At 45.0% G+C, this 270,263-nt stretch overlaps 2 protein-coding genes and 3 long non-coding RNA genes across 9 annotated transcripts in view; 3 read left to right on the forward strand and 2 right to left on the reverse strand.

Annotated features, from left to right (window-relative positions):
- Positions 1 to 43,093: 43,093 nt before the first annotated feature.
- LOC135282183 (uncharacterized) lies at positions 43,094 to 163,177 on the forward strand. 4 transcript variants are annotated; one of them, XR_010348476.1, is made up of 5 exons: positions 43,094 to 43,175; positions 117,261 to 117,388; positions 156,594 to 157,313; positions 157,440 to 157,592; positions 160,663 to 163,177. It is a non-coding gene; the product is annotated as an uncharacterized LOC135282183 (long non-coding RNA). The 4 variants fall into 4 exon arrangements; XR_010348475.1 differs by having other exon boundaries at positions 156,594 to 157,592; XR_010348478.1 differs by lacking the exon at positions 156,594 to 157,313.
- Positions 163,178 to 171,769: 8,592 nt separating this feature from the next.
- On the forward strand, positions 171,770 to 188,925 carry LOC135282178 (uncharacterized). 2 transcript variants are annotated; one of them, XR_010348474.1, is made up of 3 exons: positions 171,770 to 171,919; positions 180,772 to 180,858; positions 188,105 to 188,925. It is a non-coding gene; the product is annotated as an uncharacterized LOC135282178 (long non-coding RNA). The 2 variants fall into 2 exon arrangements; XR_010348473.1 differs by lacking the exons at positions 171,770 to 171,919; positions 180,772 to 180,858 and adding exons at positions 186,966 to 187,102; positions 187,188 to 187,332.
- Positions 187,301 to 191,408, reverse strand: LOC135282177 (uncharacterized). Its single transcript, XR_010348471.1, has 4 exons — positions 191,216 to 191,408; positions 189,615 to 189,759; positions 189,023 to 189,112; positions 187,301 to 188,232 (listed from the first exon to the last, which is right to left on the reverse strand). It is a non-coding gene; the product is annotated as an uncharacterized LOC135282177 (long non-coding RNA).
- A 32,346-nt stretch (positions 191,409 to 223,754) lies between these two features.
- On the forward strand, positions 223,755 to 229,509 carry BHLHE23 (basic helix-loop-helix family member e23). The gene has a single exon (XM_064391666.1). The coding sequence runs from the start codon at positions 223,927 to 223,929 to the stop codon at positions 224,602 to 224,604; it is 678 nt and encodes a 225-aa protein (XP_064247736.1). The 5' UTR covers positions 223,755 to 223,926; the 3' UTR covers positions 224,605 to 229,509.
- Positions 229,510 to 262,827: 33,318 nt separating this feature from the next.
- Positions 262,828 to 270,263, reverse strand: part of SLC17A9 (solute carrier family 17 member 9) — a 20,205-nt gene continuing 12,769 nt past the window's right edge. Inside the window, exons 7-13 of the mRNA XM_064391558.1 lie at positions 269,528 to 269,624; positions 267,473 to 267,560; positions 267,097 to 267,131; positions 266,474 to 266,589; positions 265,990 to 266,045; positions 265,490 to 265,519; positions 262,828 to 265,383 (exon numbers count right to left, since the gene is read on the reverse strand). Coding sequence (XP_064247628.1) covers positions 265,220 to 265,383; positions 265,490 to 265,519; positions 265,990 to 266,045; positions 266,474 to 266,589; positions 267,097 to 267,131; positions 267,473 to 267,560; positions 269,528 to 269,624 — 586 coding nt within the window. The 3' untranslated portion in view covers positions 262,828 to 265,219. The remainder of the gene's footprint in view (positions 265,384 to 265,489; positions 265,520 to 265,989; positions 266,046 to 266,473; positions 266,590 to 267,096; positions 267,132 to 267,472; positions 267,561 to 269,527; positions 269,625 to 270,263) is intronic.

Genomic DNA, 270,263 nt, shown 5'->3' on the forward strand with positions numbered 1-270,263 from the left:
TGACACTGGGATTTCTGAGGCAGTGCCTAAAAGGATCGGGCCCTTCACTCCCCAGCAGCTGATCCATTGCAAAAAGGTCCTTGTGCCACCCTGCTGCACCCCCTCACCTGCCCGAGAGTCGCTGTAACTGGGGCAGATGCCTGGGCCAACGCACACCCCAGATGGTGCAGCACATGGATGTTAAACTCGGGAAGTAGTAGAGCCCAGCCTGCCTGAGAAAGCATCTCCCCACTCATCCATCCTTCACTGACTCCCTGCTCAGCAGCAGATGTGATTTCATTATGGCACAAGGAGTTCCCAAGGCTCAGCGAGGCTGGCGGCGGTAGAGACCCTTCGCTGCATTGAATCACAGCCATTTGCAAATGCCAAGTGGATTTTTCTCCCTCTCAAATCAAGGAGGGAGGCTGAAGATAGTGAGAAGAAAGATGAAGATGTGGAAGGTCTGAAGGGTGTTTTCATGCCTGAAGGTCTGTGTTAGGTTTGGCTGGGGTAGCCAGAGCTCTCTGTCCCTGTGTCCCCACCGCCCTTCTGATGAAGGGAGAGGAGTCGAATTTTCAGGCTCTTCAGTTTGCTCCTTTCCCATGACATGACAGTTCTAGCCCAGCAGAAAATTCATTATTTCATTACCTGATTTAATTCCTGGACTTTTCCTTCCCTTTAGACTGTGTTGTTCTCTTGAATGTGTGATAATTCACAATAATTGTGAATTAGCAGAGCTGAATCCTGCGCGGTGCAGAGTTGACCATGGCCATCGCTCAGACCCTCAGAGTGGGAGCCTCGATGCAGTCACCACTGAAAACAATATTAATCACTTCCTTTCACCTTGCTGCCACTTAGCTCAGATCATAGTTAGAGCCAACCCAAGGACAAGATTAAAAACCTCACATCAGTGAATGCAGATACCAATGAAATCTGCAGAGCTTAACCAGCTCCTGCCAGCCAAGGATGGAAGGTGACACCTGGGCCACACCGATATCTCTGGGGTGTTTGATCCAAAGATTGGAAGATTCTAGACAGGCCACAAATGGAAAAGTGATGGTTATCCATACTTTAAATATCTTCTTCTGTCTTGGTGATAGAAACCTTTAAAAGGTTAAAAAATAAGTGATTCGTTGGAGTCAGAGTAAATAGTACCAGGAGAAAGGTGTTCACTCACAAAAATGTGACTATTTTTTCCTTTTAACTTTCTTTCTCCCCTCTGTGTCTGAAGAACAAAGTTTATCCAGATCCCAAAGTCTAAACTGGACATAGCCATATGGAAGTGTACCATGAAATTCTAAAATTTATTTTTAAAAGGGAAAACATTATTTTTTTGGTGCATGATTTCAACAAATCTAATTTCTTCACCTGAATATATACCCCAAATTTCAGTGAGGTGTCTGTACCCAGAAAAGATCAAGCTCTGAATATTTTTCAGAATTCCTCTGTAGGAATTTGCATAATTTGGTCAGATAGTTTTAAACGTCAGTGTTGGGAAAATGAAACAAATTGTTCATGACCTAGAATGTGTATATGGAGAGAATCAGATGATATAGCTACAAGGTCATAAATACTGTGAATATTAAAATTAATGGCAGAGCTCTTGAGTTAATGAAAAGCCAGTTAGGGCAATAAACATCTAAAAGAACAGATATGAACAAACATCCATCTTAGTTCATAGAAGAAGGGCTGTTTACAGCTCTCCCAGATTTTAGGGCCAGTTCCTGTTGGAGTGGGCAGCAATGGAGTGATTCAGAGGGTTGTGGTGCTGGAATTCCTCAATGATGTACAACTGAGTCCAACAATGGGTGTCCCTGGCTGGCTGCTGAGTATCCGTGAAAACCAGGGATGCTGCACTCTCCTGATCCAACACGTGTGTGGCTCTATTCCTACCCCTGACAGCCTGGGCACAGCCTCAGCTAATGGGTTATACACAAGGGACACGTGAATATATGACAAAAGAGAGTCCAGCTCAACCCTGAAGGCAGAGCTTGAAATCTCCTCTGTGTTAATATCCAGCCCTGGCCTCTCTGCACAGCTGAGTCTGTGTATTCAAATAACAGCAGGTCACTCAAGAATATCCCTCATCCCTGATTTATTCCTCTCCAGCCTCTCTCTGCACATGTTTTTTTATCCAGCAGAGAGCTCATGCCCAAGTTAAGCATTCACCTCTGTGGGGTGATGTCCACCTTGGCCACTTTGTGCTGCATCCAGGGGACAATCTGTGTGTCCCCAGAGTGCTGAATGTCACCCCAGGTACAAGTGGGGAAGGGAAAAGGGCTGCAGTTTGCATTTTAAATCCTGAAAACATATTTTAAGGGCTCTGCTTCTGTCTGTTCTCTAGTTTCTGAGAAAAACTCAGCTAAGGGAAGATTTTGGTAGAAACCCAAAACTGACATTCGCCTGCCTTTTCCAGGTAATGCATATGCATGCATGCAAAACTCAGGCATTGGTTGTTTCTGCCTCAGGATTAAAAGCTATGGCATGCACAGAAATAGAAGCCCATCTTTACAAAATTCCTTTTGAAAATTCCATATGCCAGTTGCATACCCTGCAAAGATGTAGAGCTTGAGTAGTGGTACAGGGATGGGGCTGCCAGCCAGGAGCATGAGCAGTGAGCTCAGCTTCCCTGCAGGTCTGTTCTTTGTCTTTGGGTCATTTTTCCTTCCCCAGCCTGTTCTTCCATCTCTGAAAGTGGGGAGGTTAATGTGAAGTCTTTATTTGTGTCTCAGAACACTCCTCAACAGCAACACTTTGTTTGTGACCAGGAGCTTGACCCCACGTCTGCCAAAATAACCTGAATTCCTATGAAGGGACTTTTATGTTTAGCATGTACAAGAAATACAGGGATGGCTCTGGAAGCTGCTGCTTAAAACCCAGGTGGGTTTTAAAGGGCTAAATGGCACATCAGATTACCAGGAGTTATGTCAGAAGATGATGTGTAGGAAAACCAGGAAAAATGTGCGAGTATTTTGGAACTGAAATAAAAGTACCCCAAACCCCTCTGCAATTTCAGCCCAGAGGCAGCCCCTGACTTTGGCTGTTGCTAGGAAAACAGCAAAACCCAAGTCCTGGTTGTTCTCCATCCCACTCTGAACGACTTCTGGGTAGAATAAATCTTCCCTGCTTTTAAAATAAATGAGAGAGCTTCACAATGCCAAGGCCGTTTAAATTTACAGTGAAATAACGCCAGGAAACGATCCGGGCTCCAATCTGTATTGCCAGTGTTTTCCTGCAGCTGAGGAACACACAGTTACACTTTGGCTCGTGGCTTGGGGTGAGCGCCCAGCCCCGTGCCCTGGGAGGATGCTTGGAATGGAAAAGGAGCCCGAAGGAGCCCTCCGGGGCAGGGAATGGCATTTTCCCTGCCCGGCAAGATGCAAAGGGAACATCCCCAGCAAGGTCGCACCCTGCAAGGGGTTTGTGCCTTGCCCTGGGCGCGGGATGGGGCAGCAGGGCTGGGCTGCTGCTCCCGCCTGCCTCCCCCAAGTCTTTGTTTCCCACAAAAGATGAACCGGGAACGCTGCGAGCAGTGCAGGAAGGAGCCAGCAGCTGAAGGGTTCGTGGTTTTTGAAACAAACAAAAAAAAAAAAAAACAACACCAAACCAAACCCACCCCCCCACCTGGACAAAAACAAACCAGAGGAAGGTTGCGGATAAAACCTGAAATTATTTAGGGTTTGAGTATTCAGTCAGGAGACTGGAAATAGTGGAAGGGTTTTCTCTTGCCCTTCCCTGGGCAGTGTTGCAGTATTTTGGGATATGCATTTTTCCTCTTTCCAGACTTCTCCCACAGAAAGGATTTCTTTGGGTTGTTTTGGGAGGTCTGGGAATTGCTATTTTCTTTCCCTTCAAAGCTCCTATTGGAAATGTCAAGACCCTTCCTGTCGATTTTCCTCACCATTCATTAATCCATTTGATTTAGTTTTGTTTGAAGGAAAAGAGGTGTTTCCCCCTTATTTCTAGCAAAATTCTCCAGTCTGCTTCTCTAGCTGCTGCAGCTTTATTTTTGAAAACTCGGCTTTTAATCTGAGAAAGCATTTTGAAGTGGCAAGTTTTTAGTATGGAAATTTGAATTTGCTATAAATGAGCTTTAAATGTCTTTGTGTGAGTCTTATTACAGAAGTTTTCTATTTCCCAGAACTTTCCTGATGTTTAAAGTCAATCAAAGGAGATAGTCCTGTGGAAGGGTGATGGAAAATACCCTCTGTAGAAATAATTTAAATAGGTTTAGTCTTTTCTGAAAGATTTCAGCATTTTGGGATCTGGGTTGGAGCCTCCTTCTCCTGTGATTAACTGGGGCATCCCCACTGTCTTGATGGAAGTATAAACCTGTGCCTTGCTGCTAAAATCTTTTGAAGTCAGTTTGGAGATTGAATGCCCAGACACAAATTGCTGATGTGAAGCTGCAGAATCCTGGAAGAAAATTTAAAAATTATGTTATCAGGCAGCTAAAAGAGCGACTGCCTGCTCAGGATGGTCTTGGAACAGAGATAGGTGATGGGAATGAGAATGTGACCACCCATAAATTCGGCGTGAGGCTATGATATTTTTTGCAATATTTGTGTTTTCATATCTGGAGCTCAAAAACGTGACGTTTTGGTGTCCGTTGTGAGCAGACTTAGAGAATCTCCAGGTTCCTGCAGGATATGGTCTCGTCCTTTGGGTAGATAAAGTGGCAATAGAAGAGTGATAAAGGAAGTGAAAGGCATGAAAGGAAGATGCAGATTAAACAGGTTTTTCACTTAGTTCCCTCTCTCTTTCCTTGCATTAGGATGATTTCTATTTTATTTATGAATGTTGAAGAAAATAGCTTCCTTTTTTTCCTCTAACAAAAAACCCCAAAACCCACCCCCAAACCCCACCAAAAGCCAACTGGAAATTAGAGCTGATTTGAGCTGAGAAATCAACATTCGAAAACTCAGCTGAACTTACCCATTCCCCTTCCTGTTATTATTCTGCATAGGCTGGATCCATTTTTCCCCACTGCAATCAGCTGTGAAGGAGAACTTCCATCGATTTCAGCAGGAACAAGCTAGAACATGTTAGATTTAAATATTTGAATCCTCAGCTGTGCTACCTAAGCATGTCAATCTGTCTTAATACTTTATTTCAGGTTGTTATATCAACAAAATTCAGTGATATGCTGCAACAAAATTGCATTACATGCTCTCTCTGTGTTTTGAGCTATCATACTCCATACACAGTGACATCCCTTCTCTGAGTGTGTGATTGTATGTGAGCCCTGTCTCTAAATACATTTCAGATACGTTACATTTTTAATTCTTCAAGGAAAAAAAAAAAAAACCCAAAGCCCAAAATCCTGGAACAACAACCAACCAAACACACACATTTCTTAGACTGTGAAAACAGATTCTCTCAAAATTGTATCTCAAACAAGGCAGAGAGAAGGAGAAAAAGCTCTGGGGTTGGGCATGAGCTGCCAGACATCACAGAGAGCAGCATTACAGGATCCTCCAGCCAAAAGAGAATCCAAATTAGTGACCTATATTGGGGATAAACTGGTCATGCACCACAAACATGATTCTGTAATTAAAACCTTCCCTGGTGCAGACACAACCGATGCCCAGCGTGCGCGCCGAGGCACACAAAGCAAAACAACCGCACTGGGAGAGTGAACTTTTTAATTCTAGTTGGGATGAAATGTGGAAAAGAGGAGCTGGGATGTGCAGGGCAGCCCTGGGATGCACGGCTCGGGCACACACAGGGCTGCGGGGACGGCAGCAAGGCGAGGAGAAATACAAACCACATCCCAACGTGGAGCCTGATCTCTCCATTACTGAGAGACAGAGAGCCCGTCGCTGTGCACCAGCCTCTCCCGCTGTCAGACGCGCACCCCAGCTCGGAAATCCTCTTTTTCTAGAGCGGGGCTGATGCTGCAGAGCGTGTGCTCGGCTTTGGGAGCAGCCCCCGGCCTCGGCTGGGGTGAATTCCAGCAGCGGAGGGGCTGCGCTGACAGCAGGAGCCTCTGTGAGTCAGGTTCTGCTGCCGCCCCACCTCGCAGCTCCGCATCTGCCGGGAGAGGGGAAAAGTGCGTTTTGAAGAGTTTGGTGCTGCAGGGGCGGCGGGGCTGCGGCGGAGGCAGCGCTGGGTGCGGGGACGGTCCCTGGGAGCGGGCTCCGGGGAGGATTCCTGCTCCAACACGCCGTTTAACCCTTCCAGCCTCCTGACAGTTCAATAAATAGGGAAATGAAGCAGGGCTTAATCTAGTGTCCACCCCCTTCCAAAGGCCCTGCGCTAAAGAACTTAAGGAACTAATTGCTTGTGTGTTGCTATTGCTGCCCAGCCGCTGCTGAAAGCCTCCTGGAGGTTTGCCTTGGGTCTGTGCTCGGCGTGCCAGCCTGATTTTGTTAGAATTTACTATATTTCCATATTAAAACAGCCAGGCCAGGGGTGGGGAGCGAAAAGAAAAAATGGAAGAAGAAAAGGGAAAGAAAAAGAGAGACTCATTAAAACTGCATCATGTCACCCGGCTGAACTTCCCATCCCTCCGCTTCCCCCCTCAATCAGCAGCAAGGATAACAATTAGATGTGATAGCTATTCCTAATAGGCAGCAGTTAGCTCTGGCTGCAGCAGGAGAGCCCTGCATCATCCCCTGCAGGTTGCAGCGGAGGAGGCTCCGATGGCGAATAAACCTCTCCCAGGCGGGGCAGGGACCGCAGGGCTTTCCCCCCTCCGTGGCTCCGGCTCTGGGTTCTCTCCCTGCCGGCACAGCCCGTATCCCCAGGCCGGGCTGCAGCTCCAAAGGCGGCCCCTGCAGCCCAGGGAGCCCCGGCCAGGGCGGCAGCAGCGCTCAGAGGCACTCAGCCAGAAAACTTGGTATTAGGAGTGGGAGAAAAGGTCACCTTGGAGGATCAGAGATAGAGAATTAAAAGAAAGGGGCTGGGAGTGGGAGAGAGGGAGGGGGTATAGGGGGAGGCTGAGGAGGGAAGGAGGGAAGGGGACGTAGGATTTCTAAGGAGGCCTGACCCGGGAGGATAAAATATCCTGTTTTCATTGGTTCAAATGAACCATTAGGGAGAGAGTAATTTGTTGACCTTTTTGCTGCCTTATCATGAGATGAACAGCCTTAACATGGGCTTCACGTTTGCCTTAACCTCACCGTAAATCATAGAAGAATCGATTTTTTCTTTTTCCTTCCTCCCCCCACCCCAAAAATATATATAAATAAAGAACAACAACCAAGAAACCAGCCTATATTTTAAGATGATTTAGCAGAGCAAGGCCAGGTAGATCTGTAGATCTGTGCACTGGTCAGACTCTGTGGATGTTGTCCCCTGCCTTCCCTTTTTTTTTTTTTTTTTTTTTTTTTTGGTTCTCTTTTGGCTGAGCAAGTGAGAACGAGGGCTGTGCAAAGGCTCTGCTTCCTTTGGGAATTCAGGCTGGAGGACAGTGATTTTCCTCTTATTTCCATCATCCTGGCTTGGCAGTAGTTCCAATGAAGTCAGTTTTCAGTCTCCTAAAGCCAGTCTCTTCCCCCAGCTCCTGCAGATAGTCTGGCATGATTTTGGCCTAAGAAAGGCAGGGCCGACATGAGGGTTTGGTTGAAATGACAGTTTCAGAGTTCACTGTGGACCTTCCATGCAAGGTTGCCATCTGTGCAAGGAAATGGAGCTCGCAGAGTTTGGAATATGTCAGCTTGCTGGGGGTGTACCCAGAGGCTGCTCATTGCTGAGCCCAAACCACACTCAGATCTTCTGTGGCACTGGCTTTTCTTGGGTTTCACTCTAAACCTTGATTTGCAAACTTTGGAAGCTTCAGAAGAGTCTGAAGCAACAACTGAGAAGATGTATATACCCATATATATCAGATATATATACCCATATATATTGGGTATATCTGTTGTTGCTATTCAGTCTCTTCAGAAGAGACTGAATAGCAACAACAGATATACCCAATATGTTAAAAAGCATTGGAAGTTGTCTGTGCTGGCATGGGAAGAAACCACCAAAAAAGCTTTTCCTGAGTCCAGGATGGTTTGGATTATCAGTCCTGTGTTTGCTGTGAAGCAGCTGTCAGGGTGAGGTGGGATCCTGCCAGACAATTCCTGCCCTTTGAGGGAGTTCAGCCTCACCTGCAGCTCCTCAGCTGCAGCTCCCACCCAGCTGAGCCAGTCCAACAGTTCCAATCTGTCCATGGCGTTTTGTACAACTTCACTCTCAATATTTTGCTGTCTCTCCTTGGCGCAGCAGGGAAAACGTTCCGCTCTCACACTGGAAAACATTGTCCAATTCTAAAGAGAAAATTACTTGAAATTGCAGGTTAGCCAGGATTTTTTACTTTGCGACATCTGTGTTTCCATTGAGTCTCTTATTATAGGAAATTTAGATATGGAGCAGAAGCATCTGGCCTTCAAAGGACCCTGAAATTGCCATGGGATGTTATGATAATGCTGCTTTTATGTGACTGATCTTTTCCATTTGTCCTTTACTCTCTAGGTAACAGCTTGGAAAATGTCACCTTTTGGTAGGTAAAGAGAATGCTGCTCTGTGTAGGGTTTGTGATACCAACTTTTATTATAATCATTCTACATGAGATGCAGATCTTCCAGCAGCCAGCAAATTCTTGTCAAATGAACCCAAATCAGGAAGGTCAAATGTTCTCATGGAGAATGCAAGATAAGGATGACTTCTGTGCCTGCTCTTGAATATAGCATCTTCTTTGATCAGAAAGATATTTTAAATTACTTCTAGCAGCAGGCTGGGTAACAATATACCCGTGTGTGCCAGGCTAAAAATAGCCCTTGGAACTGCATTTGTACTACACTGTGAAGTATGTGATTGCTGGGAGAGATTTCAGAACTTTCTTTTTTGCTTTCTGTCTTACATTAATTACACTTTCCAAACATATCTTTAACATATTGGATGTCAGGATTTCTTCCTCAATTGCGTGATCACCTTGGGTTTTGGAAGGTGCTGTTGGATTTTTAGTGGTAGCTTAGCTATTATGAAGGTGGATTTTATTACATTAAGAGTTTAAAGAAGTTATTCTTAAAATAAATTATAACCTGAATAACAAACACATAACAACAGGGTTTTGTAAAACCCTATAACAATGGCAAAGGTCCTGTAGCGTAACCAAAAATCAATGAAAAATTAATTATAGAGACTTATTTTAAAGCTTTTCTTACGCAGTGCTTGCGGAGTAAACTTTACAACACGCTGTTATATGAAAGGAAAAAAAATATATTAGTAAATCCAGCTTCTAAACCAAGGAGTAAAGTGAATAAAACATGTATTTAAAGTGAAAAAACCAGAAAAAATGCAGAGGAAATATCTCTTCTAACAAGTTTTATTTTCTGTTTTTATTTATTTATCTATTTATTTATTTAAAGCTAATAGCATCCTTGTATTAAGCTTTGAAGCACAAGAGTGTTTGTGTGTGTGGTGGGGAAGGAGCAGGGGCAGGAGGGCTCCCTGACACCTTTATGATGATGTTTGATCTTCATCCCCACTCACCCCCAGCTCCAAACTCAGCTGACGCCTTCACACTTTGGAAAGGTGCAGACAATTCTCAGGGATAGAAATCTGGGCTTTCCAGGGAAATTCGTGGCAATTCATCCATCCCCAGGCAGTCCCAGCACAGCAGGACTCCTGCTGAGGCACAGGGACACCAAGACACTGCCATGCTAAAAGCCACCAATGTTCCAGCAAGGTGCAGGCTGTAGGATCAAGGCTCTGGCCATTCCCCAGGTGGTGCAGATGAAACTGGAGCTGTGCAAATACATTGTAGGGTGGGGATAAGAATCTGTATCTCCAAAGTCCCAGGGGGTTTTGTACCCCCTCCCATTTGGTTGCTGTCCATGAAGCACAGCCATCCCAAAAGAAAGCAGGCTGGGAGGTTTTGGGGAGATGCAGCTCAAGCTCTGTGGGAGCTGGGGCAGTTGGTGCCTTTGGAATTTCTCCATCCAACATCTCCCCACCCTATTTGTGTCTTGTGCCTGCTGTCTGCTCTTACCCTGAGTGCACAATTTAATTACTGCTGTGGAGACACGTTTTTTGCTTTTTTTCCTCTCCATATTTCTCAAAAAGAAATGTCAGTAATATGCCTGTATAGAGAGGATTGTCTTTCCAGAAGGCTGTGAAATTCACTGTTGAGAATTTGTATTAAGCCCCTTGAAATGTAGGCAGCAAATACAGCCCATAACAGCAAAAAGAGCACAAGGGATGGCGCTTATAGGGCCAGGAGGGATCTGGGAGTGCCCAAGAGAGGGGAGGAGGCCTTGGTGTCCTCACTTGAATCTGAGGAAACAGGTACAAGCTGTGGTGGCACAGGGAGAAATCCTAAATCAGGACGAAGGTGACACTGGGACCTGGAGGAGGAACCTGAGGACATGTGAGGTGCTGCAGGCTCTGCCACAGCCCCCAGAACTGCAGATGATCCACAGCAGCACCCAGATTCACAATCCTTCCTGACAGGACTGCCTGGACCACGGGGTCACCTTCCTTTCTGGGCGTTAACAAATACCTGAAGCACAGCAGGTGCCTGCTCACACCTTTCTTCTTAAAATGTAGCTAAAAGTGAACTCCAGACCTCATGAAATGCAAAGGGGACAGGGAAGAGGCTGGATCCACCCATCCCGTTCCCATTCCCAGTATTGATCTACCTATGGAAAATACTGGGGGTGGCTGGAAGAAGCTAAATTTCGATAACAAGAATGGAAGGAACATGTGTACACAGTTGTTTTCCCTGACTGGGGTCTGTGTAGTTCCTCTGGAAGGTTAATAAATGGTATGCAAATCCTCTTAAATGGCCGTGTTTACACCACAGCTTAGTGGCTCCAGCCATGTCCTCTACTTTCAACTCCCGAAGTTTGAGTGCAAAAAGAATTTGCTTCCCCACGCTCTTTAGGGCTCTCCCTGGTTTTGTCCATGCTTTTGCTCAGCTATCTGCTCCTGGGATCAGAAAGGGCATCACCAGAGCAAAGAAAAGGAAAAAAAAAAAGTTAAATTTGCCTTAGTGAAAAAAATAGGAAAAAAAAAAGATGTTTTGCTGAAAGACAGGAGGCTACTGTAGTGCAAAATGAATGATTAATAAGGATAAGAAAAACCTAGTTCAACAGGGCAAATGCTCAATAACAGCTCATTTAATCATTGGCAGATTAGCTGCAAATGCAAAGTGCCTGTGCAGCACTGTGTTAACTCATGCTGGAAAGTGTTGGCTACTCCTTTAATGACAGCATAACCTTTCATTGTGCATTTATTTTAAAGTCCGCTCCTTAAATGGTGGAGTGTTGGAATTTATTTTTAAATTTTTTTTTTTTGTCTTCTTCTGCCCTCAATGAGTTTTACAACACGGGAACATGTTGTGGGTTGTGTCACCTCTGCAAATATTGCCGGGCTGGAGCTGTGTCTTTGGGAGGGAATCGGATTTCATAAAGTACAGGCTCAGCTTTGGCACCCACTGCCTCCTGCCTTGATTCCATTTTCTGGCAGCACTGATGCTGCCCTTGTGTAATTGTCCTCCTGAGAACCAAGTACACCCCAACAAGTGCATTTATTTGTTACCTTGAGGAGAGTGGTTTAGCTTGGAGAAACACAGTGATCTAAAACCTCCTCTTGAGCAATGCAACCATTGCAAAGAGAGGGTCTGATTGATGGCTGATTTGTAGAAATAGAATTATTGCTCTTGCTGATTGTCCAAAGAACTGTTTGTGGTATACAAACTGAATTTATTTTTTGCATTCATGGTGAACACAGGAGGCTCTTCCCAACGGGCACTGGGTGCTCTGAGGGAAGGTCTAAGCAGCTTTCCAAGGGTGTGGTTTTTTCCCAAACCAGAGGAGAGAGTCAGGGCATCACCCATGGCCTCAGGTATTTGAGGCCAAACAAACCAGAGTCTCCCACTCTCTTTTATCACAGAAAGGGCTGTTTCTACACATGATCTTCTTCAGCCTCAGTTTACCCAGTTTAAGCCTGGACTACCACATCTGGGTTAGTGGAGGACATGAATAAAGGCATTGATGTACAAAAAGAAACCTTGGGCCAAATAAAAGGGAGGAAATGGTGGTTGAATTAGTACTAAATTTGATATAGAGAGTTGTGCAGGGCTGGGCTCTACCATAATTCACATTTGCCTTCCATCAGCAAGTCCTGGTGCACAAAAACCCCAAGGATGCTCTTTGTCAATTATTCTGTGGGACTGGCTGCTTCAGCCTCCCAGCATCACTCCCCATGTGCTGTGATAACAGGATAAGCAAGAGGCAATTTTCCTGATAACACATAAATGTTTGGTTTCTGCTCAAATTCATAGTGTAAAGAAAAACACTGTTTGAGGAAGGCTGGGTGAGCAGCAGTGCAAATGTTGTAAATACCAGTTCATAGCGATGTTAGTAATGAATCTATTCTGCATTAGTATTTTTGTTTATCATCATCCAGAGCTTTCAAACAGCAGGGATTGTTTAGCAATAAAATGCACTTCTTAACCAAATTCCCCTTTCTTTTCCCCCCCTCAAATGTGTCTGACCAGCTCTCTTGGCACTTTCCATCACATTGTAATTCTGCAGGTCGCCTGTCACGTTGCTGAAGAGATAGAAACAAAGTCATGTGTGCAGGAATTTGATCATTTGAGCTGGTTTTAAGCTCATTTCAATTAACTTGGTACACTGCTGGAGATAAGCTGCCCCTGCCTGGAGTCACCTTTACTGATAGTCAGTAAAGGATGTGAGATATATGAAGTTCACCACGGATTCATATTTATCACCAATAACTATACAGTGTTGAGAGGCTGGTAATGCACACTCTGTCATTATCTTTAGCACTTTATATATATATTTGGCTCCTGTGGCAGAAACGTTCTCATGGCTGTTGTAAGTGAAGCATCACCTGTGTAACAGATTTTCTGACGCTTCCACTTTGCTTCTCAAATTCAGAGGAAGAGGTGTGAGTGTGATGGGCTCTGAAGGTGGTGGGAAGGCTGAGGAAGGCACAGGAGAATTGCAGCAGCTCTCAGAAGGTCCTGTGCAGACTGGAAGCATTGGCATTCCCCGTTTGCAGGTGGGCTTGTAGGTGCATGGCAGCACTACTGCCCAGCAGGACAGGGCTTTCCAAAGCTTCAAGAGCACCAGAGCATGGCCTGTGACCTCTGGTACCTGCAGAAACCTTTTCCTGGCAGCCACCTGGGGCTGAAGAGACATCAGCACAGGCACTTCCACAGAACTGAATCCCGTCCTGGACAAGGGTGTCAGGAGCTTCACAGAAATGCTGTTCTTTAAAGTCCCAAATAAAAGGCTGAACCACCTCACAGCCAGCACAGCCAAATTCCTGCTGTTCTAAGCCATTCTGTGAGGGAGCTCTGCTGCTGCACGTGTCAGCAGGCCCCCGAGCACTGGCAATTTTAGAGATGATCTCTATTTTAAAGATCAAAGCTCATGACAGGATGCAATTATGTTTAGCAGAGACAGGTGATCAGGGACTAATACTTTGCATAGGGAAGACGGGCTTGGCATAGGAAATTTGGAACAATGATGAGATTTCTTCCTTGGCTGTTGGTCACAAGTGGAGGAATAACAGCATTAAGATATTAACAGAGTACCCAGAGTGGGAATGTTCCTGTAGGTTGTTCAGCTGTACTGTGCACACTGAGCTCTTGTTAAAATTCCCACCTCATTCAGGACTTTTTAAAAACAAACTGTTTAACTAAACTGCCAGATTTGGATAATAACAGCTTTTTTATTTTTCCCTTTTTTTTTCATTTGAAAGAGAGCGTAAGAAATTAGGTACATATTGTTTGTAGCCCTTGGTCTGGTGTTTGTTTCAGTAGAAGGTGGCACAGACATTTGGAATTACTGGCTGTCAAAGAAGCAGTGATAGCAGGGCTGTTTGGAGCAAGGAGTGTGGCTGTGGAACACAGCCCAGCAGTACAGAAATGGTGGAAAAAAGCCTGTGGATGATGCCACTGAGTTTGGATGTGTATTTTCTGATCCCTCCCATGAAGCACTAAGGCTGTATCCTCGTCTGTGTTTTTTCTGTGTTTCTCTGCCACCAGACCAATGCCATTAACTGTGGGTTCTCTCTGGTGAGGGATGGGACAGCGATCAATAACCAATATGTATTTCATAAACACTCAGCCAAGGTCACTCAAACAAACACAGGAACAGAGCCACAGTACCCTCCTGCTAAGTCCATGTGTCCCTAGGGGATATTCATTGCTGTTGGGGTGCAGGTGTTATTTCTGCTTCTTTGTTTTAATTCAGTTGGTCCCTGAAGGATCTGATGGGCTTTGGAGACCTTCTGGCTGCACCTTTTATCAGCTGACACTATCCATCTGTGGCACAGTGCTGGCCTTTCCTGTGACCTATCTGCTGCGTGACCTTGATTCTGCCCCACCACTAATCTGTAGAGCCAGTTCTGGCTCCTCAACTATTTAACCCTTCAGCATTGCAGATCTGATTGTTCTTGCACCACTGTGGAAGTGGGGAACCAGCTGCACAAAGAGCTCCTGCTGCTGCAGACATGCCCATAACCAAGGGAGGCAGGTGGGAACATTAAACTAATGAGTTTTGCTGGAGCTTTTGGGCCAGTCACTGCAAAGATGTCATTGGAAAGACTTGGTGGGCTGCTGGGTGCCTTACATGGGTGAGGCTACTCCAGCTCAGTGGCCCAGCTGAGTTTATGAAGTCAGTAAGAGGAGCTGTTACTTCTCTCTGACCCTTGAACCAGCAGGCCTGAATGCTTAAGAAAGCAACAGCTCCATCTTCAATTCTTTTTATCTTAAACATTTTTTTAGAGGAATTTTTTGTGGGATGAGTTCTCCAAGGATTAGAATTGCCAAAATATGGATTGAAGATTTGGATTAGTTGGGATATTTGAAAAACTGCCATCCTAAATAAGAGAGAATGCCTCTGCATGTTGGTGATTAGGCCCTGGTGCTGCTCTGCTCACATTAAAAGCCCCGTTTCTGTCCCTGTCAAACACTGTAAGGAAGGAACTTCATCTTGGTAAACCATCCAGTTTAAGTATTTGAACACTAAGTGGAAGTTTCTGGTGATCAAAGTAATTTCCTTGAATAATGTATTCATACATAAACCTGAAAGAAATGTCATAATTGCAATAAGGTGTCTCTGGGGAGTTTGGTTATCATGATATAATCACATCCCTGGAGAGTGAGAGGCACGAGGCATAGCCTTGTGCTTAATAACACCCCAAGGGTGTGATTATCTCATAGCAATCGCACCCTCATTGTGCCATGTGGCCTCCAGAGCTGCAACGGGGAGAGAAAGCCACAAAATTTAAGTGGAGGCAACAAAAAACACGAAGACCTTGGGTATTTGGACACCAATTCCTGCATTTTTTTAGGTGGAAAGAAAAAAGCTAGGAGCAGCATGATAAACAGCAGAGAGTGAAGCTGTTTCCTTGCAGAGCAAGAAAGAATGGGATGCAGTATCTGTCCTCAGCCATCTGCTGTGCCTCGTCCTGCCTTCCCTCTATGTTTTTTATTTTTTCTTTTTTGATTCCACCAAGTTGGATTAAGGTGGAGGGGCTGGTTGTGACGCAGCACAGACCTGACAGTGCCTTGGCACAGTGTCACACTGCCTGTGGGACCTGGGCACGGCTCTGCCTCACAGAGAGCAGGGAAGGACACAGCGTGGAGGATGGGGAGAGGAGTGGCTCTGACAATCCCCCTCTCCACATCCCCCTGGCTGCAGGGCAGTGCAGAAGGCAGCCTGTAAGGCAGGTGGGATGCTGCTGTGGACAGAGGCTGTGCTGTTTGTGTGGGAGCCCCACAAACCTGGGGATTTTGCTCCTCAGTGCAGGTCTGGAGGTTGGATTCAGAGGAGAGGTTTCCTTGCAATGGCTGATGTGGCTCAGGGGTGCATTATCCCCTGCTGGTGTCCATGGGGGAGTGGTGTGAGGAAGGGGCTCACTATCTCTGCTGGTTAGGGGATCATTATGCTCTGCTGGTTCCCATGCAGGGTTCACCCTGCAGAGGCAGAGCAGGTCACAAGAGCTTCAGCTGCTGCTGCCCAGCCTGAGCTGAGCTGTCTCAGCAGCACGCTGTGGATGGGACAACTGGGTGCAATATTAAAAGAAAATCACTGAGGTTTGCTTGTGTATAAGCATAAGGACAAGAGGAAAGAGGAATGAATTCCCAGCCCAGCTGTATTGCTATGGAGGGAGTCTACTTGTGCTGCTTCTGAAGGTGATTTCTGAGATCCAGTCCCACATCTTTTCCTGAAATGGAGCCCTGAAGGTGTGCTATGCTTACCAGGAAAAGGGCCAGTTGGAAATGCAAATCCCCTGAGATTTGTGATAGATTTTTCCCCTAATTCTCTGGCCCAGCTGGTTTAAAATCAACTGTGTGGGCCCAGAGCTGTAGGATTTGATTGAGGACATACACTTTTCATCAGGGAGAGTCAACATCCTGCTTCTTTGCATCTTTTTTTTTTTTTTGAACCTGTGATTGCAAGGAGCCACAGTTTGACTCTTTTTTTGATCGTGTAGGAATAAAGTGGATGCCAGAAAATAGGAGGTTTATGGCTTTCCTCTTGCTCTCTCTGCCCCAGCTCAACGTGCACAACCTTTGTGTGCAAAAAAAGAGGCACCTCCACTATTCACAGAATGCTGCAGGGAATATATCACGTTTATAGCTGTTGGGGGAAAAAAAATGCTGTTGTTTAAATCTATTGTGTGCTCTCTAAGGTTTGGAAAACCGGAGTTGTTTGGAAGAGAAACAATTTTTTTTTTTTTTAAACACTGGAAGATGGATGGTTGTTATGTAGGTATGGAGGGAAAGGAGATATTTTATTGTGAGTTTTGTGTTTTCTACTGGATTGTAGATGTGAGTAGGAAGGAGGAGAGGGTTCACAATTTCAGCAGTGCCACAGTGCAGCATTTCTGGGCCATTTCTGATTGTGGCTCCAAGGGTTTTTTTGAAAATCATTGTTGTTTTCTGTAGCACAGTCCCTCCCTGACAGTGTGTCCTGCCATCGCTTTACTCTGCTTTTGAAAGCTGCAGAAAATGAGGGAGGATTTTTGGCAGCTGGTGAAGTTCACCCTGAATCATCTGGGGTGGCAAGTTTGTGTTTTGGAAGCCCCAGTGAGGACTGTGCTGGTGTCTGGGTGCTGGGGATCAGTCACTGCTCCCTTTGGGCACTCCAGTCAGAAAGGGAAGAGCTGCCTGGTTCCCTGAGCAGGGTAGCTCTGCTCTCCTCTACATCCTGAATTTCCACTTCACTGTCCTTCTCCACAGCTGTCAGCTTGGGGGATTTATCAGACATCTTTTCTTAGTCTGTAAAACTTTTCATAGGGCTGACAAAAGATTGGCAACAGACTCGGTGGGACCTCACTGCACAGACCTCTTGTGATGGGCAGAGAAAATGTTTATATTTTGAATATCTGCTTTTGCATTTTGGGTACTAGGGAACATTTTGTAGAGACTCTCTGTTAATTTGGCTTTGGGAAAAACACTGTATGAAAAAATGTAGTGAAAAATCTTGGTGAGACAGGAGAATTGACTAAAACAAATTAGAGAGGTTGGGTGCTTATTGCCTAGTCAGCTTATTAGATTTCTTCGACAATGTTTTTTTAAAACCTGAAAGCCCCAAGGTGTAACTAGCATGCTTTATGTTTTTATAGAGTCTAGGCAATTTCTACAAATTGAAAAATCATTTTAAGCTTTCAGAACATGTCAGGATGATGAAATGAGTAAATTCTGTCTATTTTTTGATGACATTTCCTCATTCTTGCACATGATAGGCTTGTTTTTGTTTACTATTAGGTGATGTCAATAAGTTCTGAGGTGGTTTTTTTCATTGTTAAAATAACAACATGGATATTTGAGGGGCAAAGCACATGTGGATGTGAATCCTGCAGACACGGGGAAGCCAGGCAATGGCTGGTCAGGCTGACCACTCTTGACAATGTCTCTTTAAGAAAGCTCTGTACTCTCTTGCAATGTTAAAGTTGCTAAGGTAACTGTGCATTTTTTTAGAGCACAGCAATGTAAATAGGTACATGACCTGTATAAATTCTCAGTGCATAAATTACTAGAGCCCTCAAGCTAGAGTAACTTACACACTTCCTTCTTTCCAAATGACTTTTTGGCTTCTCTGCATGTCTAAGGCACAAGGATTTGACGTGCCCAGTTCATGCTGCAGAATGTCCACCAGCAAAGCCAGGGCACAGATTTCCCCTGTGGTTTTGGTGCAAAGAGGAGCCAGGATTGCTCAGCAGGCTGTAATGGTCCCTCAAGGAGAGGAGGAGTAGCTCAGTGGTCTTTGCCCCTCCAGCCTTGCACCCCAGCAAGTCTCCTCAGCTCATTTCTGTGCTGAGGGATGCAGCTCCTTAGGGTGGCATCAGCCTTGTCCTGGGCAGGCAAGGAAGCTTGGGGCTCTCACTGGAAACCTGTGTCCCTGCCTGCAGCTGTGCCTGATCACCCACCTGAGTGCAATTCCAGGAGCTGTTTGAAATAAGGTGTCTGGGTCCAGAAAAGTAGGTCCAAGACACCCTGGTGGGTCCCACAGCCTGTGCAGGGTCTAATCTGCATCTCCCACAGCAGCTTTGTTCAGTGCCAGCTCTGTGTGGTACCTGTTGTGCTCTCCTTGGGCTGCAAGAGGCCAGATTGTCTTAGGAAAACTGAAGCTGAACAGCTCCTGCTTTGGTGCCAAATTCTACAGCCCACATCCCTGTCCTTTGTCCTCTTTTGCTATTGTGTTTTTGCAGCATCCCTGAATGCAGAGTTGCTGGAGGGGATAATGCAGCTCAGTTAATTTTATGCCTGTGCACACTGTTGCTGTGTCTGCACTCAAATTGTGTGCGTGGCTTCGGAGCAGGGCTGGATGTTTGGGTCCTGCTGCCTTATGATAAAAGGTGTCGTGCTCCTGATGGAGGCTTCTGGTGCAGAAATATGTGCACAGACACTGGGTAACACATGTCCAGTGATTCTTCAAGCTGTGTTTGGCCTGCTGCACATATGCTGCAAAAATAGCTTGACCACTATAGCAAACCCAACTGTGCTGAGGTGATCTCTGTGTCCAGGGGCCACTTCTCTGGGATTTCTGGGTGTCCATGTGGCCAAACCCTTCATATTACATCCAGAAATAAAAGCTCTGGGAGGCTGGAGGGATGGAGGTGTCCAGGGGGGGGCTAGCCCTGGCTTGGTGGTACATACTGATATCAGTTAGGAGGGGGTATAATCTTATCTCTGGAAATATCTGCTGGTGAACATCAGACTGCCCACATGTGCCTCAGCAACATCCCGAGCAGCTCTGTGGTGAGGTCATGGAGCACCACGGGGAAGGCAGCACTGGCAGTGCCAGTTTCACAGGCTCCTTGTCAACAATACCATCTGCTGGATGGATCACTGCTTGGAAAGGGATGGCAGGACGTGGCACCTGACCATGGTGTGCAAGGCTTATTGCCATGCTTACCTGTGGATACAAAAGGGTCTCTGTATAAAGAAATGCTCTGGTTAGGTGGCAGTGTACCCCTGTTCCAGTGGTTAGGGGTCTGGCTGAGGCTGCTTGGATCTCCAAAGCTGGATCAGTTTCTGCTGAAACAACCCCAGGGAATTTCAGGCTGGAGAAATATTTTGACTTGCTCTTTTCCTTTGGTTCCTGTATCCTTTCTTCTTTCTCAGCCAGGGAAACATCTCTGGAGACTTCTCATATGGTACAGGAGGATGTGAGCAGCCCAGTGCTGGCAGACCCAATGGTGTCAGAAGGCAGGGGACCTTCTTGGAGGCCAGTTTGGAGGGCTGCCCCTCCCTGAGCACCAGAGCCCAATGTATGGGCAGGTTTGTTCTTGCTGCTGACACCAAAATCCCAAATCAGGTCTCTCATCCTCAGGGTTTCCCTTACATGTTTGTGGTTTTACAGTAATAGAGGTTGCTGGGGAGAAATGACCTGAGCACATCCCAGCAAAGAAACTGAGAACAGAATTTAGGCTGGACATTGAAGTAGAAACCATTTCAGGAAGAGGAAGGTGAAGGATCTGCTGTGGGGAGAAATTTGATAGCACAGCTGGACCGATTTAGTGTTTGCTTATGTTGTACATTGTCTTATTTTTCAGAAAGAAATAAGTTTGATCAGAAAAGTTCCATCTGCTGTAGCAGGGATGGAGCTGGTGAGCTTTGGTACAATTATACTGAGACTCAGTGGAAAATACTGGAGAAGTTCTGCAGAGATTTTTTTTTTTTTTTCAAGCAAACCAACAGGAGGTGGGAACACTCCTTCCCTTGGCTTGCAAGGAGAGTTGCTGTCTTATGACTCCTTGCTTCAATGAGAAGTTATTTCCTTTCTTCAGGGCAGGAGCCTTGCAATCAGAACCCTCCAAGTCAGGCAGGAAAATTCAGCAGTGGATACACTGCTTTCTCCCCAGATCCTCTGCACCGCAGCTCCTGTGGCAGCACCCGTGGGTCACCCATCCCTGGCGGGTGACAGAGCCGTGCCCCGGCTCTGTGCGCGCAGCGGGCGTGCGGCTTTCTGGTGGCTTTTGTAAACGGTGCACTATTTTCGGGAGGAGATGGACTGCGCTGGCACAGGGCCAGAGGCAGCCCTCTCCTTGCCAGGAAGCCAGATGCATGGTCACATTGCCTGGCTCTCCCTGGCAAGGCTGGGAAAGCTTCAGCAGGTGTGATCAAACAGCATGCGGGAGCCGCAGGTCCAGAGCCGCCTGCCTCCGAGGTACCCCCGCACTTTGTCACCGAGCACGGCCAGCGTCCCCTCCACCAAACCACAGCCCCTCGGTGCTGGGAGCTGCTCCTCCCCGGAGCACCCTCAGGATGCTGGCTCAGCTTTATGGATGGCTTTGGAGCAAGGAGCAGCAGCAGGATGGAAAGGCTCTTTCCCCTGCCCTCCTCCCCCGGCGGAGCCTTCCACCTCCTCAGCAATGTTGTGGCGAGAGCAGAGCCTCACAGTCAGCAGACTGCAGTGACAGATGGCAGGTCATAAGCCCTCTCGCTAATCTAACACTGGAAAAGAAAATAGGGCTGGGGGTGATTCAGCTGCTAGGCCTCAAAGCGAGGGGCTGACGGGATAGCACGCTCCTCTGACATGTCCTTGAAGGATGCTGCATCCCAGAGGACTGCGGGAACAAAAGTAAAGTGACGATCAAGCAAAAATCTGTTTGCAGAATAAGGCAAATTTTGCTAAAAATGGATAATGTGCTCAGAGTCATTCTGAGTAATTGGATTTCTATTAGCAAGATGCAAATATTACTAATAGAATTCTCTAGCAAGAATAATTTGTGCTCTGGATCTGAAGATACCCGGGCACCGTTGTCTTTCCATCCTTAATTTTCCACTGACCAGAGCTGTCTGCACCCTAAATGTATTTATCTATCAAGCTGTCTCTTTGTATGTGTGGATCTGAGAGCAAGCTGAATCCACTTAATTCAGCACAGCGTTCTGGAAACATTCATGTGGCAAGAGGAATTTCTTGGCATTTGGAAGCTGCGACTTGCATTTAAAACTAATATATTTTATTTTGAAGGAAGGAATACAGGCTGCATCCCGAGCTGCCTGCTCCTGCTGGCAAACATCTATCCTGCTGGAGTGGCAGAGCTTGTGACACCATGGTGGAGGCCAATGTCAGGGGCTGCCTCCATCCTACCATGAAATGGGTTTGAGGTCGGGAGATGAGCATCACTGATTCGCAGGGAAAACCTCACAGGGGGCACGGGGGGTTCTGATGCCACAGGGCTGGATGGTCCCAGTGAAACCACTGGGGCTCTTTGCTATGGGAGGCCACAAATCAGAGCTTTAAATGTCCAGGAGCAGGGACCATGGGTCAGGTTTGCAGCTGTAAAGCACCATAGCTCTGCTGCAATGGAGAGTTATGGATAATTGTGGTCCTGCCTGCTGCGTCTGCAGTGGAGAACATGCCCTGCTCTGTGTGTAGCTGTGAGGGCAGGCACTGCTACCCCTGCTCAGTCACTGCTGGTGTCACTCTGAAACAAAACAAAACCAAAAAATCAGTGTATTTTTAAAACTGATTCCTGAACGGAGTATATTTTAGGAATTTTGAAAATGAAAATGTCTTTTCAGTGGAACAAGTACCTGTACATGATGTTCTCCATATTTTCTGAGGAGGAAAACCTCCCACTTTTGAAAACAGCTTTTGCAAAAAGTGTTAAGGGGTTTTTCAAGCTACAGTTCAAGGTTTTTTTAGCTCAAATGTTCCACTTGTTGCCCCAAAATATTTTATAAAAAGTTTTCGGGGTTGAAAACATTTTAAAGAGATAGGAAATCACGGTGTTCTAAAAAACCATTTTGCTGGAGGAGAAACACTTGTGGGCTGGTACCACCAGTGTTGACATCAATTCTGATTTTTAACTTAGTAACAAGCTTGAACTGGCAGACTGCAGAGCAATTTCTTCTGGTCCTTCCTGGCTCCTGTTGCCTTTCTTCTTGGAGGAGGAAGGAAAAAATGACTCTAGAGAGAAAATACTTCCATTTTCTACACTTCTGTATCCTGGTGTTGTTATAATAGGGAAAAAGGGATATGGAAAAGAAAATTTTCCCTGTCAGTAAAGAGCTAGAAAATACCTGGACATAATGCTGCAAAACAGGACATGATATCAAAATTATATTGGCTCTTCAAACCTTTAGAAATATTGTCAGTGCTGAAGTGGCTTAAGTTCATGCCAGTTTGAAGGTCTGCCCTGAAGTTTGTCTTCATGCAGAGCTGAAATGGATTAGAAAAAATAAGTGAGTTTTTTAAGAACTACCAGGAGACTGGATGCTTCTACTTTGCTGATGTTGAAACAAATATGAATATTGACATGAAGGTTTGGGGTGACACTAAAGCCATGTAAAGGCTGTGTAAAGGGCAGTCTGGGAGGAAGTCTAGAGAGGTTTCTCTTGGCCTGGAAGTTAAACACTTTGGCAAGTTCATTTAGCCAAAACTGGAGCAGGGAGGTCTTGTGCCAAAGAGCAGCTTCTCGGTCATTTGGGTGCAGGGAAGTGGTGTGGCTGTGCTGGCAAACAGCTGTGCAGGGGAGTGGAGGGCAAGGTCTGAGAGGCTGCTCTGTCTCCTCCAAGCTCCCAGCAAGCTTGCAAGTGAAATAGTTGTGCAAGTCCAGAATTAGGTTGGAAATTTCAGTGATCAATCCCTTCCAAGGATCCCACACTGTACTGTCAATGACCTGCTCATGGATCTGATGGGAAAGGTCCATTTAAAAGTACAGAACCCCCCATGATTCTCATAACTGCTTCTCAGATAAGATTTAGCCTTTATGAAATCCAGTATAGATCAACCTTTGCTCCTGCTACAGAATACAATGCCCTATTAAATGCTCTGGCCTTTGCATCATGGTTTGATCCTGGGAGGAGATAACCTTGGAAAAGGGGTTCTGTTACCTTTTTTTTTGTCTTCACAAATGGCAGCAAAAATGGTAAATGTTGAGATGCTCAATAAAGACTTGTTTTGCAAGAAAATATCATATTTATGAATAAATTACATAAAATAATGTATTATTATCAGTGCCGTAGGGCAGGGTCTCACTGTGACCCGTTGAGCTGTTTGAGCATCATAGGAGAGTGAGCCCAAACTCTGCCCATCTGCTCAAAAATCCAGAGGGTTGGTTTCATTTATGGCTCAGATAATTCTTGGAAAAGCAGAGGCTTCCCACCCATTATCACCATTGAATATCTGACCTGGGAAAGTAAGAGCAAATGCAGTCAATGAATCTGTGCTTAGACACACCCACTCTGCTGCTGGAACACTGAAATAAATGTGATTTTTTTTTTTTCTGGAAAATAAGGCAAATATAGAAGGGAGATGAACAAAAAGAAGGTGTTAAATGCTGTGTCCTGTTTTTAGAGTCCTTCTCATGTAAGTGCAGCCGAGGCACTGGAGGTGAAAGAACTGCTGGTTCCAGTGATGTGACAATAATAATAAGTAGTAGAAGTAGTGGCAAAGCTGAAGGCAGGAGCTGGGGTGGGGGAACTCTGGCTGTGTAAGTCAGCTTGTGCAATTCCCAGAGCCCTCCTTATCTCCCTGTGCCTTTGGTTGGCATATCAGCTAGACAAAGAGCTTAACGCCACTTGGCAGGGCGGCTGGGGAAATTGTTTAAAATTTCCAGCAACTGGAACAATTAAGTAAGCCCTGGAACGAGGGAGAATAGTTGTCCCCTTAGGATTCCTATCACCCAAGGATAACATTTCCAGGCTTTGTCCAGCAAGAGATGTCACTTCATTTACAGAGATCCTCACAATGTTGAGGTATATTGGATATTGGTTATTATATGCAGAAGACTATCAGGAATCATCTCAGCTGGGCTAATTGTTCCTGGGTTGAGGGCTGATGGAATTTTAATTTAAGTGCTTGTGAAGTTTCCCAGAATTATAAAAGATTATGGAAATGCTGTGGTTTTCAGAAGTATATTATTAATATCCTGGATTCAGGGAATTTAAGGTTTCAGCCAAATGCATCCTTGAGAAAGACACTCCTCAACTGGGACTTACTGCTCTTGGCTGCATGGTTTGGGATTGAGACAGGATGGAGAGGCAGCATTTTCTACAAGAACTGACTGTGGCAAGAGCTCGATTCCCTGACAGTCGTGTTGACGTCATGATCTTCAATGTTTGTTTTTATAGCTTGCAAAAAACCCAGAAGTGTTGCCCTATTTTGTGTCACTGATTTTCTAGGGTGCTTCTCTTCTCTTCCACCTCTTTCCTTTACTGAACCTGTGCTGAGGAGGTGTCATTCCCTCACAACCTGCTCCCTTTGGATGGGGGAGGAAAAAGGGAAAGGGGTGGGGAGGAGGAGCAACGACGCCGTGGTACTGTATAAATAGTTGCTTTATTATCCTAAAAAAAAATTGCACTCTAAAGATTTTTAGGATCAAAACATACCAAAGAAAATGTAAAACAAAATTAAAATGAAGTCGGTATTCACATTGTCAGCAGTTATTTTGTCACTGCAAAGCATCTCCTCAAAGGAATATTGTGCAGCACAGCAGCAGCCAAATGAAGCAAGCGGCTCCAGCGTTTACTTAAAAGGGAAGTGCAGGGACATCTTCAAACTGCAGTAATGGATCCCTGGGGTTTCTCTAAAGTCTGATAGTGGCACTGACATTTCCTGTGAAGTTGGAGGCTGGCAGGTTGTTAAAACTTCCCCCCTTTTTTTTTTTTAACTGCATCAAGTGTTGCTGTAGTTTGTTGAACGTATAAAATCACTTCTCCACCTCCTCCTTTTTTTTTAAAAAAAAAAATCCAGATATCAATAAAGAACTTGAGAGAGGAAAACACTATAATTATAGCCAAAAAGCTGGCACAATGCCTGCTGTATAAACCCGTTATTTTGGTAGCATAGAATTCGGTACTGGAATAATTCTCTGGGTGGAAACTTGGCAAACATGATCTCAGCCTGTGAGCTAATCTTTTCTTTTTCCTCCTGTAATAACATTTTTTTCTACACTACAGATTTAGCCATTTTAAAATTGTGCATCCTATTACTGAGATTGTGTATGCACAAATGACCTATGTTATGGGTCTCTGGGGTGACGTGAATGTAGACAAGAGATCTGCATGTTAGATTAAAACCCCTTCGCTGGAAAATTGGTGCCCTGTAGATTCAAATACAATTAGCCCTGATCTGAACTGCTGCCACGAGGGGAGCTGGCTATTGCTGAGGGTGCCATGGGAGGACTGGGGCCCAGGATGAGGTTTGGGATCAAGATTTTGGGTTGCTGTGTGATGGGGAGCATTTCTGGTTCTGCTTCTCGCTGTTTCAGTCTGTCTCACAGCAATTCCTGTCCTAGAGCTCTCTAGTCTTGATAAGTAAAAGACAAAATATTTGATAGATTTGAGGATTCAAGTCCATTGTGAAATGGAGCTGATTCTATCTCTGTAACATTGCAAGAGGTGTCACCAGCTGTGCACAGAAACCAGGTTCTATGTTAGCCCTTCTTTTAAAGAGAGCTGAGACACAAGAACACCTTGGTGGCACTGTGAAAGAGCTCAGATAACACAGAAATCACAAAACTTTTTTTTTTTTTTCATTTTGACCTACATCTTGAGTTTTTAAAGAACAGTGTGTTTGCCTACACTTGCAGGTTCTGGGAGCTGCAGATGCTACCCAAAGAGAGTGAGGTTTGAATTGAAATTCATGCCAGCCTGCCATAAACATGTTTCTAAATGAATGTAATAAGATCAAATCTCTCACTGCTGTTGTCACTCCACCCAGGGTGCCTTCATGCTCTTGTAGCAGAGACTGTCCCATGTGTGCCTGGGTGGGAATCCAGGGGCAAAACTGGCTTCAGAGCTGTGGGATAATTAGTTCCACTTCCCTGCAGCAGAAGGGAGGACTGCAGCCACCTTTGAAATCTTCTTACCAGAAAGTGGGATGTGCAGTTTGCTGATGTGCTGGTTTCCAGAGAAATCAGCCTCTTAAAGAAGGATTTTTCTGGGAGTCTTGGAGCAAAAAAAAAAAAGGACTGCTGGAAGCAGGCTGAGACCAGAGAGGCTCTGTGAAGGCTGGTGCTTCCTTTGGGTGGGCAGCAAACCTGCTTATAACTTTTACTGGTTTTCATCTGGAGGCACAAATTATTTTCGTCCAGCCTAAGCATGGGATCAGCTTTGGGGTTTTTTTGCTCCCAAGGTGGTGCAGAGTGCAATTTGTAGCAGCCTGCAGGAAAGAGGACCCCTTGGTGGGGAGGTGTGAGCAGCATTGGTGCTGCCATTCAACCCCTGTTCTGGATTAAAATGGAGTGTGGTTCAGGCTGAAAAAATAAACATTGAAGGCCCCTATCTGCTCATGGGATGTGCTTAAGAATTAGGGTGATATTTTAGGTGGTATTAATTGCTCTGGCACTTCTTGATATTAAATGATCCTTTGGCACTTTACATCAGCCAGAGTTTGTGACTCTTGAATCTTTGCTGACCTGCTAAAGGCAATGCTGCATGTGCTTGGGCTGAAGTTGGTGGCTAATCCATAGCAGGTTTGAGGCAGGGTCAGAATTTTAAATAATTTACCTGTCTGAGCTGTTCTGTGTCATTGTGGTTGACAAGGGAGAAAAGACTTTGCAAACAAAGGGGCACCACTGAATATTGTGGTGACACAGGAGTTACAAAACACCACTGGGACTACAGAAAAGCTGCTGCTCCTTTGGTGGGGTCTTCAGGCTGGCTCCTGTCTCCAAGATGTGACCATTGCCTGGGTCCTGAGCTCTGTTTGGCCCTAAGGGAGGAGCCGTTTAAAAACGTGAAGCAAGATCATCTTCCATGGTCACACCTGGATGGAGTACAAGTATTCACAAATCACAGTAATCATAAAGTCTGTCACAAAGGCATCCCATTAAAAAAACCCATGAAGGCCCAAGGGGAAGGGAATTCAGAGTGCTGCTTTCTTTTGGCTTTTTCAGAGTTTGGTTTTAGCCTTTGGAGAATTCCTGTTCACACTGAGAAATTTCTTAGGAATGCAGAATAGTGCATCATGAAAACAAAACTAGATTAACTTCCCTTTGCAAGCTCAAGTCTGGCTTCCAGGAGAGGAAGGTGTTTTGGTGGAGTCTTGGTCCCTGGAAAACAGGTTTACATTTTTCAATTCAGCTGTCTCCACAGAGAAGAAGAAAAAAAAGCCCCAACCCTCAAATATTTTATCTTGTTCTGCAGGACCCAAGCAGATCTCTCCCCAGGGACCATAAATTCTTTCCTGACTGTCACCACTGCTCATGGACTCTGGTGCAGCACGTTGGGAGAGTGAGCTTTGTTCCTCCACAGCACAGAGGACATGCCACAAATAATTTAAGGCACCATTTTTCTTGTTATATGACGTTAAATATTCTTTACTTAAAAAAAAAAAATTCACACCACTTGGCATAAAGTAATATATCCAGTAGAAGGGCAGATGCTGTTTAATAAAAGACACGGCACTTCCCTCTGCTCTGCATCCAACCTCCTGAATCACTTCCAGCCCTCTTCCACCTCCCCTGCAAGGTGATGAGATGGGCCAAGAACAAGCTCTGTGCTGGGCTAAAACTCTTTAAGGACATTGTTGCTACCTCCAATTCAACTACAGGAAAAAGGAAATTGTGATTTCAGTGCAGCTGACTGGAATGATGTTTTTTTTTTAAGTCCAGCTTATTTGGGCACCTTCTCCATTTTCAGTATAAATTGTATATTTAAATCCTGGTGATGCTGGGGCTGTGGGAGGCTGGCCTGCAGCTCTTCAAGTCATAAAATCATGGAATCATAAGGTTGGGAAAGACCTTGAAGATCACCAAATCCAACAATCAAAGATCATAGGATGCATCCTCTGTTCCAGTTTGGAGGGTACGATGAAGTCTGGAGAGGGGCTCTCAATGGTAGTGGAGGTCTGGTGGCTGATGGGGAAAGTTCTCTTGCTTTTAAGAAAAAAAGATTGAACCAATAAACCAACGAAAGAGCAAACTTCAAATTCCTCTGCTCATGTATTTATTGGGTCTCTTTGCAATGGAGAAGCAGGTGATAAACTGTCCACAAGTAGTGATTACAGGAGAGAAAAGCAGAAGGTAAAGGGAAAAATCTGATTGCTGACTCACTTTCTCACCTCCAGCTTGGGGGCAATGGTGGGATTTTGTTCCCCTGCTCTATTTCTTCCCTGATACAGAACAGAATTGGAAAAGAATAATATATAAGCAAATGGCAATCCAAACCCATACCTCTTGAAAAGCTGTTCCTCTGAGCTTTCTGTTTCTTTAGTGCACTTTTAGTTTGCCACCTGCTTATCTGATTCCTCCTTTGAGCCTGTGAAAGGTGCCTTCATGTGTTTCTAAAACTTTGTTTCAGTGCTAAGGTAAATATAAATTTTATTCTGTGAGCAGAACTTTTCGGAAACAAGACTTTGAATGGACAAATCTTGTGATTTCAAGGCAAAACAGAAGATATTTTCTTATAATTTTAACTACTGTATTGGCACTCTTGATGTTAGGGCTTTTTTCCCCCCCTTTACAATATATTCTGATTTCCTTGATATTTTCCTTGGTTTTCTGCCTAACACTCCCCCCCTTCCTTTTTTAAAAAATAATTTCCAAGCAATTAAATTCTGGCATCTGCCCTTGTGTATTTGTGGGGAAGGATTGGACAATGACTTTCAGATTCCAAGTTTTGTTTGACAGTCTCTTATTCCTTGTAACAATTTCATTTCTAACAGCCAGAAAGCCAATTTTAGAGCAGCACAGAAAGAATTTCATAGGTAGCATGAACACAGTCAATGCAAAACCACCTCTGCCCCTGCAATGTAAACACTGAAGCATGTCCATAAATTTAACTATGACTGTTCCAAAGACGTGCTGGTGCTGTTGGCAGGGCTGGTGCCTCAGCATTTTTAAATTGCTGCTTTTTTGCCTTATTTTTCCTCACTTTCCCATGAATTTTTATGAATGGCATAGCATGTGTTTGTGTGTTTTTGTGCTTGTGTCCTAGTGGGTTTGATCTGGGTGTATCAGGCATCTGCCTTGCACAGTTCCCATCTCTACCATGTTAATTATGTTGCTCTGCTCTGACATAATAAACACTGAGTGAGTTGTGAATAGATTATTTACGATGCCACCTGAACTCTAAGTAATTATAGCTGTGTAATTTAGCTTCCCCCTATTTCATTTTATATATAATGCAATATTTCAAAATAATCCAGCGCACATCTATCTTTAGCTCTGTGTTTGAATGAATAAATTGTGATTCTCTTTCAAAGGTAATATATCAGCAATGCCCTTAAGGGAGGGTGCTGTAGCTCTGTCAGGAGTGATCCATAAACTAATTCCCACATAAACATAGACAATGGATACAGAGAATGAACACACACCTTCATTCACAGAAAATAATACTGTACTTACCTGTCTGGGACTGTGTAAGTCTAATGTTCTACTGTCAAAGCACTAAAGGAAGGTATGCAATACATCTCAGCCTCATGGGTTTTAATGCAGGACTTTCCCTGCAATTCAAGGTGTTGGGACAAAATTAGTGTTGGGCAACAAATATTCTGCCGTGAATGGAATTAAAGTATTAATGTTTACAGCTGGAGGCATAAAATTACTTGTGTGGGGATGGTGTTTGGGGCTGGCTGTTGGTATTTTTTTATGGGCTGCAAGGATCCCACTCCAGTACCTGCTGCTGCAGCCTGGTGCTGTGAGAACTTTTCCTGTGCTTTATTGGAGAGCTCTTCAAGGAGGCACAGCAAGGGCTGGGCTGTGAGAGGCCCTGGCAGACCCAGTGTGAGCAGGGATGCTGAGGGGCTCTGGGCACTTCCTGAGGGATCAGCAGTGCTTGGACATTGCCAGCACCATGTTAGGCTGCCCTCCCTCTCCCACCTGGCTCTCTCTGGTCAGCACAAACATGTGTAGAGTGTTTTGGCTCTGTTCCTTGCTCTGGCTCTCAGCAGACTTTGACTTTTGGATCCATGGTCCCAACCTCCTTTTGTCTCAGTTCCTTCAACTGTAAATCCTGTAAAATCTTGTGAAATGCCACTTGCTTCTTAAATGGATGAGGCTACATTTTTCAGTATTTGAACTAGGGCTGGATGCCTCTCTAGAATGTGCTGAACAAGAAGTCATAGACTTAAATGAACTTTCACACTGAATCAAGAGCCAGGAAATCATGGAATCACAGAATGGAATTGACCATCTTTTTCCAACCCCCAGCCATGGGCAGGGGCACCTTCCACTATCCCAGGCTGCTCCAAGCCCTGTCCAACCTGACCATGGACACTTCCAAGGATTCAGAGGCAGCTACAGCTGCTCTGTGCCAGGGCCTCAGCACCCTCACAGGGAACAATTTCTTCCCAATATCCAATCTAAACCTATCCTCTTTCAGTTTAAAGCCACTCCCTCTTGTTCTGCCACTACATGCCCTTGTTCAATTGACCTCAAATATTTGCATTTTTGTTTTTTCAAAGTGCTTTGATATCCTCATGCCAGAAGTAGTGTAAATGCAATATATATCCTCTTATATCCTTGAAAACCCAACCAGTATGATTTTGCCCTCATTTTTATTTCCACAGAGCCTTCTGGGCTCATTCTTGTGGATCCTCCACACAAAGCCCTGTTTGGTGACAGTGGCTGTGAATAGGGGAGCAATCCCACCCAGGGCTCCTGGAGTACCAAGGATGTGCACACATATATGTCAATTAAAAGATACTTAAGAGAGCCAGAATCTCCTTTTTTTCTTTTTTCTTTTTTTTTTTAATTAAAAATGTCAGGATTCAAACTTTACATGGGATTTGTGATGGCTCCAATTCCCGGTTGGCATGTGTGAGGCAGCACCCAGGAGATTCGAGGTTTCCATGACATCATACCGTAACTGTGAGCCTAACAGTTAATTAAATACTATATCCATGTATTCTAGTTAATTGATGCTTCCTTTACATGGTTTATTGTGCTGCAAACTGGTATTGCTTCTGTCTCAGTGAGCAAACACAGAGAGGGAGCGGGAGAAGGAGACGGTGGGATGCTCCCGCTGGCGCTGGGGAGAGGGAGCTGCTGGCACACGGCTCCGTGCCCAGGGGCATCCTCGAGGAGAGCCCAGCGTCACCTGCACACCAGGGGCTGGAGGTGGCTCTGCCGGTCAGATGGAGATCTTTTATGAATGAGCTCAGCCGAGCCTTGGGAATGAAGTGCAGGCACAAGCAAGCTGTGCCTTTTTTTTTTTTTATTTTTCCCTTTTTTTTTTTTTTTTCCTGAGTCCAGCTTTGTCTGGGGTTTCTGTTTATGCAGAGGAGGGTGCTCCCTCCTTATGTTCGTGCAGTGCACAAATGTGGCACCACCTCTGTGGCAACTGTCCTGCAGGAATGTGACTCTGCCCAGAGCAGAACCTGGGATAGAGCTGGACCTCTCCTGCCTTAAGGGAGGGGAAAAAAGATCATCTTTATTTTTTCAGAAAATAGAAGTATTTAAGTCAGGCAGTGCAGCTTTATTGGGAGTTGATAACATAACATGATCTGGCAGCGGGGTCTGAGCACTGACCTGCAGCAGCACACCTCAGTGTCTGGCAGCTCTCCCAAAGGGTGTTGAATCCCTCAAGAAAGAGCAAGCCCAGGTGGGCTGCTGTGGTGAGGCCACCTGCAGAAAAGGGCAGGGCACATCACCAGGCTTGCCTGCAGAGGTGAGCACCGTGTTAAATGATGTGCCCACAGTGAGCACGACCTTGTCCACTGACAGCACAGCTGTGTCAGTGTGGAGAGATGATAAAAATTCAAAGTGCCCACAAAAATTCTGCATGATATCTGCCCCCTTCCTGCCAGCTCCTGCTGGCAAAAGTCCAGGTCTGCTTTATCCTGCTTGTGTGCCTCAGGGTATACTCACCTGTTCTTAAGCTTGAGGCTCAAATGCTGCTGCAAGAAGGAAAGAAAATATTTTTGTTTCAGGGATTTCAATTCAGAATGTAATTTCAGCAGCTTTTTACCAGGAGTTCATTTGGCTCATAGTCTCAGACTGTGACAGATTTTCTAGTCTCCTGATCTGACCTTCCACAGCACTGGGGTGATTTGTGTGGCTGTGTGTGGGAAAGAGAAGGGGATTTGTTCAATGCTGAAATAGGACTGAGAGCATTTAATTCATAGACAATGAAAAAAACCTGGTTTTGGCTCAGACTCCAGATGTGAAGCTCTAAGACACATCTGCACACTGCTGTGCATTGCTGATACTGGAGTTCTTAAAGCATTGAGACACTGTCAGGTTGGCATCAGGAGCATTTCTTCATTTAAACTCCCAAGAAAAAGATATTCTGGATGTTTCAAATGAGAATGTTTGAAGAAAAGTGTCATGCCCTGTATGAAAACCAAACACTGGTTACCTTTTCTCTCTTCCTCTTTGTCCTCTTCTCACTTTTTCTTTCTCACCAAATGTATAATCTCTCTTCTAAAAGAAGGTGGGATATTGCAAGTGCAATCATAAACATTTCTAAGGATGACTTTGCAAGGTTTCCACATTTGCTCTCTCATGGCAGCTTCCAGGATGTGTTTTTTCAAGCTCACAGCTCTTGTCCACTTGCAGCTCGATACTTCTGGTGAGGTGAAGAAACACTCTCAGAGCCATCACCCCCAAACTGTTTGCTTGTTGCTGCTGACCTGGCCTTCTTCCAAAAGGCAAAGTGGCCCCAGCCCCATGAACAGACACTGTAGATGAAGCCAGTTCAGATGGAGGGAGAAATGAAAGACATTTACATCCCATTTCAGTAATACCCCTCCAAATTATCACCTCTCTGATCCTACCACCATGCCAAGTGCTGCAATGGTGGTGCACTTTGGAAAATAGTGCTGTCTTCTATTAAAGGTAGGTATTTTTTTCTGTAATTCTCTTTAGTGTTGCCTTTAGAGGCCCCTCTATGTGGCTCCTTTCACTTCTAATTACTGCACTAGGAGATTACAGAGTGGTGCTGGCGACAGAGAGAGAGAGGAAGGGGGAGGAATGGGATGGTGGAGAGGGAAAGATTTCTGTGGTAATTTGCATTTAAAGCTGGCACTCAGCATTATATCTCCCTGTTCACCCATTGTCTATAAACATTTTAGCTCTTCCTTCTGCCTCATCAGAATGAATTAAGCATTTTCATTGCACCACCAGCCTAATTAGAGTCATTTACTATGTTGACACAAAGGGTTTTTTTATGAGCATCTCAGCTTTAATACACTACAGCAACATTGGAAACCTCCGATCAAAAGGTAAATGTTTGGGGGTCAGAGATATTTTTCAACATTCTCCCAAGAATACAAACAACTTCCTGGGGAGGTGACGTGCGCGCGCGGCTCCACTGGGGCCGCGGGGAGCTGGTGCCAGGGCACTCCTGGGCTGCTCCTGCCTCCCACTTGCACTTCTTGGAAGGGCTTGGCTCAGCACAGAGGTGCCTTCGAGTTCTGCAGGTGCTGAGCAACACAAAGCTGTTGGTGGGGCTCAGAGATTGGCTCCTCTGAGCCTGGAAACTCTCTGCAAGTTGAGTGTATTTGACTCGTGATGGATCTCAGGGTTTCCTTGGAGCTGGGATCTCTACGTGGGCAATCCATGCACTGAGGCTTTGATATTTTGGAGGGGTTTTCATGTCTTGTAGGCACAATATCAAGTGAGCCAATGCACAACCTCTTGCACCCTTCATCAGGACAAAATAGCAGGGTGTGAATTCTTCTGGATTTTTGGAGTCCACGTGCACACTAAACAGATTAACGTGGCCTTACTTAAAGCCTGGAGGCTTTGACTCTCCCTAGCCTGATTTTCAAACTTGTTTCTATTGGCCTAGGAAAGTTACATCACTCACAACCAAGCCCCAGAGAATAGGAAATGGTTTCATCTTGGTTTCAGAGTTCAGAGATGCAAGTGCTCTGTCACAACAGTGTCACCTTTGTGCTGAGTGAATTAGTCACACCTCAGAAATCTGCCACAGATCTTGGGAATTTGTCTATGTTTACAGGATTGCAAATATTTTCCGCTAGTTATGCGAGTCATATTTACCAGTTTAGAGTCCTCGGCTTCAGCTTTTCCAAATTGCTGTGACATTTCATATCTTTATCATGTCTGATCTCTTCTTGGATTGTTTCTATGAAGATGTATTTGCTCAAGGCAGGAAGCCCATGCTGTTGGTAAAGCAAATTGGATGTTCTGAGCCTTCTCTTCACCAGGCTGAACTGTCCTGGCTTTCTCAGCCTTTCCTTGTAGGAGACAAAACCTGGTCCCTTCACCATCCTTGTGGCTCTTCGCTGAATTTCCTGTGTATTCACATCTCTCTTGTATTGGAGACCTGGTGGTGCTGGAGAAGTTCCATGCAGGGGAACAGCTTGAATAGCTGAGGTTCCTCCAGTGATAATCATGATTCCAATCATTGTCCAGGAGATCTTTGGATCTCCTCTCCCAGAGCAGCTCTGTGCTCTGTGGTGTTCCTGTCTGTTGCTCCCTAATACAGGAGTTGCTTTGCAACAGTCCATGAGATCAGCTGCCCTGTGTTTTACTCTGTCTAAAAAAATGTGCAGTAGATGTGAGCTGAGAGAATGAGAACCTAACTCAGCTTTCTGGACCTTTAAGAGGCTTTGGGTTCCTTTTGTCTTTAAATGCAGTGTTTGCTTGATCTGCAGGATTGGCTTCAATTTCTAAGGGGTTTAATGCTTTCTCCATGGGGACAGTGTTAATTTTCCTTTTGATGGGTACTTTTATCTTCAGGAAAGGGAAGCTGAATGTCCTGATCTTCTAGAATCTCTATGTCCCTAGATCCTGGAGCAGTCCCTGCTCTGCATCCCCTCCCCAGTGTCACTGCCGTGCTCACTGCTCCATGAGAGCAGAGGACAGAGCTGTCCTCATCCCACAGGCTGTGCAGCATGGCACAAACCAAGGGGCACCTAAAACCTTTAAGTTAAGAGTGTGAATGTGAATCTTTCCTCATGGTAAGAGCTGTTATTGCCTCACACACTGCCCCAAACCCTTTCCCCCCCTCCTTGCGCGCGGTCCCAGAGCTCTCCCGTGTTCCCGTGTGTCCGTGTTGGTGTCCATGTGTATGCACACATAAGCTGGCCACGAGCTTGTTCTCTTCGGGGAAATTAAATACTTATTTCCATAATCCTGCCAGGCCTAGATAAAGCTTGATGCTTCCCCTGAACTCCTTAAACCAGTTTCTCTGCTTAGCCCTCTGCTGCTCAGGTTAGGGCCAAATTTCAGCCAGAGTGAACAGTTCCTACAGCACCTTAGAGCAGCTGGATGGTCTGGAGGTAAAGCCTTAGAAATGTATCCCTGGGATCACCAAAGCCTCAGGCATCTCTAGCTACATCTGCATCTTGTAATTATTCCACAGACTAAAAGGAAAAGCGAAGTGTTCCTTTAATTTATACATTTTCTGGCCTCTGCATTTGTTTCTTAGTCAGAGACTAATGGTTAGACCACTGGACTGGAACCCAGGAGACCTCATTTATTTCAGGCTAGACTACCAGCCTGCTGGGGAGCTCTAGCTGAGCCTTCCCCTTCCCTCTGCTGCTGCTGCTTCCCCTCCACAAAGAGGAGGTAGCAACGGTGAACTTGTTTGTAAAGTTTCTGATAAAATAGTACCAAGCGAGATAAAGCATTAATAACATAGTCCAGCCAAAAAGAAAAATATTTTAGGTAGCAAATTATTAGAGGGGTTAGTTAGTTACCACGTTATTTACATGCTAGTAGTAGGGGAGAAATTTCTTTTTTCCTTATTGCCTCTTTTTAATCACTCTGCTAGATACTTTGAATGTCCAGAGAACCAAAACTCAGCACCAGGGCTAAGGTGGCTCCTCCAGAGCCTGGAGGAGGGGGAGAAGGAGCAAGGGTGGGGGCTGAAGAGGAGGGGAAGGTGTTAGAGGGGGAATATTGGATGGGAAAATAGAGCAGAGTGGGCAGATTGGAGCGCGACAGATTGTGAAAGCGGGGGAGAGAGAGAGAGAGAGAGAGGGGAGAAGAGATCCTATTAGAAATACCATGTGTGTGCCTGCATTGAGGGCTGTGCACGCAGGGAGGAAGGGACGCGGCGTCTCCTGCAATATTATTCAAGCAATCACATGAATCCTGTATTAGATAACTCCTCTGGTTGGTTAGCACTGCGAGGGCTGTAAACGTGTTCTGCTTTAATCCCAGACACAGCACGTTCTTAATCTCAAACGCATCAGGCTTGTCCTGAGGGTTCTGGGGGGATCTTTTTTTTTGCAGGAGCAGGGAGATGTAGGAGTTCAGGGTCTCAGGAGACTCAGGGAGCTCCTGCTCTTGGGGTTCGTTCAGCATCAGCTCTCCAGGATGGAGGAATTTGTTCTGCCTGGGAAAATGGCTACTGCCCTGACACAATGTTTTGGGGGCAAGCTCGGTGGGGAATAGCCTCCTGGAAAATATGGCATTTTGAAAGAGGATTAGAAAAACCCCAAGCCTCTCTCCTAAATTGTTGAAAACTCCAAACTTGAAGGGTCTGAGTTAAACAGGCAAAACACAAGAAATGTTGAAATCGGACTCAAAACCCTGTATTGACACCATCAGCCTTAATTTACCCCAGAGTACAGAAATAAAAATTCATAGAGACATGATGAAAGGCTGAGAGTATCAGACAGGGATCCAGAGACTTAACCCTGAATTTACTGCTCCCGCAATGGGTTTGTGCTCAGAATATTTTCCATTGTGCAGATGTAGATTTTCGCTTTGTATTTTTGTGGGGAGATTTTTTTAATAGTTTACTGAATTTGCAATGTATCTTAGAACCAAAATAGATGCAGTTTACTGCCATTTCTCTGCATGTGCGTGTGGATGTTCATATACATATCTTTGAGCATTTTTATGTTGGTATCATTCACAATATAAGAACAATATTTATGTTGCTCTTGCTCCTGTGTAGATTTCAAGTTAAAATTATTTTCACAGCTTGGGCGTGTACATTTTACCCAATATAACATTATTTTTTAAAAAAAATCATCCTCCAAGTAGAAAAAGAGAATTTGATTCACATGGAAGAGGGACAAAACGAACTGGCAAATTGTGGGCAGGTGCTGGGCCAGCTTCCTCCACATGAATTTGTTAATGCGTCTTAATCCTGACCTGCAACACCCTGCCTGGCTAATGCTGTGGCCTCTCATGACCAGGAATTGCAGACTGCTGGGCTGTGTGGCACTGGGCTGGGATTTTGTCTTTTTCTTTCATTTTTTCCCCCTGGTTGTAGGTTGCTGACTACATTTCATTTGTGACCTACATAGGATTTGAATCCAATTCTCTAAATTTTTTGTAAGAATGGAATTACTCCACTTCTCTTTGTGTGCATGTATATCTATGTTGCACATTGCCCCCTGTGAAGAAATTTCCACTGTACAGAGATGCAAAAATGTTATTTTGAAACAGAGTCCCCAATCTATATTTCTTTAAATTGAACATGGCAGCTCAACACGCTCCCCTTCCTTTTCTTTTGCTGCTCTCTTAATTCGTAAATGGATAATTATTTGTTGGGGGTTTTTCTTCAGATTTGGGTGGATGCAACGTGGAGCTGAGTGTTGCTATGCAGATTCCTGGTTTTGATGGCAGGAACATAAAGCTCTGCAAAGAAGGGCGTCATCTCAGCAATCCGGGGACGCGCGCTCCGGCTCGTGCCTGTGATTTCATCCTTGCAGCAGCGTTCCCCACCCGGCTGAGGTGACTCCCAGAGCCCAAACAGGGCTCAGTCTTGGGCTGCAGATGAGCAGATTAAAAGTTGGGTTAATGGTGTTAATGACGGTGGACACGCAGCGGGTTTGCGGGGAAGCGCCACGTCGCGCTCCCAAAATACGATTTGTGTAGGGAAGCGCTGTCATTCCCTGTTTTCTGTGTTTTGGTGGAGAAGAAACTGTCTATTTTTATAACTGTGTATCTAAAAACCAGTGTAAATATATGCATCATGCTGCAAAATAATAGAGAAACCAGTGCATTCATGGAGTTAATAGAATAGAAACTGAGCATTTTTTCATTTGCACTTACAAAAAATGCCAACTTCCCCCACACAGTTATCCTCTCATTTCATTCCTCTTTCTCTATTTTTTTCTCTGTTTTTTTGCTTGCATGGAGCAGAATTCAACAAACAATATTAAAATCAGTGTTGTCCCGACCCCGCTGTACACTCTGTCTTTTGCTGTGTGTTTTTCCTTCAGCTGCTGACAAAGGCAAGGACCCAAATGCTGAGTGATTATGGTCAGGTTTTCCAATCTTTCCATCAGATCTCTTACTTCAAACTATTAATAACTCCATTCCAGGAGAGTCATAACTGTCATGTAAATGCATCTTTCCCTGTATACATAATACAGGAACCTGAGAGAGTTTTCAGAACAAGCCAAAGAACATGGTGAAAATTTATGTATTTTCCCAGGCTAGGTTGTAAGGGCTGGATTCACAAATGTGGACTATTTTTTTTTAACCAACAATTTTTCATTTATTTTTAATTTAATCACATGTTTTAGTTTTCAGGCACATTCTGAAAAATGATCTTTATAAAATATGCAATCTCTTCACAGTCTTATTACATCACTACTGCACTGGGAGAGACATCTCTCTAAATTGAAAACCATCCTTAATGAATTGTTGTTTTATTTTAGGATCCCTTTAGGTTTGCTAGAACATTCAGTCTGAGTTGTCTGTCTGAAGGAATTCGGACCTAACAAATCAAAATAAAAAAATATTCTGCAGCCCTTGACCTGGCTCACAGCAACCCCCTGTGTTATAAAACAATGGGCTGTGGTGATGGGGGGAAATCCCACTGTGAAGCAGAAAATCAGCATTATTGCTTAGCTGTGGATTTGGAATCAAATTGCATGTAAGATTTTAAAATTTGATGGAAAACTGTGACCTTCTACTTTACCTGCAACTGTAGTGGAAAACAGTGACCCTAGAAGAATGTGATTTATTGGTGAGATAAAGTGAGCTGTAAAATATGAGAAGGATGGGTTATTGTCAGTAAAAAGCATAAAGACAAGGGAAAAAAAATCTGAACCTTAATTGCCAGTGAAGGAAATATAGAGGAGGAAAGAGGGAGATGAAGGGGAGAACGAGAGCATCCCCAGTGGCAAAATGGTTAAAAGAGACGACTAAAATCCAGCAAAAAATCAAGCAGTCAAGTAGTTAATTGACTTTGCTTTAATCAGCCCAATGAATATTCATTAGTGTGCTGGTCCTAATCATGGGGGCCATGTTGTCCGCATTTAGCAAGCGCACGCTCAGCATCATGCATGCCTCAACAGCTTCCCTTCCTCTCCGCACTGACATTAAATTTAGAGGCTTTGCGCCTTCCCAGCTCGAAGGGAGCGGGATTGGCCCAGCTGCTCGCTCCGAGATGCCATAGCAACCCCTGGCTCGTTGCCTTGGAAACATTTTTTTTACCTTTTTTTTTTTTTTACTTTTTTTTTTTTTTGAGGGCCTGAGCCAGTAATCCATAGGCTTAACGTAGAAAATATGTCTTTGTGGGGCATGTGTGTATAGATATAGAGATGTAAGGCAGAGATTGAATGGGCGGAAGGCGAGCGCGTCTTCCATTGTGTGGCTTTCACGACAGGAATGGGGTGAGGGATCTCCTCCTCCACAGCCCAAGCTCTGCTTTGGGTTACGAGCTTTACATTTTCTATTTTATTTCATTTAAATTAAAAATGCATCAGCTCTCTCGGTTCATTTCCAGACCCGTGCAAAGGGGGGAGGAATATTTCTCCCTGCCGTAACCCTCCCCTCCCTACCCCAGGAAGAAGCAGCGAGTGCTTTAAGGGCTATAGGACCCTATTATCCACATCGAGTTGAAGTTCCTCCTCCTGAAGGAGGTGGGTCTGGAAATGAGCTGCCCCATAAATCAATGGAGAAGCGCAGGCATGGAGCTGGAGTCACGGAGCGGTGAGTGCGGCTGCTGCTCCTCACGTTCTGGCTGCTTCTCCCTTCGCGCGAGCAGGGGGAGGCTCCTGCTGGAGATTGGTTCAGCCAACGCAACTCCAATCCCACTCCAGTCTCTTAATATTCCAGATGTTGCTGGGGAAAAAATTATGATGTCCTGATCCTGGTGTTTTAGGAGTAGTTTGTGTTTCTGCCTCCCTGAAAGAAAAGAAATGAAAAAGCGGCAAAGTCCCCAGCTGTGTCAGACCCAGCATTATGGGCTTTAAAAATAGGATTTGAAAGCAAGGGAAAAAAAAACACAAACCAAAAAACAAACCACTCTAATACATTCAGAATGCCTGCAAGGAATTTTGGAGCTGGGAAATCCAAATGGTTAATGTTGTCTAGTAAATAAAGCTCATCCCTTGAAGCAAATTAAAAAAAAAAAAAAACAACAAAAACAGTCCTGACCCAGTGAGGCATCATCTCCAGTGGAACAAAACAGCTGCAGGGAAAATGCGCAAAAACAACCCGTCCTCTTTGGACTCGGGCTGTGCGCGTGCGAGGTGCCTTGTAAAACACTCATGGTAAAGATGAAAGCTGCACAGGAATCCAGAAATAGTCCTGCAGAAGATTAAGCAATAGGTGCTTTCAAAAAAGCGTTAGTAATTTCCTAATATCTATCGTGACTTTTTTTTTTAATAGCTCTTAAGATAGAGCAGAAATGGCTACAAGTGAAAAACTAATTCAGAAGCTGCGAGAGGAATTGGGTTTGGTCTCTACGAGAGGTTTTTTTTAATGTTTCTATTATCGTTATCTTAAATTATTCAAAAGTGTCATTTTGAGCTCACAGTGCAGGCACATGGTTTAATGAAAGCAGATGAAGAAGGATCCTCCTTATTGGAAAAAAAAAGGAGGTGCATTGTCCCATCTCATGCCACCTGTGATGGGAAAGGTCCTGCTGGTTCAGCATTGTGTCCTGGGGGGAGCATAACAGGAAAAGGGGGCTCATTTTTTTGGCCCATCAGGAAAATGTTCTGTAATGATGCTAAAAATATTGGGAAGGTCAGGGCTGTTCTCAGGGCAGCACAGAAAGGGGCAAAATTTATTCATCCCTGATTCCCATGTCCTGAATGGCACCAAAACCCCACTGGACATCTCTAGAGGGTGTAGGGCTCAGGATGGCAGATTGTGTGTTGGGCAATGGTCCAGGCACCAGTTCTGGCCAGTGCGGGTGGGAAATTGTTTCTCAACATCTGTATCTGCACAGAAGAAGATAAGGTTAATCAGCCTCCAGTTCCCCATCAAAGAGAACTACTGTGGTTTGCAACATTTTTAAGTGTGAAAGGAAAAAAATCTGCCACCCACGACCAAATGTCAAGATTGAAGGCTGGTGGTTTGATCTCCAAGGTCTTCAGCAGCTTCCATCTGGCTTGGGCAGCCCTGCTGCCATCCCGAGCACAGCTCAGTGGGGGTCATTTCCGGCAGGAAAAGATGGATATTTTGGGAGGAAGAGGGGTTTAGTATGGCTTTTAGTGAGTATTTAATTTGTTTGTTTGTGGCTTGGCTTTGGTTGTTTCGTATTTTGTTTGGTTTGTTAGCGTTTTTAAAATAAAATTTAAATTCACCAGTAATTATATCTGCAAGAATGGAGAGGAGAGAGAATTGTGAAATGCATGAATCAAGAAAGAGCTGATTTAAAGCAGCCTATCAGAGCTCTTGGGAAAGATCATTTTATCCCAAGAAGCATCGAGGCAGAAGGACTCATAGGATCCAAGAGTGGCAGAGCACTGATGTGAGAAAAAGAGCTCCTGGGGAGGGAGTGAGGAAGAAAAGTAGGTTAAAAAAATATTGACAGTGAATTTCCAGTGGAAATTTTTAATCTTGATAAATCCATTTCCCTACAAAAATTGTTTTGGGAAATTTCTCAAATGTGTTTAAGAAGTCCAGACCAGAGTACACTAGAGAAAATTCTTCCTGTAGCCCTACTGAGGAGCATTTATTAAAAGAATATCATAATGGGAATGATTTTATTTTTGTGCTCATATTTGGTTGATTCAAATCTCTGAATGGAATCTACTTCCTTGTGGTTAATTTTGAGAGCTGTTTATGGTCTATTGAAAAGACATGATCAATTAATTTTGTGTGGGGAATATACAGTCAAACACTGAGCATGATGAGCTGTCCCTTAGGCCAGTCGTGCCATGGGCTTGGCATCCCCTGGGGCTTTCCTGTGGTTTGAATCTGGTTTGTGCTGGTACAAATGACTGTGAAGGTGAAGGACGGGACTGTTCCTCTTGGAAATCTTGAAAATGGAGGTAAAAAATAGGGCAATGAGCCCCTTCTCACAAGGGCAAGGCAGTACATGTTGCCCAGAGGACCCACGTCTGCATTCAGAAATGGTTGAACATTTTGCCATGGTGCTGGTGGAAATGCATGGAATTGCCCTGGTTTGTATGAGGGATCATCTTGCAGGTTGTGCTGATGGTACCTGGAGATTCCTCCTTTGTTAACCTGGTATTGTTTCAATTGTTTCAACTCAATTCTCTTGGGGAGTGGAAAAATATACTGAATTTGGTGATAAACTGCTCTGGTGAAAATGATGTCTTGGAAACTGGACCAGCCTCAGTTTCAAATGTGGCAAAAGGCAAGAAAGCAAAGAGCTGCAAGGAAAAGAGCAGTCCTCCAAGTGAATAAAGATCAAAGAACTGATGTTGTCCAACAAAAATGAGGATATACCATGGAGAATATTTTTTTGCAAAATTTAATCTGAATAGCTCTAATATTATGCAAAGATAAAAATAATGCCTATAGAGCTTTTAAAAATGGTACACTGATATAACTTTTTTCTTTTGATTTGTTCTTACAGTATTTTCCTTTTTTTTTTCCCTGAGGTAAAAAAGTCTAGTGCTCTTGAGGAACAAGAAACCTCCAAACCCAACAAGAAACCCCAAAGAAACCCACCAAAAAGCAAGGTAAGTTTTTCTTTTTCCTTCATTCTTAAGTTATCAGTAACAGAAGTTTTTTAAATGGAAACTGATCTTGGGGTACAACAGCATTGTATCTGCTGAGCCACAGAGCCAGTGTGTGCACAGAAAAGTGCTTTTTGTGTTAGTGCTGCAAGCCCAGAGCAATTTTCCTCCCCAGGTGTGCCCGAGGAAGACGCGCACGCCACGGACAGAGCACATTTGAGATGGCTGCTCCCTCCTCTCAGAGGCTGCTCAGAAAAGCACCAAGCAGCACTGCTGGTGCCATTTCACGCCCGGTGCCTTCACTAAAGCTGGAGGCAGAGCAGGCAGGGAGCTGGAGGTCAAGGGCCAGCTCAGCTCGATGCATCACACAGCCTCCCTTCAAATCTTACCTGCCCAACCTGCAAAGCTTTGCAGCGAGGCAGAGCGCAAGCCAATCCCCCTCTGCGATTAAAGATGGAAAAATCCCTTCTTTTATGCAATTGTGTCTCTTCTCATCTCTATTTTTGTCATTGGCTGACAGGGTGGGAAGAGAGAAGGAAAGGATGGGTAGGGAGGCACCAGAGAGAGGAAAATTACCACCAGATCAGGCAATTGAAGTGAGAAGGGAGAGAGAAGGAGAAAACAGAGGCTAATTCCTGAAGCTGCCACCTGCAAAGAGAGTTCAGGCTCCTTTACATGGGCTTGAGCCAGGACCATAGAGCCCTAACTTAAGTAGGTTTCTCTTCCAAGAAGGACTCATCTCCTTCCTGAAAGCGGCAACATCAATCAACGTGCTTCTGAAAATACAGCCCCAGTGGTGCTGGGTGCAAGGCTGCTGCTCTGCTCTCAGTTTTAGGATAAACTCCAGGGGTATCAGGCAGCCATTTGCTCCCATGTCTCTCAAGAAATTCAGATACCAATTGCAAACAGAGTTCAGGGAGTAAGGAATGGGTTACTTTGTGCCCAGCAGCCTTGCCTCAGCCATGGCATGTTCCAAGCAGAGGGGCAAACCAAAGGTGCCACTCATCTTCTGCTTGCAAACCATGGCAGCGCTGCAGAGATTTGTGTTGGGTCATTTCCTGCTGAAAGGGGAGGAGGCTGAGTGCTTGTCTCAGGTTTCTCAATTTCAGAAGCTGTCTAAAGGTTGAGATTTCAGAGAAATTTGGGGTTTGGCTTGGAAGGACTGGCTTTTTCATTGAGAACCTAACTACTGTTCAGCTAACTGCAAAGTCTCAAATCAGGAAGAATGTGTTGTGTTAAATAGTTCTGCAGAACAATGATTTTTGGAAAACAAAACAACGGCGACCAGAAAGAAAACCCCAACAAACAAAATAATATTTATTTCTGCCATGGCAGCTCTGTGAACTGAAAATGGGATGTTTTGTTTTGCTGGGCTTGTGTGCAGAAAGTGATTGTATCCAGTTGCAGACAAAAATTACATCTGGGCCTTGGAGGGGGGAAAGGAGGGTGGGAAGACCTATGTCTGCAGAATCACTGATGCAGGAAGATGCAAGTGCTGTGTTGTGTCTAGTTGCATCATGTGTGAATCCATCAGCGACTTAAAGAAACAGCAAACTCAGTGCAACCTCTTTCTGTGGTTTTTCCATCTGCTCCCTGATCTGCTGGTGACGAATGTTTGGCTTTGCCATCTCCTACCCTCGAGATGTCCTCTGTGGGAGCTCTGGGTGATTTTTCTCTGCTGAAAAAGTACTCAGGAATATCTTCAAACTTTTATGAAAAAAATCCTTTATCAAATTGTTACTGTGAACATTGCACTGCTGTTGTGTCAATGTAATGTTTGTTGAGGACTTCATGGGTACAGTATCTATTAAAATTTTGCTGTCTTCTCTCTTAAAACCCAGTAAGACGGTCATTATGGGTGGAAAAAAAGGCTACTTCAGCTTATAGATTTGGGTTTAAGTGTGGGACTTGAGTCCATAATGCGCTGATTGCAAGGTCAAAGTTGTTCTGTGAAACTGAAGATTGAGTTTAATCTTGGGAATAATTCTCTTCCCAAACCCTGGTGCACAATTTAGCGTTATACTCCAAACCAAATCCTTCTCTTATATTGTTCATTGAATCTCAGGAGAGCTGTCTGTCTCCACAAGGAATCATCAGCCCATACCAACAAGCTCATATCCATGTCTTGACCTGCTCAGGGACCGACCATTTTCATTTTTAGACCAGTTTTTTTTTGGGGGGGAAATAGTTCTGTGCCATACGAAGCAGTGTGTAGGTGTCTCTGTCTATCAGTTTCCATAATATTTTTTTAAGCCTGTCAGCTAATCTCTCCCAGTTTTGACAGAGGTAGAAGTCTCAATGATATTTCATTCCTAGTAATTTTCCAGTATGGGCAGTGGAGGAGCGGGCAAACCCCATTGCTGCTCCCCTGAAGGGAAGAGATCTGCACAGTTCATACCTCTGTTAGACATAAGAGATTCCACCTCAGCCAAAGGTATTGTGAAAAATCAGGCAGAAGTATCCCTTTCCATTTATTTGCCATTTTCTCACTCACCCATTGAAGGATTTTTCAAGTGAGCAATGACCACCACAGAATGGTCCTGGGGAGCTCTGTCTCTGTTGTGCTGGGCTGGGGCTTGCCAAAGAGGTGGTAGGAGTTGGGTCAGACCTGGATGCTTCTCTTCCTTCCTTTCCCAGGATCTCCTGTCCCAGCACATCCCCATTTGTAATGATTACAAAAGACTTGTAATTGACATCTGAAATACAGCCTTAATTACTGTGGGAGGTTTCAGTATTAGTGGGGTTAGCACCACAGAGATTTTGGACATTCTGTAGAAACACCCATGACTTCACTGACCCATAATGACAGCAAGGACAGTGCTAGACACAGCAGAACCCCCAGAATGTTTTGCAGTGACAACTGGGGCCGTGCTGCCTTTTGCTCTGCAGCAATTGCAGGAATTGTACATTAATGTGAGACAATGACACCGCCCTGATGTTGGCCAAGCTTTGTGCTGCTGAACTTTACACTAACGCCTGCGTGGAGAATGACTGGGGTCAGACAAGAAAAAGGCTGAAAAGCTGTTGGCTGCTACCCCAGAGATCCTCTAGCGGTTCCACATCCCCTCATTGTGCCGTCATTTGTGCGCACGAGTTTATTACCAGAGAAGGGCTGTTGTGTTAGCAAAGACTGTCCTCAATGGTGGCAATTTGGTTTTGTCATGGTAATACAGCGCCGATGCACTGCAGACACAAAAGTGAGTTCTGCATGGCTTGGCAAAGAGATTTTCACATAGCTGCTGGGTGAGTCCATTGGTTTCTCAGTGTTCCTGAACAGGAGTGGGTCAATGGCAATTTTTAGGAAGGCAGATGCCCCTTGCTGAGCTTGTCTGACTATAAAGTGCTACACAAGACGTGCGACGTACATAGCATCCTCAGCCCTCTGTGTAACTCGCAGACTGTTAAAAGTGCACAGCAGGAATGAGAACTCTTTTAATCCACTGAATTTGCTGTTTAGCATGACCTGAATAATCCGGTGGGGCTAACGTGATCTTCAGCACTAGCACTCAACTGCCTGTTATCCCCTTTGAAGCTGCAGGATATCAAAAATATCTGACTGGTTTGGACTTGGATAGTGCCTGTGTGTAATTTGTTTTTCAGTGATATTGTTCCAGGCTCTGCTGTTCTCAATGCCAGCGAGGCTGTTCCTGTGTGAACTTTTTAGATAGGATCTCTCTCGATCATGCTACTTCTTCTGTTGACCACAGCTGCCTGTTCATCATCACTTCCTTTATGTTTTCTCTTTGGTGGGAAATGAAAAGTAGAGGAGGGCAGAGCCAGCATAGGGAAGCTAAAAATGTGTCAGTAACTGCCTAGCAGGAGGCAGACTCTTTCCTCCAGATTGCCGGATACATGAAGGTACAGCCTTGATTGGTGCAAATTGCCATAGATGAGAAACTATTCGTATTCATTCAAATTTATAGCAGCTCTGTGGATGTTTAAATTCCTCCCCCTGTTTAGCAGTGCCCTGATGAGCCACAGCACAGAACTGGTGGGATGATGGAGATGAAGAATTGCACCAAAACCTGGCTGGTGATCTCAATGGTCAGTGTGTGGTTACACCTTTCTGCAGAATGTGTGCTCTTTCTCAAAGAAATAATCGTATGGGAAGTGGAGATGTATTTTTGGGAAGGGTCTCCTGTTATTCCAGAGCTCTCTGGTTGTGTCTGACTTGTAATCTGACAACCCTTTCTGTCACTGATGTTAAGAGCTTCTCTGAGGTTATAAGAAAAGACAAACTTTCAAACCCAGCATCCTTAAGAGGGCATCCAAATGCTACACTGTACAAAGGGGTTGAAATTAGCCCTAAATGCCGTTGGCTTTACCTGCTTTATGAAAAAGAGAAATATATTTTAGAAGGATATGTTTCATGTAATCATGCTGGGTTTATCAAGTGCAGAAAGATGTCTCCTAACAATACCCAGGAAGATTACAATTGTCAATCAGAGCAGAGGTCCTGTTCATGCCTCTTTGCCTCACTCCCCTGCTGCTCTGATTTTTCTGAGCATAGCAGCACTGAACAAGGTGAAGAGTGTAAAGAAAGCTATTTAACCATCAAAAGACAGTGCCAGCCAAGCACAGAGCTGAATTTCGGCTCCTCAGTGCCAATAATGAAGTTTTCAAAGGGACAAATGTGCGCAACAGCAAGAGTGGAAGCCATCCTGTGTGGTCCCATAAATGGTACACTCTCTCCTTCAGGGGCTCCACAATAGCACAAGGGCTGCTGCAAAGTGGGCAAAGCCCTTCTTGAAGGGCTCGTGGAGCTTTTCAGCTCATTGCAGGATCCTCAGAAACCCTCAGCATCCTCCTCCTCTTGGCACAGCAAGGTCGATAAAATCAGATCAAGGCTTAGTATTTCTAAACAAAAGGGAGTGGTTAAATGGGCTTTTAAACACTGGAACCTGTCCAGCTCGTTGGGAGGCAGAGCCCGGAGAGGCGGGGGTGAGGAGAAAGCTCAAGGTGCCAAACTTGGGGTAGAGTGGCACTTGTGAACAAAGTTGTTGGAAAGTCATTTTGTTGCTTGTGTTGTGCAGTGTGTGTGTGTGTGTGTGTGTGTGCAGAACAGATTGGCAGACGCCTGTGCCCATGAAGGCGGGCTGGGGGCTGGGGGGAGGCTGCTTTGGAAAGGTGCCAGTTGTTCCATGGGCTTTCTGCCATCAGGAATTTTTTTTCTCCCCTTCCCTTCCTCCCCATCCCAGCCCCCAAATGCACACGAACAGGCTGGCAGGAAGAGCATGCTGAAAAGGATCTGACAGTTTGAACAACACTCGATGACTTAGTTTGTTTTCCCTGACTTTGCGCCAGCAAGCAGGTCTCTGGATGAAAGACTTTATTAGGCTTTTAGAGCCACTGTGACACAGGTCTTTCTTTGACCTGAGGTACTTGAGAAGAAATGAAAACAACGTGTAACTTTCATGGAGTTGAAAGACTGCCCAAATGGAAGAATACGGTTTACAAGGGATCCAAAGTATCACAAAACATTTCCCAGGGTGAAGCGCGGCAGAGCAGAGCGGGGGGAGAGCCCATCCTGGGAAGAGGGAGAAGGCGCTCCGTGGCTGCTCGTGATGAGGAGGAAAGCTGATCTGGCTAATTAGGAGATGATGAGGTGATCACATCCAGCGGAAGGTGCCATAACCAGTCATCAGCTTTCGGGGTGCCCAGTGGAGGGAAGTGATGGAAATTAACACTTATTGTCAGGAGCTGCCTGGGCGCTGGCACGGGGCTGTGTGCTCAGCACTGCAGCTCCTGCTCTGCCTGCTCTGCTCAGACTGGCAGAGCCATGGAAGAAAAGCCATGGAAGAAAAGCCATGCTCTGTTAGCAGTGGTAGCATCCACAAGTAAAATGTAGGACAGTTGGATCCTCCTCCCGCAGCAATGCTGGATAGTCTTAAAAGGGTTGGAGCTGGTTCCAAACACTACCTAAATTATCCCCTCTTCAATCCTCAGGGATAGAGGGAGAATTTCTCATTAACTTTCTGTATGCCTACTTTACTCCTCAAGGAGCTTTGTTGAGGAGTTTGAACAAGAAAACCAAGAATTAGGTTTTGCTCATAAAAAAAAAAATAAACAAGCCCCTTGGTGAGGAAAGTGAGGAAAGAGGAAGCATCAAAGAAATGGGAGGTACCACAGAAGGAACAGTGCAATGGATATTAGGAGTGAGTAACTTTGTGAAGGAGACCCTCCACTTGGAAAAGTAATTTTAAAAAGGGTGATTCATCCTTTTTCTAAAGTCTCATAGAAGGAAAAAGATGGCAGGCCAGTTTGTAGAACTGAAATAGTTTCTGAAAACTGAAGAACAGATGACTGAGAAACAAGAAATACTGTTGCTGGCTTATCAGTCTTGGAAGAGAATCACAGAAACTGAAACTGCATCTTTTTAAGCCTCAGTAGGCTGGGGAAGGAGTTTTCATGGTTACAAGCCATGACTGAGAAGTTTTTCTGGAGCTCACTACAGGCCTGATCTTTCCTCATACTGAAAATGAAATGCTACAGTCAGGGAAGACCGTGACTCCAGCAGCTCTGGGATGGGCCAGATTTGCCACACAAGGACATCATCTAGGAAAGATCTGGGGAACAGCCAAGTTTTTCTAGCACAACTAATCACAACTTCTGCTCTCTTAAAACCTCGCTCTGTTGATAGTGCAAAGGGATGAGGGCTTTGAGATCCCATTCAGCTGTCATAGAATCACAGAAAGCTTTGGGTGGGAACAGATCTTAAAGCTCATCTCGTTCCACTCCTGCCATGGGCAGGGACAGCTTTCACTATCCCAGGTTGCTCCAGCCCTGTCCAACCTGGCCTTGGACACTTCCAGGGGTGGGACATCACAATTTCTATGTCACTAAGATGTGACAACAGTTATGTCTGCACAGAGCCACTACTACCCAGAGTCACTTTTGTACAGCTTTACTTTCTCCAGCAGAATTGCTCTCCAGTTTGCTCATAGGCAGGATTTTTGACAGGCTATCAGGGAGCTGTGGAAGTTCTTGGAGATACCCCCTGGTCTGCAGTAGAGGCCTGCAGGATGGCCCCAGGGAGCCTGGGTTTGATTCTTGTCTCCATTGAACCCAAATTTTGTCAACTGAGTAGATGGGCTTGTTGGCTCTGTGGGATCTGCACCCTATGTGGAAGCAGCACACAAACCCTCTCTGCAAAGGTTTGATGTTCACAATGAACAGGAGGAAGCTGACTCCAACACAGAATTTGCTCCTGTCCCTTTTGTTCCAGGCCCTGGTGTCACTGTGTGTGTGTGCAGGAGCACAGGGACGTGTCTGTGTTTCTTGTTTCCTTTCTATAGGACTGAATGTTCTGAGCGATCATGTTATTGTATGTGTCTGATGAGCCATATGGAAGCTGTGAGGCTTCAGGAGTGTTTTGGGAATATAATGCCAGGAACTGATAATCTCAGCAGCTCTTCCTTCATATTATCACATTGCTTTTGCTGCCATACCCACTTAGAGCTATTTACGCCCCTTCCCGAGAAGCTGGTATTTCCCTGCCACATTTTTTGCTCTCCATGGGATAGAAAGGCTTTGGAAAGTGCCATTTGAGGCTCGTTGCTACTCAGAAATGCTTTACGGAGCCTGTTCTGTTGTCAGGCTGCCTGCAAAGAGTTTACAGCATGAAATAGCTCAGTCTCTCTGCTCGGAGGGATTCTGGTTTTGCAGTACTATTAGGCAGACAAAAGGTGAATTAGCCCCACTCTGTGAAACAGCCCTGACACGGGGAGGTGCTGCTCTGTCACCACCATTATTTCACAAACTGGTTTTCTACGGTCTTTGATTCCAACAAGGCAACTTGCAGAACACACAAAGGATCAGATTGTATCTCCTAGCGCCGGCCGCCGTTTCCTTCCTGTGGGACATCGGCGGCTGCTGCTTTCTCTATTTCCACACCTTTGCATCTCCCAGCCTCCCTCCAGAAAACCCACTGGCAGTTGTTTAACAGTTTCAGTAGCGAGTCAGGCAGTGGGCATTTTTCCATACTGTGTGTTTTTCTTCTCCTGTGTTCGAAGAGCCTGTTCTTCCCCTGCACCTGTGGAGCTTGTTAATCTCTGCAGAAGATTCAGTTCTTTGACAGCAATCCAAGCCTGCACCATCTGAGGCAAACTGCATCCTTCTGCCCTTTGAACGATCCTGATTTTTCTTTGGTCTGGCTCAGCCTTGCAGAGGAAAGGACAGCTGACAAAACTGGGGAGGGATCCTCTGAAAGGGGTGGACAATTTGAAAAATTCTAACACTCCTTGCTGTGCATCCAGTGGCCAAGACACGATGCTTGACCCTGGGATGGAGCTGGGGCTCCATGGGTCTCCTCTCCATGCACATAAGTTGGTAACAAAGCTGTATTGGACAGCCTCAGGGAATGAGGAATTATGACCCCTCCATATGACAGATAAAGGTACCACAGGGACAATAATGTCTCCTCCAAAGGTCCTCACCAATGTGGAGACTTCCAGCCCCACTGTGTGGCCAGGACACCTCAGTGATTCAGCTCTTTCCAAGGAATGGCTTGTTCAGTGTCTGCTGCAGCCTCAGTTCAGTGAGGAGCAGTTCAGGATGATTTTCACATTGACTTGTTTTTTATGCTAAAGGCAGGAATTGTGAGACCTCTGCTAAAAGTTTGCCTCTCCTTGAATGAGTGAATGCAACTTAACTAACTGGAAAGGCTTTAATTACCATCTAGCTCTTGCAGGAGTGTCTAACCTGGCTTAAGAGCTTTTTGAATCCTTTTAGCCCCTTGAGTTTTCTTAACCCCTGTGATATGTTTTGTGATCCCTGCAGCCTCTGTGTGCTGCACTGGGGATAAATGCCAGGCAGTTTTAGCATTATGCATGTTATGAACCCAGCTCATCCCTCTATGGGCTGTTCATTTCCATATGAAACATTTCTTTAAATAGCAACACTCTCAGGGGCTGATTTTATTGTCCTTGCTGTGGCTCAGATCACTCATAGTGCCCTTTTGAACATCCTGACTTATTGTTTATTTCTGCTGATTTTTGTGGCCCTGTAATTACTTCTTGCCCACCCATTTTTCATACAAGGAGTCTTACCCTCCAGTCTGGCCCCAGAACTCTGCCACATTCCTGCCAGTCACATGAGCCTCTGAGCAAGGATCATGCTCTGGCAAGAAAATCCTGGTCTTTATGACCTGTCTCAGCTTCTCCAAAGGAACAAAGGGACACCTGCCAAGGGACATCTGCCTCCCTTTGCCCCAGAGAGGAAGAGAAGGGAAACTCCATCCCAGTGCATGAGGTGGTGGGAGCCCCCTGGGATGCCTATGAACACCTTGGCAGAGGTGCTTGAGAGATCCTGGGGTGTCCTTGGAGTACTGGAAACCAAAAACAAGGATCAAGTACATCAGTGGGGGAATAAAAATAATTTGGAAAACAACACATAGCATTTTCAGAGCAGGAAAGACAAGTCAGTGAGGTGGATATTTTATTTGAGTGCTTCTTGGTGTTTCTAAGAGGATTGGTTTAAGGAGAAAAGTTGGTAAACAAACAACTTTGCTTTTTCAGTTAGTTCCTTTGAATGTACATCTTATTTTGATAATGAAACCTCTTTGCATGTCCCCCTGTTTCAATTTCCCTTCAAATTTGAATTTTCTTTATAGGAAATAAATACGCCTCATTATTTCTTAATAGCTTTTCTGTCAGTCCTGGAAAAGTTGTCCATATACATACCTATATATTCTTTCTAGGTGGTTCTTCTTTTCCCCAAATATGTGTGCTGATCTTCTGTGTTCTTTTAACATCTTCCAGGAGATTTCCATTCCCCACATCAAGTCTTCCTAAATTGTCTCTTTAATCCCCAGGTTTTTAGTGCTTGGCAATGCTACTTGTTCTGAAGTGCCGTGATGGGAAGGTGGAGGGTTTTTTTCCCCCTCATTAGCTGCTTTTAACATTCACCTCCTTTGTTTGTGTATCTTCTTTAGATTCCCTTCCCTTTGTGGGCAGGGCTTTGCTCTTCTGAGGTGTTAATAAGCCTCTGGCAGAGACGACATCTGTGGCAGAGGACATTAAGTTCTGAAAAACATACTTCTTGTGTTATGAGGCCCGTTACCTCATCTGAGCAGCAACTACAGCTTTTAAAGAGCAAGGACAAAGGAAACATTGGCTTAGGGCTGCTTCATGGTTGGGTGTTTTTTTATATATCAAAACTTGAGCTCAAAGTGTTTATATGGGAGAGGGGGGAAGAGACTGCTGAGGGGAGGAACATTAGAGGAAAACTTGTGAAGGGGAAAGGAAAAAGAGAAGAGGCTATTTAAAAATACTGTGCATCGCTTAAACCAACACCTAGAGCAGGATAAAGGCTCTGCAGTGTGTATACGTGATCCATCCATCTGTTCATCCCTTTCATCCAATCCTATAGGCAGGGGTATCATAAGAAGGAATAAGAGCAGTTAAAGCTTCCCCATCACAGGCATGTCAGATGTTCCACACTGAACAAGATCAAACCAGGGATTTGCAGCCTGTGGGATGCAAAAAGATGTCGTGGAGGGATAAGTGCTCTTCCCTTCCTCTATTGACAAATGGGAGGGGATCGTTTTGAGCAGGATGGAGAGCAGGGCACTGGCATCTCCCTCACAAAGGGGTGGTAACAGCTGGGTTACTACCTCCCTACTACCAGGTGTAACTCACTAAAAAAGTTGCAATCTGAGTGCATTAAGATTGATGCTCCTGCCTTCTCCTTAACCCTATATCCTGATTTGATTATCAGCTTAATGTTTTGAGGCAAAAGGAGGGAGTTGTTAGTTCAGACTTCAGGTATTTGCATGCTAAAGCTATTTTTAATTATAATCAAAGAAAAAAATGTTGTATCTCCTCCTTGCATTCTACCCTCCTTTAAATTTCCTGTGATTTACCTGGGAATATTAATTTTGCAATGTTTTCTTAATTCCCCATTGTTCCCCAGGATGTTGCAGTGCAAACACCTCAGTGTGCTTTCTGGTCTGTGAAAGTCATTCTGACACTCTGGCTGCCACATTCCAGCCTGGTTTTAAATGAAGGTATCAATTACTTAGTGCTAGCTGAGCACCTTGTTGGCTATCAGGTGGTTTTGCTGTAGCATTTTCATAGTTGTTGGTATCTTGAAAGCTGAATAAAACAAAAAGGTTCATTGCACAAGGTGCAGTTCTTAATCTTTCCGTCTGGTTGTCAGAGCGTGGAGGAGGAGTCCTTGCCACAAACTGGGGGGCTCAATGACAGGGGTTTTGTCACTGTACCTGAACCATTTCATGCATGGGCTTTCACAGAGCTCTCAGCAGCAGTGGGGGGGTTGGATGGCGCTGCTCATCAAACCCCCTCCATGCCCTGACCCACAGCGTGGGACCCACCTGGCAGCCCCCTACCTGTGTCCTTAAGCAGCAAATCCCTTTGCCTGGGGCATGCTGCTGTCTCCCCAAGGACACCTTTCCTGAAGTATCTGTTCTCCTCTCCTGAAAGGCATCCAAACCCCTGTGTGAAAGCTGAAATGAAAAACTGGCTGGCACATGTTTCCACGGTGGAAGGAGGTGACTTCTGTGCCTGCAGATTGACGGTATCGCTGCTGCTGGCATGACAAGTCTCTGCGTGCTGTAACCCTGGCACCAATCAGTGCCACGGATGCGAGCTAGCCTCCTCTTTCATTACTCTCACTAGCTCCTTCCCTTCCCTGCTTAGGAAAAAGAGCTATTTATGGACCTGGACAAGGTGACCTCCATATGGCAGATTCTGCCACTCACCGTGGGGACTCGAGCTAGGCACATGCTCCTTGGGCAAGGCAGAGAGACTCTCAAGCAGTGGGCACACACAAATAGTGTGCTGCTTTCAAAGCAGCAGAGAATTTGTTGTTTTCTTGTTTTGTTTTGTTTTTAATAAAGAAAGGGTAAAAAAAATACTCATAAAGCAAAGGATTCTGTTTTCCTCTGAGCATTTAAAAATAGCAATGTATTTCTGCAGATTGCATGTTTGGAATATTCTGAACTTTGTCTGGAATACTCTGAAAAAAACCCCAATATAAATGCTTATCTATATATTCCGTCAAGACAGAGAGAACTGAATTCCTGTGCACGGAGAGACGTCTCTCTCCCTGTAGCATCAATCCCCACTTTATTCCTACCCTGGGGGACTGCACAAAAGCAGTTTTCATTGGGCAAATCTGTGCCAGTGTAAGCAAGGTGACCCAAATTTTTAAAGAAAAGGAGAGGCTGAGGGGAAGGATGAAGGAGGAAGCTGAGTGGGAGGGAGGATGCAGAATCCATGGATGCAGAGAGGGGCTGATCCAGCTCTCACAGGTCACATGAGGATGCGCCTCTGCCTTCGATCTGTTTAATTTGATCAGGCGTCAGAGGTGTTACACAGTGACCAAAGTCAGAGGAGAGCAGCTCTGCTCCCTGCAGCCTCAGACAAGCACAAGTGCAGATTACCACTGTCCTTTGCGTGCTGTGTCCTAGAAAAGGCAGGCGAGCCCAAGTCTGCCAAATCTGCTGTTTGACCTGCGTGCTGCAGCCCTGCCGGTACAAACAGATTTACACAGGTTTAGTTAGCCACCAGCCAGTATTTTTTTATTTCCATGTGCATCTAAATAACTGTCAGTATTGCAGTAACAAAATGGCCTTTTAGTGAAGAATCACTCTTAATTACACCGGAGCCTGGATTCCCTTGCAGCTCCACAGCCCTAATTTCCAGCTGAGGGACTCAGGCTTCCCCTCAGCTGCAGTATTTTCTGTGAAACCCTCTGGGTGTAGTAGTGGGCTTTCAACAGGGATATAATGTGCTGAGAGCTCCTAGTTGCACAAAATGGCTTTAAAACATATATATATATGCAAGCTGTAAGGCGAGGAAGAGGATAATCTGTCCTGTGCATCGTTGCCTCCCATTGGATTTCCTTGAGGCGATGCAATTCTCCGTATGCAGCTTCTAAAGTGAAAATGTGCTGTTTGGGTTGTTGCAGGACATGTGCAACACATAGGAAGGCAAAAAATCTTGTCTTGCTATTTGTGGCAATTTATATTTGGAGCTGCTTGAATAATTCATGGCAGATCTTAACCATTTCCTCTTACGTGATGCTTATTCAAAGGTAATTTTTCTCATTATCTGACTATTTTTGCTTATACATGTTTGATACATGGTAATAGAGATAAACCTGCTGGAATTGCCTCCTTTTTATGCTGAACAAGGAACTTTATTGCAATGAGCAAAACAGTAGCAGCTCAACAGTTCCTGGTTTATTTGGCATCTGGAGAGATATGCTGTAGCATCGTCCCTCTCCCTTTCTGCTCAGCTCCTTGCTGGAATGCTCGTCAAAAGCAGGAATCCTGCTCATAAATCCCTTTTCCAGGCAGTGAGGGGAGCAAACACAACGAATGTGTATTTGCAGCCAGCAGCAGTCCATGGGTATGGATGTGCAGAGTTCTGTGAGAGGCACTCATTAAAAGTATTTCAGAGTTTGTTCTCAAGGATATGTAAAAATCCATCTTTCTGTTGATACGTAAGTTAATATTCTAAGGGTGTTTACAAGCCTGAGTACCTGATTTAAAATCTGAGAGGGTATCTTAGGTTGGTATTTCAGCTCTCTTTGTGCAGGTGCATGTGAAAATCCACATTTCACTAACCACAACCGTCACTCTGCTCTCTTCCTGGTCATGTTCCTGCTAGTCAGGTCTCATTTCCAGGAATGCCCACCCTGTGCTCGGTTCAGACAAACAGCAAATGAGGCAAAGTCCCTACCTGGGGGGCTGCAATCACTGTGAATTTTCAGCCTCCAAATGCAGATTCTCAATGCTTCATTAGAGAGGCCACATTTGGAAACTGTCCTCCAGGGAGGGACACAGTCTATTGAAAGGAGGAAAACAAAAACCTCCCCTTGACATCATTTTTGTAGGCTTTGGAGCAGACCTTAAATGTTTTTCTCTTCAGTATGTTTTTCTGTTCTTCTTTGGAATTTCTTTTTTCTCTCCCTCCCCTTTCAAAATCCCTGTTGTCAGGTGGGAATGTGACTCTGCTTTCCAGACTGGGCAGATTCGATCCGTAATGGGAATTTCTCATAGAGTACAAATATATCTGGGGGATGTTAACTGTCCTGCATGACCTGCTGGCTGTCACTTGATTACATAATTTATTTTAGGATGGTTTGGCTGGGTTTTTTTCATCAGGATTTGTATCTAAAAGCACCTCTCCTAAGCTCTAGATGCTTGCTAACCCTGCCTGGCAGTCTGCCAGTTCCAACCAGCCAAAAATATATCACCTTCCTTGGCTTGTGGCATTTTTGTATCTTTAAAAGTTAATCCAGCTCTAAGCTGGATTAATAATGGAACATCCCTTTAACCAAGGGCACATAAGGTCAAGGCAGAGCTATGTGGATATCCCAGGCTGGTAATCACAGAAGTAATTTTTTTTTTGTGCTATATAGAACGCAAAATTATTTATTTCAGCAGCACTTTTGCTGCTGGAATGGAGGAGGAGCAGAGGAGTGGAAACTGAGGGAAGAAGAGGCAACCTGAGAGCTCGGTGATGCTGTGGGGCGTTGGACCAGCAGGCCCTAAAGGCAAGAAGACAGCCCAGAAAAACCATCAGCGTTGGGTGGGGGGGACGCTGAGGGCGAGAGGAGCTGGCTGCACGGATTAAAGCCAGGCAGGCTGGCACGAGGACGCCTTTTGGAGCGACAGCGAGCACACTCAAGCTGTGCTCGCGTGGCTGGTGGCGTCACCCGGGCACTTTGATGTGCCCTGCAGAGCCCGGCTGCCTGGCAGCCCCGTTATGCAACGCGCTGCTCAGATCACTGACTGGGCACCCTCCGAGCAGCAAAATGCTTCTCCTCGTCGCCCCCCGAATAAAGGAGACACGCAGAGATCTTCAGATGCTCCCCTCCTCCCGCTCTCTCGCTTCGGAGCCTTTAAAAAATATCAAGCAGAAAGGAAATGGAGGGCCTGGGTTTTGTGCTCCCACGCGGGGCTGTTTCTGTCAGTGGAAGCTTGTCTGGAGTCAGGTTTGCCCCAGGGTGGGAAGTGTTGTTAGAGCAGCCACAAATGTGATGGTAGTTCGGGCTGGTTTTGTGTTGGAGCAGTGTCCTGGTGAAGCACACACTGGGGGTCAGATCCAGCAGCACAAGCATTAAACCCCAGTGAACCTGGGCTGCCGCTCCTGCAGGCAATAGGAAATGTAGGCAGCTAGAAGCCTGTGTTTTGAGGGCTGCTATTTTTCCCCTTGAATTATTTTTCTCTTCCTTTTCCTCTCTTGAAGCCCAGAAATCAATGCTTTTCAAAGATCCCCTTTGGATAGGTTTCTGAAGTGTTCTCTTTATTGTCTGTTTTAGTGCTTTCTCTCCCCATTTCTCCTGCTCTCTGACGAGGGTTGCTGGGGTGACTGGATCAGGGAGGACACGCTGCATCTCATCAGTGAGGGGTAAACCATGATGGCTCCAGTCCCTGTGTGCTCCTTGGGCGGGCTGTGTGCACCTCCTGGGGTTATGGGATGTGCCTAACCCTGGGATTGTGGGTGCTTTAGGGGTCTGGCTGCAGGGAGGGCTTCAACTCCATGGGCAGATGTAAGGCAGAACTCTGTTAGCCTTAGTCTTTGGAGTAAAGGACTGATTTGGTCCTGCTTTCTCCACCCTAAACCATTTCACTCATTCTCTCTGAGTCTTCTTGGCAGAGCCTTCAGCTCCTGGGTGCTTTAATAAGGCTGTAAAGAGCAAATAATGTAACAGAAACAGCTTGAAAACTTATTAGATTGAGGGACTTGACCTTTTCTTCTCAATGCTTCCAGGAGCCTGCACAGCATCAGCTGTCTGAGGGGTCCTGCTGGGCACCCCAATTCCATCAGCCCTCAGGCCCTGCACTTCCCTGGAGCTCATGGTTTAAACTGTCAGGGTACAAAGCTTGGATTTGAGCATAAAGTACCTGATAGCTTGGACTGCTCTGAGGGAATCGTGCTTGAAACACATGTAGGAGACATATTCATCTCTCTATATATACATATATAAAGATACTGCTGCTGAAGCAGGCTTATTGAAGATCCCATCGTGTTTATCAATGATGGATGAATCATTGATATTTTTAATACCAACTCCCCAAAATACTAAAGCCAGCGTGTCAGGCAGCGAAATCACGAACAGAGCCACGCAGAGATCTCCTAACCAGGCCAAGAACTTCCCTCTTACCTATGAAATCCCATGCTGTAAGATACATTAGCTGTAAATTCCTAACAGATGGGGCTGTAACAAGCTGTTACAGAGCATCTCCTCTGCGGTGGGGTTGTGCTGCTGAAATGATGCCACGTGGCTGTCTGAGCCCTCACACTACTGAGGCGAGCTGCAGGAGGAGGCTGTCATCTGTCTTGGTGTTGATGTCCTGCTCGTCACCTGGAGATCCAGCCAAGCAGAGTTCAACTCACTCGGCTCCTCTGCATATTTACAAACACCTGAGGAGAGTTCCCTCTTGTTAAACACTTGCCTTTGCTGTCCTGAACGTTTCACAGGTGATTTGGAGATGGTTTAGAGAGCAGGAGAGGGTTTTTGTGCATCTCTGGCACATTAAAGGGTCGGTTCTGTGCAGGTTTTTTTCCTCTCTCACCTTTTCAGGGTGGGAGTGAATGAGGCTTTATCAGTGACTGAGTTGGGTTTAGCAAATAGAGACCTGCGGTGTGTACACAGTTATAGGGGTGTATTTATAAATATATATATACATATGAGCACCCAAATGCGCACATAGGTGTATTATAGGTGCATTTGTGTATTTGAATAATGAGCAACCCTATTTAATATAAGAACCCTTCAGAAAAAGAAGTTGATCTGCAAGTTTTCAATGTGACAAAATAAATAAAATAGCAAACATGGATTTTATACAGAGGTGACATATTTCCTTAACCCTGCACAGCACCTTGACACAATTCTCCTACTCTCTATGATCTAGGAAAGCACTCATATCTACAGTGTGTTTGAGAAGACAATCAATGTTTTTTCCTGCTTTTTCAGTACATTTGGGTCATCTTGGGTTGTTCCTCCTGCACCAAACAAATTGGAGTTCTTCTGAAGCCTTGAAAATCCACAATCCTGTAATGAAAAGCAGGATTACCACAGTGTGACATGTGCAGGACTCATCTTTGCATGATGGTGGTGTTGGTTACCTGGGCAGGGGTTTCAGCTGCCCTGAACAAGAGGGGCACAGAGGCTTTCCCAGGTCTCTGCAGCACCTTGACCTCTTGTGAGTTCCCCTCTCCTGAAGCATTTCAGTTTGTCATTTTAGCAGGCTGTTTGCTCCTCAGACTGAAGAAGGACTATGAAAAAATAAAAATACTCTCTAAAATCAGTTAATAAAAAAAAATTTTTCAACAAATCCATCTGCAAGTCATCTGGGCATTATTCTTTAAAGGTGAGGGTTTAATATTTAAAACTCAGCCCCAACTGTTGGGCTTGGTCTCTGTTGTAAGAATGGATTGAACTCACTTTTTGCTGCATTCAGCTGGTGCAGAAGCATCAGGCCCAGGAAATAAATGGGCCCCCTGTGCAACTTGTGAATAATTCAGGTGCCTCAAAATCACACAAGGGAATTTTTTTTTTTTTAAATAACGCCTAATCAGCCCTTGGCACACAATGCCACGAGAGTTTAATGAGATTCCAAAAAGAGCCATCTCCAAACAGCTGCAGATTGAGCTCGTGTGTGTAAAATACATAATTTTGTGCCTGGGTGTGTTTATGTGTATATACAAACACAAAAATGCAATAAAATAGTTGGGAAAAGTATTCTTACGAATGCTGTAAGAAAAAGGAGATTCAAATGAATTTGGTAGGACCCAGCTGATATGCTTTTTTCAAAGTGATCTTCTGAATCTTCAGTATGTCCTTGTTTATTTTCTTTGATTGTGCTTTGATTTAAAATTCTAGACTTATTAAATGCCATAAAAAGAAACATTTACATAATTTACAAGCTCTTTATATGAACATTTTAATAAAAGAACACACCTTTAAATCAAATCACAAAGGCATATGACATCTTTGAAGGAGAAACTTATATTCCCAAACACAATAAACATTCTTCTATTACTATGTTAATTTGGAAAACAGGTCATGGGAAATTAAATTGCTTAAAATAGGTCACCAATTATAACTCTGCATTCTATTAAAGCAAATGCATCTCTGAAATCTTTATTAGTTTATTTTAATTAAAGGCAGAAAAATATTCAGTGTTAAATTATTGCCATTTGTATGTTTTACATTGATATGGACACACATTTATTATGCAGTGTAAAATGCTGCACATCTTTTTCATTATGATGCTTGTATTGTTCTTAGTTACTCTACCCATAAAGTAAGTCTGTAATAATGTTGTGTTTTAAACATAAAAGGAGGGGAGCCCAAATGAAGTAACAGTGCAAATTTAATTTGATAATTTATAAAAGGAAATGCAAAAGCAAAGGCTGTCTGTATATGAAAATAGTCATTGACATCCTCAAAATTGTTACTCTGTTGGAAAGGCCTGAATTCCAATTGTGTCCTGTAGCAGCATTGCTGTTCATGTTATGTTTCTAAATTAAGCACTTTGGGGTACATTCCCCATTGATGTTCTCTCATAAACTCATTAATACCAGTGGTAATTACTGCACAAGCCCATGGTGGGAGCTGGAATCTGCCCTGCATGCCCATGTTTGCAAACACCATTCCCAAACCAGGCTGCAGCCTTCAGCAGAGATTGAAATGGCTCTGAATTGTGTGCCTGCATCTCCTGGGTCATGCTGAGAGCACAGGGGTGGTGTGGTGCACACACACTTGTCCCAGGCTGAGATAAAATCCATTCCTTTAGGCTGGATGAGGATTTTTTAGAGTCACTAAAGCCTGTAAAGGAGAAGCTCACCAGCAGTGAGTGAAGTGTGAACAGGCACAGCCATGAAGGGATGTATGTTGCCTCTGCACTGGACAGGCTCTGTTCCACATCAAAAATAGGTGATGTTAACTTTTTATGCACCTAAGAAAGGAAAATGTTGGACACGTACAGACTCATGGAATGGCACAAAGGGTTTTTATGGAATACCACAATCACTGCTGTGGGGTTTTTAGGATTGTGTTCAGGAGCTATTCCTGAGCATTCCACAGCATTGCTTGGATTCACCTCATGCTCCCCTGCTAAACATCATTGCCCAGCCCAGCTGGACAAGGTCACCATGGCTTCCCAAAGCTGTGTAGAAATGGTTTGCCCAGATACCACAGAGGAATTTCATGTTGTAGCCTCTTCAAATCACAAGAGAGAGGGTCTTGAATGATCCTAAATAATTGACAAACAAATAGAAATGCCCTTCTACCTGCAAGCTGAAAATCCACCCTCCTCTCATGCTGGTCTCTGAGTTCTCTCCCTGTTTGTGGGGTTGTTTGTGAGCTCTTCTGCAGCCTCCAGCCAGCTCATGGGAGGGCAGCAGCTGGACCAGGTCCTCTCTAAGGTACAGCCAAACCTGCACCTTCATCCTTCACTCAAATCCTTGTCTCCTGCAAGAGGTTTTGTTGTTCAGTCTGCCTTGCAGACTGTTTTGTTGTTCAGTCTTCTGTGGAGACCTGCCAGAGCAAAGCAGAACAGAAAAAAAGCTTTGGCTCCTTGCCAATAGACTCACCTATAGATTTCCTGTACAGAATTCTTTTTTCCCCCTTCCCTTAGCTGCCTAAAGCACGTCCTTAAAAGAGGCTCAAGAGATCTTTAAGTCTAAACAATAAAAGACCTATTACTTACCTCAGAGACCAACAACAGCTCTCAAGGGTAAACCTGCATTAATTATGTATTTGAGCATTTGTACGTTATGCATTTAGACAGAATACGTGTTATTTACTGAAGAGCTGGTAATGGCTGTGAAGGGTTGTGATGATCCAGGGTAAATAGGAATGTCTAAGGATTTCAGGACACAGAAAATGGGGATGGAGCATTCAGCATCTCACCTTGCTTTCCTGGCTGAGTTGTGGCTGCTGCTGCTCTTTGCCAGCCTTGGGATGATGTATACATGAATGGTGGTAATGGAAAACCACAGAATATTGCTGTTTAAATAACTCAGATTGTTTTGTAGCCAGAATCCTCCCTTTCAAATATGCTAATCTATATTTAGTTGGGTGGTTGCAAAGGAAAGGAATACTTGTCTGTGTGTGAGTCCCTGGAGGATGGGAGCTCTTGGAAATTTAGTTTTTTTACCCTGTAACCATGAATGTAAACTGCCTTCTTAATGGCAAAATCCACCCAAAACTTATATAGTGCTCCTGTCTGAACACAGTGTTTCCCCTCTGTAAGAAGATCAGGATTTCACAGAGGAATATTATCAAATATTGCTGTCTTCTTCAAGAGAGGAAGGAAAAGCAGCCAGTGTTGAAAGTACCAGAAACTGAACCTAAACACCAGTCTGGTGCCACCAGCTGTGTTGCTGCTGTCACAAATCTGGATTCAGAGACTTGCAGAGAAACCACCCCTCTGCAAGTCCACGGGATCAGCTGCAGGGAGTCACAGGGTTGGGTTGGAAGGGACCTGGAAGAAAGGTGTTTTTTGGCTAGAATTTTCTCCCTTTGTTTTGCACTAAATGTCATTTCCAGACCAACTGCTTCTTCCTGAATGACTGATTTTCATTTTTCTAATATTTATTAAAATGTAATGTTGTGGATATGGACCAGATGGTTTTATGAGGATAACTTTTACTAATGACTATGCAGCTAAGCCACATAACACATTATCACTTCTCTTAAATAGTGTGTATTTGTATTTCTTCCCACCTTTCTACCGTTGGAAGTAGTTCCATGTTTTCAGCTGAGATAAAACTTGTTACAGTCATTATTGATCACATTTATCAACACTGTTTTTCTCTGTGGACCCCATGCTCTTCCTATTGCAGCCAGTGAGCATTTAGAGTTTTCTTTGAAGTTTTGACTTTGATATCTGAAGAATTTGCCCAGAAATAAGGGGTCTCTTATCACAGCAGTTGCTTCTATGAATTAAGGTTGCATGATTGGGTCCAGAGCTGGGATATGCTCTTTCAAGTCCTGAATCAAGAAAATATTTTCTTCGGGGATGCACTGAAACATATATCGAAACATCTCTGCAATTTGTGGGATTTAAATCTGCTTAAAATTAAGGACCATCTCAAATATGGATGGATTTCAGTTTGTTCTTCAATTCTTTCTTGATCTGCAGTTTGGATCTGCAAAGTATTATGATGAACTTGTAAAGCTTAGTTTTGAACTATTCAACATAAATCACAGTCAAACATGTTCACCAAGTCTACAGCTTCAATTTTAAATTTCTGCAGTAGTTCTATTTGGGTTTTTGATTGCTTTAACTTGCAGGGTACGGAGTTTGGGTTTGTTTTTAAGTCTTAGTCTAGGTGCTTCCAAATGAAAAAGTTGAAATGCTCCAACTGTGCAAACAGCATTACTCTAATCTGCATAAAGATGGGTGCGGAAGAGCTGGGTATTAGCAATTCATTAATATGCAGTGAAAAGCTTATTTGCACTTTGTCTAAAAGTAACAGTAACTTCAGATTTTCTCTCATTTGCATAAGTGATGCAGCACAAGACTAAACCACTCCAATAATAGTCCTTAATAGGATAATCATGTACAGACTTTATGTATGGGCTCCTGAACTGTCCATTTAGGCACATTTAAGTTAACACACAATGCACAACGAGGAGGATCATGTTAAGGAATGTGCTAATTTGCTGAATCCAGTTTCCCAGGCAGCATTTACAGGGGTCATTTTTCATGAACTACTCTAGCCACTTAAATCATAATATTTCATAATAAACATCAAAGCCTACTGTACAGTGGGGATCATAAAAAGGCAACAGAGCTGCCCCATGCTCATATTCACCTTCAGCTTGGAGCAGTGCCTGGCTGGGGGAGAATTTTAAATATATTTACAACTTCTTACCAGCAAAGCTCAATATATAATGGTGCCTGCTAAACCTACATTAATGACCAAAATAGTCTTCCCTAGAGTTGCACCTGCCCTCTAGAAAATAAATCCTCACCTCCAGTAGGTAAACAGCTCCATCTTTGCTCACAACTGTTCTGCTGCTGAGAGTTCTGGCGTAGTTCTGGGAAAAGCAGCTTCCAAAAGCTGCTCACCTGAGCTTCTCCAAAGAGATTTCTGTGGGTTTTTAACTTGTGCTCATAATCCTTCTGTGTGTTTTGAGACTGAACCCTCTGGGCTGCCAGAACTGATTCCCTTCACCATAACATTCAAACATTATGCATTTAAGCAAAACATGTTTAATTTTAATTTTCAACCTGTCCTTACTGAAGGCAGCTGGCTTCACATGGGGCTGCTCATTTGGTGAAAGCAGAGCCTACCCTGCCCAGTGCTGGGTGGGGAGAAAATTATCAGGGCTGGAGATCCCTTTTTTCTTTATTTTTTTAGCAGAAATGACATTATTTTCCTGCTGAACCACCAATCTCTCCCTGGTGGAGTTAGGCAGCTTAACCTGTGATTTGCCTGCTGGAAAGATCCTTGCCTCTTCCTCTGGTCCTGGTCCCTGCAGTGGGGTCACAGCCCTTCTGCACTCGCTCTGGCAGAGTGAAAACAAAGATCCTTTTAAATGGGACAGTGGGAAGAAATGGAATCACAGAGATCATTCCCAGTACCATTTCCCATGTGCATTTAAATGGTGACACTTGAAGGGGCCAGCATGAAGGCGTTGCATGTTGCAGATGCAAAGACACACATGAAAATTCTGTTCCAAAAATGTGGCTGCTCCATTGTCCCTTCCCTTCCCTTCCCTTCCCTTCCCTTCCCTTCCCTTCCCTTCCCTTCCCTTCCCTTCCCTTCCCTTCCCTTCCCTTCCCTTCCCTTCCCTTCCCTTCCCTTCCCTTCCCTTCCCTTCCCTTCCCTTCCCTTCCCTTCCCTTCCCTTCCCTTCCCTTCCCTTCCCTTCCCTTCCCTTCCCTTCCCTTCCCTTCCCTTCCCTTCCCTTCCCTTCCCTTCCCTTCCCTTCCCTTCCCTTCCCTTCCCTTCCCTTCCCTTCCCTTCCCTTCCCCAGCAATATTTCATCTTCAGACCTTGACCCTGAGCAGTGCTGGGCACCAGTAATGTCAGAGGCTTTGGGGCTGCTGGTGGGCAGAGTTACAACCTTCTGCATCAGGTTTTTCTGTCACAGAGGATTTTTACAGATACAAATCCATTGATTTCTGTGTTTGGCTGCTGAGTTCCGTGTGAGAACCTAATCAAGCCTGAATGTCTCTAACTTTTCTAATGCAGGCAACCTCTCCGCAGATGAACTCTGCTCTGAAATATTCATTTTGGTGGCACATCTTAATTGCATTGCAATTATTTCTGAAGTTACTCTGAGTGCTTTGCCTTTGCTGCCTCTACTTTTTCCATAGGCTCTTAGAGCATTCTTTAAATCAAATGGTGCTCAGATACCATGGTGATGGTTGACATTATTATGGGTGACTCCTTCTTTTGGCCTCGGACAGCAATGGCTGACAATAGAGAAGAGCATTGGCTGTTTCTGTGGCAGGGTATGTGGGTGTTTTAAAGTCCTCGTGTGAGATGGTGGGTACAGATTAAACTGTGCAGTTTAAATCATAAGGCAAGAAAAATAAAAAAGTCATATGTGAAAATGCCATTAGGAGAGGCTCAGCTGATTTCATGACACTGCCATCAGCACCCCTGATAATCGTGAGTTCTGGCTACAGAGAAAATAGATTACTCTTTTTGCAGGGGTGGAATATGGATCTGCTGAGAAAGCAATGTGATTTTCTGCCTTGGCTTTGTGTGTGTACAAGCATGTATGGGTGGGGATGCATTAGATATTCAAATCTTCTGCCTCCGTAGCATAAATGTCTTGATTTAGTCTTGTAGGTAAAAAATAGGGCCAGAAAGTCAGCCTGCAAATGTGATCTCATAGGAGTGTCTGTCAATTCAGTTTTCAAAATAATATGTATATGTGTACACACACACATGCAAAAGCAGAGAGATGTTTCCCTTTGGACCCAAAGATGTTCATTAGAACAGCCCTGGTCAAGCCCAGCAGAAAAAATCATAAAACAGTGCAGTGTGGATGGATCTATAAACCAAAACACCTTTATTGAAAACAAAGTGGAAAAAATATGAGTCAAAATTTTGGTGATTTTATTTTACCACACGTAAGAGCTGGAATTTTCAGCCTGAACCTTAGAGACTCTGAGCTGCAGAGCCACTGCTAAGCTGGCTGCCCAGCAGCCAGCGACACTCCCGCACTGAATGTTTAAACACCCTCAAAAACAGAATGAATTTTTCATCTATCACTTCGGCAAACAATCTGGCTGCTGTGTGCTGAGGGGATGAATAGCCCCACGTGTGGGATCTTAATGGGAAAAGACAAGGGAGCATGAAGTGATGCTTTCCAGAGCGCGTGCGAGGAGCGCACCTCGCTCGCCTTTCAGGAGTTAGATGTCAAGAACTGTGTTTTGCAACAGCATGACTTAATAAATTTTCCCTTTGCTGCCTCCTCTGATGATGTCTCCTGAGCCAGCAAAGGGTTTTGGGCTGTGGGATTTTGCGGGGGTTTGGGAGCTCACATCTGGTTCAGAGGGGCTGTGATGGTGCCTGCAGAGCTATTGTGCCCCTGGCTCGCCTTTCCTGGGTGTTGGAGGCTTTGATAGAGCCCACATCACACACCTTCCTATCTGCAAGGCTGTGATGAAGGTGTCCAAAACATGGACCATCTCCAAACTCCCTTCTGTTGCAGATACACAGGCAAGAGAGAATATTTATAGACAGGGAAGCAGCTCTTTACAGTCCCCACCCCATTTCTCGCTTCCTTCTAATCTTTATTCTCCATATTGGTGACTAAGTATCAGCTAGACTTGCTATTTGTAGCACTCCAATTGCTTGTAAAAATAGCAGATTTCTTATTTATTATTTTATTTTTTCCATTTCCTGTTTTATTTTTATGCTGTCATAGTTTTAAATTTTTTTTTCCTCTTCCTAGCACACCAAGTATTTAAAGAAAAACTGCTAGACCAATGTGACTCTTCCAATGTGATCTGTTTGCTGCCCTGATTCAAAAATCCTACAACTACACACTGGTCCTTATTGCAGGAGAATTCTTATGAGATCAGTTATAGAAACTAAAATGCAGTCAAGACTCTGATTGCTGATATCATATTAAGAGGTAGGACAAATGGATGATGATGATGATAATTATAAAGAAGAAGGGACTGCTATTCAGGGGAAAAGGGTGGACTAGGATTAACAGAAAATGAGTTATTTGTTCATGAAATTTTAGTGGAAAGAAACTTTAAAAATTTATGCAAAAATATTTCAGCTTTGCTTCCCCCCACCTTTGCTCCTCAGGGGTTCAGAGAAAAATGAGACTTAGGCATGAAAAATTTAGAAACTGATATATTGTGAACATTTCTCATTCAAAGTTGACTCTTGGAAAAGACTATTTCTTTTATAAAATACCATAAAGGAGAGGTTTTAACCCCTGTGATTTTCATGCTATCTTCCACAGAGGCTGATGTGGGGCTGATCCAGCCCTGGGCAGCAGTGCCAGAGGTGGCATTTCTGAAGTGCCACTTCTTTCACTGATGTGGTCGAGTCTTCAGGGGTTTATTCTGCAAAAATTTCAAATACATGACTTTTTAATATTTCTCACTCATTACTATTTCTCACTGCTTCTTTCAAGGGTGAAGAAGCAAAGACATACCTGTGAGTGAAGATGCAACTCTTGCCATTCTCCAGAAAATATCTTATGACTCCAACTTGAAAAAATCCAGACATTTTGAGTTCCTTTTGTTTGCTTTCAGCCAGTTTGCTTTGGGGCATTTTTGGAATAGTTTGTAAGGTCTGGGAACACCTTATCCTTTTTTAATAAAGCTGGAAATCTGAGAGTTTCCCCCAGCACCTTTCCAGGATCTGATGTCTGGAGAACATTGTGGGGTGACATTCTGTGAGGAACATCTTGATCATCTCCAGAATGCTTTGTCCTTAACTGTACTTCTTGTCGCATATACACAGGTGCAGGAGGTTATATTACAGCTGATTGAAAAACTGACCATGGAGGAGACAAATAAAAGTGTTTTCAGGTGGAATTGACACTGGCTCTGTTCCTCTCCCTCTAGGAAGTGTTGGTGCACTCAGAGGAGACACCTTGTGCTGGAGTCTCTTCCATGGATGAAATTGTGTAGGGACAGGTTTCCTCCATCAGCAAGGCTGGACTTTCTAGCAGACAAGAGCAAGAAGAATTAGCAAGGCTTCAGCTTTTCCTGTACCCCCAGAACCCCCCCAGCATTTAACAATATCTCAATTGCTGGGATAACCTCAAACAACAATGAAGCTTCCAAAGGTAACAAGACAATGACAGCACAGAACAGTTTCTGTGTTTGCTGCCAATTCCCTGAGTTTTGCCTCAACAAGGATGGCACAACTCCTGCAGTTGAAGGTGATAGAGGTGTAGTCTCTGGAGCAGTGCTTGGATGCAGGACATGGGGTTCAACCCCAACTGAGGTAGGAAAATCTTGGTGCAGTGAGGTCTGACAAAACCCCTTGAAGAATTTGCCCATCAGAAAAATAGTGCCGGACTGGGGTTTCAGGCCAATCTCCAGGGTAAAATCAGGTGAGAGAGGTACAGCTGGCAGAAATAAGCTGGTAAAGAGAGAAGGTTGAGGTTAGGGCTCAGAAAAAGTTGAGCTGGAATGTTGCTTGACACCAGAGCAGTGGCAGTGATTCATTTAATCATCAGCAGCCTCTCTGGCTGCTCTGGCTTATGCCAGTGGCTACAGGGAGCTCCTTGGGGCAATAAAAGTGAAATGGTACATTAACCATGCAGGATGGGGCTGCTGAAGCAGCTTTTCTTGGGAAAGCTCACTTTGATGCATCTGTTTCTGCCCTCACCATTTTAGTCTCACTGCTTGGGAAATGATTCGTGTATTAGAAGCACATGCTGTAAAAATACACCCGAAAAACCCCAAGCGTGAGGCATCAGTATCCCCTTGTAATTTCATTTTTATGGTTTCACAAATATAGGCTGCGAGTCTTTAATTGCAGACAAGGCACTGCAAAGCAAGGAGGGATATCCTTGGAATGTAATAGCTGGCCAGAATTAGGCAACAGCTCTGCCCCACCCGCAGCACCCTCGGTGATTTCCTACAGTACTCAGTACAGTCGTTGGTATGTGTGGTGCATTAGTTAAGTTAATTACAACAGCACAGAGATTCATTGCAAATTGTTCCTAGTTAAAACTGAAAATTCACTGGAACAAGGAGTGCTAATTATATTCCACTTGTTACTGCTGTGTCTAGTTAATATTCCAACAGCTGCTTTGGCAAGATAATGATGGCTCCAGCAGAAATTACTGAACAAATAGATTTTTAAATCAGTAACAACATATTTACCAGTGGGTTTTTTTCCCTCTTCATACACAAAGTTAAGCCCTGCCAGAGTTGGGCATTCATATTCACTGAAAAGTAGAGATAAAAAAAATCAACATTGCCATTATTGTGTTAATTTGGCACAACTAAAAAAAAAGAAAAAAGCTAAGCAAAAGAATATTATTGATAAATAAATTCTATCTTCTTAGAGGAATTTAGCGCTGTTTTCAGGGTCACAAAACCCAGTGTAGCTTTTTGGTTGACCATACTCAGTTAATTGTCAGCATTGCAAAGGACAGGATTGGGAATGGATCTTGCTCCTCCTCAAAGCCTGAATAATGAAGTTAAACGATTGTGAGACCTTGTGAGGCAGAGAAACCCTTCCATCACAGCTGCAGGTCTGTGCTGTGCTGAAGGCAGGGGCAGCCCAGGTTCCTTGGGCTTGGCTTTGTACACAAACATGTAAACTCCCATCCCACGCAGCACTGGGAGACCCTCTAAGGCAAAAGTTCCATCTTTCATCCAGCACAGCAACACTTGTGACCTGAAACAAATAATTTCTCTGTCTGACACAGCAGAAAGGGTTTCAGGGCTGTTGAATGGTCCTACACAGGAGCTCTGAGCCTGTCCCTGTGCTGCAGGACTGGCACTGCACCCACACAGTGATGCACAGCTGCCTTCAGCAGGACACGAGGACACCACCAGCCAGTTTCTGTGCCTGTTTGTCCCCATCCCAGCTCCTCTCTAAACTTTTTACAGGGTTTATCAACAGGAAATCATCTGCCATGAAAGGCACCATTGCTTCCATCCTGCTCTGAGCACCTGAGGCCCACCAAGGTGTAGAGAGCCATCTAACCTCACCCTGACTGTCACCTCGCCCCAGGGAGGGCTCAGGTCCTGTCCCTCCTCCCACCCTGTGCACTCATCTCTGGGCAGAGCCAGTAGCCTGTGAGTAGGAAAAGATGCAGGACATTTTTAATGAGTCGTGAACAAGAAGTTCAGCTGGTGCTGAATGTTTAAAATCAGAAGCAAAACAAACATGCTCGAGTGTCTGGGGTTCTTTTTAATGGATAGCACAGCTTCTGGTTTATTATTACTGCTATTATAGTTTGCAGCTGCAAAATGATCTGAAATTTCAATAGCAGCATGCTCTTCATGCTGCTACAAGAATGTATATACTGTGTTGTATAAATCGACATGCACCTCTCATCCAACCAGGCTGGAGCTCTGGATCACACCATTTTATCATTCATCTCCCAAAAAGGGGATTTAACACCTCAGCTGACAAGGGGGAATGTGGAGCCGTGCTACCACTGAGAGAGCCTCTCCTTTTTGAGGGAGAGCATGCAGCAGGGCTGTCTGTCTGGAATTACTTCCATTTTCAATTAGTTTTCTTCAGAGAGAGGATTTTCTTCCCACTTAGTCATAACACCAGGATGTGTTAAATAAATTCACTCTGGGTTGTTCCTTGTCTGGCAATATAATTTGTGAATCGAGGTGGGGGGAGAAAAATCTAGTTAGCAGCAATTGAACATACAAAGAGGGGTGACCAGTAACTCTCTGCTGCTGAGCCAACGTTGATATATGTCCTATGGTGTCTTAGGGGAGGTTTCTAATTGCAATATGAGTTTTGCATGGTAACCTACGGGGAGAAGGGGAGATGCAATTGCTTATCAGTTTATCATTACAACCTTTTATTAAGGTTGTTTTTAATTAAAATGGAGCAACAAATGTACACTCTTATCCCTATAAGCAATCTTATCTAGTGTGACTGCTGCTATATTAGTGAACTAAATCCTCTTGATTACATTGGATGTGATCTTATGAAGTATGACAGCTTTACATATTAATAATAGGAACTGTCTGAATAGGCTGTCGCATGACCCTCTTCTCTGTGGCTCTCCACCAGCACAGTTTTAATCTATTTATCTCAGTCCTTTTCCAAGATAAGCTGTCATACTCCCATGGAAGTGCAGTTGTCCCTATGTCACTGATGTGGAATGGAAGCCCAGAGTCCCAGGATCAAATCCTCAACTCCAGCACTTTGCCCCTTGGTCCCAGGAGCTCCAGCTCAATCCCTCATTTCTTTAGAGGTGGGGAGCAGGAGGAATTTTATTTTCCTCTATTTTTCTCCTCTACTTTATACTCCTCATGTCAAACAATCTCCTGGTGTTCCTGCCATCAAATTTCTACTTGCATGAAGTGAGCAACTGTTTTTGTTTAGTCCCTTCTGCAGCACCAGGAGGGAGGGAGCTGCTCTTCTGGGTGATTTAACTGTGCAAAGGGGCAGCTAAAATGGGGTGCAGGTGGCTTTGTGTGCCCAGGTGGCTGCATGCACACAGTTGGGAGAACAAAATGGGAAAGGGGCTTAAAAGAATAGGACTGAAGGGGTATAATACATATTCAAATTTACTACTACTAACATGGGGTTTGTTACATAAAGCTACAGTTCTTTACTGAACTTTAACACTGGCAGATAATAATAAGACAGGGGGAATGTTTTTAAACTAAAAAGAAGAGGGATTTAGATTAGAAGTTAAGAACAAATTCTTCTCTGTGAGTGTAGTGAGTCACTAGCACACGTAGCCCAAGGAAGATGTGGATGCCCCTGGAAGTGTTCATGGCCAGGTTGGAGCAACCTGGTCTAGAGGAAGGTGACCCTGCCTATGGCAAGGAGTTGGAACAAAATGATCTTCAATGTCTCTGCCAAATCAAACCTTTCTGTGTTTCTATGAACTATTTCTAACTGGCATTGCTGTCACTGAGAAGAACATGAAGCTCTGCGGCATGATGAGACTGATGAAAGAAGGAGAGGGCTTTGTTTGCCCCTCATTTGCTTGTCTGCTTTCCCTCACTCTGAATTAGGATCCCCTTTAGGCCAAGGGACACCAGAGGTGCTCTGCAGCCATAAATCCTTGACACTCCACAGAGGTGTGGAGCTGTGAGAGCCGTTTGCTTCCACCTTCGCTTCACAGCAAAAAACCCCGCACACCATCCCACTGTTCCCAGTCAGTGGCCCAAATTCTGCTCCCTGCAGCACCAGTGCAGCCTCCTGGAGTTGGTGGAGTTGTTCCAGGCCTGCAGCAGCACGGGATGGGGATGGGAGCTCCTGCAGGGCCGGCTCTGCCGCTCGCGGGAAGCTCCTCACATCTGCGCCTTTTATGACGAGCCAGCAGAATCCCTCCAGAGCCGCTGGGTTTTTATGGCAGGCACAAAAATCAAAGCACTCTCAGTGGGTTAAAATTTAGAAAATCTGGAAGTACAAATGAATGAAAAGGAGGCGTGGGATGTGTGATGCAGTCTTAACTGTTGTAGTCAAATCATAAGTGTGGCTGGAAGTGATCTCTGGAATCCTGGAGACCAGCACCGAGCCAAAGAGAGCCCAAGGAGGGCTCTTACAGCTTCTGTGGCTGTGTCTAAATTGGAGCCTGAATGTCTCTTCCCACTCACAACTCCAGGTTATTGTGTTCTATTGCAGTGTTGTTCCATTAATGCTCTACTTCTGTTTCATAGAAAGTTTGGGGGAGGTTGTGCTTTTTTAACCCTTGCAGGTAGTGGTACCTTGCTTTATAATGTTTGTTCATTCTCTTCATTGCTTTTCAGAAGGACAGTTGCTTACTATTTCTACATTAATTCTATTTTGTTGTTTCAAACTTCACCTCCTCAACAGGAGTGACCTGACTTAACGATATTTCATTAGCTACAAGCAGCTAAAATAAATAGTCTTATTTCTTTAGAAATTCCCTGGCCATTGCAATGGTACTTCACACATATTTATATGGCTTTTATGATTCCTTTCAACTGGGCTAGTTCAGGGGACCTGTGGAGCACCTGGAGGATCAGCACTGCTCTTTGTAGGATGAAATAGCTGAGCAGTGAGGTTTCCTTTCTGTGCAAGGCAAAAAGATGCTTGAGAAAATGTGCCAGAAAGTCCAGAGCAGAAAAAATAAATCCATTCCCCAGGGAAGCTGGAAATATTAATGCCCAGTGGCTCATCCAGGGCTTGGTGGAGGGATTCAGATGGTGCAGCTTGGACACAGTAATTGTAACCTGCTCACACCAGTGATGCATCTTAGAAGTTCCTGAACATGGGGATACCTGGGAAGTGTAGCTGCTTAGCTAGTGATCAATATATGCTTTTAGAAGGAATCCAGTTGAGGAAAAGTGGGTGTTAAATAAATCTAACAACAAACCTGTACTCTGATTCGAAGATATATCTCTACCTATGCTAAAAAGCATCAAAATATGAAGGTCATTATAAACAACCAAGCTCAAGCAGATGTTTTTAATACTTGGCTCAAGTTGATTCAGAACTGAGGCTGTTTCCTTCCATGACACCTCCTGTGTTTTAACAAACAACCACCAGACAATTAATCTAAAAGGGCCTCAGATGCCCCAGCCAAGCCACTGATGTGAGTAATGGTTATGGCCCCACACAACACACAAGGATCATAAACAGTTAATCTTCACCAAAAGGGAGAGTGAAATATTGTTTGATATCATTTTTAATAAAGAGAATAAATTAGGCTTTAAATATCATAACGCATCTTTAAACGCTGGTTACAGCTCCTGCACGCGGGGTGAATTAGCAACTGAATGAGCGTGTCAGGGGTTATCTGCTGAATTATTACCTCCCAGTCCACTTTGCATTATACTGGCCCTTGTGTCCATGGGAGCTGCTGAGCTGGCCACCTGCTTGCGATGGCTGTCCAGATAACCAGCTTTGTCTGAGAAATTAAAATGGTGGCTTTAATCTTGGCGTTAATTCCTAATTCCACCAGTGACGTCGGTCACGTGAGGGAGGAGCGCATTGTTCTCCGCTGTCCACCTATTGATATTTTAGGGTTTGATGATGTCCTGCCTCCCTGAGATGGCAAATTTAACTCTTCAGGTCTGGCCTGCTAATGTGGTTTATTATCCACCATAAATCCGGTGATGGGAAACAAAAAAAGGAAGGGGTTAAAATGGAATTCAGTGCACGCGTCCCTTCCCTCTGGCTGTGCATCAGATTGAATTCTAAGAAAGATTGATGGTGGGCTTTAAAATTAATTGCAAGTACAATTGTTATTATTAATACACATGAATATCGATCTAATAAGGGTATGCAAGTCTTAGGAATAAGCATGCTAGGAGAGGTAAATCAGATGTAAATGCCTAGTTTGATGCTATTTATCCAGTAATGCCCACCTTTGTTACAATGTTGCCTTCAGGAGCAAGAAATAATCATTAGAACCATGGATGCAATGAGGCTGATTTTGTTGGGTTTTGGGCAATCGATGAGAAACAACTCCTGGTGTTCCCCACAACAGCAGCTGTGGGAAGTGATGCTGTCCCTCCCTGCCCAAGGTTGTGATTTGTGTACTCTGATCTACTCTACTCCTTTAGGACCCTCACAGAGCCAGTGAGCAAACTGGCAGCACTGCTGGAGCCTTGCAGTGCCTCGGTTTCCCTCTTTCCACATCAGAGAGCACTCCATGGCCTCACCTCGAAGATCAGAGGCCCACAAGCCACATGCTAATTAATGTACAACTCACTCATTTGAAAGCTAGCTAGATATTTCCCCTTTTTTTTTTCAAGCAGAGGGACAAACTCCGCTTGCAGGCAGGCTTGTGCACATCCAGAATGTCCCTGTGGAAGGCACTGGTAGCCTGATTCATTGCTGGGACCATGCACAGAGCCCTGGTGTGCCTGAGATGTCTCTGAACTCAGGAGTATTCCCAACGTGCCCAAGCAGCCTCGTGGCTGGAGCATCCCACAGTGGGAACAAACACAACCTGTGCTGCTGCACATCCCAGGCACAGGACAGGGATTCCCACACAGGGCCTGTGACTTTCTCCAAACCCAGCATCCTCCCTTCCTTGTCCTCAGGGAAAAAGCCCCTGGGTGAGGGGTGACTCCTCCAGCTTCCCAGTGGTACTGGCACTGAAGGAAAATCAGTTCCTGTATTTCTGATTCCTGCTGTTCACACGTCCTATTAATTATACAACCTAAAGCATATTTCCAGAAATATACACATTTCTCTTTTAAGAAGAGAATCCTACATTTTGCTCTTTATGGTTAAAAAAAGGGGCAGAATTTGAGAAGATCAGGAAAAAAATAGAACCAGAACAGTTTTCTTTGTCAAGAATTATTTGATCTTTTTATTTTTGAGGGGGAGGGAGGAAATCCTAAACTTTGCATTTCAATGGATTTTTTTATTATTATAAATCCATCTGTGCTCACACACACACACACACACACACACAAAAGTCTTTTCTGCTCTGTACAAGGCACAATTTAAGGCATCTTTCAGAAATAAACGGCAGAACAAATGTTATTGTTATTCCCAATATACAGATGTTTATTCTTATCTTTCCCCCCCCCTTCCTTTCTTTATTTTTATTACTGTCTTCTTGGTGACATCATAAGTAGGACTTGTCTCTTTATCATCTTGCAAAGACTTTTGTTTTCTGGGACAGGAGCCTATTATGTCGTCACATGCTGGAACAGTAATAATCTCCCCCCTCGCTTGGAAGTCTTCTTAGAAGACAATGAAAGAAACCATATTGTTTTCTGCTGGCACTAAATAAAGGAAGCAAGGGAATCTGAAGGGGGAAAAATTACCCGGGAGAGGCAGTCACTCTGGCATTTTGCTTTCTAAATTAATGTTTGGGGTAAAGAGAGAGAGGCTTTCCACACTTAATAGACAACGAAGGACATGTTAATTGCTAGGTCAGACACCAGGCTGAGTGGCACGTCAGGTGAGAGGACCTGATCCTGGAGGGAGCTGGGCACGTGTAGGTATGATCTCCCTTCCCTAGCAGTGTCTGCTGCTTTGGTTAGGTTCAGTACTTTGGTTTGTGTTGGTGTTTGTGCTGCCCTAGCTCTCCAGGAGCTGTTCCAGTGCTGCCCTGACCTCTCCAGCTGTGCTGCACCTCCTGGCAGCTGGGTGAGTGCGGTTTTCAACATGGGGAGGTTCCTCCTGTTGCCCTGCAAGTCCTTTCCTGAAGCAAGAGAGCTGGCACCACCTCGCCCTTTGCTTTTCCCTCAACAGTGCCCAGGGGAATGTTTGAAATACTCAAGAGTTTTCCTGTGCCTTTCTCAGGGTGACAGACACACTCTTTGACCAGAATTTAACTCTATTCTTACTACAGCACCTAAACACTCCCTCCATGTTCTGGGATGCTCTCCTCTTTGGCTTTCCCTGAAGGAATAAGGGAAGGTTCCAACCCCAGGATAGGAACATTCCCTGGAAGATGTGCCAGCTCCAAAGGGCAATGCCCACCTAAGATATTACCCCACAGAGGAAGTGCAGGTGTAATTATGATGATGAGTTTCTGAGCAACCTTCTGGCTTCTCCACCTTCTCCTTTCTGCCTCTGGTCAGACAGAGATGGTTTCTTGAGAAAAGAGGGTGATGCAGCAGAAGGAAAGTATTTTGAATAGGCAGGATTTTTTCTTCCTGTAGGCAAAAAGAACTACTGAAACAAAAGCCTTTTTTTTTTCCTTCTCTTCATCTATATATTGGGATACAAGCAGCTAATCCCCTTACTTACTGGAACACTGTGCAGCAAAGAAGGCAATATAATAATATCATGAGGGAATTCAGTGTTCTTCACACCCTGCCTGCCTCTCTGGGAGTTGCCATGTCTAATGTGTTATCCCTTTTTATCTCTTATTTTCAGACATATTGAAGTGCTTGAAAGGAAAGATAATGTATACAAAATAAATGTACATTAAACTAATACAATGGCACAAGAGTGAGCCTTGTATCCCATTTATTAAATGAAAGCCAGAGGAAGAAAATTGCATGTATGGGGCCAAAGCTTCTAGGACAGGCTTTGCTCCAGCTGGAGAGACCTTGTTGTGAGTAGGGCACCAGCTGGGAAGGAAAGAGATCTGTTCTGTTTATGTTCCTGCCATCGACCTGCTCCATGACCTTATCTCTCTTCTTTGTTTTCTCTCCACAGCTAAAAATATCAGCTCACCTAAAAAGCAGCTTTTGCTTCTTGTTCTTTTGGAGCATGGCTGGGCTGTTTGTTCTCAAAACTCTCAAGTTCCAGACTTCCCTGAGCAATAATGAAATTTCCTGGCCTCATCAGATCTGGGGCTTTCGATGGGGCAAATTGGCAGTGCTTGTCATCTCCTCAGTCATAGACAAGCAAGAGTTGGAAAACAGTAGCCCAGTGGTGCCAGCCCCCTCACTGGCAGTTCTGGTTCAAAAAGGAAACCTGTCCATGGCCTACAAGCCCCAAAGCATTATTTATTTTATTTTTAAATCTAAGGGATCACTCATATCTATAGATTGATCTGAAAATATCCTTCTAGGCAGCCCCATCAGCACTGAAATGAAGAATAAGGATCCCAGAGGAATTTTTAAGGTGCTGTGTGATGTAGCACTCTGTCCATGTGCAGAGAAAAGTTTTCCATTGAGGTGAATATTTTCCAGTAAGTTTGCTGTGTCTGTTCCTGTGTCAAATGTGGTTTTCATGAATAGCTCTCAGAGAAAGCAAAGTCTTCCACCTTGGGCAGGTAATCTCTTCTGGACTGGCCTTGGCTCTGTTTCCATCTGATAGCAGATGAAAACCTCAGGACTCAGAGTAAGTTGTGTGGTTTGGAGAGAGTCACAGTGCACATTTCTGGCTGGGAGAAGATGGCCACAGATGCTTATCCAGAGGCAAAACTGCATGGAATGAGGTCTCTCTCTTTATTCACAAATTGCATTACTCCTCTCTCCCCGCTCCTCCCCAGTGAGTGGCATTTTTCATCCTCTTTGTGCCTCTAGCCTGAATTCTGAACACCTTTCTCAAGGAGCTGGCTTCTACTTGCATCACTGGGCAGCTTTATCCCTTCTGTGGGGCTTCAGTTTGGTTCCTACCCCAGGGCTCACAAATTTTACTTCTCCTGGCAATGATATGGCAAAGGCACTATTCCTTCAATTCCAGAGCAGGCAGGAATCCCTGTGGATTCCAGTAAAGCCTTCCCTGAGAAGAGATGCCAGAGCAAAACTGTCCTGTTCTGCAATGTCAGAAGCTGAAAAGTTGTCAAAGAACTGGGAAATCCCACATAGGGAGAAAAAGGCAATCTGAGATCAGATAAACTGGTCAGAGTCCAGGCATATAAAAGCATGGATGGATTTAGTAATGTTTGAGTGGTGTGTGCACCAGGCACCTCCAGAAGGGGACATGTCACAGGCTTGTCCCTGTAGCAGGGAAAGGCTTCATGGCTTCATACATGCCCACATATCACAAGTGACAGCAGAAGTGACCTGAATCACTCTTAAAACCAGCCCTTTATAGCTGGTGGCACAAATGCAAAACTCATTCATTGACTTCTGGACATGTTTTATCATAAAAGAAGTCTGCATTCCCTGTTTAACATGTCATTAACTCTCTGCAATATCCATACAGGTTTTCAGTTTCAAGCTCTTTTCTAGGTCAGACCTGCAGAAAAGTCCAGCTTCAGAGCTGATGCATTCACATAATAATCTGACTTTTTCAGAGGAGTTCCTGGCATCTAACACAATCCTAGTGAAGTGCCCACTGTGTATCCAGCACCCAGCCTGCTGAGTGCTGCTGGAAAGCTGGATCTGCTGATACACCACGTTTATTTGAACACCTGGTGGTCTATGACTCCTAATTTTTATAAAGACTTTCTGGCATTCCATCAGTATCCTCATCTGTTTGGTCTTTTCAGTTTACTAACCAGGCATCTGTGTCTCCATCCTCTTTCCATCAGTAAAACCTGCTCCCCAGATTGCAGCTCTTACAGACAAGAAGGTCCTGGGTGAAAACACTCTGAACTGATATGTGTTGGCCAGACAGAAAGTTAAAAGGCATTTTAGATTGAGGATAGATAGGAGGTGATCTACTGGGCCCTTTGCAGAAAATGTTGTATTTAGCCTGACTGAGGTTTGAGATATATTTGTCTTTTTTGAAGTGGTTCAGTCTCTCATTTCTGTCAACTACCAACTGTGTCCTTAATTCCACTGAATTAGAAAAGATGTTGCTAAGATCAGCTTTTGGTCTGTATCATTAAAGCATTTTTAAAAGCAATTAAATTGCATACTATTGTGCAAAAAGGTGTAGAGCAGAAATCACCCCGTAGTGATGTCGTGGAAGAATGATTAATGAGCACCTTTTTCCTTTGCTCTGCCCCTTTAAAGTGCTGCTGACTTTTGAAAGGGTGGGGTTTGGGCTGAAAATAAAATTTTTTAAAAAAGATGTTGTTGAAGGTCTCAGTGCTGGCAGTGGCATTAGCATCTTGTTAAATTGCCAATAACATTTCAGCCAGGCTTTTCTTTTGATTTGTTTCTGGTCAGCAGAGACCTGAGTGTGAGCTGCAAGGTTTAGGGACTGCCTGTTAGGTGGTGGAGGTGTAGGACTTGTGGGTCCCTGTACCTGCAAATCCCATCTGAGAGAGATGTCACCTCACTCCCCTGCAGCAGATATTGCCCATGTCACACCGAGGTCACCAGCAAGCTGACATGAGAGTAAGATCAGAATAAGATCAGAATCACTGCTTTGCAGGTCTCGTGCTCCTTTTCTCATCAGATACAGAATTTGTTAGTTAAATTTAGCTCATATGATCAAACTACACATTAAAATATTGATGAAGATAAATTAAATCATAGATCAGGGAGGCCACAATCTCCCAACCTCATTTAAAACTTGCTGCCTTGACTTTTCCAGTTTTACCTTAGAACCCAAAACTCGCTTTTCTTGCAAGCTCCATATTCCATCCTCACATTCAGATCAGCAGCTAAGCCCAGATCTGAGCTCAAACAAATAATCTCTGTTCTTGTAGTTTTGATCCAGTGGAGACTGTGACATTTAACTTTTCCTTATGGTAACTAAGGAGACTCCCACAAGCTGATGTCCTACCAACTGCCTTTTGTGCTCGCGCAGCGACAGCCTTGGCTCCGCGAGAGGAACATTCCACCCTCGTCCCCAGCTCCAGAGCCAGCTTGGGTGGCTTTCAGGGCAATGCGTGGTTTCCAGATGCGTCTGTTCTAGTCTGAACACTGAGTAGGGACTGACATTTGGTTTTAAATTGGGTGTTTGTGGAAAGGAAGAGTAGAAAAATCACTGCCCATACCTAGCTCTGGAGCAGAGTTGCAACCTCGTGTCTCAGCTCGATCCTGAGCCTGGAAACAGAGGTGTTTTTCTACTCCTGCTTCTCTTCAGGAAGCCAATTTGTGGATAAATTATGCACTGGGATCAGGACATCACCCTTGGCTACTGTTTCAGACATTTATCCTCTCCCAGATCAAGTGATGCTCCTTGAAGACATTAAGTTTCCCCAGCTGTCTGTTACCAGCCCCGCGGGCTGGAGCAGTGGGTGTGCACTCCCTAATCCACTTCGGGCAGAATCAGCCAGGTCAGTTTAGACTGCCAGGGACTGCAGGTAGGAGATGGATGACCACGTGCAGCTGATTAGGGAGCACTCACTCCTGGCTGGTGGCAGGAAGGAAGGAAAAGCTAGAGGCTGGGAAAGACTTCAATCAGTTTTTCACTGTGCAGAGAATTACCTTTTCTTAACTTGCACTTGCAGCTGCTTTGGAAATCTTCCTTGAGGACAATGCAGAGCCTGGTGCTAACCATGGTCCTTGCAGTAAACACAGAATGGGGCAAATGGGGCTTTCCAGGAAAATTCCTGGCAGCAAGAGCTGCTTGGAATCACTTTTCTTTCTCTCTCTTTTGATTTTTTTTTTCTTGAAATGCAAGGTAATATCTCAAGGGTGATCTCTGCATGAGGATGAAAATTTTTTGTACAGGAAGCATGGAAAGAACTCTCAAGATGATGATACCAGGGTTTAAAGAGGGGTTAATGACAGGTATTCTGCTATGGATGGTGGAGGTCAAGAAAAGCTGTTCATGGGAGAGCAAGGACACACAAAAGATCTAATTGTTGGTGAAAGATCAAAGCAAAACAAAAAACTTAAAAAGCAAAATATTTTTCTGGAAATTATATATGGGCCTGTGGATGAAGGCTGGCCTCCAGAGCTAAACATGCAGAGAACTGATGGGGATCATCAAAACCTGGGAAGAGATATCAGAAAAGATGGAGGAAAGCAGTGCCTGTTAATGGTGGAGATTTATGGATCTGTTATGATCACACTGACCTCATGAACCACCTTCCTCTATCCCCAGCACCTCCTTTGCCCTTCCCCTGTCCTTTCATTATTAAGAATTCATGTTTCTCTCCTCAGTGCTGTACAGGGAACACAGTGACAATCAGTGCCACCAGCCCTTGGACACATTGGCTGAGGGACTGAGCAATGGGCACAGGAGGCTCTGTCCTTTGCCCAGTCCCAGCCATCCCTGCAATCCCAGCCACAGCCCTTGAGCAGCTCTGCCCTGCATTTCCTTGGGCTCTTGCTTAGCTCCTGGCCCTCATGAAGAGAAAAACCCAGCCTGAAATGCATCCCAGTGTGGGAGAGGAGGATTTTGTGGGGCTGTGGAGGGAAGCCAGCCCAGGAGCTGTTATCCCTTACCCACCTCTCCATTTGAGGGTGCCTTTCCCAAATGTCAGGGTGGTTGACAGTCCTGAAGAACAAGGGGCAGAGGAGGTGTTTCCTGTCAGAAAAAAAGGGAGAACAGAAAATATGAGAACAAGTTCATGATGGCAAAGAGTAGGAGGAGGGTGGGAATAAGGAGATGCCAAGGATCTCCTAGAGACACAGGGAAGAACAGGAGAAAACTCTCCTCCAGCTGCTTCCCTCCAGGCAGGTAAAATATGGGGAATCTCCTATTACAACACATGGTTTTGAATTGCCTGTTGAGTAAATTGTGGTTTTCCATCCCCATTACTCTACTGGTAGCTATCACTCATAACACAAATATACAAAATAAATTAATTAAAAAAAAAAAAAACAAACCTTGTAATGATTTTTCCCTGCTTAAGTTTTCAATTACATCAGCTATCTCATACTCATTAGAAAGACATGAGCCCATATTCATTAAATGCAAAACTAACTTTCCAACAGCAAAAAGGCTTGGGTGAAGAGGGTAATGATTTAATTTTCTTCATTTCAGAGAATTACATCTCTTATCCTGGGGCAATACATCTGTAAATTCAGACTAAGTGCTGTTTCAGACTCAGTTTAAATTCCTCATTTGGTGGAACTACTTGGTAGGAAAACCTGAGGAAGGTCCAGGCACCCATTTTGTCTTTTACATTCTTCCAAAGCAGTCTAAATGTTAAAACTTTGGAGGATTCAAAAAAATATTCTCAAAAACAACCATCTTCAGAAGTGTGTTTGTCTACATTCTTCTGTATTTATCCCTACAAATAGTAACCTGTGTTTATAGAAACATTTCTCTGCCTGAAAATTCATACAGATGTCTACTGCAGTGCTCAAAACTTGTGGCATGCAGCTGCTGTTAAAGATGTTCAAGAACTTTCAGAAGTCCCAGTATGTGTGTATGCATCCTCAGGTTCCCAGATATTTTTTAAACTGCAGTTAACATCTATTTTTGAGCGTGTACAAGTGGTTAGTCCCTGTCTGTTGGACAGGAAGGGACTACTTCAGCTGCAAGCAAAACTCCTAAAATTGTAGTAAGGATTTCTTGAATTTGCTTGAACTTGCCTAAGTACATCAGGTATTTAATTCTTTTGGGTTTTTTAGTGTAAATTACATCTAGATTCATGAGACTTTAAAAAAAAAATCTCATGTTGGTTGCAAAACATAACAGTGAATTTTGGATCTGTATCTACCTTTATGGAAAACAGTAATTTAAACCAAGACATCATTAGCTGTGTGCTTGGTGTTTTGTCCAGTATTTTTGTGCAAATGTCTGCTTCTTCTTTATTACATCTCACTGTGAACCATCTCAGCTGCAGCAAATGGGGGGTTTCAGTTCCAGAGCAGTTGCAGTGACTCTGGTGAAAGTGCTCATCCAGTGCACCAAGGAGAAATGTCAAAAAAATCTCCTCATTTTGCCTTTGACAAATCTTGCCCCAAGTCTCAAGAATGAATCTCTCTCTTCTGGATGTCAGTGAACCCAAGTCCCTTAGACTTGACTTGGGAAATTACTCAAAAAAACCAAACAAAAATCCCAGAAGTATGCATCTCCAATACCTCAGATGTTTTAGAAAACTAATTTGTTTTTTGACTAAAGAAAAAAATTTAATTGGTAACAAATGCACTTTTTATCATCTTGAATATTCAGAGAACACTAAAATACTTCTTAAAATAACATTGCCCTCACCTGCTCAACTCATGCATTATAGTCACACAGGAGGACTAAAAAATTGCATTTCTAGAAAATATATTTTTATCAGTAAGCACTGATAAAAGGGATACAGGAAACACAAAGTGTGGGCCATGCCCCAGACTCACAGAATTTATGACCTACATAAAGTCTTTGCCTCTCCTGTGTCTAGTCATGAGTTATTTTGGTGTTTATTCATTAAATATCTTTGGTGGAGGTGTCTGATAAGTTGAGACCAGAGGAGACAGAGTTGTTGTTTAATGAGTAACCCTGTTTTCTAGCACCACTTACACCCATACACATCTTTGGCACATTGTGTAGAAACTGTGGTGAAAATATTCCCAGTTTATAAAAGGCCAGAACCAGTCCTGGACAGACCTGTGAGCCTTGGGTCAGCTGTGTGCAGTCCCTCATGGCCCCCTGATCTAAACTCTCCTCCCTTTGTGCATCCTTAGAATTAAAACTGTACCTTTTCTATTTGCCTATTGCTTACTATAGGTGGTCAAGTTACAGAATTTCCAAAACTCTTGATGGTTTTAGACATACTTTCATTTTTTTTCTTCAAATAAGTGCATGATTTCTAAGAGATAAATCACATTTGTTGATTTTTATGGACCGAATCAAATCATGAGTCAAAATGAAAAGTTTTAATGGAAATGTCAATTGTTTCACAGAGAAAAATGTGGCCAACACCAAAAATCGACATTGAAAAGCCACTTGTGTTCAAACAAAAAATCTTTCCTCAGAAAATCTCCTCAGATCAGATTCTTCCCACCTGGCTTTCCCTTGTAGCTCTCCAATTTTTTTTTCCCACTCCCTGTCCAAACTAATGAAACAGCTGCATTTTTATCAACTGCTCTTTCCACCTCAGAGACAAACACATTTCACCAGAGAGGGAAGCAGTTTTTCTGTGCAGTGCCACAGACAAAGCCCTGCTGCAGCATCTGATGTGGGGGGCACCACTGAAATGTGATCTCAGAACATCAGCTCAGGCTGTGTTGTAACATCTCTATATTGCAGTAACACTCCAAATAATATCTAAGTGAAGATATTACTTTCAAGCTCAGTTTTTTTTCTCTCTCCAAGTTTTCTGCTCTGTTTAATAAAGGAGCAGCCTTGGGTTCCTCACGTCCCTCTTGCTGGTGGTGGCTACAGGGCACTGCAGGCAGAGCCAGCGAGGGAGCAAAATGTTCTGAGCAGCAGCTCAAAGGAGATGTGAGTTTTCTTCTAAAATCTGGGTCCCTGTTAATGCATAAAGATCAGCTCCAGTTCCAGAATAGCTGCACAGGGCTTTGTGAAAGCCAGCAAGCCCTGGCTGTGAAGTCAGCACCCAGCATGGACCGAGCCAGGGAGGGGCACAGGGAGCATTTGTTCATTTGGCCTTTTTCTTATTTAGCCATAAAGATAAAATACGCTCATTCCACTCTATGCTTGTTACAGGGCAAGCCAAGCTGGGTAACCACAGTAAGATTTGCTTCATTTTTACAAAACCTTGGCAAACAAGACAATTAAAATCCTGTCCACATCCCCAGTGTATGACCCAGCCTCCATCCTTCAATGCCATTAAACCTGTAACTCGTGGGTTAAACCAGGCAGGTTCTGTGCAAAGATTACCTCTTCAAAGCATACCAGGACACTCTTCAAGGAGCAACACTTGATATGATTTCCTAAATAAATAGGTTTGGGTTTTTTTTTTTGCAGGATTGTGTTCAAATTTAGAGGTGAGATTCTGACTTTTAGCAAAGTGTCCAGGTTTGATTCTCTGGAGGGAGTCAGGGATTTGCTCAGTGGAGGATGTTCTCATATGTGGGGATTAGGGTGAAGGATTTCCTGAAGGGCAGAAAAATATCTCAGAGCTCACCTCCCTGCTCTGTCACAGCCTCCCCAGTGGCCTCAGCTTCCCTGTGGAGATCCAGATCACAGCTCTCTCTTCGTGCACTGGAAAACACCACCCTAAAAGGCTTTGGGAGAGGAACCACAAGTGAATTTTTAGGCTGTCTGCTTCTCACAACAAAATTAAAATAGTGAGGGTAGCAGACCAAAGTCCACCTAAAACTCTGCCAGAGAGCCACCTCCTGAATGGTGGGAGTTCAGGGAAGTGGGGTTTGTGGAAATTGTGTAAGGAGTGAATCATGCCCTCCTCCCCAGGAGGAGACACCAGTGTGGGTCTGGATGATGGCAGCAGTCTCAGCCTCAACCACCTGCCCTCAGCTCAAGGGGACAGACATGGGGCCATTCTGTGCCCTCTGTTGTAACGAGGACAGACACCACTTTCCCTTCCCAAACACAAAGTGGCTCTCCCAGAGCAGTTTGCAAACCTCCCCCTTTCACTCCCACAGTCTCACATAACTCTGAGCACGAGAGTTTCCCAGCTCCCCCAAACATCTCCTGATTTCTGCAGGAAAGGACACAGGAAGGGAGGGATGGAGGGAGGACAGCCAGGCACAATTCAAATACCATTTCCAGCCTCTTGCTGGCAATATCCCATGACTTCCACTTCCCAGCATTCTTGACACATCCTTGGAGGTGAATCAAGTGAGAAACCCCAAGGCAGCCCATGGCACTGGGGAGATGGAGGGGTGGAGAGCAGGATGGTGGATGCAGCCTCTCAGCTCCATGTTCTGCCTCTCCCTGCTGGAGCTGTTCATCCTGGGTTTGAGAAATGAAACAGTGCTGGAAATGCAGGAAAGCAGCAATTGTAATTTCTTTAAAGGTTGCTTCCTGTGATTCAGGGTGGTCGCTTGTCATTTATTGTAGCCCAAAGTACAAAGTGAATTTTGCAGGCAGGCATGTGACTAGAGGATGGGATATTTCTCCTTGTTAGAGACCAATCTTTCTGTCTGCAATAGCAGCTTTTTCTCTGTGTGCTGGTTGTAAATCTCAGTGGAAGCATTGCAAGTTGGGAAAGAGCAGCAGCAAGTCCATTCTGTGCTGCACTTTTGGAATTAAGCTCATATTTCAATTGTGCTTATTTTGGATTATTACTGTTCAATAGAGCAGGGGACAGACAGGATTTGCAGGGAAATCCTGCAGGACCAGCTTCCAAATGGCTGCCAAAATCTGAATTGAGCCAGTTTATTCCAGGTCGCTCCATCTCCTTCACCAGGATGACTCGTGAGCTAACTTCCAAATAGCACCTGATATATTTAATAATATAAATTATAAGTCCTGGATTTTGCGACTGACAGCAAACAGGAAAGCTGCCATCTGACTCTGGAAACCCAAAGGGTATCCCCAGATGTCAGCTGGACCCCGCAGAGCTGCATTTGCCAGCAGCCGCAGGGTATCCCAAATTAATGCTGTGACACAAACACAGGAGCTATGTGAACATGTTGCATTGTCACATTGGGCTAGTTTTGCAGAAACATCTTTCTTTCAGACTCACCCAAAGTCTCAGTACTCTACGTGATTTTGAGTACAATGATTTTTCTGTCAAAAATAAACTTTGCTCTCGAAATAATTAGCACATCATCCCTTGGAAGTAAGCCTCGTCTGGAGTGAAAGAATGGAGTTATGTGGGTTATTTTTAAATAGCACAACAATGTATGCCAGAGGAAAAAAAAATGCTTAAATTATTTACATTATTTACACTATTCTTCTGAACAGCATCTTCAAAAACATGTTTTTTAAAAATGGCATTATTAATTGAGGTGGTTTTTTTTGAAGAGGATTTTTGAAGTTTTTGGAAGGATGGTTAAATACTGAAAATGACCTCAAAACAGATCACTGAATTATTTGTCGTTTGACTGGGTTTCAGATCATGTGCAGAGTCTGGCCCACTGCAAGTGCCTTCCTGGGGTGGTGAGCTTCTCCTCACGAGAGCAGATCCAGGGCAGTCAGACTTCAATAATGTGGGGACTCAACCATCTGTCCCCAAACAAATCAACTTACAGCTTGATCCCCAGCCCTCCCTGCGTGTCATTTACTCCTGTGAGCAGCCCAAACACCTCTCCTCATGCTCGTAGGGCATGGAAGGGGGTCACACGGGCAGACCCATGGAAGCTGGGTGAGGAACAGTGCTGAACCTGCCAGGGCTTCACCCCACGGCTGACACCCATCAGCGGGGTCTGAAGGCTCCAGCACGAGGTTTTCTGGTGGAAACAATAATTTCGAAGCTCAGACCTCATTCCTTTGGTTTATAAAGCCCAAATCCCCTCTGTACGCCTTGGATGAAGGTTGGCTTTGGGGGGGCACCTCCACCTGTGCCCCTTCTTTGAGGCGGGAAGGATGAGAGATGTGGGGAGAGATCAGGCCCGAGCCCTGCGCCGAAGCCTGACCCTTTGTTTCGGCGGTGTCTCTGTTGGTGACAGATGGTGATGCTGTCCTGGTGAATTTGTTACCTTCTCGATGACATGCAATATGTCTGCATCCTGACAGTGAGAGGAGAGACTCCAGCTGTCCCTCCAGTAATTGACAGCAAGGAGCTGTTTTCACTTTTGACAGAGCTAAGAAGCATTAGCATCATATTGGCTACTAGGAGGGGTTTTATTATTATGTTTATCATCTGAGAAAAGTCATTGTGATGTGGGACTGGGTGGGTTTTTTTTACTACTTTGCTCCTGCGGCCGCCCGCTCCTCACATTGCAAACTGTCGCATGCTCCAGCGGAAAAGAAAGGGGAGGAAATCTGGGCTCCGGCCACCTCGTCCCCAAACGAGCCCCACTTCCTCCCACCCTGATGGAAATGACAAAATCCCACCTTCTTTCTTCTGAAGCAGTGGGGGAGGCAGCAGAGGAAGGGTTGTTTTAGGGTAATGAAAGTGCTGAATGTGAAGGTCTTGTCTTGCCTCTTGCACTTCTGGTGCCTGCTGAAGTCACTGCTCGCTGACAGAGTTTGGGTCGCATCCTCTGCTCTTTGGAAAAGAGAAATAATCTTGTTTTTCCATGGGTTTTAGGCTCTGCTGACTGGCATTCTGGATGATTTATGTGCAGTTTGAGTCCCTTTCACTCTTCCTAGCTCGCACACTTACCCCTCACTAGCAATAAAGGGCACCTCTCCCATCCCCTCATGGACTCTGCTGCAGTCTTCACTCTATAATCAGTCCTTAATAAGATTGGGCCAGTAAAATCAACTCCAAGCACATAAGTCACACAGACATCCATACAACAAAGATTCCTCCCTAAATTAGATTCGAGCTGACCTAAAACAAAGGTTGGGTCTCGCTGCAGATCCAACAACAGCAAAGCTACTGAGACAAGCAGTTGCTTCAGAAGAGCTGGATATTTCCCTTTGGTCCTAACAGTTGTAGTTCCCTGGCTGAAAACCACACTTTGCCACACTCCTGAAATTATATCAGAGGAAATAAAGAATTTATGCAGACTGTTAACACAATTCTATCTATTGTCCATTTGTTTTCTCCCAGACAGACATGAGGGTCTACAATGATTTTGGGCCACTCTTATGTCTCATGACTTTGTGTAGCACATACAGACAGGTGTGATCCTGAGGGTGTTGATATCAGACATGGGTGTTTCATACTGGATTAATGAAAATTTAAGCATGAGAAAGCAAATACAGCCCAGCAAATCTCAAAAGGAAGGTTTCACCTGGCAGGATAACCAGCTCTGTACTGCTTTTGTATTTTCTGGCCCATGAAGTGGGGTGTGAGCACAGACAGTGCAACACACACAGGCTCCTGGGACAGGTGAGAGTCACAGATGCAAGAAGAACCCAAACTTCATCTATCTATGGCCACAAACCATTTGTTCAGTTCTTGTCTCAAATTATTTCAAAACTGAACATGATATGTAAATATTATAGTGTCACTATTTTCACAGTATATGTGAATTTGGAAATCCCCAGGGAATTTTTAAAATCTCCAAAATTACTCCTGTTGATTTCTGAAGAAAAGATAGTATGAAAAAACCCCAAAAAACACCAGTTTTGCCGGGTTTATAAAAAGTCCTTCAAAGTTTATGGAGATAGAGTTCTGAATATTTATGTGAAGAGAGATCGTATCCACACTCAGGTCCTCTGTGAAAACAAACCTACAAAGTAAAAAAAAGCCAGAAATATTTGTCAGCTCTGATTTATTATCAATCCAGGCATTTTAACAATGGCTACTACAATATTTTGCCAGTTTCTCCAAATGAGGATTGATTTTTAAGTCTCATTGAATACCTTTGTTGAAAGGTCCTTTCCCCAGACTGCTTTAAATATGCAAGCATAGCACTCTGCTGCGAGGCTGTTTGTGCTGACTAAATTCGGAACTTATCGATCTCAAAGCGTGGCACTGACCTCAGAAATTAGCTGGCTCGGGAGCAGCATCAAACTCCTAAACTTGGATTGGTGTTGACACGAGTGCGTGACAAAACCCAAGCCAAGTCAGAGCTGAGCAAAAAGCCCAATTGCTGGTCCTGGTCTGGGGCCAAAATCTTGACTCATGCCTTGGACCAGAGTTTGGAGGAGGGTGAGTTTTCCTGCCCAGCCTTTTCATTCAGTAATTCCTGAGATCCAGTAAAAGAAAAGTGCATACTCTCTGTGCATGGGGAGGGGAATGAGTGCATTTGGGTTGAGGGACTGGAAGCAGGATCTGCCCAGGGATGCAGAGCCCCTGGAAAACCCACTCATTTAAGAGAGCTTTAGGAGTGAAGTAGATGGGTGCCATGGAAGGCCCCTGCTGTCTGTTACGCACCTTTATGATGGTATTAAATTTATTTTGCCATTCTTTTAATATTCCGCTTCTTTCAATACTGTGCTATGCACTGCACCATCCAGTTCCAGTTCAGAAAGAGAGTGAGGGAGAGGATATGGGACTGAGAGCAAAGGGGGGAATCCGCAGCATAAACCAGTATTTGTCAGAAATGGGAGTAATTGCTGCTCTTTGGTGTGATTTATTGAGGTAACAAAGGTTAATAACAATGCCACTCAGTCCGTTTATTCTATTCATTTTCATGTCATTACAACATATCAGGCACGGTGCATGTTGCAGCTGGGGTAAGGACTGAGTCTTTCCCAGAGAGATCCTCCTGTCTTCCTCCTGGCCACCAAAGTCCCTCTCTGGGGTGGGCTGGGGGCTTGGAGCCAGGCAGGGTGGGCATCACAGGCATCAAAGGACTCCTCACTCTCTGCATCCCCCAGGCCTGAAATTTCAGACAAATTGGAGGGGGAGTTAGCAGGAGGAGAAGTTAACACAGGGCCAACTTCTCAGAGCAGTGCTTTGCTGGAAGCACGTAGGAGTGAGGGCAGGGGTGGGCAGTGAGGGGGTGGGAAGCAGCCTGCAGCAGCAGATATCCCCACGGGATGCCTGAGGGATGGATGGACTCTTCTGTGGGAAGAGTGGGGAATGCAAAGGAGCCGTCTGTCATGCAAATGGAGAGGCAAGAGGAGTGCTCCTGAGAGAGATCCTGGTGGCTCTGGGGGAGTGGGGAAGGCTCTGTAGAGGGATAGCCACCTGCAAGGGGAGCAGGAGGAGGGGCAGCAAGGGGAGCAGAGCAGGTTGGGATGACTTTGTTGTTCTGTACGTGATTTGGCAAAAACCACAAATGACAACTGAGAATTCTGAAAGTGAAGGAGGCTGGCATTTCAAATTAAAGAGTTTCATTGTCTATTGATGAGGCTGCTGCAACCCAAACCCTCACCTGGTCGCCCCCACCCACATGAATTTGTATTTATGGTGTAGGGATCTAAAACATGTTCCATGCTGAGCCCTCATTTATCAGTTGCTTTCACTGAAAACTTCTGATTCCCATGATGTTTTACTGCAAATAACTATTTTAGCTGATCTTAGCATCTTCTTTGGATCTGTAGAAGTCATCAAGGCTTGGAAATTTAATGGCAGCGGGATTCCCTGCTCTTCAGGACTCAGGGGTTACTGCTGAGTTTCATGTAAAGTACTGCAGTAGCAGCAGAGGCCCAGAGTGGCTCAACAACCACAGCTCCCTGCAAGCTGAAGCTTTCCCACAAACCATTCAGTGCTGCAAGAAATCCACCAGATATTTATATTTTTCCCCAGCCCTGACTATCAGTGTCCACACGTAGCTCATCTGCACACACATCCATCCATACAGATTTCCCCTGGTGGGATCCACCCTTCACCTGCACCCAAACACCTCCAACCTTTAAACCCCCACAGCTCAAAGCCCCCACACGGACGGCGTTCTTTGTGCCGGAGAGGGTTAAAGAAAACCCAGCATCTTGCTGCAGATCATGCCTCCCTTCCACCCACTTTGGTGCTGGCAATCTCCCTCTGTTCTTTCATCCAAGTGGGCATCAGCACCAGCCCCATATTCATAAGTGTCAAGAGGTGTTGATGCATACGGCAGTCGGCTGCTTTTGCCCACCCCGGAGACTAAAATGCCTCGCACCTCCACTCGGCTGCTGGGACTTGGCTGGCTTTCAGATTTTAATTTTTAGAAGGACTTTGAAATTTTTCCAGCTCTCTCTCTCTCTCTCTCTCTCTCTCTCTCTCTGTGCTGTTTTTCACTGCTCGCTCAGGGAGGTACCTGGGCTGCTTTGTTCTCAGAAATGCATTGGTGAATTAGCAGTCTCGAGCTATGGCAAATGTGCTTTTTTACATTCTGACCAATCTCAGCTCCTGTTCTAAGGTTTGAGATGGGCAACAGAGGACAACCATGCCTCGAAGTGCTACTAAATTGTCAATCTAAATGCTCCTGCTACAGTTTAGGGGAAAGGATGTGGATAAGAGTTAAATGGAAAATGGCAGAGAGAAACCTTCACCCACCCTAGTCAAAGTCCTAATGCTGATGGTGAAGCAGACAGCTCACATGTCAGCCTAGACCCCAGCTGTTCAAAAGAGGTGTTTTCACTCAGAAATCTGCCTGCTCCAAGATTCCAGAAGGGTCCTATGGCAGCTTTTGTTATTGAAAAAATTTTTGGTGTGGGTGAAAATTCCTTCAGAATTTTTTTAATACTTTGCAAGACCTTGAGTATTTTCTTGATGTCTTCTAACCCTTTGGGGACAGGACATCAGGGTGCATGTTTGGTGATATCTCAGTCATGTCAGGAGCCCATGGAGGAATACTGGATCTAGGTAGCCATCCATGAGGCAGTAGCACCAGAGATCCCTAGAAAACATGGCAGGAATCAGCTCACAAATGCATCACTCACCCATCAGCCCAAAGCAGAACCATGAACTCCTGCTGCTGCAGGGCCCCAACCTGCACTGGTGTCACCAGGCTTACACAGTGCCACTAAACCAGCCCGTGACACTCTGGGTGGGGTTCAATTGCCTGAACATCATTGTCTCCAACTTCAGGACTCAGGGATCCTGTGGTGCTTCTTCCAGTCCCTCTGGGATGACTTGGTTACACTAGAGAGTCTGAAATAGCTCTAAACCTTCATGACTGGAAAGCTGAATGGAGGTGAAGGAGCACGGAGAACCATGGGGGAGCAGGGATGGGGATTGAGAAGAAGTCTCTTGGGGCTGAAGCATGCTGCTAATTTTGCTTTGGTGTGGTCTTTTCTTTGGTTTTGGTCTTTTCCAACATTGCTTTTGGATCTCTGTGTGCCTCTTTCCTTTCTGCACTGCTGTGATACATTTTCCTTCAGATACCTTCAGTTTCTCCAGAGAAAGGAGAAATCCTCTTACTTTAACCTCATGACAGCCTTCAGCCTCTAAAACATATTTGTGAACATAAGTTTGCCTTTCCTTTAGTAGAGAAGTACAAAATCTCTCTGTCCCCTTCCAGACCCTGCAGCCCTTGTGTTTGAAGAAGGCCTTGGGCTGGAGCAGGATGAGTCCTGCTGACCCAAGCTCAGCTCAGGAATCCCTGGGTTCCCCCTGGCCCTCCCCCATCTTGTAACATCAAGGTCTTTCTTCTTTGTAGCAAGGTTAGGCTCTATATGTCTTAACCATATGCCCCAAGTGGGGAATTCATTAGCATTCATTATGCATTCATAAGAAACAAACGGGCAGAGGAGTGGGAGGTATTGCAATTCCTCTCAGCTGCTCCTTCACACCCGGCGGGGAGGGAGGGGAACCAGCCCCCACCAGCCTCCTCCTGCCAGATCCACTGACCACCCTGGCACCACTGACCACCCTGGGACCACTGACCACCCTGGGACTGCTGAACATCCTGGGACTGCTGAACATCCTGGGACTGCTGAACATCCTGTACCACTGGCCATCCTGTACCACTGACCACCCTGGGACTGCTGACTACCCTGGGACTGCTGAACATCCTGAACCACTGACCATCCTGTACCACTGACCACCCTGGGACCACTGACCATTCTGGTACCACTGACCACCCTGGGACTGCTGACCACCCCAGGACCACTGACCACCCTGCAACTGCTGAATATCCTTGGACTGCTGGACATCCTGTACCACTGACCAACCTGGCACCACTGGCCATCCTGGCACCACTGACCACCCTGGGACTGCTGAATATCCTGGAACCACTGACCACCCTGCTATCATTGACCACCCTGGGATTGCTGACCATCCTGTACCACTGACCACCCTGGGACCACTGACCACCCTGGGACTGCTGAAAATCCTGGAACCACTGACCACCCTGCTATCATTGACCACCCTGGGACCACTGGCTGCCCTGGCACCACTGACCACCCCTGCACACCCATCCTTGCACCACTGGCCAGTCTTGTACTGCGGACCACCCCTGCACTGCTGACCACCCTTGCACGCCCACCTTTGCACACCCAGCTGATTTCTAAGTTCCCAGCTGAGGAGCCCCGTCCGCCTGTGTGAGTTCCCTGTCAGTTCATTTAACTCTACTACATAAGCTGATTATGGAGAGAAATGGCTGAAGCATAAATCTGGCTTCCTTTTTTATTTATTTCCCTCTTTTTTTTATCCCCTTTGGTGGTATCACCTCACTCCCCTCCCCTGCTCCTGCTTCACTTCCATTTGTTCCCTGTGCAGGGAAGCCAAGGCAGACAGATGCAGGCCCTGCCCCAGGTTCCAAAGCATCCCTGCCTGGGGGAAAGAAAAGGAAATCTTGATGGTTTTAAACAGTAGCAAATATTTTTCAATGTTTCAGAACACAGAGAAAGTCAGCTTAATCCTTAATTGATATCCGGGTGGGATTTTTGGTCAAATAAAGCCAAGCACACAATTGTCACAGGGTGATGTCCCAGGACATTGTGGCACAGAGATTGTCACCCAGCTCTTGGTTCTCACCAATGCAAAGTCACCAGTGCTATGGCAATAGCAGTTATGGGTTATTTTTTATTTTATCCCTTTTCTTCACTTACAAAAAAGGAGAAGATTTCTGGCTACTTTTGAGAGCATGTCTTGAAGACACAGGTAATAGGTAGGAAAGTGGTGAAATGAGCTCTGCTTCATGTCTAAGCAGCTTGAGGATTGGATCCAGCATTTGTCTGGCAGGTCTCCCTTAAATGTGGTAAGGAACATCTACCCAAAACAGGAGAAACTGTCCGAAGGGAGAGGTGGCTTCCAAAAAGCTCCTTAAGAGGAATGCAGAGCTCTCTGTCTCTGTCCATGGTATCCCAGCTTGCTTGGGAGGAGGATTTTGAACCTGCCTGGGTTTTGGCTTGTCCTTTCAGAGTGATCTGGACTCGTTTCAGTCTCCTCTGACAAAGCCCAGCCCCTGGAGCAGGCAAACCCTGCTGATGCTGTCACAAGCCACACTGACAATTTGTTTGCAATAAATGTGCTGAGCAAATCTAGAAATCCAACGAGGGGAAAAATTCATAAATCTCATCTGATATGCTCAGAAATAAATTCCTGGTGCTTTGGTACCAGAGCAGGATCTGGGACACCTCTGTGGTGAAGGCAGCTCTAGCTGCAGCAGCTCCCATGCTGTGCTGAGCTCTGCTGGGCTGTGCTGAGCTGTGCTGAACTGTACTGAGCTGTGCTGAACTCTGCTGTGCTGGGCTGTGCTGAGCTGTGCTGTGCTGTGCTGTGCCGTGCTGTGCTGAGCTGTGCTGGGCTGTGCTGTGCTGGGCTGTGCTGAGCTGTGCTGTGCTGAACTGTGTTGAACTGTACTGAGCTGTGCTGCACTGTGCTGTGCTGTGCTGTGCTGGCTGTGCTGTGCTGGGCTGGGCTGGGCTGTGCTGTGCTGTGCTGTGCTGAGCTGTGCTGTGCTGTGCTGTGCTGCGCTGGGCTGTGCTGTGCTGTGCTGTGCTGCGCTGGGCTGTGCTGTGCTGTGCTGTGCTGTGCTGTGCTGAACTGTGTTGAACTGTACTGAGCTGTGCTGTGCTGTGCTGTGCTGTGCTGTGCTGTGCTGTGCTGTGCTGTGCTGAGCTGTGCTGTGCTGTGCTGGGCTGGGCTGTGCTGAGCTGTGCTGAGCTGTGCTGTGCTGTGCTGTGCTGTGCTGGGCTGTGCTGTGCTGTGCTGTGCTGGGCTGTGCTGTGCTGTGCTGGGCTGTGCTGGGCTGTGCTGGGCTGTGCTGTGCTGTGCTGAGCTGGGCTGGGCTGTGCTGTGCTGTGCTGTGCTGTGCTGTGCTGTGCTGGGCTGAGCTGGGCTGGGCTGTGCTGTGCTGGGCTGTGCTGTGCTGTTCCATGCTGTGCCGTGCTGTGCCGTGCTGTTCCGTGCCGTGCTGTGCTGTGCTGAGCTGAGCTGTGCTGTGCTGAGCTGTGCTGTGTTGAGCTGTGCTGTGTTGAACTGTACTGAGCTGTGCTGTGCTGTGCTATGCTGGGCTGTGCAGTGCTGAGCTGTATTGAGCTGCGCTGTTCCATGCTGTGCCGTGCTGTGCCGTGCTGTTCCATGCTGTGCCGTGCTGTGCCGCTGGGAAGCCCCACTTGCCTCCTGGTGGAAGGTCTCATTACAGCAGCGAGACTTTGCAGCTGCAGGAGCTCTGCACAAAGCAGGACCTGGGCTGCAAACACCTTCAGAGGCCCCTGACAGGGAGGGTGTGCCTGACCTGGTGCTGCCCCAGGGGCCAGCAGCCACTGCATGGCCATGAACAGCCCCTTGGGTTGTGGGATGCAGGAATGGGATGGCCATGCCACACTCACGGGCATCTCCCAGCACAGCAAAGCCCAAGGCAAACAAAATGAAAGACCCCGTGGCCCTGGGCAGCACTGAATATCTGCTGCATTGTGCTGCTGCAGCTCTCCCCACAGATCTCATTTGGACAGTGGAGTGTTATAGAATATCTCCTACAACTGGGAAAAAAAAAAAAAATCGCATATGTGCTTTTATCCTGCTGAGTGAGGGCAGGACCAAGACCACAGGTTCTGAGGAAAGCTGTGTTTGGAGTTCAGTGCCCAGATGAACTTTCAGATTACTCATAGGAAACTTCACACGATGTCCTACTAGCTGCAAGTCTTTGAAATATATATTTTTTTAGGTGATGAGGGCAGAGGTTTTCCTTCCTCCATCACAGTGACACAGGCAGAGCTGTGCACCCCTCCTCCTGTCCTTGCTTCCTGATGATTCCCCTCTTTTGCTGCCCTCTCCTCACAGTTAAATCTTCTCTTATCTTCTCTGCTTTTTGTTTGGTTTGAATTTTTTTAGAATGAACCAAACTTAATCTCTGTCCTGGAGGGAACTTTAAATGTTTGGTAACTGCTGATATCCACAAAACTCTACCCAGCCCATGACTTTTCCTCTCTGCCTGCCTCTCCATCCTGGGAAGGGCAGCGAGGCAGGGAGCAGGGATCTGCCTTGCACGGAGCCACTCTCCAAACAAACACCAAATCAGAGCAGCGTGGCCCCCTCATTAGCAGTCGAACATCAAGGACCTTCATGCAGCAAAATTAACTATTTTTTGTAGGGTGTTTAACAAAAGAAGAGATACTAATGAGGTTAGTTAAAGGGTGGCCCTCTTTCATTAGCTCTGCTGGGCTAAGTCTGCCAGTGAGGAACTATCAAGAAGATTGCTTTTTTTAATTACTCTGTTAATTGATATAAAACAAAAAGGACGCAGATTAGTTGCATGCAATTAGCAAATTAATTCTTGGCAATTACAGACTTAATAATGGAGTACTTTTGCTGCTGTGTGTTGGATTCTGTGGCCTATATTCATTGCCTGTATGAGCTGAATATTTTTTTTTTAAAGAACAAGAGTTAAATATAGACATGTACACATTTCCTTGGAATTCTCTCAATAGAATGATGAGGAAGATAAAGTGCATTTTTCATCTTTGACACAGCAGTGCCTCACAGCATCTGTATTGTTGACACTGAAGCCTAAGGTGATGTATAAGACAGCTCTGCCTTCTTGCCTGGTTCTGGCTCCTTGTGAGCTCAGTGAGACAAGTTAGGCACAAGTTTCAGTCCCCTTCTGAATGGGGCCAATGGGCAGGAATATTGGAAATCAGGTCCTTAGGGTCTAACCTCAATCTAGGACTCTTCCCAGGCTGCAGTGCTCCGGCAGATCAACTAGGCTGAAAAATACCCCAATTCTCCTTGAAAAGTCACAGGCTTTGGGTGGTTGCTGTTGAATGATTACAGCAGAATAATGATGATGATTCCCTTTGTGATACAGGGCTGTCTCCTGGCAGTGGGATGCTCCTCCCTGCCCTGCACACTGAGGAGGAGGAGTTTGAGGGCTGGAGGACAGCGAGGCCTCTGGGTGCTCCTGTCTGGTGGCCTGGTGTGTGCAGGACATTGGGATGGAGAGACAGTGGTATAACCCTATCCAAGGGAATCAGCACAGAGACTGAGACCCCTCACTCTGCCTGACCCCAGACTGGGGGAATTTGATATTATTTAGCATTCAGCCTGAGTGACCCCTCTGCAAAACCCCCTGGCAGGTTCCAGTGCTTTGGGAGGGAGGAGAAAGCAAAGCAGGTGGGAATGTTTGCTCTGAAATCTGCCCCAGTGTAAAGGAACTGGGCATTTCCATGGTCCACAATGGCAGCAAGCAACTTATCCATGCCCAGGAAACCTCTCCTCTCCTCTCCTCTCCTCTCCTCTCCTCTCCTCTCCTCTCCTCTCCTCTCCTCTCCTCTCCTCTCCTCTCCTCTCCTCTCCTCTCCTCTCCTCTCCTCTCCTCTCCTCTCCTCTCCTCTCCTCTCCTCTCCTCTCCTCTCCTCTCCTCTCCTCTCCTCTCCTCTCCTCTCCTCTCCTCCCTTTTTTCTCCACCTGTGCATTTTCTTTCCAAGTGAACTCACAGAGAAGACAATGGTCATGTCCATTACTTTGCTGATATTGCTTTCCAATATTTTTATTTTATTGCAGACCTAGTCCGTGTGGTTTTGCAGGTAAGCAGGAACTGGGGGCAGGAAGGGTCTTGGCAAAAAGACTCCCACACACAGGTAAGGGGAAGCACATGGAAATGTTAAATCCAGAGAAGTTTGGAGGGGGAAAAGGATTTTTTCACAGACTTCAGTCTGCTGGGGATCCTTATTCTGGGCTATATTTGGAGAGAGCCTAGCAAAGCAAAGGTGCCTGACAGACCTCCTGCTCCTTTTATTTCAGTCAAATCAGGATTAGCATTAGGGATTCTTTATTTGGATTGGGAAATGTCAGTGAGGCTGTCTGGCAGCACAGGTTACAGAGAGGCAGTGAACAAAGTTTACATCCAGTGAGGTTAATTTACACCCTGCAGCAGTGGCTGGATGTTCCATGTCTCCCACTGACTCCAACCTTTCCTGGGTGTTTCAGTTCCTCTGGTCACTGCCAAGGACTCAAAAATGTTGAGAGACCTTATTCTGCTGGGTAATTGCTTTGATTCCACAGATTAAATTAGTGAAAACAGACACTGAAGACTTTATTAGTGCATCTCTTTCTTCCTGTAAAAGCCCTCCTTTTGTAAAAGGGAGGGAATGAGACTGTCTGCAGGGAAAGGCCATGCAGGATGTGTGCCGTGGGAAGGCACAGGGAATCTCTCCTGGGAGCACACAGCCTTGCAGGGTTTCACTGCAGGAGCACGAGGCTTCCTGCAGCCATGCATCTCCCTTCAGCTATTTCAGAGCTTCCCAGGCTGAAATCTGCCTTTAAATCCCTATTTGCAGAATACCTGTTCAATTGCATTGTTACTTCTCATCTCATAGTAACAATGTTGGGGTTTCTTTTAACCCATCCCTTTTGCTATTAGCTGCTATCAGGAGCTTTTGGACAAGAATATATACTTTTCATGCATACAAACCAGCCTGTTTCCATCTCACTTCTTCTAAAACCTTCGGACTATTTTTTAAACCTAAAAATATTGGACCCACCCAAAGTGACCTCAGGCAAGCAAGAAGATAATTTGATGTATCCAGTGTTTTGCTTCACATGAGTTCTCAGTATTGACAGGGAGGAAAAAACTGTGAAGAGAATAGATCAGACTTGCTCTTAAAGATCTCTTAAAGAAGAAAATAAGCAGCAGCCAATAATGAGATTGTTTTCTTCCAGCACCCAACCCAGAGTTTATTTGCAAAGCAGTTTCTCAAAGAGTGGTTTAGCAATGAATTGCTGATTAGTTTGGGCACAGGGAAGGGGCTGAAGCACCTGCAGAGATGCAGTGGCTGGGGAGTGCCAGCTCAAGGATGTGGATGTAGCCTGGGATCAGATCCTGCCCCATTCCCCACTCCAGCCAGTCTCTCCAACCTGGAGCAGGTTGTAACCCTCAGCATTTTGTTTCCCCACTGATGCAGAACCCCAGATCAGAGGCTTTTAAAGCCATAAAAACCCTCCATGGTTTCCTCCATGGCTGGAAATTCAGTCATGATTGAGTGCAGGGTCTGAGCTGGGCCTGTCCCTGAATGTTCCTGGTGAAATTTCTTCAGGCAGAACCACCAGTGCAACCCAGCACGTCTGTCCTCACACCAGTCCTATTTCCCCCTCCCATGCAATTCCACACTTTGGAGGTGCTGGGTGGGGGTTTTTGAGGATTCAGCCATGCAGGAAGGCAGTTTACTGCCTCCTGCTTTAGTTTGGGATTTTTTTCTCTTCCCTCTTCTCACTTGTCTTCCGTGCCCAGCAAAGCCCAGCTTTTACTTTGGATATATTCCTTCCAATTTATCCAAGGTTCCAAGGGGAATTATTCAGTGTAAATGTCCTCTTTTCAGCATTGTTCCTTTCCTGCAAAACATGTGTCTTGGTTTAATTTATTTTTTTTCTTTACGTGATATATCTTGTTTATTTTTCCCTGTCTTTGCTCCCCTCTTGCTGTGGCTGCTTCTCTTGTTGGTGCTGCATTTCTGGTTGCCAGAGAAATGTTTTTATTTCACCTTTATTGTAATTTATTGATTTATTTTTTCCCCCCTTACAAGCCCAGAACCTTTTGCTTCTACCAAACAAGGCACCAGGCATTAACAACACACTGTATGCAACTTAAAGAGTTAAAATGAGGAGGGCATGCCCATGTCACACACAGTCAGTGAGAACATGAGAGGGCCTGAGCCACAACACAGAACCAGCAGTATTATCTCTCTGACTTCTCCCTCTCCTCCCACACACTGGGGACATTTTTTCTCACACTTCTGAGGGTTTTCTGCCTCCCTTGCTACCTGGCTGCACAGCCAGCAGTCCTGCCTGTTCCCCTCTCTGTGTGTAAATGGGTTGTGATTTGTTGGATTCAATCATTGCTTCCTCTCCAGAGGCTCTGGGAAGGAAAGCCACGAGCATTCACTTCAAGGAGGTTGCACCATCTTGTCTGCTCCTGATGCAACTCCCTCCTGGCCAATGCTCACAGTCCTTAGGGAGAACTTTAATTGTTATTTTCAGTGAATCTCTATGGAACTGGAGGGATTTCTTTCCCCTCCAGCTCTTTTTCAGTGTACCATGGAGCTATATCCCCCTTTCCCTGACCTATTTGATTTTCACTCCTCATTGTAAAGAGCAATCCCCACACATGCCAAGATCTCCATGCAATGATGTGATAAGGCACAATCTTCTCCATTACTCTTAGTTGTGGTCCTGGTTATCTGACATTATGTTTCCTCCAGCAAATCCCATTGGCTTCAGAGGTGTATAGGTAGAGATCTTATAAAACACAAATTTTGGGGGACTAAAACATGCTAAATCTGTCCCCAGTGATCTCTTCTGAGCTGAATCTGTGTTTTCAGAGACCTCCATTTGTAGAAACATGCCACAGTACCTTGCTGCAATGCAAAATATGTTTGGGATTAATTTAAATGAGAAACACAAAATTTATTCAAATATTTCTGTAGATGGTGTCACCTTTGTACCCAGCTGCCAACCCACAGGTCCCTCCTGCCACTCTTCCCTCCCACCTCCAGTCTCTTGACACATAGGTGATATGTGCAGCAGCAAAGGGATTGCATCTCTTAGTGCCCAATAATGTTTAGGGCAAGAGTCTTTCATGAGGAGTTTTTTGGGGTTTTAAGCCAAGAAAAACCTTTGTGTAAGAGAGTGCTGCTCTGGGGCTGAGTCTCCTCAGCACTGTCATAGTAACAATTATTTATATGTTGTTTTTTCCAGGTTTTTTTCCCCTGACTGCAGGACTGAAAAATAAAAACAAAAACACAAGCCAACATTTAAAGTATCAGCATCTTTTTTTGCAGATTTATTTTTTCACATACACAAACCTTCAGAGACAGAAAGATGTATTTGCCAGCTCGTAAAGATATACATTAGCCTTCATAAGTACAGGTTCAAGAAGTTGTGTTGGATCCTCCAAGTTTTTCTTACACCTACGACCATATTTCATCAATAAATTTGCTATCTAGACAGTACACAAAACTAAAATTGGACCAGCAGCTGACAGCCTGGGGACTGAGCTGGGGACTGTCAGAGCTGGCAGTGTTTGCTAATTGAGTTAAAAGAAAAGATATCCTCTTTCTTAGCTGGGAGAGTCTGACACATTTTCTGGGGTTATGGAAGAGGGGACACACACACAGAGCCACACAAACCCCAAACGTTTGCCAAAGGGTCTCTTTGTAAGCAGCGAGACCGGCTCGGATTCAGGTACCCGAAAGCCTGCCTGGTTCAGAGTGTGTTATTTGCTTTTTCACAGTCAATAGGCAATTGTAGATGACAACAAAATATTGGATCTCGCCTGCAGCGCCGTGGAGCCTTTTTCTTTAATGTGCCAGCACTGAGAAAGAAACTTCCACAAGTTGTGCAAATCACTGCTGGTCAAACGAAAACTTCGCTGTAGCATGAAATGCAAAGTGGCACCTTAGATACAACTAATGGAGCTATCATGGGGCTAAAAGTAACTCTCAGGGCACCTCAAAGGGATTTGTTTCTTCCTTTTCAGCCTCCCTGTCTTGCAGGGACATTTGTCATTGCCTGTCTGAGTCCCCACTTGGGCTCGCTGTTAATCATCGGGCGCTGGGGCTTCCAGGCATGTGGGAGCTGCGTGGAGGGAGCTTGGACAATGCATCATCTCAGGTGGGGATAATCCCCAGCTCATTATGACCTTGGCTTGGCTGCAGAGAAAAATACTGTGCAGGAGGGTTTGGGGATCTGCTTTTGGCAGGAGAGTTCAGCTCAGGGAAGGGATAGGGAGTGCTCAAGCAGCCTCTGAGTCTGAACCCAGGGCAAAGGATGGAGTTCAGCCACACTCCCACACCCAGGTCCAAACTGCTCCAAAACCAGGGGATCTGGCATGACAGGCTCACAGCCCATCTTTAATATGCCAGAAGCCCCTTTGTAAGGAGGAGAACCTGATTGTGGAAATGGAAGCGGAAACATCATTACATTTCAGAGTAATGAGCCTGGCCCCCACCCTGTAGCTAATTAAAACTGTGGAAGTCTTATTTCAGCTGTAATCAACCTACATCTTAGCTACAAGCGAAGCAAATATTTTTTTTCAGTGTACATGGCTTTGCTTTTTTGTTGGTGAGTGTGCAGGGAAGGAGGCAGTGTCTTTTCCTCCATGGCAGGAGCTGTTTTGAGCTGATTCCTTGACCATGCAGGGGATGTGGTTCCTGCAGGGACAAACACAGCCCTTCTGTGTTTATTTAGAGACAGTTACCAAACACAGAGATATTTCAGTGCTCGGGGGTTTCAGCCTGATCTAGGATGAGCAGTATCTTAAATGTAATAATCCAAAAGATAGAAAAACAGGTATCTCATCTCTCTTGAGCTTTAAATACGAATTGGTTCAAATTTTAGGTGTGTTGTTTCTTTCTTCATCCGTGTTGCCTGCTCTCCCCAGCTGAGCCACATTAATGCAGAGATTGAGATCCCCTTCCCAGCATCTCTAAATGGATGGAGGAATCCTCCTGAGGCAAACACGAGGTGAAGATGTGTAAGAAAAACCTCAATTTAGTGTTCTAATAAGAATTAGGCATCCAGATTTCTTTAACAGCTTTGCAATATCAGACGTGGAGCACAAAGGGATCTTCTCCCTAGCTCAGGGGCATGACACACTCTGTGGACCACGCACAGAAGAACTGCTCTGGCCTTCCCCACTCTCAGCAAATTATGGTTTCCTACTTCAAAAGCTCTGAATTGTATTTATATAATGAAATACAGAGTTGTGGAAAAAATCCTGATCCCTCAGAAAGCTGCAGTCCTGGCGGGCGGGGAGATGCTGCGTGCGCTAATAGTGAAAATACAGAGAAAATACAGAGACACTTTCCTGCTTGGTTTTCTTTTTGGTGGGGGAAAAAAGGGCACATTCAAAGCACTGAGCACACAAATGTGTGCACACACAAACCCTCCAGCTTCTGCACATGTATTCACTGGGGGTTCAAATTAAACTCCAAATTGTGCAACCGTGATCTGTATAGATTAGAAGTGGGCTTAGATTGCAATTAAGTCAAGGGAAGTCAAGAGCTTAGATAACGATTATCTTTCTTTTTTCCTATTTGGAAGAACCAATTGGAAAAAAAAAAAGAAGAAATAAAAAGAAGATTAAAATACAGTATATCTGTTCACATGCACTAATAAATTGTCATTAAACAGTTCCTTCCTTATTGTCTAAATGGAGATACTATGAAATATTTGTAATTAACAACACAATTTATTAAAGCTGCCCTATCTTGGCTTGGTGCTGTTTCACAATCAAATGCAGTTTGGGATTTTACAGCCAACCATTTTTTAATCACCGGAGCACTTCATTTTTAGTAAATCCAACCCTAATTTTTGTTATCCCCTGCTGGGCTTTACTTGAAAAAAAAAAAGTTTAATTTGGTTGAGATCCCCTCAAAATCATCTCTGCTTAATGCCTCCCAGCCTTCTGCAGTCTGTCTGCCCATTTTGTACAAAACACACACGCAAGCAGTAATCAGCAACTATACCCCAGCCTTGCATTAAATGTCAGTTTTGTGCTTTGAGATTTTTCATGTGCTTTTGAAAAGCAGGGTGTAGCAGGATGCAGCCCACATAGAAAAAAAAAGAGAGAGAGATACAGCAGAAAAATAGTGTTCATTATCGGGGAGAAGTAAGTAAATGATAAGAGATGATTTAGAGATCCGGAATGTAAAATGCATGATGCAAACGTTCAGAAACGGACTGCTCCTACACTATTAGGAGTTGAAGGTCATGCCACATGTCATTGGAAAGGTAATTTTCTCTAGATTTTGAAATAGGATCTCAGATTTGACCTATGCCCTCTGTGTCCAGAACATCTGGGCATCCTTAATGCATCTATTTCTTTTCCTTTTTTCCTTTTTCCTTTGTTCCCACAGCAGGAGGACAGTCCCTAGTTTGGAAGAAAGAGAAAAACAATGGCCAGATTTCAGTTTTAGTCTTGCTGTGGACTTGTAGGAGACCCTGGACAAGTCATTCCATGCCTTTTGGTTCCCCCTTGTCAGTAAGATGGATTTGGTATAAAAATGCTCAGCTAACTCATGCTTAGGTCTCAGTATTTGATTAATTATTGCTCAAGAGTTATTTTGTGATGCTCACATGAAATAAGTTATTCACAGCACATTCAGATGTGCTTCTATTGCTTTAACAGCTTTGGGAATGAGATTTGTTTCCCATAAACAAGATACCTTTATCCATATCAATAGGTATCTAAGTGTGATTCCACAGGGTGCAAAATTGTATGAATGACTTTAAATACTTTTATCCGATATTTTTCATTACCTTTTGAAACAGACTTAAAATGTCCTTCTCTTAAATCTTCTTCTCATGCTGGGCTCAGCTAGAAATACAAATGTTTAGTGCATTGGAAGCCAAAGCATCCGAAAATATAGTTCTCTTAGGGAAATATAGGTGCCTATGTGCTTCAGTTTCCCTCATCTTTAGACTGGAAAAAAGTGAGGTTTATCTATAGAGACTAAAGGAGGAAGAGAAGCAGAAAAGCTTCCAGACAGTTCTGCAGACAGCTTTCCTCAATATTTTGAGACAACCTCTCCATGCAAGACAAAATTTCTGTTCTGTGCAAAAGTCTAACTGTTCAGCCTACTTGGCTTCCTGATTTCCAGGGAAATCTTCAAACACCAGAGGCCAAAATTGCTCCAAGACTCAAATTAAAATTCTTTGCCTTCAAGAGGAAAAAGAAAAAAAAAAAAAGCTCAGTTCACACTCTTAGCAATGCTGCAGTGTAAGGAGAGCGAGCATCCATAAAATAAATGTTTTCCCAAGGGTAACAGCAGTGTTTGAGAGGAGGGTGCTCACCCTGGTGGTGTTGGGCATTTGCACAGTGACGGGTGAATGAAGTCAGAGACTAAAATCAGACCTAAAATCATTGGTGCTTCAAATCTGCTTCTGCATCAGCCTCGTCAGGGTCCTGTCTGCAGCAGCACAGGCCTGGAGAGTGCTGGAGCAGAGCCCTGCTCCTCTGGGATGCTCCTCCCGACAGCCCCGTGGCAGCCTGGGCTCCTCTGCTCAGCTGCTGCCCCCTCAATTCTCCTTTCTGTTTATCTTCTCCTCATGAATGGAGCCCAGCTAATCAGCCTGATGGCCAGGATGCCTGTCAGAAAACATCTAAAAGGATTTAAATCCCTCTCCCTCCTTCAGGAAAGCTTTTCCCTTTTCTGTAGAAGACAACAGGGGGATATATACTTAGGGACAGAGCAGCTCTTTGCAGCTATGGACTTGGGGTTCACATCAAATTCCCAGCTACACATCCTGTCTAAGGTGAACTTAAAAACAAAGTCATCTTGCAAATGGTTCCCCCAGCAGGTTGAGACATGCTGTTGAGGATAATGTGAACTCCCTGCAGTCTCAGAGAGACAGGGAGAAAGCAGCTTATTTCCATATCTTAATTAAAATTTCCATTAATCCCATCTGAGGCCTCATAACTTCAAAAACTTGGACAAAAAAACCCCAACACTTATTTCTGATAAATATTTTAGACTAATTGTTCCGAGGTAGCAGACATCTCTGGCTGGTGAATATCAACGAGCCGTGGGTGCTGACGGCTGTTTAAAGGGAACCGCCGGGGTTTTGTTTGTTTGTCCTCTGAAAATTACTGCACATCTCAAATGCCAGAGATGGGAGACACAGAAAACAAACGTGCTGGGCTGAGGAGGGCAGCTGTAGCTCCTGTAGCATTGTTTGGAGGCTGCCTTTGTGCCTTGCAGGCTCCTTCCTGAAGGCTCAGAGCCCAGGTGCTTCCAGAACAATGGGAGCTGCTGGGCAAAGGAGCTGCTGGCTCAGGACAACATCTCTTAATGATGCTCTGTCTTTACCCTCCAACTCAGCAGGGAGTTTCTACAAAAAGTATGAGAATCAGGGGCTTAAAAGCAAAGCACATTTTTTCCAACCATACTCTGAGCCTACAGGAACTGCTTTTTGAAAGGAGATGTGGATGTGTGGTGTAGAGGGGCTGATGTCAGCGGAGAAGATGAACGTTCAGAATGTGACCTGGCATTACCTTCCTCTCCTGCCCATCCCAGAGTCATGGGCTGCTGGTTTTCCTTGCATGCAAAGCCTCCACGTGGGATGGAAAAGTCACCATTCCACTGAACAGGTGGAACAAGAACCCAGACAAGATCACGATTTTTCCCTCTGTGCAGGGACACAGGATTTCTCTCCTTTAAACTAAGACCACAGGAAATATTCATTCACACTCTGCCTCACTTCTCCCAGGTTTTCCATCTTCCCCTTCCTGCAGCTTTTCTGGCAGTGACCAAAAAGACATTCCTAAAGAACCAGAAAAAAGATCACAATTAATGACAGTTTCAGCCACCTGCCTGGCCACAGGAGATGGCTGAGAAACAGCAAGATTTAGAATGGCAAGAAGAAAAAACAATCAGGTTTTTCCTTTGCTATTTAAAATCATCCATCTACCCCATGCCTGGGGGATGATCACCAGAGTCTTGAATTTCCCTTTTGCACAATGCTGAGATCACCAGAGCCCAAAGTCCAGCTCTTACAACCCCACTCACCCCTTTTTTTTCCTTCCCAAATTTGACATTAATTTGGGATAGGAAAATATTAATTTAGGTTTTGTGGAGTGGATGCAGGTTTGGGGATAGCACAAAAGGTGTTGGGTTTTGGCTCTTTCTCCCATCTCATTCCGCTTTGTAAACAGTTTAACAAATTAATTTTATGATCTTTCACTTAATTTTAGATGCTATTAATTCAATTCATGGGAAGAAGCATTTTTGACTGTTTGAATGTATGCAGGGGTAAGCAAAATGCTTTCATGTTTCTGCTGAGCACCAGGGTGTATTTGGGAATGCAGAGAGAGGACTCTCCATCCCTGTTTAATTGCTTTTTGGGCACATAGGTGAGAAATGAACCAGGTAACAAAGCTGGAGTGGGAGGGATGGGGTGGAAAACAGAGCAGAGCTTCAGCTGGGGCAAGGCTGGGAATTTGTGTCCATGCTCCTGGAGGGCACAGCTGCTGGGGTGTGGAACTGTGAAAGGACAGAGCTCCTCTCTGGCTGTGCTCTCCTGGTGTCAGTGGCAGCCACGGAAAGCAGCAGCCATAATTAAACCCCAGCGCTGAGCCCGGGGTCCCAGAGGTGACATCCTGGGGATGAGCTGAGCATTGAGAATGGCAAACTGCAAGGGACCCGCTGACAGGTTCTCCGTGGTCACAGATCACCTCTGAGTGACAGAAAATTGGACAACATCACAAGGAAGGCAGGAGAGAGCTTTGGGGAGGGGGGAGGAAGGGGGGAAAGCAACCATTCCTAAAACGAGACTAAAATCTGCCTGGTTGCTAGGGAAGTGGGACTCCTGGTAAGTCATTTCAATTTGTACCTATATTTATAACAGTATGAAGATACGTTTTATAATCTGTGTAATAAAGAACCTCATCAGCAACTTCTCAAAGAAACTTGTTATTACAGAGAATGACACTCTAATTGCCTCCAGACATTTAGCTTGTCTAGTGAGTGAAGTAACCTGATAAGCTATTGAGCTATTAAGTGATGTAGAATCAATTAATGTAGTTAGATAAGAAAGTAATACCCTACCTAGGTTAACTAAGTAGTATGTGTCAAACGAGTCACTATTAATTCAGGTCCAGAACAGCACAGTAGACCTGTATAATTCTCAGTAACCTTCATGAAATTGAGGGGATTGCATTTTGACCAAAGAAAACTTGTTTTTCAAAGACTTTTTGTGGGAAAAAAAAAAAGATACAGAATTCATTACCAGGCTCATTTTTTCCCAGTAATATTCTCCATAAATTTAAAACATAAATTACTGAATAGCAATGCTGCAGAGATGGTTGAAGTGCAGGGACTGATTATCTTGAGTTTTGGAAAGAGAGGGAGACATAAGAGGAGCACACCTTGAATTTCCACGCTAGCATGGGATCACAAACAGGAGCTGGATAAATGGGGTTGGAGTGGCTCATGTCACCTGGTGCAGGTGCAGGCTCACCCACACAGCCCTGGAGAACAGCAGAGAACCGTCAGTGCCTCAATGTCCTTTCAGCCTGCAGCACCCCAGGCTGGGCTGTCAGCAAGCAGGGCTGACACGGGGACAAGGTGACAGATGGGGAAGGGTCACCATGCCTTGTGTAGATACAAGCAAGAAACGTGTGAGGCCCGAGTTCCAGCTCCAGTTAATTTTGTCCCTGTCTGATCTAGCCCTGGGTGTGATTATCTGGAGTGTGTTAGAGCAGAGGAGAGGAGAATGGGTGAGAAATTATCATCCTGTCTGTCTCACCACTGCTGCAGGTTTCCTCTCCTGATATATTGTCTCTGTAGCTGGGGAGTGCAGAGGGAGGTTAATGAATCTTAAAACATTTGTAAGTGGCACAGTGTAGCTCCAAGCAAGCTGGGCTACTCGGGAAGGTCTGCATTGCTGTGCTAATGTGCTGCTCAACAAGAGCTAATTAGCCCTACCTGGGAGCACAGAGCACCAGGGACAGGGTGGCACTGCCAGCTCAGGGATGGCTGGGCTGCCTCCAGCCCTGCTGGCTCCACATCTCTGCTTTGGACCCTTCTTCCATCTCCTCAAGCTTTTGGAAAGAGATGTTTTCAGCTATGAAACTGCAGTCACCCACCCAATTGCAGTCTCTTGCTGTAGGGGTTGTTCTCATCCATGTATCCAGCTGGCTGCTTATGTCCAGTATTTTTTATAGATACATAAATATAAAATCACAGATATTATGGAAGGGACCCACATAGATTCATGCCCTCCTTCATGCCCTGTAATGTCAGGGGTTTAACACTGAGTCCAGGAGTATTTTGAGACTTTCTTCCAAGATTGGGTCCATCATGGAAAGAAGGTTGTTGAAGGGCTCAAAGCAATGTGTCAGAGGTGGGGCAGCACCTTCAGGCACTCGTGGGTCATTTTGCACTGCATGACCTGCTGTGGTTAGATAACAAACTTGCTTAAGGCTCTTCATAAATCCTTGGAATGGGTGTTTGCAAATTTGGAAATTTGCAGTCCTTTGGAAATCTGGGCATGTGGTGGAAATGGCAAACTTTTGATGGAAGGTTTATTGCATATTGTGTTGTGGATGATCTAAGACAGAAGAGTATTTGGGAAAATATTACCATTAACACCCCTAAAATGTCCCATTTCATGAGGCGTAACCACATGGAAAACTTGGTATTCCTTCTGTGAAGGACCACAGCAGTTCCCTGTGGACCACAGGGCAGCAGTAAAAGACCAATGAGCTGAGGGAAATGCAGAAAAATAAATATATCAGTAGTGAAGGTTTTAGTGCTTCCTCTCGAGCATTTAGATGTGGTACAGGATTGGAAATTTTGTTTCTGATCTTCTTCAAACACGAACAACCCAGAGCCATCTGAACTGATTTGCTTAATGTGCTGTTCAGCATTCACAGCATAAATTGAATTGTTAGCCTCTCTGTCTGTGCATTTGAATGTTTTGATTCTAATATTACCAGCAGAGCAACCTTCCCTAACTGGATTGTTCTCACAAGTAATGTTGATGCTTTGCACTCCCACTCAATTGATGTCATTGGGGCTACTGACAAGAAGGTGCCTGTTAGAACAGGCTGAGATCAGATAAGAGCAGAGAGTGACAAATCAGAAATGTCTCATTTTTCATCAATGTCCTTTATTTTTTTTTTCTACCAGTTTCTAGTTATTCACTTTGACAGGGATGGGATTGCAGATACTTTATCCCACAGCTAAAGCTGCTGAAGTCCTAACTGGGATGTGTCCACACCTTCTCCCAGTGCAGAAATGCCCATCAGGAAGGGTTTGCAGCTGAGCATTGCCCCATGACACTTGTGTGTCTGCACAAGGTTTGTGTGCAATACTGGGAGAGAACCCAGCTCTCCCTGTGCCAGTGGGTGCAGATTGTCCACAGTGCTGGAAAACTGCATTTTCTGGGCTGGCTGAGCTTCTCCCAAGTCATCCCCAGGCTCATATGGAGCCACTGTATCTCTGAAATATTTAGATATTTATATATTAGTACAGTTGACTTGAAATTCCAGAGCAACATGCAGCATCCTGACACCTGTGAAATTCTGGAGAGGAGTTAAAGGCAGGAGTTGTTTGGGAAGTTTGAGTCTGCAAGACCTTGTGGGGCTGTGGTGTGTTTCAGTGTTGCTCTGGGGAGAAACATCCCCAAGTGTGTGTCTGGTGCAGATATCAGCACAAAGCTGGGTCTCTGTGAGTTGGATCTTGGTAGCAAATGCACGTGGCTGCAACAGACACCATCCAGGGACCAGAGCCCTGGGGAGGAGAAGTGACAGCACCACCATGTCCATCAAAAGAACAGGATATGCAAAAGTTATAAAAAACATCATGGAAGACTAAGCATGGGATTTGGGATACAGCAGAAGTGAATTTGTCACTCCTAGATCTCAGCAAAGCCTCTTAAAAGAGAAAGGGAGAGGCAAGACTCTTCTCTGGGATCATTCCATGTGGTTTTTAGTCCTTTCTAGAGTTTGATGTTTCATACGTAGACAGTTGCCAGGGGGAATTTTGCTTACACTGTAATTTTCCATTTGCTGCTAGACTTCAGACAGATGAGTGCAAAGTGTTCTCTCTGCAACTCAGGAAATAATTTTGCAGTCAGTGTGAACACTGTGAACCTTCTAATTTATTTTTTTTCCCTATAATAACAGTTTGGCAAATCAAAGTGTCTGTTCATTTAGGCAGGAAAAGCACCTGGAAGCCATGCAAAAAAAAAAAAATACACAGGCATAGAGCTGGACTCTGAGCTGGCTGTGTCTCAGATTAGATATTCTAAGTGATTAGGGGTATTGAACATTTTCCATTTTATCTTGTCTGCATAGAAGGAGAAGCATTGAGGGTGACTTTGGAGGGAAGGAACTAACATGCACACCAAAGTTTCTAAGTACTTTTATTTACACAAATTCCTTTGCCTTATTTTCCAACATCATAAAACTTTGGTCATCAGAATAAATTCAGAAATCTGGCCACTACTAGGAGGTCAAATGGGGAAAAAATGAGAAAGCGAATATTTGTGTTCTCCATGGTAGATGTTAGGGAGACATGATTGCATTTCTTGCCTTTCAAATAAATTCCATTTTAAGCCAAGAAACCCAACAGTGGGACACCCAGAAAGAGAGAAAGATTTTCACAAAGAAAAATTTTAATTAGTTAAAAAAACGTTAATAATTTTTAGACAGTCACTCAGATTGCTTTATCCACAGTAAATAATATAAATACACTCTCCCCTTTACTCTTGTCTCACACATATCCAGGCACACGCGAGACCAGGTAAGCAAAACCACTCTTTCTTTTGTTCTCTTTGTTCCCTTTGTTCACTTTGCAGTAATGAAAGATGACAGCCATATTTGTTGTAACATTTCTATAGGAAGGCAGAGATAATTACGTGCCCTTAGCATGGGAGAGGAGAATGAGCAGGAGATCTGTCTCCTTCCAGCTCCCAGGAAGCCAACTGCACCCTTACAATGGCTCCCTCCACAACTTTCAGATTGGCACCAGCCTCCCCCCATGCAAGTTTTAATTTCCCACCTAGGGATAGGGTTATACCTAGGGTTAGGGTTCTGAAAACCCCAAAGCTCAGAGTGCCACAACGTGGCTTCTCCCACAGCATTTTCCTTGGAACCAGCCTTAGCCCAAGGCTGCTTTTACTGCCTAGGGTTAGGGTTACACCTAAGGTTAGGGTTTTGAAAACCACAAAGCCCAGAGCTCCAAGCACACTGCAGATGCAAAAAGCATGCCAAGGGGAACAGAAAATTGCCACAACATGGCTCCCTGCCCACCTTTCTGCTTGGAACCAGGCTCACCCCCATGCACCTCGTGCAATATGTCTGGAAGGAGCTGGGAGCAGAGATATACTGCCTTGGTTTTAGGTTTCATTTTTTTGTCTCTTGTAAAACAACAGGCGAGAAGACCTCAAAAAGCTCTGTGAGAAGGGGATTGCTTTGACTTCCACCTGTTTCCTCACACATTTCCAAACAAAAGTCCTCTGTTCATTAGAAGTACACTTGACTTAATTGATCAAACTGCTGTCTTCATGAGGCCTCCTGAACAGTCTGCCCAGAAAGATCTGCCTTCAGCCCTGGCTATTTTAGGGGTGATTCTGCTTTTCATTAAAGAAAACCCAAACTTCTTTTAAGAGGATATGTGTTATTTATGAGAAACACTGGATTTGCTGGTGCTGGAAATGAAAGCCTCTAATCTAACAAAATAATACAATAATTTGGTATGAGTAAGTGTGAGCTTACAAATCTAACAAAAGAATACAATCATTTGGTATGAGTAAGTGTGGTTCCTGTTCACCCTCCTGGTGGGTGTGCTGGTAACAATCCACAGCCTGACCACAGGAATCAGACAATCCCAGAACAGTTTGGACTGGAAAGGTCCTTAAAACTCATCTCATTCCAAATCCCCTGCCTTGGGCAGGGACCCCTTCCACTTGACCAGGTTGCTCCAAGGAACATGACCTGGAGCAATTCTAGGGATGGGAAATGAACAATGATTCCCTTCCCAGTTTGTGGGTGGATGAGCTCTCCCTGCAGTGGGAGCCCTGAGAAAAGAGAACTCCCCTTCCCTTCCTGCCTCTGCTGGTTTGAGAAATGTGATGAACCCCCAGATGAGCGTGTGCCCAAGGTCCAATGCAGAAAAATGTGAGGAACTCTCTCATTTTTACTCTTTCATTCAGCAAGAACAACCCATGCCAACAAGGTCTGTTCAGGTAACCAGGTGCCTCACTGCAGCTTTTTATTATTATTTTCTCCTATTTCTTTCCATTTTGTGGAAATTTGGAAATAAGACCTATTTAGCCTTCATAAGAATAATCTCTTTATATCTTAATATTTTTGTTCTTTGCCTTTATTTTCTCACTAGCTGGGGTTTTTCAGGCTGATTATTTTTTAAGATATTCAAAATATAATCTGTATGATATATTAAAATATAATTAAAAGTGTTATCGTATTTCCAGCAGTGTGTTATGCCTAGGGAGGTTTTACAAGAGCAAATATATTTTTGCATTTCCTGCACAAGTGAGGGAGACCAACTGACTATTGGTGACCTTTTTTACTGATAGGAAAGTGGAAACAAAAAGAGGGGATGGGCTGTGGATGCTTCCTGGTGGTTCACCTTCACTCCACATTCTGTGTGTTCCAGAACATCTCCCAGTGGTACGGAACAAAAGGAGATAAAAATTAGGTTCACAGCCTGGGTTTCTCAGGTTATGTTAAGGAAGTTCTGGCATGGCAGCAGGATGGGGATGGGCATGGCCAAGGGATGCTGAGCTGTAGCTGATTCCCATGACCTAATCCCCTGCCTGTGCAGAGCAGCAAAGCTGCTCCATGGCAGAGCCAGCATTGGGTGTGGGCTGTGACTGTGCCCTCATGGCCCCCTGTCAGCTGGAGATCTTTGCTGGACATGGAGACTTGTAGGAAAACCAGGAAAGATGGGCAGGAATTCTGGGATTTGCAGCTGAACTCCACAAATCTCAGTCTCTTACCTTCTCTAGCCCATATCCAGAAGGGGGGTGCACTGGGAGTGCTGCAAACCCATTTATTCCTCAGTGATCTATAGAGAGATGTGGGGTTCAGAAATGGGAGATGGAGGATGAAGGATTAACTTGACAGTGCCATCATGACAGAAAAGTAATTTAAAAAATAATAAAAAATATTTTATAATTTATTAATACATTATATTAATCAAACTGCCCAAGTGCTTAAGGAACCTGATTATCTTTATCCCTCTTCTCCTCTTTTTCTCTGTACCCCCAGGAACTACTTCTGTTCCTACAGCTCATATTTTCAACTGTCTTTAAATAAGTGTTTAATGGGATTTATAGAAACACCTGAGCAGGTTAGATAGGTTATAAATCCCACTGATTTCACTGACCTCTCTGGGAGATGGGATACAGGCTCCTATATTGTACAGGCTTATTTGAAAATACTATTTCAGGTATGCTGGGAAATATTATTCCTGTTAGATTTGTGGTTTAAATTCTGGGAGGTGCCATCAGAATAGGGCTGGTGCACAGAAATATAAATAAAAACTAAAAACATGTATATGTGTTGGTACCTGCCTCTGTGTGTGTGTGTGTAGTCTATACTGGTGGCTGAAAACCTCGTGCCTGCTCTTTGGTTTTCCATTTTAGCTGGCCTATTATCAGAGATTTCTGGAGTGTGAGTTTCATAAGTAGAGGTTATCATACATTGCAGGCCATCTCTCCTGCTGGGGAGCAAAATGAAGGTTTGATAATGAGATCGCCCAAAGGCAGATAAGAGCTCCAGCTTGCTGAACAGTCCCTCAAGGTTTCATGTGATGGCAAAAAAGGAGGGAATGCAATTTATTATCCTTCTCTCCTTGTACCTTCCCATTGTTTGAGAAGTCAAAGCAACAAACTACATGGGTTAAAAATAAATAAATTATTAATCAGAGCAGGAGACCCTGTGTGTTGGTATTTTTCTCTGAAAAAGGAGGTCTGTGATTTACTCTAACACCATGAAGAAAGTCTCTGAACTCCAGATCTTGAAATTCTATTTAACAGACAGACTCTCCCCTCTCTCCTCCTTCCTGCTAGGGTGGATATTCTAAAATGAGTCAAGTGCTTTATCTCGATAGAGGGTGGAGGATGGCTCTGTAACTGCTGCTGATAACCTCCCCATCTCCAATTCTGTTTGCTCTTCTTTCATGCTAAATGCTACAAAGTGCATTACAGGAAAGGGAAAGGTCAGATTTAAGCCATAAAACATGGAAGATTCTGAGCTGAAGTTGCCACATCATTAAGTCACAGCATCTTCATGCTTATGTTTTCTAGCACATATGGTATATAAAATCACCTAGTGTTTCACAACCCTCTTAAATAATTAGGCACAACAGGGTTTGCTGGGTGACCACCTGGATAAAGTCAAAACAGTGGCATCTGCATCAACCAGATGGGAGTCTGCTCTTCGCTGCCATCAGGAAATGGACAGCCAACTTCCACTCCAGTGAACCAAAAGCTGCCTTCTCCCAGACAAGAAAGGGAAAGGGCAGAGTAGGAGAGAGCAATAAATGTGTCTTCCTCCAAATTTCAGGTTACTGAGTCTCTGCTGAAGGAGGAGAGCCTGTCCCCAGGTGGAGAAGAAGCAGGGAGGAGGTGAATTGGATTTGTACATCATCAGCAAACCTCACACCTGGCAATGTACGGGGCAAGTTAACAAAGGTTTGTATTTTTATTTGGTTTTCTCATTAAAAAAAATAAATACACAGGGAGAATATTAGCAGTTTACTGTGAGGCTCCATTAGATCAAATCAGTGCCAATGATAGTCGCTTATTTCCTCCGTTTCGTAATGATTTACTCTATAAATTAATGTCTGCCTATTTAAACACCCTCAGTGATTCAGTGCTAGGTGCCATGGCAATAAGTGGCAGGGACTAGGGCTGAACCCAGCAGTCATTATGTGCACTGGTAATGGGGGGCTACGTGGGAACGCAGACAGATATTATGCAAACATACACTGACTTAAGTATCAATCTGTCACTGGTGTAACTCATGGTAATGGCCCCACCAAAGTCATTACACAGGAATATGCATTACAGCATGTTAAACATCTATCATGGGTGCAGCTTCAGAGAAGCCAAGGGGAAGATGCAAGGAGGTGCCAACATCCAGATCTGAAGGATGCTCAGGAAGGGGTTTAATTCAGCAAAGCCCTAAAGGAACATCCCTTTTTCTCCTGCTTTCCGCTCCAAAAAGATGGATCTGGAAAAAAATGTCTCCCAGATTTAAGAAGAGGAAAGAAAAAAGAAAATCCTCTTGAGCGTGTATGTGTGAAGTTCAATTCCAAACTCTTCTTCATAGGCACAGGCACAAATAGGGGTTTGGTGGGACAGCCTCAGCCTGGCTGTACTACACAGCCGTTTTAGGATGTGAACCCTCCTCTTGTTACCCTTAGAAATCACTCAGCTTGATTTTGTGGTACGGAAGTGGAAGGAGGAGGTAACTTCTGTGTCTCTCTTCAGCAGATCCCTGCCCTCTCCCTGGCACAGCAGTGGTGTATTAGCACATCCATGGCCCAGATCAGTCCCTTTTCCATCATAAACCAGCCCCATGCCTCACTAGCAGGAGCATTCATTCCCCAGTTTTGTACAGAGTCTTTCCTCTTTCTGATGAGGAAGAGAGGAAGATTCTGCTCAGGTCCAGACAGGGTAAGGCATCTCTGGACAACACCAGTGACTTAAGATAATCTCTTTCCCTACTTTTTGGTTGCTTTTCAAAGAGCAGTGCTGCAGCACTGGCTCAGCAATGGAAGGCAGAGAGTGTCTGGCATGGGCAGGGGGATATTTCATTGCTCAGTGCAGACTTGGCTATTTTGTTAGCATAATATACGTCCTTCAGCCAATCCAATGGATTAGAAAAGCACTCTGTCTAAAGGTTAAATAGTTGATATTGCATCAACATGTATGGGAGGTGACACAGAAATCCAAAGTGATCCGTAGCACTTGGCTCAGTCTCCAGCCAGCTCGGCAGTGTAGCCAAGGGTAAATGCAAGTGCACAGATTTCTAAAGGGAGTTTACCCACCGCTTACTGCTCAGCCTGTGCACTCAGCGGTGCATTTACTCACTTTTTTGTGTACTAAAGCAGTACTGATACAGCTCACAGCATCCTCGAGCAGTTGTATAGAGGGTCAGGAAAGAGGCTTAATAGACTGAAGGTGCCTGAATGCAGTGTTACAGTAAGTAACCAACCTCGTAAAAAAAAAAGAGACTGGTAAAAGAAAAAGCCCAGGGAACAAACACTGGATCTGTTGTGCTGTTACCATTTAACCTGCATTCACTGCCAATTGAAATGCACTTTACATTACTTCAGTCAGATACTTCAAAGGAAATCCTGGAGATGGGAGCACTTAAGCAAGAGCACTTCTGGTGGTAATGTGTGTATTTGAAAGCCTGGCAATTGGGAAGGTTGTGAATGCCTCAGCGTATCCAAATATAGCTGTAGCTTGTTATATGTAAACGGCAAGACTCATTCTGATATTCCTGCTCCTATCCTGCCCTTCCTTCCCTCAAAACAGTGTGATTCCTCCATCTGTCAGCATCTCCAGTATTTGTGTTTTCCTGTAACAATGCTCGCCTGGGCACATTATTCCACACAGTAGCTCGGTGAGAAGAGCTGGTACAGTACCAAGTTATGAAAAAGCCAAAGGAGACATTTGGGAATGGCTCTTTTAGGGAAATATTGCTGTTTCTGTGGTACTGCCTGAGCCTTACAGAGCATAAGGGAAGGCCATGAAAATTATTGGGAAAAGGTATAAAACTAAAGCAGGTGAAACCCGTGGATGGAGGCTCCTCATCTCACTGTAATTAAATCCTCTTGAAAGAGATCATGGAGAGCTATTTTATTTTAATTTGTGCGGGTTGGGGGTTGAGTCCATGTAGCTCCACCATGTCCTGCAAGGTGAGGTTCGGGGTGTTCCACCCTCAGACACTTGCACCAGGATAGGAGAGCAGGCAGAAATGCATCTGCAACAGACTTTTGTGAAGTTTGCTGGGACATAGCCCCACTTCCCTCCACACTGGGACTGGAGAGAGTGTGAGGGGTGCACAGAAAGGTGTAAGATGACAATAGTGAGTCTCAAAGCACTCCCTGCTAATTGAACATCATCAAAGGGTAGATCTGCACCAGCTCACTATGAAATATAAAAGATACAGAACCAAAGGACATTCCAAGTACATCACACGTCCAGGGCTGCCTGGGACATGTTGGGCAGCATGTGGATAAATCCCAATGACCCAAAGAAAAATGTATCAGCCAAACTTTTCTGGTTAGATTCCTGGAGAAATGCTGTTCCTTCACAGCCCTTCTGCATCTGGGTGCAATCCAGTCTCTGTCGTCATGGTGGATGGGAATTTTAAGATAAGTTCCTTTTGTTTTCTTGGCAGGAAACCTCTCTTTATGGAGTGGCTTCATAAAAAGTAGCTGTGAATACCTGGCTGTAAAATAAGGGAGTTTGAAATCCTGGAGATGGGGAGAAGAGCCACATCTGCTCTCTTTCCCTCAACACAAATGGCAAGGCTGTGAGAACACACTGACCTTTATTCAACACTATTAAATGCCATGCAAATAAATAGCTAATTCTATTTAACAGCGTTGCTGCATTTATCTCACTGTGGCCACAGTCAGGTAAAACTCCCCTTTGCTGACCCAACCATGTGTTGACATATCTAGGGCTGTGACATGCAAAGGAAAGGTCCTGGTTGCTCCATCCCTGAGCAAGAATGGCTTCTCAGTCCCTCAGCAAGGATGTTTTCTTCTTGCCCCAAAATAATGCATCCAGTCTGGACAGACAGCTGACAGGCTGGTGTTGCTGCCTTTCTAAAAATCAAGGAGTGGGAAAGGTGGGAGGAAGGGTTCTGTGCCACCTCTCTGCCTGAGATGGCTCCTTCTTTGCAGCAGGAAAATCAGAGCAGTGACTGGCCAGAGAATGCACACAACAAACCTCGTCCAAACCAGGGATGTGTTCAGAGAGCAGCATCACTCAAAATTTATTGCAAACACTCTGACAGCTCCACCTCCTCTGAATTTTGCTTGACTTGCAAAGGCAGTTGCAAAGACTCTGGTTCAGTCTCTGCTGATACTATCTGTGGATTTTGAGAGTATAATGACATCTATTTTGTGCCATTCACATGTTCATCCATAGGGCTGAAATCTTCCTCTTCTGGGAAAAGCCCTCCCCATCCCACATTTCACGCTGACGTTCTGGGCTGGAGTCTGATCAGCCTGTGGGTATGGCACAGCTCCAAGCTGCTCAGGTGGTTCTCTGGAGATTTTAGCTGCTAAATATAAAATTAAAAAAGACTCTTCTGAGCATGTGCAAATAGTAATTTCACAAATGCATTTAGCACGGCCAAATTTGAACAGATTTTTATGGGAACTTCAAAAGGCATATTCCCAGCATAAAATCCTTCCACATCCCCCTGTAATAGTCAAAAATTGAACAGAGCAGATTGCTGTTCATTCTTTTTTTTTTTCCTCAGAATCCTCTAATCACTATTACATAAATTTTTCTCAAAACTTTCCATCAGAAAATTTCAGTCCAAACCACAAAATCTCAATAAAAACAACTGGAAAGGTCAGCCTAGTTTTAAGGCAGTTGTCTCCAAATACCTGGATAATGTATAGCTCCCTTCTACTTCCCTCACAGAGTTCCTACACGAGGTTCTAACATTTTTGGAGTCATTACTAGATGCAAACTGTCCATTTTGGGGTGATACCCTGGAATCTGGCCTTAGAGGGGTGCTGAACTCCCCCAGCTGCATGCAGGGAGTGCAAACACCCCAGGACATGAAATACCCAGACCTGCATCATCACTATTTGGGTTCTGCAATTACTGCACTTTGGAGAACTCTTGTTTGTGACTCAATGCTTCCCTCTGTAAAGTGGCAGCAATATCACCCTCCTCCCAAATTAATTCTAAACTTATGAATTCCATAGACAAGGCAGAGAGGAAGTTAGTCATTGCCTCCAAAGCAGTGTCTGAGCAGTTTTCTGGAATTAAAATATCAAACAGTTGTTCTTTAAGGGATCTCTTTGCAGGTGCACTTTGTGCACATGGACACTTCAGGAAAAAAAGGCACGTGAATATTTAGCTTAAAGATCATAAACCCATGTATATCCCCAAAGGAATCAAATTGAAATTGTTCAGGTAAATTTAATTTGACATTTCCAGGCTATGTATCACCCAAACCTTGCATACTTAACATATTTATGCTCCACAGTCTCACTGAATTCCAGATTTAGCTTCAGAAAGGACAGTCTCCTGGTGGCATTATGTTGCTCCAGGACTAACTTTGTGGTCCTCCCTCCTCCTCCTCCAGCTGGAACATGCTCTTGGGAGAGTTTCCTATTAAAACTCCCCAGAGGGACACCCTTGACTCTGCCCATTTCTGATGCTATGAGCAACACTAAGCTCTCTCACCAGCTTTATAATTTTTTCCCCTCCTTTCACTATCTCAGCTTCAAAGAACCATTTCATCCTTATCTCAGACCAAAGGGCTGCATTAAGGCAGACTTGCTCCCTGTGCTCAGGGCCAGCACAGCCACCAGTCTTTCCTTCCAGCTGGTCCCCAAGGCTGTGGCGTGAGCGTGGCCAATGTAGGGAACATCCCACAATTAGTCTGGTTTGCTCCTGCTCCCACGTGCTTGTTGAGCATTCCCTGTCCTGAATACACTCTACTGATCCAGCACAGCCAGCTGGATCCTGACCCAGAGCCCTACACCTGGCTCAAAGGGGAAAACAATCCTGCAAAACCTCTTTAGCATGATCAGAACTATGATTCATGTTCCCATTTGAACTTAAGGAACAAAAATTCTGGCCATCATCAAAAGAGAATTCAGAAAACTAGATATTTTTGGAAATGACAATACAATGGGAAAAAAGCAAGTTCCCTTATAGAGATTTGTTCCTACTGCACAAGCAAAGTAGCTTTGTTGCCATTTTATGTATCATTTAAACAGATAAACCTATGAATTATTTATAGCATGTTCAAGAGTAAACACAGACTCCAGGGAGGAAGCCCAGGCTTTTTAAAGTTCAGCTGGTACCCAAAAGTCCTGGGAGCACCACAGGAAGGGCCACAGTACAGACAGGAATTTGTGTTTATTTGAATTTTTATCACCAGTTTATGTTTGAAGGCACTTCTTCAGTCCACAGGCTGATATCTCATACTCAAAATAAGAAAAGCAGCAACATTTTTCTCTCTTTGCAGCATTATCTCTGCCTTGGTCTCTTGACTTCTCTGGCAATCAGCAGGGGCAAGTGACTAGGCACAATCCCTCCTTGTTCTCATCTCCAAACCCACAAAACTCTTGAACTGATTTTATTTTTAATTTAATAAAATAAAATTAATGCTTCAAATAGGAAACATTTGAGGACAAGTCTCAGTTTGGGCTACTTTATTATGGCTGAGTTTTAATCCTCAGTGCATAAGAAGGATTATGCTGAGAACACTGACATCACCTTAAATATAGCAGCATGAATATGCTACTGTAATAAATCTTTTCAGCTTTTAATTTCAATTCAAGAAAGATGTTGGTTGAGAATATCTTCTTTCCCAGTAACCTTCTCCTGTCTCAGATGTGCCCACACTCCCAGGCACCATCTGACACAGCCTTGTCAGGAAGGTGAAGAGGTGCCACCTCCACCCAACACCACAAGGCTCAAAAAATCTTTTGCAGATCTTGCAGAAAGAGCAGTGAAATGCTGGTTTTACCTGTTACAATTATCATTTGAAGAGAGAGGTGATTAATCTCATTAAACTGTAACAAAAAACCAGGCTGATCACTAAAACCTGAGCTCACACTGGAAAAATTTCTCCCTTAAAACTTTTTTGGGGGGGAGACAGTGTAAAGGTGGAGGTGGGCTCAGTTCTTCACAGAGTTTTGCACCCACAGCTCAGGAGAAGGATGGAGCACAGCAAAGTATCCAGGAAAGAGAGATTTGATTTATAAGTCAAGCATCAGCAAATGTCTTAAAAGGTCTCCTGAGAGTTTGTAATACTCTGGAAGAGCTGAGAGTAATAAAATTGAATAAAATCAATGACAGAGCCAAGTTTCTATCCTGCCCAAAACCAGCACAGTGAGTGCTGCTTCCTGTGGGCAGAGGGGACCCTGCAGTGGGGTCTGAATGATTTGTCCACTCAAAGGTGAAGATTTGGGAATGGTTCAGCTCCTGTTGGGATTTGATGACCTTCATCAAGAGAGCAGGCACTTCACCAGGTATCAGAAACATCTTCCTGACAATTCTGGTATCACTTGACAATCTTGTGATTACCCCAGGGCTTTAATTGTCTCTTTGTCCTTTAGATTATCATGGAACTGTAGATTTATTCAGAGGTTTGAATGGTGACTAGAGTGAAGATAGTATCTAGATTTCTTGCAGAAATATCAGATGCTGGGAAATGGGTCTATAAATAACACAAATTTTGTGCTCAAGGAATATTTTCTGGTTGTATTTTATGAATTGGAATTATGGTTATCATCAAAGTGCTGGAGATCCAGTTACTACAGCACATAAAGATCATCAGCTTGGGCCTGCAAGTGATGTGCTGGTAGTGTCCTCTCTGGCAGGAGATGTAAAATGTTACAGCTCTCATTTTGCTGGGAAAAAAAATGTCCCAGCTATGATTCCATCCATCTTTTCTTGCATATGGAGCATTATCACCAAGTGTCGGTGGCAGCACCTGACACTTCCAGGCTGGCCTGATAACACACCTCCCATCCCAGATACGTGCCAGACAAACATGTGGAGCAGCTCCACAGCCATGGCAGCTTTCGTGGCACAGATTTGTGGAAAAGAGCAGTCCACGGCTTTTGTGGGTGAACATATGCAAGGCAGCACAGAAACCAGACTGCTGAAGCTGCAGCAGGCACCACAAACCAAAAATAAGTGTCTCTGTAGCCTTTAGGCCAAGACTAGCACTAACTAGACTAGTTAAAAGACCATTAGAGTCTCTCTGGTTTCAAGCAGAGTGGAGTGAATGCAAAAACCTCTTTGCAAATTTGTTGTCCTGCTAAATTTTTTTGGGTTGGTTCAATCAGCATCGTGATGTTGCATTTGTTTTCTCAAAAAGGGCCTGCCCAGGGCTGTTACCTACACATTGAGGAAAAAATTACTTTTTGCATTATAATTCCTAGTTTGAAATGAACATTGTAGTCATTTTAAATGGGCTTAGCTCAGACTTGGTGAAGTCTTTGGTTCAGCCTGATCTGTCTGCTTTAAGGCTGTCAAACCGAAAGGAATTAAAATGCAGAGAAAGTGATTTAGAAAAGGAAATGCAACCTGGCAATTTAACTTTGCTACAGGGATAAAGTTTTAAGAAATGATTCACAGTTTGGGTGCCTTTCGCCTTGGGAGCCTGAGGTTGGACTCATTAAAGAAAAACAATTTTCAGAAAATATTGAACACCCACCTTTGGAAAAGCCATTCTCAGCAGGCAGGCAAAGATGATCTGCTTGAAAAATCTCAGCTCAGCCTTAAATTAAAAAATAATAAAAATTAAGCCAGATACTACAGAGTAACTGTGATACTCCATGGGCAACAAGGCCAAAATCAGATCTGAGAAGAGGAAACACCAGTGAGAAGGAAGCAGCAATGCTCATTTTAGAAGGAGGTGGAAATAGACAGGATTTTAAAGTAGCAGTCACAGAACAGTGGCAGAACAAGAAGTGGTCAATATTCTTTGGTTATGAGGACAGAGACCATGAGGTCTCCAGAATTTTGAGACTTGTTGCTGTGAGGTGTGAAAGAATGCAAACTGGAGGACTTTTACAGGGATCTGGATGGGTGACCTCCTTTCAAGATAATTTTGGTGATGTGGGGACTCTTCTGCTTTAAGAAAGATGAATTAGGGAATTTAAAATCCTCAATGTGTATCTTATTTTTTAATTTAAATTTAAATAAATAAATAATTGGGAATAAAAACAGAGGGATATTATGTAGTTTCTAGCACTAAATAAAATGCTGAACCTAACTAAAACCCTCTGATGGTGAAATAGAAGCTAGGAGTTCAAATTTAATCCCATTATTGTGCTGTAAAACATCATTAATAGGTATAGAGGTTTTGGCAAATCCTGTTATTTTAACACTGCCATTTGTCCTAAATATTTCATAACTGGTTTTTATTTCTTTTATTAAATAGTCACTTTAGAAGGAAGATAAACTCCCTCCCAGTGATGTTCAGGAGCACACGACCTACAGGGTCTGCCTGAAGGATCCATGGGAATCAGCAGGCTCAGCAAAGGGGTGAGGAGGAATCCCTGTGTGTGAGTGGCCCCACAGGCTGGGTCATCCCACGGCAGTGTGTCCAGGCAGTGCTGCAGCAGGCTGATCTTGCATTTTCAGGGTGCTAATCTCATGCTGATCAATTCAGAGCCCGGGCAGAGCACACCCTGCAATCCCCGCGCACACAGAATAATAACGGCGCTTCCCGAGGAGTCCCATTCATTCCACCGGGACTCTCTTGTAATCAATATATTTGTTCCCAAATTATAGTGCTATTGGTCCAACTTGATCTTTATTCCCGTGAACCAATTGTGTGTGCAGAAGGCCTGGAAACGATGCCACAGCCAGGGCTGCTCTCTTCCCACTCCCATTGTTCCAGGACTCCCGTCCTTGGAGTTATTGTTCAAGCTGCCAGTTATCTCTGAGTGCTCCCAGCAGATGTTGGGGGGAGGGGGCAATTTATTTCTTTCTTTTTATGAAGTTTGCCTCTTCATGGGCCAGCCCCGACAAGACATTAATGCTCTTTGCTCTCCCCTACGCTGTGTTTTGTCTCTTTAAGTTGGAAAATATTTAGAGAGGAAAAAAATGGGTTTTCTTGCTGTTCAAAATAATAATAATTTGCCTGTGGAAATTTCCTACTGACTTGAAAAGGAGCCCTAAATTTGCTGATAGTAAATAAAGGACAAGCCTGCTTTCACTGCAGTCAGTGTTGCTGCTCTTGAAGGGTTTCATGGGTGCTGATTTGGAAGCAGAGCTGTCCACAATGAGGTGTTTCTGGTTTGTGAACATCCACCAAAGTCCAGCACTTATTTTTGTCTGTGGTAGAACAGAAACCAAGAATCTGGGGCTGGTTTTTGAAGACATAGGATTGTATCAACATACTAGTTAGCAAATCAAAACTTAGTTATCACAAGAAAGTTTCTTAGATTTGGGAGTTGGATAATCTTAATAAACAGAAGTGACTTCTGAGCCATAGCCTGGTCTCTGGGGTGGTTTTCCTGGTCATAAGAGATGGGAGGCTAAAGCTCCTTCTGAAGAAGAGCTTTTCACTCTACATCTTCTTGATGATCCACTCAACCCCAAACCAAGTGATGGGGTATGACAGCTCTGTTTTTTGCTCTCTCATGTGCACATGAGAAATGAGCAGGAAAGCCCAGAAGAAAGCTGGTTGATGTGGACTTGTATCTATAGAGTATTTTACCCTTGATCATAAAATCACAGAACCACAGAATTATTTTGGTTGAAAGGGATAGTAAAACTCATCTCATTCCAACACCCTGTCATTGAGAGGGACAGCTTCCACTAGACCAGGTTGCTCCAAGCCCTATCCAACCTGGATTTGAACACTTCCACTGATGGGGCATCTAATGATTCATCCTGTTTTGGTGACATCTCATGAAGCAGACAATGTCCCAGCCAGTTCTCCTCTAGTACATGTGAAAATGTAGAGCACCTCAATCAATGAAGCCCATGGCATCCACACGGAGAGCTCACACCTTTGGAAGTTCACACCCCATCCAAACTTGGCTTAACTCCCTGCCTAGCCCTAACATTATTTCTGAACACTTAAACAGCAACAAAACAAAATGAAAAATAATCCACGCCATGCCTCGATTAGGGATTAGAAATGTTAACTGCCCAGTGCCTTTTCCTGCAGGGGCACGCTGCCCCTACACCTTTAATTAGGGTAGCCCGTGGTCCTTGCCATAAAGCTGATAAGTAATAAATAGCTGCCTTTGTCACATGCAAGTTCAGCATTGTGAAACGGCACACGGACGGCTTTAAAAAGCCTTTGATTAAACCCAGCACTACAGTAAATCTACAAACACAGAGGAAAGAAAAGAAGCTATTTAGTCTGTGCCAGTTCCCGGCATTAAGTATGCAAATTTCTCGGTGTCTTCAGCTCCCAAGAACAGCAGGCGCTGAATGCAGCAGCAGCAGCAAGCGGCACGACATCATTCATTTCAATCATTAAAACAAAAGCGGGATAAATCGCTACCTAATTTGTAAAATATGCTTATCATATAGGCTCTTTGGTCTTTAAGAAAAGCACCAGCTGAATGAGAATCACTGAATTATTTTGGGAAAAAAAAATCATAGAATCAATTCTGGTTTTCCCCTTCTCTCAATGATTGTTCTTTTATTTCTTTTTTCCTTTCTCTTTCTCTTTCTCTTTCTCTTTCTCTTTCTCTTTCTCTTTCTCTTTCTCTTTCTCTTTCTCTTTCTCTTTCTCTTTCTCTTTCTCTTTCTCTTTCCCTTCCCAGTTTTAGGGAAAACCTATCTGTAGCCTTCCCTCAAGTGCCTATACCAAGCATAAGGAAAATCAGTCTTTTTACCTGAACAAGCAAAACTCAAATTCCCATCTCTGCCTCCTCACTCCCTCTAAAAAAAAAAAAAAAAAAAAAGCAGATTAGCACTGACCAAAGCCCAGCCTGGAGCTGTGGGCTGGGCATCACCCATCACTGTCCCATCCACCCCTGCTGCCATCCTTGTGCAGTCACTCAGCAATCTCCATTCCCTCCTGCATGGGAAAATGCGTATGCAAACAGCCTGATCCTGCATCCTGCAAGAGCTGACTGCCCTGGGTGTTTCATCACCCATGCACAGAGGGACAAGCTGTCCCTGTCCTCTCTCCCTGATCCCAGGTTCTCAGCTCAGACCCCATCACTCCTTACAAACAGCAGCAGAGAGGATGATTGGTACCCAGGGACCATCACCACTGGATCCATAAAGAGGCTAAATTCTCCCCATCTGAATGTGTGTTGGCCTGCAGGTAACCTCTTTTCCCAGTTAGATTGTTCCTTTCACATGAACTCCACCAGCCTCTCTCCGTGGCTGTGTGGGGTGCAGGGGACACAAACGCTCTCAGGGGCTGCCCCTGTAACCTGTCACTGCCTCTGTGGCTCCTCTGCCTGAGCTCCACGACGTGTGTGTGATGGGAAACGGGGCCAACAGCCCTGCTCTTGTTTGAAAAGTGTCCTTTGATGCTCCCCCAGCTGTTCAGCCATTCAGCTGTTCCAGGATAGTGCCTCTGGCAGTACAGCTCCCCGCTGTGGCTATGCTGGGGCGTCAGCAGATGGAGCATATCGTGGTTATTGGAGCTGGATACAGAGGCTGTCAGCAGCCTCGCATTGCCTGGCATATGCAAATAGATCCCAGGCATCTGGTTGTGTCTTGGGCTGGCCACGTGCAAAAATGTGAAAAGAAACCTCCTGGTTTGGGAGCCCCAGTGGCCCTGGCTTGGGTGGCACCCTGCAGCAGTCACCGTGTGATCCATGAGGAGCTGGATAGAAAGCCAGGGGAGGGGGAGTTTGCAAAAGTAGTAGAAGTACAAATGTTAATGCAAAATGCACACCTGAGAGGTGACGTGGGTGCTGCTGGGACTGGGGGGTGTGACAGTACAGCCACAGACAGGAGCAGTACCTGCAGCCCCAGCACCAAGGACAGCTATTGGAACAGGGACTTGAATGAAATAAAGATGAGGCAACAGGGAGAAATTGATGTACAGGAAGTTCCACCTAAGTATGAGGAAGAATTTCTTCCCTGTACACTAACTGAGCACTGAACAGATTGCCCAGAGAGGGTGTGGAGCTCCCTCACTGGAGATGTCCCAGAACCATCTGGGTGTGCTCTGAGGTGGCCCTGCTTCAGCAGGGAGGTTGGACCTCAGTGGGATCCCTTCAACCTGACCCATTCTGTGATTCTGTGAAATGCTTGATGCACCTCAGAACCTCGTGACATCTTTTACTACACTTCTGTATCAGTGAATCATAGAATATCCTGAGCTGGAAATGAGACACAAGGATCATCAAGTTCAGCTCTTGGCCCTGTACATGACAATCCTAAGAATAACACCATCAGTTTAACTTCTGGTTGGCAGGACAACCAAAAAACGGAAATTAAATACTAATTTATCTCCAACTTTTTTCAGTGGCCCTGTGTCACCCAGTTAGTCAGCAGATGAACAAGCCAAGGGCATAAAAGATCCAGCCCAAACTGGTGCTGTTTGCACCAGTTATAAACTCTACACCTCTCTACATGGAGCTCGCAGTCCTGTCAGTGTCTACAAATTCTATGTGACCTTCCACATCCAGATCTCATAACTGCCCTGGTGAGTCTGAGGAAGGATTTTCAGCCTCAGTGGTGGTTGGATGGTGACTCTTTACCACTGATGTTTTGAACAGCATTGAGGTGTTCTTGCAATAAAGAGCATCCTTTCAAACCACCTGGAAACCCCAGCTTGATGCCAGTGCTGCACTCAGATGCAGATAGGAGACCAGTGAGATGGAATGCTGTGAGGTGTAGCTGCTGCAGGTGTCAGTGCCAGGCCTTGGCAGCCAAGGATAACCCCACTCTTCTTCCATGGGACAAGTAAGAAAACAATGTTGCAGAACACCCAGAGAGATTTCTTTGTTGCTTTATGGAGATGGAATATGTTCTCCTCTCCTGCCATCTACTTTGCTTTGTCCTGGCTCTTGGATGCTGGGAGTGGAGCCACATCATCCCAGTGCAGCCAGGGCTGCCCCAGGCTCTCCTGTGGCACATCAAATCTCCCCTCCCTGGCCTGGCAGTCTCATGGCACTCTCTGCCTGCTCCTGTGCTCCATCCTCGAGTCCTTTTACATCATCACAAGAACATAAAAGGAAGGAAGGAAGAGAAATAACGCCCTGAATATTGTGCCTCCTAATTAGGCTGGCAGTGATCAAACAGCTTCTCGGGAGCACACGGGGTAAGGTTTGCTGGCACAGGGCTTTCCAGCCACGTCCCATACTGCCAGAGGAAAAGCCAGTTCCATCCTTGTGGGAGCTCATGTGGTCTCCTGAGGTCACAGAGTGGCTTTAACTGATACAGAAAGACCTGGAGGAAGAAGGTGAAATCCAGATTCCTTCCCCACCTTTGCTAACAGTGTCCCCACTGTAAAGGGACTTGTAGAAACTTCAGCAGCACAAGCTGTTCCTGTGATGTTGTTGTATAAATATGTTTTATGTATAAATATGCATTTGAATCCGTGTTTGGACTCAAACCTGTCTGTTCATCCAGCTGTCGAGTAACCTCTGCAAACAGCAGGGTCCTTCGTGACAGATTGAAACCGAGAAAACCGCTGCCTGTTCTGCAAAACATATTTAATTTGTTAAAGAGATGGGAACTTTGTTGAATTAATAAGATGTGCTAGAGAAGGGAGCCACTCTCTGAAGAGCTGAATCCTGGTTACAAGTGCAGTTTGCAGCTTGCTGGTAATCCTGCAATTAAAGCTACAGTACTAGCATATCACAAAAATGGGATTTGCATAATTTGAAATTTGAGGAAAATCTCTAAATACTTTAATTTTGATAGAAAATGTTTCCATTGCTGACATGTGTCTACACCTATAATTTCAGTTGATAAATTGCTGTAATTTCTCCTCCATTTCATGTTCTTTCTAACATTAATTGTCAGTTGTAGAGTAAAACAGTAGAAAGAGAGAGAGGGAGAGAATAATGTCATTGTGCTTTTGTGGTGTGAATAGCCTTCCAAGGAATGATTATCTTCCACACAGATGCAAACAAAAAAAAAAAAAGACCCAGAGAGAGACAGAGAGAGAGACCTCTTGGTTTGCACAAACCTACTGCAATGGGCATCAGTGTCTCACTGTGAGTAGGGAAACAAGGAGTTAAACCAGGTAAATGTACCTGGGAGTGGATGTGGCATTTCCAGGCTGCTGGGAGGAAAAAGGAACTTTCCACAGAGCTGTGGAGCTGCAGAGGATGTCTGGTGATGCCTAGCTGGAGGCCTGAGCTGCATGATTCCAGGGATTGAATCCTCAGTGTCAGCCATCTCCTGTCCCAAGCAAGACCCTCCCAGAGCCATCAGCAGATGGACTCACCTGGCAGGGTTTTCCAGAAGGAAAACTGAGGGGAATAAAGGCAAGCAGTGAGTCCCTGCATGAAGCTTCACAGCACCTCCTCCACCCATGACCTGCTCCCCATCCCACCTCCCCAAATGCCACTTTTCAAGCTACTTTTAAATAAAATACCCTTTCAAACAGAGGGCTAGTGGTACTAAATTATTCTATTAATTTATTATTCATGATGAAAAATTATTCTAATAAACGATGAAAAATTATTCTAATAACATTCCATCCTATTAATATTCTGCAGCCAAGCAGTTAAAGTCACTTCCTGTGGCTGCTCCCCTCCTTAGCGCTGATCTATTTCTTACAGAGTTTATTGAAATTAAAATCTGCTTCTTTGGAAATGTGCTGCATTTAACAAAACCAGTGGGGGGAGATGAGCTGCGAGCGAGGAGAGAATCAGGCAGCGATTTTTCCCTTCTGCTGACAGAGCAGGGGATGCCTGGTGGGGTGGGAGCTGGGCAGACCCAAACTGCAGAGTCAGGGATGGCCCAGCTCGGGTCGTTGGGGTGCTGTCACACTGCACCTCATTAACCTACAGCACCCAGCACTGCTAATTAGTGTTAATGCAGTGTCTCCCTCCATTTTCCAGTGCAGGGAGACAGCTCCTTTTCCATCCTTTTCCGCTGGCTGGAGTCCTGCAAGCTCCACTGCTGCAGCTTGCTCAGAACCCTGAGGCTGTGCCTCTGCTCAGCCCTTGTGCAGAAACCTCCCTGCAGCCCCAGGAGCTGCACTTCCCTGGGAACAAGTGGCAATTGCAGCCACGTTAAGGACGAGGCTAGGGGCCCTGCTGTCACCCAGGCCCCGTGGACAATCCAGGCAGCACCGTGCCACCCCTCCTCCTGCAGCTCCCTGGCACCACAAGCCTGCCAGGCTTCATGCCAGGGATATTTTCCTAATGGTTCCTCTGCCTGCTCTGCTCGCAGCCCTCCCTGCCTGCCAGCTGGCTGGGGTGGTCCTGGGCCCTCACAGGCAGCTGGGGAGGTTTCATGGGCATGCAGGGCTTGGAGCCTGTGTACAGGTGGGCAGAGCATCCCTGGTGCCCAGCACAAGGTCACCAGGAGCCCACTGCTCCCCAGCAGGACCCAGGGCATTTTCTGGGTCCCCACTCAGGGCAAAGGGATGTGGGAGGCTGTGATGGGGAATCCCTGGTTCCCAGAGCTTGCAACTCCAGCTCTCAGAGCTGTCCTGGGGAAGCATCCTACAGATTCTGCTCTCTGTGGCAGAGAGGTGTCTCAGGGTTTCTCCTGCAGTGGGATGCAGCATTTCAGTGATTTTGGAGAGCAGAGAGCAGATGAGCAGCTGCTGCTGGGCACTTCTAAACCTGCCTGGCCTGCCTGAGAAGGTGCCTTATTGCCTGGCTTTGCTGTCCCAGTGATCCAAACAAATCACAGGAAAAAAAAGGTCCAACTTTGCCCAGGAGCAGCACAGCCATGTCTGCAGGTTGCTGGAAGCGTTGCTTTCCCTAAAAATTCACTGGTCAGTCCAGGTTTTGTTTGCACATACCTGCTCCATGCCAGGGCCAGATCATCTCCTGACATTCTCTTTCCCCCTTCTTTTTTCTGATTGTCTCTACAAGCCTAATAACTCCTTGCACATTTATATCAGCGCCTCCTGCACCTGCCCACCTGGCACAGGTAGTTTTGCCATTCACACAGCAAATTAGATGCACAAATCTGTTAAATGTTCCAGTGGCTCCAAGTCCTGATGAAAATCTAACCTCCAGGTGACATTAGTGCAGCTTTAACAAGTTGTAAAAGGACTTCCTCTCAAAGAACTTTCACTGAAGCCATCTTTTTCTTTGTGTGCTCCTCTCTTGCAGAATGGGTAATTAAAGGACCAGCCAGAGCTCAGAAGACTCCTCAGCTTTTGCTTTTGAGGATATATTTCACTATGTTTTTTCCCCTCTTCTCTGATGGTGTATTAGATCAAGCCATTAAGCAACATCCTCTGTTTCTCCTGAGAATATTCATCAATAATAATGAATAGTACTTGCTTCAGGGCTGCCCCTTCCTTGCCCAGGAATATCACCAGTACATGATACAACCCTGTTGGAATAACTCTGGCATTTGGTTTAACTTCTGAGACTCATTTAAAGCATGATTTTTTTTTCTCTCTGGGATTGTGAAGGCCCTGCTTTGTTCTGGGTTTGGAAGCTGGCAGTCAGCTGAAGCTGAGAGTTTATCTGATCTAGTGGGGAAAGGGGTTTACATCAAAGTAATGCACGAGAGGAAATTCCTTAATCCCAATTGACTGCACCTCGTTCAACTGCACATGGACCCAGCTGTATCAATGCATTTCACTTTTTACCCCACTAGAATATACTTCTTTAGCATGACAGCAGAACAAAACCAAAGTATTTTAAACAAAAATGCTTGATTTTCGGCTATCTTTCCTAATCCCAGCAATCACAGAGCCAGGCACCGTGCAGCCTCTAAAGGGGCATTTTGGAATGCTTGTCCTGATCCTGCTCACCAGATGATGGATAAAAACTCAAAATAGTGATGCAGTGAGTAAAGGATTGGATTTGGGAGATGAGGACAGGGTGCAGAACCAGGAAGAGGAGCACACATCTAGAACCTCTCAGACACCAGAGAAGTTTGTGCTGCTCTGACTCTCTGCCCACCAATCTTCTTTGTCCTGGTGATTTTTAGATTCAGTCAGACTCTGAGTGATGTAAATCTTGCATGGCACCTTTCCTGCACCATTGCTGCAGAAAAGGCTTTCAAGGAAGCGAATACATCAGTTACACAAAGGAAAATTATTGTAGACAGCACCTTAAGCTCCATTTGCCTCATACTGCTTATTTCTTCATTCTCCAAGAAGTTGATCAAGAGGTTTAATTAATTGATGTGGGTCAAGTCTTTCAGCCAGTTTGGAGCATGTGCCTGGTGCTGCCCTTCTCCATCACTGGGATGGTGTAAATTACTCATGGACTTGCAGACATGAGGGGTGCAAGCACTGCCTCCAACCCAGTCAAAACCTGTTTGTGCCTTTAAATAATAAACTCCTGTTCCTGATTGCCTCTGTGTTTATTGCAAGAGCTGCTGCCCCAGCCTCATTCAGGAGCTGGGATCAGGCACTTTGGGCTTCCTGGGGATTTTTTAGATCTCTGTTTTGGCACGATCTTTAGGGTTTTTTTTCCTTTTTTACAAGCATAATTTTAACTTTGGCAAGGTGAACACTTGTCCCCAGCACGATTATCACAGCAGTAAAGGGCAGAGCCCTGCTTTGTGCCAGAGACCCCCTGGCTGCTCTCGAGAGCCTCTGCACATCCCTCCTTGCTGGAGCTTTCATGGTGCTCTTGATGTGGGGATGTTTATCTTTGCTCAGTTCTTACCCATTGGTGCATCTCTCAGCTAAAGTGCTTTTCCTCAGATTGTGAAACCCACTGTAGTCCTGTCTTTGTTAAGAAGATAAGCTACAGCAGGAAAGCAGCAGCAGCGAGAAAAAAAATTCCTCTAGTGTGTTATATCTTTTTCTCCCAAGGAATATCACACAACTTGGACAGCTACTGTAATGCTAATAGACAAATCAAAACTCTGAGGAGCGAAATAGAAACATCCAACCATATTAAATAAGGGGGGTTTGTGTGTGTTTGAAAGCTCACAAAAAAAAAAAATCTAGATATTAAATTGATGTCCTGGCACTTGTGCAGTGTAATGGGCAGATTCAATTAAAAGAAGAAAATATGTCCAGCCTATAGTGTGGACTAAGCAGCAATAAAAAAGCAAATCAATTTTTCAGGAGTTTCAAAGCCTGGTGCAGATTTCCAGAAGGCAGAAGCCAAAAATATATTTATTAAAAAAGACCCCAGGGGCTCAACAGTGTCATTTTAACCCAACTACTGCACCTTCAATACGATGAACTGTCAGGAAATTTTGAGAAATACTTTTTCTCAAAATAAATAATCCATTTATATGTATAGATATAGCATGTTCTATACATATAAATAAATGCATATGCTTCTGCTGCATATATACAATGTCATTGGTTATTTGACAGAGGTGCAATGTAAAAACTGCAAAAAAAAACCCACAAATCAAGTTCAGTTATAGTCATTTGTGTTCCCAGTGCAAGAGCAGTGTGGGGTTTTCTATGTAGCATAAATTAGGGAAGTGGATATCTTTATATACATATGTAAGTGTGAGTGTATATACATGTGACTGTAGGAAGATGAATGCGTACACACACTTCATTTAGATGCATGTGTTGGTGGTTTATTTGCAGGATATTCTAGATGTAACTACACTGAAATTCCTCGTTTGGGGTTCTTGGACTGAAATCAGAGTTTATCCAGTCAGCCCAGCACAGAACCAAGAACTGCAGCTCACAGTTCCACGCTTCCCTCCAGCCATACACAGCAACTTCTAGAAACCAAAGGATGAGGAAGTCCCAACCTCCCTTTTACTTTTTAATCCTACCCAAATCCTACCCACTGAAATCAACTGCAGAACTCCTGGATGAACAGAAGAAAGGTTTCCATGGGAAAAAAAAAAATTTAAGGGATTAATTTCAGCTTTTGGTCACTCTTTGGCTGGATAAAATCTAGAAATAACAAACAGAAATAAATTCCACTGCCAGCCATGGACTCAACCTGCTTTGAGGCCAGATTAGATAAAGCTTTAAACCTGGTCTAGTGGAAGGTTCCCTGCCCATGGTGGGAGGGTTGGAATGAGATGAGCTTCAACCTTTCCTACACAAACCATTCTAGGATTCCATGATTCTGGTTAATCCCTGACATCTTCTGCATGGTCATCTATCTGTTGGTTGAACAGGGAGCCTCTGACATTTGCATGAGGGACTTTTGCTGTCTCCTTTCTTCCTCTCTTTGTTTTTTTTTTTGTTTTTTTTTTTGCCACCATTGCTGATAAAAACAGGTGCTTGTAAAATGTTTCGCTGTGCTCAGGCAGCAAACTGAGAAAAAATAATTTTCTCTTGTTACACTGAGCCACAGATTTATTTCCCTGAAGAAACCCAAGTGTGACTGCAAAGGTAAAATACAAATATAAAAAAAAAAAAAGGAGAGGAGTAAGCAGCATGGTGGTGATGATTAAGGTGCCCTTCCAAGAAATAAATAAATAAGCTCAAGCTCCCAGCACCTGCAGGGTCTGAGCTGCACCCGGTGTCATTCCACACCTCTCCCTGCAATCAGGATGGGGAAGAACCTGGCACAGATGGGAGGATCCCCCATCTCAAACCCCCAGTGCTACAGACAATATTCACTCAGCTGGCAGGATGCATGTGGTTTTTATTTAAAACACAGATGAACATGCACACAGAGGGGAAGAAACCCTGCAAAGCCAAATTTGCTTCTAAACCTATTTACATTTGCGGTACTCAAGATCACCTTGAACCGTCTTTGCTATTTCCTTTCCTTTTCCCTTTGAAGTTGCAAGTACTACATTAGCCCTTTAAAAAAAAGAGAGAGAGAGAGAGAGAGAGAGAGAAAGGGAAAGGAAAAAAAGAGGTGTGTATAAGGACACCACTTGTGATATGTATTTTTTAATAATGACATTTTAAAAGGTTGAAATGTTGTGGCACCTTTTGCAAAGTTATGCCATTTAAACAAGATAACATGGCATTTTACCACTAAAGACAAGACCCTCTTTTTCACTCCTACCTTTGAACAGTTTATCATTTTGCAATAATATCCTTTAGCTATGTAGCTCTCTGTTCCTTTTCAAATGGAGGGCATCTCTTCTAATTGTGCTTATGATACAAATTAGCATTGGGATTTTCTTTCTAAGAGCATTGTGCCTATCCAAAATATTTTTTCTCCTATATGGGATTCAGGAAGAAATCGTAATTAATTCCTCTTTCAGTGAAAAAGCAAAGCTATTTTTAAATTGCATGCCTGATTGAATTAGCAAAGTGTTAGACAATTAACAGTCTTTCTTTTTATTTTTATGTTCTTTAAAATGCAGATTCAGTTTAATACTGTTTTCCCTTTCATTCTTTTTGTGTGTCCTAATTGTTAGCTAAGTAGTGTCAGGACTGCGTATTATAGGCCAAGGCAGGTGTCAGGTTTAATATTATTAAAGATGCAATTACTCCTTTCTCAAGCACAGCTTGTCAGTTTTGCTCATCGATGTATATATCAATACATTTTTAAATTGGAAAAAAAAATCTGTTTCCAATCCAGAAATATCTCCTTGGTATTTTGCTCTTTATTTTGGAAATGTCTCTCTAACCTCAGTGCACAGGAGTCCTGGGAATGTGATGAGCTGTGACAGTCTGAACGAGCTGCACAATCACATTCCTCAGCTTGGAATCACAGAATCATTTATGTTGGAAAAGACCCCTCAGATCATCCCAAACACACAGGCTGCGAGGCTCCGAGGACGCGGAGCTCCCGGGGCTGCCGTTCTGAGCACCCGTGAAAGGCTGGGGGAAAAGAATCTGTAACTGAGGAGCTGACTGATTTCTTGACATTGGGCCTGCCTCCATAAGGGTTCTGGGGAAGTTGTAAGGAAAAATGTAGGTTTGTGCTGCCAACACCCATAAAGGAGACGAGAATGCAGGGCTGGGAGTTCGTGTGCTGCCAAGCAGAGCTCCAAGTTTCTGCTCTGGAAGCATTGCAGGGGAATCCTCTGAGATGTGCAGAGCCAATGGCTGAATTCCTCCTCCTCTGTCCTTGGGTTCAAAATGCCCCAGTTGCAGCTTTTGGATTGGGGTTTTCCATCAATCACATTGCAATATTGTCCCAGAGAATGTGCTGTGTGGATGGTTTAGTCACTAAAAATCACATTCGATGTTAATCAAAACTGCCCACTCTATACGACTTGAATTCATAAATCATTTTAACTAGTAAGCTGGAAACATTAAAAAAGGATTTTTTGTTAGAAATTTCCTAAATTATATACTTGCAAAAATTCAAACTCATTGTTTCTCTTCAGATCTGGATAAATCTTGTTTTAAAGAAAGACATGGGAGTCAGACATTTTGTTTTGGACAGAACATGCTCTGTTTGACCCAAAATGAAGTACAGATGAACACAGCCCTGCAATTTGGCCACTATTCAAAAAATCAATTATTCTCAAAGCTTGCACTGTGCTCCTTAAGGGAAATTGTTCTCTGACCACTCCTGGTCAGATGAACCAAGTCCTGGAGGGTTTATAAGCCATGAGTAGATAACAGTTTAACAGATCGAGTTACGATTTATTCACACATCTTCATCCAGCATCAGCACACCAAAGGTATTTTCACTCTGACACCTTCCTTTCCTATTAATGTACACCCTGCTCTTTTTCAAGATGAGTGCCCAGAATATCCACAGCCCATATTTATTAGCCTCCACACTTGCATCTTGCAGACTGCTCATTTCGTCGTGAGGATGGTGCTCATTGCCAGGTCAGCTTCCATTTACTCTGGAAATTCAGATATTCTTTGCTGCAGGACCCAATCTGCAGCCAAAGAGCTTCTGAGCAAACCCAGATGAGAGTTCTCCAGTTTAGAAAAACGTATCAAATGCAGTGGGCTATTTTCATAAAATCCCATAATGGTTTCATTTGGAAGGGACCTAAGTCTCATCTCATTCCAACTTCCCTGTCATGCACAGGGACACTTTTCACTAGACCAGGTTGTTCAAAGCCCTGTCCAGCGCTTCCAGGGATGGGGCATTTATAGGAAGTATGTACTCCTTCAGTGTTTTGTCTGAGAATGTCATGATCAAAAGTATTTCCAACAAAGGAAACTTTGAAAAGAATTGGCCAAAAATGTGAAAAAATGGCTAATGTCCCTCTCCTCCCCCAGCTCTTTCTGCTTTCCACTGGTAAAATCCATGGGTCCATGGGTGCAGCTTTCTCCGAGTGGCTGCAGGATCCTCTGGCTGCCAGCTCTGCATGGCTGGAGACTGACAACTAATGGTTAGTTTGCAAATAGCTGCATAAAAGATCAGAGGAGAATGTGTGAGGGGTGGGGAAAGGAGGAAGGAAGGGGAATGACTGGCATGCTTAAAGAGAACTGATCCCTGTATCATTTTTATTCAGTTAGATTTTTATTCTCAATAACAAAGTTCTTAATGCAGAGTTTCAAAAGAGAACTGATCCCTGTATCATTTTTATTCAGTTAGATTTTTATTCTCAATAACAAAGTTCTTAATGCAGAGTTTCACTCACCTTTCATGCGGTGTCATGATGTGGCAGGGTGGCAGAAACTGTGACTGTAATTAAAAGGACCACATATTCATCTGAAACTTAACTTCTCCAAGCTAAATTTTCTTCTCAACCCAGGGAAAATTAGAAACAATTTCAATCTCCTACAGGTACCATGGCCTGGCCACCTTACAGGGATTCTCCCATGGAAAAGAGTGTGAAATGGGACTTCTGGGAGAGCAGGGGTCATTTTGGGAAGACAGGGCAAGAACAACTGTGTGTGTGGGCTGGTAACACGCTCTGTGTCCAGGCAGGGAAATGGAAAGGTTACAAAAGGGGGGATCTGCTGCCTGGAGACGCCTTGAGCTTCTACACTGGAGAGCATCAACCCTGTGAGCGCTGAAAGGAGGAACACGGAGGAGGAAGAAGAGGGTCTGAGGCACTGGAAGATTTTTATTCTGTGGGATATACCTGGCTACATCCTTTCCTCACCTTTGAAATTTGCAACCTCTGAATTTCAGCTCTGGTATTTGCTGTCAGGAGGCCATCATGTTCCTGCTCTGCTATAAGGCCCTCTGCGTTATATTGGCAATAGCATTTGATTGTTGCACTTTGATATCACTGAATAGGTAATCAGACCACTCTTTATTTTAGCCCGAGGATATGCCTTTGATTTGTAGAGGTTGGCCATTTCTTATCTGAGTTTGAAAATGGGATTATTTAAATGTGTATTGATGTTTTTCATGTGGTCTAACTGTGCAGTTCAACATGGTAATTCAACTCGTAGCTATAGCAGATTGTTATCTAATCTGATAAGATATGAACAGCACAAAGCCAAGATGATGAAACAATCGGGATTGTTGACTCACTGGGGTCCTGCTAAATCCAGTCTGCTTTCATACTTAATTATCCTGTCAAGTTCCTGGAATCTGAGCTCCTCCAGCACTGCGATGGAGAACAGTGGTAGTGACACCACTTGGTGAATACATAAGTTGATCGAAATAATTTCAGCAGATACAATGGCTATTTATGCCTCAACTGTGATATGAAAAGCTACTGATTCAAATACCCTAGACTGCAAAATTGTCCCTCTTAGCATTTCTAGGTTCACTGAAGGCTGTTATTAAAGGCCTCTGGAAGTTAATGTTTTTGTAACATGAGCTGCTGCCTGACTGTCTCATACCAGAGGGGGACAAGAACAAATGAGAATTAAGCCCTCCTAATTTTCTCCCTAAACTAGTATTTACCAGCTCCCTGCACAATACACTGTACCTGACCCTGAAAACTTTGCTGGACACCTACAGCCCATCCCCCCTGATGTTGCTTACATCATATTTTATTCCAATTGTGAATGCAACTTCTATTAAAAGATAATTAAGCTGTAATTATTAGACATAAAACAAAAATTTTAAAGGGTCCCTCCACTGCTTGAAAATAACTCATATTTTCACTTTTTTTCTTGATCATCTGTAGGAGTAATCACGAGAGTAAGGTTTGTGTCACAAGAGGTAATGACAGAGGTAATGATGTCTACAGCAGATTAAGCCAGGTATTTCAGGTATTCAAGAAAAGAAGCATTGAGGTTCAAACAGAAGTAGCTAAAATATTTTAATGGCCTGAATTGAAATCATACTCCGGTAAATTTTACAAGAGTCTTGTCTTTGCTGTTAATTTGAGGTCAGCAGTTTGCTCTTGGTCAGTATTTAGCTCTAGAGCAATCTGGTGATGAAGGAGACCTGCTGCTGATGATGATTTTAGTAGTCAGAGAAGAAAAAAAGGGCCCCTAAGCAGCCACAGAAATCCCAAAGATCAAAATGCTACTGTGTCAAGCCTCTCCTGCTGATTAACTCACTGGCAGGTTCACTTGTGGATGTATCTGGAGCAATCATTAAGAGCTTTGTCACGATGTAGAGCAGCCAGTCAAGCATCCTTGTATTTAAAATCAACACTAAAAAATATCCAGATATTGAAAGATGCTGCTTTATCTACCCAGTGTGTTTTAAAGTGAGAGCCACTGCTTTGGCTAAAAGCATTGCCAACTGTGGGGCTCAGTGATTCAGCCCAGAGCCATTAACCTCCCCTTTGAGAAGCTGCACCAGGTGAAAATCCTGGAATTTCAGAGCTCTGAGCACCTCACCATGAAGGGCCCCAGCTCTGGACTGTGAAAACTTCAGGCCATAAGTGGTACAGGAGCCTCAATCCACTAGACTTCCATGTTGGTCCTCTTGAAAATTGTAGCTATTATGTTTAAATTAATTATGCTCTTTTCTGTCCAAATTGTAGAGTGCTGTGTGGTAGAGCCTTGCCCAGCCCCAGTGCACGAGGTGACTGGAGGCCCTGCCCTGAGCTTTTAGAAAGGCTGTAATCAGCATGGAAAGGAAAGACCAGCTGTTGTTTGAAAATGTTACTGCTAAAGGTCTCCTTTAAGCTGGTGTCTTTAGGAAAGCCTGTATCTCTTATATAAATCAATGAACAAAAGTGCTACTTTTCTGCTTTTATTCCTTCCCTGTGGTGAGGATCTGTGCCTTTTGGAGGCTTTCAGAGGTGGGTTTGAGCCTGCTTTCCCACTCAGACCCCTTCCTAACTCCAGCTGTACCATTTCTCCAGCTTTCTTATCCTGTGAACAAGACAATCCTTTCCCAAACTCTGCTGCCGACCATCTCCCTCCCACCTCCTCCTCCTCAGTCCAACTTCATCCCTGCCCTGAGAGACCCCACAAGTGAAAGAGGTGGAATAGAGCCGAGCCAGCCTCATGGGAAAAATAAATGGAGATTGATCAATAACTTCTCTGCAAAAAAAAAATGGGATGATGGTAAGCCTCCATGCCTGAGCACACACTGTGTGGCCACCCCTTGTGCTTGGGACCGTCACCAGGGGTGTGAGCCCAGTTTTTTGTTTGTCCATCGAGCTGTGACTGCCCTCAACACCACAGACAGACAGACAGACAGACAGCAGAGCAGACTGATGCTGCAGCAGAGAGTGTTCTCTCCACACTGACTCCAGGGATCACAGCCTAAAACCCCTGGTCACATGCAGGTTTATGATAAGAGCTGGAGCTGGGTGAGCAAAGGTCTGTGAAGGAATGGAGTTAGAGCTGTGTTTTCCTCTGCTTGTCCTCATTCTCAGAGTTCCAAATCCAGGGGTCGGGCAGGGTAGGATGCAAGTCCATAAATGTTTTTCTGATGTACCAGAACTCTGTAAGCTCATCCCCCTGGAGCATCCCTCCATCCCTTACACTTTCCAGCATGCAGAGCATCCCACCTCAGGGTCCACATTAGTGTTTGGGCTGAGCAAACCTCACCCATTTAGGAGATTGTTGAGTATTTATTTCCCTTTTTGAAAATATAAACCCTCTCCTCACGGGATTCATCTTTGAGAGCTCCTTTGTGTGGCTGCTGCCTCCCAGAGCTGCTGTCACGTTTTCCCTGTGCATGTGGGCCTGGTGGTGACCCCCATTCCCAGCCACACCTGGGCTTACTGATGAGGTTCAGAATGCCTTAAAATAGGTTAATTTGTAGGAAAGTGACAGAAATAAATTGCTGGCACTTTTATGTGCTGATAAGTTTAACCTTTTTTTTCCCCCCAAGCAGCTAAATTGCCAATCATCCGGAAACACACTGGAGTTCACCCATTACATAAAGGAAGCTGTTAGTCTCATTTAAAACAATATTGACCTTTTTCCTGTCCTTTCCATTTTGACTAAATTACAGGGTACATTTTTTGAAATGTGGCTTTTGTCTGACTTTAACCAGGTGACCCTGATTTTTCCTCCATTTTTTTTTCTACCTTACAGCTTTCAACCTTTCCTTTCTACTTCTAACAGAGTTCTTAGTTTAACCACTGAGATTTTTAAATCCAGAGATATTTAAAAAAATAGAGTTTGCATGATATAGATATTTTCCGGTTACAAAAACCTACACCTGGAAACTAAAAAAGCTGAGCTGGTGCACCCTGAAATGCCTGGTGTGGGACTAACAGGGAGCATTATGAAAATTATTGCAAAGCGTGTCTGTTCTTCCAAATTCAGATCACTGTGTGTGAGCTTTCTGTTCCATTCAAAATTAATTGCAGATGCAACATTACCAATATATTGTCTTCTGAGAGCAAAAACATTCCTGCTAGCAACAAATTGGGCTTTTTTTTCTTTGTTTTTCTCTTTAAATCAGGCTATGAGCACGTGTGGTTCCTTGTAAAAACCAACGTAACTCGTTCTGAGAGGGTTTATTTCCTGCACAGAAATGTTTTTTAGTTCATTTGGGGCCTTGGGCTGAGCCTCCAATGGTAGCTTCTGAGGACATCGGAGTGAATACCAGAATACAAGAGTGGAGCTCGAGTAGTTTTTCTTGTACCCAATCCTCTGATAGCAGTGTGGCCTCACAGATATATTCTATTATGTTTCCTTCATTATTTCCTGAAGCAATCCAAAGAGACAAAGGCTCCCTGCTCTGTCCTCCTTCCCAGCCAGTGCCCACTGGCCACTTGACATCAACAGCATTTCCATAGACTGAGCTGAAGCCCCAGCTGGGGTAAATCCCTGTATCTCCCTTACAACAGATGATGGAGGCTTACTTCCATCAGCTGAGGATCTGAACCATCCTCATGTACGTCCATGAATGCGCTTGTGGCATTTGTTTCTTGTATTAATTTTTCCTATATAAAGCCTAAAAATATTCCCATGTACGTTCTGCTGGCTCTTGGCTCACACAGAAATGTGTCTTGTAATGCCAAACTGAAATTAATACAGGCATTTTTTGTAATTCAGATGTATGCTGGTTCTTTATATTATTTTTTCTGAATCATTGAGATGTGAGGTTTTTTCCCAAGTTGGTCCCATTTTAATAGTTCCAGTGTTTTTGGAGGAATCCTGACTTGGAGGAAGCTTTAGGATTCCCTGGCAAGGGAAGCATTTGTGCTTCCGTTAAACTTAGAATATAAAGGCCTCTTGTGTGGAGAATTTATCCCAGAGGTTTGATGCCACAACACTGAGAGGCCAAAGAGAACACATCTTCCAGCTTTAACCCCATCTCTTCAATATTTGATTAATCTGAATCAGTGACATTGAAAATGGCTTGAAATATTTAATCATCTAAGAGACATTCAGAGACTAAAGTGCCTTTGAAATCGCCCTGCCAACAGAGAAAATAATTTCTTCAATTGCTTTCTGGTACAATGTTCAACCCATCTGGGAAAATATTTGGGTTGCATTGCTAGCATTTGATTGACTCTCCTGCCAACACCAAAATTTTAATGAGCTACAAAAGGACAAAATATTCCAACCACCATCTCTGTGTTCCGTGACGAGGCCTTGGGAGGAGGGGGAGATGCTTTGCACTCGTTTGCAGGTGTGGCTGTGGCTGTGGTGCCTACGTGGGCTGCAGGCAAATAAATTCCTGGGGTTAAGTGGAGTGTGCTCCTGCAGCCCAAACCCTCCTCAAACCACAGGAGCATTGCATCTTCCCTTTGGGCTGGCAGATCTGTCAAGATGCTGCCTTGCCAAAAGTTTGGGGATTTTATTTCATTCTAGTGATGCTGCTGGAGCAATTTCTTATCTTTTGGTTCTCCTTTAGAGCACAGGATCCAAAGATACCTTTAGAAGCAGACAGGGCACTGATGTGCACAGTGAACTTGCAGAAATGAAATCATCCTGCCTGCTGTACACAGCCTTGAGGCTGGTTTTACTCTGCATTGCTATGTGCCTCCGCGTAAAATTGCCCCGCACAATTATCCAATCTCATGGCAACTATTCAGTTTGCAAAGCAAAAATAATCATGTGATTACCCTGCAATTAGCTGATAGTTACTAATCAATTACATCTGCAGAGTTTGCCTTCCATTGAGGAGGTGTGTGGTGGTGGTTTATGGGTGAGACTCTGTGCCTGCCCCGAGCTCTTCACAGAGCTCCACTTTGGTTTGCTCCATGGCTGAGCAGGTGCTGGGGCTGGAGGGAGGAAAATGGGACTGAACTCTCTGGGTTTAGTGGCAGGAGTCACACCACAGTGTTGGCAGGGTCTGGGTAGGGTGGGCACCATGTCGTTCACACTGGCTGCAAAAATGTGTTTGAATGAAGCCAGAGTAAAGAAAGCAAATGCATTCCCAAAACCTTTGGATATTCCTGTTGCCTTCTCTAGGCTTAGCACAGCCAGGCTGCTTCATTCACTTCATCACCCTGCAGAAAAAAACAAGCACAAAGCAATATACATCCCACAGGTACTTATTTACCTCCATATTCCTGGAGGGATGAACATTACAGTCTATACATGGGCAAAAAGGAAATTTTCATATGTCCATTGGCAGTGCAGGTTTGCTTTTCCAACATGTGGCTGGAAACAAGGGATTGGGATACCTGTCACCTTCCCACCCAGCAACGCTGTCCAGGACTGGAATATTTGGAATTGGTGAGAAAAGAAGATTAGCAAATAGCTAATAATTAGCCCTTTGAATGGCCACAAAAATCTGAGTCCTTCATCTCTGGGCATGCACCCACACAAAACTCTCACAGAGCATCTGTAGCTGTAGCTGGAATGTTCATTCAGTGCATGGAAAAAGGGATGATTTTGCAATATAAGGAGTAGTGCTGGGAAAACTGAAGGGAGAAGTGAAGCTACTGGCAGGTTTGAAGAGCAGTTTGATAAATATTTCTGCTGTGAAAGAAGGAAGTGAGACATGACAAGAATAGAGATGTGTCCATGAGAAGTTAGGCAGGAATTTAAGGGGAAGGCTGAAAAGCTTGAACTTGATGCTGCTGGGGAGAAGCTTATTTTTGACAGAGAAGGAAGGAAAGAGTGAAAATACTGTGAAAGAGAGAGAGGGATAAACCCTGAGGCTGTAAATCAGGAAGAGCCATGCTCGAGGGAGCAAGGGGAGGGAGGCTTAAGGCCCTTTGGGCAGAAAGATGTGTAGTCGGGTGCAGAAACATGTCACCTGCCCAGCCAGTCGTGAAGCCTGGCATGACTGCACTGTGGTCCCACTGCCCTGATCCTGGGTGGCTGCTGCCAACTCCAAGGACCACGGTCCAGCTGGGACAAGGTGGGAAGCGGGGCTGGATGCATACACACCTGCACAGCGCGGGAGGAATCCATCCTCCCCGCCAGCACCGCTCTCCCTCCCTCTCCATCACCCCAAACTCCTATTAAGAAAGATCCCGACAACACCATTAAAACGTCCTGCGTCGATTGCAGATTCATTGTTCTCTAAAAGCTAATCCAGGCTCGGGTAAACACAATGGCCCCTTTTCCCCCAGCCTGACGTTTCATTTACACAAGAGCTCGAGCCGCCGCACCGGCGCAGCCGTCAAGCATTGATTGTGCTATTCAGCAGGATGGCTCAATAATTACAGCCCCGGATCTCCAAACCCCACCAAAGAGCAGGCTTACCACCGCTAGCCTTTGTTGCTAATTGTCCTTCAGGATACTTGAGATGAATTACTGTGGCTTACATTTTCCTGGTTTTCCTTTCCTTTTCTATTGGGTTAATATAAAGAGAAATCTTTCCACTTAGCGGGGCTGAACGGATCAGACAAGTGTAGCATTGACTGTTGACAGCACTTCATAAGAAAACCCTCTGACTGCAAACTGTCTCATTGATATGTTCAACTTGACACACAGGATTGATTTTTGATTGTTTTACAAAGCTCTCCTGCGCATGTTTTCATTATCAAGGCTGGGCAGTTTTCATACCAACACTTGGAAAATCTTAGAGCTGTTAATATAACTTGACATCATCTATACTGCATCTAATTGTAACAAGTAACCTGGCAAATTAAGCTTCTTTCACCAAAGCTCTCCAGCATGGACTGCAGCCCTGATTATTCTTTCAGTTTGTTTTGTTTGGGGGTGCATGAAACAGCAACAACATTATTTCAGTTCAAAGTTTTTAATCCTACTTGTTGTGAAGACAGAATTAGGGCTGGAAGTTTTAAATTCAAGACAGTGAAGTGCCATCAGCACTGAATCTGTGCACACTCCCAGCATCTTCACCAGGAACTGGATCAGCTCCCGTGAAGATTGTGCTGGGCTGCACCTCTGGAGGGAAAGGACATGGGACATGGTCAAACATTCCCCACACAAGGATTGGTGTCTATCCTTCATTTATTAACTCTGGGCTCCCTAACTATTCCTTCCCCATGTCTCCAGGCTCTGATCCACCCTTCCACTTTCCCTTCTTCCTCTAACTGTGCTACTTCCTCTCAAGCCTCCCTGATCCTCCAGAAACCCCAGAAAGGAGCTGGGATGTTTCTTTCTCTTTCCCATACAGTCACTGCACCCCTGCAGATGGGAGTCTTTGTACAGCAGTGGCCTGTACAGCTACCCCTGAAATTTGGGAGGAACTTCCCTCTCTCCTAGAGCAGATTGAAGCCATGGGTTAAGGTGGAGTCCCGTGATGCTGGGGGTAGCAGGCCCACATAGGGAATAAGCTCCTTCTGCCAGCCCTGTTTAGCTGTTACCCTTCAGAAAATACCCTGCCTGCACTGCCTTTGCCTTTCTTTAATGCCATAAGTGAAAAGGAGGAAAGAAACTGTCTAAGCTGAGCTTTAGAAGCAGGACCCCACAGTCCATATGCAGAACTGCTGCTGGTTTTCCTCCCGTGTCCCTGTCATCCGTGTGCACAGCCGGTGGGATCACCCACTCAGGAGCTCAGCAGCACTCACTGACCAGGCAGCCTAGATTTCACAAGATTGTCCTTTTTTTTCTCCAGACACAGGGGAATAAAATAATTTTCCATCACTGCCCCTTCCCCTTCTTTTCCCCAACAAGTGAGCATTTACTATTCCTCGGTGCTATGCATCATTTTTCCGAGCCCGCAGTGCAATTACCTCAGTTACCATCAGCTTGGCAGGGGCTGGGAATTTCCACTCCTGAACAAATGCCCATCTTGGTTTTCTTTTTATAAAAAACAAGGCCCTAAATAGTGTGTAAGCACTTTCCTGTGGCTGTGCACCCTCTTCATAACCCTTCCACTCGAACAAAGTGATTGTCTGAACTGAAATCGTTTCACTGAGATGATTAAATTAGTTCCTACATGTCAGAGACGTACAGAGGTCTTGACATTTATATTTGGGTATTAGAGTCTGACATTCAAATGTATTCCTGTTTAAAAACAGTGTAATTTTAAAAGTAGCATAAAATCCATTAATGTAATAAGGAGAGATGGTGATGCTTTAATTTGTGTGGGGTGGTGCAAAATTTTCCTTTCCAGGGGCTGCAGCAAGGCCAGAGCTCTGTTGGCTGGGCTGGTGTAGGCAGGGGGGATGTGCTCCCCTAGCCCCCCCAGACACACCAAAACCCCAAATACTACACCCATGGAATCCAGGATAAAGTCAACCATGTGCTGAGATGTCTCTAACCACAGTGGGGTTGTTTTGACAGAATACAATCCACTATTTTTTCCTGCAGCTTGAAGAACACCTGTGGCTGGGATGTCAAACTAACAACAGGTCATATCTCCAAAAAGGCAAAACAAACAATTAATCCTGTCCTCAGGGATCCCAGCAAGTGAAAAGTGATAACACCTATGCAGGCACTTTGTCCCAAATTCACCCTGTAAACAGAAACTGACCTAACATTAAGTTCTGTATTGTTGATGGTGATGCTTAGGCTGTGAGTTGGCACAATTTTGGTATTTAGGAACCAAAATTAGATGATTTTTAAGTTTTTGGCCCAATAGTACACTTCTTTAACAAATTTATTGAAGAATCCAAATCTCAGTGTTTTATCATGTCTTGGATACCCAAGCAGAGCCTCTTTTGCCTTGAAAAAGAATTTTTAACACAAGCAGCATTGCCACTTTTCAATGTTATTTAGAATGAGTGAATGCAAATGACATTATTCAATTTGCAGAAGCAGTTTCATTCATGAGGTGACATTAACATCTGGTACCTAAAGGAAACATTCTTCACCAACTGAAATAAACAAAAAGTCTGATTGATAAACTCCTGACAGCAAATCCCCCACTACGCCAGCAGCAAAGCAGCCCAGCATTTTCATCCTTTTTCATCAAAACAAAACTCTGTGTTGGGATAATCGTGTTTTTCCCTGGATGTTCCTCAAATGCAGCGGGGAAAGAGAGCTCAAAGGTCTGAGCTGGAGCATAAGTACAGAAATGAGCGTGGCTGCATTTTCTGTCCTGTGCCTGCACATATTTATTATTCTCATCTGCAATATTGATGACCACGGACCGCTCTGGCTGCACATGCGTCTTCCTGCCCTTCCCCTGACTTGCGCAGCTGAAAAACGCTGGCATTTTTTTATTGCTGTTTTCTCTTTCAGCAATGAGCAAAATGCCCCGTGTTAATGGCAGTTTGTTTTCCCAAGTGAAAAAGAAAAAGAACAAAAATAATAAAACTGGTATAGGGATTGGGGCAGGCCTCTGCCTTCAACAGCAGCCAGGGCTGAGGGACATTGTTCTGGCTGTTAGGAGCAAGTCAGAACAGGGGAAAATATCCTAATTTCAGGATTTTTTTATGCAGGGGCACCCTCATTTTAAAGCAACAGGATAAAACAGCATTCGGGATGAAGATTAGGCTTCAGAATAGTGAAAATTGCTCACACAGCTCGGATGGCAGGTATCTCTATTTTGGAAAAACAACTCCTCGTTAATGGGTAAAAATGAGCACAATTAGTGTGGATATACATTTGTATATATGGGTGCATGTACATATACATAATACATCCTTATTTATTATGCACTGCTGGGGTGTGTGTGTGAGCGTGTGTATGTATGATAAGGATAATGAGATATAACAAAAATGAGGGGACAATTAGCCTGATCTTTTGTAACCCAGCTCAGCTGGGTAAATTATCATTTTGAGCAGTCTGAAAACAGAAAACTAAGCATAGTAGATGATAGGGAGGCATATTTTAAAAAAAGAATTAAAGAATAAAATGCACAGAGACAGAATGCCATGTTTTGTTATGTCATTCCCTGCCTGCCTTTCTTCATGAGAGAGATTTCAACTGAAATACAAAGACTCTACTTTTAAATAAACCATGAAAATTGAAAATAAGCTTCCTTGTTAAAATATATATCTGTATTTCCATTTCCTCTCTCTTTTTTTTTTAAAGTAACGCAGTACTGTGAAACGATACCAAAAAAAGAAAATAAATAAATAAAAGGAGGGCATTAGGTATTAGGATTCCAAACGGGATAGTACATCTTTAATGATACATATGATAATTAAAGAATACAATAAACACAATTAGCATATGTTTTAAACAGTTTATTAGTGAAGCTTACCATAAAATCAGAATATATAGAGCTCCAGGGTTTGTTGGGATAACAGCTTCTAATCCTTAGAGTCATAAAATCCCTGGCTTGGAAGAAATGGGCATCTTTAAAATGATTGAATCAGCAGGCCTCGAGTGAAAACACACAAATTAGCAAACTCCAGCAGTTGGGCACCGCGCGAGGCTGCGGCGCTCGGAGGTGAAGTCACCGCTGCCACTGCCCCGGCAGCTCTGATGGAGCTCAGCGGGGATGCGGGGATGCGGTGGACATCGAGGAGATAATGACTTTAACTCCTTCCAGACCACGGATAGCCAAAAAACCCACTAAAATAATAATGATAACAATGATAATGATGATAATAATGATAATAATGATAGTAGTAGTGATTGTAATATTAATAATAAATAATAATATCAATAAATTCTAGTTTATTCTGCAAGTAGTCATCACGGGGAGAAAGGGAGAATGAATAAGTGATGGGTATGAAGGAGATCACGGGCTCGCAGGGAACAGGGGGGTGCTGGCTTTGGGCTGCCCTCCCTCCTTCCCTCTCTCCCTCCCAGCTCTCAGCGTTCCCGCAAGGCAGAGTGCAGGGTGACAAAGGGGACAGAGGGTGGGTGGCCCCCACCCAGGGGGTGCGGGAGAGCTGGGGCCCAGGGGAGTCACTGCGGGAATTGCTGGGAGCTTAAAACTTGAATAATTCTGTTCTCCCAGTCTGGACAGGGCTCTGGGCACTCTCACACAGCCCACAAACACTCCTGGCAGCTGCACTTTGCATCTCCTGCTCTTGCCTTTTTTGCCTTCCAATTCCCCCTTTATTCCTTCCTTCTAACTTCAGTTGGGTTGGCTTTTTTTCTGCTAATGATTAACTTATAAGCTCTTTTCCTTCATCTCCCTACTGTAGAGATAATTTCTTGCATCCTTTGTTATTTGTTTGTTTGTTTGGAGGGGGCGAGGATGAGTGTAATCCCGCAGTTGGGAAATTTCAGGTTTCTTTCAAGCAGCAGGGAAGGCTTTGGATGAGAGTCGGTGTGGGCTGAAAGGAATGAAGCTCTGCAGAATTGTTTTTTTGAAGAAAAGGGGCAAATTGTCAACTTTGTAATGACTCCTCATCAGTTGTGATGACTTCCCCGCTCTGCAGCAAAGGAGAATAGCAGTCAAGCAATGTTTGAACACATTCTTATGGGGAAATTGGGGTGTTTGGATCATGAAATTAGATCTGAAGACAGCCAAACATCTCAATTAAAATGGAAGTTTCGCTCAAATGAAGGCATTTCTCATTTGCTCAGCTCCTGGTCTTATCTGAACCAGCTTTTCCTGCTGCATGGCAGAACTGGGGTGCACAGTGCTGCTCTGCATCAGAGAGCTGCCTGCTAATTTGGGTGTGAATGCTGAAAACCCTTGGCATGCATGGGGACAGCACATTGCTTTATGTTTATCCCATGCTTGGAATTTATGTTCACATTATTTTCCAAAACTTCTGCCTGGACCTCAAGTCCAGGAGGAGGAAATGCTTTGTTATAGAAATGCCAATGCACCATGTAAGCCACACTTTACCCCAGATATTTGTCTATTTGTCTAGTTTTGCCCCATATAAGCCTAAAGACAAAAGGAGCAAGCTGGAGGAGAAATGAAGGTCCAAAAAGATGAAGTGACTTTGCCAAGGTCAAACAGCAGGATGGTGGTGAAGGCAGGAATATAAACATGAATTATATTGTCACTCTGCTAGAAAAAGAGGTTGAAATGCAGCTCATTTTTTTGCTGTAGTTTAGACCCAGCTTGACGTATTTGACCTCTATTCAGCTGGCCAAGGTCCAGGGAAACAAATATGAAAAATAGGATTTTCTGTCTACTCTGGGGAAAGACATGAAGGTAAACAAAAGTGTGTCAGGGGTTAACTCCACTGCACTGGAGTTTAAGCAAACCAAGGGCTGAGTCAGGGTCTGGTTAACTGGTTTTTCTATTGACTTCATTGGTTTTGAGTTACATTGAAAGGGATAAAGAAATTTGGCCCAGGGACTGGGGAGGAGGGGAGGGAATGCAGCAGCAGCAGCAGCAGCTATTTGCTGCTGTAGTGTTCCCCCACTGCCACTTCTGCCCCAGTCCATCACTGGCAGTGCCTGACAGACACCAGACTCAGCAGTGGCTGCAGGTCCACTCCCAACACCTGAGTTTTAGCTCCATCTCCAGTTTTCACCAGAGGAATTCAGCGTCCCATGGAGCTTTCACAGCAGACTGACAGGGAAGAGCAGAGAAAGAGCTGCTTGGGACTTGGCTCAGCCTGTAAAACCCTCACTTGGGCTGGCCCTTACCTGCAGGAAGGTTGTGCAGACCTCCTGCTCCTTCTGGGGAGGAGTTCACCGCCTGGGAGGTGTAAGGATGTGTTCCACTCTCTGATCAAGGGCTGTAAAACCGCTGGCCCACAGGTGTTGCATGATCCGTGTGCCAGACACGACTGGAGTGGAGCTGGTGGCACTGGAGGGACCTGACTCTGCTCCCTTTGGGCCACTTGCCCACCCACATTCCCTGTCATGGGCACTGGGGTGACACTGCCACACTCAGCTCCACAACATCCTCCAGGAACAGGCAGGAAGAATTAATCTGGATCAAAATCAGAAATAGAATTCAGTGTTGGCTGCCACTCTCTGCTCTTGCCACGATAGAGAAAGCCATGGCATTTTATAAAACTTGAGAATTTAGGGAAAATATTTTAAATAAGGAAGTGTGCACTGCTCTCTTTATCATCCAGGTGTAAGCACTAAACCACTTTATTTAACCACGTGGCACAAGCATTTTTGCATTTTGAATATAAGGTCAATTTAGCATATGCAGAATATTTTCCTGTTCACTTTCCATTAGCATTTTACATTTATTAGTGAGAAACTCAGAAATAGTGGATACTGAATTCAGCTAAAAAACAATTCTACACTGAATATTTAACAAAGACATGACTTTAAACTCTGTTAGTTATTTTTATAGGTATTCTAAAAATAATACCATAGAGTTTATTACCTAACCCATATCACACAGAATTTGACATTTGGATGTTGAGGGCTCATGTGTATGTTAAAACAGTGAGAAAATATGCACAGAAAAATTTCAAGGCTTCTGTAAAATAAAAATAAAACCCCCAGAAATTTTATTATGTGACCCAACTACACTGCAAATTGAAAAATTGACAGAGGTGGGCAGTCTGAACACCAGCATTCATCAGCTTGGATCCTCTGCACAGGCTCTTAGGATGCTCTATCACAGATTAATGTCTCTCAGCAAAGAACCTGCTATAAAAAAAAACAAGGCACGCAGCTGATAAAATTAATGAAACAAATCATTGTTGTAAAGCATTTGGTGAGGTGTGAATTTGAAAACTAGTTTCCTAATATTTGTAAAATAAACAGAAATTAATATCCATTAATAGTATCATAATGATCTTAACTGAGAATGTTGAACTGTTGCCTGTTTTGTTCTTTTCGACTGCAGCATCTCACTGCAACTGTTTTTGTGGCTGGGGAATAATCTGCTTGTGTATTCTGTAATGATACAAGAAATAAAACTCAATAGGAAGAATAAAATCTGAATTCCCTTCTCAGCAAAGCGTAATTCCACAATCCATATATTTTTGGTAGCTTGCCTATATAAGGTGCAGAGCTTTATTTCCTGGACCATTTTCACTGCCACCTCGAGTTGGGCTCACAGCAGGAAGCAATTCTCCTTCATACAAAACACTTTACCCCAAATCTTAAAATGGCATTGGGTGATCCTAAATTTCCTAAAGCCTTGGGGGGTGATGCAGCTGCCATGGTGGCCTCCCTATGGGACAGTCCCTTCTCATAGCCTTTCCTACCAAGAATAAGGGGTTTCAGATCTTCATATGTCTATGCAGAGCTACCTTCCAAGCCAGCTAAAATGTGAAAAATGCAACATTTTCCATGATAAATAGTTTGTTAATATTTCTGCAGATAATGCAGTAGCTTGCTGGTGAAACTAGGCACTGTGTGGACTGAAGGTAAAATACCAGTACCACACAAAGTGAAACCATGGAAAGAAAAAAGGGAATTTATTATCTTAATCAGAAGAGCAATACCACACAGGTTCACATCCCGATAGTTTCATATTAAGTCATTCACCAAATGCAAACAACCTGGTGCCAATGCGTGAAGGGACAAGGGGGTTCAGACACTCAAAAGACAGGACAGACCCATCCCGTTCCCAGTGCCAAAATTACAGAGCAGCAGATTTATCACGAGGAAGAATCAGCAGCAAGATGGGAGAGTTTTAGCTTTGGCTTCCATGCTCTCCTCTGCAGTTTGCTCGGTCCCACGTTAGTGTTTGCACGCCTGCCCACACAGGGAGGGAACATATGTTTTGGATGGGATCCTCTCTTTGAAAATGTGTTTTTGAAGCAAAAACAAATGTTAAACATTCTCTTAGCAAATACCTCCTTTTAAAAGCCTTTCCTCGTCTATCTCATGCAGACATGAGTTAGTGTCTGTCCACCACATCACCATTAATGGTTGTGCAAAGTGTCCAGCAGGTCCACTCCGGAGGGACTGGAATTTATGGGGATAACTGACTTTTCACCCCATTGGCTCAGCAACCTCATTAATTTGGCCTCAATCAAAATATTTCATCCAACCTGAAAAAAAAAAACCCCAACATGTTTTATCTCAATATTTCTCAGCCACTTCTATTACTGCTACCAAGATTTTAGACGTCGTTTTGAGATAAAAAACCTCTGAAACATTTCGTTTTGGAAGTGTGGAAGCAAAACTTTTTTTAGCCCCTCTTCCAGCCTGCCACGTTGCCATATTTACCACGGTGCTAACAGTTGTCAGAGATTATCTGGCTGAGTCACAGCTTTTATGGGCTCCACTCCGGTCCTAGAGACGCGAAGCAGCTCCTCTGCAGCCCAAGGTTTATGTTGGCATAAGCCAGATCAGAATTCGCCCTTCTGTTTACCATTTAGCTGAATCACCCCATCACAGACCAACTGTCATCTGTCACTCCATACTTTTAATGGTACATTGCACTGATGTTGTCTATTTTTTCCATGTCCCAGCAGCCCTGTCACTCTGGTACGTGCTAATCTCTTCTTCCAGGCTTCTGTTGGATCTCTTAATGACGGTGCCGCTTCAATTTAGGGTTTTTGGTTTTGTTTTTTAATTTAAAAAAGAGAAAAAATTATAAGAGAGGCTTCAGGGAGCTGGAGGCAGAATCAGATTTGCCCTGTAACTCAGGCTGCAGTCTAAACAGACCTTAGGCTTTTGGAAGTGCCCCCCAGGATGTGTTTTATCCATCCAGTCCCAGGCATGGCATTATCTGGGGAGAAGAGGAGGAACCCCCTCTGCACCACCAGGGCACGGCCGCAGCTCTCCGACGAAGTTCATAGCAGAGAATTAATTAATCTTTAAATTGCAATCTCTTCCTCGTGCCAGGGCCTCTCTGCAGCTCCGTGCTCCTACAGCCAATGGACCAGAAATCTTTTCCAAGTGCTTGGCTTCCTTGGGGCCCCGGTGGTGACAGAGCCTGGCTGCTGATGAACCCGTGTGGTGACAAGGGATGCGTGTCCCCTGCAACATGAATCACGTATCCTTTCAGTGTTGTGACAAACAAAGCAAGGAGAGAAATGCCTTGCAAAATGCAGTTTGGCTGTGGGAGGAAATGCCCACCCCAGGCAATAAGAAATATTTCAGTGTATTAAGATTATTCCCTGTTTTTCCCAGAGGTGCATGTGGGAGTGGAGGGGATTAAAGCTACAATAATCTTCTTTGAGTTTTACATTTGTATGACGTTAGATTGGTCAGCTAATAATTTTAGCCTGTTATTATTATTATTTTTGCAAACACCTAGGAAAAGATTCTGAGGTTTTCTCGTGGCCTTTCCAAAATGACCTGCATGTATGTGAAACAAGCAGTAACACCAAACAATTAATTTAGTGTGAAGTAGCACTTAAACATTGCAGGCAGTGGTTGTGGAAATGAACATTTTTGGGGATCCCCACTTTTTTTGTGTGGGCAAAGGTTTTTCTCCCTGCAAAATGCAAGTTAACAATTCACTGTTCTGGTGAGTCCAAGTCCCACGTGCAAATTCTTTCACTGCTTTGATTGCTGAATGTCTGCAACATGGAGTGTGCAGAACTTGTAGAGGTCCATCTGGTAAGGGAAATAATCCTGTGTCAGTGCAAAATATGTTTCTCTGTGTGTGTATTTCTCTGTGCTCCTTCTTTGTCATGATTCCTCGGTTTAATTTAAATACATGTTTCACTTCTCTCCATATTTCAGGTTTATTGCAGAGTATGAAAATCAGGAAGCTTTTTGTTCACTTCATACATCTCTTCCAACAAAGCCAGACATCCGAACCCGGCACAGACTCCAGAGTGATTATTGTTACACATGATCTATGGAGCAGATAAATTACAGCTTGATTTTTATAAGGTATATTGAGCCTGCAGGCTTCAGCAGAAACAAAAACAAAACAAAACTCAAAACCTTGGTTTAACTAGTAATTTGAGGAAATATGACAAACCTGACATGGAAGTCACAGAGCAAATAAATATGCACATCCATCATTTTGTAAAATAATGCCTTTGCTAGAGAGACCTCTGCTTGCTGCAGTCTGCAGTGTAAAATTTCTTCATGGTTTACTGGCCTCAGATCCTGCTACACAGAGAATCAAGTTAGCTATAGTTGAAAGAAACAATTCTGTGTAAGAAAAACAGTGTTGTGCAGAAAAATAGTGCACATATCAATCATGTGAGTGAAAACTAAGTTGGTTTTAGGATATATTATAATATTCTTGGAATGTCTAGAGGGTTTTTTTTTTATTCACTGGCTAAAATGATTGGAGAATCATTGCCTTTATTTTGAAATAGTCTAGTTCCTAGAAATAGAATCACCCAGTGGTTATTGCAGATAGAAAATCCTACTTCATACAAACCACAACAAAAGGCAGTTTCAGAGTCATCTTCTGAGCACAATAGTTTTGTTGGTGCACTGGAAAGGAATAACACACACAATTCTCCCTTCAGGAACTGGCTTTTGGTACCAACTCTTTTTTTGTAGCTTGCCAGTAGCTGGAAGGTTTTGTGTGAAACTAAAGAACACCATCAGTGCCCTTTGCATGAGATCTGCCTCTCAGACTGTCCCCTCCCTGCAGATTCAGGAGCTGCAGTTTTCCCTGAGCTGGAGGTCACAACACAGCAAAAAGCACCTCTCAAAGAGGAGGCTGTGGTTTGGGCACTGACAGGGATGTCGCCTTTGACACCTGGAGGAGGGTTTTACTCAGAGTTTAGGGGTTAAATCCAACAATTTATGTCAAACTGCTTCTGGATAAAGCACAAAACAAAGCCAAAATGCTCCAATCCTAAAGAAGTGTCTTTGTCAAAGCCACAACTCTTTTCATGCTCCATTCCTGCTCCAGCATGTCCTTAGAGTTTTCTCCATTTCCAGGGATGCTTCTTGAAGAGGCAGGATGGAGAGGAGCCAGGTCACCACCACACAACCATGCAAAATACACAACACACAGAGAAGGAGATGCTGCCCCAGGCAAAGATGTGGGTCTGGGGAAGGTAGTACAAGAACTGGATCTGTGCTCTGTCTCCACTTTCAGAGAAATTCCAGTGCCTGGAAGACAGTGGAAGAGCCTTTGTGTGCAAGTTCCCAATGGGTCAGATGTACAAACCACAAACTGAGTGGCTCAGTGGCACCAGAACTGCTGTCAATCTGAGGATACACAGAATTACTGCTGTGGGTATCAGAGAGCTCTAACACCACAGCTGGAGTGCCAAAAAGGGAAGATCAATAGATCCAATAGGTCTTGAAACAGATCAGGAAGAAAGGCTGAAGTCCCTTTTGAAGTGTTGATCTGACCCTTGGAATCCGGCTCGGAAGTCTGCAGGAAAGTGTCTAAACTGGACCAGGAATCTCCATCTTCCACCCTTAACCACAAGGTTGTCCTAAATGCACAGCAAAGACAATGGTCAGAAAAATAAACCTGAGTTTGACCTCTTCAGCAGCTGTTTTAGTCTGATCTTGTAGGTTTTGGTACCTAGATATGAGCCTGTCTTGGTCTGATCCTTCAGTTCTTGGCCATGCAAACCTTACTTGGATCATAGTTTATGTGAAGGCTCCATCACCTGCTTCACTGTGCTTTCCAAGCTGCACCTTGCAGTTTAAAAGCCAAGTGCACGTTCACTACCCTTAGCATTGCAAAGCCAAAATGACTGGTTTGTGCTTCATCCATAAAATTGCCAGCTAAATATTCATTCTGGAGTCATTACTCCAGGTATTTGTCAAGGAAGATGTACAAAGCAGCCAGAACATGTTTAGCATTTCATGTACCAGGCTGAGCTGCAGGAGTGACAGGTTGAAAAATCTTGTTTGGACTCATAGACTGAAACCGTTTAATATAGAAGTCACTGGTGGACTATAAATATGGAAAGCCAGTGTGCCACATTTTTATAGAATCCCCATTCTGCATGTCTTTTAAACATATTGAAACTTCAGAGAAGCTGTAGAAGTTAAACTCACCGATTTTTGCTTCAAATATCTGCAGTTCTTCAATGGGGGAACCTTCAGAAGCTCAAATGCCTGCAAAAAATACACTTTATTTGAATGTGCACTTAGATTAACTGATCCCACAAAAGCCAACTCTGTTCATTTAGGCCAGGAATTACCCAATTTGCTCACATAATCTCAGCAATTACATGTTCATCTTTTTTTAAATATCAGACCTATGGTGTGATTTACGTGGTATGTGATCTTTTAACTTAACCTCAAAGATATTAATCTTTATTAAAGGGTATGAGAGGCAAAGAGGGGGAACAGAAGCTGGTGACAGATACTCTGACAGTGAGGAAAAGTCATTTATAAAGTGAACATCAGTAAACATTAGGAGTGACATATTGATATCAGCAGCCAGGAAATGGCTGGCCGAGCTTGGATGAGGTATTACACCTTAAATTGTGGCAACCATATTTTTTTCCCAAGGTTGATATTTTATATTTTTTAAAGAGAAATTTACTATTATGCCTTCTGCTTCCCCTATGGTAAAATGCCAGAAATTTGACTGAGATTTACTTAAAGTGACAGCAATGCCCCATTTTGTCCAAGAAAGATGATCACTAAATGTCACGTCTATCTACTCTCATGTGGATCACTTATTTGACATGTCTCAGCTACATAGCAGTTTGCAGCATGTTTCCTGGTGCTCTGAGGCAGTCTGGAATCTTTGTGGTGAAAACCTGAGCTGGCCAAAGGCAGCTCATTAAAATAAATAAATAATGTGGTTGGGATTCCATTGCAAGGGTATCAGGCCAGAAAAAGGCATAAAAAGCCCTCACAAAACCAGACCAAGAGCGTATGCTCCTAGTCAGGCTGCCAGAAGGCCACGCTGGTGGAATGCTCTTGCCATCTCAGCTGAAGTAGAACAACAGCAAAAAGCAAACATTGGTGTTTAAATTCAGAAAATAACCTCGTACAATTTACTCTTTTATTTATTTTTCAGGAAATTTGAAAAACAGCACACTCTGAACCAGGGCAGAGTGTGGATTTTCCCATTTTGCTGCAGGACCCCACTTTGCTGAATTCCTGGAGGAAGAGATGCAAAACCCAGCTGGATGTGAGGGATCCATCAGCACGAGCTCCTGAGATGGGGAGCCCATTTAAATCTCCTTTGCTGAGCCTCAGATGTGACCCAAGCAAAGCAAAATGGAAAGCAAGGCAGAAAGGCTTTTTGCACAAAATGGAACAGTAGTCATGAATAATTAATGGATTTCTACCTTCTTTGCCATTTTAACTTGTCTTAATACTTATTGCCTTCCACTGCAGAAGTGTGTTTGTAGATTAACTCATGCATGTTTTGCAGCAGCAAGTCTAGAATTAAGGTGTGTGCTGGAGATGGAACCTCCCACCAGACCCAGCCTGATTCAGCAGTCTCCAGGAAATGCTCTTGCAGAGATCCAAGCTCTGGGAGCCTCTCAGCAAGGCCAAGAGCTCTTTTTCCCATTATCTTCTAAACATTTCTGCCAGTCCTGTCTAAATGCAGAAGTTAATAATCACAGAAAGGGCTTAAGATCTGAATGCAAGGACATAAATACATGTCATGAGAAGGACACACCTTTGGTTTGTTCCAGCACCACAGGTTCACAGATTACCATACATTTATTCATTTTGAGATGCAAACACTACAGCCATAAAATAGTGAGAATATGTAGTCCTGGCTTATCCTGTTGACTGCCCTGTGCTATCAGTGCAGTCATACCCTCAGTCAAGTGTGTTTCATCAGCCAATCTAAGGGAGGCTCTGTAAAACCCAAGTTTTTTCGCTCAGACTTTCCCTTTGATGCCCAGCTGCCAGGTCCCATGTGGGCACTCACCTCAGACACAGTTTAACTCCCAGAAAACCTGCAGGAGCAGCAAAACCAGCTCAAAATGCATCCTATGTAATAAGCAGGGTTGTTTTTTGGTTGGTTTTTTGCTTTTTTTTTTTAGTGTATGGTGGAAGATTAAAGCCATTCTAAATGAAAGAAGAGTGTGTAACAGGGTACAAGATTTCTAAATAGGTGGCACATGTCAGCAGGCATTACAAGAGTGTCTTTAGGTGAGCCTTTGATATCGACTGCTGAATAGTTCAGTCAGAGAGATGCAACCAAGCAAGAGTTTCACTGCCTTGATTTGTTTTCCAGCTAAAATAAATCTGAATAGAATAGACTTAAATTACCTGTGATTTTTCTGTCTTTAAAAGGACACATAAAAGCTCACGAGATCACTGCGCTCCCTGGGGAATAAAAAAAAAGGGAATGGGAAAAAGAAACCAGGAAAACCATGAAAGATTCATTTTAATGGAATCCAGGTTTGGCTGTTTCATATTTAATAATGTTTAATATTTCATTTACTACTGGGGACTCACCTTTTTCAGAAGAATGTAAGATTCAAGGCACTATTGTGCATTAAGATTTTATGTCTGACTGTAGCAATATTATAAGGGTTGGCATTGGAGCTGCTCAAGCCTTATGTAGAAAGCCTGGAAGCAACAAGGTTTCTTTCTTTTTTCCTACAGCCAAAATAGGATCTGAAGCCCCAGAAAGTGGTGGGGTAGAGCTGTGAATCCTAGCAACAGGCGGGGAAAGAACTGTACGTTTCCTCACGTCCTCCAAGTGTTGGTGCCTTCTGGTGCATCATTGACAGGAAGAGACAGAGACCATGGAAAGGCCCTCCTTGCTGATGCACCAAGAAAGGGCACATTTTTTTCCAGTAGGATGGGTGAGTTATTGCAGTTTGGGGGGGTAAACAAGCCAAGCAACCCCCCACAGTTCATGCTGTTGTTGCTGTTGCACTTTCCTTCGTCTGCCTTTTGGTGCAGGGTTGGTTTTTTTTTTCAATTTTTCTGTGCTCTTAGTCTTTTTTTAAGCCCTTCTCAGTGATAATGTGGGCTTTTCTTTTTAAGTGAATTATGAAAATTTGCACTCAAAAGTGTGAGCATAGGGTTCTGCCAGAAAAATCCATCATTCTGTGGCCTGCAATGAAATCATGGGTGATAAAAGCTACCACCCATGTTCAGCAGAAAGGGAACTGAAACCAGAGCACTTTTCCTGGAAGAAGAGGCTCCTGTTAAATATGCAGCAGTCTTGTCTTGCCAATATTAAACTAGCTTTTCTTCCTAAAGAGCCTGTCAATACAGTTTGACCTCTCTCTGTGGATGTTCTTCAGAGCCTGAAGCACTCAGATAATCTGAAACAGTTCCCCAGTTTCTTTCTTTCTCCTGGGAAGGTGGGTTTCAGTCAAAGAAAAAGTCACAGAACCTGACACAAAGAGCAAGGTGGGATTCCAGACTCCTTGGTCCCATCACTGTGTTCAGAAATGCACCATTTCCCAGCTGATGCCAGTTTTTCTGGGTTTGCCACCAGTTTTGCTCTTGGAAGAAGCTTGCAGACTCTTATGAACTTTGCCTGGATGGAAACGGTGGGAAGAGGGGCGTGGAGAAGAGCTGGGGTTGTGTAACATGGCCTGCTGCTTCTGTTAAAAGAATAAATTTGTCTAAAAGAATAAATTTGTGTAGCACTAGTGGGTTGTTGCCTTGGACTGGACCAGCTTCTGCAAAGGTGAAGCACAGCCCCAGACAGAATGTTGCAGCAGAAGAGAAGGATTTGGCTCCCAGCTCCCACAAGGAGGGTCCTACAAGCCTTTCTGCCTTTTGGAACATGTTCAAAATTCACCCCTTTCCTAGAGCAGCTCCCTTCAAAATTTTCTAAAAAGATTGCTTGCCAGGAGAGGGGAAGTTTCTTTTATTATTAGGGGTTTTTTTGCCGGCAATTTCAGTCTCAGACCTCATTGAAGGGCTCTGGCATTTGCATAACTTCCCACGGAAACTGAATCAATGTTTGACATCATGGAACAGAATCTCAGGCGTGATTTAGCATTAGTAAGCCACCAGTCATCAGCACACTGTCATTCCCCTATAGCTGACATCTTAATAGAGCCAGCCTCATGCACACACATGTTCACCAACAGCAAATTCTTCTGCTCTGGCCATGCAGGAGCTTTTCTTCTAACATGGGCTTGCACATATGAACATCCAAAAGACACTGGTCAAATATGATCAATTTTCAGGGCTCCAAATGCATTTTCCCTTTAGGTAGGAAGGCAATTTTAAGGCCTCTTAAATAATTGAAGATACTCCTGATACAATCAAAAGTCAAGCTCCCCAAGATGAAAATGTCTGGATGATGAATAAGTTAATGGAACTAAAATCCCAGTCGTGGCTGATTAGGGGACCAGGAGAGTTTATCAGAGATGGGAATGTACAAGTCCAGTCACAGCCTGACCTTGTAACGAATGAGAGCTGAAAAGCAATTAATTGAGAAATTATCAGGGAAAAGCGAAGTTGTATGGTTGGTTAGCTAAAGCAATATGTCAATGGGCCAGGGATTGATTTGCCTGGAATACCTCAAGGTCCCTGTTCTGATGATTCAGGACTTGAAGGAACTGGCCCGAGCCAAGCAATAAAAATAAAACAGGGTCAGGAGAGGGAGTCATCAGTCAGCACTGGGGATCATGTATTATTTAGCTGGTAGTTAAGGGAAATTATCAAACAGGAGCAGACTTTAAACCCAAGTTTTTTTCCCCGTGGGAGTGGAAATGAAGGCAGGGAAAAGAAAATGTTCCTTTTTACCAAGGCTCACTGTCCTCAGCTCACTGAGCTTGGGAGCTGGGTCCTGGGAGCAGGAGGGGCCAGGGCTGAGTGTTCACAGACAGGGATGATCAATTCCTGACAGTGGGCATCATTTATTGCTGAGCTATTTCCTCCCTTCCTGCTCCCACCTCCAGCAGACACCAGGACCTGCCCCAGGCCACCAAACTAACAGTGACCTTCTGCCCACTTGAACCTTGATTGCATCAACTCATCCACACATCAGCTTCCCACATCCTACACATTTGGGAAACTTGGTGGGACCACATTTTGTGCATGTTGATCTGAGCTGCAAAATGTGTCTGCAAACACAGTTCTGCTCCTTCAAAGAGTATAAAACACCTTGAATGAGACTGTATATCCTGGAGCTCAGGAGAGCAGCAAAGCAAATTAAAGCAGCAAAACAAATTATATATAAAGTCTTCTAGAAAGATCAGTGGGTTGGGTGAGAATAGCTGTGTCTTGTCTTGTGACAATTCACTAAATAACACTAAACTCTGTCTCTCCCTTGCGGAAGAAAGAAGAAAGCTCCCATAGAACCAGCCAGTACATGTTTGTGGCAGGATCAGGGCCTCAGACACAAACTCTTCCTTTTTGGGATAAAGATCCTGAGATGCTGCAGAAAAATTTTTTGTTAGAAACCTGCAGCTAGCTTTCCCATCAGGACAATACTTCAAGTTCTGTTTGGTTTTTTTTTGTTTGTTTGTTTTCTTATAGAAAGGCTTTCTAAATACTTCAGACTTGCTGTTGGGTCCTTTTTGTCATGTTTCCCACTAATCAAAATTACAAAGCTATGTTTTAGCTTGTTTCATTTCAATACATAATGCATACAAGAAACTCCACTATGTCACTGCAAATAGCCATTGCTCTTGCAAAAACAGGTTTCTAGATGGAAATTCCAACAGCAGCTGTGAGATAAAGGAACAGCTTTATCCCACTGCCTATGGACATATCTGAACACATTTCTGGGACTCACAGCATGTCACGCTCCATGTAATGCATTTTCCATTTGTCCTGACCTGAGAGCTTTGCATTCAAGGAGCAGATCCCCCAAGTGAATTCATCAGGAGGAATAATAACCAATGCACGAGCTCGGGCTGCTGGGCCAGCAGATCCATCCTGCAGCTGTCAGCGTGCTGAAATTCAGGGGGGCACAAATGCAGCCTCCTTTGATTAAGGACCAGAAGGACACAGCAATATTTTCCCAGTCTATTTTATTGAAATGCAAAAGAAAGGACTATTTTTGGGGATTGCATCATTCCTCTCCTCTCAGGCCAAGTTGCTGCACAGTCTCAGTGCAGCATCTGGGAGTTTAGGAGGTGGTGGTGGAGGTGCTGGAATATCCCTTAATCACCTATTATCACCTTATGATAATTATCAAAGCTGATTCCAAATAAATCCTCTTTGGAGCAGGTCCTTGGCTGGCCCTCTGCTCTGCAAAGTGCAAACACAACCACCCCCAGTAAAACCAGTGGAATCCCAAATGTCACCTCAGGTTGCATGAAGCACTTAGCTGGGTATAATCACTGGGATGGAATAAAGTCATTTTGTTCTGCTAGGAATCAGGAGATCTTTTTTTGGAGCATCTTGCTCCACAAAAGGTGTGCTGGACTGCACTCTGATCTCACAAAGCTGGGAGAAATTCAGAGATTTGGCCTCTTTATTTTCTTTACTGCTTTCAATGGCAGTCAAAGACTTTCAGTATAAAGGCTGTGATGCTTTAAGATTGTCACAATGTGGAAGGGCAGGAAAATGCCCAGCCTGGAGTCTGACACAGTTTCCATTGTAAATTAAGTGAAGAAAGCCCAGCAAAGGCATGGAGCAGTTCACACCAGCAGTACTTTTGTGTAGTAGTGCTGGTGTCAACTTTTATGTGCCTGAGCCCACCCAGGAAGAGGGAGATGGTCAGGTACCACTGGCTCCAGGTGCCACTGACCCACCCCCAGGACTCTGAAGGAGTGTGGTGTGTTCCCAGCCCTCCCAGACATTTCTTACACAGGTTCAGCTGAACCATTCAGCTCCTCTTTTTCCTCCATGGCTTTTTAAATGTGGAATCATCCTATTTTCATTCCCATTCACCTGATGGTGGGTGGGATCACAGTTTCAGGCACTGCTGCAGTGGGAGCACTGGTGTATTTGCCCCCCACATTTGGAACAGAAAATTAATTGATGTTAGTGATTCTCTGGGGAGAAGGAGGTCATTCAAGCAGGTAGGCTCTGGAGGTCTGGGCTTTAAAATATTGGCTACTGGCCTCAAAAAGAGCTTGGTATGAGAGACAGGCTTAGTTACATCTCTGCATCCCACATTTGGGCTGGTTGCTGTTGTTGCAAAGGGTTAACAGACACTGCAAAACATTTCTAGGATGAAGTGCTGAGATTTAGTGTACTGAATTAATTCTTAAATTAGAACAGGGGATTTGCACATGATTTCTAAGGGAAATTATCTTCTGGGTAAAATTAATACAGGAGATGTTTCAACATCTGGGATGGCATTATTATGAGCAATGATTACCCAGACATTGCCAAAAGAAAGAGATCACAGTAAACTCTTTCTTTTCCCAAGGAAAGTAAGCCTCCTCACCCTGAAGGGAGGAGAATATTTGCAGAGTCTTGGCTTATTTGGAAATGCACAAGAGGATTCTACATGAGAAAAAGGCTGCGTGCTTTGCTGATGGATGGCTGGGAAACAGAACTGCAGACAGGGAAGGTTCTCTCTGCAGGTGGGCTCCAGGCACCCCCTGCCTCCCTCTCCTCTGAGCTCCTCGTCAAAAATAGGTGCTTAATGCAGTGCTACAGCTGTCCAGGTGCTTAATGTTGGGAGGTTAAAGAGGAAACACACTGGCAGATGTGACCTGGAAAATCTCCAAAAGGGAGGTTGGTCCTTCCGCTCCTCACCCAGAGACCACAAAACTCATCCAAATGCTTCATCTTCCTCCAGCCTTCAGAGGGGAGGCTTTTCCCTGGCGAAATTTTAAATAGAGCAGAGAGTAAAGCCAAAGCAAGACCTGCATCAAAACAATCACACCCCAGGAGGAGCTCATAAATATTTATTTTCCTTCAGTCTATTTCATTTTGTCAGGAAAAGAGGAGGGCGCTTGAGTGGGAAAAGGAGACCAGTGGCACAGTGCTCCTTTCACGGGGAAAAACACCAATGTTTAATTTAAAAGGGCATAAATATAAGAGAAATGCCTCTTTACTCTCGTGTTAGTAGCTGGCTATTAAATTACATCACAAGTGCTACGTGTGGGACCAGGCGAGTGCATGGTTATTTCTGTCTCTAAACCGGAGTGCAAGTCTCAGCGTAATTACTTTGGATCCAAGTGTAATTACCAACTGATCTGCAGGAACATACACAGCAGTGACATCCATCCCAGGCAGCATTAGAGCCTGATGATAACACAGCATCATTAACACAGCTTAGCACTTCCCTCCGTGGCTGCAGGCCATGGTTTTCCTGCAAAGGGCTCAAGGTTGGGGCCAGGATCGCCCAGGAGCCACCTGAGCTGCTGCCCCTGCCTGTGTGCCAGGGCTGGGGGCAAACCAGTGCAGACAACAGCAAACATGATACCCTCACCATGGGAAATTAGGCTGGGACAGAGGGGTTTTTTCCCAAGATGGATCCCTTGTTTTGGTATTTCTGCAACCTGCCCCTGTTTTTTCCCCAAAGTCCATGATGAGAAGAAGGGTGCTGAGTCCCCCTGGGTCATCACCTTTTTATTTGGCTTTCTTCTGTTTAATTCTGCTTTACTGTGACAGCATCATGCTCAGATTTTGGAATATTTTCTCTAGAGTTCACAGCTCATCTGTCTCCTTTTGGAAGACAGTGGGTATAAGGATTTTCTTTTCTTTATTCTTTATCTTTTTTTTTTTCCCAAGGCTGAAAGCATCACAGTAAACAACCTATTTATTCTGATGGTCTTGGAAGCTTTCTCTACACCTCCAAGAAGGTCAGAGAAATCATTCAGAAAGAGAAAAGGAGAGGAAAAAATCCTCCTTTCTTTTCATAATTGCCTGTTTTGTTACCACACCTTCTTAGTGTTATGGTGTTGCAAAGACAATGCAATAGACCAATGTAAAAAGAAGATGCACTAAAGAAAAATAAAACTGATTTATTTTTTCAAGTTGGTGTTTTCAGGTACTTTTAGTTGTGCCCATTCTAGCTCATAAACACAAACAAATGAAAAGATGATAAAACATAAATTGACATAATTTCCTGGAAGAAGTACAGAACCTAAGATTATTCAAATAAGCAAGTAAATATCTCCCAGCTCCTGTGGGTAGGATTGTATTTGCTCCCAGCTCAGGGTCAGTGATGGTAAAGTGAGATTGACAGGGTAAGTAACCCCTGAAGGAGGTTTTCCATTTTGGTCAGTCCTGCTAAGCCATGCTTGCTGCTTTGAATGAGCTCGGTTGCACAGAGAGATCTTCTTTTTTCCCTTTTTTTTTTCTCATGTGTTGGTTTTCTCTGAGCAGCTCCGCAGATGTCAGTGAGACACATTTTGTTTTGAGTTACATCAGCGTAAATCACAACCGATCCAGTGAACTCGGAGATACCCTCTTTGCAGTGAGAGCTGTGACACCAAGAGTTTGGTGCCACGGTATTGTGACAGCTTAAAGCCCCTCCACGAGGAAACAAAGTCAGGCTCAGCACTGTCCTGGAACACATTACAAAGCATGTTTGTTATTGCACAGAAGACAGCATTTGCCTTGGCTGTGAACAAGAAACCCAGATCTGTAACAGCTAAGATTTCATCTCTACCATTTATCCAATGAGCTTCCCAATCCTCTTGCACAGATACCCTGCTGCTAACATAGCAGTCAAGATCAGAGCACTTAATCAATCACTCACTGAGGACAAATATGCGTAATCTAAATTAGAACAAACCCAGGCATATTTTACATGACAGCCGTACAGATTTTTAAGAAAAAGCATTGGCAAGAAAATTGCATGAGAACAAAATTGTTTTGTGTTTATGCTTAAAGTGGTAGATTTCCTAAAAGCTTCTGTGGCATTAGGTAGCCTTGAATACACAGGGGCAAAATTCTGCTTTCACTGCTTTCACTTCCACATTTTCATCAATAAACCAAGGATGCATTTGGTCCCTCTGGCTCTGAAGCAGAAATCCTGCTGCAGACCTCAGTATGATGTAGAGTCCTTCTTAAAAACCTTTCATATTTTATGATCACTGTCGATTCTCTTATGATCAGCGTTGGTTCAAGCTTTCATGAATCAAAAATCAGCTCGTGGAACGCATCTTAGAGCAACCTATTTGTCTGCAGGTAGCAAAGGAAAGTGGTACTTTGAAGAATAAACCCCTCTGCCTTCAGAACGAAGCTCAGGCTGCACAGGAGGCTGGAGCAACTTACAGATTCTATTCAGGCTCCTCTCTGGGCATGCTGGGTGACCTTGTGTTCTCCCATTTTCCTCTGGGGGAGATATTATTTATCCCTGATAATAAAACACAGGATTCTTCAACTGCGACTCGTGGTTTAATCTATTGTGTCAACTTACACAAGCTCCCTTGGAAAAAAAGAGAAAGATCAGAGGCAATAAAAGGAGTAAAAAATGAAGCATCTTTAACTGAAGTCATACAACTTTCATCTGAGGTTAGGCCCACATTGCCCCGGCTCTGCAGGGTGGGATCTCCAGAGAGGAACATCCCAGAGGTGGCCTTTGAGAGTGGGTGGCAGCTCCTGCACAGTGCCCATCAGGCTTGGAGACCCTTCAGCTTTGGCTGCAAACCCAACAAGCAGCAGGAAGGCTGAGCCCAGCCTCTGACAGGGCAGTCAGCACTGGCTAATGAAAAGAGGAGTTCTGAAGAAATGCTGGAAGTGTCTGTGCAAACATCCCTTCTCCATGCACCTCTGCAGATCGGGCTCTAAGCTTAGAGTCCCTCTGCTGAAGTTCTGTCTCCATTTCTCCAGAAAAAGCAAACAGTCCCACAAAAGTTCACGCATCACCAAACATCCCATGGAGACTGAATTTCAGTTTATTGCCCTATCTTGGGACTTTTAAATATCTATTTCACTTCCTGCATGAAAGCAGGTCTGATCCAGAGTGCAGCAGGACTCATCTGCTCTCCTCTGACTTTGTTTTGGAGGAACCTGTGAGATTTTCCAGGGACAACTGTCAAATTCTTCTCCCAGCCAGCTTGCTGAGGTGAGGCATTGCCATCAGCACTGTTGGCATGGGCAGGTTTGATCAAATTTGTTAGGGAAATGCTGGTAAAAGCAATTCCCTAATATTTAAATTAAAGGCAATAGTAAATACCTATTCCCAGAAAAGTCTGGGAAAAGCAATACAGAGGATTTTGGAAAACTCTATCTTGTCTGTGCAAGCAGGGATTAGTATGTCTACTTGCTTAATTTTGCATCCAGAGGTCAATTATGGATTTTACTTGGATCTCTCAGTTCCAAAGGTCAGATCTGGATATGAAGCTTCTTTCCGCTTAAGGCCAAGACAGAGAATCTGCAGGTACCAGCGACCTGGAAGTAGGATTGCCACTTTCCACCACCCATACAATTTCCAGAAATCACTTTGCATTATATTTTGAATTTGGATGCTCAGTTAATTCCCCACAGATCCCCGTTAAAGTGTCTCAGTGCATGACCTGGCTTTTTAAAAATTTTTTAGCTTTATTTTTTTTTTTTAACTTCTCAAGTTTTGACTCAGTCACTTGCCTGGGAGGCTGCTATGTGAAGGTGCATGAGGATGGACTGGAGCATTTAAATGGAGGCCCCCAAACAGGAGCATTTTTCCCTTAATCTTCCCACACCACTGGGAATAATAATTCCTCGCTGGGCTGTTGCACAGCTTGATTCATTAAGGCTTATGAAGTGCTTTTAGCTCCAGCACTGAAAGGCTCTGAGCAAGTTATTTTGGACTGCTCAGGTGTTAGGAGGAGAGGCATTGCAGAAGGAATACAAATAAATCAAGAGAAACTGCCCCTTCCTTCCATGCATCCCCTGCCCCGCACTGTTCTCCATCACTGTTGGTGTCAAACAGTTAATTTACAAGCCCAGCACTTTACAAAGCCCCTGGAGCACCAATTGTCCCTTTCTCATGCAACATCAGCTCCTCAGAACAGCCAGCTGAGTCTCCGGGGTCAGCCTGCTCCTGCCCTTCCCAAGGCAACTCCAGCCTCTCTCCAGAACCTCCTGGGTGTTTATTTTTGGACAAGTCAGACCCATCACCACGCCCTGCAGCAGGGAATAAGCCCGGGGTGCAGGTGGCTGCTCTGAGATGTGCCATGTGCTTGGCCCAGGAGGGAACCCTGGCTTGGGGAAGGTGACCCAGATATCCCACCCAGCCCACCACCCATCAGGGCATCCCCACAGCCTGGCAGGAGAGCCACGGGCAAAGGAACAGGCTCAGGGCTGGGGAAGGTGAAGGCAGCAGATCTTTCACATGGCTTTTCTTCCCCCTCCCTCCCTCACCCGGCCTCCCTCCCCTCCTCCAGTCTGTTGCACAGGAGCTGCCGGCCATGCTGTTCCAGTTCAGGGGCTCCTGCTACAGAAAAGATCAGCTGTTGGAGAACCCATGGAAAGCCCTGGGGGAGAGCCATGGCCGCAAGGTAATCAGCAGGCAAAGTTATTACCATTATGCTGCTAATTAATTCCCAGCTCATTACGTTTCCTGTGGCTAATTTGTACTCGCCGCTGATTTGATTAAACTCATCTCTATGCTAATAAATGTGTTTTCCATTTGTTTTAGCGACTGTAGGAAGAGAGCCCGGTATTTACATATTTTGACGTTTATCAAATAAAACGCGGCGCCTGAATTAATTCTGCTCTGATTTATAAGTGGAGGGGGGAGGAAGGGGAGCGAGGGGATGCTGAGGGTCAGGCGTGCATGGCGTGTGCGTGGCACTGTGAGCCGGGGGGGGGCTGGGATGCTCCTCACATTTCATCCTCTCCTGCCCCATCCTGCCCAGGGATGCTCCTGCAAGGCGGCCTCCACCTGCTCAGCTGCCCCCCTGCCATTTATTTCCCCTTCCCAGCTAAGTTTGGGGATGTGGGGCTTTGATTTGTAGGTACATCGCGCGGTTCAGTGGCACCTCATCAGGTGGATTTCTCTTTGTCTTTCAGAAATTGCTCTAAATGAAGATTAGGTTTACACTGCAGCGCCTCATTATAAGCAGCAACTGTGTTTCCCAGTCCTGTTCGTCAGGACTGCTACAGTAATATCAGACAGCTTGAATTTCTAATCAGAGGGAGGAACACACACCTTGCCATGCACACAGATTTATTTTAGAGATGTGTTTTACCCTCTCTACCTCAGTAACTTGCAGGGCAGAAAGCTGCCCTCCATCATCTGCCTTTTAAACCCAAGATTAACTCTTAAGGGCAGATCAGCAGCAAGTGAAACTCTGCTCAAAACATTCCTCCTGTTTCACACATTAACTGCTGCAGTATCAGTCTCCTCTTCATTTGGAGCAGAAAAACACACTGAGTGTACATCAGTGGGATTTGTGCATTAGCATCACTAAGGGTTTGTGAAATCCAGCCTTTCCTTTTCCCAGGAAAACTGGCAATGGTCACCAAGCACATCCCCTCTCTCTACATGTGTGTTCATATGTGGTGCTGGGACATCTGTGTCACACAGGATGGAGGCCAGAGCCTCGCAGGAAGCGTGGACTGGGGAGGGCTGAGATGGGAGCGAGGCAGGGAAAGGTTCCTCTTTTGGGGCTGGAAAAGGCACAGTGGCTCAACAGGGACGCCTGGTAATCCAGGGAGATCTAACCCATCCCAGTCCTGCTCGGTTTTGTCTGGACAATTGGCTCAACCCAAGAGGGATTTGTTTTCCCTTTGCATGCTCACTTTGGGCTGGATTGTCTGTTTCCTCTGCCAGGTTCTTGCAGGTCAAACCAGTGGCCCTGGGGCAGCCCACAGCTTTCTCTCACACTCCCAGGAGAAGTTTCCCAGTAAAGCGGAGCCCCAACAACGCCACTTCTCACTCTGGCAGTGAGACACCTTCCACCGCCGCTGCTTCACCCCAGGCAATCTGAAACAGCTTCATTGCTTAAGTAACAATTAACAGCCCTGTCTGTGGGGAGTGCTTCTGGAGCGCTGCGCCTGCCCTGCTCCGCAGCCTGCGCTCTCCTGCCGTGGAACCCGAACTGTGGGCATCCCCCAGCTCCTGCCCACCCCTCATCCTGCTGCCTGCAGGGGTGGCGATGGGCTGCACCGTGCTGCCAGCCCACCCCCGGCTCAGCCAGAGCCGTGCTGCTGCTTCCTCTCCTCTGGCGCTCCTGTGATGATGCTCAGGATGCACAGGGTGAAGGTGTCCCACTGGCAATGCAGTCCCTCACAGGGCTGACCCAGGGCACGGCAGGAGGTCCCTGGGCTGTTTTTAAAGCAGGTCCCCAAAGAGGAGCTGGCAGAGCCCTGCCTGGCTCCCTGCTCATCTCCTGAGCAACGGGGGCTGCCTGACCTGGGGCACTGCCTTGGTCGCTCACCCAGGGTCCCAGCAGTTCTGCATCTCTAGAACAACTAGCTAAGCCATGCAGCGGCGGATTGCTGGATGTTTCTCTTCCTACAAAACCTTTTAAGCCTTTGCAAAAGCGAGAAGTATTACGGACAAAAAACCCGCCTTGTTTCGCGTTAACAGCCTTTGCTTTTCCTGGCGAAGGTGGGACAATAGCCACACGCTGCATGGTATCAGTGTCACAAAGAACAGAACCAAAAGGCTTCAGCTCAGGACAAATAAAAGTAACATTGATTCCTTTTTATTTTTCCTTTTTTTTTTCCTTTTTTTTTTTTTTTCCAGCTGGTATCAATACATTAAACAACCACGCTGGAAAAGTGAAATTGATTCAAGGCCTTCAGTGCTCCCTGCCAAAAAAGCCTCCTGCAAGGATCTATTCTGTATTGAATTACAGTCTGGAAAAGTTCAATAGGTTATTGTACAAACAGAGAGCAAAAGCCCGTCAACAATGGAGCCAAAGTGATTGTGCAGCTCCTTTGTGCTTGCCAGCCCCGCGCCCCTCACGAGCTCGGATGTTAAATCAGTTTAATTAAAATGGTGGGCTTCAAATGCCTGGCATTTTTTTAATGCATGTCCCTGTTTAAAGACATGTAGGCTGAGGTTTAAAGCTGCCTGCCTGCACTGACAGCCCCTCCATCCCTTTCTTGGTCCTAAACTGCAGCGGATTTTTACAGCTGCTGAGCACTTTGGGCAGACGCTGGGGCTGAGCAGGATCATCAGCCCATCAGAGCAGCTCTGGGTCTGAGCAGCACCCTCACCCCCATCAGAGCAGCTCTGGGTCTGAGCAGCACCCTCAGCCCCATCAGAACAGCTCTGGGTCTGAGCAGCACCCTCAGCCCCAGCCTCAAGCCATGATGTGCCCCCCTCTGCAGGCTGGAGCTGTGCTTTGTGGCTCTCTCAGTGCAGAGAACTTGGTTGTGGGACCCTCCAGCCCCAATGTCCCACCTGCAGGGGCTGGGTGCTCCCCAAAAAGCAGCAGGGTGAGCTCCCTGGTGCTGCAGCAGGTTTGTCACAGCTCTCACCACAGGGTCTCCTCCTCCAAGGAGGCGGGAGACACTCGTGAGCTACATCAGGGTTTCTAAATCCCCCCTCTCCATCTCTAATTAAGATTCAAATTGAGTATAGAAATCATGTGTAAGTAAGATGCTAATTATTAAAGTCATTGATCTCCCAGACAATAAAGCAGCCTCGCTTTTCTGGCCCTGCCCATGTTTTGAGGCAGCTCTGAGCCCTCACCATTGTAAATACCCAGGATATTCTGGAATCCACACTGGAGAAGTGTGAAAATGATTGATTTTGTGGAGAGGCGAAGTCTCCATCTTGCTCTGAACAAAACCTCTAGTCCAGGCCCAGCCCCAGATAACCCTGGCAGCATGTCTGGCTCCCTTGATAGCTCAGCTCCTTGTAATGACCATTAAACTTTCCCCCACATCACTGGACATCTGCTTTTGCCCTTGTCCATCCTGCACCAGTGCATTTATTTTCTCATTGGAGTAAGTGGGATTTACTACTCAGTGTATTTAATGGGATTTACTGCTCAGTGCATTTAATGGCTTCTTGTTCCCAAACTGGACAACTTCTATGGTTGAATGTCCTATCTAGGAGTTACAGGGGTTGGGGAAAAGGTGCTCTCAGTATGAAAAAATATATGAAAGAATGGCTGGAAAATTACAGAGAAGGAAAATTCTATGGAAAGCAGAGCACAACAGTATGGGGCCAGGCAGGAAAGTGGGGGGCAAAGCCACAGGGCTGGGAGGATGAAGGTGGCCAGTGCTTTAGTGGCCACAGGAAGAACAGACTCACAAAAAATAAAAGCCTTGGGCTGCAGAAGAGAGGAATGCTAGCCTGAAAACACAGAGTGCAGCACCACACTGCACCAAAACGCTGGAATTAACATCAAAGCAGTCCTGGAGCAAATGAGATTACGGTATGCATGTTAATGAGGCAGCAGCACTAATCAGCCAGGATGCCTCGCTGGGAGGGCTGCAGTGCCAACTTGTGATTTTTGTTGTCAGGCTGGACCCAGCTTCCATTTGGAGTGAAGATTTTGTTTGGTTTTAAAAGCATCAGTATTTTTGTGGGGTTTCAGGCAATCTCTGATTTGATTTGATTTCTTCAAGTAGATGTCTGGCCCTTCAGGGTACAGAGAAGAACTTGGAAATGGGATTGAAGTGGTCCCCAGGGCCAAACTGAAAACTACTCCAAAGCCAAGGAGCAGATGAAAGTTGCCCAAAATGCATTTTACTCTATTTTAAAACATCGTTATTTTTAAGCCAATCTCACCAGTTTGCAGGGCTGAGTGCACAGCTTTGCACACAAAAGGCAGTGTATTTTTGTGCCAAGCTTTCCTGAGGAGCATGAAGCCACTCAAGATGTGAGAGGTCCAGTTCTGCTCACTTTTGCAGTGGGTTTTTTCCCAGTGCCACAATGCTGATGCTACAGTTATACTTCCCCATTAAAGCTCCAAAACTAGAGCTTTTTAATGTCAAGAGCCCTCAAAAAAGCACTTGCTTGGGAGATATGTGGCTTCAGGCAAAAAGCTGTAAAAGGGGCAGCCCCTTGTGAGGGAGGCTTAGCTGGGCTGGGGAAAAGGATGGCAGGAAGGTGAAGGTGAGGAAGGAATCTTGAAGGAGGAAGGAAAGAATTGAGATAAGGAAAGCCAGATAAGCTGCTCACATGCATTAAAAGGGCAGGACCCACAGCAGAGGACAGACATGAGCCGGGTCTCTGCTTGAAACCTGGGGTGCTCCCAGAGGCCAGGGAACAGATTCATCTTGGTCAGGAAAGCTTTGGAGCAGGGTCAAGAAAAGACAAGCCCTTCTGGGGCTTTTCATCTGCCTCTGTGGCCTTGGGAGCCAGAGGAACGTGGAGAAAGAGCCACACCAGGGTTGGGGGCTGCTGCAGCGTGTGCTGCAAAGGTACAAACTGCTCTGAGGATCAGCCCCAGCCTTCTCAAGGTCCATCTCAAGCCCTTTTTATGGAAAACGCTGTTCTGATAAACTCCTTCTACAAGGAAATCACTCTTGCTTTGATCTGTTTTTCAAACAGCCTTTCTTCTTGATTGGAGAAATTGGCTTAAATGAGTCTCTCTCCCTTCTCCTAAGCAAGGCTGCAATTCACTTCTGCTTCCTTCTCTTTTCACCGATAATCTCATTTGCTGAAATTGTGAATAAAACAGAATTTGAGACATTTGAGTGTTTACAGAGCAGAGCGACATGTTTTATGTCTGAGTTTGCCGTGCAAACGTGTCTCTTCTGCAGGTGGCTCTGAGCAAGGCACAACGGGGGCTGCCAGAAGAGCCGATCCTCAGTTCTCAGCTCTTGTCCAGCTCTGAGAAAACATTTCTTTTTGCTTTATGGAGAGCAAGGATGTGGCTCAGCTCACAGAAGCTTTCATGCCTGGTGCTGAAGGAATGGTGTCCCAGAGCTGCCTTTACCCAGGGCACAGGTCTGGGCAGAGCAGTGCAGGAATGGGGGATAACCAAACAGGCTGGGAAGGTGCAGATGTACCTCCCTTCTGCCACAGATTTCCATGGCTGGGAAAAGAAGCTGTTCAGCAGCGCTTTCCATGCCAGGGAGATCATTAGCAAATTAATCATTTACTAATTAAACGGCATGATACCCATGTAAAGGGAGTGTGATTACCCTCTTTTGTAAGTCAGGAAACTAAATGGTGTTTCTGATTTTAGACAAAATTTGCCCTTCTGTCAACCCCACAGTTTTGCTCCATGGGCAAAGAAGGTTCTTTGGAGCACCCACCTCTGCACCCTGACATGTCCCTTGTCAGCACCATCACTGCTGTGGCTGTTCCCAGGCTTCTGTTGCAAAGTGCTGGAGGCGGCTGGTTTCATTCCATGGCCTTTCCATGTAGAGTGGATCCAGGCAAGGAAATGGGGCTGCATTCTTACTGGGCATCCCAAAGGTTTGCTGGGTGCACATATCTCATCTCCCCTCCAGATGAAGACGAAAATTATCCAGAGTCAAGAGAATTGACCATCATGAGATCCAAAGTCTGACCTGTTTGTTCTCATTCTTCTGATTTTATTTGGATCATGTATGTGAAATTAACCCCCTGCTTTATCCAAAATGAGAGCCCCTGGCAACATGCTTGATCTGCAGCATATGAGTATACATTTATTTAAAAAGTGAGAAGGAGTGAAATTGGGCAGGCAGAGCAGTGGCAGTGCTGTTCATGAAGCCCATGAAAGTGTCTTTCCTATTGTGTATCAGAAACAAGTTCGGAATGCAGAAAGAAAATTTATAATTTAAACGTCAAATTATTGCATTGCAGGGATGTTTGTCCTTGCTAAGATCTCTCATGAAATCCCTAGCACAATGCCTTCCACTGAAGCACTCACATATAGCAGAAACTCCCCAGAAATAAAGCTAAAATTTTCCTCCTTTCTTCAGAATCTCGAGGGGTCCAGCTCACAGCGCTGACACAGCGCGGCAGCCCGAGCCCTGTGCCCCTCCACGGAGCTGTCACAGGTATTTACTTTTGCTAAGTGCAGCTCATTATTATTGCCTCCCCTTGAGTTGTAGTGCAATGGAAACTCATTCCCCACGGCCTTGCCCAATAACTTTCAGAACAATATATTTTGCAGTTTTCTTTACTTTGTGTCCGGCTCCCTCCACTCAATCAATTGCGGGCGTCACGCGGTGAAGTGTCCTGCCTGCTGCAGAGAGAAAAGCTGGACTTTGCTGGGTGGATGTTTGCTTTGTGTTGTATACACAGAGTAAAAATTAATTCAGGAGCAGCCAGGGAAAAAAAAAAAAGCCCACTGAGATTAGGAGCACAGAGATATAATAGTCTGAAAACTAAAGCCTTGCTGACTCCAGGAAAGTAAGCAACATATAAGGCGGCTTGTTTCCCCATCATAACTCAATACAAATAGAGAGGAGAAGGTGGATGGAAATGGAGTAAATTATTTCACTGCCTAGAGCGACAGATGAGCAAAACCAACTGGGCTGGCTTCTCCAGGCTTTCAACACTTTTGCATGCCTTGAAAGACACCACACTCAGCCACCTGCTATTGAACTTCACGGTGGCAGGACATCCAAAGGTTACAGCAGCTGGGCATCCCAGTATGGTTTCCCAGCTGGATTTCCTCAGTAGGATTTTCCAGGGATAAGGTAGCACAGGGGTGATGTCCAAGAGCCTCCTCACCCATTCACTGCCTGTGGGAAAATGAGGAAGCCTTATCCTTTGGGCACAGTTTGTGTTGCTTGTAAGGGATTGGATTTGGGCTGCTGCTCCTTTCAGAGGCTCCTGCCCACTGCCCAGTGCCTGTGCACACCCAGGACAAGCCCTGTTTTTCTAAGTCATAGCACATCTCTCATGCAAACACAAAGTGAAAGGCTGGAAAGCCACTGGCCTTTATGGTTTATTAAGCTCCTTGTGCAGGCATAATTCCAGACTTTTATTTTATTTTAGACTAGACCATGTCACCTCTGTGTTGCACCTCAGAAAGCCCACCAAGACACCACCCCTCCTGCAAAGGGATGGGAGAAGCACAGGGAAAATCCCACTTTTGTTACTGAAATATTCTGCGATTCTATTCTTTAAAAAAAATCATAACAGTCACATTTCTAAACAGCTCTTTATTAAACCGTCCAAACATATCATCTGCACTGGAGGATGTAAGGGCTGACACCAGACAAAACCATCAGATTGCTCTGAGAAAATGCACTGGCTTGTCTTGACAATTTAGGACTCTGTGGATTACTCTGTTCATATTTGCTGTTGATTTTAAGACTGAAATTTGCAGTATGAAAACAGACATGTCCAAGAAAGCATTGCTCAGCTTAAACTTAAAAGGACAGAGATGCAAGATTACAGCAGAGAGATGCAGCTCCTGGCTCCCAGCCCTTTCTTAGGAACCAGCTTTCACTTTGCCTTGGGCTTTTGGTCTATCAGCATCTAATGAAAGATGACAGTGCAGGCTCCCTTAGGGGCTAACGTGGGCAATTTCAGCTCTGGCATTTTAATTTATCTGTAACCAGCAGTTTTCAAAAGGGTAGAGCTAAAAAAGAACTTGGCTTGGTCACACACACACACAGACAAAAAAAAAGGGGTGGGGGGGAGTTGTGACATAAAATGCATGAGGAGGTTTGCTTGGGTTTAACTCCTTGGGCTCCTGCAAGGCAGGCACTGGAGCCTGGAGCCTGGAGCTGTGTCCCTTGGCTCTGTGGCTCCTTGCTGTTAACCCTGTCCACCAGGAGCTGGTTTTGCTCTAGGTGAAGAGAACTCCTCCATGGTTTATGGCTGTTGGTTTTAGTGCCAGGCACATCTACAATATTCCTGACAGTGAAGGTCTCGGCTTTTCCCGTTTATTAGTCCCCAAAGTTGCATTCAGGCACTGTAATGGCAAAAGGTTACCTCAGGATCAGTAGCAGCCATAAATCCAGAATTAAAGGCTGTGGGTTCGTTTCCAAGTGACCCCGTGGTGGCTGGGTGCTGCTGCAGGGGTCAGAGCCTGCCGTGGGCACGAGCACTCACGCACTCACTCCAGGGATGAGAGGAGGAGCTCGGCCCCAGCCTGCTCTTCCCATGGCATTTTCCCTGCCCTGTTCCCCGCGGTGCCACGTGCCTGGCTGTGCAGAGCCGAGGGTTTGGTGGCAAGCTCGGTGCTGACGCAGCCGGGGCTGCAGAGCGGCTGCTGAGTGCGCCTGGCACCGCTTCACATCCGACCCTCATCAGGAGCTTTTGACTCCACCGTCTATTTGTTCCCTGGCACCTGGCGAACCTCCGGGCACCATCAGCGAGCTCTTGGAGGATGGATCCAACCCAGCCCCTGCCTGACCTGCTGGGGCTGCAAAACAATTCATTCGGGATCAAACGGGTTAAATCTTCATTTATTTATTTACTTCACTTCTTTCCAGGGAAGAATTTTACTTTGCTGTTTTGTTTTTTTTTCTCCTTCCTCCCTGCTGCCTCCAGAGGACCAGGCGATTCCAGGCACAGCTCTAGCAGATGGTTCTGGTGGTGGGAAGCACAAGGGGATCGCTCCCAGGAGCTGCTCAGGCAGTTAAGTCAAAAATGAACTGATGCATGCAGCATGCCACGGCCCCAGCCTGGACAGCTCCCCTCTGTACAGGCAGCCTGTGCTGGCCCTGTGTATACACCCAGCTTCCTCTGTGCCCAATCCAAATCTGCTGGGACTGGGGAGCAGCCCTTTCCTGAGCTCCCTGAGCCAGCTGGAGTCAGAGCAAACAGCGTGGGAACCCCAGTGCAGCCACCCCTTTGTGATCCTGCCCACTGCAGCATCGCCCTGATGTCCCAGCACACACTGGGCGATGCCAACCTGATTGTGCCAGATTAGGTTTATCTGGTTACATATTCCAATGTAAAACCTTCACCTTATGCCCATGGCAAATATTGCCAAAGTTGTGGAGTCAGGAAAGCAAATCCATATTTTGTCAATATTAGCCCGATAAATAAAATTTGAGAATTAAATGCATTCCGTGCTTAGCAAATGAAAATTAATTTCTGATACGTGAAAATTGGCTTTCTTAACAACATTTCCCTTGTTTTAGTGAGATAATCTAGATCTATATTAGGAAATACAAACATTTTTCAGAAGAATTATACATAATTTATAGACAGGCAGGTCTGAATTAGCTCTAGCATTGCCCAGAGCTTTCCTACAGTCCATAGGTCTGGATCTCAGCTGTGCTCATGGATCTGCTCCCTCCCTCTGATGAAATCCTATCCCAGAAACAGTTAAACACAAGAAACCAGAAATGATCCATAAATTAGGTCTGGCTATAGGTTCAAAATCATAAGTTATGGCCTATTGACCTCATACTCTGAGGGGAAATCAGAAGCATTTTTCTAAAGAGCCACCACTGGAGGAAGGGAGGTTTAATATATGGCACAGCAGAGCCCAGCTGCAAATAAATACAGCACTGCATAATTGCAGGGAAAATCAATAAATACCATGGTGGTTAAAATAAAGATATGCATATTGAGGGTCCGGGTTTATGTGTGTGAAAGGTTGGTTCCCCAGAAGCAGAAAATGATATTTTTTCCTGCATTAAAGCCTCTAAAAACAACAAAGGCAACAGCTCCTGTGCTGCCCCTTTTGCAAGGAGCAAGTTTCAGCTATTGTTTCCCTCGGAGCAGCTCTGAGGAGTCATCATTATTACCATAATTAATAAGTGCAGTTTGCTCATTTGAACAATTCCGGCGACATTTGCCGCTCAGGCATCGCGTCAGCGCGAGACACAAAAAATCACTGTGACAACTGTTCTGCAAGTTCAGGCTTTATTGACGAGCACCACAAAGAGATGAAGCCCAGAGCAAGTCCCTTTTCACTTTAATATTTAAACCTCTTTTAAGAGGACGTCAATATTAACTCCCGTAATTGATGCTGACAGGTGACTGCCTGGCCATAAAAAAGGCAAGCGATAAAATTTGAAAAAACCTTTAAAAATAACAACCAGGACTTGCAGGTCAGTGCAGTGAAGGGCACTGGGATGCAGGGATGAGGTCTCCTGCATCCCTGGTGCATCAAAGGGGACCTGGTGATTCACCCAGGAATGGATGGAACCCTTTGGGCTCAGCTGATTTTGTTCCCCCAGGTAAATCCCTGGATCTCCTGGATGAGAAACCTTGCTCAGCCTGCAGACCAGCCAGTGCTTTTAATAAATAAATACCAATTGCAACTAGTTAACCTCAGGATTTCCAGCATTAAAGATATTTCCCACAGGAGCCAGAGAGCACTAGAGGAATGGATAAATGCAAAGTTCATGGGGAAGAGGACACAGCCCTTTGCAAATCCCAGTATGAGGGGAAAATACCCAGAAAGCGCTGAGACAGGTGCCAAAAATAGTTATTTACTGGACATAGCTTCCTAGTTTTCATTGACCTGATTCTTAGAAATGAGTGCATTTTTTTCTGTTTAAAATTTGGTTTAAAAGTAGTTAGAAATTGGAACAACGTGAAACTAAGTTTTAATGTAAAGTCCTTGATGACCTGAGTATTGTTATTGTCTTTGCTCCATGTACAATCCAACCAGAAGGAATGACACAGTAGATCAATCTCTTCATTTATTTAAAAGGAGATCATTTTGCTGGCTTTGAGTTCTACTAATATGCAGATCATAGCATAAGCCCAAAACTAGAGTGAAGATGTTTTTATTAAAGCTGATAAAAATATTTTGAATTTTGACTTTTTTTAACTTTTTGAAATTGAAGGCAGGGAAAGCACTAAAATATCTTGTAGGCATTAAAAATTGTTCACAACAAGAAAAATATTTTATTAATAGAAAATCGGTATACCTAAAATAAGAGGTTTAATTTAAAAAATATACTGGTGATAATATTGGTTGCATAGACAGAAACTTTTCTGAATAAACCCAAGGCACTCTAGTTAAGATGTTTTAGGTACTTTCACATTCATCCTTAAGCTAAAACCAACAAAATTCCTTCCCAGCACCCCTTCCCCAGCAAACAGCTCCTGCTCCAGAGGTATTTAACCAGGATGTCCCAGCCAGCCCTTTTCTTTAGATCCTTCATGTTTTTTCTCTGTGCTCTGGGGTTCTCCAGGCAGTGTTTCCTGCTTGCAGAGGAAGATGCACAGCAGAAGATTTGGGATTAAAGAGACAATAAAATGTCCCAACCACGGTCGTGTGGAAGAGAACAGGGCAGGGATTTAGTGCTAACAGAAAACAGGAGAGCTTTGTAGCAATTAAAGCTGAGCAGAACCCACCAAATGCTGGAGAAAATACAGTGGGGGGAAATCATTGTGGCATTACAAGTCTAAAACCAAAAATCAATGTTCTTATTGTTCCCTGCAAGAGTCTCACAAGGAGGGAAGAGCTGTGCCCAAGACTCTGGCTGGCTGTAAAATAAAAGATTAGCAGTTAGATCCTTATCAAAAATGGGACTGGGAAGCTTTTGTTTAAAAGGCCCACTTGAACCAAAGCTCTCCTGGTTGATTGCTGCTGTTAGGATTTGAAATTGCTGCTATTGTGTATATAGTATTTAAAAGAGAGATGACCACTGACATGAGCTAGCTGGCAGCAAACAAGTGTGCTTTAAATAATCATATTAATTTTTACAACAAGTGATACCAAGTTAAAGCTGTATTTGTGTGCAGATAATATGTCTGTGTGCACATTTGTGCTAGCAGGTTTCATGTCAAGGAAAGAGGCTGCTGGTGAAAATTTGGTCAAAATTCCTCCGTTTCCTCTTAGAGATTTTTTTCCCATCCTGGCATCACCAATAAAATCTCCTCTGCATTGTACACTGTGCTCTGTACAGTAATGCCTTTGTTACCACTATGGCTCTTACTTAAGCATCTGACTACAGTAATTGTTTTATACATTAACTGTACTCCCTGATGGTTGCCCTATTATCTCTTTTTCTTCCAAAATGGTGATTGCAGATATTAGCGGCTTGATTACTTGTTTTATTAACAATTTCAACACTGTGTCAGGGTTGATTTGGGAAGTGGGGTAGTGGTGTTGGCCATGTTGGGGTTGAGTTTCTGTGGTGCTTTGGTGTTTCCCAGCAGCTCCAAAGCCTCGAGGAGATTCAGACTCAATCTGAGTTGCACATGGACAAACCATGGGATGGAGACTCTTGGCTGCAGAGAACCATTTGCATTCAGCTGCCCTCAGGGCCAACACTGGGCAAAATTTGTGAAAAACAGGTGTGGAAATGATGGATTAGGAAAGGGAGAGGGATGCACCAAATCCCTGCGAGGCAGCGCCACAGCTGCTGTAGGCACCCCGTGTGTCTGTGTGACTGTGTGTGTGTGTGTGTGTGTGTGTGTGTGTGTGTGTGTGTGCACATTAACAAGGCAGCTCACCAAATTTGAGAAGTCTGTGCCCCAGTGCCTTTTAGACATGAGCCACTTCCAGTGGGAAGTGGAAGGGATCAGGCCCTGGAAGGGGCAGGCGAGGTTCCTGCAGCACAAAGCTCCCTTGCCTTTGCTCATGCGTCACGTCTGTCATCAAAAGGAAAATCAGAGTCTGATGCCAGTTATTAAATATCTTCATTATAAGGGCATTCCTTCCAGCTGACTTTCAATTTTGTTGTATCTGGGGGCCCTATGTTAATAACTGCGTGCTAAGGACAAGTGTTCTCAAAAAACACTGACTATTGAAATCCTTATAAATAATATGCAGCTTCCTGCTTCTGATTGATAGATATATTGTACAGCAGAGCCACCATAAAGGCAATAAATACATGTACTGTTAAGGGTCATGAGTCTCAAAATTAAATCGAATGCAGAAATTGAGTCTTGACAGAATCTGAAGGGATAATGTCTTAGCTTCTCCAATTACGCAGTTCAACATTTGGATAAATCATATGAAAGTAAGTATTTAGCCCCATTTTTCATAATCACTATTAATGAGAACAAAATGGGAGCTGAGGGCAGAGGGAGAGAGTTCTGACAAGATAAATAGCATATGGGGTGTGTTGTCAGCCACAGAAAATCAAGGCTGTTTAAACCCCCTAAACAGCAGGAAGGAAAAATGTAGGGGGGAAAAAATGTAGAAAGAATATTGGTCATGTGGTGTTATCAGCAACAGTCTCTGTGTCAGGACTTTGAGATCTGCCTTCTGGAACAGCACTTAGGGTATAGAACTATCTAGAGCTCCCCAGGATGGTGTGAATGCCTGATATCCAGAGCACACATTCTAAATATTACCTGTTTGCACTCTGCAAGCAGCACTAAAAACACCTCTAAAAAAATTCATTAAAAAACCCACAGATTTTGCCTGCAGACTGGTCCCTGTGGGTGCAGGACAGGTGGCTGTACACCTTCAGTGGCCGTCTCTTTGTGTCAGGGCAATAAAACCAGGAGAAATAGCTTTGCTTGCACAGGGTTTTCTCCAGCTTTCATGCCAGGACATGCACAGGATGTGCAGGGCTTAAAGCAAGGAGAGGAAGGTATAAATTCCAGTCTTTTTCTATCATCTTGTCTGTCTTTCCTGCTTTTCAAGTTGAAATCACTTTAAGCATCTGCGGCAAAATTATTCTTAGAGAGTCTCTCATTAAATTAGATGTCTCTGAATTGAATTCATTTCCACTCCATTTTGTCAGCTGCTAACACAGCGAGAGCCAGATCCTGCTCAAATTGGCTTTGAGGTTTGGTCCCTCTTTTTTTGTGGAGGAGAGTTTGTGGTTTCACACTTGCGCTGAGTTTTTCCCCATCTCGAATTCCTGCCCTGCATTTTGGATTCTCAGGGAGCATCCACTGCTCTTGCTCAGATGCTGTCAGTGGCTGGACCCTGACGTTACAAATCCTAATGACTCACTAGGAACCAAATTATATCTGAATATTCCTACAATACAGAGCACAAGGCCACCTTTTGTCACCAAATTTGAGCTGCAATATTCCCACAAAAGTCCCCAGCAATCTGTGATCTGAGCCCCACATCCACATTCCTTGCTGCTCTGAAAATGAGCATTATTCTCTAAACCTCTGCCTTCAGCCATAAATACCCCAGCAATCCAGGGGCAAAGGGACTGTTTCGATATCTCATGCAACGTTAGCAGCTCACAGATTAAGCACGTGGGGCCTGGGGGATTATCTCCTTGAATCAATATAAGGCAGGGAAGCAAACAAACAGCTGGCTGGGTTCCCCAAAATAAAAGCTTTTGATTGTGGCAAGCTTCAAAGCAACTGGTTGACACGAAATAGGTTGGGTGCCCTCCCCTGCTGTGCCCAAGGAGCAGAGGGTAGGAGGGAAATAAATAAACATCTAAAAATTACTGCTTACTCCTCCCCCCGCCGACAAACCACCTCCCAAAGAAAAGCAGGGAAGCAAGGAAAAGCTCCCCAGAACATATGGCAGAATCAAGCACAGGATCCCGGCAGGTTTGGGTTGTACAAGTAAATATTAATCTGGGGGGGATACTGGGGGCTGAGATCAAAAGAGCTGCTCCCATTTCTATAGGGAAAAGGAGTGCTTTGATGTCACGGCGCCTTCCCTGCGCCACCTAATGAACTGAAATTGTGACACAGTGACATCCTGCAAGGTTTGAAAGCACTCAGCACAATGACACGTCTTTGGGGCTTGCTGCTCTCTTTTTCCAGCAGCCTCCTGTGCCAGGGGGAAGGGTTCTGCTGGTGAGGGTGGAATGGAGGTGGAGGAGACAGAAGGGGCTTTGGGGAGTGAGAGGTGAGCGCTTCCCCCTCAGCTGCACACAGGGAGAGCCAAAGGGACTCAGTCCAGGCCATGCCTGACCAGGAAGGGTGGGACAGGGATGCAAAGAGAGAAAAGCAGCTCAGCAGGATGTGCACAAGGCAGAGGGTGAGTGAGCCCAAAGCCCCCCATCATCCAAGGCTGGCAGGACCAGAGTCATCCTCACCCCACACTTTGTGCCCTCCACACCCAGCTGGAGCCACAGCATCCTCGGGGATGATGGACATGAAAAGAGTGTCAGGAAAATGCAGAGTCAGAGGAAGGATGAGCTCCTTGCCTGGGTCCCACAGAGCCAGAACCTCCTCTTGTTCACTTCAGGCCAAGAAAATACCCAGAAGGTAAAAAACCAATCCCACACAGGCCTTCAGCCTGAGTTTGGTCAAACAAAGGCCCTGAATATTTCACCCAGCTCCCAGAGAAAACCACTAGAACAAAACCCTGTGCTGCCATCCCAAGGAAAGAGAGCAGGGAATACCCTGCATGGGAGGGGCACAGCTGCTCAAACCCCCGGTCTGGATGTCATATGCTCCTAGGGAGGAAACCAGAGAGAATAAAAACAAAATAAATCCTGATAAACAGTGCAGCAAAACTCTCAGGGCAGGCAGAGAGGGAGGAAAGATGTGAAAGTGGGAGGAAGAGATGATTCTGCTAAGGATGACTTCGGGTGATTTTGGGTGGATCTCCTGCATCAGGAGGTGGTTGCCCTGCCATTGCTTGTGGAGTGTGGAGGGGTTTATTGTTTTATTCAGCATCTCTTTACCCCACCTGTGGCTCCTGGCAAGGACACAGATCACAGCAGACCCTGGGCAACACCACGAGTCAGGGCTGCACACAGCGCTCAGCCAGCACAGGGTTAAATCCAGTTAATCCCAGGGATTTAGTCTGGATTAACCCGGGGGAATTGAGAGCAGCATTTGGCCATGTGTAAAAGGGTCAGGCCAGGATTTCAAGTGCAGAGGAAACCCAAGAGCATCACCCACTCAGGGAGTCACAGAGCTGGGTAAGAGAGCTGCTGAGGCAAGTTAGGAAATGTAATAGAGCAAGAGAGAGCTGCTGAACCAGGCAGGGAAATGAAACTTTATTCAATCATCTGCTTTACTTATTTCACAGGGAGGAAATCCATCTATTCCTTGGACTTGTTTATGCTGTGAAAGCTCTGTGTTGCCACGATGCAAAGGAATGGTTAGAGAGAATCAAATGGGTGATGCTGAGCTGCAACCTGCCTTAAAATGCTCCACCTGCATAAGCAGAATAAAACCAGGAACAAGGGAAAAGAGCTCCATAGCTTTTCTGAAGCCAAAGTGTGGTGTGATCACTCTTCACCAAGACACCGGGATTAGGAAGGCATTAATGGGAATGACAACTTGATGGGTTTTAGCAAAGCATCATGACACTGTGACAGCACCTTTCCAAAAAACACCATATTAGGGTGTGTGCACATGGAAATCCACGTACAGACACACCCACAGGCACAGCAGGGAAGCCTGCAAGGACTCTGGGTGTCATTGGAACAGCACGAACATGGCACTGAGCTGTCCCAGAGAGGGGGACAGAAATGCACCCGTGTGATTTCATCATCTCAGAGGAGTTTGCAATAGGGCTTAGACATGCCAAGACCCCCCTGAATCAGGGGAGAAAGGCAGGATGGCTCCCAGCACACATCCACCCCTGTGGGAACTAGGTTCTGGAGCAAGGGAAAGGATCAATCACATGGAGCTTCTTTTATTGGAGAAACTGCACAGAACAGACTGGGGCTGGATGCAGCTCCTGCACACTGCATGTAGAAATATTCAATAATAATTATTGTGATAATAATAATAATGACAATGATAATACAGTAGGGAAAGGCTCAACTTGAGCAAATTATTGCAGCTTTGGTGTAGCCATGGTGGGGGCGGGTCCATGCAAGGTCGGGTGCTGTGGTGGCCAGGACAGGGTGTCAGCACCCATGGGTGTCCCCAAGAGCCACCCATCACCCTCCTGCACCACTGTGGGGGGAAAGCACCAAGATGGGAAGTGATAAATAACCTGTGTCTCGTGGAGGGATGTTTCTGGGTGTGAATTAGAGCCTCACCAGCCTCCAGCAAGATGCCCCTTCCACAGCATGACAGTTCCAACCTAGGGCAGGTTGATTTCCTTCGGAAATGCCATTCCCCAAATCCCGCTCAGACTCAGCTAAACTGCGTTTCTCTTTTTTTATTTTTTTCTTTTTTTTTTTTCCCAAATCAGCCCTATGCAGATTCCACCCTCTCCACTGGTTAACTCCTGCAGCACCAGCACACATTAATAACTTTAAGGGCTTCAGGTGGTTTTTGGTTGTGGGAATCCTAAAATTTTGAGACATGGCACAACACCTTAGTAAAACTGTCCAGCAATTTGATTTTAAAAAACAGCACAGAGGTCTGTGTGCTTTATCAACCATTCTCCTCATCTTTTTGATATTACAACATTTATTTGCATTAAAGAAGTGCTGTTGGTAGAGCATTAAGGGTGTTGTACCAGTCTGCATTAAAAATGTAGATGTTGACTGCAATTTCCCTTAGCTCATAGCTGTGTTTCACTAATAAAGTGTGAGTTAACCAAAATCCAATTTACCCAGGAGTATCTTTGAGTAACTCACAGTAATTTTATATTTGATTTGTGCTGACAGCAGATGTGGCCATTCCCTTAGCTGGGCAGAGGGACAGAGCAGGGGGACACTAATCTTTCTGTGAGCTTCCCATGATGGATACGTCTGTGCCTAAATCGAGGCAGTGATGCTGGAACTAAAAGTTCAAAATCAGGATGGAAGAGGAAGTTCAGAAATCCCATCCACCCTGATCTCTGTCCTGATCCTGTTCCGATTCCTAATCCCAATCCCGTTCCCAATCCTGATCCCGATACCAATCCCGCTCCCATTCCCAATTCTGATCCTGTTCACGTTCCTGTTCCCATTCCACATCCCAATCCCGTTCTCATTCCTGTTCCCGATCCCAATCCCATTCCCTATCCCGATCCTGAACCCCTTCCCATTCCCATTCCCATTCCCGTTCCTGATCCGGATCCCATTCCCGATCCCATTCCCATTCCCAATCCCGTTTCCCGATCCCGTTCCCAATCCTGACCTCGATCCCGTTCCCGTTCCCATTCCTATTCCCGATCCTGTTCCCGTTCCCATTCCCGATCCTGATCCCGATCCCGATTCCGTTCCCGTTCCCGATCCCGATCCCGTTCCCGTTCCCATTCCTATTCCCGATCCCGATCCCGTTCCCGTTCCCATTCCCGATCCTGATCCCGATCCCGATTCCGTTCCCGTTCCCGTTCCCGTTCCTATTCCCGATCCCGATCCCGTTCCCGTTCCCGTTCCCATTCCCGATCCCGATCCCGATTCCGTTCCCATTCCCATTCCCATTCCCATTCCCATTCCCGTTCCCGTTCCCATTCCCGATCCCGATCCTGTTCCCGTTCCCGTTCCCGTTCCAGTTCCCGTTCCCGATCCCATTCCCATTCCCGATCCCGATCCCGTTCCCATTCCCGATCCCATTCCCATTCCCATTCCCGATCCCGTTCCCGATCCCGTTCCCATTCCCGATCCCATTCCCGTTCCCGATCCCGATCCCATTCCCATTCCCGTTCCCATTCCCATTCCCATTCCCATTCCCATTCCCATTCCCGATCCCGTTCCCATTCCCGTTCCCATTCCCCTTCCCATTCCCGATCCCATTCCCGATCCCGTTCCCATTCCCGTTCCCATTCCCCTTCCCATTCCCGATCCCGTTCCCGTTCCCATTCCCATTCCCGTTCCCATTCCCATTCCCATTCCCATTCCCATTCCCATTCCCATTCCCGATCCCATTCCCATTCCCGATCCCATTCCCATTCCCATTCCCATTCCCATTCCCGATCCCGTTCCCGCTGCCGCCGCCCCGGGCAGGCCCGTGCGGGTGCTGCCCCCTGCCGGCGCCGCGCGCCCCTGCAGCCGCCGCGGTTGCCGCGGTAACGGCGCAGGAGCGGCTCGGGGGGACACAGCGGGACACAGGGGGACACAGGGGGACCGGAGGGGCCGGAGGGTCCCAGCCCGGCTCCGTGGGGCCGTCCCGCTGCAGCACAGCCACCGGGGCAGTCCCGAGCCAGCAGCGCCGGGGCGGGCGCGCAGCGCCATCCTCGTCCCCGGTCCGGCTCCGCGTTACTCGGGAAGCGGCCGGGGCGAGGAGCAGATTTCCATTCTGTCTTGTGTATTACCTTAACACCGGGCCGGACGGGGACAATGCCGGCGGGCATGGAAACATCCCCGCTTCCGAACATCCCCTCTTCCAAACACGCCCTGCTTCCCAACATCCCCGTTCCCAACATCACCGCCTCCAAATATCCCTGCTTCCAAATGCCATCACGGCTCCCACGTGCTCTGCTCGCAGCTGCTGCTCCCCCCCTTCCCCCGTGCGGTTTTCCCAAGCCCCCCAAATGACCAGCCTGGGATTCCCCGTCCTGGCCCGCACGGCGCGGTGCGAGCGCTGTGGGAATTGTCCCGCGGGCTCCGGCGAGTGCTGGCCCGCTCCCTCGCCCCAAGCGGGCTGCCCGGCACCGGCAGCCCCCCTCCCCGCTGCCTGATTAGAATTCGGCCGGCATGCAGGCGGAGGAGGGCTGAGCATCCCCGCTCGCCGCCCGTGGCTGCGCTGCAGCGGCCATCTGGATGGGGAACAACGGGCCGAGCGCTGCCAGCGGCCCCCCGACCGCGCAGGAGGGCCGTGCAGGGACCCCGGGAAGATGGAAGCAGCTTGGGATGGGAGCGGTGGTCCCAGAGAGGCCACAGCCCCGTGCTGCAGCTCCCGACCCCCCAAGAGCAGGTTCCTGCCCAGGGAAGGTTCCCTGCTCCCACCTCTCACTGCACAGAAGCTTTACGGTTTGTGAGGATTCCCCCCCACCCATAAATTAGTATCTTCCAGCTGTTTCCTTCCACATAAAATCTCTTCTATTTCTTCTCTTATTGCTGTATATAAACAAACATGAGAGCGGCTCGTTCTAAATAAAGTTATTTGTCTAAGTAAATTAATATATCATATTCTCTCCTGAAATATAGAGAGCTATTTGTCTCCAGAGAAATCATGTTGAGTGACATAGTATAACCCTATTCATTTGCATATGCAGATATGTCTAATTATTCAACTTGCAATTAAAGGCTTGTGTGTCAGCAAATGAGACTAATTAGAATCACAGAATCATGGAATCGTTTAGGTTGGAAAAGCCCTCTAAGATCATTGAGTCCAACCATTCTCCCAGCACTGCCAAGCCCATCACTAACCCATGTCCCCAGGTGCCACATCCACAAGGCCTTTAAACCCCCCAGGGATGGGGACTCCACCACCACCCTGGGCAGCCTGTGCCAATACTGGACAACCCTTGCAGAGAAGAAAATTTCCTTAATAACCAATCTAAACCTACCCTGGTGCAACTTGAGGCCATTTCTTCTGTTGCTTCTCCCCTGGAAAAGAGACCGATCCCCACCTGGCTACCACCTCCTTGCAGGCAGTTGTAGAGAGCAAAAAGGTCTGACACTGCAAGCAAGAGGATGGGTAGCACAAAAGGAATGGTTAAATGATGCACTGTCGCCAGGATTTTTAGTAGCCCTGTCCCAGTTTCCCAGTTGCCTGAAGGAAGGCAGAGAGGCACTTTCTACAGACGTCAGACTGACTTTTACACTGTGCAGAATGAGTGAACAATGTGTCACATCTCCACAGTGACACGGGGCCCAGCACCACCACACCCTGTGCCATTCCCTCTCGTAACTGTTACTCATCCTGCTCGAAATCAGGAGATATGGATAAATCCTGGAAGTGTTTGAATCAGAAACAAAACTATTTGTATCTGGAAACTGCTGAAACGAGACTTTTTGGCCTTTTCTTCAAAAATTCTGGCTAGGCTTGTCAGATTACAGTTGGGAAGCAATCCTCAGGTTGTTCATCAGATTGTTATTCAGAGAACGATAAGAATAACATTTATCATGGTCACTCAGACAATGTTTTCATAGTATGCACTTTGCAAACCAAAATAAATGCATTTTCAGGTAACAAGTTAATTTTCAAAACTCTGTTAGTTCTGGTAGAACCACAGACAATTTTTCATGGGTATAATGCAGCATTAAATGAAGAAATTATATTTAAGAAAAGTAAAAATGATCACATTTCGATAATTTTCAAACCAATACTTCAGCAGACACATCAGCCAGGTTTCACAATACAGGAACACAAACTGCACATCTCTCCTTCCCATTTCTGATGACTACCTTCCAAAGAGAGGAATTTTCTCTAGATGTGCCTTGTTTTAATTTAAAAATAAAATGGGATTTAAAATGAAAGAAAGGGAAATGAAAGTATCAACAATGCAAAACAGCAGCTTGTTCCCTTGTTTTTCTTTCAGTGAAAGGAAAGGGAGAAGAAAGAAAATTAATTTCTAGTTAATCCAAATAGCTTGGAAATTGTTATATTTATCTGCTGGGTGAGGAGAAAAACAGTGAAGGGAAACAACATCTCTATCCAGAAGCACCTTGCTGAATCATGTTTTATAATCATCATTCTGCCTTTTCTATCTGCTCTGACATTTCAAAGGTGAAAAAGAACCAGCACAAAATTGTAGGAGCACTTTATGGCTCCATAGATCTAGGTGTGAGAAGTCAAGCTCTTCAGCTTTTCAAGAGACCCAAAAATCCCTCTTAGGACCCCAAAAGAGAGATGCATTTTCACAGAATCTCAAACTCACTTCTCTTCCCGTGATGCCCAGGGCATCTCTCAGAGCCCAGCAGCTCTGGGCACTTGGGGGTTTGGAATGTCCTTGTTCTGCTCCTGCATTACCCAGTTTAGTGGGATCTCATCCATCACTGGGTATTTCACAGCAATAGGTGCCCTTTTCCCTCTTTAGCACCTCACCTGTGAACTGAAATGATCAGGCCACAAACGGGGCCCAGCCTGGCTCCCGTTGCCTCCTGCACCGTGGTCTGGCTGGATCACAGGGGCTTAAATCATTTTTAGTATCTAGGGATCGCTGACAGGAGTAAATAAGCATTATATAACCTTCCCCAAAAAGCATAACAAAATAATAACGGGGAAATGAGGTTAAGTGAAACCATTTCAATAATGTTATAGACCTGCTTTCAATCAATGAATGTTGGGAAATTCAATGTCTTCAGAGGCTGTGATTTCATTTGAGCTCCCTCCACTGCTGAACTCTTCACAAAGCAATGAGTTAAAGACTTAGCAGCAGATTCATAATACATCTAAAATGTACTTTTTATGTTTAATATTCACTGGAATGGTTGACTTTGCTGGGCTTGGTTATCGAGAGGAATAATAGTTTTCAGTTTCATTGAAGCATAAGATATAATTCCATTATCTTCTTTTCCTTTCTTTTTCTTTTTTCTTTCTTTCTTTTTTTTTTTTTTTTTTTGATAAAATAATCTGGAAGAAGTAGAGCAAAATGGGAGAAGAAATGATTCTACAGACACTGTTAATTATGTATCCATCATATAAAATAGCAATAATAGCATAATAATTTTTCATTAAATAGAGCACAGGAATATTTGCAATCTCATACTGTCAAGTAAGAAGTGGCTTTAAAAAACCCCCACTTATTCTATTTCAATAATGCTAACTAATTTTTGGTGCAATTAACACTAAATTTAGGTGCCTACTAAGTAGGAATATGACAATTTGATGATTTGTGCTTTGCTCTATACACATTAAGCCCAAATTCAGTCCCTTTAACTTCACAGGCTTGAAGTTAGGCATCTACTCTAAATAAGGCACCTGGACCAGCAATAGAGCTCAGGGACAGGGACTCTGGACTTGGGCTTTGGCACCAACCTGCTCTGTTTCCCAGCCCCCATCTGGCTGCAGAACAACTGCATCACCATATTTTAAATGAATATAATTGAGAGAGGTGCCACCCTCTTCTCCCTGCAGGGAGCATCTGTTGAGCATTGATCTTCATTTCAGGTGGTTCGGGGTGGAAATGAACTGACTCCAAGAAATTGGCAGTATTTCATCTGGAGTGCAAAGCTCCTGGTGCCTGGTGAAGTGTTCAGAGGGCAAGTCCAGAGAGCAGCATGCTGGAACATTTCCTTTGGCCTGCTTTTGCTGTTTCTGTGCAATACAACAATTTTCTATGATGCTCCCAGCTATAAAAAGTGGCTGATGAACTGGGTAACTCCAAGGCACCTCAGCTTTTTTTTTTCCTGTGTGAGTTTATCCCACATGTCTGTCAGGGAATGCCATCCTCCATGAAATGGGAAAATCCCTAAGCAGGCACTGAGGGTTTCCTCATTCAAACAAAACCCAGCAGTGTGTTGGGTGCCAGCAAAGCAGAACCTTCCTGCAAAGCACAGAACAAGGTTTGGTCCTTGCAGAGGTCCAGCATCAGAAAGGGAAATGATTGCTGGTGCAAAACACAGACCATTTGATATGAAGAGCATGAGAAGAAGGAAAGAAGCTGCTGCTGCTACTGCTGCAGCTTTAAATTAAAATGCTGCATCAGCCAGTCCCTGAGGACTTGATAGAAATCTAATTAGTCAGACAATCTGGCACCAAATGTCCTAATTTCCCCAATCCATGTGGGATTTGTGTATTCTCTTACTCACTGCAGTTCTAAATTTCAACCTGAGCCTTTCTAACCCTTCTCTTTTTTCAGCGCAGACATGGGACTCCAGAGAAGGTGATCCCTATCAAAACCTAATTGTTTTTCATAAACCTTTAATTAATTAGACTCAGGCTCATGAAAGACACTTAAAATATTAACAGTTTGTTTAGAGACAAGTGCTGGGTGACGATTGCTGCAGCCTCGTGTTTCAGTGAGAAACCCAAGTGTAATTAATGTGGGTGGGCACAGGCTCCGTGTGGGGTCCCAAACTGGGAGTCCTCCCCAAAACACACCAGGAGCAGCACAAGGAGCATGGGCTGGGCCATGGCCAGGAGGATGGAGGCAAAATGGACCCTCTGCAGCCAAGGGTTAAGGGCAGCAGAGCCCTGGAGTGGTGGATTTTAAGAAAAGCTCTGGAAAGGCACCAGAGTCCCCCCAGGGTGGCTGTAGAGGGCACAGCGAGGACAGCAGGCTCGGGAGGCAATTAACCCTGTCCTAGGGGGCCACGAGCTCCTGGAGCAAGGTGCTGAGTGCCTCTGAATCCCCTGGCACCCTCAGAGAGTGAGGATCCTGGCTCACACAGGATTAAGCCATTCGGGAGTAACAGATTTGATTTTTTAAATTTTTTTTTTCCTCCGGAGCGGCTATGACCTGTCATGTCAAAGCTTTTTATTAAAGTCTCTTAATCCCCAGATTATCACCACAATAGTTTCACAGGCCCATTCCACATAAGGCAGGCCCCATTGTGGAGATGCACATTGGAGGAGTTTTAATCTGCAAATTATTGGCATGCAAGACCATGAGGGGCTGCTTTGCTGTGTTGCCCGTTGCGTCAAGGGGAATTGAATATTTATAAAGACGACTTCAAATGGGCCGTGCACTGTATTCCTCCCACATATGTGCAATCCCCATGTGGCAGAGGGGCCCTGCTGAAAGAGAAAAAACCTGCCTTGCCACCGTGGCACACACGTGGAAGCCGTGCAGGCTGCGTGGACAGAGGGTAAGCAGGGCCAGGGGGAAGGGGCTGGTCCCTCCTCCAAACACCCCATTTCAGCCACAGAGGATGCATGATTTGATTTTTAAGAGAGCAGTAATGAAAGTGGAAAGGCAGAGTTGATGATGGAATCTCCATTTCTTTCTTGAGTATCAGGGGAGGACAGCAAACAGATAAAGTCCCTGACAGGGATCCTTCGCTGACACAAAATATGCCATGTGGAGAGAAGGCTTATGCTGTATACAAAACTAATTAGCAGTTACCTTCTAGATTAAAGAACAACTCGAGCATCTGTTTCCCTGAAGCATTTTTAAAAAAAGACATGGCCCTCTTTAAAATAGCCTGACAGATTTTAAAGTGTCGCCTCCTGGGTCTGGGGGCTCCCGGGGGATGTGCTGGGGAGCCCAGGAGGGACCATCCCCTCTGTGAGGTGCTCCCAGGCTGGCAGGGAGCTGCAGGGCAGAGCAGCAGGTCCCTCTCTTTTCCCTGGAGGTGTTTGTACAAGCACCCTGCTGCATCCTACTGTGAGAGCATTAACAAAGCATTAACGTGGAAATTCTGTATGAAGAGGAGTTGATTGGGAGCATCGTGAGCCTGAGCGGGGTGGGCTCAGTAAAAAGGGGAGCAGAGCCCCTGGCACTGAGCTGAACCTCACCAGCTGCACGAGGGAGGCAGGTTTACAGACACAGACATATCTACATAGCTGCATTCTGCAGGGTGAGCAGCTCCTCCAGTCTCCCAGCAAAGGTGCTGCTGCACAAGGCCAGATCCTGGCTGCCACTCACAAAGGTCCTCCTGAGACCCCAGCTCCAGGTCGGGCTGCAGAATCCACCAGGGCAGCTCAGCCTCAGCCCTCAGCAGCAACCTGGGAGCTTCTCAGTCAGCAGGTGGGGCTGAGGACAGCCCAGGACAGGGCCTGGCTCTGTGAATTCTCTCCTGATGCTCACCAGGCAAGGATGTCCCTGGTCACAGACCTAACTCAGGATCTGCAGGCTTGGACCCAGCCCTGGCTCTGCCACAGCCTTCCCTTACGACCTTGGACCAGCTGCTTAGGTTTCCTCCATACCTGTTTCCCATCTGTTAGAAAATGACTGGGTATATTAAAGGGTTCCTGGGAAGATAAGTAAACTGTGAGGCCATTATTAGCTATTACACTGATAGGACCCAAATGTTCCTATTTTCTGTAGCAGCTCAAGAACTTAAGCAGGCACTAAAAGGCTCTGGGAAAATAAAGCTTTGCTCTTCTGGGGTGCTCTCGCAAAGGAGGGTGGTGTGTCTCCCTCCAGAGCCAGCTCTCCACGCATTTTATGAAATTGCAATGCCCTTATTTTCCCTAACAGCCCTCGTTCCAGCCTGTGAAATGGCCTTTGGCTCATGGAAACCTTCCAACGTGCTCAGTATTACCTGCAATGCCTGTATTAATCATAATGTGCAGGTGCCAGAGCCTCCAAAGGGAAGGAGAAGGGAGAGGCTGGGTAATTGATTGCTACACGGCCCCAGCAGGAGATGTTGCATTAGTCCAAAAATTACTTTGCTTTCTGGTTCCCAAAGTTCTTGGGAGTATAAAACAGGAGAGAAGGTTGTCTGTGAATCATCTGTCATCTCTTTTGGCTACAGCCTTTTCATGACTTGTGGAAAAAAAAATTATAAATAAAGTGTGGGGGTGGGGGAAGTGACTAATTGAGTGCAATAATTAAACACAGATCCTAAAAAAGCTGAGCATGTTTCTTCAGCCATCAGCACCCTGAGTGAGGGGTGGGAATGCCTCCAGGATTTGGCAGGACTCGGCTACTGTGGAGCAGCAGTGTAAGGAGCATCTGGCAGGGTGCAAGAGAGGGTTTTCATGTGATGCAGCCAGTACAAAATGCTGGGGTTGGACATGCTCAGGCCTGGGCAGTGGAGCTGATGGAGAGAATTGGCTCCTCTTGTTGCCCTGCTTGAAGGAAACCAAAGTAAAGGAGTGTTTAGTGCTGCAAGGAAATGAAAGGGGAGGAGTAACCCCTGAGGAAAAGTCAGAGCATCTTGTGCTCACCTGGGCCACCAAATTTGCAGACAAGGCCACCAGCTTCCCCCAGACATGTGAATGCACTAAATTAAACTGGCACTCAGCTTGGAAAACTTCCACTCCAGCCAATGATATTTGCAGGATGAAACACCAGCATCATATTTCCCATGTGCCAAGCAGAGCCATTTGTCTCCAGTTGTTCCCTCTCTGGTTCCATTAACAAAGGCAGCTGAAGACACACTGAGCACATTCCCTTTCAGAAATCTCCCCAAACTTGGTGACATTTGGAATCACACGAGGCAGCTGCACTGTGAGATAAAGTTCAGTGATGTATTCAGACACGGCTCCCTTCGGAAGGTTGCATCTTTCACGGGAGCCTGGCGCTGAAGCCCGTGTTGTGTTCTTTAAATGCAGAATTACTCTTCCTCCTGGTTCACACAGATTGATGAATACACTGGGAAGATGGCTGGATTTCTGCAGAGTACCATGCTTTCTTTTCCTGACACACAGATCCCCCTGCCAACACCACAGACCTAATTAGTGCTCCCTTATTTCTGTTCAGTGAGGAAGCATGTGGCACCTTTCCACAAGCCTAGAAATGCTCTCTCGACACAGACATGCACCATATTGCAATGGGCGGGATAGAAACTTGGTGGAACTGGCACTTCCACTGAGGTTTAATGTCATGGCAGCCAAAACAAGAGGGGCCAGCACCCCAAACACAGCCTGGCACAGCGAGGCGAGGGATGCGGTTCTGTGTTTCCCATCCCTTACCCTCCATGTCCCTGTCCCCTAAGAGCCACACACGCTGCTTCTGGGTCAGTTGTTGAAGCTGGATTTGTGTATTGTCCAGAAAAAAAAAATCCAGGATCGAGGCTTGATCATAAATGCAGATGTGATTTGTGCAGTTTAATATAACACAGCAAATGCAGGAGCTGGGAGGAAGAAATGGCAGGGACAGGATGAAGCCTGGAGACACAGCTCTGGGAAAGGAGAATTAGGAAAGCCCTTAAATGAAACAGAAAGAGGGCAGGGGCATATCTGCCTTCAGTTCTCCTCCAAACAGAAAAAGGCACATCCCCTCCCAAACCTGGCCAGCCCCGCAGGTCAGAAATATTGTGTGAATATGCACTCGAGGTTATTGTTCTTCCCATGCTGGGGAGAGTTATTTGAAGTCTCCTGCTGGTGTTAAATTAAATTACCCATATAAATAGCACTGGAGGTGACAGACAATAAATCCCACAGCTTTGCAAGCAGGCTGCTGCAATGGGCAGAAAGGTAGAGCTATTGTAACGTGCCCTAAAAGGCTCCTATTTAAGTTACATCTCATCAGACTTCACCTGGTGTAAGTTACTTTGCAGCCCTCCCCCTGCATTGATATCCAGTTCCTGCTGTCCAGGAGCCAAGCCTAGCAAATGTCTAAGGAGTGAGGAGCAAAGTGCCTTAATTATTCTTACAGTGTTATTTTTGGGTTTCCACTAATTTTGCTAAAAATCTGCTTGAGTGTTTCTACACTTAAATTTCTAATTTTTATTATTTTAAAATAGAGCTTCTTTTATATATATATATATATGTAAAAGGCCTGCTCAACAATTTTTCCCCCCCTTAAATATCCATCTTACTTTGCAAGGTTACTCCCTACTGCTCCTTTTTAAGATTAAAACAAGAAGTTAAAACAAGTGAGAGAATGAATTTTCCCCAGGGAAGCTAACAAAATTCATATCCCAGCAAGCAGCATCTCAGGGAGCAGTGATGCCAGACACGTACAGGTGATGTAAAATGCTTGAAATTAGGAATATATGCAGTGTTCAAAAAACAACAACAGCAAAAGGCTTGGTGGTTTTGTGTTTAACAGGGGTATGGGTGTCATTACTGGATTGGTACCCACCAAATAAGAGCACAGATAGGATGAGAGGAAAATCAGAGGCTTATTTTTTTAAAAAAACAGAATCTCTCTAAGCCAAATTAACCCCTGATGTACATCCAGTAAATCTGATGGTGCTACTGGGCAACCAGAGATAACCTGACTATTTTTCTTTGTTTTCCACTTATTTTAGAAGAGACAGCCTATTTTTATGCTGCTGGCCAAGAGAGAGAGTGTGAGGATTGACAGTCAATTCAAGGCTGCAAAGTGCTGCATTGCTGTGAAGTGTTTAATTTAGATCCTTTTTGTGTTTGGGGATGTTGCCTGATCTGACTACAAGAAAAAAAGGTGAGGTGCAGCTCAGAAATTGCAGCAATGTAAAAAATTAGGGAACATATAAAAAAAAAAAAAAAAAAGACAAGAAAATGAAACAACAACAAAAACCTATCACAGAGTGTGAAATTCACCTGGGTCCCTCCTAAGGGGTTTGCACATTTGTGTGATTAGAGTCATATTTATAGGAAAATCTTGTCACTTCTCCTCACACTCTGCAGGGCTGTAAAACACATCAGTGCTGCTCTCGGGTTTTGGAAGAAGCTGCTGGAATCAGGTGAATCTGCAAAGCCTCTGGTCCAGAAGGACCCTACCCACCTAAAGGGTCGTGAATAATGTACAAGAGCAGGATTTCCTCCTGGTGACCTCTGAGAAACACAGGCTGGCATTAAAATTAACAAACAAGCAGAGAATGGCTCCATTAAAACCTCAAAATCTCAATAAAAGGACCTTGCTCCGTTGTCAACCTAAAAATCTCCATTATCTCCAAAGGATTTATAAAATATTGTAATTATAATTGCTGCAGCCAGTGACATCCCCAGCACTTTGTAGAACATGAATAAACAGGAGAGTGAGAGGAAGAACCAGAGGGAGTGGAAGAAGTGATAAAGAGGCAAAACAAAAGAGAAGAAGATCCTAAGCCTGTGCTGCCAATCTTTCTGCTCATCTAAACTGATATTTGATTTCTGAGCATATCATAACACAGCACTGATAGATCTATTTCTCTTGCAGGGCTGTCCAGTTTTATACATTTCAAGTTGCCAGTGCTGCTCTGTGAAACCTCGCCCAGCCCATTTTTCCCCAGAAGGAGCTCCTCAGGCAGAAATGAGGATATTTCTTTTTCTGGTTGTCACAGGGATGTGTTGGGCACCTAATATATATACATTTAAAAGGAAAAAAAAGGCATGCAGAAAGCAGCCAGAGCCCTGAACCAAAGATAAAAGCCTAAACAAGTGCACTGAAGTGTGAGGTTAAACGGAGAGGGAAAAGCCATTAGGGACAGCAGAGCTTTGGAAAAGTGTAGAAATAATTCTTAAGGAGAGAGGGGTGGTGAAGTATGTCTTAAAGACAGAAGTCATAAAAACATGGAGAGCTATTGTTGGAGCTCAAGACAATACAAATTACTTCCCCCAGTCAAAACTGAGTCTAGCAGAAATCTCTGGTCTGAAGGAGGATGGTATTTCTGACTGTAAACTCCTTTCAAGGCCTGGCTGCCTGAACACAAACAGAAGCAACGTTGTCACCACAAAGATAATAAAACAGCAATCGTTTTGTTGGCTTGTCACATATTACAGCTAATTATTTAATTACTCCAATTTAAAATTTTACTAGATTTAGCACCAAAGCATAAAAATCTAGTGATTGCAGTGTCAGAAAGGAATAATATAATTAACGTATTTAGTAGTAACATATTAAACTGTTGATTGCACTGCATTAATCAGCAGAGATGATATGATCCATGGGAGCTGGATGGAACACAGGCCTGTGTGGGACGGGGCTGTCCTCCTCCCTGTCCCATCCCTTGCACATCCATGGGGTGGGAGGTGTGGAGGGGGTGAGGAGACAGGCAGGGCCACTGCTGCTGCAAGGGTCTGTGCAGGCAGACTGGAGATGAGCTGTGGCATCAGCACACAGGCACACCCTGAGCACCCTGCAGCATCCCAGAGCCAGGCCCAGGGCACAGGGGACACTTCTGGGGACACAGCAGACTGTGAAGGCTCCTTTCCCCAGGGATGTGCTGGAGGTCCCCTGGAGCTGCTCAGTTTTGCCCAGATCTGATCCCTCAGAGCTCAGCTTCACCCTGTTCCCCCACAGAGACACAGGGCCCAGACTGAAGCATTCCAATGAACCAAGGTCCAGTTCCCAGGGTTATTCATGATGCCTTGGGAAGGCTGACCTAGAGCAGAGGCTGGACAGAGCTAAAGAATTAAATAGGGATTTATTAGCAGGCCTCAATGGATGCACTTTGGGCAGCACAAGAGCCCAGCCAGGGCCGCACCCAAGATGAACCAAAATGGTCACAAAATGCATGACTGGTGACAGGGCCTCTCACTTTTATAAGTTCTGCTCCATTTGCATCTTGGAGTTAATTGTCCAATTACAGCTTTAGGTTGTGAAGTCCCATCCTTCTTGTTTTTCTGTCTTCAGCCCACATTGTTTGTGCTCTTGGGGCTGAGATTTGCATCATTTGTCCTTGGTCCCCAGCTAGAGAAGGAATTGCTTTGTCTCCCTGCTCTGTGCAGAGAGCTCACCATCCCCTGATATGAAGCTCAGATCTGCACAGTAAAGCAGAACAGAATCTGAAAAATATAAAAGCTAAAACCTGAGGCATCATCCACAACACCCCAAATTCAGAAGCAGTTTGGGGGTCCTCTTGAGGCAAAAAATTTGTTTTTATAATCACCTCCAGAATTGATTACCCAGCAATTAGAAGTAGAGAAATTGTTTCTGCCTGACATAGCCTAATAACATGTCTTTTTTCCCTCCATGGCACCAGAGCCAGGCAGCCAACAGAGGGAGCAGGAATTCCTGAGCAGCACAACGTGCCAGGCTCTGCCATCCCCTCGGCTGTTTGACTGCTGATCACACAAACCAGGAGGCAGCAAAAGGTAAAGCCTTGGAGGAATAATGGGCTCTGAGCTCCCTTCTCCTGCAACAGGACATGGAACAGCTCAGCTCCTCAGAGCACCCTACTCCAGACAGGAGCTGTGATCTGAAAATAGGAAAATGAAGCAAGAAACAAGGAAAGACAAGGCCAGTCTGGAAGGAAGGATGTGAAACAGCAAGAGAGGATAAGGGTTAACACTGTTGAGCTCAGCTCTCTTCCATAAAATACTTCCCTGCTCAAAAAGGGGAAAAATAGTGGGTGAAAGAGATATCAGATGAAACATAGAGACAAAACCAGACACACCTGTCTAACAATTACAAATTACACCAATTCATTTTTTCAGATTAATTTCTGCCCAAAAAGAAGCACTCTGTGTTCCCCTTTCTCTCTCAGCAAGCACATGGGTCTGCTTGCCTTTCTTGTGAGACAAGTCACGTTCTCCAGCACCCCAGAAATCCATGCCCACAGCAGAAATCCTCCCTGCACCCATCCAGGTTCCAGACCCACACCTCTCCACATGCACTCTGCTCTCCAGCCACCCTTGGCTCAGATAAAAAAGTGTTTTTCTGTGGTGGAGCTGTTTCTTTATCCCAGCTGAAAATGCCATTGTCCTATAGCTTTATCTAAAACCTATAGATTTGTGTTTATATTCACATCACAGCCAGGTTTGAGCTCCCCAGTCTGCTGCTTCTTAGGGACAGGGTGTGTTGCCGAACAAAGTTTGCAGGGTTTCACAACAGCAAGTGGAAGGTGCACGTGGGCACATCAGGCTGATACAAACTGCTAAATCTCAGACTGCCCCAGCTGCCTTCTCATCCACACATAAATGAGGCATTGTTGCAAGACGAGCACAAACTGTATTTTTCAAATTAAAAGAAATAATTTACTTAGGGTTTTTTTTTTCCTCCCCAAATAACAGAATTCGAATATATTATTTGAAAAATTACATTTTCTTTTTCCACCTCACTGCGTCCAATGATTGTGGTGTGATTATTAAACACTTCATAAATAATAATGTGACATTTTTAGATTGTGTGTCTGATTAAGCAGCCATTCTTCTCTCCCTGACTGCGGCCCTGGACAGATGAGATTGCTGCAGACGCCGCAATCTTTGTGGCTCCTTCCCTGGGGATCAGGGATCAGAAGTCACCCCATAACCCAATTAAATCCAAGAGGATATGAGCTGATCACTTCAGGCCAGCTCCAAAACTCACAGCTATCCATGGGGCATCCTGGCACAGTGAGGAGCAGCTCTGATCCATGAGCACAGCTCAATGCATTTTCCAGGGAAGATATTTTACACAGTGATTCACTTTCTCTGCAGTGGGCAATAATTTTACTCAATTAGGGTTTGGTACTAAGAAGCCTGCTCTAAGAGCAGGCAGTTCCAGATGAAGACAGAACTAGATGCAGGGAACTGAAATATAAGAGAAGACAGGTGTTATCTACAAACAAATAAGTGAACTTGAGAGATAAATACTCTCTCAATGAGGGATGAGAGTCCTTTGAGGATCAGTGCCTTTTCTCTTCAAAAAGTTTACTGCTCATTTTAAATAGTTTAAAAAATTTGTAAAATTATTTATTAAATAAAAATACAGAATCCAGTGGCTTTTATGCCCCGGTTATTCCAGTGCCTAGGATGCAGCTGTGCCTCTCAGAGATGCCACTCAGAGCAGCTCAGAGGTAGTGAAAGGAACCATCTCCTCACCCACATTCTCCCTCGCCCAGTATGGCATTTGGGTGAGTTAATCCCAGTCAGAAAACCCAAATGCTTTTTCTTTTTTCCTGAGCACAATCACCATATCAGAAAAATGACCAAAGAAAGCATCCCCTCTCCATAAACCCTCCCAACCATCTGCCTGGATATTACTGACCTTTCATATTATGCAGGCAGGACGTGGAAAGGATGGGATAAGGAGTATGGTGGGGGGGGGAGGGAGGTGTGGAAAAATGTCTTTGCTGTAACAATGACTTATTGCATTTGGATAATCTCTCTTCTTGTGCCGCTGCTAACATGGTAATCTCTCTCCACCTCCTGCATGTCAATAATGCAATAACCTGCTCCCCGCCTGCATCAATAACACAACAGCCGCTCTCCGCTTTCAGCAGCACTGATGAATTCTAGAATTGCAACAGCTCAGATGGTCCATGCGAGCTCGTCCCTGCCTCCCACCCTCATTACATTTTAATTTCACTTTAAAGACAGTTGCTATCAGCATTGTTTGGCTACAGCTTCTGTAAAATAAGCTCAGGCTGTGTGTGAACTCGGGAGGCTCCTTGGCTCAGCACAGGTGTCGGGATATTTTCTATCAGTGTGGTTTCTTTGTATATTCTCCATTGAAAAATTAAGGCAAGATTTGCCAAAGACTTAACTGGCCAACAGCTCAATGTATTCTCTGAAGAAGCTGCCCTAAGCTCAGCACTTCTGAAAATCTGTTACTTATGCTCAGTGTGGCAGGTCAGATGCTCAGCTCACTGTCCCCATTGCAACCTTCAAATCTGTGCCAGTTACACTGCCACCAGTCCACCAGTTATTGATTAAGCAGTGTTGGTTTAAAGCATAAACACACACAAGTGCTCTCCCCAGACATGTTAAGTAAATTATGGTTTAAAAAAACTTGATCTGATAACAACAGCTAAAAAATAGTTAAAGCCAACGTGACAGGATGGAAAAACTATCTGAAAGCATAATCAAGTATGCTTAATATCACAGAGCATATGGCAAAAAGATCTTGTAAGAGAATCCTTAATACTACAGTGGGCCTCACACACTGATTAGTATCATCTCCTCTCTACAGTCTAGCATGGATAGATTCAAGCAGAAGCTGATAATTTTCAGAAATGCTGCTCCTCATAATGATAGAAGATGAGATTTTGTGAGTTATGTTGAGAATTATTGGCAAAGGTTAGGTGATTTCCCACTGGTGCTAGAGGGAAAACATTGCTTGCAAATTACCAGCATTTGTCAGTACTAATATCACATCCCCCAGCCACCTCAACTGTCAACATTAATAGGTGTCTTTACAGCAAAAAGGGGTGACAATAGTCAGGCTTGATCAGACCTTGAAATGAGAAGAGGAGCATGATATGGAGGATAAAGACATGGAAATGTGCTTGCAGTGGCTCCTGCCTTAGCTCCCAGCATCCCACCTGTCGCTGTGTGGGTGGCACTGCTCACCACGCTCTGCCAATTATCACATTTGCTTCCCTGCTCGCTCCCTTCCCATCTCTCGCTCATTTGCTGGGCAGATTTCACTGCCTCTTCCATCCTCTGTCTTTCCAGTCACTGCTCTGCTTTCACCTAGCTGTCCTTAGCCCAGTGTTTCTGTTTCCAAGAAGTAAATGCAGGATGCTTTTCCAAGAAAAAGAATGCAAGATGTGAGGCTTTCTGGAAAGTGTCCTGGTGCCTGGCTAATGGCAGGCTTTGATTATTCTCCTGCCAGTCCCCCGTAGAGCCCTTGGGCATGCAGAGCCCTGGATCCCATGGCAAGGAGCCCACAGCAACCCAGGAGGGAGATGAGAGACAGGGCCCTTATCAGACTTCTGTTACCTGCCCTTCCACCTGGGCAAGCAGCAACTCTGCCTATCCCTTGCATCTTACCCCTATTTGGTATCTTACCCCTTATTGTCTTACCCCTTTTTATCTTACCCCTATAAAACTTGAGAGCTTCCAGGATTCATGGGATGGGAAGGTTTGGATGAGCTCTGGGGAAGAGCCTGACACACAGCTGGATCTACCTGGTCTGTGAGTGCAGAGCTCCTCAGATAAAACCAATACAGGCAGAGGTCTACGCTCCTGGCAGGGCACTAATCATCACTGGTGCTCAGCAATTAATTAGTGTTGTGCTGCAGAGTTGCTAAGGTATTTTCCCTCCCCGTTTTCCCCCTGTACATGTCATGGGAAAGGACCTGACAGCACTTGGAATTCAGCTCTGGTGACCTGTCTTTGTTTCAAGCAGGCAAAATAAACTGTGACTTCACTCCCCACATCTTCATCTTGCAGGCTGCTCAGCCCATGCAGCTGGGGACAGGGACCAGCTTTGTCCCTCAATTAACACACAGGCTGATGTACAGTTTGGTGGCCCAACCAAGGAAACCACATAAAATACAGACATCTGCTGTGCTGAGCCTTTCAGCACCAGAGGTAGCATTAATTTAGCTCTGCCACAACCAGAGATAAAAATCATTTCCATTCAACTCCTCCTTCTGTCAAACTGAATAAAATATAGTTCACTTGTTCACCTCGCCTGGCCCCACGGTGATTAGCATTAGCAAACCCAATCAGCCCGTGGCCACATCACCACTCTGCATTAATGCAGAGCTGGGGGAGAGCCTTGGTGCTATCAGCACAGCAAGAGAGCCTCACCTTTTAATATGGTCATTCCTCACATGGCTGCCAGTGATAAAAGAAGCTGTCAAAACAGACAGCCCAGCCCAGGCAGAGAAGGGGGAATTCTAGTGGCTTTTCAGGGAAAGAGAAAGGAAGGCACTCAGTGAACACTGCACAAATCCTCAGGAGTTACCAGTCATGGAGTAACAAGGTGCTCCTTGTCACATAGAATCATAGAATTATAGGAAAGGAATCTTCAAGATCATCTTGTTCCAACCCCTGCCATGAGCAGGGACACCTTCCCCTATCCCAGGCTGCTCCAAGCCCTGTCCAACCTGGCCTTGGACACTTCCATTTCTCTGGACAACCTGCTCAGCCTCTGCTCAGACAACTCTGAATGCAGGAGCTAAAGCTGATTCTTCCAAAATCCTGCATCTGAAGGGACAAACCACCATCAACAACAAAACAGCTTCCATCAGAGGAAGGTTTGGTTCTTGGATTGTAAAAACCCCAGATGTCATCCCTGAGCAGTGAAAATATTAAAAGTGTCAGGTTTAATGCTAAATATCTCATAGTAACCCTGCCTGTGATCCTGTGGTTCTGCAGCACACACCACCCACACAAGAACCATCCAGCTAATCTAAGAATTAATAGTCGAGCCTTTTACAGCCTCATTCATGCTCTGTAAAATGGGTGAGGGGACACCAGGTTGGTTGCCCTTGGGACTGGACTCTGTGCAGAAGTTTGGTTTGAAAAACCGCACACAGAACCTCAACCCACATTTAGAAGACTTTTTTTCCCTTAAAACTACTTTCTATGATCCAAAGAGTTGTTGTTTTAAGGCAGTTGAATTCATTATTCTTCTCAGATAACATTAAATGCTCAAATGCATTTTTTTTTTCTTTTCATTTCTTTCCCTACACTCTCCTCTTTGGCAAATAGGACTCTCAAGTCCCTTCTGATCACTAATAACATGGGCTTTCATACCCTCCTGGAACAAGTGAAATTTCTTTGACGTCTTAACTTTGCGCAAATAGATTTTAATGAGGGGAATATCACCTTGCCTTGAGCTAGCTCTCTTCCTTTGCTCTTCCAAGGCTTTTGTAGTCATTTCCTCACAACTTAGAGAACATTAAAGTTCAGCACAGTGTTTGAACACTGCGTTCCATTTCCCCAGAACTTTGTTTATTCGCTTCAGACTGTCACAGGAGGGACACACACTTCCAAAGATGTGATGTAAACCAGGCAAAGGAAGAACATTTTCTGCAAGCCCCCATTGTCCTGGCGTGGTCTCTCGTGTCATCTTGGGGAGTTGCAAGCAAAGCCACTTCCCATTGGGTGACACCCAGGGTGATGCTGATGGTATAAATAAGGCTCTGATGTCATGGTGCCCAAAAGGGCTGAGAAGCCAGACAGTCCCCATGCTGTCATTTCCAGAAAGATTCCCAGCCCAGAGACACACCAGGGGATGGACTTTTCTCAGAACAGTTTGTCCTCTGGGGTGGAGCAAAGTGTCCCTGTGAAATGTGGCACAGCACTGAGATCCTGGGCAGACGTTCACTGAACCCATGAGTGGGATTCAGCTGTCCCCTGCAGACCCTTCCCTGTGCTGATAATTTTCTGTAATTAAGCCATATGTAAGACTCTTTCACTCTGTCAGAAGCAGAGACCTTCTGCTGCCCATATGCCAGAAAGATAAATGAAGGGCAAAGCTCCCATGGAGAAGATAAACTTTTTGCTTCTTGATTAAAGAAAAGACCCTTTACAAACGTGTCTGCTGCTGCCCAGATGTTTTGATAAACAAGCAAGGTCCACACTGAGGCACAAGGGAAGGCAAGAACAGGCAATAAATAGCTGGTGACCACAGGCTCTGTGTTTCCAGCTGCCCTACAGATGTAGGATTGGGTTTTTACCAGCATCAGGCCCTACCCCTGGCACAGGTCACTGCTGATAGAGCTGGCTCTGTCCCCAGATTTACACCTTTGAGTAAGGGCAGAGCAGCTGAGGGAGGCTGGAAGCAGCCACACCCTTCTCAGTGATGCCCTGTAAGGACAAGAGGCAGTGGACACAAATTGAAATGTAGGAAATTCTATTTAAATGTATGGAGAAACATTTTCCTGTGAGGGTGAAAACAGGAACCAGCTGTTCAGAGAGGTTGCAGAGGTTCAAAATGGGTGTGGACAAGGTCCTGAGGTGGCCCAAAGGGGGCTGGACTAGATGATTCCAGTGGCCTCTGGCCCCTCAGCTGCTCTGTGAATCTGCTGCAAAGGAAGGAGCCTGAATTTTGAGCTCTTCGAGCTGTCAAAACTGAAATTATTCCAATTTCTTAAAATACCAGAGAAAGGGGAGTTCTCATCTTATAGACAATTTATTTCTGTAGATTTGCCAGACAGAAGAGACGAATATCTGCTGTTGTTTATCTCGCTGTACTTCAACAAGTGCAACAGCAAAAATCTAAATCATCTCAAACCTTTCATGGAATCTACAGTAAATTGTTAGCCAGTGTGGGTTTTTTAAATTGTAAATATATAAATAAGAGCAAGAATCTAGAGTTTGGTGCAATAGAAACAGAAAGCTGATTCAGCAGAACAAGGCGTAGTCATAAAAGATTTATTACGCTTTATCAGCAATATCCACAGTCTTTCTGTGATTAGAGTTGCATTGTGTGTAATTATCTTATAGAAATTCTGCTCTTTGATGTGCTTTATCCACCATGCTGAAATACACTTCAATTCTAGTGGGTTTTCATGGTTGACTGGAATTTACATTAATTCCTTTGGGTCTGCAGGGCCAGCCTGGTCTGTCACTAGCAAACTCTTCATAAATATTCATATTTTTATATCTATATATGTGTGTGTGTGTGTGTGTATATACATATCTATTATATGTAATTTCGTAAAGTGACAGCCCTCGAAACTCTGTTTCCCAAAAAAATACTGGAAAACAGAGTCCTGCTTTCCCAGGAGTGATCCTTGATTAGTATTTCATAGTCCAGCCTTCCCTCCCTTTTACCATGAATTAGAGAGTGATTGAAATGTTTACAGCAATTTGCAAGCAGAGGTTGCACTCTGCTTTTAATTTAAAATGTCCAAGTAAATTGAGGAAATAATTTCATCTCAGTTCATTAAGCTTGATTTTTCTCAATCAGAAAAATGTCCCTTTTTTTTTTATATTGCTTTTTAAAGTTCCCTGATTTCTTCCTTACCCCCTATGCCCATCAATGGCTGCTATCAGCCAGGAAAACTACAGGTGTTTGCAGGCCAACCTGTGTAAAATGCAAATGCTTCCAACTACCTTGGCTGTGCACCTGATTGTGCTTTTGTGGAGTTCAGCATGGGGGAAATAATCACCTTCAATGGAAGCAGAATCAATTTTCTGAATAATCACTTCCTCCTTGGGAGATGCTCAGGACCATGAAGGAAGGGAAAAAGACTGGAGAGCAACGGGTGACAGAGGTTTAAAGAGTTTGAGGCTGGGGGGGAGGGTTTATAAGTAAAATTCATTTTGTTCCCGTTTGATAACTAAATGGAGGTTACTCTGATTAATTATGTCCAAATAATGCGCAGAATTGTAGATCCATGCCATTTCAAGCAGCAGACACAGCTGAAGTGAATGTAGGAGTTGTAATTCTGTCTGGTTTACATGAATCTCACCTCTGTCACCTCTCTCCAGGTGCTGTTCTGTGGATATGATTTGGTTTTCAATTCGGTAGCAGAGCACAGAGCTGATGAGCAGAATGCATCAGCACAAACTGAAGGGACAGGCCACCTGTGGGTCTGGTCACCTCCCCAACCCAGAGAAGCCATGAGAACCAAGGAGCAGAAACCAAACTGTGTCATCAAAGTCATCAAAGGCAGCCCTTGTCTCTGCAGGAGCCTCACTCAGCAGGACCAGAGCTGCACCCCTGGAACCTGGGCTCCCTGTCCTGGTGTGGGATTCTCCTTGCCCAGTGTAATTCCAGCCCCTTCCAGGGCTGCAGCTGGGGAGAACATTCCACAGTCAAACCTCATTTCCCCAGCCCTTTCCTCTCAACTGCAGGGGGTACCTCATCATCTGCCCCTGGATTTCTAAGGTGTACATTGAATCAGATTGGATTCAGGTCAGTCCAAGGAGGGAATAACCTCCTCCATTAGCTCAACCTGATCTTCACCTCTTTCCAGCCTCCTCCTGGGTTCATTACATTCTTCTTTCCACCTCTTCCTATGCCAGGTTTTTTGAATGACACAAAATGATCAACAGCCAGTCCATCAGTTGTTATTGGTAGTGTTGTTCACCTGTTTGTGTGGGGAGGAATTATAAACCCCATTCCCTAACCGTGCATCCATGCTGCTTGCCAAGAGATGAGGAGTGAGGGATGGAAAAACCAGGCTCCCCAGTCCTCTTTGCTTTTCTCAGTCTGAATGGCAGTGGGCTGGAGAAGGCTGGACATCACGTGCAGGCAGGTCTGGGAGAGCAGGCAGTGTGTGAGAAAGAGGACAGGGAGCAACGAGATCAATGCAGCAGAGCAAGAATTGAAACAAGTTAAGAGCTGCATGCCTGTTAGCTCCTCACAGCCAAATAATCTGCCCCTGAAAGGGGAGGATGTCAGAGTGACTGCTAGGGAACACAGATTGGTTTAATAATATCAGAAACTCTTTTGAAGGCAGCTGTGTAGCTCAGAGCAGGTGGGTGCAGCTCGACAGGGAGGCCTGTCTCTAGGTGGGGACTTTGTTAAAGAGAAGAAAGGGGGGGAGGGAGAGATATAAATTCTGTTGTCAAGTAACATCACGCTTTAATTTCATGCCACATTATGACAATCTGGTCTGTGAGGCACTCCCAGTGTGTGGCTGCAGAGCTGCTGTATTACAGCTGATAGGCCCGGGAGACCTGCAGCCCTCAGCTAATTGTAAACCCGATTAAATAGCAGTGTGAAGAAGTTTGATTAATTCAATCTATCTCCATGCATCAAGGCCAGAACCAGACGTGGCATGAGCCCCAAATCTTTGGAGTATCAAGGTCTTTGTTCTTTATGCTTAAAATAAAATTTTAGAAAATAATATTTAAAATTAAGCATAAGAAAATAATGAAATTAGAACATTATTAAATGATGAAACATAAGTGACAACTCTACTTTTCTTCCTAGAAAATCTCCAACCTTTCTGCCTTTAAAAAATAACGCCAAAAAAAGCATTTCAATTAGCATCTTTATGTGCTTGCCCAGACAAATTACCATACTAATAAACTTCTGATAGACTTTCAGGGGCAGCTTAACCAAGGCCTTCTGATCCTGCTGAATTCATGGTCTCTTGGACAGGATGGATTTGGACCTGATTAATTTTAGTTGTTTCAATTGCAGAGAAACTGATGATTGCTCTCTTTTAAGAGACAGAGAAAGAGGGTGTAAAAGGTGTGAAAGGGACTGTTCCTGCCACCCTGGCTGGTCTTTGGGGCACCACAGCACCCACTGCACTCTGCACAGAGCAATCATTTCAGTTCAGTTATTGTACACGATTCCTAAATGCTCATGATACTGCTTTCCACCTCCCAAAGTTCTGTGAGACTGGCAAACAGCACTTCCAGCTTCTGAAGTCATCTGTTTGATGAGCAGTTTTGACCAAGAAAAGTGTGAATATTCCTAGGGAACATTTTGACTTTGCCTGCTTCTATTTGGAGACAACTACAGCTGCACATACTGGGAGTATTTGGGTCTTTTTCTCCACTGGGCAGGGTCTTCACTGGTTTCCAAGGAGCTGAGGGATTTTCCATGCTCAAGTTGCAAAGAAAAGAGATCTACAAGTCAGGCTGGTCTTAGTGGTCTCTTTTAGTCTCTCACTAAAGAAAGTAATAGAGGAAATGGTTTAAGAGAGATGAGACTCATTTCTGTGTCTCAGTAAGGGATCTGCACACGTGTGTGCAGCTCTCCCTCCCCTCGGCCACAGCCCACTGCACGTGCACTCACCTGGTGCCTCCTGCATCCCATCTCAATGGGATGGCTTGCAATGGCACCAGGAGCAGAGCCACACAAAGAGTGATATTAGATTATTTCTGTTATTCATCAGTGTCACGGTTGGACAGAAACCTCTTAAATTTGCCTAAAGTGGCTTCCTATGGATGCTGGTGCTACCACCAAAAAATAATATATTGTGCATACAGGTACAGCTTCCCTGCTACCCACAGGCTGCTTTTTGTGTGGCATTATAAAATACCTGCATGACCCTCCTGAACTGAATATCATTTGATGGCAGAAGCTGAGCAACTGTACTACTCAGGAGCCTGAAACCTTTCAGAAGCCTTCTCCCTCCTCTTCCTTTTCTCCCCCACCAGCAAACGTGGAGGACTTCCCAGGCCCCACCACACTCCTGGAATGCATTCTCTCAAAAAGCCCACTGAACCTCGAATTATTATTCCATGGTGAGAAAAGCAGTGAACAGTAGAAAATGACAGTTTACCCAAATGGAGGTGAAAATGCACTTTCTCCTGTACTTAAAAGAAATAACAGCTTTCAGCAAAGATCTAAATCCTAGCAACAAGCACTACATAAATGCAAAAAGGTCATCTTTTTGTTAGAGAAAGGTTACTTTGCTGAACACATACTTTAAAAAAATAATCTACCAAAGGAAGTTAAGCTTGGTAACATTTCTGTTGTATTTGCACATGGGGAGAAAAGATTTGTGCACTCCCTTTCAGGGCAGGAAAGTGAAGGACGGTTGATTATAATGAGCAATTTTCTTCCTTGAGAGGCACAAGGAAGAGAATCTGAGATATGTTTCAGCTGGCTACTCCAAAAGAAAATTTGGTCTCTGCTGAGCAAAGCACTGGTTGTCAGCTGTGAATTCACCTGGATGGCAATAAAGAGGGACTTTACCTGCTAGAAATGACCAGAATGATGAGTGCTCCTACATCCCGGTGCTCTAATGTGATTTTTTTCCTTGTCCCCGCTCTTCCTTGGCTGAAAAAAATGCTTAGGGTAAAATTTTGGTTCCAGCAAAGGACAGAGCAAACCCCCCTTTGCCTTCAAAGGAGAGAGGAGACCCTAAAGTTTGGGAGATGGGAGGCTCTAAGCCAAGAACCTCCTGTATGAACAGACAAACAGGCAAGGGGAGTGGAGAGAAACAAAGGCACAGAGGGCTGATCTGTGCAAATCCTTATTAAGCAGGAGAGTACAAAAGAATATGTTTAATTTTACTGCTAGTCAATAAAGTAAGAGGCTCTGCAAGCCAGATTGGATGAGCTGCTGTTCAGAAAAAATCATCACAAGAAACAGGGAGGAATAAGATGATGAAGCCAAATGCTGAGGGGAGAAAGGAGGGGAATGCATAGCATAAAGTCTGTCAGAAATGCCCAGAAAACCTTGGTCCTGCAAAGGACATCAGAGAGGATACAGCAAGTTATGGGCTGCAGGAAACAAGGGCTCCAAAACACTTGAGTCTAATTCAGAAGGATTCTGGTGGGAAAAAAATCTCCACAGTGTTTATTACCCTGGCCTAGATCCATTAATTCTTATGTGATTCATTAATTCTTATGTGATTCACATTTTTCCCTGGACCAAGCTCCACCTCCAAGATAACAAGTGTTCAGGAATCACCACCTCTAAACAGACATATAAAACCTGGGCTTTTTTTCTAGGTCTCTTCTTCTCTTTGGGTGAAACTCTGCCCTGTTGATGTGTGTTAGAAACTGGTGTTGACTTTACTGGGAGCAAGGATCATATTGTCTTCTGGGGAAATACAAACAGTTACCTTCAGAGCAGTTAACAGAAGGAGGAGAGAAATCTCTGGTCAATAATAAGCTAAGGCTAGGAAAATAAAAATGCAGTTCTCTGTCACCTTGGAAAGATCAACATCATTTGTCATGTGGTGTTTATTCAGCAGAACAACAACTGCATTTGTGCTTTTGAAGGGAAATGAAAGGGGAAGGTAGCAGGAGGGGGAATGGGGGAGATCTGAGCACAGGAATGTACTGCCACTCCAGCCTGCTATCATTAAACCACATCAGAACTTCATAATCATGGTGTTTAATTAAACAACAGAGGCATGGGTTTATGCATTAATAATGAGGCCTAGCACTTTAGCATGTCAGGCTAAATACAGTTTTAAATTAATAATGTAGCACCACAGCATTAGTGAGAAAATGAAATCTTATTAACAACTTAATAAAGTCCCTTATTTGCTAAAGTTCCAGCTCTCAGGGAACAGTATTATAGCAAAGCATTTGCATCCCTTAAGGGGGCAGATGGGAGGAGGTGCTGCTTTCTCACACCCTCCGTAATTCCATTATATATAGCTCCCATAGTCACTAAATATTGCCTGGTGTCTGCCAAATGATGCCTTATGGTGCTTCTAAACCTGGGTGTGACATGCTGGCTAATCTGCAGACACTCTTTTTAGACACCCAGGAAGGACATTGCCTCCCTTTTTTCTGGAGAGCCTCCAGGGGATGGATGGAGCACTGCCCACCAGATCAGGGCTCTGCAATCTTTTGTGGATGCTCCTCTCAGGGGCCAGGACTGCAAACGCTGCTCAGTTAAAGACATGGGGCTGAAGCACAGAGAGCAGCTGAGAGCAGGGGGAATGGCAGAAAGCAATGATTTCCTCTGGCTGAAGTCATCAGCTGATCCCTCACAACAGCCTCTCTAAGCATTCTTGGACCACTGCTCAATTTAGGGTGTTTTATTTTCAGGACAGACTGAGGGTGTGCATGTGAGGCACTCCAGCTCTGCTGATAGGAGCCACTGCTGAAGCTGCAGAGGCTCCAGCAATTTATAGCCAGGGTTTCACAAGCTTTTAGCTTCTTGATTCCCACTGATTCAAGACCTGGGCCACCTCAGGCACACAGTGAATTGGTAAAAGACTAAAGAGTGGGGCACCATCTGCTCAGCCCTACAGCAGAATCTGAAGCCCAGGGCCAGGTTTCCACTTGTTGACATGTTTGACACAAATTTACCTACCAAATTCCCTCAAATCCAGAGAAACAGCTCAGTATCTCTGCCATCCAAGTGCTGGTTCTCTCTCCACAGGCTTAAAGTTCCATCTGAGCTCTCTTTGCTGAGGAAACAAAGAACAGGCTGCAGGACCATAATGAAATGAGTAATGTGGGGACAGGATCCAAAGTCAATGAGCTGACTTGAAATAGCTGAGCATCAAGGCCATGGAGAACTGGCAGCAGAAAAGCCACAACCAGCCACAGCCACGAAATTCAGGAGAGATCATTAAAAAAGATTAATGGAGACAGGAGCGCACAAAGTATATCCAGCTATGAGTCTGTCAAAGAAGGGTCTCTTTGGGATATAAAACACTGATCAAACATCTTGTGCAGCTTGAAAACTGTTGAATTAGGATGGAAATCAGCCAGCAACATCACTGATTGTTGAAGACAGGATTGGAGAAAAGCAGTGGGTCAAATCCTACCTTTGGTTGTGCTCATGACACCATAGAGCTATTTCCTGTTCCTTCCCCTTCTGTCTGCATTCCCTAATTTTGTTCTGAATTTGTTGGACAATAAGTAACCTTTAGAGTGCTGGAAGAGCGCATTAATGATTTGGGTAAGATCCTAACAATTCCCCTTCCCATGGTTACAACTCCCTTGAAAAGGAATGGTCTTCCATATTCCATGCCTCCAAATTTAATTTGTATTTTCCATTATCTCATATCTTGCTACAGAAAAAAAAATACTGATCTTGCAAGAAATTGGACGTGAGATTTTTGTTGTGCCCTTTTTTGTCTCAGTTTGATGGAATGAGGAGGAAGATGGGGCAGAATGGTCAGTGGAGCTCTCCTAGGAGAGCTCCAAGTGCAGAGCAGTTTTCCTTGTGTGCCCTGGGAGCCCTGACCTGCATGCAGAGCCTGCCTGTGCATTCACCTCCTCCTGCAGACACCCAGGGAACGCGGGTTCCACTTGGAAACCACAGAGTTCATGGCGAGTAGCAGCTTGTGCACTCTTTGTGCAAATGAAACATCTAGGACATAAAAATCACCTTGGTGTGCCTTGTCTTCCATCTCCTCTGTTAAATAATAAATAGAAGCCTAATGGAACTGAGCATGACTGCAGGATGCAAGTGGAGGCAGAGCAGACCTGTGTGTACCCCCTTACTTCATCATCAGTGAGTAAATGGGTCACTGATGAATGAGATCTAAGTAAATCTCCATCCCTTTTTTATTCTGTCTTTATCCTCAACCCACTGCAATGAGATAGGGCTCAAAATCACGCACCCCTGCTGCAGAACACTAAATAGAAACATTACAAATTATCTCATCAAACCGCCTTATGTTTCTACTCTGAGCTCAAGAAAACTTCAGCAAATAAAGTTTTCATTCTAGAAATCCTTCATTTGGTTTTTAATTGTGCAGTGGGATGTCTTGGGATCTGTTCTTTTTCTCCCCCTTTTTTTAAATTTTCTATTTATTAATATTTAATCTCTGCACAGTGCAGAAGAAAATCATTTCTGCAATAACATCAGAATGGGAGGGTTAGAAATCAATAGCCAAGCTCTCACAAGACACATTCAATCCCTTCTTAATCCATTTTCAACTGCTCCCTTGTCTTATTAGAACAGCCAAGTTTTCCCTCACTCATTAGGTTGTGATATTCATGTTGCAGGAGGGAACTGAAAGGTCCCAGAGAAGCACAAACCTCTGGAAAAGCAGGAAAGAGAACAAAGCGTTTTTGTTTGGGGCAGAAGCCTGGACATCACACTGTACCCTGCTTTAAAAGCCTTCTGATGGAAAGCCTGTCCCATTTCCCTGAATCGTGGCACATTCTGCATCCACTGGCAGTCCTAAGCCACTGGAACCTCTTTCCCTTTTGATTTTCCTTCAAGCCACCTCTCACATCCAGCTCCCTCAAGCACCTCAAGCATCACCTGCTCTTCTCATGGGTCAGTTCTCCAGAAGTGTGAGAGCCAAACAAGCACTGTCAGTGGGAGAAGCCAGAAAGTCAGAGAGCAGGAGAATCCCCTTCACCTTCCTTAGTGCCTCTAAGGTTTAAGGATGTGGCAACATGGGATTGTTATACAGGCTTGAGCACAGACACCAAACCCATGGCTGCCAGTCTGACCATGCACCACCTCGACCAAGCCACACCATGACCATACAGAGTTATTCAGCCCTGAACAGCCAGCCCATCCCTTCCTTCTGCATCCTGCTGCTTCCATCAACACTTTCTTCTTGGCAAACCAAGCACCTTCCCCTGGGTATCATGTACCCCGATTCTTCCTCCAGCACTTGATTTTATTTCATTGAAGAAAGGCAACACCTTTGCTTGCACTCCAAGGGGGTGGCTGGGTCCCTGTCACTGCCTTCTCTTCAGTAGTTGCATGTTCTGGGATGAAGTTCTGCATAAGAGAATTCAAGCTTTCCCTGAAAATACCTGCTTGCTCCTCTCTGTGCAGGGCTCAGTGTCTGTGCATCCCTTCCCTCAGCAGAAGCAATAATGAGGGCTGCTCGGTTTTTAGAGGGTGTAGCCAGAGCTAAGGATCGTCCATGCATTTCTAGGTGCCATAAAGAACTTTGTCCTAGTGCTGAAGGGCTGGTAGTCTCAGGAGACCGGGTAGGAGGAGCAGGAGAAGGAGTCTGGGACTTGGGAGCAGCAAGAACTGTACATCAGGTTTAAACATCCCGCATCCTTCTGCTAGATTGAAACAGAGCCAGATGGGAGAGAGGATGATGTGTCCTTGTTCTCCTCAGGGGCGGGGGCTGCTGTGGCACATCCGAGGCTGGCTGGGTGTTCTGTCCCTCCTGGCGAGCCCTGCGCTCTGCCAACCCTCCCTGCGGCACCGCCGCTGCCTCCGAGCCCGGCTGTGCAAGAAGAGACTTTGCCAGCAGAGGGACCTGCAGACCGGATAATCGCTCCTTCCCCGCTGGAACACTCACCCAAACCCGCAGCCACGCTGAGTCTCTCCTCTCCTACCAGGGAAAGAGATGTTTCAGGCTCCTCTGCCGCTGCTCTTGACCAGCTTGCTGCTGGTTGGTTTGGTTGTTGAGAGCGTTCTCTCTAAGGGGACTGCTAAAGAAATCCATTCAAACAAGAAACCAATTGAAATTCTCTGTTTACTGTATTAAAAAAAATAATGCTAATCCTACAAAGCCCTATAGCTATCTTCTTGCTGCCATCTAGTGAAGGGGAAAAAGTATGACTTGAGTGGCATAAGCAGAGCAAAACTTATCCCAGAGGCTTGTACTTGTTAAACAAACTCTAACTTTGAATAAACTGTTTCAAAACAACCTTTAAAGTTGCATGAAGATTTCCCTTTTGGAAGTCTCATTCACAAAATGCCCTCCTAGGTCCTCAAATGATTGACTGCTTAGGAAAACCTGACTTTGTCATCACTTTGTCTGAAGAACAATCCAATTGTGATAATTTTGTTTTACTGAAACTCATGCTGCTCTTAAAAGCTGTAGGAATTTTGGTGGTCTTTGCAGGATCAGTAGTGGAAGTTTTCACTGCCTTTTATATCACCATGAATGCACAATCACTGTACAAGGGTCACAAGTACAGGCTCCACACACACCCAATTTCTCAGGCAAGGTTTTATAAGCAGAATCAACTCCTTGTTAGGAGCTGAGTGAACTGCAGGACTGAGAACAGGAGTTTTATATCCAGACCCCTGTGCCTGAGCCATAAGATCTTCCTTCCCCTAGATAAAGCTGGTCCTGCATGTCTCAGGAATTTCTGTGAGGAAAGCCTCAGCTGTGTGGCAGACAAGTGATAAACAGGGGCTCAGCAGAAACACAAATACTTCAGCTCCAGTTCCTGTTGCACTCCTGTCATGCTTCCATGACCTCTGGCCAGTCCAGACCTGTGGTTTTGGCACACACCTGCCAGAGCGAGCCCTTCCTGCTTTCCCCACCTGGAGTTTTTATCTCTACCCCCCAAACAGCCAGACCCAGCACAGTATTGCCACTGCTTGTGCTTTTCCTTCACGGTTGTTCTTGCTGGTTTCCAGGGGATGAAATATTCACCCACCACTTCCAGCAGTTCCGGGGAGCTTCCAGTAGAGCAACTCCGCTCATCCCACCACCTTTTGTACCCACACATTTTAATGCTTGAACACCCCTTTGCTTTCCACCCTTCTCGTGTTTGCCTGGATATGAGATCCAAACCCCGACGTGCTTGCAGCAGTGGCAGGGCTGCATTTCCCGGTATCCAGAGCACAGGTGTGGGATTGCACCCCGAGACCCGAACGGCTCCCACGGTGCCCCTCAGCCTTGGGGGTCACGTCGGAATTTGCAGCGCTTTGCCCACCCCGGCTCGATGCCGAGGAGCCGGGTGGGTGCCCGCTGCCCTCCGCTGGTCGCTAGATGTCAGCACGGGACCGCCAGCCCGGCGAGACAGACCGACACGGCTCCCGGGAGGGACAGACAGACCCGGCCCGACACAACGACACCGCTACCGGTACAGACAGACCTCGGCCCGACAAACGCATTGCTCCCGGGACAGACAGACAGACCCCGGCCCGACAGACCGACACCGCTCCCGGGACAGACAGACCCCGGCCCGACAAATGCATTGCTCCCGGGAGGGACAGACAGACCCATCCCGACAGACCGACACCGCTCCCGGGACGGACAGACAGACCCGGCCCGACGGACCCGCACCGCTCCCGGGAGGGAGGGACAGACAGACCCGTCCCGACAAACCGACATATGTCCCAGGAGGGACAGATCCCATCCCAGCAAAAACCACACGACCAGAGCATATTGGTCTCTCTTAAACCTCCTCTCTTCTGATCTGTTAAAGAGATTTTGTTTGGTTCTACTTTTAGTATCCACTTGGGGCTGATAGGGATGGAGCCGTGTTTCTCACCATTGCTCCCTTCTCTTTTCTTATAGGAAAAAAATCCATCTGTGAGTTTGTCCCTCAGTCAAAAAATGCTGTTATCCAGCTAAACAAGTTTTTTTAATGAAAGTGGAAGTCTTTGTAACTAATATTTTTTTTTCTCAGTTTTCAGTGAGAAACCAGGTTGAGTATTTTCAAAGATGCCTATTAACAGCTGCAATTTAAAGAAGTCCAAAGCAAATTCTTCCATATGCACTTTTTTTTTGTTAGTACATTAAACCTGAATGAATTTCAGATTCATACAGGCTCCAAATTATTTCTCTCAGCTGTGTGTTTTGGAATTACATACAAAGCATCAAATCCTCCTGCTCTGTTCTGCTGTAGCTGATGCACCTCCCAATCAACCCTTCAGTGTTGAAATAACCCTTGAAGAACTAATCTGTTTAATAAACCATGGGACAGCCTGTGTGAGAAGTGCTTGCTTCTGATTTTCAGCCCACTTAGACGCACAAGGCATTCTTAGAAAGCTGGCAGTACTTGCAGCCTGTCTTTACAACCAGAATTCCTGAAAGTTTGTAACAGTACTGGTCCTTCTGATTGCGAGATCTTAACAAAAAAGTAAATAATTTGTAGCACAAATCCTGCTTTTAACATTTCCTCTACATCTTTCTAATGGGAATTACTTATGCCAGTGATGACATTCTGGTACCTCCTTCCATTTGTCTGTTATGACTTGGAGTGTGGGACTGGGTCCAGAGATGAGAAGTCACACTGTGCTCACTTGCATTTGAAAGTCACAGTGGATATATAGAGTGTCACCATGAATATATAGAGTGATCTGTCCCAGGAGTAGCTAAGTGGTTCAATTCTCATAAAACAATTAAGTTACTAAAATCAGTAATTGGTCTTCATGGTTGGATAAGCCTGATAAGGGGAGCAAAAGGGAGATGTGACCATATTGTAACATTCAAACACTGGAGGTGAGGTAAGAGAACACCAGTGAAAAGCATGATGGACAAACCTGCTGCACACTCTATGCCAGGCTCGGGCAGAGCCAGTTTTACGTGCTCCACTCCTCCAAAAAGCAGAAACAAAACCTCCCAGACTGCAGTCAGAGCAGGGAACAGCCTCGTTCAGGCAGCAGCTCTGCAAGCACAGCTGGGGCTGAATGTGTCACTGCTCATCTCGGCTCTCCTGGCTCTGATGTGGGGAAGGGAGAGAGACAAGCTCGTCATCTCACGTTAGCACACAGCACACAGGGAGCTGATGGGAAGGGGACAAGCCAACTGCACTTCAGAGAGGGCCTGAGAAAAACAAACCCCATTCTGGAAAAAGCCTCCTGTCACTGTAACACCCGGGCTATTTACCACAGCAAATAAACTGCCAGGTGCATCTGCAGCAACTGGTTGCATCTGCCTGCAGGCAATATCCACCTGCTCACAGCTATGTGGCACTGCACAGGATTCACGATTCATCCCATCCTTTCCAAGCAGACCAGGCACATGTCATGCATGGAGAAAGCCTGTAATGCCCTTATGCTATCTGTAAAACAAACCTCAGGAATATGAACCAGTCTCCAAACTCTAGAAAAAAAAATAAATTGGGATCTCTTTCTGTTGCAATTAAAGTTTATGCCCTTGTTGTCATCTTGGTGCAGGAATATGGGACTAAACATCCTGATTGTCATTTTCCATGAAGCTCCACTTTTGCCAGTGGTTGCCTTTGATTTTCCTCCATGGATCAGACACCAGCAGTCCCAGTGATGATTCCTCCCACCCAGCAGGACATGGTGTGGTTTGTTTCCTGTCCCAGTGCCACACTGTTGCTGGTACTCAAAGCTGGGGAGGATGAAGGGTTTCTTCAGAGAAGGGCTGGATCTAAACTGTTCCTGGCACATGGAAGGGAAGAACACTGTGAACTCCTGAAGAAAATGGGAATAGACAGGGCCTTTGCCTTGGAAAAGTCCCTGCACAACTGGTGCCTCCTCTGTCAACCCCTCCTAAAACCACCACGACTGGATCTGTAGCACCGGGTGTGCTCTGGTGCTTCCCTGAGCTTCCAACATCCAGGGGCAGGGTGTGGGAAGGGAAGGGAAGGGAAGGGAAGGGAAGGGAAGGGAAGGGAAGGGAAGGGAAGGGAAGGGAAGGGAAGGGAAGGGAAGGGAAGGGAAGGGAAGGGAAGGGAAGGGAAGGGAAGGGAAGGGAAGGGAAGGGAAGGGAAGGGAAGGGAAGGGAAGGGAAGGGAAGGGAAGGGAGCGCGCTGCCCTGCGATTGGCGGCGGGTGTCCCCGCGGCCCCTGTCGGCGATATAAGTGCGGCGGGGCCGTTCTGCGCTCACTGCCCGCCCCCAGCCCGGGCGCAGCGCCGAGCGGAGCGGAGCGGCGGGGCCGCCTCCTCCTCCTCCTCAGCGCCCAGGCAGCGGCGGCCGAGCGGGACTGCCGGCGATGGCTGAGCTCAAGTCGCTGGGCAGCGAGGCGTACCTGGCGCTGGCTCCAGGCTATGGGCCCTCGCCTTTCGCCTACGGGGCCGTGCGCGGGGGCGCCGAGGGCCCGCGGAGCGCCTACGCGGGGGGCGGCGGGGCGGACTTCCACGCCGGGGCCATGGGCACTAAGTCGGCGGAGAGCAGCGGCGAGCAGAGCGGCGACGAGGAGGACGGCTTCGAGGCGGGCGTGAAGGGCGGCGCGGGCTTCGAGCGGGAGGCGAAGCTGAAGGGGGGAGCCCTGGGCAAGAAGCCCAAGGAGCAGCGCTCGCTGCGGCTGAGCATCAACGCGCGGGAGCGGCGGAGGATGCACGACCTGAACGACGCGCTGGACGGGCTGCGCTCCGTCATCCCCTACGCGCACAGCCCCTCGGTGCGGAAACTCTCCAAAATCGCCACGCTGCTGCTGGCCAAGAACTACATCCTGATGCAGGCGCAGGCCCTGGAGGAGATGCGGCGGCTGGTGGCCTACCTGAACCAGGGCCAGGCGCTGAGCGCCCCGCTGCCCGCCACCCTCAACCCCTTCGGACAGTCGCCCGTGTACCCCTTCGGCGGCGCGGCCGTGCCCGGCTGCCCCGAGAAATGCACTGCCTTCACAGGAGCCGCGTCCGCCCTCTGCAAACACTGTAACGACAAGCCTTGACTTCTGCTTCTGCCTTCTTCGGGCTTTTCCTTTTTTTTTTTTTTTTTTTTTTTTTTTTTAATTTTTGTTCTTTTTCTGTGCACTTTTCCACTGCCATCAGCCCTGGCTCTTCCTTCCATCAGTTAAGTCCGGGTTTTCTTTTTTGTTCTTCTCTTAAATACACCCCCCTCCCTCCCCATCTGGAAATGTTTGGCAGTTCACGTGGACCCCCAAAACACCCACTTTCTACTTTATTTAGTTCCCCCCTCACGTGCAACTTCATCCGTAATTTCCTTCCCAGCCTGTCAGTGGATTGTGAGCGTAATGTTGCTTTTCGCTTGCTCTGAGCTACAAAGTTTTTGAGCAGTTTTGAAACAGAACTATAGAAAAACAGAGAGGGAGAGAGATCTGGAAATGGAAACCTCAGTGAATTTGCTTTGGCATGATCGACCTGTGTTAAAAATAGATTAAAAGGAGGAAGGGGGAGCAAAATCCAGCTGCAAACTATGCAATATTTCAGAATCATGGGCGGAGGGGGTTCTGTGTAGCCAGCTGGGGTTGGACTGCACCCACAAATCCAAATGGAAATAATTTGGTCCGAGCTCTTGGGAGGGGGGATTTCCAGTACTCTAGCTAAAACAATTGATGCTTCAAAGTAAGATGCTTATTTTTTTTTTCTCTCTTAAAAAAAATTAACCCGTTCTTGGACTGAGAGGAACCTGTGATTGTATGCTAATGCTTGCTGTTTGCCTGTTTCTCAGCTTGGTTAAGTTTTCCAGATGATTTTCCAAAGTCGTTGCTCATCATGATAAACAAAGCAAAAGGTGACTTAACATATTTATATGTATTTATAATAAATAAAATACATGAATAACCACTTTCTCTGTCCGACATGTCTCTAAAACCAGCTGGCAAAACCCCTGCTGGAGTCAGGTAAAGCAGAAATGGATGTGGCAGGAACAACTGTGTGAACTTAGGGGAATGATTAGAATACTTGGAAAAAGCTTGTGGATATTCAGCTCGTTATCAGCAGGGATTTGCGTTTTTTTCTCCACTTTTTCCTGAATCAGGAGCACACAAAAAAAAACCCGTTGCTTATGTCTGACTCTGAGTTAAGCAGGCAGGGGTTTAGGCTGTGTGTTCTGACACTTGCTGGGGAAGGCTGTGCCCTGAAAGTGGTGTTTGACTGGGGTTATTGTAGCAGCGAGCTGAGCTCTGAGCATCCCATGGAAAACACGGCAGGGAAGGAAATCGCTTTAAAAACTCTGCTTATCCCTTTGGTTGGTTTTCTGTTCTATCTACAGCTTGAGCCTAGATCTACATCTGGGGTTTGGGCCACTTAATGTCATGACTGAACTGAGGATCTCTTGCCAATGGTGACTGTGTCCGTACAAGTTACAAAGTGCTCTCCGTGTCGCTTGTGTTGGGTTACTTTGGTTTTCTGGTTTATGTTGTTCAACGCTTTGGTGCCTTGTATGCTTCACTAGTAATTATATAATAATAATAATGATGATAGAGGTGCATTCAGTGCTTTCTGTTGGGGTTGGAAATACCCACCCAGTGTCAGAGCAACCACGTAAACTGGTACAGCCGCAGCCTCGGGGGCTCGAGCTGTCCGTGGCCATTTGTGTTAGGAGTGGGGTGTAACTATTTAGGGTTATTAAACCAATTTCCATGCCTGTCGCTAGTGTTATGCTAATTTGAAAAGGGCTGCCATCCCTCTGAAGCGCTTGTCCATGGCACTTAATTTTAATTAATACATTTCCAAAAGACTTTTTTGTGTTTGGAAAACGAAGTGTGTGATTAAGCCTTATTCATAAAGACATATGTTTAAAACTGGTTCCTGCTCATTTCCATTTTTATATCTTAATTTCTTTCCTGTAATTAAAAAAGGGGGGGAAATAGAGTAGTTTTACAGAACAGTTTATCTCTCATACCTTTTTCTGTAAAAGAAAATTTTGAAAATGCTCTTAAAGCATATCTGATGAAGTGAAAGACAACCAAAACCCCTACTGAAGCAAAAATTACTGGAAACTGCAGATCAGCAAAGGTCACTCAAAATTTTGCAGACTGAGTTGTTGCTAGGAAATATTTGGGAAAAAAAAAGGGCCATTTAAACAGAGAATCATAATTTTTAAGTAGATGTATGTTACTTCTGGTTAAAATTAGAGAAGATTGAGAATATTTAAATGGAGATTAGCCTAACTGTTCATTTTTCACCAAAACTAAAATAATTGGAGAATAAAGTATTTAACAGCTTAATATTTAATCTGAGTTTGGTTTAGTTAAAGACTTAAGGCTAAAAATAATGGAATTTGTAATTGCTTCTTTGTCAAATAATTATGGCCCAAAAAAGAAGTCTTACTAATTTCAGAGCCTAAAATCTCTTCACAGTCTGAGACAAGCTATTTTTGGAATTATGGGTTTTAGTACTGTGATTGTTTTAAATCTCTTCCTTTCATTTACGTCAGTAAAAACTTACTCATACTATCATACCTACCTAGAACCCTAAAATTCTACCTTCTGGAGTCCTTGAAATATTTAGAAGACTCTTAAAGAGCCCAGTTGGAATTAAATAATCTCAGGAGGCTAAGTAAGGAATTTCGAATACAGAAGAAAACAGCTGCATTAAAAATTTTTTTGAAAGAAAAAATAACAAGTTTGACTATTTAAGTGCTGTTAAAAGGCCAAATATTAAAAACAAGTGCAGAATTAATCAAAGCAACACTAAAGGCAAGTAACCTTAAAGTACAACAGTTTCAATTCAAAAAAAAAATAAGATGAATTGTAACTTTTCCTGCGACAAACAATGTTAAACTCAAAGAAAGTTGACCAACTTCTCAGTTAATCTGTAAATTCAGTCCTGTGAGCTGCTCCTGCCCACCCTGGGCTTGCAGGATTTCAGCTGGTGCTGAGGTGGAGCGTTTCCCATGGCAGGAAGGCATCTGCTCTGAGGTGATTTACAGTGCACTGAGCTGCTGCTGAAACTGCTACCATGTGAATGCCTAATACTTCTCAAAGATGATTCTGTTGGCAGGGGATAAATGAGCAGCTGACCATTGCATTTGTGTGGGAAGCATCAGTGCTAACCTTGCAGCTGTGTGTGGTTATCCTGAGGATGAAGTCCTGTATTTGTTTCTCCACTTCTCTGGCATATTTTGTGTTCCATGTTTTAAGTGTCTCCTTCCATTTGGTGTTTCAGAGGATATGAAGGGAGGACTTGAGAAAAACTGAAGATTATTTTTTTCTGCTCAAATGTTCTTGTTATGATGCTTGCTCTTTTTTTTTTTTCCCAAGAAGGATTTATTGTGTAAGCTCAGACTGAACTGAAATACTGATCATGTGTTCTAATGTACTTATTATCCTGATTTGTTCATACTTGGAAAAAAACATAATGCCAACTTTGAATTAAATATAATATATTGTTTTCTAACCTCACTTAGTTTTTCTTTGAACTTCAAGACTGAGCAGCAAGAAGTGTCAGAGAGATGCTGCTTTGCTGTCTGTTGTGTTTCTTAACTTGTGAAATTCTTGTCACTAACCAGAATGAAGGTTTTACTAACCAGTATATATAATGTCACTAATAGGGGATTGAAAACAGCTGCCAGCTTGCACTGCATCAGCCCAGGTTTAACATGAGCAGTCTTGAGCCTGCCAGATAAAATGTTCTTTAACCAAATACAGGGAAGCAACAGGTTTGAGGATGGAGGGCCCAGAAGGCAGCTGTCTACCTCAGATACCAGCAGAAAGTTCAATCAGTTGGAGTTCCTGGAAAGAAGCATGAGAATCATGAAACTTTCCTTGTCCTTTGATCCATATCAGTGATTTTGTGGCATTCTCTCACAATACCTGAATATTGCTGCACGCTGAGCTTGTTTCCAAGACTTTAGAAAGTGATTGCTTTCTGTTCTCAGATAATTTTGCTGGTATTGATCTTTACATATACATTTCTATAATTTCCATTTTATAAGAGCATTAGACAGTTTTAGGGTGAAATGAAGGTAGGGCCCAACCCTGGTGCAGTTTTGCAGATTGGCAGCGTTGGTGATATTGGCGACAGCAAGACAGGGCTTGGCACTCCGGGGCACAGTGCTGCTTCCTGACCCAACAAGCCACCTTTAAGAGCCTTCAGAGGCCAGAAAAGCTTTATACCTTTATTATATCAGCCTTGTAGCACGTGTACAGTGTAGGGCACGGTGGATAAACCCCTCATTAAAGCTTTTGTGGCTTTTCAGCCTGAACCTGCTCATCAGCAGCGAGAGCCGCGGCACATCCCACCAGGCTGAGTCCTCACAGGCAACAAGTTTCCAGCCCAGCTTGCCACAGCTGGAATTCTTTAGTTTGCAATTTAGGAGAACAAAACCTAGCACTCCATGTTTCACTTCCACAGCATTGTGCTCATCGAGTGCATTCCTTGAAAGCAAGATGTTGGACGCTGCAGCATTACTGGAATTTGTTTTACCTGCGCTTGTTCCTTGCCATGTAAGTTATCAGCACAGCAATCATTGCTTTGATCTGAGTCAGTGAAAGTGCTTCTAAAGAATGCTAAAATACACCAATCAATATTTTCAATTCTCAAAACTGCTTTTATATTGTTCTGTGTCATTTGATGGAATTTTGATTAGTATTGCATAGTAGAAAAGTTGCGGGGGGGTTTGTTTTCACTAATCCTGATTAAGGCTAGAAAAGACTCTTGATTACAGTAATTTTAATAATGTAAATTTGTTTGTGATATGTCTTTAGTCTTTAATCCCCTTTGGCATTTCATTCAAAGGGAGATGAAAATTTCAGGGATTTATAACATTTAAATCAGTCATTCTATGAATGTTTTTCAGGTGGTTTTTCTTCTACCTGAAATAAAAAATACCTAAATGGGTACGCAACATATTTTGTGATCAGATTAGAAATACATTTGCATGTGGTTTTTGTGGGAAAATAGCTTGATATCAAGCACTTTCTCTTTACAATAAAGTATATGTGCATAAGAGAAAACTGAACCAATTATCAAAACCAGTAATACATTTGAGATCTTTGCCATTCTTTCAGATGTTTTGAGGTAGGATTTTCACCGAGGACTTTATATAATCTCTTCATAGTCAAAATTCACTTTAATTCTTTTGGCCATTACCCCAAATTCTTATTTCTATTTGTATTTATGAATACATACAGTTTTTAAATTATCAATTTAATTTTTAAGTAGTCTTAGCTTCACTTCACAATAGTAAAATTTGAGTTAATGTTTATTCCTAAAACTGAACAGTTTTGAGTGTAACCCTCATATTTCTTTAAGGCCAAACAGATTAATCTTAAGTATTAGCATTACAATTCATTAATGTATAGAGATATCCAGTCAATTTAATTCAGAGTGAAAATGAAAGGGTTTATTTTTTTTGCTATGCTTAAGGCAGTGAAATTTGCAGAACAAAGACTTGCAGAAGACAAACCACAAGTACTTAAGGTCTTACAACACAGAGGAGGGGAGCGTGCTGCTTTTCAAACTCCTTGCCCTGGTGAGGCAGCTCAAATATATCTGTATTTAAATTATTTAACAGTTTATTTTAATTTTTAAGTCTTCCAATTCATCACTGATTCATGTTCATTAAAATCTGCTCTGTTAATGCCATTTGTATTTGCTCATTTCCTCTTCCCCCACGCTAACATTGATGTTTTGTGTGTTTGTGTGTATCAATACGGAATTGTATTTTGAATATAACCCAACCTTCCTCAGCTACCAATGGGGGGAAAAAAAACCAAACCTATTTGCTCTTTTGCCTTAAGTATTTCAAAGGGAAAAACATGGCTGAGCAAAAAAACATCACCCCAGCTCTTCCTCCAAGCCCACTTTTGTCTAAAGTAATGAGGCCATAGTCAGTTGGCTCCCAAGAGCGCTGTGATTTGGTGTGACGTACAGTGAATCATTGCAGATCCATTCGGACTGCATTCGTTATTTTAATGAGACGCAGGCAAATCTGTTTTTTGGCCGCAAACCTTAAGATGCAAGCATAATGTGAAATGGTTGTTGATTGCCACAAGGCAACTGACATTATGGATTTTTATCGCCATCATTATGCACTTTAAAACTCCCCACATCCCAGGATATTTAGCCCCTTCCCTTTCCTCCCGCGAATGACAGGGAAGCCACAACGCTGACATTTAAAAGCTAAAAGCTCATCTGTTTAATTTCTGGGCTTATTAAAACCTTACGTTGCATCCTCTGGTCTGGTGTTTTTTTGGGTTTTTTTTTTTTTCTTTCTCCTTTTTTTTTTTTTTTTTTTTATTCACGCTTTCCCAAAGGAGAAGGAAAACCCCCACTGCAGCGCGGTCACCCAAAAAAGGTCACATTCAGTTGGGCGACAGCAGCATTAGGTCCCCACCAGCCTGTGCTTGATGTAGTATAAGAAATGACAATGAGGCGGGCATATCTGTGCCCGAGCAGTAATCACAGTAATGGTGTTCATCAGAATTTACCAGCGCTGAACTTTTCCAGAGTCTGCAGTAATGCTTCCTCCTCAGTGCTACCAGTAAGGGATTTATTGTGCTTGTGTTTGCCTTCAAGCAAAGGGCACCCATTGAATTGTTGAAGAAAACACTTTGGAAATTAGGTTGTGCTGGTAAATGTGGTTGTGTGTGTGGGCATGTTTGTCAGTGTAAAATGCATGTGTTGATGCATATGTGTAGTGTCTTCATGTGTGCCTGCATGAATAAGTGTTCCTACAATTTATTTACCTTCTGTGTCTTTTTTTTCTGTCATTTATTGGTTGCTTTACCGGCATGATTTTTCATATGTTCTCATGAAACTTTGTACAACACCATTTGGCTGTAGCACAGGAAGTGCCATTGCATGAAAACCCCTGGTCTCCTGAAAAATTGCTTTGGCCTGTTCAAGCCAAAAAACTCATTAATAATATTTTTCATCCATTTATTTTATCCTTAATAAAAAGAAGTGATGTTTTGGGACAGTACAGGGTGTTGGTTTCCTATTGTGCCACTGGCAGCTTTGCAGTGAGAATGACAGAGACCCAGCATACCTTTGCTTTGGTTTCCAAATGTATCCATCCTATTTTTATTGATTTGCTGAAAGTAAATCTCATGTCTTCCGCTGCTCACACAGATGTCATGAAGAAATCCTTATGCCTTCCATTTGAGAATTACATTACCTTAAGTATTTTTTATCTCCTGGCAGCTTCAGTGTAAAGCAAACTCCCCAGCTGACAGCCATAGTGGGTGCACTCAGTGTTTACAGCAGAACTCAGGCTGTAGGGGAAAAAGATGAAAATCTCGTGCAAAATGTTAAAATGGCTGCTGACTTGGAGGCCTCTGGCTCAGTTTTACATCCTTTCCAATGTCCAAGAAAATAGAATTTTACTTCTAACAAGTTTTCTCCCCTCGGCTTTTTCCCTCTCATGCCTCAGTCTGTTTCCTGGAAGATTTGAGGACAGAAAACACTTTAGTTACAGGAGCTCTATTACTCCTAACAGTTCCTGTTGCAATTGGATGTGGCACTGTATGGAATAATCTTGGTATTTTGAGATTGCACAACATAGGAGAGCTCATTCCCTTCTGACTTGGTTCCTCTTTCAGGTGCTTACTTGTAGCAGCCCACAAAACCCCTTTTTGGGGGTAAGCAATGCACAAAGAGCACCTTCTCCCTCCTGTTTCTCTCCTGTGTCAGTTCTTGGGGTCGGTCTTGTATTTTATTTCACCAAAAGCAAACCCAAAATTCCCTGTCAGGCAAGAGTTTTTCCTTTTCTTTTTGTTTTCAACTGCTTGTTCTCATCTTTGCAAATTCTCTCCCCTGTAAATGCTTCTGCCCTCGGTGGATTTCTGATCCAACCTGAAGACAGACTTATTCCTATATAAATACATGACAAATTGATTTTTGACGACATTGAGATATTTACTATGTTTTGGTTTTTAGAGTTAAATCCAATTTGAAAGCGGCATCTGATCATTTCAGTAAAATTCTGTTGCTTTCGACTTCCTTCTCCAGTTGTCTTGCCCTGAGGCACAGAAAAGATCAAGGCGTGTGCCCGTGGACACACAGGGACTGGAGTGAGTGGCTCACCAGATCTGAATTTAGATGATCTGTGCTTCCTGCTTCCCTAGATAAGCCACGCATTGCTCTGCCTCCCCGGCAGCATCCACGCTGACATTTTCTCTCTCCCTCCTCACGCTCGGGGTCCCTGGGAAGATCAACCCTCTGTTGTGGCAGTGGTGTCACCCAAGTCACCTCCTGGCTCCTTCTGGAGCAGCGACAGCCAATTGGAAAGGAGCTATAGCTGCATCTTGGCTATTTTCTAGCAGTCTCCTGCTGCTACAACAGCCTGAGGCGACTTGAACCTGCCCTGGGGACCAGCCAGTCCCCAGCTGCTCCGAGTGGAGAAGCAGAAAGGTGGCTTCAAGCCATCTTTGTTCTCCAATCCTCATCTGGTGCTCAGCACGGTCAAGTCATAGGGGAGAATCTGGGCCAGAGTTTATGAGATGCTTTGCTACAGAAACTTGCCCTCGTTGACAAACATATCTTTCTGGTTCTCTGAGCTCCCCTTCCTGCCTTTCTCTTCCTGCCCTGCAAGGATTCCAGCCTGGGTCCTGGCTCTGGGAAAGCACCAGTCTGTAAGGTGAAATGTCATTGCCGGGCTGTGCTTTGCTGCTTTCTCCCTGTCTGTCACTGCTCAGCCACAGGCTCAGCCCAGAGAGCCCTGCACAAAGCTGCTAGCCCAGCAAGGAAGCAGGGCTGGTACACAGTGGGAGGAGGAGGTGCTATCACTGCCTGAGCAACTCCTTGTTTTTCTGTTTGCAAGGGAAACAGGCGCTTCTAACAGGGATTATTTTATTTGTGTAGTCACATCTCTCGTTAGCCTCTGGTTTTGAACCAGCCCCAGTGCACACCCGTAATTCCCTTCCCAGTCTGACACCCAGATTTTGGTTCTCATCCCATGGCGTTAATCCATTTCTGACACTTATTGTGCACCAGCATCACTCTCCCACCTTCAGAGAATCTTGTCATGTTTGCATCACAAAATTCACTTTTTGTGATCAGCATTATTTGGGCAGATTCTGATATTTCATTTCTACTCCCTGGCCCTTGCTGTGATTTCCTATGTAACACCTCAACACACACACAGTTCTGCTGGCTGAAACACTCTTAATGGCTGGGTCTAGTTTTCTGGAATAAAAAACTATTTTCATCTACCCAATGACATTCATGGAACTGACATGAGGAGTGTTGCAGTTAAAAGGAGACAACCTAAGTGACCAAGCTGAGGCATGAAAAAAATTCAGCCCAGACAAAAAGGTGTGTTTCAGTTAATTTGCACTGGAGTGTCATTCCCACCAGGTCCTGCAATAGGAGTAACACTCATTTTTTTCACTTTAATGTAATCTAAAAACTTCTGAAAGCTCTAAGGGGCTGTAGGCTGGGGTTTTGTTGGGACTTGGCTGACACAGAGTGGCTCATCCTGGCAGTGATGTGAGGGGTATCTGCTCAGGCAGGAATGCCCCAGAACCCATCCCATCATGGCCAAGGCTGATATTTATTTCATAACAAATATTCTGATGACTCTTTAATGACTTTCAGCCAGTTTGCTGCACTGACCTATGATTCATTCACCACATTATCCCAGCTGCTGACCTGAAACACTCTCTTTGAGTTAGAACTGAAGTTTATTCTGGTCTCAATTTCCATTGAGATGTGGTTTTATCCTGAATTTGGGGTTTCATTTGGTCCAGCTGTTAAAATTCAGAAGCAGCATACCCCAGATTTGGAGACAGGGGATGCTGGAGTTTAAGCCAAACATGAAAAACCTCCAACATAGTGGACATTGATTTTGAGGTAAAAACATGAATAACTTGGGTGGACTGGAGGAGCTCTTTTCACATAAACTTGGTCATCACAATTCAGAAATCTTGATTTCTAGTGTCTGTCTAAACAGTCATGTACAGAGCAGACAAAGTGTCTTCATTCATTCAGGAGCTGAAAAGTGGAAATTACATGTCTTTCCTCTTCATTTTCTCTGGGAAAATCTTTTAACTAATTTATGGAGTAGTTAATCTGGTTTCGCACGTGTGTGGGTAAATGAGCATGTCATGTGTCTTCATGTGCAGGAGAAAAAATTATTTCCTGATGGCAAGATAATGGAAACATATTGGGGGTGAGAGAAGGGTTTCATTAGAAAAGCACAGCTTCACGAGTACAATCCTTGCATATGAATCATGACTCATCTGCTCCAGAATGAAAAAAAAAAAAAAGAGAGAAAAAAAATCACTGGGAGTCAGATTATTGTACCTAAACTCAACATCTAAAAGTCAGACAACTAATTAAGCCTGGGCTGTCTCCATCCTGAGGAATAATAGATAACAGCTTCCCAAGGGTAATTCATGTCACTGTAGAATAGGTGGACAAGTCGCCTTCTGGGGCTGCTTATCTCTTGGCATTGACTGCAGAAGCTGCACAGATAGCTCAGAATAGATGCCTGGTTTTCAGGGGCAGGAACACAGTGAGAGGAGCCCCTGCCTTACAGTCTAGTGCTAGAATTAGGACTTGAAATGAAAGCTTAAAAGGTCGTGGTTTCCTAGCAGTTAGAATAATCTGTCCCCAATAAGAAGCAGCCCATCAGCAGCCAGAATAACCCAGGGCAATGTGAAATTAAAAGCAGTTTTCATTAAGGCTGCCAAGGGAAAGTGTTTGTGTCTGTGGGAGGCAAGTCTGGTCACTAAATAATATGGGATGATAGCAATGAAAGAGATAAATGAATAGGGGCACATGGAGTGAATTATCCTGACAAATATCAGAGTTAAGCTCTGAAAGTTGAAGGTTGTGGACAGTGTCTGCCTCTGGGACTTGGAGTATTCAGCCAGGGCAGAGCCTCTCTCAGGGGCCCATTAGAAAGATTTATTGAGTCACAGAGTCCTAGAATAGTTTAAGTTGGAAAAGCCCTCTAAGATCATCATCCAATCATTACTCTGGCACTGCTATGCCCACTACTAAACCATGTGAACAAAGTACCACCTTTTTAAATCCCTCAAGGGGTGGTGACTCCACCACTGCCCTGGGCAGCCCTTTCCAGGGCTTGACAACCCTTTCTGTGAGGAAGTTTTTTAATACCCAACCTAAACCTCCCCTGGCACAACTTGAGGCTGTTTCCTCTTGTCCTATCACTCGTTACTTGGGAGAGGAGACTGACCCCCAGGCAAACTGAATTTATCACAAGATATTTGAGGGAGGTTAAATTTGTACTTCTCTGTTGCCCAGGAGCTGTGAGCTGAACATGGTTGATGTTATTTGCTGTAAGAAGATGATGCTCAGACACACTGCAAAAATCAGCCAGAATGAATGGAGGGAAAAGTCCCAATTCCACAGCTATAAACTGGGAAAAAAAGCAGTGCACATCCAAGATGGCATTTTGCACCTGAGAACACAGCAAACAGCAATGCATTTCTGAAATGCATAGTATGGCACTGCACTGTGCACTTGCCTCTGACTAATGCCATGTGAAAGTGGCCTGATGCAGTGTGTTATTTGTCCTGATGTATTCTGGAGGTTCTGTGAACAAATGTTAAGGAGGCTGTGAAGCTGTCACGCTTTGTAAAGGCTCCTCAAAGGTTGCAGATTTAGTGGCTACAATTCTAAAATGCAATTGCGTTTTTAAAGCTTTTCTTTTCCCTGGGTGGAGCCTTCACAGACACCCAGAAGGTTTTTTTTAATTGATGTCCATAACTCTTCCATGGTTAAAGCAGGGCAGCAGAGAGGGCACTGAACTGCAGCTGCACTGTGATTTACAACCAAGGTTTGACAACAGTATTCCATACATATCCACTGGAAAATGCTCTTAATTTTCCCTCAAACACAGCAAGTCTGCCACCCGAGATATCTACAAATTCTGAAATTCAGTGATGGAGCGAGGGTGGAGAGAGTCATCGTGTTTAACCCGTGACTGCCCCATTTTTCATCCTTACAAGGACATTAAACACAGCAAAACGAGTCCTGGTGGAAGCCTGTGTCTCCCTGAAGTGGGCAAACGATAGGTTAAGAGAAAGCAAATGAAAGGTAAGATTAATAGCATTTATCATGGCAGATAGACTAGCAGTTTGCTAATTAAAGATGTTAGAACATAGAAGCAGCCAAGGATCAGTGGCTTTTAATGAGGATGTTGTAGGGTGATTTAGGTCTAATTTTCTGCTTAATAAGGCTGGTTTAAAAAGTAATTTTGTTGGGATGTGACTCTCCTAAACCTGTTCATTATCAGTGATGGGACTTCACTTCAACACTCCAGGAAATGTTGTGTTTAATTAATATTGTGTCGGCAAGTGGATATGCTGACAGATGAGAAAAAAATTGATGAAGAACTTTCAAGGACATTGACTTCATTACACAGCTTCATTATAGCCTGAATAACTGGCTAAATATGTCACTGGAAAGATAATGTGCCACTTTTAACTCTTTTCTGTGTGTTGTTCATGTAAGTAAGCAGATGATTTCTTTCAAAATAGCCACTATTTAAAAAAAAGCCATCAAGGGATCAGATCTGCATTTTCTCATTGATTCATTCTCTTTATGAGATTTCTAAGTTATGGTGGAGATGTAAAGCAAAATACTGTGGGTTATTTACATTAATTCATCGACCATTTTGCATGGGCAGAATGTGATGTTAGTAAGTGACATTCTTCACCATTGGGTAATTTTCCACAGTGCTTCTGAGACAGGAGTAGAAATTAATTTAAAAGATCTTTATTTCTCTGCACAAAACAGCATCCTGAGGTACAGTGATGTATTGATCAGTGCCTATATAAATATATATATATATATATATATATATATATATATATATATATATATATATATAGGGTACTGGGGTGAGATCTCAAATGAATCTTTTCACCTCAACTCAGAATTGCTGCACAATAATTCTTATTCCCCACCAAGGAACACCACTTTTAGCTCTGATTAGTGGATAGTGTATTTGCATCCTGAACTGCCAGCCAATGCTTCCGCAGCATCCTTTAACTCTTTACTGGTTGTCTTTGTAGAATCACCTTTCCCTTGGCTAAGGTTAAGCTGTGAAAAAATCACCCTATAAAATAATTTTTAAAAATACACTCTATTAATTCAATTAAATTTTGGCCACTGTAGTAGTTCACAGTAATTTGCAAATCACCCTTCATCACTTCACTGGACTTTCAACCAGAAAAGAAAGCAAAATTAATCTGTTTCAGACTAAATTTTAGACACCTGAGTGTGGCCTTACAGACTTTGGGTTGGGGTGCTCTGAACTGTTTTATAAAACTTTTTGCAGCAAGGAAAAAAAGGTTCAATTCTGATCTCTTCAAGAGGAGTTGGGAGAGAAAAAGGAAAGTACTGAGCAGAGGGTCTGGAGCAGCGTTTAGCTGTGGGTTACAGAAAAGCATCCTAAAGGTCTGTTACAATTTTCCTAGTGAAAAACAGGTCCAGCAGCAAACCATTGACTTTTCCTGAGTTTCAGTTTCCTCTTCTTTGAGAAATAAGACTGCTAAAGAAGAAAAGGGAAAATAACCATAGATCAACCTTTGAGACTGAAAGCAAAAGAAGAAAAAACTGTTTTCAATGTTAATCATTAGGGCTATTAGCCAAGAGGAGAGGCCCAGGCAGGGGAAGGAGAGCAGGCACTGACTGGAGGCGACAGCTGGAGTTTATCGGATGCGTCAGTTCTCTTTAACACCTCCATTTGGTGGCTGCTGTCACCTTCACATGAGACGGGATTCAGGATGGGATTCAGGAAAGCATTCTGCCATGTCAGCCCCGTCACACACCGGGAGCTTTGTCCCCATCCCAGGATTTGCATTTCCCCTTTCCCATGGCTGCGCGAGACCCGCGCTCCGCGGCGTGGCTGTGTCCTTGTGCCAGGGGTGGCACTGGGCCCTCTCCCAGCACCCCAGAGCTCTGCCCACCTGCCAGCACCCTTTAATAATTACTCATTATTTTCTTACCCTCGGTAATAGGAAGGCAACAATCAGCCCAACTGCTCCATTGGAGAGGAGCTGACAGCGTCCTGTCATCACTGCAGAGCTGAACCCGCTCCAGCACCTTCTGCCTGCAGAAACTCAGTGAGACTTCCTGGGGCTGGGAAAGGGGAAAGGACCAACCAAAGCCACCAGCCTCTCCCTGGGGTGGCTCTCTTGGTACCTGCATAATGGTCTTCCTAATGGGTAAATGCAGGATTAGAACCTCGGGGTGTAAATATCACAGGGGGACATCTGCCAGTGGAGCCCAGCACTGCCTGGCAGTGCAGCATGCTCTGAGACACTTGTATGGATCAGCCCGTGGGAGAGGAGGTGTCTGGGGCATGGAACACTGGCTGAGCCTGCTAAATGTGCATTTCATTGGATATGTGGCATCCTGAGTAAAATTCCACTCATGTGGGATTTTTTTCCTTGGTGTTTCAATGGTTGGACAGCCAGAAATATCACAAGGATTTAATTTAAAATAACATCTTTCCTTACCTTGGTCCATGGAGGGATGTGTCTCACCTGTTAATCTGCATTTAATTGTGTTGGTTGTGTATTAGAGCCAAAAATCTGCCTCATTCCACTTCTGGTTGCCTGATGCCTGCTGCAGTCAGAAAGAAGCACAAATTTTCTTGGTAACAAATTATTTACAGCAGGGCATGTAATTCCCAGACTTGCACAGCTAAGAAGTAAATGCAGAAGTTTTTCAGAGCCTGTTAAGCTCAGCATGGGCTGAGATCCACTGGAAACCTTAGCCATGTGGGCATGGAGGAGTCTAAAGCTGTTAAAAATTGGGATGAATAAGTGTGATGTGGGAATGACTCAAACTTTTGCTTGGGACGTCCAATTGTCTGGGTGCTCCACAGTGGGCACCACGTTCCAGTTTGGGTGCAAGATTCACATGTCAGGGGCTCTTGGCTTCTGTCTGACAGGCAGGAAAGTCAGGATTTTATTCTGTTTGGCTTTTCTTGTTCCTGAGCTTGGCATTTAATTGTTCCCTAGTAAGGGGCTAATTAATTCCTATGCAGGGCAATTAAAACACATTGGATGTGAGCAGTTTTGCATCACTGACAATGAGGTGACACAGAATGCAGCCCTGGACAGGGAAAAGACACATTCCTGTATGACTTCTGATCCAGCTGCAAACAGAGCTGGATCCCCAGGGTGTGGGGCAGGTTCAGACTGAGCTCAGGCAACTGGAGGAGGAGGCAGCCACATTTTTGGGGATGAGCTGCTCAGTAAATCCCTTCTCCTGCCCTGGGTTTGGCAGGAGGGATCTTGGTTTAGTTACTGAAATTGAGATCTCAGCTGTGGGGCAGAGATTGAGAAACCCCAAGTGCTCTGCTGACAGTGTCTGTGTCATCTCCTACACCCTGCTGGGTTGGTGTCACAGTGCCAGCACACAGGGAGGAGCTGGCACACCCAGGGACACTGGGGAGCTCAGGGCAGGGCATCACCTCCTGAGTGGCTGGATTGTGTAGGTAGGAAAATTTGGAAGCAAAGAGTGGTAGAAACCCAGGTGTGTCAAAAGCATGTGCACTGGTTCTCAAAAAGAGCCTTTTGCTCATTTGTGTGGTTCCTGGATTATCTCAGCTGAGCGTTCACCTTCAGGGCTGGAGCAGAGAGTTTTATACACACGCTGTATAAATATTCAGATGAAATAAATATATCTATGAATATATCTATATTCAGATGAAATTTTGAAACCCAAGTGCTGTTAGAAATTTGGCTCTTTGTTGTCTGTTGTACAACGCATCATTATGTAATTGTCAGTTATCCAAGAGTTTAGCATTTTGCAACATGCCAAAATCAAAGTGTGTTCTTATTAACATCCCAAATGTGCTTAAGTGTTTGGTAAATACTGGAAGATACATTTCTTGCCCTAGAGAATGTACAGTCTGAAAAATTAATATTGATTCTAGACAAATCAATGTTTGCTTACCAAAATCACGTGCTGAATACTTCATAAGCACCCACCCAGCTGCAGGGATGTTGCAAGCTCTGATGCCATAAACACAGCCTGAGTCTGTATTCAAGGCTTCACCTCACCATGCAGCTTTAAAATTGTGGCAATAATGTTATTCAACAACATCTCCCATCAGGAAGAGTGAAGGTAAAAACATTCAGACTTTTTTCTGCAGATCCCCAGCGGGTTTCTTTTAGGCAAGGCCCATGTACATTAATACAAATCATATTTTATGTTACTCACAGGACATAGAGATAATCAGAAAGCTATCTTCATAAACAGAGGGTTATTCATAATCCCTCACATGGCATTTCAATTATCAGTCTGATGATGATGTGACATTATGGATGAGGTTGTGATTAAATTTTCTTGTGTAATGACCCTAAGTAAATCTTTGCAATTTTCATTTTGCAGAGATTTAATATAGATTGGTGGCCTGTTGTTTGGCCCCTGTTTAATCCAAAATCGCTCATTAAATTGGGACCAGTAAACATCTGATGATTGCATTTCATGGACTCAGCTATGAATTTAACATATTAAATCTACATTCCAGATGGATATAAGCATCTGTTCTCATTATGGTTATTGGTGTTAATCTGAAACCCTGACCTGTTTCCCCTAACATTACTCATATTAAATTCCATCCCAAATTCTAGCATATATTGGCATGAAGGCAGGAGATAACCAAAATACCTTCACGTGCACATAATCCAGTGAAAGATGAACAGCAGAAATTAGGGGACACATGACACAAACTTCTTGCTCTCAGAAGGTGGCTTTCACTGCTGCAGGATGTAAAACAACTGCTTTTGTTTTCCAGCATTGAAAAAAAAACCCTGAAAAGACCCCAGCAGTCAATTCTATTTGACCATGTACTTGCTAATCACAGGGCTTGAGCTGTATCCTTTACAGAGCAGCACATCCCTAATTTGCAAATCTGATTTGTCACTAAATCTCGTCAGAGTTTGACCCAGCATCTTGCAGGCACTTGCCTGGCAGTAGCCAGGCTCCTCTGCTCCAGCAACACTCAGCTCAAAGTCAAATTAATCGGTGACTTCCAAAGACCATTAGGAAGAAGATATGTGTTCCAGGGCTGCTGAGAGCTTCTCCACACTGCATGATTCATGTTTATTGCAGCTGGGGCATTTATTTATTAGATTGCTCAGTGTAATGGGAAATTTAAAATGACACACATTGTATTACAGGGAGGCTTAGCAAAATATTATCTCCCTGTTATTGTAAATCAAACAATTCTCAATGTCAGCACGGATCACCTTTGCTCAGCAGAAGTTTCTCCAGAGGGTTTGTATAGTTCCTTGGATTTTTTTTTTGCCCCCTTCTCAAGCTGATGTGTGAGACAGGCTGCACACCTCAGTGCTGGGTTGGGATCCTGGCTGTAATCATGGGTTTACCTGGGACTTCACACCCTGTGCCTAAAGGATCAGACAATTCAGCCTCATGGTATAAAGATTAGTCAGAAGTTGGATATAGTTTTTGCCTTGAAAATGAGAAAAACAGTCAATATTTTAAAAGAGGAACATGTAGATTTGTTGTACCAATCTCATACCAAAAGGCACAAACCCCTCCCAACACCTCATTAGCCTGTTCCCTGGGGTTTTCCTGGCTTGTTAGGGCAACAAAAATCCATCCTGTGGGGTGGTGGGAGAGGGAAAAACAGCCAAGAAAACTGCAAGTACCAGGAAAGTCTGTCTGAATTCTAGCAAGGCTGGGCTGGAGCCAAAACTCTGATTTAAGCATGCACTGGGGTTTGCCCTCCTGCAGCACCACACAGACCATGAGTGGCTATAGCAGGAAAAAGCCTTAGGGGAGGGCTTTGGGGGATTTTAAGTGTCAGATATTCACCTGACATATAGGAACACCATCCCTGAAGGACAAAGTGTTGGAAAAAGTCCCAAAGCTGTGGTTATTGGTTGAGAAGGGAGATGCAGCATTTCCTGATGGCAGCACTGGGCAGTCACTTGTCTGTAAAATTTCCCTGTGATTTTAACAATGCAGAAACACAAATGCTTTCTTTCCAGTATGGACTGAGGTTTGCACATAAGGGAAAAGGGGATTTAAGTGCATACTACATCTCCACACAGAAAACTGGCGTGGCCTCATGTACCCATTTGGTAACAGGAAAAAATCTGATCTCTGCAATACTTGCTCAAACACCACAGAACACAACGGGGTGGGGGGAAAGAACTGCAGTGTCCAGTGGGTGAAAATACCCACCAAGGTGTGTGTTCACTATCACCAGTGCTTGTAACAGAAGGACAAAAATTCCTCATCCCTGTCATCAGCAATTAAGGCTGCATCACTCAGGGCAGAGCTGTGTGTGTGCAATGAGGCTAATTAGCATCAAAGCGCTGTCTGACTTGGGGAGTTTGGTGCAGGCAGCACAGCAGAGGGGCTCACCAGTGAGCCTGGATGCATTTCAGTCCCAGCAGTGTGACCTGGGCTCCCTGCCCTGGTGGTGGGTTCAGAGGTGGCCGAGATGTTGGTGCCACTCACCAGCAGCTGCTGGTGTTGGGAGGGCAGCAGTGGGTGCCCGAGTGCAGAGTGAGGAGATGCTGCCTCAAATGATCAGCACAAAGCCATTTTTGCTCCATGAAATGTGCTTTTTATATCCAGGTGTTGTTGCACCAGATTTTTCCAGGTTGGTCTCAGGAAGAATCAGCAGAAGTTTGGGTGTGTGGGCACCACCAGGAGCCACCAGCTCAGCAGCTTGGGGAGTGGGAAGAGGCCAAGGAAAGGGGTCCTGGAGGAGCTTCTCTGGCAGAGAGGATTACAGCAAGTGCTGTTTGTTTGGGTCATTCCAGTGGAAGAAATTCCTGCCCATGGCAGGGGTTTGGAACCACTTGAACTCTGAGGCTCACTTCCAGCCTAAGCCATTCCATGATTCTGTGTTGTGATCCTATTTGCTGGTCCTTCCCCTCTGGCTACAGCCCACAGGAGCAGACACACAGAGTGGCAGATAACCAGCAAGAGATTTCCACAGCCCAACTGTGGAACAAGTGGACCTAGAGACAGCCAGAATTAAAAAATACCCTCCCTAAGAACCAATTTTAAGCAGATCAGGAAATGACTTGTGCCAGGGAAGGCACTCCTTAAATTCTCCCCAGCCTCCAAAAGGAGAATTTTTAAGAGGGGATAATGCTGAATGCTGATTTCAGGAAACTGCCATGTAGCTCCCAGCACAACAGACCAAAGATTTTAATTGCTTGTTAACTACCATTGTGGCACACGAGTTAGCAGAGCTGAAGCCGTCTGACATAAATCACATGTCCCAGCCCAATAAATCTCCTCTCCAAGTGACAGCTTTGCAGACAGCAGCGAGCGGGAGCGGCCGGTGCCCAGACCTGAGCGTGCAACTGCCGCCTGCAACCGGTGACAGATCTGCTGAGACCAAAACACTTGGCACTCTGCTAATGTCTGTCATTACGGTGATTGATACAGCCCCTCTATCACACTCTGCAGTTGTCTACATTTCCAAAGCTTTATTAAATTACGGCGGCTCCCAACTGTTATCCGGCATCAGTGCGAGGAAATGACCAAGAGCAGTCAGGGACACGTTGAGGTTTTTCAGCTCTGGAGAGCTGGGGAGGTGAAGGGGGTGAAAGGAGAGGGTTTGCTGGCTTTTCTCTGAACCTAAAAAACTGGGGGCAGGGTTACCTTCACGCGTGAGGACGGGAGCTGACTCTGTCCCCACACTGAGCAGTGGAAGGGCTGCTGCTGATAAAACAGGTTATTCTACCACTTAAAGCCTGGCAGGACCAAGGGACTTGCTGCTGCCTTCAACGCGTAATAATTATCAAGGTTGAAGGATTTATTTTGCGAGCCCTGGTGCTCTCGGGGCCGGGGTTATCTTAATGGCTCTGCTGCAAGTGTTCCCCTTGACCTACCTTCAGTGGCAGCCCCAGGAGCAGGTGCCATTAGAATGTATTCCGCCCCACTGCAAGTCCTGTCTTCATGGAGACTTTAGGGGGAAGAATATACAGATATATTGTTTCTATAAATCCCCTGATATTATCTTTTATCGGTAGTAATAAATGTCCATATTAATTAACTTAATGGTTTTAACTGCAGTAATGACTTTGTATTAAACTAGTGAGCTTTCATGTTCCACATAAAAGCTGCAATGTTAAAACTCATCTACAGTATTTTTTTCAACTTCTATTGTGCTGAAACAAAGCAAACCCATTGCTGGAATATTCCAGCCACCAAGGACCACAGACGAGTCAACCTTGGTGTAAATTATATCAATTTTTAAATGGATATATATTCAAATTTGGAAGATTTTTGAGCAAGCCACAGATAGAATACAAAAACAGGGCAATCACTTTTCCCTTTTTTTCCCCCTATATTTTGCTAATAAACAAGTGAATCTGGAATTCAGTTTTTCATCTGTTGCTGTGAACATTCTGTGTGTTCCCATAAATATTTGAGAAAAATTCACTGGGTTTTGCAATCATTTTGAAATACGTGTCAATGCCAGAGCCAAAGCCAGAGGAGGAGTTGGCTACCAGTAAGGGAGCAGGAAATACTGTGTGTGGTGAGAGAAGCAAGAGAATATCAAAGAAATATCTTCAAAATTTCCTTTGCATTCTCCAAGCTGAAATTTCTTTACATTCTATGTGAACTCCTGCAGATGGAAAGGTGGAAAACGGTGATTATCTGTAGCCAGAGCAGTGGTGCAAGGAAAAAAAGCTTATCTCCATAAATTGACATCTGTGAACGGTTTTTCCTGGTTGTACCAAGGCTGTGTCTGAGCCAATTCAGTCACTGGTTTTCTGTGGATTTAAACCAGCACGACTGTCTTCACCATCTGTGTGAACTGGCCCCATTTTACAGCTGACTGCTGGCAGTGCCTGTCCCAGCTCTGAGGTGCTTGGGCAGATGTGTTTGTTCACAGCTCCTAAACCCTCCTGAGAAAGCCCATGACCTCTCCTGACATTCCAACACCACCTGCACAATTCCTGTCAATTCCATCCTTACCTGCAGCTGAAATTGCTGATAAAACCCCTAAATTAGAGCATCTGAACACAGAGAAAATGCTTTCTACAGGTAGTTTATCTCTTGCACTGCATTTGGGAGATAAAGAGGGGGTGCACCAGAGGGAGAGGTTCACAAATGGAACCCAACACCCATCCACAAGGACTTCCTTCATGTCTGAGTTACACTGGAGAACAACTGAGGCTGTGTGTAACAGGACTGGATTTGCACTGTAAAAGCAATGGATCTTTGCAAATTAAAAATTTCTCCCTAAACTCTTCACGATTTCTAATAGAAGCCCATTGCTGTCACAAGCTGGTTAAAACAGAAGTGGAAGCCAAGCCCTCAGACAGGGCACAGTGAAAGCTTTCTAGTCTGGTCCATAATCCCAAATTCTAAAAAGTGCAAATAACCTCTAAATTCTCCAAGAAAAAATTGCAGGCTTGTGCTGGCCCTTACAAGCAACCAAGTGAAATAAGAAGCAGCTCCCAGCCCTTTGCATGGCCACTAAAAACCAGATTCCATTCCTCCTGCTCTCAGCACTGAGCCGAGCTGCTCTCCATGTCATGGACTTCCTCGTGGAATTCAGGCTCAGCAAGTCCCTGTCATTATGTGTGGGGAGAGCATTGCCAATGAGCTCATGGTGCAGCAAGGAATGAGGATTCCCTGGCTGGTGTGAGGTTTCTGAGCAGCTTCAACCAAACCCCAGAGCACCTTCCTGTGGAAAAGATCAGGCCACATTCAGGCTCCTGATAACTTCTTTAGGTCATTGTAGTTTTTGGTCCCAGGGGCTGCAGCTGTGGTTGCAGTTTTTGCACTCTAAGCCCTGCTGGGGCTCTGCAGCCTGGGGCAGTGGAGCTGTGTTGGGGGACGTGCCAGAGCCTGGCCTGATGGCTCCCTCTGGGAGTGCTGGTTATCCTGCAAAATTATGTAAATATTTTTAAGTGGCACATCTGTCTGAATTACCACCGTGCCCTCCTGGATTGTTAATTGTAGGTTTTAATTCAGCTCTGACGACCGGTTTACATAAATTAGGGAGCTGGCAGTAAGCAAGCTTTGAGATGGGATATGGATTTAGTGAGGACTGATTTTTTTTCACTCTGAAATGCTTCTCCTCACTCTCTAGTGCCTCTTCCCTTAGCTTGAATCATTCTGGGGGAAAAACAGAGTAATTCAGCTCTGCTTGTGGGACACAGAAGCGTTTTGTCTTCATCTTGGTGCCAGCGTGCCCAGCTCACACCACTGGTCTAATTGACTTTAATTGGCTATAAAAAAAGAAAAGGATTTAGCATTTATTTTCTGTGCCATCCCCCTCTGGCAGGAGTCAGAGCCAGTGCCCTTGGCCTGGCTGTGCTGCTCACTGAGGCAGCTCTGGCTGACACCAGCAGGGTGTGAGTGATCCCCAGGGGACCCAAGCTGCATCCAGGATGTGCCAACCAACAGGTTGTTGTTCTGTGATCAGTGAAAGTCTTCCAGCCCTCCCTCGGCAGCACAGCTCCAGGGCTGGTGTGCCCAAGCCAGCTCTGGCAGTGGAATAAGGCCCAGCAAAGTGGTTCAATACCCAGCCCCATCCCCTCTGCCAAAGGATGGACTGCCCACAAAGGCTTTCATCTCACCATTTGTTCTTCTGGCTCTCACCAGTGCTGGCTGCATTAGCACTCCCTCATGCACGTTCTTGATGTGGCAGACCTGGAATTCAAGATTTTTTGCACCCATTTCCAGCAGTCGTCAAGGTAGACGTGCCTAAATTAAATTATTTAATGTGAGGTGAGACTGCTGCCTGTTTGGAAGCAGAAGGTGGCTCAACTGAGGGGTTTGAGAGAGATCTGGAAATATCCCTCCTTGAAGCCAAAATCTTAAATGTTTTGTGGCCAGATTTCACCAGGGAAGATCAACAGCCCCTGATTTGAATGTTGCCAGTCCCTGTGAGGTACCAGACCCCTGGGGTGGATGAACACTGTGCTTCATCATAGCCTTGTTCACAAGGAAAATATCTAAGACCATATATTAAATGACAGCTGAGCCCTTATATCTTGTGGGGAAATGGCCTTTTAATATAAATTAGAGCCCGAAATACAAACAATGATTGGAGTACATGGTTGAAGAGAAGCCATCTGATCATGTGTCTGCCAGCACCAGAGCACACAGAGAGCTCATGAGCTGTGATTTCACATTGAGTTCCCAGCTTGCATCTTAGGGAGTTTAAACTTCAAACAAAGATTAATTAAGCAGGTCAGTATTGACTTTCTCCAAACTCCTGCTTTAAGACTGTGATGTCTTCAGCTGATATGCTTATCCATGTCATTCCCTGTCTTCTGCCTGAAATGAATCTGGTCAAGGAGCATTTTCCTGCTGTCACATCCTCCTGTTCTCCCAAGCAATCATGCATTTAACACCACAACCACTGACACAACTGATGCAGCCCACCAAGACACACAGGATTTGTCCCAAAGCCTGTCAAATGTCCCTTGCATGGATAGAAGCTGTCCTACAACTGCAGACAGGAAAGTCAGTCTGCATTGCCAGCTCGTGTTTACAAGCAAAGTATTGCAGCAGCAAACATGTATTGTCTGCTGGGGGGAAAATCAGTGCTTTTCCAATAAATATGTGTATTCTGCAAGTGGATAGAGAGGGGTTTTATTATTTGAATTCTTGAATGTAAATAATTATTCATTTATTATTTGCATTTTTTAATCTCTCCTTTCTTCAGGTGTTTAACATCTTTAACACAAGTTTTGCAGAAATACCCCCAGATGTGTTAGTAGAGATTCCTCCTTCTCAGGAGGGTGGATGTGCAGTCACCCAGCCATGCACTGTGCAAGACCATGGTGCTGCACCTATGAAAGAAGCCACCTGGCATCTCCCACCACCAACACTGCAATAGCCACTGCCCTGTTAGAACCACCTTTGCAAGAGAAACAGAGAAAGCAATGAGCAAAATCCATCTAATTTGTGAGTGGTTCTTTAGAAAAGGCAATGGTCACACAGGATGGGCTCAGAAATGGAATCAGATTTAACAGAGGAAAGAATACAAGGAGAACAGGCTGGAAATATCCTGCCATAGTCAACCTGGTTGAGACACACACACATGCTTCAACTGAAATGATCTAGTTGACTAAAATAGTTGCTGCAAAAGTATTTTGTTCTGTGACTTTTTTTCATCTCAATTAGACACTTCAAATCTTCTAGATGGTTGAAGAATAAGAAGAACATAGCACCTCCTCAAAAAATATAAACCCAGAAAAGCAAAACTAGATAAAAATGTGGTATTTGGAGAGCTGGTCACTCCCTCTGGCCTGAGATGAGACTGCAGCTCCTGAAGGCACCAAGTGATGCCTGCGTGCTTTCTTTTTGCTTCTGTAAGATGCCTCCCACGTGTTAGACCTTCTAGTCTAGTGAGAGCATCCTGATCCCCACCCTCACTGTCATTCTGTTTTCTCACATTCCAGACTGAGCCTTAAAACACAGCATTGTCTCAAATCCATGGAGCCAAACCCAGCACTGATGGATCTGAACAGGGGAATTTCTGACCCTTTCTTCACAACACATGCACCAAGTGCAGTGAATTTCCTCCACGCTGGTGACAGTTCAGCTGCATCCAGGTTGGTCCAGAAAATCTGGCAGAAATCTTTCCATCACTCCAACAGACCTGGAGCCAGCCTGCTGCCATGTGTGTTGCAGGCAGGTGCCACTCATGCTGAAGCACCACGGAGGTACATCACTGCATCCAGACTTTCCAGAACAAAAGCTTGAGGGGTTTTTTTTTGCTCTGTCTGGCTGATACTTTTTATGGAATCACCCAAGGGCCAGGTTGTAGTTCTGTAATTGTACAGGGCTGTCATCCTCATAAATATTAAACACCACTTCCAAGTGAAACTGCAGCTCCTTTTATTGCACAAAGAGATGGATATCCCAGCTGAAACCACTCTGCCTCCTTGCTGGTGCCTGCTGAAAAGTGACTGTGGTTCAAAATATTTATTGATGCTTTGTTGTATTGGGAGAATGCTCAGTGACAGATGGACACTCTCTTTAAAACCTCAACGTATGCAAATCTCCATACAAAAGAGCCCAGGATGTTTTTAATATCGCACACTTGCCTCAGGACATGTTTTTAAATCCCCACTTACCAAGGGGCCTGGCTTTTTATCAGTCAAACGCCTTAAGCACTATGTCAATGTGGACATCTGGCCGCGTGTTTAAAAAATTTTTTATTTGCTAAAATATTTAGTGATGTGACAGGGGTTTTAGCTGGGGACATCAGGTCTAATGGCATATGTTTCAACCCAACTGCGCAGAGAGGAAAAATTAACAAGGTAGCTTTCAGGGCAGTTTACCTTTCAGAGTGGAGTAAGCCCAAAAAAAAGGAAGGGAGAAGACCAGAACCAGGCATAATTTGTAGGTGTAAAGAATTGGGTTTAATGTACTGAAATAGCTGCTTGGGATTATTCTGATTCCTCTCCATCATTCTGATATACAAGAGAAATTCTCCTAAGGATGTGTGTGGGTTTTAAGAGCTTCTTCCTCCTTTTCAGGTTGAGGTTGGCCAAGGAGATTGGCTTCAACATGCCTGAGCAGCTGATAAAGGGTTTGGAGCTGGTGGGAATGGGTGGGAGAGGATTACCAAGGAGTAGATGAATGAAAAGTAACAGACAGAAAGGTGTCATGAGTCTTTCAGGTTTCTTTCCAACCTTTTACACTTAGCACTCAGCAGTGACAATTCCCACCCAACACCATCTGGAGAGCAAGTCTCCAAACTTCTCCCAGGTTTTGGTGCTCCATCAGCTCCCAGACCATGAAAAAGAATTGTGATCCTAGCAGTACCAACTATCAACTTTCCTTTCCTCCCAGCTCTTCCTAGCAAGCACTTCTTGAAGGAAATTGTCAAACTGGGAAGGGACCAGAAGGTGTTGAACAAAACCAGCCCTGGGTAGTTGGTGATGGCAGGGCTGTTTGCTGGAGCTCCTCTGGGGTGGTGAGGGATAACAGAGCACCCCAGCCTGGTGCCAGAAGCCCTTTTGCTTCCAGAACAGCCACCTTTTATCTTTAAAAATTAGATACGCAAAAGCGATTCCCAGCCTACATGTGCCATGGTGTGTTTGTTAAAAGCAGCAGCCTCAGCTAATTGTTACTCACCTGCCCGAGCTCTTCTGCTCTCAATTAACACCCCTATTATTGGAAAGCCACCACATGTGAATTGAAACACCAGGCATGTTTGCCTTCTGCATGGGCAACCAGGCAGCCTGAATGGCTTAGAGAAACCCAGGTTTCCTCACCTCAGTGCTGGTGCTGGACACAAGGAAAGTCATTTAACCAGTCTGTGGCTGTCCCTTCACAAGGGTTTGGTGCTGCCTGTGAAGGAAGAGTCACATGAAGGAAGATCACATCATGCTGTCACATTTGGGTATTGAGCAACTACTTCATTGCAGGGGGAAAGTTTCCTTTGCCTTCATTCAGGGAGAAAAATCCACCAGAAGAACCAGCCCAGTGTCTGACCCTTTGTTTGTATCTCTGTGATACCTGCCTTTTATGTCACTGCAATATTCTGTTTACATTTGATTAACTAAGATCCCCTGGGTTTAATGGTGTTCAGTGCAGCTGCAGGTATGTCAGTGTGCACAGTTTCAGGTCAATATGTTTGAATAAATGAGGCCACTTTCTCTTAAAAAAAAAAAAATCTGGCTTTTGTACTGGCTGGCAAATGTTGCATCATTCCATTTCTCTGGGAAAATGAATGAGAAAATGAATTTGGCAGAAGAGCTGCAGATTACAATGCAGTGTGATGATGTAAGGCTAATGAGCAGTGAAATCCATGAATTTCAGCTCATTTATCCAGCAAAGGCCAAACTGTGTAGGAGCCAATCTCCATCCATAGTGGTGTCCTCTCTCCAGCTGTGCCCAGAGCTCTGCCAAAGGTCCCACAACCCCAAAATGTTGATGTGACCAACACTGGTGGTGGAAAACCAGTGTAAAATCTGAACACAGCACCACCAGAAATAAGTTTAAATCCTGGAGCGCAAAGCTCCAGTTATTTTGCCAAAGAAGAAAATGTCTACTTTTTCCAAAGTGCAGTTTATTGTGATTTACGAGAGGAAAAGGTTGATTTAAACAGACTTTATTAAAAATGTTTTTACCTGGGAGTTGCACAGATGTTACAGTGGAGCCTGAAATGTTTGACAGGAGATACCTGTGCCCTTCTCTGGCCCTTGTTGTGGCAGTGGGAAAGGGAGGATTCCTGCAGGGGTGAACCAGCAGCTGACAATTGTCTGGAGAGCTGGTCCTGCCCCTCTGGTCCTCCAGCCACCTCCTGGCTTTCGTGCCAACCACTGAGGGCTCCCAATTCTGCATCTGCTCTTCCCTCAGAGGGAGAGATTTTGGCTTCACCCCATCCCTCTTCTGGAAAGAGACAAAATGTCATGGTGAGATCCAAGGCACATCAAAAGCGTGAGACACCGTGGTAGGCACCGAGCGCTGTGATGGATTTGCTGCTTGTTTTCCAAATGAGAAGGTGATATCATTCTCCTAGAGCTAAAGCTTTTTAGCAAACCCCTAAATTATTTCTTTTTTTTCACTTAATAAAAAGTTCTTTTTCTCCTACTTACATTACTTTCTTTGTGTCGTGTGCTTGTCTTTGCTGCATTCCTCCTGAGAGCAGTTGGTCACTCCAGTTCTATGAAGTATTAATACCCCACCAGTGATATTTATGTACCCAGATCTCTCTCTCTCTTTTTTTTCTTTTTACCTTTAGATGTTCAACAGCATGAATATTCTTATTTTTTATTTAAAACTAATTTGGAGTTCTCGCTCTCTAAGGGGTTTCTAATCACCAAAAAGTGCCCGAGGCTAAAACTGATTGACAGGAAAATGTTGTGGCTTCTGAAAAGTAAATTGTCTATTGACAGAGCAGTATACAAAGGAAAATGCTAAATGCTTATTATTTATGAGCTATTAGGGAAAATGTTATTAGCATCTGTTTCCCACATGGGCAAAAACACCTGTCAGACATCAGGAAACTATAAAACGATGCACAGTTAATAGTTACTTTGTTTAAAAAGTCATTAAAATTGAATGTCAGCTAAAACTTAGGAAAACATTATTCTTCAAAAGACTTTTAATCTTGCTGCTCAAAAAGAAAAAAAAAAAACAAACCCAAAAAACAACCAAAAAGAAAGGAAAAAAAAAAAGACACAGACCTTGCCACATTTTAATTTCTGGGAGCCAAAAGGAAGAAGATGTTTGATTTGAAAGTGATGAGGCAACTTGTGGTACACAACAAACAAGGCATGAAAAAAGAAAAAAAGCAGAGGAAGAAAGGGCCAGGTTGGGTCCTCCTGGAGCTGTGGGGCAGCAGAGGGAGAGCAGAGCAAGGTCAGGTGTTTACAGAGGCTTTCAGTTCATTTTGGGGCTGTTTGGATTTCATTTAAACCTGAAATAGAGGAGGTCTGCCTTTCTTACAATGGGAGACTCATGCAACTAGATTGCTCCCAGAAGTTCACACTGTCAGAGAACAGGTTTAGATGGATGTTGGGAAGGAATTCTTCCCTGTGAGGGTGCTGAGGCCCTGGCACAGGGTGCTCAGAGCAGCTGTGGCTGCCTCTGGATCCCTGGCAGTGCCCAAGGCCAGGTTGGACAGGGCTTGGAGCAGCCTGGGACAGTGGAAGGTGTCCCTGCCCATGGCAGGCGTGGAACAAGATGAGCTTTAAGGTCTCTCCCAAGCAAACCCTTCTGTGGTTCTGTGATCATCAGCCCCAAATCACAGCTCCCAAAAACCAGGACCAAACTCTGCTCTGGACCCATCCAGGCTGAGCTTTTTTGCAGTGTCTGTAAATATAAAGGAATGTTGTGGCCAAGATTTCTCAGGAAGACCAGCCAGACTCCTATCCTCCATCTTCATTCCATCTGAACAGGGGTTTGACTGGATTTTGGTGAATTTTCCTTGGGCAGAATTTGTAAAGAGCTCCAGTTTGTTTACACAGGGAACCATTTTCCTTCTAAAAATTCATATGTGATTTTCCAAGCAGCCATATTCAGGAGACAAACCCATTCTCCATATTTTGTGCATGGCTGAGCACAGCAGCAGCACTTAAACAGCAATCCTGGTAAAACCAAAAGCTTTTTTTAACACACAGTGTGATGGCACCTTCCCTTCCAGCTTGGTCAGAACTTTAGGACAAGTTGTAAGACCAAGTCCAGGAGATGTAGAGCCTAAAAGGTGGAAATATGTCTAAAATGTGCTGTTCTTAGTGTGTGAGCAAGTGTAACAGCAAAATGTACACACAGAAGCCTTAGTGGAGAACAGAAACATGGTCCTACTTCCCACAGTTGCACAAAATCCCTGCTGTTGCAAAGGAAATAAATAATTTCTGTCTGTACAATTTATATTCTTCTCTAGATAGGAATTTCCAACCTGGAATGTTACTTTGGGAAACATTAAAAGAAAAAGAGATGGTTTTGTAACAGTCGCTCATCCCGAAGTCACTCTTGGTTTTCCTCACAGGGAATGGGATCTCACTGATCCAAAACACAAGGACAAACCCAGTGTGACACCAGTAAAAGTGCCAAAGTATAATATAAAATACTGCTTGTCCATTTAAATTATTTAATGTTATTAACATTAATTACCACACTTGGATACCCTGAGTGAGTCACACATTTTTCCTCCCCCCAGTCCTCTCCTCCAGAGCTGAACTCTGAATTTCAGCACCCTCTTGTTTTCTCCATGGGTTTCCTTCCAGCAGCAGAAGGGATTTGGCAGATGGTCTCTCACCATCCCAGTCCACTGTGCTCCAAACTGCATTTCCTCTGCACCTCCTTGTTTTGCTCCACAGCCACCAAGGCTCAGCTTGGTGCCTCCCTGTGTGTCCCAGTTTCCAGCTATGACATCCATGGGGGCACTGGGGGGTTTGGTCCATGCCAAGACCCAGGGTGGGCTCAATTAATGCTGGTGGGTGTCAGGAACTCTCAGATCTCTCTGCATCCTCTCTGATGAGGCTAAAGAGATGCTGGAGGAGCTCAGAGCTGTGGTGCAAGCAGAGGGTTGTATTTTAGTGTGAAGAGCAGCATAAATTATCTTCACCTGCTGGAACCACTGGCTTTTATGACTCAGTTTTATCACAATTTCTTCTGCAGCCCATAAATTGAGACAACGTTTGGTCTGCTCATTGGAAATGGTGTGAGGGATGGAGGGATCAGCCTGTGCTCCTGGAGGGATTGGGCATTTTGGGAATGTAGCAGCGAGGTAAAGGATACCTCAATCAACACCTCCTGGCAATGGCCAGGTGGGGAGGCAGAAGATGCTCTCAGGTCATTATTAAATTCATTTCTGGGACAGGTTAAAGTCACAATCACACTGCTGACATTTCAGCAGCACAGGGCAAAGGAGGAACTTTCCAACCAGCATCATTAGCCAGGAGAGGCAAATGTGCTTCCCAAAAACTGTCTTGGCCTGATCCAGATGCCAGGGGCCTTCATGAAGGTGTGGGGCTGTCCCTTGCCCTTCCAACCCTCTCTTCCAGCAGCAGCAACCACCCCCCACCTTCCCTGATCCCCCCAGGCAGGAGCCCCTCTGGGTGGGGACTTCAATATGGGCTGGAGCTGCCTTTGATGTGCCATTTTCCCTTTGAAATGCAATGCTTCACTCATCTAATCCCCATCACATTTGGGAAGCTTCTCTTCAGTCTTTCAGATCAGGATGTCAGGGGAGTAGAGTTTGTTTTTGAAAGGGGGCAGTTTGAAGGTTTTTTTTGTTTTAAAAACATAAATGCATTTTTAATCACAATGTAAAGTCACCCTTCTGGTGGGTGAGCCTGGTTGGGTTGAGGTTTTATTGTTTTGTGGGGTTTCAAGCTTCTTTGCTTGGGACTGTAAATAGCTCTCAGGAACTTTGGATTTGTATTCCTAAACTTTCCCCTGATGCTCATTGTAAAGTCCATGTATTTCCAACCTCCCCGTTGCCTTTCCCACCATATGTGTGGGACCATTCCAGAGAGAGCTGTGCTTAGAGAGAATAGAAATCAACACCATACCCACTCCAGTCCCAGGGAACAAATCCTAATCAGTGGAATGTGCAAGGACTAAAATCTGGTGTCATTTATTCCATTCAGTTCATGGAGATGATCCTCTCCAGCTCCTGTGCATGTTTCAGGAGTGGCAGGGACTTTCTCCCCAGGGAGCCACCATGAAGGGTGGGAGCTGTGCTGTCCTGTCCCAAATTCCCCCATCCCTGTACTTTCCCTCAACTGGACACAAATTCAGCTGCTGGGTCAAACACGGTGCAGAGCAGCTTCCAGTGACACCCGGGGTGCCAGCTTGGGGTTTTCTTGGACCCAGCTTTCCTCACAGACCCTACAAACACAGCAGATTTTCCTCTCCCACCCTGGATCCAGGACCCACGGGCACAGCAGTGCCAGGGATTTCACTTTGAAACGACTCACACTCAGCCTGATTTTCCCCACACTAACCTTTCCTCCTCCCAGCCTTGAAAGTTAGAAACATCTTTTGTATTCCACAGGCCAAAGGGCCAAACTTGCCTTTAATTAAAATGCATATTCTTTAATTAAAAGCCCCATAACACATGAAGGGCATTCATTGAAATACGATGTGTGACATAGTCATTACCCTGCTGTTAATTACTAATTAATGAAGCTATTTCAATTAATAGCTTCCCCACTGTCACTCTGGCTTTGACAGGGCTCCGTGCTGAGAAGCTGTAGTGGAATCACAGGCGATCGTAACTCCTGGAACAGCACCAAAAGGCATCAGCTGAATATTCATGTCGGACGACGTTAACACTTTTCAATTAAACATAATAAAGTAAAAGCTCCGTCAAAAGTGTATATCAAACATGCCTCAGCTTTTCCCTCTCCCCCTCTCCTCTTCCAGCTTGTCAAAAATAACTAGAGAGAAGTAGGAGGGGGGGAAAAAAGTGGGTTTTTTTTTTTCTTTCCTTTCGACACTTCAGGCTGGAGCATCGTTTATCAGGCAAGCGGTGCTGCTGCTCAGGAACGATTTACAACGAGCACTTGGGCTCCCAGGCAGCTCTTCCCTCTCCCAGGGCTGAGCTTTGCATTGCTCTCCTGTTTTATCCCCCTTTCCTACAGTAAGACTGCAGTGGGAAGTGGGGAGAGGCCCCAGGTGCCTCCCCAGCTCTGTACAAATACCTGGGAGCTGAGGAACAGCACATTTCACCACTGTGCTTAAAGGAATCCCTTCCCCAGGGCAGTTTTGATTACAGAGCTGTGTCTCCAAGGGGGCTGCTGGTGCAAGGAGCAGCCTGGAAAAAGCTATTTTGCAGTTGATGATAAGTTATCTCAGACCTGAAAACTGCAGAGAGGAGCAGAGCTCTCTTGGGCGCCATCTGGTTGAAGTTTTCCACTCAAAACACTTGGAAAATGAATCCAAGAGAAATTCCCGAGGAGTATTTCCAGATTGAACCCCAAATGTTTTGTTTGAAGAGCTGTTTTTTTCAGGCAGATCTTTGGGAGGGGGAGGAATCTTTTAGAGAGATAACATTATTTGCAGAAAGTGGGAAATTGGGAGAAAAGGAAGATATTGCCCAGCTGTCCCTGTTTAGGTACTCAGAGGTGCAGAGAAGTCTCATATTCTGCTTTTGATGCAGAAAGCAAAAAATTATAATGACTTGGTGTGGAATTCTTCTACCATGGGGACGGGAAAGGGCAATTACGGTGATTCTTGCAGGAAAAAAACATGAGGAACCACAAAAAGATGTTTTAATCTGTGTCTCAACTTGAAGTTTCTGTCTGAAGCTGAGCAAGACAACACTCCTTGCATTGCCTGTTGGCAGTGCACTGCTCAGGCATGAGCTAACACTCATCATGTGAGGGAAATAATAAATAAATCATGTGGTTTGCACTTATTCTTTGTGTCAGGTCATGTTTCTGCACTTCAGTATCCCAAATAGAGCAGTGGCACACCAGGCAGTGTTCTTACTGCTGAGTGCTGAGCATCAGCTGAAAAAATTATTCCTCCAGATTCCTGGTGGCTCTGAAAAAATGCAAATCCATTTGTTCTGTTTCTTGCTTGTTTCAAATTCTTGCTTTGCTCTCTCTGGGTTATCTACCAGGGCTGGTGTCACCAAATGTGCCTGAAGGCCCTGGATAGATCTTCCCAGGGAGGTAAGGAGGGGTGAGGTGTGCTCACCACTGGGATTTTCCTACCCACATCACTTGTCCCAGAATCCTGGCCAGATCTTTGCTTTTTCGGGAGTTAAAATTTCCCATTCTCTTCTCCTACTCTGAGTGCTGGTATCCATCTCAGGGCTCCATCCTTCCTTCCTCCCACCCTGACCCTTCATCCACAGGCAGCTTTCCCCAGCCCTTGTACTGAGCCAGGCTGTGCTCCTGCTCCTTTCCCCAAGCTCACAGACATATGGATGATTGTCTTTGCCATGGAAACTTCATGGTTTCCTGCTCTGGTCCTCCTAGATTGGTACTGGAAGTATAAATCAAACCAGCTCTTGAATCCAAGAATTTCAGACTCAGAAGAGTGTGGCTGTGACACCCAGTGCTGCCTTGCCTTGGAGGGCAGCAGGAAAATTAAGACCCTTTCCTTCTCTGTTTTCCTTTACTCTCCCTCATAAATCAGATTTTTTTATTCCATTATTTTCGTTTGACCATCACCAGACCCAGCCCTGCTAAAGCTGCAAGGGCAGCCCAGCTGATCTGTCCACGCACCTCTGAGGAGCCACCATTGTCTGTCCAGCTGCTTGACATCTAAAGGCTGGTCTCAGAGGTCTCAATTAGGGTTTGGGGCTGCCTTGCCTCCACCTCTCCTGGGAAGAGGTTTTGCCTCTTCTGCTCAATTATAAACAGTGTCTCCTCCACCTTCAAGAGAGACCAGGAGGGAGGGAGCTTTGGCTCTGCTCTAGTTGTTACCTCTGAAGCATAATTCAGAGCTATGCATTGCTGTAAGACTTCCCAGATTGCTCTTATAATGTAATAGGCCCCTGATCTGCTGTCTTTGTGTAGAGCACAGAGGCCAAATTAATTAATTGGACAGAGCCCCATTTCGTTTGGATGCTGTGCCCCTCTCTCAGAGGGTGCTGCTGGTGGCAAGTGATGCTACACAGAGGACACAGAGGTTTCTCCCTGTTTTTCTGGTGCTGGAGTGACCTCTATGCCTGCCTGGCATGTGTCTGGGTTTATTCTTTATTATTAGCAGTGTAAAGAAAAGGCAGAACTCACACAAATCAACTTCCATAGATTTACATGAGAAATCCTCTTGTTTCAAAAGATACCAAAGCTCAAATACCAGTGCTGAAAACTTCTGCTCTCTGCGTCCTGCCATTCCCAATGCTCCTTCTTGCCTTAAAAAAAAAAAAAAAAAAATGTTTTGGGCTATGTTGAGAGAAGTATTGGCTGAGATCGGAGCTGCTTCCCTGGAAATATTAATCCACCAAACACGGATGAATCTCCTGGAATAATCCTCTCTAATGCACGTTCAGGAAATCAATTCATTGCTTTATTCTTTAATCCAGAAATCTCCAAGGAGGAGGAGGAGGAGGGAGAGGATGAACAGAAGAGGATAAAAAATTGGCACTGCACTTAAGGAAAAGAGAGAAGTCCATGTCTTTGGTGAGAGCAGTGACACATTCTCACAGAAAAGTGCTAAAGATTCACCTGCAAACACCAAAGCCCTGGGAAATGCCAAAATATGTAATTTCTTACTCATGCTCTTGTTTTTAGCTCTGCATTAAATGGGTGCTAAAGCAAAATTTGAGTGTTGTACTCCCAGCTGACTGCAGGCACAAATCCCCACGGAACAGGCACCCCTCTCAAAGGGTTTGTCGTGCTCCTGGATCCAAACCCTGTGCCCAGCCCTGCAGAGCAGCCCTGGCTCTCCTGGAGGGACAGCCCAGGGCTGTGCAAACATTTCTCAGGTCACCACTTTGTTGCAGTGCCTGTCCTACTTAGAGGCTTCTGTAAAATGAGATTGCAAGGACGGGAGTTTGCGCTGAGCTCTCGCTGCTCCAGGTGGCTCCTGCAGTGGAATTGCAGCCTCCAGCCCTTTCCAAAGAACAATTGTGTCCCAGATGGGCTGAAATAAAATGAAATAAGAGACCTCCACAAATTACTCATCTGAAGATCTCCTCTCTGATGTCTGATTATGCTCCTGCTGATAATACTTCTTGTTCAGGGGGGTTATTTTGCTAAATAACCAGGGGCTGCCGGGGTCTGGGATGCACAATAAGAGGACACATCCTCCCCCCATGAGCCTGGGGACACGTGGGGGCCTTGTCTGCACCCCAAAACCTGCCAAATGGTTTTGTGGAATGGAGGAGCAGGAGGGAGGAGGCTGGAGAAGACAGAGATCTGCAGGCTCTGAGGAGTAGGCTGGCTCAGCAGCAAAACCACACAAAGGTGACTGAAACCAGGACATTTGTGACACCAGGTTTGTGGACACGTTTGGGGCAAAATTAAAGCAAAATACAGAAAGGCTCCTGTGCCCAGCCAGGGTCCAGAGCAGCTCTGAGCATCTGAAGGGCTGAGGATGAGACTCATGGAACATCCACCCCACCTGTAGCTCACACACAGGAGAGGCTGTAAATGAGTGGGTTTGTCTGAAACTTGGTAAGAGAGGGGCAAAAAAACCTGACATGAAAGGAATTTAACAGCTGCAATGAGCCTAGATTGTTGCACAGGAAAATCCCCTGTCACCCACAAACACTTTGCCTTTAATGAGAATGCAGGACATGCATGAGTAGGTTGCTAATTCTTTGTGTAAAATCCTCCTGGTAATTGCTACACATGTACATTTCCATTGTCTTCCATGGAAGTGGGATTGCAATCTTTTTCTCCTTTGGAGCTGCAATGAAAAACAATTTTTTAGAGAATAGTGAATGTCAAAGCTGCACAAGATCATGCCCAGCATTGTGTTTGGAGACACAAGAGAGAGTCACCCATATACTGGGAGTTGTAAAGAGCAGGGAAAAGTAATTCAGGAAGGGATTCAAGGGATCAGCCAAAGCTTCTCTGGCAGCTACTTCCTCAGTCAAATCATAATTTTTCTTAATCCTTTGCAAAAATCTGGTGATTTGGGGACAAATTTTTCTAGTATTTCAGTCCTGCTTTAGAAGGCCAAATCCAATTACTGGATAATGGGACTCGGGCCTCCTAGGAGCAGAGACATTTTGGAAGATGTGGGTTTAGATGGGGGTTTCATCTCATTCCATTATTGGATTAAAACCTACCCCCACCCTCGATCCTGCACCAGGAACTGTGTAAGCAGGAGCTACACCAGTCTGGAAACCAACTGGAGAATAAAACCCCTGGCACTGCCCTGAGACACCCCCACGAACTGCACCGCAGGAGGATTGGTGTTTTGGAGAAGGTAAAAGCTCTTTTTTAAACCCAAGTTGTACTTGTGGGAACTTAAGAATGTTCTTCACGTGTTTTTCATGCTCTGGGGACAGTTACAAACCAAGCCAGAAAAATTGTTTTGAAGAGAGAAACCAAACAGAGAAGAAAGGGAAACAGAGAGAAGCTGCAGGTGGGAGCTTGATGCTCTGGACTGCAACTCTCTGCCACTGCCCCCCCATCACCCCATTTTTAATTACAAGCAGCCAAACTGTAAAGACCTTAATGGATGTCTTAATTATTGCATTAAAGTTTGAAATGGAAAATTCCTCATTACTTGCCGTGCAGTAGGTCACGGCTGCAATAAATGGTGATATTTTGCTTGTCACAGGACTGGGTGCCCTTTGAGAGCTGCTGTCTTTGGGGCATGTCCTGGCCCTGGGGAGCTGCCAGGTGGATGTTAGATCAGGTCTCTGCTGTGAGAGCATCTGCTTGTGTTTTCCAGGCACAACTACCAGTGAGGAGTGCTCTTTGCTATCCCTTTTCTCCTCCAAACAGTGCTACTTTCCTCCTGTGTTTTGCTTTCCATCTGCTTGAATGTGTTTATTGATTTAGTGTTATGCAAACTGCAATAAAACAGCATCCTTCTAATGATCTCCAGCCAGCTATGGAATATATCCCAAATTATTTAAATACAAACCAAGCCCCAGCAGCAATGCAAGGTACCTGCCACTGATCAGCCTTTTGCACTGTGCCTGTCCCTGCTTGCTCAGGGCAGGCTGGAAAGCAGAGATCCAACTTGGGACACTGACAATTTAAGCAATGTGGCAGAAAAAAAGACCAAAAAAAAAAGGAAAGGGGAAAAAAAAGAGAGAAAATATATTTTTAAAAAATATATTTAAAAAAGGACTAAAATACTAAACCCTTCTTTTCTCTCTGCACACTTGGAGAAGAACAGGGCAGGCTTTAAGGTGGGTCCTGTGGCTTCTTAGAGCTGAAAAGCTTTAAATCACCTAAATGACCTAAAAGGTCAAAAAAGCTCAAACGTGCATGTCAGAGGTTGTTGATACCTCTGTAAGGGGAGCAAAAAGACAGGGAAAGTTGAAGATAACTTGCACTCTGCTAAATTATTCTCAGCATCATTTTCATGCCACCAAGTTTCATGTTGGCTTTTTTTCTGAACATTGATGAGAGTTAGAGGAGTCTGCAGTACTTACAGATATTCTCTTGATCACATGACCCTACGGATGAGGTGTTAAAATTCATTTAATGGCTCTTTCTCCTTTTAAAATGTGTCCAAAACTTTTCCTCCCTACAGCAACTGTGCAATTGCCCTGTGAGGGGTGAAAGTGAACACTGGGGCAGCAAATCCTGGGGCTCCCAAAGGCAGCTCCAGCCATGAGAGCCAGCAGCCAGGGCTGCTCGTGGGCAGGGCCAGGCTGTGCCAGCTGTGCCAGCCAAACCACCCACAGCAGCCACGCTACCGTGCCAGCTGTGCCAGCTGTGCCAGGGCTGGGCTCTGCACTCTCCTGGCCAGGAGCTGCCACATCCCAGATCTCACAGCTCCCTCTGTTGGCATCTGCTCGAACCTGTCAGCGAGGATATACAAAGAGGTGGAAATGTATTTTTATTTTTTCTCAGCCCATGTGGAAGGGGAGCCGCCTGTGGGGTGCACCCCACCTCACCCAAGAATCACTTTGTCTGTGTCATTACTCTTAACAAGTGATACTGGATCGTGCCTGCTGATGCCTTACTGTCCAAACCCTTGCTGAAGGCAGCTTTTCACTCATTTTTCCCAAACCAGTGAGAAGATGTAGCTGGATGAACTCTGAGTCTGATGTACAAGTGCACATGAGGATGCTGTGAAAATCTGCCAGCCCAGATCCTCTCCCTGCACAGCCTCCCCCAGGAGTTAATCACATCAAATATACTCCTCTGGCCCCCACTGATCACACAAATGAACACCTCTGCAGCCAAAGCAAAACCACAGTCTGCAAATGATTCATTGCCTTTATTCTTTTTAGGTCCTTCCATAGCAAAAACTTGCAGACCACAAGCTTTGGCTTAAACAAATAACAGTACAGATAAAACAGTTTCAGTACTTCACGAAAGAGGTATGATGAGAATGAAACATAAACCTCAAGTGTAGGTCAAATATTTAACTTATTAGCCAGTTACAGAGACAGATAACTTGGACAGCTCACTGGAATGGTAGCTAGATTCACAGAGAAGGCACAGCCAAACACTTTCCTTTGAAGATCAGTTCCAAATTTCCCAGCTGGCAGATCCAAGGGCTGGCCAAGCAGCCTGATTCAAATGTGAGTGATTTAAACTCAACTCCTCCACAAGAAATGCTGCAACCAGCAAAGAGAACCAGGACTGACTCCTTGTGCTCCTGGACAGGGAAGATACTCTAAAACCCCAAATAAAACCATGGGGATCTTTGTTCTGTCACTAAAGAAAAGGCCATGCAAGCAATCTGCTCAGACTGGACAAAGGACAAGCTGACAGAGATGGCTGCACAGCCTCGGGCCCCTCTGGCAAGCCTGGCTGTGTTTGTTGTTTGTTTACTGGGTGTTCTTCCCAATTTACCCAGTGATTTAAGATTCCCAGCAGCTTTCCTGGCCCTGCAGCACCCCACTGCAGAGTGGCACCTATGGTAGCAAATGGCCTTTTAAAGAAAAAAAAGAGCACAGAAGGAGAAAAATAAAATACTTTCTTATCTCCCTGCCCCATCAGGCCACACTGATTCTTTACTCTCTTGGGAAAACATCAGGCAGCCCCATCCTTATCTCTAACTCTGCCCAGTAAGTGGCTCAGCTCAGTTTAGTGATGCCCATTAGTGTCTGCAGTTAAAAGGCTGGCAGTATTTTCATTACAAACCCGGCTATTCATAAACTTTACACAGCTCCAAAAGGTCTTCCAAGAAGAAATTTGGCCCCAAAAAAATGGTGAGGAAGAGGATAGTGGGATTTTTTTTCACCTGAATCTAGCTGAATCACCTGAATTCACAAGAATCTTGCACTGCAAGGTCCTTGGGAAATCTGCTCCTTAGCCTGAGTTTTCTGGTAAGAACTAGAAAAACCCAAAAGATCCTTTCAGGCTGCAATCAGGCATTGGAGGAGAAGCAATGAATTGTTTTAATATGACATTCTCCTTTAAAATTGATCCTACAGAACCCAACACTGGAGGCTGGCAGATCCTCCCCTTTGAGAAATATAGTGCTGGATTTGGTGGGAGTACCACTCAAAACAAGCATGCAGAATCAGGCCTCAAGTACATAAAATATAGGATTTGGTGCTTAAATTTTAAAATATTTATAAATAACTTTAAGACATTCAAGCTCAGAGGTGTCTACAGCCAAGTATTTCCCTCTGACACAGGGAACCACAAGGATCCACAACCCTGTGGATGCCCAGTGCAGAAATTTGATTTATGCTTAACATAGAAACAAAACCTGCCCATGCCAAGCTCTTTGGAAAGTGCCCCTCAATGCTTTGAGGGCACGTGGAGGACACATCTAATCATGCAGAAAGCATTTGGGAGTTGCAGATCCACAGCAGAGTGTGACCAGTTCCTCCCATACATTCACAGCATTTCACAGAGCAGCTCCAGAGGGATTCCTCAGCTGCTGCTGCACTGCAAGGCCAGCCCAGCTAAGCCTGACCCAGGGGACAGCTCAGCTCTGCTCTCCTGCTGGACCTGGTCCACCTTGGGCCCTTGAGCAAAGCCAGGCTTGGCTTGGAGCCTCTCCCAGCTCTGTGACAGCAGCACTGACACAGCCCCATGGCCCTGGGCACACACCCAGCCACACATCCCCTGAAGGGGAGCCTGGAATTCACCTCACAGCCCTGAAAGCTGGCTGGCACCTGCTGCAGAACAAAGGCACACGTGGGGGTTAAGGGCACAGGTACTGGTGGGGATGTTCCTGTCACACCTCAGGGACACCTGGTGGCACAGCAGCCCCAGAGCCAGGTGGTCCCAGGACAGCAGAGCATGGGAGCTCCACTCCCACACGGAGAAGCAGCTCCCCTCAAGAGGGCACAGAACCACAGCAGCCTTGGGAGACAGGCCAGGTCAGCTGCTTTGGCCACAAGGATATTTGTGCACGAGACACAAACTGGTCCCACAGACCATATCCTCACTGGAGATGTTGAGCTGGATGGCTCTGCAAGCCACCAGCTACAGCCCTGAGCAAAAAAAATGAACTCTAAATTTCTTTTCTCCCATGGGTTTCAGCCAGACCCATTATGTACTTGATTTCAGTATATTTTTTCTTGTTAAAACACCTAAAAAAAAAAGTAAAATGTTCTTTGGCACTTGTGCAAGAATGATCCATAGATGTGACACTCTCCTGTCCTTCAGCTGCTTCTGGGGCTCATATCTAAAGATCCACATACACAGAGTCTGTGTCCACCCTCTGGGCCTCCCCAAACAGCAGGAATGTGCAGAGCCCAATGCTGTTCACAGCAGCCACCAGGTTGAAAACAGAAATCCAGGAGCCAGTGGTCTCAATCAGGTATCCAGCCAGGTACACACAGATGACACCTGCAGGGGAGAGGGAAGAGAAACATGCAAAGGCTCTGGGCTGGATCCTGCCCTCTGCAGGGAGAGGGCTCCCCAGGAAAGGAGGAGCTGCAGGAATGTACTTTACCTAGGAGGGCTCCACCTGTGTTTGCAACCCCTGGAAAGAAAAGGTGTGAAAAGAAATTGTGAAAACCCACAGACATGAGTGGTTTCTGCACAGCTGCCACCAACCCCTGGTCTGCATGCTGGACAAAATGCCTTTGTGATCATGGAATCACTGACTGGTTTGAGCAGGGTTTGAGCTCATCCCATCCTCCTGCCATGGGCAGGGACACCTCCCACTAGCCCTGCTCCAAGCCCTGTCCAGCCTGGCCTTGGACACCTCCAGCTTGTCTGGACAACAGACAGAGAGCACTGGCACAGCCCCAGCCAGCCCTGGGTGCAGCACAGCACCTGAGACACACAAAGGCACCTTGGTGGTGTCACCTGCCCCCAGCACTGGCAGGTTTGTCACAGAAGGAAGCTGACACTGCACACACAGGGCAGACACTGCCCACAGCTGCTCAAACCCTGATGCTGGTGACCACGTCCCCCCAAGAGATGCCACCTCTCCCACAGAATCCTTACCAAAGAGCAAGCCAGCACACGAGGGGGCCAGGTCCTGCACGTTTACTGAAATGCCACTGGTGAGAGACAGAGGGGGACATAAATGGCTGTTTGAATGGAACATGACTGCTTTTCCATCATTTACAGTTTGCTTTGTGAGACACAAGGAAAGCTCCTGGACAAGAAATGGCACTGGCAGGAGAAGCTGAGAGTAAAGCAGGGGAGTATCAGAAGGAAAACAATCCAACTCGAAGTGTTCAGAGGGGCCACAATGCAATTCCCCTCCTGCTCCATCTCCCTCCTGCTGGCTGGTCCAAGCCCTTCCATGCTAGAGGTTTGCTGGATTACTTCCAAACTCCACCAGCCTCACAGGGCCCCAAACACAATGCTCAGGCAAGTGCCAATTCCCGTTCTCACAGTCAGGACAGAGGCAGCCTCCTCTGAGACCCCAAAATGCCAAACGTGCAGGGGAGCTGAGGGCCACTGTCCCCAAGGCTCTCCTCACCTGTGGTTGAAGGTCTGCAGTCCAACAGAGGCTGAGGCAAACACTATTGCTTTGCAGAAACTGGAGGTCTGGCCCAGGCACAAAGCAAAAATGCTTGAGACACCGGAGCCAATGACCTGGAAAAAAGGGAAAATTAAACACCACAGCACGTCTTCTGCAAGGAGAAAGCAACTCCTGCCACGAACAAACTGTTCCCTTTTCCAATGGCATGAGTTTGTGTGCACCCTGTGCTCCTCTTTCTACCCCCCTCAATGTCCTTCTGTGTCAGAGGTCTGTCCAGAGGGAGGTGATGCTGCAGATCAGAGGATACACTGTGTTCTCACCCAGCATTTCTATTTCTGCTCACTCTTGTATTGCTACTCCCTCAGTACCTAAGGGGTCATTTGGAATGACAGGGACAGGTTGTGATAGAAAACCCCTTCAGAGCACTCTCTCTGCTCGATGCTGCCATTAATCCAGGCTCTGTTCCTCAGCCAGGGATTTCCTCTGGATTTCCTTTCACACATCCTGACCACCAGTTAATGTACAAAGGCAGAAAATCTTTCCTGTTTCCATCTATAACCCCCAACCCAGCTCCATGCAAGGTAACTCAGGTACCTCTCCCACAGCTCCAGCCCTCTTACCTGCATGAACTTACGAATGGTGATGGTTCTGTACCCTGGAGAAGAAAGAGACACTTGGAGTTAACTTAACTTGGAGTTAACTTAACTTGGAGTTAACTGTGCTTAAGTTGGAATTAAGCACAGCTCACCTTGCTGCCCAGCCAGGAAACTACAACATAAGTAGATTTCAGATGCCAGGATTTCATCTCCAGGTGAATATTATGAATGAGGTCAAAGGGAGCCCCAAATACATCGATGGGATTTGGACACTGGAGAATTTATTCTGCTTTTGTATCAGAACCTCACATTCCTTATTTGCTGGGTCTCCTCCCTACCAACAAGCCCTCCTCCCCCCACAACACATAAGAGCTGAGGAAAAGCCATAAAGAGCTCTCACCTTGACTAATTAAATGATCAGACAGAAATCCACTGAACAAGCTCGTCGGAATTGCAACCAGCCAGGGCACTACATTAAACACCCAACCCTGAAAAGAAGTGAAAATCACAAGAGATTTGTTGTCAGAGCTGAGTTTGTCTGATAGTATTTTGACAGTCTGTGGTACCTGTGGAAAAGAGAAATAATGAAGCACTCAGGACTTGTTGCAGCACCTGTACCCCCATTGCAGAGCCAGCTCTCAGCTGCACCGTGCCCCAAGCTCTGTGAGGGAGCAAGTGCATCACAGCCTGTAGCATTTGTAGATTTGTGGTCTTTCCTTCCTCCCCAGCAATGCTGCATCCAGAGGAGAGGCAGAAAACTCTAGGAAAGAGGGATTAAACGTGGCAAAGTTTACTGCTCACCAAGATGATGTGGGCAGCCACAGAGCCCTGGAAAGCTCAGTGTGGGTTTCCTGTGGGTCCCAAGCAAAGCTGCTGGCAAAACTTCCAGCAGCTTCCAGCTCATTAGCAGCATTACTGTGTGAGGCTGAGGGAGCAGAGCTGGATTTTCTAATGGCAGGATTAGGTAACATTATGGGTAGCAACATCCTTCAGCCCATTTTCAATTAAGTGAGCTGCAGCTGTAATCACAGACGATTAGTGGTCAGCTGGATTACAGCTGCTCAGGGGCACTTTGGTGCCCAGATCCCACAGGAGCTGAAATCAGTGTGGGCTGGGCTGGATTTCACCTCAGCTGGTTGAATCCACTCATCCATCCCTGCAGCCATCACCCCCAGCATCTCCCCCTTTGCTCAGAGCCCATCACCCTCTGGGGGCATCTCCCCTTCCTGTCTGGATTTGGGATGTGTGGGAGGGCTGAGTGATCTTAGTTTTGAATAATCCTGTTAAAGATGCTCCTGGAAATCACACCAGGGTCCATCTGCATCTTTCCATGCCTTTGAAATTTGGGTCTTGGTCATTTTTAGCCATGTTAGCCCATGGGATCTGTGGGGTGGTGCTTCTGCTGTCTATTAACAGCACCCAGCACATCAATCCCAAATTTGTCTCATCCCACAGCCCACCACCCTGAGCCAAACCCTCCATCACCTTCACTCAGGTGGCCACAGGCTCACCTGCAGGAGGGATTTTGGCCAGCAGGTGACACAGGTTACCCACATCAGGGATTACCATCCATCCTTTAAAATCAAGCAGCCTCAGCCCGTTTTAAACAGCACAAAACGATTATCAGCTGCAGGAGCACTCTATAGAGCATCTTACATAAGGGCACCATGATATAATGCTTAACAGATGGTAAATTACTGCTGCACAAGCACATTACTCGAGGTGCACAGATCTTGTCACAACAATATGTTTGCTGGTTTAACACATGATTTTAATATAAATATCAAGTATGCCATAAAGAGCTTTACATATGTAATATGAAAAAGCATTTGTAAGCAGCTCTGGAAATTGTAAAAAGCTAACAGAGCCATTGTGGAGGAGGCAGAGTTTCTGAGAACAAGATGGAAATACCAGCTCTCAGCCCAGATCAGTACTGCCTGGCTTCCTGAAAAATAGAAGTATCATTTGTGCTGAGGAGGGGGACGCTTTTGTAGTATTTTTGAAGTAAACATTATTGCTATTAATGGTAATTATCACTTTCACAGGCAAGCCTGAGCTGTACAATGTTAGGCCAGTTAAAAACCCTGTAAAAAAATTAGGAGTGAATGGTGGTTATTTGCAACAGCATAATGTCATGAGCTCTATGCTAGCTGAAAAATTATCTTTTCTTCAGAAGAAAAGCAGTCTAAAACCCAATACAACCTGCTCTTCCCTTCACCATCCCTAAACAAGCAACTAGAAACTAGAAACGAGCCTCTACAACCTGGAGAGATTTCCAAAAGCGTGTGCAGAGGTGCCACGGCTCCAAATCCCACAGGGAAACCTCCCACCTCCTCCTGCCTCCCAGGCTGCTCTCACCAAACCCCTCTGCCATCATCTTCCTCATCTCCACCCTCTTTTGGCAGGCACCCAGCCTCCTCTGAACTGCAATGCTTCTGCTCTGGAGCCAACCCACCTTGGAGTCGGGAAAAGTCTCCTTAAAGAACGTCGGGAGCCAGGAGAGCAGAGTGAAGAACGTGCTGGCCGTGGAGAGCTGAGCGATGATGACAGCCCTGAAAATACACAGCTGAGAGGAAACAATCAGCAGTGACAGGTCATGCTGCCTGGGAAAGGGCACTAAGATGTCAGCTCCTAACAGAAATCCCTGAGATTTTTGTCAAGGAGAACGACTCCTTTCAGCTTACTGAGATTTTTGTCACAGGTTTGCAGCTCCAGCTGATTTTCAGCTTCAGATTGTCACTGCTTTCAGCTTTTTCCTCGCTGCCCCACCGCACAGTCCCGGGGCCAGGAGAGGTTAATTAAAGTGCTAGTTATGCCACTGTATTCCCCACCGGTCCTTCCCAGCCCTGCAAGAGCCCTCCTGCTCCGAGAGGTGTAGTTTAGGGTTTTCTAGGGATTTGTTATCAGCTCCATTGTTATTCAAGGCAGGAATGGGTTTGCTGCCCTGCAGCCCCATCATCCTCCTCCTCCTCCCCGCCTTAAAACAGCCCTTGGGAACACGCTTGGATGGGCTTCAGTACCCACTGCAGCATCCCAAAGGGAAAATGGCCATTAAAAAGATGTTTGCCAGCAATGAGAACACAGCCCGTGCCACCCAGCGCCCCTGAGCAGCACTTGTTAGGAGCCCATTACAATCAGCTTTTCTAACAAGACCCGTGGAAAATATCACTCTGGAGGAGCACAGGACTCAT

The sequence above is a fragment of the Passer domesticus genome, chromosome 16 (assembly GCF_036417665.1).
Source record: "Passer domesticus isolate bPasDom1 chromosome 16, bPasDom1.hap1, whole genome shotgun sequence".
Taxonomy (NCBI): domain Eukaryota; kingdom Metazoa; phylum Chordata; class Aves; order Passeriformes; family Passeridae; genus Passer; species Passer domesticus.

What these genes read in the sequence shown, in the direction of transcription:
- BHLHE23 (XM_064391666.1), top strand. Translation starts at nt 223,927, where the DNA reads ATGGCTGAGCTCAAGTCGCTGGGCAGCGAGGCGTACCTGGCGCTGGCT.